We start from the raw sequence: 288,358 nt of genomic DNA, 5'->3' as shown, positions 1-288,358 counted from the left end.
AACAAAGACGGGAAGCTAAGAAGAAGATCGGAGGTGCGGTGACAGATTCAAGCCTATTCCCCTATACCTACGATCGTGCGGCAGAGAGGGGATCGGTGGTGTCGGGAGAGGAGTGCTCGGAGCGGCGAGAGGCAGAGACGGAGAGGGTGGAGCAGCTTGTACTCCCGGCGATCCGACAAGCCGAAGAGCAGACGAAAAACGGGGAGAGTGGATTGCGTCTGCAAGGAGCTTTGGAGAGTGTGGTGTGGTGAGAGAGTAAAAGAAAAAGGAAAGACTATTGGTGTGGCTGGCTTTTGGTACTGGGATTGAGTGGAAGAAAGCAGAAGAAATACAGTGATTAGCTGTTTGAGGCTTTTAGCAAACAGGAAGTGCTTCCATTGAATCGGAAGAGTGGAACAGCAGCGGTTGAACAAGAAGACGCTCTGGCAGAGACTATTACCATCGAGTTTGGTTGGAGCCCAGCAAAGTGGGAAATTGAAGATTTCCTATTTGTACTCTAAAATTCCGTAAATACTATAAACACTATAAAACAATATACTTATACCCATATATTTATATGTTTATATCTTTCCTATCTTTCTCTTGAGTATATGTGATATTAATAAGTGAACTCTGTTTTCCTCTCTAACTTTATAATTTTATAATTAATATTAATTAGATCTCTTAAGCCATTTTATAGATATATACAAAAAAAAAAAAAGGTTGATTATATATGAGAATTTAGATTTCTATAATTATTACTAGCTAAGAGAAAAAAGGGTTGGATTTGCATCTTACTAATTAAATTATTATACAGGATTTTATATCTACTTATATTTATTGTAATTTATTTATACCTATTTATACTTATTTATATCTATTATATCTATTTATATCCAACCTTTATTAAGATCTGAACTTAGAATTTATTAGTTCATTAACTTATTGTGGTCAACTTATATAATTTAGAATATCTATCTGTATTTATCTATATCAATACTACCCATTAGGAACTGAAATTAGAATTTATTAACTTAAAATAATTACTTGTATTGCTAGCCTATAACAATTTATATATATTACTTACCCTTTTCTAAGATTGAATTTAGATTTTATTAAGTGATTAATTGATTTGTATCGATATTTTGTCTACCTATTTGGAGGAGAACTATATAATTATATAATTAGTGATTGCTAATTGCTGGAAACTTTATAGTAGCCCGCTACAGTATTTTGGAAATTTAGAAACTAGTATTAACTGGAACTTATTGAGAGTGTAGAGAGGACCAATAAAGGAGCGAAATAAAGGTCTAAGAAAGCTCCTCAGAGAAAACGTGGCAAGTGCCACTGGATGAGAATTTGGAGAAAGATAGAGGAGATAATAAGAGATCAAAAATTGGTTCTGAAAGAAATGGCAAGTCTGACCTCCACAATTGCAAAAACTGCTAAAAAAGCAACATCTATACCTACCCTAGCGATGTCTTCCCCAGCCACCCAGAAATCAGTAGAAGGTCTCCAGAAACTAGACAAACCCCCTATAACTCCTACACTGCAAACGGTACAAACATCCCTCCAGTCAATCCAAGAAACAATGCTTGCGATGCAAGAAAAACTTTTGAATAGTCACTCCGAATTAAAATCAGACATCCATGCTCTTGATTTTAAAATGAATGAGATTCAAACTGCTATTGCTAGTAACGAAAATAGAATTTTAAAGCAGAACAAAGAATTGAAAAAAACGAGAAAAAACTGGACACAGTAGACCAAACTTTGTCGGCACAAAACAAAGAAACGGAAGACGCGCTGATCCAACTTGAGATGGACAAGGCCTCGTTTTTCTTGCGTTTCCAGAACATCCTGGAAGATAAAGATGAGGATTTAGGTGACAAGATAGCGGAGTTGATTGCAGAAACTCTGCAGCAAGACAAGCAGGAAATAATTCGTGAGATTGATGAGGTGTACAGGGTCCAGACAAATTACGTAAGAAGAAACAGACTCCCCAGAGAGGTCCATGTGCGCTTTGCTAGAAAAAAAGTTAGGGATATCCTGTATAACATAGCTCGGGAGGAAAAAATTACCTATGGGGGAAAAGAAATTAATATTCTGAAACAAATTCCGAGAAGAGTGAGGGAAAGGAGGAGAAACTATAGGTTTTTGACAAATCATCTAAACAGGAGAAATATAATTTTTAGGTGGCTTTTGCCAGAAGGACTGCAAATTTCCTGGCAAGGGAGGAAAATAAGAATTGATTGTCTAAGTGATGCCCAAGACTTTTTAGAACAACTAAGGGGAGGAGAGGAGGAACAAACCAGTAAGGAGGATAACGAGATAGTAAATACGGAAGAAGAGATATCCCAAGAGCAAATTACTAGGGAAGACATAGAAGAGGAGAAGAAAAAGGAGGATACTGAGGAAAGAGGGAAAAAATCAAGACCAGTGAGAGCAGTAACTTTAAAAGGTAAATAAGAACAAGAGACTAGAAACTAATTTCAGGAATGAACGATACCAAGATCATATCGGTAAATGTGAATGGATTAAACGATTACAAAAAAAGAAGGATAATATTGTCGAAATTGGTGAAACAAAATCCCGATATTATCTGCATCCAAGAGGTCCATATAAAAAAAGATGAAGCTGAATATTTAAATTACTGTAAATTTGGTAAAGTATTTTCCTCACTAGCTGAGAAAAGGAAAAGGGGGGTTGCTATCTATGTTAAGAAAGGAATAATGGCAGAATGTAAATATAAAGATGAAAAAGGGAGAATACTCATAGTTGAAATAATGAGAGGTAACTCTAGACTGCTATTAGTAGGGGTTTATGCACCGAATAAAAAACAAGGGAAATTCTATAGGAAACTGCAGGAACAGTTGGCAAATTGGGCACATCTTGAAATATGTATGCTAGGGGACTTTAATGGAATTGTAGATCCAAAGCTTGATTATAAGTGCGATATAACCAAAAAGAATAAAAGATCTCCCTTACCAAAGTTTTTTTTTGATTTGGTGGATGAGATAAATTTAATTGACATGTGGCGTACCTTACACCCCCAGGACAGACAATATACATTTTACTCCATCCCACAGAACTCCTGGTCCAGAATCGATATGGTTTGGGTTACTAGAAAATTGGCATTAGAAATTAAGAAAGTTAACATGGACATCAATACTTGGACAGATCATAAGCTCCTCGAAATTAGATGGTCTCATGATACGAAGAAAATACAACAGAGATGGAGCTTAAGGACCAATCTCCTAAATGAAAAAGAGTTCACACTCAAATTGAATGAAGAAATCAAACGCTTCTTCTTAGAAAATGGAAATCGAGGGACAGCCAAAGAAATTGTGTGGGACACTATGAAGGCCTATGTCAGAGGAGTAGCCATCTCATATACTGCCTTTAAAAATAAGGAAAAAAGAAAGAGTAGAGAAGAACTTACTCAAAAACTATTACAAACTGAGGCTGAATTACAGCAACGACCGGGAGATGAGGCGACGAAACAACAGTGGTTGATGATGAGACATAGACTGAATCTATTGGACCAGGAGGAGATAGCTCAAAAAATAAGAAGATCTAAGCATTATTGTTTCGAGAACGCTAACAAGTCGGGGAGATGGCTCGCATATAAATTAAAAAAAGAGAAGGAAAAAAACCAAATACTAGCTTTAGAAGACCCACAGGGCATCCTGTTGACGAAGGAAGAAGACAAATTAGAAAGCATAAGAAAATTTTATGAATGTCTTTACAAAAATGAAGGAATTGAGTTAAACAAGGTAGAACAGTATTTGTTGGAAGCCAACCTCCCTCAAATTCCGGAAGAAGAAAAGGAAATGTTAAATGAAAAGATCACCATAGGGGAGTTAAGAACCGCCTTATCCAAAATAAAGAAGAACAAAACCCCAGGCCCTGATGGTCTCCCCGGAGAATTATATCAAAAATTTGATGATGCTCTGAAATTGGAATTGTTAGAAATTTTAAATGATGTTATTGCTGGTATAACAATCCCAGACTCCTGGAGGGAAGCGTACCTGACAATCATTCTGAAAGAAGGTGCCGACCTGAAGCAGATCTCCAACTATAGACCTATCTCACTGCTTAACGCAGATTACAAATTATTTATGACTATAATAGCGGAGAGATTCAAGAAAATTTTAAACCGATGGATACATAAGGATCAAAATGGTTTTCTCCCAGGGAGACAGATTAGAGACAATCTGAGAACAGTCCTAAATACTTTTGAATATTATGAACAACACCCTGGAAAACAGATGGCTTTAATGTTTGTCGATGCCCAAAAGGCATTCGACAACCTGAATTGGACCTTCATGATAAACCAAATAGATCTAATGGGATTCGGGACTAACTTTAGGAGGATGATAGAGAATATTTACCAAAATCAGAGGGCAAATATATTAGTTAACGGAGGCAGAACCCAGACATTTCAGATCCAAAGAGGAGTTAGGCAGGGATGTCCCCTATCCCCCTTACTTTACATTCTAGCATTAGAGGTCTTACTTAGAAGGATTAGAACTAATGAAAATATCAAAGGTTTGAAGATTAGGAAGGAAATATTTAAAACACAGGCTTTTGCGGACGACGTTGCCTTCATAATAGAAGACCCATTAGATACCAGCTTAAAATTAATGCAGGAAGTTCAGAATTATGGAGAAGTCGCGGGCTTTAAACTTAATAAGAACAAAACCAAAATAATTGTGAAAAATATGACAAACCTACAAACGAAAGAATTAGAAGATTTATTAGGCCTCCAGGTAGTTAAGAAGATAAAATATCTGGGAATATGGATTACGGCGAGACTCTCTTCATTAAAAGATGATAACTATATCCCGTTATTGCAGAAAACTAATCAAGATCTTGATAGGTGGAGGAGGCTTAAATTGTCCCTGACTGGTAAAATTGCGGCGATCAAAATGAATATTTTACCGAAATTTCTATTTCTATTTCAAAATATACCGATATCACTAGATAAAAATTTTTTTTTGGATCTGAATAAACATATCAGGAATTTTCTGTGGGAGGGTAAGAAATCGAGGATTTCTCTCAAGACACTTCAAGGGAAAAGAAATTTGGGAGGGTTCGGGCTCCCTGACTGGGAATTATATCAAAAGGCGGCAAAAATAATTTGGATAAAGGAGTGGATCAAATTACAAGAAGGTAGAATCTTAACACTAGAAGGACACGATCTCCTTGAAGGATGGCACGCTTACCTCTGGGATATAAAGGATAGGAAGAAAACTCATTTCCATAAACATAAAATTAGAGAGACATTGATTCGTACGTGGCTGGAAATTAGACAGAAGATATATACCAAGGTTCCTAGCTGGTTGTCGATTATGGATGCTCTAGTGGCCCCAAATAGAAGAGAGAACTATAAAATGGGCACATATAAGGATATCTTGGATGAAGAAGGGAAGCTCAAACCCTTGGAAGTACTGAGGGACCAGGGGTTTATTCTGGATTGGTGGAAATATCTTCAGATTAAGTCTAGATTTCAAGAAGATAGAGATAAATGTGGTATTGAAATGAAAGATGGATATTTTGACAAAATTATTTGGGGACCAGATAAGAAAATGCTATCGAAAATCTATAACTTTATATTAGATGAGGATAGAGCCGAGAAGATAGCTAAAAATCAGCTAAGCATTTGGGAGAAAAATTTAGGATATGGCCTTAATTTCAATGACTGGGAGATAGCTTGGAACAGAAATCTCAAAATAACGAAATCGGTAACATTCAGGGAAAATCACTACAAAATGCTGCATAGGTGGTACCTAGCCCCGGACAGGCTGGCCAAAATATTTCCAAATTCCTCTGCTTTATGTTGGAAATGTGGAAAGACGGTCGGCACCTTTTACCATCTGTGGTGGACTTGCCCTGAGACCAAAAAGTTTTGGTTAAAGATTCGACTCTGGCTCTCGGAAATAATGGGACAAGAGATAGCCCTGGCCCCGGAATCCTTCCTCTTAGGTATGATTGAAGATGGCCTCGACAACAATAAAACCCAACTGGCAATTCAAATTATTACTGCGGCTAGATTAGCCTTTGCGAAACTCTGGAAATCCAACTCTACCCCCTCTGAAGAAACATTAATAAATAAAATTCTAGAGTGCGCAGAGATGGCCAAATTGACGAGCGAGCTAAAAAATGAAGAGAATTTTAAGTACTACGAAGTATGGGGAATTTGGTATAACTGGTTAAAGAATAGGATAAAAATATGATAATAGGCTACGATTTGTTAGACACCCGAAATGGACTTAATTGTATAGAAATGTAGAGAATTGTATAGAACTGCATATTGTATAGCTATGGATGGAATTCATTTAATGTTTGATCTATGAAATGTGTAAACATTGCACCTCGGATCAAGATTGTGATTGTACATTGTCTTTTTAAAAATTGGAAAATTCAATAAAGTATTTAAAAAAAAAAAAAACAATGGTCATTGGGACTGGAATTTCTGCAAGTAAGCAATGTAAATTCCATTGCCATCTGTTGTGGAGGTTAATAAATCAATGAACCGTGAACCTTTATCTCTATGAAATTCTACTTAAACAAAATGAGCCTCTGAAGCAGTTAAGGGTAAATGTTTTTATTTACATAATAAAAACATAACTATCTATTCAATTAATAAACAGCACTTAGTTACTATGATAAATTATACTGTTATCTATCTATCTATCTATCTATCTATCTATCTATCTATCTATTCTCTCTAAGCTATGTTATCTATGACTATTCTTCCTTAGAAGAAATATTATTATATACCACAGAACTGCTCTTCTAACGGACTTCCAAACTGCTCATAGTTATCTAACGGAATATCCTAAAAGACAATACAATACTAGACAGAAGAGTAAACTGAAGAGTAAACTGAAAAGTGAATTGAAGAGCGAGGGTTTCTGTTAAGAATCTCCTTTTATACTGCTAACTGTGACAGTTAGGGGAGGGCCCGTAAGATTCAAACATATTAGCTGCCCTCTGATTGGCTTATGTATCTGTCCATTCCAAAAGCCATTTATAGGCACAGCTATAGAGAAATAAATTTTTTCTAACACCAACATTAAGCAAATCAGCTCAGATCATTAAGCAAAGATATCACATGGTTGCCATTTGTAACCTCCTGCCAGCTCCCCCAATGACTTTGCTTGTAGGAAGCCAGCAAAGGTCACAAACAGCAATCAACTATAATGAATGTAAATGTAAATAATTCAGCACCATTGTATATTCAAATGGTCACTGAACAACTGGTCATTAAGCAAAGACCACCTGTGTGGGAAGCCTCCCTAACCCTATCCCCCCAGAAGAATGAAATTTTTTGGGAAATATTAAAAGAGGTAGAATATTATATTTCCCTTAAAGGAGAAATGAAAAAAATCTTAAGGGAGGAAGAAACCAGCCACTGTTTCCCTTCCCAAGGAGAAACTGAGGAGGCCAGCTTTACCATGGATTTGGTAATCCATTCAGAAAGACTGGGTCAGGCAGAAACTTCAGATAGGCAACACAATAAGCAACACAATCAAGCCAGGTTGACAAAAGTAGCTCAGACAAACACATAGGATTTGCATTTCCTCTTTTGCCTATAGAGCCAGCCATGACCTCTACATGACTCCATAGGAATCCAGAAGGTATAAAAACTCACCTACTCTAAACTCCATTTTGTCAACTGCCCCTGAATCACATGTGATTGGTGGTTCTGCTTCATCAATAAAGGGAACCTTTCTTTTCAATCAGCCTCCAGCCTCCATTTTATTTCCAGTGCCTTTCTCCTAGCTTGGAACTGGAACTGGATATTTCTTCCAGCACCTGTATTACTGAAACATCCACTGTGTGTTGCTAACACTTCTTCTCGGTCCATTTCCAGCTTAGACAGAGGAATTCTATGGGCAGCTTCTTCTGGCACATAAAAATCCCAAGATAATTGTTGTAGCTGCAGAGTTTACATTTGTAGCCCGCAGAACTTGTTGGCAGCAAAGTAGGCTATGCATGTCTACAAATACTTTTGTCATGTATATCATACTGCAGTTTGGATTACATGCTGGTGTTTTTCTTTCTCTTTTTTAAATGAAATCTGGGTTAGTGACCTGTAATAAAGTTTGACTTGATTTTATATCTATGTCTATGTACATCAACACACTAACATAATGTCTGTCCCGGTTTTACAGGATTAACACCCAGACAGTCACTATGGCTGGCCAAGTCTACATACTTTTTATCCCTGATTCTAAAGATAGGAAAACCTAGGAGGAAAACCTAGGATTCCTTGGCCATCACATGGTATTATGCGTCTCATCTCTCCGAATTAAGAAACACTCCCATAGTATACTATATATAGTGTCGTAAAGGGAAATGGGCAAAAATCTAATGCTAGGAATTACTGTCTGTACTGGTAAGCAAGATCAGAAATATGGGATTAAATCCAGAATTATCTGGCAGAATATCTATGTAATGAGAGTATCTGTCCAATAGCAATAGTGACTCCTCAACAATACCACCCCAAGTTCCCATGAACTGAAAACAGGAGGCAAAATCAAGTAATTCCATTTACTAGGCTCAAACCATTCAAAGTGAAATAATAAAGGAGGGAAAGTATGTTTAACAGAATGTAAGTAACCAACATTATCGCTGAGTGATTATTATTATGAGGTTTAGCCAAATCTCTCACTCAGAATAAATCATAGTAATCATATCTCCTTGCTCCTTGTCCTTGATATTTATTAATTTATTAGTTTTATGTACCACCATAATCTCTCATGACTCCAGGCACCTAACATTTCACCTCATGCTTCCTATGAATTTTTCCCTTCATTATTTTTTTCTTTTCCATAAATACACAGTTGCCCAATGACCAAAGACATTCAGAAAGCTCTGCAGACTGATTCCTCATCAAGATATGTATGTATACAGTAGCTTGGGTGTTTGATTGTGAAAATTAGTTAATGAAGGCCAAGAGTGTCGTAGCTTTTTCTTCTCTGAACAAATTCCGATTTGACAGATATAATCCTTTCCATATCAAGGCGCTACTGACTAGCAAGATGGTGCTTTTGAAAGATATTTCTAATATTGAGCAAGGAAAGAGATCTGATTTTCTTAAAATTGCATTGGAGACCCGAAATTCTTAGGGGCTTGTGGAAAGATTTACACAAATAGATGATGGATCCTTCTGAAAGGTGTAGCTGCAGGCATTTCTTGTCATACCTTAAGACAGCCAATATGGAGAGGAAAACATCTGTTCCAGCATAAATAGCCAAAATGTAGCAATTAAATGTGCTAATCATTTGAGGTTGAGCCTGGAAATGGATGAAAGGAAAGATTATTTTATTTACACAACTAGAAATTATTTCTTAGTATTCAGTATAGTACTTATTTTTTCTGAACAATTTTTTTTACAATCTCTTTCACATCCATTATTTTAACCTCTCAGACAGAAAAGTATGCTTAAAATAGATTAACCCTGGTGAAGTGTACTTAATTAGCATATGATGGGTTTATTTTTATGCTACTGAAAATGATAATAAATGCACCCAAAAGGCTTTTTTCTCCAACAAAGAATGTGGTATTGTATTTGATGTTTGTTTTCATACTGCTAATAGCCGTGTGTTATTCTTACCCACTACTGATAAAAATAGTTCAAAAATACATTTTGGTGTGACAGTATACCTGTTTATCGGAGGAAAAAAATACTCTACGGAACACAACCGGACCTAGAGTACTTATGAGCAAACAAGTTACAAAATCCTTAAAGGTCTATCTTTTTTCATTATTGTTTTTTTTTTAATAAGTTTAAACTGTAGTATGTTTTTTTTAAAAAAAAAATCTGCAGAATTCATGGAGATATTATCCATAAAAATATTCATGGAAAATAATGAATATTATAATGCAGCAAGAGTTGCATTTGTAATAATAAAGTGATAAATAGATTGTATGGATTCTTTAAATTAATCTATTGAAATGTCACCATATATATCCATAAGGAAGACCACATCCACTCCACCGCTCCCCCAAATAATTATTTCTGAGTTGGGAAGGTATTTCATCTTATATAAATTGAGAAAAATACAATGTGCTATTGAAAACAAAGAAATAGAAAGAAGGTGTAAGTGGTGTTGATGTCACTATTAAAAGGGTTAAAAAAGGTTAAAAGTGACTTTTAAAATTAACCCATAGCTGGAGAGAGGCTGCTTTGACAGAAAATTGTAATAGGCTTAATCAGGACTTCCTTCCTCCCTCCCTCTCTCCCTCCCTCTCTCCCTCCCCTGATCTAAATATATATCCCCTTTCCATAGTGATGGCGAACCCTTTTTGGCAGTGATGGTGAAAAGGGAGCGTGCGTGCATACGCACGGCACCAAGTGCCGAAAAGGGAGCACTTCACGTGCAAAGGCCAGCTGATCGTTGTGTGCACATGTGCACCAGAAACCCGGAAGAGGAAACCCAGAAAATGGGCGATGCCACATGTGCCAAGCGACATGGCTCCACGTGCTACTTCGGACACGCGTGCCATAAGTTCACCATTATAGATCTATATTCTCTATAGTCATATTTCTAAACTGCCCACCTCCTTTAGAGAGAGGCTGACATACAATATAATCAACATATAAACAATGTATAAAACTAACATCAAAAGTAATTTAAGAATAATATTTTTTTAAAAAAATAAGATTATGACATTGTAAAATTTCAAAAATATACAAAATTCCAAGATGACCATTTAGCATTAATTAATTCAGGTGGGGGGGGGACTCTCATGGGGCCAGCCAGCCCCACAGTTGCGTGGTCCTCCGTGCTCCCCCATGCAAGGCTGCAGGGCCATGCTTTCTTGCTTATTTACTTGTTATTCATGTTTACACAATTGAAGAAAATCAGGTTTAAAAAATTTAATTTGATTAAGGAAGATTAATTGGAAAAGGATAATATGTCCTTTTTGAGAATAAAATGAGTATTTATGGTATTTTTTAAAGGGTGTCCTTCTTTAACCCACAGTTCTCCTAATCTGATGTGATTGTAACATCAGATTGGCAGCCCCTACACAACAGAGGTGGGTTTCAGCAGGTTCTGACCAGTTCTGGAGAACCAGTAGCAGAAATTTTGAGTAGTTCAGAGAACTGGTAGTAAAAATTCTGACTGGCCCCGCCCCCATCTATTCTCTGCCTCCCAACTCCCAGCTGATTGGGAGGAAGTGGGGATTTTCCCTCCCTTCCCCTGCCACGCCCACCAAGCCATACCATACCCACCAAGCCACACCCACTGAACCGGTAGTAACATTTTTTGAAACCCACCACTGCTACACAAGCCCCATTTTTGCCACCTACCACATAAAGGAATATCTTGTCTGAGCAGAATTATCTTGGTTATACGTCCTTGGTTATATCTCAGTTATTCTGGGTTTGTTTTCTTGACTTGCAAGGAAGGGCAGCAATAATTAACATCTGGAAGAAGTGAAAAGAATTAAAAATAAGGACAACATCACCCAAGAAATCAGAACAAAAGATGCTTTAAAGTGATTGTCTATCAGCAGGCCCTTGACAGTAGAAGGTACTAGAGTTATAAAATTGAGAATTTGGGCAGAAATATAATGACATACTCATGTTAAACATAGGGCAGAGAAAAGCCATTTAGAGCCTCATCAACTCAGCGATGAGGTTTAGACAGAGTGTTTCTTGATTTCAAAGTTAGGATCAGGGACGAGGAAAACTTCCTTGAGTTTGCCTATTAGAAATCCATGGTACCTTTATTATTTAGAAATACATGATACTAAGCACTTTGTGCACAAGAATAAGCAATGTGACATACTCCAATTGTTTGGGACTCTAAACATTTCATCACTTCCAGCTGAGGACAGAGAATTATGGGAACTGGAGTCTCAAATATTTAAAGGGCATGCAATTAATCATACTAATTCCACACAAAACTGAATTCTGCAATCCTACCTTGTGAATTTTTTAAAAAAATCAAGGTCCACAAACATTTCATATTCATGTATGGTGACAATGTGAACTCAGAAGAATGTGAATGAGGAAAGGCAGAAAATCCATGGCGTTTTCTATGAACTGGATTGAAATGAGCCATTTGATTTTTATTAAGGTGCAGCTTCTATAATTAGTTAATATTACTTTAGTGAGATATTGTGACCTATAGGAAGCTAAAATAGAAAAAAGAGCTGACACAAGATGCAGTCAAATAAGTACATTTTTTTCCAGATACTTTCATCAATATCCTTGATTTTTTTTGAAAGGGAAATGTACATGCAAGCACAATTGTGTAATTCTTGGCATAGCAGTTTCCCAAATGATTATTTCATGGATTATTTTAGATACTAACCACCTGAAGCAGGCTTAGTCATCTTGTTCTCCATCCAAAGCAGTGACTCAATTTGAACTCAGTTTAGTGTCAGTCTCTTTCTCACTGCCCTCATCCACTCAAGTAAATCAGTGGATTTTGTTTGTAAGAAATGCCTGTTGTTGTTTTTTCCATTGTTGTGGCCTTCAAAACTCATATTACTACTAATGAATTTACGTATACAGTGCCCTTCCTTTCAGTGGAGTCTAAAGTGGTACACAATAATATAAAATATTATAGAACATTTATAAAAGCAATGTACCATAAGACCATATTATACCTCAAGAGCTGGAGTAAATATATTTAATAGTGTAAATTTGGGCCAACAACAAGACCTTAAAGAAAGAATTCCTGCCTTTAGTCTAGAAGTGAATCTCAGCAAAATGGAGTTACTATTGGTTGAAGCTCTGCACCTTTGAGAGCTTTATTTCAAGTTCTCAAAGATTGTACTTCTTTTAAGGGATGTAGTTTAGGGCTTTTGCCGAAGTGACTGCTTTAGAAATGAAGTAATAGTGATGACCAAGAATATTTTTGTCACCTAATCTCTCCTAGGTCTGGATTTGGTAAATTGTGTTCTCATTATATCCCTCTAGTGATAAGCAATCTTCATACCTAGGCTATAAATAGCTCCTGAATTCATGTCTTTATTTGTGGTTCTGAGTGCCTCCTGTCCAATTCTTAGAGTCAGGTGAACTCAGGGAAAAAATAATTAATTGGATATCTGTAAAGATCTCTATTTCTAGTAGGGTACTATAACAGAATCTTGAAAGTCTGCCAAAAATCATTTTGCAGCTCAAGTTATATTTTGTATAATTAAAGGAGAGTTATTCTGTGTCTTTTTCACATGTCTTCCTTCCTCCTTCCTTCACTGGACTCACAAATCTTTTCCTTAATTCTTGGGCTCCCTCCTTTGTTCCCAGAGTATGCTTGACATAAGGGTGTGTGTGTGTGTTCTACTTACCTTTACTACCGGTTCGCAATGGGATCTGCATGTGCAGATCACTGATGATGACATCCAGGGTGGTGGGCGGGGCCTCCCATCGGTTTTACTACCGGTTCTTGCGAACCAGTCTGAACCGGGGGCAACCCACTACTACTTGACATTCAGTCACAGTTACCTCTTACCATAGTTGTTGAAAATTGGTGGCCTGTTTCCCTAAAATTTTTGTAACACATATACAAAACCCCATTAGCGTAAGCTTTATAACCAACTTAATATTCCTTTTTTTAGTCAAAAAAAGAAAAAAGAAAAGAAAGAAACAACCCCACACCAATATACATAGGAGAGAAAAAGAAAAAGAAATCATGTCTGAGCAAAGACTAATTGCCAAGTATGCTAATTCGTAGATTGCTGCTCTTTGCAGAATTATGCACAAAGAAGTCTCTGGTAGGGATACTTGTTTCAAAACTCAGTTTTGAAAAAAAATCCTATTAAACCTCCTTCAAGACCTAATGAACGAGTTGCCTTGAGAAATCAACATGAAATGTTCTCCACTGGAAGACTCTTTGGTTTTCTTCTTGTGTTTTGTACAAATATGAAAATGCATTTATTTAAGCACTTTGTTAGGAGCTGCACTTCTGAAGGATTAAAATACCAAACTCAATGTGGCATTAAATGTAGGGGAGGGGGGAAATCACAAGAGGATTTAGGATTGTATAGGAAGTTTAATATTTTCCTGTTTGCATGAACTCAGTGTAAATTTACTGTTCTTGCAATCATGAAATGTTCACATTAATTCATTAATGTACTTTCTAAGGTAAATCATTACCAAAGTGATCTTTTTCTATTTTTTCAAAGGACCAAAAATCAGATCCTGTAATCTTGTAAACCAGAATTTTGGTTAGATTGTTAGTGTCGGAAATAATAATAATACTGATGGATTGAGGTGGGTGGTATCAGTTTTACCAAAATAGTCTTAAAAAGGTGAGCACGGGAACTTATTGCTGTGCCTTATCATGAAATGCAGAAGAGGTTGTATGGGTTTTTAACAAATACACTACTTCTTAAAAATACATAAATTAAGAAAACTAATCTGTAGATAATTGGCTTAATAATTTATTCTTTTGAGATGAATGCCCTCATGACCTGTTGTGCTGTGGATCAGTACAAGATCCCTTTAAACACACCTTACTGTGGTGGGTGTCTATTCCTAGGAGGCAGGGGTAAAATGCTACCGGTTTGGACCGGTTCAGGAGGACCGGTAGCGGAAATTGGGGCTGGTTCGCCATACCGGTAGCAATTGCTGGCTGGCCACGGCCCCGGACCGGACCACGGTCCGCAGCCCTGCCATGCTTCCCTGCCTTCCATGCAGCCTTCCCATGGCCAGTTTGTGAAGGCAGGCAAGTGGAAGGCCACGTGGAAGGCAGGCAAGCATGGCAGGGCTGTGGGGAAGGGAGCTAGCATCTTACTCCCTTTCCAGCAGCCCTGCTATGCTTGCCTGCTTTCCACGCTGTCAAACTCATTGTTTGGAGCATCAGCGATCTAAGGAAATGTCTTCCAACTCTTCAAGATCGACTTTAAGAGTGCCAAGAAGCTGACAGCAAAAGTAGCAGCAGCAGGGGTGATGGGGCATGTGTGTGTGTCTGTGTGTGTCTGTGTGTGTCCCTCCACGGTCCTCCTCTCCCAGTTGACAGCCAGGGCTTCACCGCCTCCTCTTTTCCTCAGAGGGGCAGTGTCCGCCTCCAAGTCCTTGCAGAGGGAGGGACACACACACACACCTGTTGCCCCCTCCCACCGCCACTAATTTTGCTGTCGGCTTAAAGTTGATCTTGAAGAGCTGGAAGATGATTCCTTAGATTGCCACCAAACTCATTGTTGGGAGCATCAGCGATCTAAGGAAACGTCTTCTTACACCTTCTTCTACCCACCCACCCCCCATTTTTCCATTTCATTACCTGGATTCTGCTAATTACACCTTCTCCTCCCCATACCCCCCCCCCATTTTCCATTTCTGTGCCTGTATTCTGCTTCTGCAAGAGAAGGCTCCGACGTTTGCTTGGGTGGCGGAGGGAAACCCAAAGCATTGGGGGCTTCAGAAGGGCAGAATGTGCTTCAAAATGTGCAGCTCCTGACTCTAACAGTGAGTGATGTCAAGTTGGCCACACCCACCTGGTCACATGACCACCAAGCCACACCCATCAAGCCACACCCACAGAACCAGCAGCAAACATTTTTACATTTCACCCCTGCTAGGAGGGGTAACCAAAGAATCCTGAAAGTGTATGCCAAGATTATATATTCTTAGCCAGGTCACTCAAGGTGTGAAGGTCATTCCAGCTGCTCAGCTAAAGCAAGTAGGTATCTATTAAACAGCCTTGGTAGAGGAAGATGCTAGAGGCAAATGATCCCTTTAGTGACAATGACAAAAACATCATTACATATTATGTGGGAGCAGGCAATGATAACTCAATCCTGTATTTTACCAAGAGCTCTACATGTCTTGACAATATAAACTGAGGATGTAGCCATGGATGATGAGCCCTTCAGATTGCACAACACTCAAGATAGAGCAGCTGCGGATATTTTAGACTATTAATGGTATCTATGACAGGACTAGATAAAAGCTTTCTGGACATCCAGTTGCTGATGTTGCCATGCAGTAAAAGAAAATTCAAAGCTGCAAAGATAAAATTGCAGTGGGAACGTGAAAATAAGTAGCACGAACATGAGAAAGCTCAAGACACTGACAAGATAAAGTGAACTGACTACACATTGACATCTTAAGCACTGGCAAATTGAAATGGGCTAGAATTGGACAGTTTCAATCAGCATTTCATATTGATTACTACTTAGAACACAAACAAAGAAAGAACAATGCTAGTTTCAGACTCAAGAAATATACACCCAGAGAAATACTTGGGTACAATGCCATCAACGACTTAATAATATTTCAATTTTGCAGCCCATCTTTCAGTAAGACAGCTCCTCAAATTTATGCTCCAGCCACTGAGGCAGAAGAAGAGAAGATTGATGAGTTTTATGGTGAAGCTCAATCTGAAATCAACAGAACATGCAAGAAAGATGTGGTGCTTGTAGTTGGAGAGTGGCATATCAAAGCTGAAAATATCAAGGAGAAAATGTAGTTAGCCTAGAAAAACAAAATGAAGCAGGAGAACAACTAAACCATTTCCACAAATCCAGTAATTTCTTCATTGCCAATGCAATTTTCCAACAACCAACATAACACCTGTATATAGGATCACCATGAGATGAAACTCCAGTTGATTGTATTATTGTCACAAGGAAGCAGAAAAAACTCACATATATACAGCAAAGACAGGGCCAGGGGCTGACTATGGAACTACCCATGTGCAATTTCCAAATCTAGCTAAAAGAGAAGAACAAAGTCTCTCATTTCCTCTCATTTCAATTGTCATTTTCACGGACAATTCCAGGATTTAATTTCAAGCTGAGGTCAGAACTGGGATCCAGGGAATGAACACGTGACGGCATCTTCCCTACAGACCTTTATGCCCAGCTGCTGTTTCTCCTTTGCAAAGCCCAGCTGACAGAACATGGCTTTCTTTCCAGCTGAGACCAGGCCTTTGTATATTGGTTGCTTTTGCTTTGGTCACTGTTAGCTTTCCACATAATCCATCAGAGACAGTTATTGTATAGATACACTGAGGAAGTCAAAGCATATATGCTGTACATATTTCCTCTGAGGAAAATAAACATTCGATCATCAGAACAGGAGCAAGTTGAAGGGGAAAGAATATTAAATATCTTTTTGCTGAGCTGGCCTGCTTCTTCTGAGGGGGTCTCTTTTTTTTTGAGATGTCCCCATTTCTGTCTCGGGGTTTTTTTGTACTATTTTTATTTGTTTAATCTTTAATAATACAACTGGCATAAAAAGAGTTCATTTATGCCTTTTGAAATTGTACTAAAATAATTGGCAGACAAGCCTACATCAGTACAAGGTCCTTTTAAAATTTATTCTTTCAAAATCGTTTACCAAAAAAATGCTTCCACCTTTTCATTTGCAGCAATGAATTCTCTTGAACTTCAGGTTCGCTAACGATGATATTAATCAGGCTGAACTCTGATTTTGTTTGAATCCTTGCAAGTAAAACAGACCTCAAAGCTTGTCTACATGGAAATTAGTCTTCGGTTTGATTCCTGAATGAAATGTGCTGATCAGGGTTTCTTCCGCTGGATAGATTATTTAAAGAATTTCTTTCATTTACTGGATGGGTTATTTAAAGAATTTCTTTCATTTTGTCTGTTCCATGTGCATATGTATGGGTCTATGTGTTTGAGAGAATGCACATGCATGAAAATGACTTTTTTATTCTGTAACACAGAAAGATATTCTCAGATGTGCCTTTTGCCTTATTTTGTTAGCAATAGCTCTCGTAATAGGCAGTCATCCATTCATTATTTTTAATCACAGTGAATCCTTCCTTGAACTACTTTCCCTAAAGGTTGAGATGGTAGCAGCAGGAAGCACTTCTATACTTTATGAGACTCCCTTTACGTCTACAAAAGAACAGGAACAGGAAGGCACTTGCTTTAAAATTGCTTAAACAACCAACACTTGGTGAGTGCATTGTTAGCCAAATGTGTTATATATTGCTTAGTAATTCTAGCAGTGCTATTTCTCTCCTTATATTAATGGATGCTATTGTTCTGCAGTTTTGAAATCCATTACAGCTTGCCAGTTGAATTGCAAGATTTCTTTTTCTACCTTTAGGACTGGAAACCCCCGGTAACCACAAGCAATTTGATCTGAAATAAATATACTTTACACACTAAATATAGCTCCTAACACAACCATCAATCTTCTATTTTTCCACTTGGAAATAAATTCCTTGAGTTCTACTGGTTTATTTATTGCCTGATGGGTAGGTAGCACAATGGTGTAATAATAACATGAAAAATATTGCTACTTAGATTTCTACTCAGTAGGAAGTATCATTGAGTTCAATGAAACTTCATCCCAGAAGGTGTGCTTTGAACGGGAAGTCATGGGTTCCAACCCAATGCATGGACTTTTTTTCCAGAAAGAAAGTAGCATAAATGAACACAGAGAAACTACTTCTGAGGAAATAGTTATTACGGTACTTGGTACTTAAAGGAATGTCTCCGTCTTTGTTCCTTAGTGATATTTTGTCTTATCTGCTTGGACGATATTTCAGTACAAATGAGGTTGAGTTCTTTTACTTATAATATTTATGTAGATTTCTACCTGCCATAGCTAGTCGTACCTTTGACTCAAACAGTCCTCAGCTTACAACTATTCATTTAGTGACTCATTTGAAGTTACAGCAGCATTGGAAAAAAAAGTGATTTACAACCAGTTCTCACGTTTACAATTCTTTCAGCATCCCTACAGTCACATGATCAAAATTTGGGTGCTTGATAACCAGCATGTATTTACGATGGTTATAGCATCCTGGCTCATGTGATTGACAGTTGCAATCTTTGCAGCTGCCTTCCAACAAGCAAAAATGGGGGAAGCTGGATTCATTTAACAACTGCAGCCATAGCAAAAAAGTCGTAAAATTGGACAGAACTCAATTAACAGCCACCTTGCTTAGCAACAGAAGCTCTGGTTCTGATTGTGATCGTAAGTGAAGGACTACCTATACCATAATGCCAAATCTGTAGGTTTGTGCTAAATAATTGCAGATGAAACAAACAAAATGGTAAAAAGTTATGATATTGATGTAGTTACTTACCAAGCCCCTCTAAATCATAGTAAAGTAACCAAAATATATTTACAATCCCCAAGGCATGGCACAACTTTTGAGTACCCCTAATGTTTGGAAATCGAAACTTGAAAAATTTGACCCACTCTATGAGGGGTGAGAGAACACGTATTATCACATGTGGTGGGCATGCCCAAAAGCAAAAAAAATTTGGACAAAAATGCATATGTGGTTAGAAAAAATGTTAAGACAACATATAGATTATAAAACACAACTATTTCTGTTAGGCATAATGCCAGAAAAATATGATAAAGGGAATGTATATTTGATATTACATGTCTTGACAGCAGCAAGAATTGTATTTGCACCAGTGGTGGGTTCTAATCTGTTTTACCACCAGTTTGCATCGCGCACACGCTTGGCGTGCTATCGCCATACGCATACTCGCTTCGCTTGCACTTGCGCCAAACTTGCACTTCGCACAAGCTCATTAGGAAAAAAAACAGCTGAGGCATGGCAATCCCCTCAGCCGCGCCTTACAGCTGACAAAAAAACAAAAGAAATAAAGGTAGGCATAGCGCGGGGGCGGGGCAGGGGGGAGGGCCAAACTGACATTCATAGCAAACCAATTCTCTCTCCTATGAATATTTCCACTACCGGCTCTCCCGAACCAGGGAGAACTGGTAGCAACCCACCACTGATTTGCACAACATTGGAAGAACGAGGAAACACCTACAGAAGAAGATATAATTAAAAAAATACTAGACTGTGTAGAACTAACGCTGAAGAAAAAAGAAAAGGAAAACACAGAGTACTATCGAACATGGGACTTGTTTTATCAATGGTTGGATAATAGAGGTAGAAATTAGGATTTTAAAAAAGTATTACTATGTAAGTAATTGATGCAGACAGTACTCTGTTCACGAAGCACTTATTGCATGTAAAAAGAAAATATATAAATAAATGGGAGGGGGGGGGAGAATAGGTGAGAGAAATACTCCTGGAAAAATTACAGCATAAAAAATGCTTAGAGTGGTCAAAGAGAGCATGGATCCTGCATGTGGGAAAAACCATGATGACAGGGGGAAAAAAGAACTTTAACCAGACCTTTCTGGTTTGCAAACAGTTGCTACTATTTTCTATTGGAAGTTGAACTCTGCAATTATCCTAAGACCTTGTTGTACCTAGAAATTCCATAGGGAGCATCCCTAAGTGCTGCGAGTGAACACCTTTTTTTCCTAACAAACATAACTGCCTAAACAAGGGACATTTCTTAAATTTTGCAGTTGTAAAGTCAACATGTTAAGCAGATGATATTGTGACCAGCTGATATTAATGGATTCAATTACAAGTACTGGCAGTGGCTTTGTTGGCATAAGAGATATGAAGGTTTAAGTAGAAGTTTTAATTAGAGTGTTCTTTTTAACCTCACTTTAAGAGAGGCTGATCTTTCCTTCTCTCTTTCTCTCTCTCTCTCTCTCCCTCCCTCCCTCCCTCCCTTCATTCCCTCCGTCCCTCCCCCCTTTCTCTCTCTCTCTTTCTTTTGCATTGGACAATATTGTCTCTTGGTGACTGTCTGGACAAGTTCCTATAGTTGTCTTGGCAAGATTTCTTGGAAGAGATTTGCTATTGCCTTTTTCCTAGGACAGAGCTAGAATAACTGGCCCAAGGTCAACCAGCTGGGTTTCTGCATCAAAGCAGGACTAGCACTCACAGTCACCTGGTTTCTAGCCTTACGTGCCTTAACCATTACACCAAACCGGCTCTCCTGATACCAATACATCTTTACATATTTGCAAGCAGCATTCCTTCACTAAAACTTTTGAAATATATCATCTTCTTTGTGGCTTTCCAAGGGCAGTTGGATGTGCTAGTTTAGTCCATAGCATACATCAACTACTAAAACTAATGACTGATATATGGATTCCCAGAAGTATGTGCATGCTTGTGTTGTATTGCTCATATGGAGAAAAATAGGACCACCAGCACCAAGATCCATGGACTCAATTATGAGTGATGAGTGTACTCTTGGGAGTTCTAAAAGATCAGATTAGGGACAGATTATCATGGAGAAGATCTATGTGATTGCTAGAAGTCAAAAAGTCAACTTGATGGCATATAATCAATCAATCAATCAATCAATCAATCAATCAATCTACAAATACAAAAATTAGCAAGGTCCCACATAAGGTATGACAATCCCTTTGTGGCACCCACTATCCTTTACCATGTGTTGAATGTTACATTTATTACTCTGATGCAGAGAACTCTCAACATAAACACAAGATTAAATCAAAACACAAGAAATTAAATCAAAAACTAAAACCCAAGATAACAAAACCCCTTAATAACATCAATTTGTCTGCTGTTATAAAGACAATCTGAACAACTTAGATGTGTTCTTCCTGCTCATATTCTCCTTTGCACCCATGTTCTTTTCACATGGATGGACTATGTAAAGGCAATGTTTCCATTCTCCTTCAACAATTAGTGATGGTTTTTTGATTGAGCAATCTAGAATAATTAAATCCTTGTGTTTGCTCATGTAAAAAAATGAGTACAAGTTTTAAAGTTCTTAGACCTTTTGTTTTGGACAGAAAACATAACAAAAAGACATGCTTGTGTTCTAAGTAAAATGTCAGTAAAAGATAAAGCATTTTAATGTTTTTATTATCTTGGTGTGATCTTCCTTTAGAAGGTGTTCTGGAACTTATCTAGGGTTCCATCAAGGACTCTCGGGATATTGTAAAGGACTTATGGCATACAATGTATTGACAGCTGCCCATGATGTACTACACTTGACCTTGGTTGCTAACAGGTATGAATTGCTTATTTTAAAAAAAGCAGTTGAGAAAATCAGGGAATTACAGGGAAAGATGTTAAAAGAGGCTCTGGGTAGGATGCATAAAAGGAGTTCATAATTCAAGAAAGGGGATAAGCAGGAAGCCAAAGGATGGGATATCAGGGACTTGAGGAATGTGTTTTATGTAGTCAGGACTGTGAGAACTCTGTGAGCTGCATAGGTAATGTGTTAACTTCTGATTTGTTGCTTTTGTTAATTAATTAGTAATTTGTGTGTGTGTGTGTGTGAGAGAGAGAGAGAGAGAGAGAGAGAGAGAGAGAGAGAGAGAGAGAGAGAGAGAGAGAGAGAGAGAGAGAGAGAGAGAGAATATTTTCTTCTTTGTGCTAAGAAAATTAAGATTGTTGCACCTATTTTGAAATGATTTCTTTGAGGAAGAGGAATCGGGAAGTAACAGGAGAGTAGTACTGTTCTAAAGGTTAATGATTGGTTGTTTGCAATGTGGGCCACCCAGTCTGTTTTGTGATTGTACTCCTCACAATTATAAAAATGAGATGATCTGAGTGCAGTACATCAATCAGCAAAATTCCTTACCAAAAAAATCATCTCACCACTGGTGTGAGATATTTTCAAGTGACTCCTGCACTTTCTGGGATTGTTGTTTTGGTTGAGGCTATATTAAAAATTTCATCCAGTACTAAAATAGTTGACTGCTGTTTTACACCCTGAGACATTATTAGTACTCCATAAATGTAAAGCTGACCTTGTTCCTTTACCTTATAATAATGGTATTACTTAAAGGAACAATGACATCAGCAAATATTGCGTGTCCAGTTGGCAAAAGAAAGCTCGAACTGTATTGGTTAGAAACATGTAGAAGGGGCCTTCTTCCTGCAGTGGATAGACAATGGGTAGAATGATGGATGGTGGAGCACTGAATTTGAATGAATTTGTCCAGAAGATTTTTGTTATGACTTTGGCTCCGTAACAGTCCAGTTTTCCAGAATGCTTTTTCTACTTGCTTTTTTGTAACCACCTTCTATTGCAGTTACAAGCTTAAATCAATTGATCAGCCATTAAAATATTTTTTTTCTGTCTAAAATGTAAACTTAATTCCTTAGAGAAATTGAGGAGCCATAAGATAACTTGCAACGAACCAGAGAATCATCCGATTTAGATAAAAGGGTTATTTGTTACAATGTATTGATTTGGGTTTGAGCATGCTTTACCTTTTTTTTTTTTTTTTTGTTAATTGGAACAAGACAATTCAATGCAACTACAAATGTTAATAGGCATACATTATAGGACAGCCACAAAATGATGTGTTCAATCAGCGTACAGCTCGATACATGGCTTCAGATTGTTGTAAATGGTTGAACAGGTCCCTCCAGTTTTTTGGTTAGCAGCAACTCACACGCACACAGATACATGCTAGGACTGTGATGGCGAACCTATGGCATGCGTAGCCATATCAGTGGGCACGCCAGCTCAGCTCTGGCATGCATGCGCGTGCCAACCAGCTGATTTTCAGGCCTTCTGGGCCCACCAGAAGTAGGGAAACAGGCTGTTTCCTGCCTCTGGAGGGCCTGGGGTAGGGGGCATGGGGAAGGCCTGTTTTTCTTTCTTACCTGGCTCCAGATCCTCTCTATGCATCTGCGGAGGGTGAAAACAGCCTTTCCCACTCCCTCGGAGGCCCTCCAAAGGCCTGAAACGGCCCATTTCCCAACTCCCGGTTGGACAGGAAGTGACTTTTTTGCTGTCCCCAGCCTCCAGAGACTCCTAGAGAGGCTGTTTCATACCCTTTGGAGGGCCTCCGAGGGAATGAGAAAGGCTGTTTTCGCCCTTCCCAGATAAATAGAGAAGATCTGGAACCAGGTAAGAAAGAAAAACGGGCCTACCAGGCCATCGCATGCCAGGAGCAGAGGGGGGGAAGGGGGGGTTGCATGCACATGTGCAGGGCAGGGCACATAGAATTATCGGTGTGGGCACACATATGCGTGACCCTCCCCGCCCCCCCTCTCCTGGCACACGATGGCAAAAAGGTTAGCCATCACTGCGCTAGGATATTAGACTAGCTACGATCTTGGGTTTATGCTACAGTTTCCATCAGTTTTTGCTCAAAATCACAGGAAAACAAAGTTACCAATTACCAGAATAATAGTGTGATCTGTAAGGAGATTTAAAAAAGAAACATCTCACTAAATGAAGGATGAAGTATATATTTCAGTTTTATGTTGCAAGAAGAGGTATGAAAACACAATGTGACAGATATCAAGATACCGTTGTAGATGAGTGAATGGCTATTTCTCAAATTACACTACCAACTGAATAGTGCCTGCAGCCCCTGACACCGTTGAGATCCCTATGGCCATGATGGTGAACCTATGGCACGCCTATCAGAGGTGGCATGCAGCACCCTCTCTGTGGGCATGTGAGCCATTGACCCAGTTCATCTCTGCTGCACATGCGCACGTGTTTCCCGGCGGCCAGCTGGTCTTCGGGTCTCTACTGTGTATGTGCGGAGGGCAGGGCATGTGCGGGGGGCCGCGCACTCATGCGGGGTGGTGAGGTGTGTGTGGGAGGCCGGATGCATGGGAGACGGGGAACATGCAGGGGCATGCGTGCATGCAGGGGGCGGGGGCATGCGCAAGGGCCGCACACACGTCGCATTTTGGATGTTCAGTTGCATGCTTTGGGCACTCGGTCTGGAAAACGTTGGCCATCACTAGCCTATGGTCTTCCAAATTTTTTTTAAAAAAATAAAAAAAAAGACCCTGAATTTTCTGGGAGGAAGAAATCTAGCAATGCAATTCTTGAAATTTGAAGAGCCAACTGACAAAATGTCCATGCAAGGTTTTCATTGCAGCCTACTCAAAGTTCTGTTGCCAACATTTTCTTGGAGATAGAAATTCAATATCTATAAATGTTTCATCTAATGCAAGTTCTTTTATTGACAATGAGTTTCACTGTTCAATTAAAGTTTGGTGTCCAAATATTTGAGTTGCAGTAAGAATCTTATGTGGATATTCAGTGTCAGTCACTTTTTTCCAAATCTTACATTGCATTGCCAGCTGTAGACAGAATCCAATTGGAGTTCATCATCTGCTCTCTCATACCAAATATGTCCTTGCTGATGTTATGGGAAGTCATGTCTTACAGGAAGTGCCAATATGATATCAGTGGAATGTGATGGATGAGTCTTATCTCACCAAAAATGTAACAGTGACAGCACAACAAAATTGAGTACACAATACCAAATACAATACAGAAATTCAAAAAAAAAAAATGAAAGGCAGTGATGCAATGATATGAAATGTTGCCTACAAATTGAATGCTGCAGTTATAATCAACGACACAGGGGGAGGGAGGAAAGGTGAAATACAGTGTCTTTGATGATCGGTATGCTTAATTTAATTTTAATTCATTCAATTTGGGTACTGCACACCTCCAGAATGATGCATGACACAACAGGATAAAATATAATACGAATAGGCAAGGGAAGGATACTTCAAAATCACCATTCCCACCCCACTCTGGGACCAGCCAGAGGTGATATTTGTTCTCCGAATTGCTCAAAATTTCCGCTACCGGTTCTCCAGAACCTGTCAGAACCTGCTGGATTTCACCCTTGGATTATAGGCACCCTAGAACAAAGCCTGGGAGAACAGCCAGGTTTGAATACCCATCGGCATTTATCAGGTGAGAACCACCATGATCTCAGTACACAAACTCGGCACTATGACAGAAGAGGCCTGGGTCCCCAAAATGACACTGGTTAGTTGAATGGCAGGTTGGCTCATATGTAGACTATATAGAACAAAATTAGGATGTGAATTGGACCTGGAAGCAAACTGACAACCATGGAGGTATGTCCATCAGAGGTGGGATTCACTTACCTTCCCTACTAGTTCACAAATGTGAGTGTGCAGTACTCGCACATTACATCCAGGTGGGTGGGCGGAGCCTCCCGTAGTCACCGCTACCGGTTTGCACAATCCGGAGAGAACTGGCTGAATCTCACCACTGATGTCCATGATTGCCGCACCACTGAATTCTGCACCAGTTGAAGCTTCGGAGTGGCTTTCAAGGGCAGTTCTACATAGAACTCATTGTAGTAAACAGTTTCGGGGAAAGGAGTCGGCTTCATCATTCTTAGTGTTAGTGCACCTCAGCATTGATTTTTGAACTGTGAATAATGTATGTTTGTTTGAAGAAGGAAAACATTGATTTTGGAACTGGAGCAAGCCTAGAGTTAGGGTTATGCATCCATTAAATCTATGAGAAGATTGAATGTCAGGAATAGATTTAGGGTGAGTTTTATGCAATGGGGCCTCTTCACAAACCTATACATACAATCATAAACACCTATTTTATATTGGTCTTTTCAATTTTCCAACCCTTTGAGCGGTTCTACCATGCTTTGCGTTGGTCAGAGTAAGATCCTGATTAAAGAAAGATGATGATAGCTGTGAATGGAAAGTACAGAAATTCACACCCACTGAATCAAACCGACTCACTCTACTCCTCATTCCAGTTTGAAAGGAATTCAGTACTTTAAGTTAATAATTTAATTTAATTTAATCTTTCTTCCCCATTATTCACTGTTAAATTTCAGACAAACTTACTCTGCATCCTTATATATGATCATGGGAATTAGGGCCAAGTTTAACTTTAGCTGAACCTGAAACTGAGTCTTTCAGGTGAGGTGTTAATGGCTGCTTAGAGATCTCTGTGAGCATCTTCACAAACAGAGACAGCAGGGCGGTAGAAATCGCCAGCTAGGAGATGGTTCTAGCTGATGGAATTTAGCTTTCTAGCTGATTTAGTTTTTTTGCAGTCAATTATAGGTCGAATGGCTGGGGAGCTGAGGATTTTATAATGTGCCCTAAGCTGCTGTACATCCTTCGTAGACATTTGATTGGCAGGATTCTCTACTTGCTGATGAAATCTCTGACAAGTGTCTACATGCCTTGTAGCCAGAGGAATTAAAGCAAAACTAAACTGAGCTGTCCTGAGAATTAACAGCTCTGAGTATGGTCAGGTATGTGCCCTTTGAAACCCTGGAAACCTATGCAGAATTGTAGCCAAATAGCAATAGTATTTAGACTTCTATTAAAATTAAAATACTGTTTAACTACTGTTCAGCTACTGAAGTTTGCAGATGATACAACAGTGATCGGTCTCATTCGAGACAATGATGAATCCGCATACAGACTGGAGGTTGAACAACTAGCTTCGTGGTGCAACCGGAACAATCTGGAACTGAACACACTCAAAGCCATAGAAATGGTGGTAGATTTTAGGAGAAACCCTCCCATACACTCACCTCTTACAGTACTAGACAACACAGTACCAATAGTATGAACCTTCAAATTTCTAGGTTCTATCATATCTCAAGACCTAAACTGGACACCTAACTTCAAAAACGTCATCAAAAAAGCACAACAAAGAATGTTCTTTCTGTGCCAACTCAGGAAGCTCAAACTGCCCAAGGAGCTGCTGATACAGTTCTACAGAGGAATTATTGAATCTGTCACCAGCACCTCTATAACTGTCTGGTTTGGTTCTGCAACCCAACAAACACAGACTTCAGAGGATAATTAGAACTGCAGAAAAAACAATTGCTACCAACCTGCCTTCCATTGAGGACCTGTATTCTGCATGATTCAAGAAGAGGGCTGTGAAAATATTTACAGACCCCTCGCATCCTGGACATAAACTGTTTCAACTCCTACCCTCAAAACGATGCTTTGGAGCACTGCACACCAGAACAACTAGACACAAGAACAGTTTTTTCCCGAATGCCATCACTCTGCTAAACAAATAATTCCCTCAACACTGTCAAACTATTTACTAAGTTTGCACTACTATTAATCTTCTCATCGTTCCTATCACCCATCTCCTCCCACTTATGACTACATGGCTGTAACTTGTTCCTTGTATCCTTACGATTTATATTGATTGTTTCCTAATATGATTTGATTGCTTATTTGTTCCCTATGACTATCATTAAGTGTTGTACCTTATGATTCTTGATTGATATATTTTATTCTCCTTATGTACACTGAGAGCATATACACCAAAGACAAATTCCTTGTGTGTCCAATCACACTTGGCCAATAAAGAATTCTATTCTATTCTATTCTATTCTATTCTATTCTATTCTATTCTATTCTATTCTATTCTATTCTATATACCTCCCCGTAGTGCTTTACAACAGTGGCTTCCAAACTTTCCAGTTCAATGGAGGCAGTGGTGGAAGCAGTGGGGTAGGGGGAGAGAGGGGATGATTGCATGCATGTGCCACTTTCACAAATGGAGCTTTGGGCACCACTCCCACTGCCCAGTACCAAACAGGCTGCGGACCGGCACTGGGCCTCAGACTGGGGGTTGGGGACTCCTACTTTACAGCACTCTCTGGGCAGTTTGCAACATCAACATTATTTGCATATTGCCCCCAACTATCTGGGCCATCATTTTATCAACTTTGGAAGGATAGAAGGCTGAGTCAATCTTGAGCTGGTTAGGATCGAATTCCTGACAGTGGGCCGAGTCAGCCTGCAATACTACATTCTCTATGTGCTACTAGGACTCAAATACTATCTTTTATTTAACTTTCCATCTGTCAAGGTTGAACATATTTAAAACCAGTGTAGGAAAGGAATGCTCACTTCACTGCAGGCTCTGGAAAAGTCTTGGAAAAATGGTAAATTTAAAAGGCTTGGAAGATTTTGTATCTTATATGAAGGCTATTTTGGAAGAGAAACCTCTGCAGACTTCCAGCATTTGCTATCAAATCTTAGGACCTATTTTGCATTCATTATGTATTGAGGGTATATATATGAACTAATACAGTCAGTAGTGTATCTTTTTTTTTATAATAAAAAAATAGTCCTCAATTGTGTTTGCATTGCTATGATTGGTCTCATGTGGGGAAGAGAAAGCTTGCAAGATTATTACCCTTTGCTTCTGGTTACAATTAAAAGAAAATCATTAAATGCAAATATGGATTTTAAGACCAAGAAGTAATACAGCACTTAGAGAAGGCTCAATGTTCATTTGTTGGTGACCTAAATATCATTTAACTGTCTATTGATTTTCTTTTTTACTTGACAAGACACAAAGAAGGTTGATTAACTTCTTCAGAATGTGCATATCCGGAACAATACTATATCCTAATCAGAACAATACAGAATATTATTTGCTACTTTTATGTATATTTTACCCTGCAAAAACAAAAATCTTCCAAGTCAATTCAGAAGTAACAGGGAAAATACACTTAAAATCTTAGCAGAAAGGTATGCTGTGCATTGAATAGCAAGAACAACAATTATGGTAGCTTTTATATGTTGCTTTTGAGTCAATGTTGACTCCAGGAGCCTGCCTGAACAAGTCTCTGCAGATTTCAGAAAGGTTTTGTCACTGTATCCTTCATAAGTGAAGACAGAATGATGACCTTCTGGTTTTCATGTCTAAAGTAAGACTAGAACTCACACTCTCCCAGTTTCTAATCTAGTACCTTAACTGCTACACCAAACTGGCTCTCATAAATTTTATGTAGTTTGTTTGTTTAATTTTATCCCACATTTATAAATAATTCAAGGTGGTAAACATGCATAATGCTTCTTCCTCTTCTTATTTTCCCCACAACTACAACCCTGTCAGGGGTGGATTCTACTTACCTTTACTACTGGTTCACATCGCGCCCACGCTGATGATTTCCGGATCAATGGGCGGAGCCTCCCGCCGGTTTTACTACCGGTTCTTGTGAACCGATCCGAACCGGGGGCATCCCACCACTGAACTCTATGAATTGGATTGGGCAGAAAGAGAGAGTGAGAACTGTCCAAAGTCATCAACTATTTTTCATACCTAAGATTGGACGAGAGTTGATTTGAAACAACAAATAGTCAGTTTAATGTCCTCAGGATCTTACTGTTGTGTACATCATTTTATTCTTCTTTTGTTGGCAAAATAAACAAGCTAAAAGAAATAACACCCCTTTCCCCCCCCAAAAACCCACTCTTCTCATCTGTGTCAAGGAAGTCACCAGGGCTCAAAGATGATATGAGGGAGAGTTTATCTTTAGGGGCCTTTTTGTAGCGTAGTTGAAGACAAAAATCTGCTGTGGTGGGGGAAAATCATTCCAACTGGAGCAGAATCTGAGTTGGTTTTTGGCAGCTGCTTCAGCAAAGAAACTAATTTAAACATGGAATAGATAATTGGCCCACAGATCTTTTAATGTGCTAATGTATGGGCTCAGTTAAGCTTACAACATTCATTAAAAAATGAATAGGCCAGTTTGGTCTAGTGGCTAAGGCATCAGGCTAGAAAGTGAGAGACTGGGAGTTCTAGTCCTACCTTAGGCATGACCTCTCTCTCTCCAACTCGCCTCACAGGATTGTTGTCATGGGGACAATAAGAGGAGAAAAGTGTGTTGGACATGTTCACCACTTTGAATTATTTATAAAAATAATAAAGGTGGGATACAAATAAATAAACAAGAAAAAATTATTATTAATTATACATATTACAACAGCAGCAAGAACAATATATGAACGAAATTGGAAAAATAATAATACACCAATGGAAGAAAATTTGATTAGAGTGCGCAGAGATGGACAAGCTCACAAAAGAAATACAAGAAAAGGAGGAAACAGAATACTATATGGTATGGGAGAAATGGTATGAATGGTTAGAGGAGAGGTATAAAGGGCAAGGAAAGAATAAATGAGGAAGATATAGGTGTTGAAAAGTAGTAACAAAACAGTGGAAATGGAATGGACATAGAATGTATGATTGAAATTGAGTACATTGTTATCTTTATGTATATAAATCAATATTAGAATCATATGTATAAATGGTAAATTGAAGTAAGGGAGAAAAATGGATAAGGGAGAAGAAATGTTTACTGATGCGAAATAGTTGAAAAGAAGAAAATTGTAAAAATTTCTTTTTTTTCTTTTTTAGAAAAACTGTTTAATAAAAGTTATTTTCTTAAAAAACAGTCTCTTCATACAATGAGATGCTTTGTTCAGGTATCCCTTGATTGACTGTAATGGAGCCTGCTCCTCGTAGTCGTAAGTCATGGTAGTTGTAAAACGGGCTAGTCATATGACCCAGCTGATTTTATTAACTTTTTGGTGGGGCTTGTTAAGGGAAGGCCACTGGTGGTTAAGGGAATCAGTGGCTCACCTTGGGCATGATTTTGCCAGAAACCACAGGAACTTTGGATTTGGGTCATAAGTAACACCATTGTTAAGTAGGTCCATTGTTACTTGAATGGTTGCTAAGTAACTAGTCATAAGCCAAAGACTACCTGTAACAGGTGGAGATCACTAACCTATTTTATTGTTGGGGATAAATCTCAGTAGTGTTTTGTCCAATTCTGTGTTAGTCATTCTATGGCAGGGGTGTCAAACTCAAGGCCTGCAGGCCGGATTTGGCCCACGGGGTGCTTAGATCTGGCCTGTGGGGCTGTCCTGGAAACAGCAAAATACCAGCCTGTAGTGCTTCTGCCAGCAAAAATGAAGCCCGGGAGGGCCGTGTGCAGCCCTCCCAAGCTCCATTTTCACTGGCAGAGTGCTTGGGCCATCACAGGTGCCCCCAACACAAGTAACATTAAGCTGGCCATGCCCCCCCCAGGTCAAACACAACCCTGATGTGGCCCTCAATGACATCGAGTTTGACACTCCTGTTCTATGGGATAGCACCTTATTTTGTTGAGTGGTCCTAAAAGGGAGCTTGCTCTTGCCAATAAGTCATTTAGAATAGGATAACTAACCTAAATGCTTTATTCCAGCCCCAAATCTCTTGCAATTAATCAAAGCTCTTATCCAACCTCTCAGAATTGCATATTTAAGCTTAACAAGGACTAGGATTCTAAAGTTGCAGCCTTTCTATTTCCAGTAGCCGCCCCCATTGAAAATGCTTCAGAATGGCTGTAAGGCAGCCTTCACTGGAACATTTTAGGAGCAGTTTTTTTTAAGGGTGGGGGTGGGGATGAGAATGTCCAAAAATACTCATTTCTTCCTGCATAGCAAAGAACCTTAAAATTAGTTTCTATTGACCCAGTTTGTGACTGAACTGTTATAATTCATGAAAGTGAATTAGATATCTACTATTTTTAATAAAAGAAAAAAAAATCAAGTTGTATCTGATTTTGTTCTTAGATGAGCGATTGCCTTCTTCTTGCAGAAAAGATACATTTCAAGGATATATCTTAATATATATCATACATACATTCACATGTATATATGCATATACATACATATGTATATATGTATGTATGTGTGTGTGTATGTATTTGTTTGTGTGTGTTTGTGTGCATATAGTGTGTGTGTGTGTGTACACACACATATATGACAGATATACCTCTAGAATTCATTTTGCCAAGATCTGAAAGCCCTTTGCATCCCCCCCTTTTTTTAATTTGATTTATATGCCGCCCTTCTCTGGAGACTCAGGGTGGCTTACAATGCGCTAAGCAATAGCCTTCATCCTTTTGTATATTTATACAAAGTCAGCTTATTGCCCCCACAACTGGGTCCTCAATTTACCTACCTTAGAAAGGATGGAAGGCTGAGTCAACCTTGTGCCTGGCGAGATTCGAACCTGCAGTAATTGCAGGCAGCTGGTCTTAATAACAGGGTGCTTTAGACCACTGTACTACCAAGGCCCTTGAGCTAAAATAGTTGATAACTTATACTTAATTGAAGCAGAAATTCTAAGTATTCATTGATCAGTAGATAAATGCTATCAGATACAGAAGATCTTAGTTTGGAAAAACATGCATAAGACTGAACTGTAATTTAACTTCTTTTCGGTTTAGTGTAATTGAAATATCAAAACTGTGTGGAGAACAGGATTGTGCAAGAAAGAAAAAAAGGAAAAGGAAAGAACATTTATAATAAAAGGTTAAAAAGGATAACAATAAATGCAGTGAATAGTTTTCATGAACAGATTTAGTTCTGTTAGATATAGATTATCATCCAGTTTTAGCAGGAAAACAAAATATGCATACTGAAGTTTTAATACGAATTCAGATATTTATTTTTCTTTATGTAAAAAATAAAGGATATTGTCAGAGATTGTACTAGGGAAGAAGCAGCTAAATCAAGGTAAAATCTATGTTCGTCTTCACTGTTTGTTTATTATGAAACAACTAATTGTTTTTAAAGTATGCAAACTAAAATAACAAGTCGTAAGCTTTTTCTTTTTAAAAAAAGTGATTGCATGAGCCAGCAAATTATGTCTGGGTGTGCGCATGTGTGCATCTGTACTGCAGAATACATTTATATAACTAATCCATGCTGCAATGTATTCATCTAACTATGGCTCAATAAAAGAAACTTCGGTGGATGCAAAGTAGCTATTTTCAAAGTCTTAGAACCTTCCAGAATAAATTATGCATAATAGTGAAACAAAGAACTTCAGCTTCATTTCTAAATGTCTTCAGATCCTAGAAAATTCCAGGCGTGCTTGACAGTGGGTTAGACTCTAGGTTATCTGGTTACAATGGCAGGCTTTACTTCATAAATGCAAAAGTCTTTATGAATACTGATGAGGGCACAATATTCTTTAACATGCACTGCTGCTACTTGGTTCATAAATAATGAGATTTGAAATATCACCTTCTACTAAATCTAGTTAATAACTGATACTTTGAAGTGTAGTTTTAAGCATTCATGGTTAAGTAAACACCATTGGGTACCTATGGGCTGTGTTGTCACCGTCTGCATGTATAATAACTGAGATCACCAGGCCCAGCAACTCTGAGAGCAAGAAACAGATAGTAAGGAATTCCACTGTTGCTGGGAGCAACTGAGTCAGAAGTTTCCTTCTTCTACTTTCCCTTCCACTTCTCCTTCCTCTTCCCCCTTCGCCTTCCCCTTCTCCTCCTCCTTCCCACTCCCCTTACCCTTCCTCTTCCTTCTTCATTTACATTTACATTTACATTTATTGGATTTATATACTGCCCTACTCCCGAAGGACTTAGGGCAGTGAACAGCCACAGAATAAAACACATAAATACAAAATTTAAAAACAGAATAAAACCGAATTAAACAATTTGGCCGACAAATTTAAAACACCCAATAATTTTAAAAACAAATTAAAAATTACATTTTAAAGGGGAAAGATTTAGGCCAGGCCGGCTTGATGAAATAAAAAAGTCTTGAGAGCGCGACGGAAGGTGCGCAGATCCAGGATCCTCCATATCTCCAGAGGGGAGCTCATTCCAGATAGTAGGTGCCCCCACAGAGAAGGCTCTCCCCCTGGGGGCCGCCAGTCAACATTGTTTGGCTGACGGCACCTGGAGGAGCCCCTCTCTATGAGAGCATACCGGCCGGTGGGAGGCTATTGGTGGTAGCAGGTGGTCCCGTAAATAACCAGCTCCTAAGCCATGGACCTAAGCCTTCCTTCTTCCTTCTTCTTCCTTCTTCTTTCTTCCTTCTTCCTTCTCCTTCTCCTTCTTTCTTATCCTTCTTCACAAAGGCCATCATGAGCAAGTGTTCCAGGCAGGTGGCCTGATAAGAATTGGAAACCTGAAGGGTGGAATTATTCTGATTTATTATTATTAAACATTTGGGAAGTTTTTCTGGTTAGAATGCAGGGCATAAATAGTTGCAGACTTCTTCAGACTGAAGAACACTCTTGATCTTTAAACAGATCAAAGGACAAATGTAAGCTACAAAGGTTTAGTATATAGACTGAAAAGTATCTGAGATCAAAACATTGGCAATTATAGATAAAACATGTGAGATATATCTGACCTTCAGGTCATTCCTCAAAGATGTTCAGTTACATGTTTATCTACATCTACACATTAACGATAGAGACAGGCTCAAGTGTACTGAATCTAGGTCATTCACATATGTCCCAAATTCAACGGAATTTCATTTTAATGTATGCCGATTAGTGTACATACAAAGTGACAATCAAGTTATTCTAAGTTTAAATTTAAGTCTAATCTTGGTTGTTATCTGATAAATAACATGAAGAAAGTCCCTATTGTTCCCAGCTCTTCCAGATCTGAAGATCTATTCCACTTCAGCAAAGTCTTCTTGAATTAATTACTGGGTTCAAATATTTCCAGAATCCCATTCCCTATTGTTGACAGAACAGGTTATAATTACATCCGGGACGGAAGGAGGGAGGGAGGGAAGGAGGGAGGGAGGGAGGGAGGGAGGGAAGGAAGGAAGGAAGGAAGGAAGGAAGGAAGGAAGGAAGGAAGGAAGGAAGGAAGGAAGGAAGGAAGGAAGGAATTCTATCACTTAACACTAGTGATACGATTCATTTTGTGTTTGGTCTTTCTGTGCTAGGAGTTAATGTGCTCAAAATGGAAATGAATTTGATAGTTTTTCATTCAAATTGAATTGAAATGAAATGAAATCCATTACACAGAGTCCCGTGTACAAGATCCCTGGGTATTTAGGGCTCATCTGTGTCCCTGTGCTCTAAACACTGTGGTATTGCTTCAGAATACTGACTAATATCCATTGTGAATTATTACAGGCTCCTGCTTCTAAAAAGACACTACAGGAGAGTGAGTAGGCACTATAATCTGAAGCAATATAGAACAACTAACATTCTAAACTACAACTGGTTTGAACTCATAATGAGTGTCAATCTATTTCTGGTGACATGTTAATGGACTCATATAGTTGATTCCCTCCTATTCTTGCATTTATCTGGGACTTTTAAATTTATATATGGAAAGAAGTGTTTCAATGTTTTTTCTAAAAAAAATTTTTTTTCTCAACACATATGTTTTGAACCTTACTTTTAGTCTTTTTCTTTTTCTTTTTTTTTAAATCCACCAGATCATCAGAAGTCAGGAAACATTCCCAGAGACAAAAACTGTTGAAAAATAACTTCTGATCTGCATTCTGATGCAAGAGGCTGAACATAGCAATGGATCTCCAAATTTATAAATAGCAAATTTCTCAAGGATTCCTAATTTGAGCAACACACCCCGGCCTGAAAACAAATGCCATCCGCCAGTTTTGGCAAGCATTTCGAATGATGGTCTGTCCTCCCAGTTCAGCACACTAGAACAATGCCTACTAATGAAGCTGGCTGCCAGCACCAGAGAGCAGCTGAAGCTGTGATGCAGAGAGGGATAATGCATTGCATAATAGCCCCGTTCTCTTGGGTTGTCCTTGGAGGAATTCAGATTTTCTAGAAGAGAGGCAGCAAGGAACAGAATCAGCCTGCTGGCTCCTTTGAAACAGGAACCATAATGTCCTGAGACACATCAAAAAGTTCAGTGACTCTCCTATCCCCTTGCCTGAAATGAGAATGGATACACAATAAGTTAGGGAAAACACATAGCACCTATATTTGGTATTCTTTCCAAGCAGCAGCCAGATAAGGACTCTGCATTTTCTTCTGCATAACAAAGGAGTATGTTGCACCTTTGTGTATGCTTCCCCCCGCCCTATTTTCTCCAGCTTCATGTGACCCATTTTCAAACTCAGTTTTGGTCGGTTTCTCTCCCAGTCCTAAATTTGCTTCTCTTCTGTTCCAGGGGTGGGTTCTACTTACCTTTACTACCGGTTCGCAACGGGGCCGCAACGGGGCATGCGCAGAAGCTTCCTGATGATGTCTGGGAGCCTCCCGCTGGTTTTACTACTGGTTCTTATGAACCGGTCTGAACCGGGGGCAACCCATCACTGTTTTTTTCCCATTTTGGAAAATTATCCAACCAATGGGCAGGCAGAGAGAATCCTTTAAATAATTCTTTTCCAGCGTCGTGCGTGGGTCTCATCATCATGTGTTGCATAGAACATTGATCTGAATGTGGGCAATTCCTCTCAGGGAGTGTGCATTTGTGTTATGTGTCTGTCTGTGTGTGTGTGTGTGTATTTGTTTTCTGCATGTAGTGTGTTCATATGCATTTATTTCTTTGTGTGATTTTTTCCCATGGTACAGTAACAGTAATAGAGTTGGAAGGGACCAGTGGTGGGATTCAGCCAGTTCGCACCACTTTGGGAGAACCGGTTGTTAACTTTCTGAGCAGTTTGGCAAACTGGTTGTTAGAAGAAATCATTAGGGCAGAGAACCGGTTCTTAAATTACTTGAATCCCACCACTGGAAGGGACCTTGGAGGTCATCTAGTCCAAACCTCTGCTCACTCAGGAGACCTATACTAGGGATTCGAACTGCTGAACTGCCGACCTTTCTTTACTTTTACTTTTATTTGATTTGTATACCGCCCTACTCCCGAAGGACTCAGGGCGGTGAACAGCCAACAATAAAATACATACATACAAAATTTAAAAAGCAGAAATAAAATCAAATTAAATAGTTTGGCCCAGACAGATTAAAACCCCAATCAATTTAAAACAAATTTAAACTTTGAGGATTAAAAATATTAAAATATTAAAATTGTTTAAAAAGAGGGAGAAAGTTAGGCCAGGCCCACCTGGTGAAATAGAAAGGTCTTTAGAGCACGGCGGAAGGTGTGCAGATCCGGGATCCTCCGTATCTCCGGGGGGAGCTTGTTCCAGATAGTAGGTGCCCCAACAGAGAAGGCTCTCCCCCTGGGGGCCGCCAGTCGACATTGTTTGGCCGATGGCACCCGGAGGAGCCCCTCTCTATGAAAGCGTACCGGCCGGTGGGAGGCTATTGGTGGTAGTAGGCGGTCCCACAAGTACCCAGGTCCTGAGCCATGGAGCGCTTTAAAGGTGGTAACCAAAACCTTGAAGCGCACCCGGAAGACTACCGGGAGCCAGTGCAGCTCGCACAGGAGGGGTGTTACATGGGAGCGCCATGTCGCTCCCATTACCACCCTTTCTGATTGACAAGCTCAGTGTTTTAGCCACTGAGCCACCTAGTCAGGTACAATGAACATCTGTGCATAGGTGATGTCTGAGTACATATGTCTTGTTTCTGATCTCCTCTCAAGTTGTATCTGTCGTGTTTTGGACAGTTGGGAAGCTGCAGTGCTCCCCTCTGGTCCATGTGCTTTTCCAACCCCTTTACCAACAGTGGCAACAGGAAGCATTTATATGTTCTGTCTGTGTAACAAATAGAGCAGTCAGTAAATGAGGACTACCTATAAGAGGATTCCCTTTTTGTGAAAGTTGCTATGAGGGATAGTAACTGCCCGAGCAAGAACCATTTCATGATGTTTATTAAGCAGTTCATTAATCCCACAGAGGTTTTTGCTTGGCCTCAGCAGTTGGGGCCAGGTTACCTGGTTACCTCCATCACATTGGCCTGTCCCACCTGGTTAGTCAGGGGAGGTATGTTATGGACTCCATCAGTTAAAGAATTTCAACTGGTATAGTTCAGGGCCTTCTCTGCCATTCCCCTGTCATCTGGAATATCTTCACCCCAGAGGTGAGGCAGGCCCCAACTCTCCTGGCCTTTTGAAAGAGTTTGAAGACTAGACTCTGCCAACTCGCACGGGGCTCCCAGAATGGCACATAACCCTAAAGGTGGTTTGCGCCTCAAAGACTCTCCTCTCCTCTCCTCTCCTCTCCTCTCCTCTTTTAACTTCTCTTGTTTTTACCTGGCTCCTTTTATCAATATATTGTATTTTATACGACTTTTATGCTTTTAGCTGTACTCTGCCCAAAGTCACTCTGATAGTGAGATAGCGTTAGGCCCTTGCAACCAAGAACAATACAAGGAATTCCTGTATATGAGTAGTTTCTTTATTGTTGCACACTGATAAACTGAAGTTTTGCCCGATTGGAGCAACTATCTGCGTAAGTAAAATATATATGCTTTTCATTTTATAACCCCTGAATTAGGACATTACAGGTACAGTATTCCTCACTTAACATCCATTTGTTCAGCAACCGTTCAAAGTCGAAACAGTGCCGAACAAACCAATCCCTGAAGTTGTGGCCGTTGCAGTGCTCCCATACTCACATGATAAAAATCTGTGAATTGCTAGTGGGGTGTCCACTTTCCCTCTCTTTCTCTATACCAAAGATTCCAAGCTCTTTTGTCTCTTAGCAACCTGGGAAAGAGCCCCTCCCTCCTGTGACTCTGGATTACATTCCACCACAGGATGGCAGTACCTATGTTTGATAAAAATATTTTTTTTAAAAAAACACTAATAAACCTTGGATTGTTTTTGAAGCTGACAAAGGCGTGAGGATCTAGAATAGTATTGGATGGGAGACTACCATGAAATTCCAGGACAACTGGAAGTGTGTTAAATTGAGAAAAAAAATCCTACACAGAAGTCATGACAAACAGTTCCATAATCCACCAAGATAATTACTATTATTAGATTATTGCTGCAACACTGCTTTTTAAACCCTTGCATTAATTTGTTATGCAATGCTGATTCCAAAGAATCACTGTGCTGGAATTATTTTATGAAGGCAATATCCAATACCAGACTGTACATTTTATTCAATAGTAACTTTGCCTTGGTTGAGTAGGCTTATTGCTAGATAAGTGGGGTGATAGGATTTCAGCTACAGCTATGTATTTATTAGCAGGCATCCATGGAAAATGAGTTTTATAGCCAAATTGCCATGGGATAGGGACTGCCATAATATGATCCCCTGTAGAAGGGGAGTAAAGTGCTTATCAGAGAGTCAAACTAAATGGGATGCTTCACATAACCCACTATTTGCTATCAAGGGACTGTTTTCCTTCATTATTATACACCCTTCCTTTTAAAAAAATGCATAGTTTATGCTTAATGTTAAATAAAAGGGCAATTTGACATCACAAAAACTGCACGTCTAAGGTAAGATCTAATCGATTTGTCAATGCATGAACTCCAACTATACTTTTTCTAGTGTCCTGTAAAAAGGGATGTTGTTAAAACTACATCAAATATTGTTTGATATGCCTATCATTGTGGGGGGGGGGGACACAGAAGATACCCTATAATCTTGATTACAGAAACAACTGTGGCAAGTTTGTGTCTATGGAGATTCTCAGTCATCCAGATCATGGTAGTCTCAAAGGTGCTTTTTCAAGCGGCAACTGGACTTACTAGTTTTTCTTTCAAGACATTTCGTTTCTCGTCCATTCTCTTGAAGAGCTGAAGACATTTTTTGGATGAGAAGTGAAACATCTTCAAGGAAAAACAAGAAAGTCCAGTTGCCTCTTGAAAAAGCACCTTTGTGGCAACTTAGCTATTTTTTTCGATCTGACCTTATTTACTCATTATATATTTATTATTTCCCATTTTTCCTCTGGGCACTCAAATCAGCATAAAAGCTGTTTTGCAGTTCTTCCTGCAGTTGTAATTCATAAGCGGTATATAAGTCTAAGTGCTATTGCTGTGATCACCAACATGCAGGTGGGGTGGTGAGTGATTTCCCCCAAAGTCGCTCTTAAAGTTCCATGCTAGAATAAAGATTTGGATTCAGTCTCCCCAGTCTTGGACCAACCTTCAACTCCAACACAACAAATATTGAAGACCAGGCAATAGGACCCACCTTTTAAGAATGCCCTCTTGTCCCTCATATCGTAGTGTGAGCTTGTGAGCCAACAAATGGAGGTGGGCAGAGCTGGTGCAAGGGCTGCCTAGAATGTGAGCCATTGAAAATGACAGTTTCTATAACAGCTTCTCATACGTACCTAAAATAAAGAGATTTGCTTTTTCATTTTGTAATCTCTGAATTGGGACATTACAGGTATAGTATTCCTTACTTAGAATAACAGAGTTGGAAGGGACTTTGGAGGTCTTCAAATTCAACCCCCTGCTTAGGCAGGAAACCCTATACCATTTCAGACAAATGGTTGTCCAATCTCTTCTTAAAATCTTACAGTGCTGGAGTATTCACAACTTCTGGAGCCAAGTTGTTCCACTGATTAATTGTTCTGACTGTCAAGAAGTTTCTACTTAGTTCTAGGTTGCTTCTCTCTCCTTGATTAGTTTCCATCCATTGCTTCTTGTCCTGCCTTCAGGTGCTTTGGAAAGAGCTTGACTCCCTCTTCTTTGTGGCAACCCTTAAGATATTGGAATACTGCTATCATGTCACCCCAGTCCTTCTTTTCATTAAACTAGACATACCGAACTCCAGCAACTGTTCTTTATATGTTTTAGCCTCCAGTCCCCTAATCATCTTTGTTGCTCTTGTGTGCACTCTATCTAGAGTCTCAACATCTTTTTTACATCATGGCAACCAAAACTTAACAACCATTTATTCAGCAACTGTCATAATCAAAACAGTTCTGAACAAATGGTAGTTACAACCAAACTTCAAAGTTATAGCTGTTGCAGTGCCCCTGTAGTCACTTGATAAAAATTGGGGTACTTAGTAACTGACATGCATGTACAACCTCAACATATGCTTCAACAAACCCAGAGCTCTGTGGACATTCCCTCTGTCCCTGCCAACATTAAAGAGATGCCTCTGGAGCTTCCACACAAAAGCTGTTCTCAGGGAGAAAGAACAGCAGTGGCAGTTTGTGACATTCTGTAGGGAGCAGAGTGGCACCAGCAGATGGCATAATTACTACAGTACTCCTCTCAGAGCAGGCCTGCAAAAAATGGAATGAACACTAGATGACAGCAAAGAGCTAGCATGTTCTGTGCTTCTTTGCTGCCATCTAATGGTTGCCCTTATCACTATTCCGTGAGACCAGCTGCCACATTCACCCACACCTACTTCTGTCTGCCACTGTACCACCACAGAGCTTGCTGTCCTGGATTCCTCTATTGGCACACAACACCTTTGTAACTTTAAAGAAACCTAGCTTGGTTTCTTTAAGGCTGAAGACCCAGACACAGGGTCGGGAAATACTTTTTCTGTATAAAGAGCAATTTGATTTTCTTTTGAATGAAATGTGAATTAGCCGACACACTGAAAACTTTTATTTATTATCAGACCTTTCCTGGTATGTATTGTATAGCATTTTTGCTAATTTTTGTATGTACTTAAATCATACTATACAGTCTATTATATAACTGATAAAGTAACATCCAAATGTCTTTCTTGGGGGAAGAAATGGGAACTTCTGTTTATATCTTGATGGGATCTGTGTCCTTTGATAGGAAAATTAGCAGGACTTTTAAAAAAACAAGAAGTTGAGAACTGCTGCAGTAAGGATTTTTCTCCTGTGCTAGTTATTGACAGTCTTACTGAACTTAGTGGGTGTATTTCTAAGGACCATTCCTAGGATTTCACTATCAATTTTTTCCCAGGAAGCATCTGTATAAATCCTAGTTAATTACTTACATGAAACACATTTCAAAGGTGAACAAATGATTCACTAGGTTATCACTTTCTTCCACACCATATCTGTTCTGTTTTCTTTTATCACTTTCACAAATTGATACGGCAAGATAATAAAGACAGTGTCCCTCTCTGAAAGCAGGACTCCCCAAAGTTCAAAGATTTTTCTTTGACTTTAACAATAAATTGGTCTCACTGACTTTAACTGTTTGATCTCAAAGTTGTGATGAACAGTCAAACACATCCCAAATTTCATGTCAAACCACACTGTCCTTGATCTATTATGTTGAAGTTTTTAATATACTGAAACCATTGCAAAAATTCCTTTTGCTTGTCCTTTATATCAAACAGGCTTTTATCTTTCTTTCTGATCACTATTTTAAACTCATGTGCTTGCCTTGGATGCAGTGGAAAATGGTATCGCATCAACAACGCTCAATAGAAATTCAGCAGTCGCGTTGGTTCATTTTATGTACACAAAAGAGGAAATTTCATCCTTGGTCTCAGACTAAACAATATAGTATAAGCCAGCTCTGCTCTATTTCTTCATTTATACATTCACTAGATTGCATGAGTTGAACCTGTACATATATGCCATATGTACACATTTTTCCAGGAAGTTTCTGTCTGTAGCTTTCTTAATACCACCTGCTGAATGCATGTAGAATGCATGTAGATTCAGTGATGCTGCACTGGCCCTACTCAACAAACACTTATGAATAAAGCTCATATTTCTTAGATATAAAATGTAATGTAGCAATCAAAGCAAGCAGAAGTAGCTTGGAGGTTTAGTTCCAGAGTTCCTATTTGTTGAGGAAGATAAATAATGCTTAAAAGCAGGGGTGGGCTTCAAAAATTTTAGCAAGGGGTTCTCTGCCTGGTTGCTAGGTGGGCATGGCCATGGTGGGCGTGGCCTAGTCGGCCTCCTGCGCCACAGCGGGGGTGTGGTTATTGCCCTCCCCGGGCTCCGGGGGCTTTCCTCGAGCCTCTGGGAGGGCGAAAACGGCCTCCCCAGGCTCCAGAAGCCCTCTGGAGGCTGGAAACAGGCCTGTTTCAGGCCTTCCTGAACTTCCAGTAGGCCCATTTTTTGCCCTCCCCGAGCCTCCACACGTGCCCTGCACTTACTTACATCCAAAATGGGCCATGTGGGGACTCCTGGGAGGGGCGAGGTAGGGTGGGCGGGGCCAGCCAGGAGTGGGATTTGGGGGTTCTTCGAACTGCACAGAATCTTAGCTAGAGGTTCTCCTGAACCCCTATGAACCCTCAGCAGCCCATCCCTGCTTAAAAGGCTCATAAGGCCTGTCTATTCTTCCCTGCTCATTATGCATATTCTATACATTTAAACAGATAGTACTGAAACCATCTGACATGCTGCCTCATTGTTCAATTGAAGGAGGAAAGAGGAAATAATATCCAATGGCAGATGTATAGAATCTCTGTTAAGGCTCATAATCTAATTATTGCAAGTAGCTCTTCAACAAGGTAGGTAATATTTATTGTATGTAAACTATAATGTTTATACACACAGATACACACACATATTTTAGCTGTAAGAATGTGTCAAGAATACATGGCTTCAAGATTATTTCTATAGCATAGGTACGAACCATTTTTTCCTCTAGTTTCGTTTTGATCTTTCGGTGACAGTCTGGTTCAGTTTGGATCCAAGGCATTAAGAGCTTGCATTTTAAACCCTCACAAGTCTTCAATGGCATTACCCAACTCCCATTTTATGACTATATAATCCCTTTCGGGGTAGACTCGGGACAAACTCTTAAAATATTTGTTATTAATTCTAGGCAGAATTGCATGAAATTTGCAATCATATCAGCTGTTATTGAGAAGATCCAGGGTAAACTCCAAAGTATAGATTCTATAAAGTATCCAGGACTAAAGGAGGTACTGACGTACAATCAATCGTCACTAGAAAAGTTGAATTCTAAAGAGGATTTAGATGAGCCTTCCTTCCTTCAACCCTAGCTTAACTCCCTTTTGGTTGCACAAGTCCTGGTCTTCTACCTCCTCCTACCTCCTACCTCCTACCTCCCAAAACATTGATAGAAGCCAGCTCTCTAGGTATTTTAGCAGCTCCAAATCCTATTAAAGATTCATTCTGGAGAAAATCTTTATTCAAGCAACAGAAGAGATTGACTGTAGGTAATGTATTAGCAGACACTCAGGAAGGAAAAAAAAAAAGATACCAGAGATATAAATCTGTCTTGAATCTTATGCTAGGGCAACAGGTCTGGGCTTGTATGTTACAAAGCTCTTGTGATATGGTGGGTTGTAGATAAGATAAATTTTATAGAAAACAGATGCTGAGAAGTTGACTTTAATAATCTGAGGAGTTGGCCTTAATTATTTTTAAAGGGGATAGGTTTACTTTCTCAATGGTTTTGTGAGCTAAAATCACGTACAATCCACAATATTAGATAAAATTTCCCTCAGGATTTTTTTTTTTTTTTGCAAGCTTTCAGAAGGAAACAGGTAGCTGTTGAGAACAAAGAGCACTTTCAGAATGGATGTTTATTAAGGTTGTGCAGCTCTCGAGATCTGAAGGCAAAAGAGTACTTTTCACCTGGTGCATTTCAAAACTGTATTTTCCACTATTGTAATTTGTATCGTTATTTATCCATATGTTTGCATACATGTGTACAGGGGTGAAATCTAAAATTTCTTACTACCGGTTCTGTGGGCCTGGCTTGGTGGTGGTGGGGGTAATGTGACTGGGTGGGCGTGGCCAATTTTTTTTTTAAACTTTTAAAACTATTTTTTCTACAACCTCTTCAGCTAAGAGGTTGTAAAAAAATGTTTTCAAAAGGCTCTGACGATCCCAGCTGAGTTCCCTGATCGGCAGAGGCTTTTTTAAAAAGCCTCTGCCGATCAGGGAACTCAGCTGGGATCATCAGAGCATTTAAAAGAAAAAAAGGGTTTTTTTCTTTTAAATGCCTTTGATGAGTCGCGCGATCATCAGAGGCTTTTTTTTAACTTTTAAAAGCATTTTTTCGGCCGTAGTTGTAGAAAAAATGCTTTTAAAAGTAAAAAAAGCCTCTGATGATTGTGCAGCTCAGCTGGGCATGGGGGGGGGATTTTTGCTACCGGTTCTCTGAACCACCCGCTTCTATCGCTACCGGATCGGGTGATCCGGTCCGAACCGGGAGCATTTCACCCCTGCATGTGTACTACTCGGTAGCAGCATCTAGATTATTATGGCTGTTCTCAAAAAGCTAAGGAAGGTTGCACCTGGACAGGACTTGGATGAGAAAATAACATGACTAGAAGCTGGACTAGGGTGTCAAAAAATCCCAGAAGAAGGCAATGGCAAACCATCTGTGCATTTTCTCAAGAAAACTATATTGGTATCCCCAGGACTAAAACTCAATATAAAGGAGACTATTCATACATACTTATACTTGGTACACATACCCCAATCATACTGTGACTGTCAGGTATGCTTCCTTCAGTATCCAGGAAAGAAAACCCCAAACTCAAGCATTTTGAAGATTTTGGTACTTTTACTGAATATGAAAAGATTAACACCCCAGTGAAAAGCTGGAAGTGACCAAAACGCGCGAAATGCATCTACTAAGCTTCTCCCCCCCCTCGTGTTTATATTTTCTCAGCCAATCTAAAGGTCTTCCAAAGGTCAGGTGGCAACACGTCTGGCAGCGTCATCCATCAGGAATGTTGAGACAGTTGGTCAGCCATCCCCTTCTGAAATCCAGTTTCGATTCCCACGAAGTCCCCTCCTACAAAGACAAACCCCCTCCTGCTCTCTTCCCCCCCCCTGCTCCATACCTAATCCCTCCCCGTTTCTTATGGCAGCTAAAGCAGGAAAACTGAGGCTGACATTCGGCCCCTCTTGCAGAAGAGACGTTAGTCCTAAATAAAAGGAAGAAAGAGATAGAGAAACAGAATATATACAATGATCAAGGTTTATCAGGGTATTTGGCATAGAACTGTTGTACTTTCCTGGGAGCTCGGACATCCCGTTTATTTACCCATTCAGCCTGAGATAGGGGAAAATGTTTCCAGGCAATTAGATATTGGACTTTACCATGGTGTTTTCTAGAGTCCAAGATTTTCTTAACCTCAAAATGTTGCTCCCCTTCTATGAGGATGGGAATTGGAGGGTTGCTATGATCAACCCTTAGGGGAGATGAGTGTTCAGGTTTCAATAAACTAACATGAAATACAGGATGTATCCGTCTCAAGGTTTTTGGTAATTCTAATTCAACTGTCACTGGATTTATCAGTCTAATCACACGGAATGGTCCTACATACTTAGGCCCCAGCTTTTTAGACCTCTGGGTGGTTTGTAAGTATTTGGTAGACAAATAGACTTTATCCCCCACTTTGTAAATTTGAGCTGGGGACCTTTTCTTATCGGCTTGTGCCTTATGAGCTCGGTGTGCCTCATCTAATGCCTTCCGAGTCACTGTCCAGGTGCTCCTTAATTGTTCCATCCAATCTATCAAGGAGGGATTTTGGGGATCATCTTGAGGTAACTCGGGAATGGGTACAAAATCCTGGCCCGATGCAACCTTAAAAGGGGTGAATCCGGTGCTACTATGCACAGAATTGTTATACGCCACTTCTGCAAATGGCAACAAGTCTACCCAATTGTCCTGTTGGTAATTCACGTAACACCTAAGGTATTGTTCGAGCATCCCATTGGTTCTTTCACAAGCACCATTTGTCTGAGGGTGGTGACTGGAACTCAACCCCTGTGCGGAGCCTATCAATCTTAAAAATTCTCTCCAGAAACTGGAAGTAAATTGCACACCCCTATCAGAAATTATTCTTTTCGGAGACCCATGTAGTCGGTAAATCTGCCGAATAAATAATTTTGCGAGGGTTTTTGCTGAAGGGATCTTTGAGCAAGGTATGAAATGTACTTGTTTGGAAAACAAATCAGTTACTACCCAAATGACAGTTCAGCCCTCACTGTCGGGTAAGTCCACAACAAAATCCATAGATATTTCCTTCCATGGGGCGTTCGGTCTAGCCACACCTTGCAGTAATCCAGGGGATTTCCCTGGAGGTCTTTTAGCCGAGGCACATACTGGACAGCTAGCCACATATGCCTGTATGTCCTTTTTTAGTGCAGGCCACCAAAACTGTCTCTTAACAAGATGTAATGTTTTGACAAACGCAAAGTGTCCTGCGGCTTTGGCATCATGCGCATATTTCAATACGGTTGGTCTTAATGTGGTCGGAACATACAATTTTGATCCAACCCAAGCTAGTCCGTCGCGAAGTGTGCATTCATTCGAGTGGATTTTAAACCACTCGTCAGCTTTTAGCGCTTCTCGTAACTTTTCGAGTAAATCCCCTGAGAGTTCTGGATCGGTTTTACTCTGCGCTCTGGTAGTGACAGGTGTTGCCAATTGCGTTAAGGGGATCATTGGTTGAACCAGTTCCTTCTTTATGCTGTTGTACTGTGGTAATCTGGAAAGTGCGTCCGCCATGAAATTTTTCCCCCCAGGAAGGTAACGTAAAGTGAAATTGAAACGCTTGAAATGTTGGGCCCAGCGTGCCTGTTTGGGTGACAATTTGCGTGGTGTTTTTAATGCTTCTAGATTCTTATGGTCAGTCCACACCTCGAAAGGGTGTTTTGCCCCTTCTAAAAATTGTCTCCATGTTAACAGCGCCCATCTAACTGCAAACGCTTCCTTCTCCCATATGGCCCATATCCTTTCTGTCTCAGATAGCTTACGGGATGTGTAAGCACAGGGTTGTAATATTCCATTCTCATTCTTTTGCAAGAGTATCGCTCCTACGGCAACGTCGCTAGCATCCGCTTGTACTACAAAAGGTTGTTCTATGTCGGGGTTTTTGAGCACAGGTTCAGCTGCAAACAACCGTTTCAGTTTTTCGAAAGCGGCCTGACAGTCCATAGTCCATTCTAGTGGTTTCGAGGGTTTGGGTTTTATTTCCCCTTTGGTTTTGAGCAAGTTTGTAATTGGCAGTGCGATTTTTGCGAAAGAGGGGATAAATTGTCTATAAAAGTTAGCAAACCCTAAGAAACTCTGTAACTGTTTACGGGTGCGTGGTGTGGCCCATTCCATTACTGCCCGGACCTTTTCCGGGTCCATCTCTATTCCCTCATGCGATATACGATATCCAAGATAGTCGATTTTGTCTTGATGGAATTCACATTTAGAAAGTTTGGCATAGAGTTCAGCTGCTCTGAGTTTATTCAAGACCGCTCGAACCAATCTTATATGGTCGGCCATGTTGTCAGAATAAATTAGAATATCGTCCAAATAGACCAACACCCCCTTATATAGATGCTCATGCAACACTTCGTTGATCAACTGCATGAATACGGCCGGGGCCCCCTGTAGTCCAAAAGGGAGTACTCTAAATTGGAAACACCCCAGTGGGCAATTAAATGCTGTCTTCCATTCATCTCCCTCTTTTATTCTCACTCGGTAGTATGCCTCTCTTAAATCAAGTTTGGTAAAAAAATTTCCCTTTCCTAAATGGGCCAACATGTCCTTCATAAGTGGGAGGGGATAGACATTTTCCACGCAAATGGCGTTCATGTTTCTATAATCAACAACTAATCTGAAGGATCCATCTTTCTTTTCGCGGAACATTACTGGCGCTGCTACCTTGGGTTTGGCTCGTTCGATAAATCCCCGTTCTAAGTTTTTGTCAATAAAATTCCGCAATTCCTCCAATTCTCGAGGTGTCATGGGGTATATTTTTGGTTTGGGAAGCTTCACCCCTGGGAGTATTTCAATGGTGCAGTCAGTGGCCCTGTGGGGAGGCAGAGTATCAGACGCTTTTTCATTAAACACTTCCTTGAGGTCCCAATATTCCTTCGGAATTTTCTCTTCTCCCTCAATATAGTTAATGGCTACTGCGGCCCCTTCTGGTCTTATGTTGTCCCTTAGGGAGGGGCCTTCCTTTTCCGGAGGTGGTTCTGCTGTACGGATGCGCAGGACCCCCGTTTTCCAATTTACTCGTGGGTTCCATTTACGAAGCCAGGGGAGTCCTAGAATTAGGGGCCTTTCCATGCCAGGTGCTACGATAAAGCTGAGCTTTTCTATATGATTCCCCAACTGTAGTTCAAGGGGTTCGGTCATAAAACTAGCTGGGCCCCCTCCTGCAATCGACCCATCTAATTGACAAAATGCAATGGGTCTTTTTAAAGTTTTCAGTCTCAGTCCCATTTCCTCCACTACTTTGGGGCTAATTATGCACCTAGTGCACCCCGAGTCCAACAGGGCTAACAATTGCGCGTGAGTTCCTGTGGAGGGCACCCTTACTTCTACGGGGATGAGTAAGGGTTCTTCCGTGTGACTCACCCGTTCATCGGTGTCCGAGTCGGAGTCCGTCTCGCTGTCGTCATCGTTGGTCGGAGTTCCCAACTCACGCTGGTTCCGGGGAGTGAACTCAACGACTTCTCCTTTCAGGGCGGTGTCGCGGGTTTTGGCGGGTATTTTATCGCTTTTCTTTTGGCTGGCCCCGGTGGCTTTTGGCGGTGGTTTGGAGAAACATTCGGCCGCCCGGTGACCCTCCTTCCCACATTTGAAACAGGTGAAGGGCTTTGACTTGGGTTTGAATTCGGTCTTCCCGCCAGTCATCTTGGCCGCCCCCTTACGGTAGAGAGAGGATGACTGGTCCCCCATCCGCCTTCCTCGGAGTTCGCTCCGTTTCAGCTCGATCTCCACATCCTCAGCTACTATGTACCATCTATCCAAATCATCGGGGACCCCCATGCTCCTGCAATCTCAATATATCTCATCATTCAGTCCATCCTTGAAACTCTCCAAAAGCGCCATTTCTGACCAGCCTGTCATATAAGGTGCCAGTTCACGAAACTCTTGGATATACTCTGCCACCGGCCTCCGACCCTGCTGAATGCTCTTCATTCTGAGTCTCGCCTTTCGTTCAGCTAAATGGTCTTCAAAACGTCTTCTAAGGGCCCTCATGAACTGGTTGTAATTTCTCAGCAGGAGGGAGTTGTTATTGTGGAGAACCACCATCCACTCAGCTGCCACTCCCTCTAGGGCATTCGCAACGCTTCTGACTTTAGCCGCATCCGTTTCGTAGTCCTCCCCCCAATCCTGCATGTGGTTCCACACTTGAGTCAGGAAAAATCCCAAGGTTTTAGGATTTCCATCAAACTTCCCAGGAAGGGGGGGGGATTTTTGGCTTTTTACGTCTGCGGGGGGGGGCCTGCAGGGCTGGGGTTCTCTGGCCGGCTGCCTCTCTTCCTCGAGCTGCCGAAGCCTGGGATGTTCCCTCCTCAAACTCTTCCTCTCCCCCGCAGGCTGTCTCTTCGGCCTCCCCCCTGGGGTCTGCTTCCCCCTTCTCCACAGGAGTTTCAAAAGACTCACGGTTTTTTCTGCTTTCTTCCACATCACGGATAAGCTGCAAGGCTTGATCTATCATGAGACGTTCCTTCTGCTGTTGCATCCACACTGCCTCCCTTTTTCGGGGTCTGGAAGTCGTCACTCCCCGGGGGTTCTCTCCCCAGTCCGGCAGTCTCCCCACACCTTTTGACCATCTGGCCTCCTCCGGTTCCAAACGGAGTTTTTCCAGCCATTCTGCAGTTTCTCTTTCCGACTGGAGGGCGGTTGAACTCGCTGCCCCCCTCTTCCCTTCTTCATCACTCCCTCGGTCTGACATACTTTGGATTTTCAGTCCCCTCGGGTTTTGTCCGGGATGACTGAGATGACTTCCAGCTTAATGTCAGGTATGCTTCCTTCAGTATCCAGGAAAGAAAACCCCAAACTCAAGCATTTTGAAGAATTTGGTACTTTTACTGAATATGAAAAGATTAACACCCCAGTGAAAAGCTGGAAGTGACCAAAACGCGCGAAATGCATCTACTAAGCTTCTCCCCCCCCTCGTGTTTATATTTTCTCAGCCAATCTAAAGGTCTTCCAAAGGTCAGGTGGCAACACGTCTGGCAGCGTCATCCATCAGGAATGTCGAGACAGTTGGTCAGCCATCCCCTTCTGAAATCCAGTTTCGATTCCCACGAAGTCCCCTCCTACAAAGACAAACCCCCTCCTGCTCTCTCCCCCCACTGCTCCATACCTAATCCCTCCCCGTTTCTTATGGCAGCTAAAGCAGGAAAACTGAGGCTGACAGTGACCTTTCAAAATGCAATATGTACTATGGAGTTTGGTGTTGTATGAGGAAAGAAAAATACTCAACTATTGTATTGCTGATTGCTAGGGATGATTCTGTTTGTGTTCTTTGTTGTGTTGTATGACATGCTTATTCAGAAGTGTGCTTCACTGATTAATATGTTTCCGACCAGGAATATGGATCTAGAAGAGCTTTATATCCTACTACACTATCTAACCTTTGATTAAAAGAAGTTGTTGAATAAAGAGGCAGCCGTCCCCTTGAAAAAGAGCTGCATTTCAAATGGTACCTTTTGATGCCATGTTCTTCTGCTCTTCTGCTGTCCTCCCAGCATTATAAGCAGTGAAGAAAGTGCCTAAGTTACTCAGGTTAAGGTTGATTCAGGAAGGCTGCCTTTGAAATGGGCTACCTACCTAGCCCATGGTTCTCTAAGTTTCTTCTAGCCCAGAATTTTCAATTCATGAAGGAATTTAGCAAAGATCCAATTTGAATGAAAAATAAATAATTTCCTGGGTTGTTTCACCAAACTCACCTAGGACTGGAATGGTTTTATGTCAGAGACAACTTAAATGCTTGTAAAGGGAAGAGCTTTGACACTTGGCTTTGCCCATTTTTCGCCTGTTGACATGTACTCCCAGCAAATCTGGGTGGCATGCAATTTTATTTCATTGACTTTAACTAAACTTAACAACAAATATCACTGTCATTTGCCCTGCCCTATCCTTTGCTTGCTTCTTTTGACTTTTTTGAGCAGGGTATCCAAAGGCAGTGAAATTGGCCTTTTAAGTTTCTCTGTTGATGCATCCATCATTGTTGAAATATAATCCAGGGTTGTCCTCTTCTTCTCTTTCCTTCAACTTCCCAGTATTATGAGCTCCAACTTTAGGTTCCAACAAAATGGTGCACCCCTGATCTTGGACTTCGGTTTAATAATTTAAAGCCACTACAAGAATTATTTCAAAAGGACTGTGCTCTCACAGTCCTGACTGTTTTGGACACTTTTCTGAAGAACATTGCTACATGTGAGACTCTGAAGAGAAATCCTACCTACACTTATAAGAGAAAGGTCATCAATTTCCTGCAACAACTACTGAAGGACAATGACATTGACAAGCCATAATATTATGCCTTTACCCTGGGGAAGCCACTCCATGCATATATGGACTCCCCAAAATCCACAAAGAGGGAACTCCACTCAAATCAATTGTCAGTAACATCAACTCTGTCACCTACAACATTGTGAAACATCTAACCACCTTATTAGCTCCTCTGGCTGGCAACATCAACAGTTCCCAGATCTTTACCAGCAAGGTTTGGAAACTAAAACTGGAACTGGATGAAGAATTGACAAGTATGACCTGGATGACTGGGGATCTCCACAGACATTTTGTCATTGGAGTGAAATGAATAATTGTGTTCTCCATCCCTCTTTGTTACCGCTGCATTGTACTACAAATGATGTCAAAGAATTTCTGTAGTCGCATCATTGTGTGCATCAATGTAGAAATCCACGTTTGGGGAAATTGTTTGAAAGTGATTATTTCCTCCGTTCTGTCTTTTGAAACTGTGTAAATGTAGCCAAAATCTGATGCGATTAGACAGAATGAATGAGCAGTAATTTCCTGTGGTTCCTGTTTGCTTCTATGAATCTACTTAATGAAGTCGTCATTTTTAATATTCCGTTCAGTTAATACATTTCATATAACAGACAGCTTCCAACTGTGCCTGAGTTCATCTTCTGATGCTTTTATATCTTACTTTTAATGCACCTTTTCTGTACAGTCTTTAGTCTTTTATGGAACTGGGTTATTAGACAGAGGTTGAACTATTTTTTCTTCTTCCAACAAACATGTGAATACTGTATACTGTATTATTCCTTATGCTATTTCTGTTTCCCATCTTTGCAAGGTCTATGGATTTGCTTGTTTCTGAAATGTTAATGCAAACAGGGCATATCAAATCCCATACGCGAAAACAGTCACGTGGGTGGGAAGATGCTTGCAGCTACTTGATAATGGCAGTAACATATGATTCAGCTCCACAGATTGCAACTGATTATGGGAAAATTTTGAAGGCAAATCATACAATTTGCAGGAAATTATCTCTCTTGTTTTGAGGCCATGCATAATTCATTTAGTAAAACTTGGAGATGCCATTTTCTAAAGCTGCAGCTTTTATTATTGTTTCCCAGATATGAATTAAATGGTGTCCATGTTTTAACTGCATAGTACTTCATGGAACTCTGTAAATCAAGGACCCCAGATTCATTCTGTAGGTAAGCAGTAGCAATCACAAATCTTTCTAACAACTGTGTATCCCTGGTTTCCACTGCAAAGTAATCAAAGTAGAATAAATTCAGAGCTGCTCAGGGCAGAAGGGAAGGTGGTATTATGTTGTGATAAATTCTTTGCTTTGGAAAAGATGGAAAAAAAGAATTCAAGAAAAATTATGCTGTAATCAAGCAGATTAAACAATGCAACAAAATTAGAATAATTTAAATGATAATATGTGTTTTAATTGATGAGTCACCAAATTAAAGAGAATGAAAAAAAAAGACCTTAGAATTGAATATATTACAAAACATTAGAATTCCCTCAAATATATCTCCTGCATAAAAGTCTGACATCCAGCGCTTCTAAAAAAAAAATCATTCAAGGCATCTAATAAACATGAAAAAGAATCTTTTGATAAATTAGTCTCATTTTAAGTTCATAAGAAATATTTTAACTTCATAAGAAACATGTAATGTTCTTTGATGTTAATTCATTTGTTAAAATAAAATATCCCAATCACATTTCATTTTGCAGTTTTATCTTAATAATTACCAGTATCTGTCTTAGTAATGGCCCCAACTGTCTATAGAAATAAACTAGATTTAGATAAACTGTTTAAATTCTTCCAAAATACTTTCTAATAGAAAAAAAATCATTGATAAGGTCCAGAAACTGCTAATATATCAAACTAAAAACAAAATAAAAGGGTAGGATAGGGTAAAATAACATAGGATATCATAGGATAGGGTAGGATGGGCTGGGCTGAGCTGGGGTCAGGGCTGAGCTGCTGGGGGTTTGCAGGGGTTTGGGAGAACATCTAGCTAAGATTCTGTGCAGTTTGGAGAACCCCCAAATCACATTCTTGGCTAGCCCCACCACCCTCCCCGCCTCACCCCCCCTCCCAGGAGTTGCCACACGGCCCGTTTGGGATGCAGGTAAATGCAGGGTGCATGGGGGGGGGCTCAGGGATGGCAAAAACAGGCCTACCGTAAGTTCAGGAAGGCCAGAAACAGGTCCGTTTCCGGCCTCCAGAGGGCCTCCATAGCCTAGGGAGACCATTTTCGCCCTCCTGAAGGCTCAAGAAAAGCCTCCAGAGCCCGGGGAAGGCAGAAACAACCCTCCACCCACTGTGGTGCAGGAGGCCAACTAGGCCATGCTCACCATGGCCATGCTGACCCAGCAACTGGACAGAGAACCCCTTGCTAAAATTTTTGAAGCCCACCCCTGGCTGGGATGGAATGGGATGGGATGGGATGGAATGGGATGGGATGGGATGGGATGGGATGGGATGGGATGGGATGGATGGAATGGGATGGGATGGGATGGGATGGGATGGGATGAAATGGAACAGAACAGAACAGAACAGAACAGAACAGAACAGAACAGAACAGAATAGAATAGAATAGAATGGAATCCCATTCAGCAATTTTATGCTATTCAAATTCTTGCAGTACTGTATTTTCTTGATCACCTACCATACCAAGAGCAATGATAATAACAATATTTATCTGCAATTTTGAAATTATTCAAAATTGCTTTCAGTATTTGACTGAATAATGTTCAGTTATTACCAAAGTGTAGTGGAGAACTTTAATAATTCTATGACTGAAAATATCGTCTACATATAATAGCAATTTATGTTCCAACTCCTGCCAGCTTCATGTCAAAAATACCGACTGAATGCTGGTCAAACAGGCTAATGTTGTCAAGTGAAATAAACAAGAAAATGAAGACCATTCCCACAAAATATCTTAATAGATAAAGAGGTAACTCAAGTTGTAACAACTCTAGGTGAGAGCTTAAGATTCCATATTTTAACACATCTAATAAAGACTGGAATCCATTTTTTTAAATTAAAGCATAAAAATTTAACTGAGATGTTATGAGTTCTTTAGGACAGATCAGACAAGACAATTTATGAGCCAGGTCAGGTTTTTTTCTTTTTAAACTATTATTATTTTAACTCTTAGCATAATATGGGTAGAAAGGTATTCATCTCTCTATGAGATTGACTCACAATGAGACTCATGATGATGAGAAAAGGCATGCACACAGCACTCCAATTCTCCTCCACCCCTTCCTGGTTTCTGCCTTCAAAGAAATATAGCAAATGCTTTATGTCCTAATTGCATTACTGTTCTAAGAGAAGCTATCGCTCTGCCTGGGATCATATTTCTTCTGTAAAATGACAGCCGGTTTTTCCCCCCCTTGTCCTTGCACTTTACCAATCACAAGAGGATGATCGATAGAATTAATCATGTTATCTGTGGGCAAGGGGTTGGATGAAATAGCCAGTGAGGTCCCTTCCGGCTCTATTGTTCTATGATCCTCTCAATTTATTTGCATCAGTCAAAATATTCAACCATGAATTATACCCTTAAGGAACAAAGGGGTAGCCGCAAAATCTGCTTAACCTTGAGAGGAAATTACTTCCTTATGAAACTCTGTGTGAAATGTGCTATAGAAGGACAGAGAAATTATGTAACCGCTTACAGGAGCAGAGTACGTTTCAATAAATTCCATTCCATTTATTGTTCAAGGTCTCTCTGCAAGAGCTCAGCTTTTCCTTTCCTTTCTTTCCCTTTCTCTTTCTCTTTCCCTTTCCCCTACCCTGATGGAAGATTTTTCTCTTAACTTCCATGTATACCAGATAAGGGAGGAATGGGCCATGGAGGTAGCTTGCTGGGAGGTGAGAGTTTTTGCTAAATCAGTTTCATGCAATGATGCTTCAACTCCCATGCATGCCATTCATTTTACACACTTCTGGGTGTTTTTTTTTTTTTTACTTTGTTTAAAGTGTAAACTATCCCCCACTTCATTCTGGATACCACAAAACAGACTCTTCATAAGATATATGGCTCCAATAATGAGATAGACAGAATATAAATTTAATAAACAAAGAAATAAATAAAGTTGGGTGAGTTGCTGGAGGTTCGCAGGGGTTCAGGAGAACTTCTAGCTAAGATTCTGTGCAGTTCAGAGAACCCTCAAATCCCACTCCTGGCTGGCCCTGCCCACCCCTCCCTGCCCCTCCAGGAGTCCCCATGCAGCCTGTTTTGGATGCAAGTAAGTGCAGGGTGCATGCAGAGGCTCGGGGAGGGCAAAAAACTGACCTACCGGAAGTTCGGGAACTTTCCAGCCTCCAGAGTCTGGGGAGGCCATTTTCGCCTCAAGGAAAGCCTCTGGAGCTGGGGAGGGCAAAAATCCCCCCCATGGTGATGCAGAAGACCAACTAGGCCATGCCCCCCATGGCCACACCCTCGCAGCAACCGTGCAGAGAACCCCTTGCTAAAATTTTTGAAGCCCACCCCTGAATAAAGTCCATGGGATTACAAGAACACATTTAAAGATTTCTCTTAGCTGCATTCAGGAGGACTATGTGGGATGACACAAGTCACGTTTGTATGGGGAAACCCAACAAGGATTCATTGGATTATTTTTTGCTCTAGGAATTAGCCAACTTGGGTTTACGAGGTTTAAAACAATCCTTTAACAAGTAGATGAAATAGTAGTGTCTTACACAATGAATGTGTGGTGATTGCAGTGATTTCACTCATCAACTGGAAAAGTCTGTCCTACCCCATGTTGGAAATGTCCTATCAACAGATGATGTCATTTAGTAGAAATGTTCTGCTTGTCGTGGGAGGAGAAGTGAATCTACCTATGTGCCTTCCTTTCAAATCTCCTATGCACTCCAAATATCTATGACCAGAATGGTGATCAGTCTTTTGCAGCAATGGAAAAGATGGCTCTTGAAGTTATAGGCAATCAGTGGAAATGCTTCCATCTATCTTTTTATCAACTGGAAGATTTTTTGAGCTGGTCTCTTTTCAGGCTTTAGTAACTCGTTCAAAACTCACATAACATACATGCTCAGTGAGATTTAGACAAAGCCTTCAAACTTCCATAGCACAGGATTTAAAAAAAACCCTCTGTGTTGTAGTTTCTGTCTCGGTAGTATAGTGCTAACCTAGCATTTAACTTAGCAGTTAGAGCAGGGGTGTCAAACTCACAACGAACACATTTTCATCGTGTGATGTATTGCAACTTTTTTCCCCTTCGCTGAAACAGGGGTGGGCATGGCCAGTGCATGATGCATCCAGCCTGTGGGCCACGAGTTTGACACCCCTGAGTTAGAGAATCCCAATAGACTATTGTAGATAAAAAAAAGGTAAAGGAATCCCTATCAATTTTACTTTGGTAGTTGTTACTGAATATAGAGAGGAACATGGTGGCTCAGTGGCTAAGACACTGAGCTTGTCAATTGAAAGGTCGGCAGTTCAGTGGTTCGAATCCTTAGTGCCATGTAACAGGAAGAGCGCCCATTAGTTGTCCCAGCTTCTGCCAACCTCGCATTTCGAAAGCACGTAAAATGCAAGTAGAAAATTAGGGGCCACCTTTGGTGAGAAGGTAACAGCGTTCTGTGCACCTTTGGTGTTTAGTCATGCCGGCCACATGACCACGGAGACGTCTTCGGACAGCGCTGGCTCTTCAGCTTTGAAATGGAGATGAGCACTGCCCCCTAGTGTCGGGAACGACTAGCACATACAGTATGTGCTAGGGGAACCTTAACCTTTACTGAATATAGGGGGCAGTGTTCCTCTCCTTTTCAAGGCCATTGAGCTAATACAATGCAAAGACATTTCCGAAGTCATGTGGCCAGTATGATGTCATGGAGCATTACTTGCCCATCAAAGTGGTACCTATTTAGCTGTTCACATCTGCAGGCTTTTGAACTGCTAGGCTGGCAGGAGCTGGAAAGAGGACAGGAGCTCACCCGATCATGTGGTGCTTTGCTCTCAAACCTGGGCTGCCGGCTTTCCAGCAACAGGCCCAGTTTCTTAACCACTGACCCATCACGCTGCCCAGATGTTTATAAGCCAAATTAAAAATTGGTACTGGATCATTGCAGAGGTCCTCCATATGCAAATATGCAAAACTATTTTTGCATATATGCAAAACTCCATATGCAAAACTATCCCCCCCTCCCCCTCAAATTTATCCTTGTAATGATGCTGAAGGTGAAGACTAATGGGAAATCTCATGACAGGAGATGTCTCAGACTTTCAACCATCCATTTTCACCAAAAAAGGTGAGAATTGCGGTTTTTAATTTTTCCTGGTTCAATGGAGATCTGTAACTAACTATTGACTCAGAAGAGCCAGATGCACAGGGGAAAAGGCTCTGCCACTTTGGAACTTTAAATTCAGCAGAAGTTCTTGTTAGGTCATATGTTCCTCAGCATAACCAAACTAGAACATTAAGAATACCAGAAAGAACACTAGAAATAGCAGAAGGTTTCACTACAAAGAAAAATATCCATTCTATATAGTAACTGTATTGGATGCAGAACATGGGCTTAGCCCAGTTATCAAGGGATGCTAATGGACATTCAATGTATTTGAAGTAAAAATTAAATTACTTGAGAATGAAGTGAATGAATATATGAAGACAGAAAAGTCTCACTTCTACTTGAATTTATACCTTGAAGAGAAGAACCAAGAGAGAAACTGGGATGGGGGAATTCCCTTGCATCTGTTAACTTAACCTTCCTTCCTTCTTTCCTTCCTTTCTCTCAAATATTTATTTAGCCACTTCTTCTCCTGAGTCGATTATTTATCAAAGGTGTCAAAAATCTATCAGAAAGCATATGGGTGGTAAATATACCTCAGGTAAAATTTAACCACCTAATTCATAGTGGGATTCCTAATTTGCAGTTTGCCAAATGAGCAACATCTGTTCTGGTATGAAATAGTAAATTGCATAAATAAAACAGTGACTATGCAGCAGTGATTAGAAGATGACTAAATTGAGAAAGATGTTGTGAATTAATAACAGGTAGATTGTGCTCCTTCTATTTTCCAAACATTTAGATGAATGAGGAAAAACAAAACCACTGCCTCATAAATATAACATGGAATCTGTATCAAAAAAAAAAAATCTATTCTCAATCTTTCTGGTATTGAACTAACTTCTGGAAGTTATGGTTCCACATCCCTACTCAATTGTGGTACACATTGAATGGCTCCATGCAGGTCACACTCTCTCAGCTCAACGTTATCTGAGGATGAAAAGAGGAAAAAATATGATACAATAAATAAATAAAGCAAGCAAGCAAGCATTCAGTACTTTATTTTTATGCCAACCAAGCTTCTTCTCTCTCCATGGCTAGAACTGTTAGGTGATCACTGCAGATCTTGTAATTCAGTATCTCAATTCAACTTTTTTTTTTTTTGCCAGATTTGAAGCAGAGTTGGACTGGGGCTGCATTTTAATCAACTTTCGCTCTCATAGTTTGGAATAAAGAGTCACTGTAAAATAAGATTGGGAATTCAGTATCCTTCAGATACTAAACTCTTAATTCCCAGCATCCATCCACATACTGAGTAAAACTGCTGTGCAATGTAGCATAACAACCTCTGGGGAGTAAGTTCCCCATTTCTGCGCAAAGATAAGTCAAGCATGCTCAGAGACTGATCAGTTTCCTCCTCTTGAGTGTCAAACATTTTACATGAATTGCAAACTGGTTTCTCAGGAGGAGGGAACTTTTGATTATCAGCTTTTGGGCTGGAACCAAAATCCACAAAGTGAGCATAACATCAGGGCAGGGGAAGGCTTCAGAGGAAATCTGGGATTGTATTTTGGTTTTTTAAAAATATTTAAATAGGCCAAATTTAAGGCTAATGGGACAATGCAGACATGACAGGTTGTTTTTTTAGAGAGAGAGAGACACACACACACACACAGAGAGAGAGAGAGAGAGAGAGAGAGACAGAGACAGAGACAGAGACAGAGACAGAGACAGAGACAGAGAGATAATAATTTTATCCAGGCCCTGGAGATTATACTTTTTTTAGTTTTTATGACTAAAGAAGAATATATTTGTGTGTGTATGTGAGAGAGAGCGGGGGGGGGAGGAGGGAGGGAGAGAAAGAGTGAGAGACAGAGAGAATGAATTTTGGGACTACATATAGCCCTAGTTATTCAACCCTAGGTTACGATAGAAGTTTTAAAATTTAGCTTTCCTTTATTGTGCTCTCTCTGAGAAACCACCTGAAATGTGCCAGTTCTGATGCCTTTCAGAAATGAAATCTGTAAAGTTATTCTTCATATGATGAAAAACACCAAAAACTGACTGAAGAAAAGCACCATCTCTTTTGTTAAAGATACCAAGACCAATTATGGGTTTGTACCAGGGGTGGGTTCTAAAATTTTTTACTACCGGTTCTGTGGGCGAGGCTTATTTTATGGGCGTGGCTTGATGGTCATGTGACAATTATTTAGGATTTAGCAGAGGTACTGGTCTACCAGGCTTTTAACTGCTTGCAGAGCTATACCGATCTACCCATTTATTTTTGCAGGCACTGGTCTACCCATTTATTTTGCCACCGATCTACTCATTTGTTTTCTTTTAACATTGATCAGCTGAAGGGCAACCCTTTGAAGCCCCGCGGCAAGAGTTTAAACAGGTTTTTTCCCTCTAGCCATCAGCTGGGACTCAGGAGGCAGCAATAGATTGGGGGTGGGGCCAAATAAAAGGTAAGAATAACGCGGGGGGTGGGGGGGCGGGGGCAAGGGGGCCGGGGAGCGGGGGGTCAGAACCGGTTCGGTGACATCATATCGTCACCGCTACCGGCTCGGTGGAACCGGGCGGAACCGGGAGGAACCCACCACTGGTTTGCACTCTTCCTCATTTCTTGTAATATCAAGATGCCATCCCTATCATTATTGCAAATAAATTGTCTATAAAGGAAACAAATCCATAAATCTGTGGGTTTGTAACCCTTTTCATGTTAGATACCAATGGGCGAAAAAAAATCTTTAATCACTGTCCAGATTAGAAACAGATTTGCCCTCTTCTACTAGGAACCTTCTAGCTACTTAGATCACCAAGAAAGGCTCTCTGAAAGATGTCTGCAAGATTAAAATCTAGTTTATCTGGAATGTAGGAAAAAAAATCTTACGTGGCTTCCAAACTGTATAATGTATTCCCTAAGGAGCTGGCCTGTTCTCCAAACATATTATTGCTTTTCTTTAATCTGTGTGCATTGGTTTGTTTTTAACCAGGATTCTAATTTTATTCAATCTGTTTTAGTTTTTTAGTTTTAGTGTTTTACTTTTGCATTTTTATTATTATAAACTACTGAGATTATTGGGTGGATAGAAAGGTGGGTTTAAATTCAGTCACCAGTGGAAAATAAATTAAATTCATTTGTGCTTTCTTTTTTCTTTTCTTTTCTTTTCTTTTTTTTTCTTTTAAAAAAACCTGCAATCCCACACACTTTGACTATGAATTTGGGACAGGCAGAAAAATATTGTCTAATAAAAGCTCCCTCGCAAAGGAAAATGAGGTCTCAAAAAGATCCTTTTAAGATGAAAGAAAAGTAGAAAGGAATATCTGTTCAAGATCTGGCCAGGCTCTGCTGGAAGTTGGGAACTAGGCTCATTGGGAGAGGTTGGGTAAGGTCACCAAATCCCTGCTTGTAGATACTTTGGGAACATTTTTGATCTGTTCTGATCTGATCTTGGGGCACTTATACTTTCCATGCAGTTCCCCTATGGCAAAATTGGAAGATCTTATTCCAGAGCTATGGGTTGCAACTAAATAGGTTTTGAAATTCATACCTCTCTCGTACAAAATAAACTCCCATGGAGGTGATGCTGTCTGCCAAGATTCTGAAGGACTTTACACAGTTCCTTGCTAAAATGCTTTCATATAAAATGTAACAACAGGTGTACTAACTGGATCCTTGGTGAGACTGTCTATATTTATTAAAAAGATAGCAAGTCAGTTTGAAAAACTGTCATCCAAATTTGATTTCCCAACCAACTGCATTCTTTTGCTCCCAGGGAATTGGATAGAAACAAATCATGCAATTGCATCTCAAGGTTTTAGAAAGAAGAAATATAATATTGTTGTCCTAGTCTGGTTCATCTTTCTCAAAACTGTGAAGGTGGCATTTGTGGATTTGGAAGCCAATTTTAATTTTTTTGCGAATAGAGACAGGAAATAGGAGAGATTATGGCTACTGATTGATATATTCTGTTTTCCACAGCAACACCTTATAAAAGGGGGCTTTATCTGATCTTTTCATTGATGATATCCTGACTCAGTGTAGGTTGAAAAAGAATTTATTTTGCTACCTTTCATTTTTAATTTCCATTTCTGTACTTTTCCATTCCTCCTTGTTTTTTTTTTTTTTTTTTTGCAGATGGCTTTTTTTTTCACTGGGAAAAGTTTAATGAATGGAATATCCATGTTGGACAATACTGAAAAGTGTAAAAACAGCACCAACTGTTTTAAAAAAATGTGGCAGGGTGATGGTGGAAATGACCTAGAAAATCAGTTCTCTGGCTAAGGGTCTGTCAAGATAAATAGATGAAACACTTGGACCAGTCAAGTAATTTTCTACAGTTCAGGTACATCATGCTAAATGAACAAATTGTAAGAAAGACAAGGGCTTATTTAAAATTAATTATTTTATTGTATAGAATTATTAATTCCATTTTAAACTTACAACAATTATCTTCTACCATGTTTTCCCCAAAATAAGACAGGGTCTTATATTAGTTTTTGCTCCAAAAGACATATTATGGCCTGTTTTCCGGTTAGGTCTTATTTTGGGGAAAATACAATACTAAACACCTCTGTCTGCTGACGATCTTAACTGGGGCTTATTTTTGGGGTAGGGCTTATATTACGAGCATCCTGAAAAATCATGCTAGGGCTTATTTTCCAATTGGGTCTTATTTTCAGGAAAGCAGGGTATGCTATATGGGACTAAAATACGAGCCTTGAATAATAATTTTATCCAGGCCCTGGAGATTATACTTTTTTTAGTTTTTATGTCTAAAGAAGAATACATTTGTGTGTGAGGGGGGGGAGGGAGAGGGAGAGAGGTTCTTTCTTATACATGGAAAACATGAATTTTGTTCAGAATGACACAAAAAGCAGAAACAACGGATAATTAAATATTGCTTAAAACGAATTGCAAAGGGCCTCTATCTAGAATGAAAACCGGCCACTTGGCTATTCCTTGAATGTAATTCAAGTGTTACTCTGTTCTCCATTTCTCTTGATTTCTTGGCATTTGCAGAGAAGTTATAAAGCTTGGCTCAATATATAACTGGACCCTCAGAATAATTAGGGCCACTAAACGGGTCATGTAGAAATGGCCAAGGCTTGTCAATTGCAATCTGTTTCCATTCAAAAGCATTTCCACCCCAAATTAGCCCTATTTTCTCGTGTTTTTAAAACTAAATAATCAGGTTTTCACATTCTCCTGGCATCAGATCAGAGAGCTGCGCTCTCCTTTAACATTGTGACGCCAAATGTCTTTTCTGGGGCTCTGCAAATCCTCCAAAGTGTGCTTAACTTCCATGCAGCTTTGTGAGAAGGATTCTTTTAAAGCGAAGGGTTTGCAAAGTAGTCTAATCCCAGCCTGCCAAGCAACAGAGGCAAGTGGCAGCTTCCCTTTGCTGGTGTAGGAAATTAGCACCCACCCCTCCCCTAGAAGAATGAAATATTCTAGGAAATGTTAAAAAGGCAGAATATTATATTTCCCTGAATGAGAAAAGGAGAAACATGTTTCTAAAGACAAATTCGGAGCCTCAGCTCCCTGCCCCCACCCCCTCAGAAGATATTTTGGTGCCAACCTATCTACAAGACAACGGCTGAGCCAGCGTATTTACAACACAAAAGACATGGCCCTCAGGACATAAACCCTCACTCAAGATCCAAGAACAAAGCCATTAAGCCATAATAGGAATTGCCCAAAGCCCCTTCATTACATTATCACTCAGCAAGATTCAACCAAGCTTGGGACAACCTACAAAGGTACCCCTGCATGACCCCATGGGAGTCTGACAACCAATCAGAATACAAGCTCAAATTCAAAAGCCCAGAGATGGTATAAAACTCAGGTACTCTCAGCATCTCTGCCCTTTTTTTCTCTTCACCCAAGACCTTCAAGGCATGTGATCCTGTCCACCATTAAAACCATCTTTCCAAGAAGCCACCATGTTTCCAGTGTCTTTTTCCCCACTTGGAACTGAACCCACATGGACATTTATTCCAACACTGGGGAAATGGGTTTCTGTGCATGCACAGCTGGTAGTCAGCAGAAGGCCACATCTGGCTGAGAAAAGTACTGGGAGAGGGATCTTGTGTTGCATAAGACATCATTTTAAAAAAGCACATACCCCTCGGGTCCTGGGAATGTGATTCATACCACCACACACAACTGTTTTTTCCCCCCTGAAATTGAAGATTAGTATTTAGGAGCACCAACTGAATATCATGTTCTTCTTTGCTTATTTGGGAGAGGGATTGTTTTTCCTCAGTTGCTTCCTTTGGTGCTGAAGATGTTGCTTTAAAAGAAAAGGGAGCAGAATCTTATTTTACCCACTGAGCAACGGATTTGTCTTGAGCATCAAGCAAGACAGCCAGTTAAATCTGACTGTGAGATTACAAGAAAATCCACTTCTGATTGACAGTGCACCTTTAAATCCCCATTCACATATACTTGTTTTCATGTGTGCTTCTCAGTTGTGCATATTCATTCTTGAATGATTATATTGCAAAATCCAGGGGGAAAAAACAGATTTTCAGGATATTGACAATATTCAGCTTGAGATGTACATGAATATGCGGTAGGATTTAGTCAGATTGCTTTAACAAAGAGAGGTGTTTTACCCCCTACTCATGGGGAGGATAGTACAAGGGTTTAACAAAGTTCCTATGGTGTAATCATAACCAAAATTTAATTATCGGTATAAAATTGTATTGTCCTCAGTAAATGATTCCAGATTGACCAGGGTCACATTATTTATGAAGTATCTTAAAAGTAACATAAAACTAGCTATAAAGGTAAAGGTTCCCCTCGCACATATGTGCTAGTCGTTCCCGACTCTAGGGGGCGGTGCTCATCTCCATTTCAAAGCCGAAGAGCCAGCGCTGTCCATAGACATCTCCATGGTCCTGTGGCCGGCATGACCAAATGCCAAAGGCACACGGAACGCTGTTACCTTCCCACCAAAGGTGATCCCTATTTTTCTACTTTTTTTTTTTACGTGCTTTTGAACTGCTAGGTTGGCAGAAGCTGGGATGACTAACGGGAGCTCACCCTGTTACGCAGCACTAGGGATTCGAACCACTGAACTGCCAACCTTTTGATTGACAAGCTCAGCATCTTAGCCACTGATCCATCCTGCCCCTGTTAAACTAGCTATATACTAGGACTATTAATTATAATTTATTTTTAGAAAAACGAATAAGAGGCTTTTGCAGTATTCGAACATAAAAATTTTTACCTGGAAAAAAAAATCAGTGCAAAAATTCAGGCCTCTCATACAATATATTGCTTATTAATCGAGCCATGAGTCTGTTGTGTGTTATTCAAAATGAAGGCAGGCTTCTCAGATCTCAGAGGCTGCATATATCTTGTTTACCAAAGGTTTACTATCAGCAGTTACAGCAACCATGGAAAATTCTAGTCATCAAGTCCAACACCCATTATAAATAGCACTATCTTTTTTGAAGATGAATCCAGGCATCTCTTTATCTATAAAAAAAAAAAATTAATGTGCCCTATTAATAAAATTCCCCACTTGTCAAAGGAACTGCTGAGTGTGTCATGCTGCCCCAGCATGATACTGAACATAATATTATCCAAGCGGATATAGAAAAGTTGCCCCAAGAAATAATAACACATTCAATTTGATTTGAAATAGGTGGGGAAATGCTGTCGTTTTACAAAATTCTCTACTGTAGAGATTAGCATTTTTGCCATTTGAGTGGCCATGTAAATCCTGTAAATAAACAAATCTGAACTGCACTCCCTAAACCAGTGGTTCTCAACCTTCCTAATGCCGCGACCCTTTAATACAGTTCCTCATGTTGTGGTGACCCCCAACCAGGTTCTAAAATTTTTTACTACCGGTTCTGTGGGCGTGGCTTATTTTGTGGGCGTGGCTTGGAGGTCATGTGACTGGGTGGGCGTGATTAGCTGGTCATGTGACCGGGTGGCCATGGCTATGTGTATAGGGACTACTCAAAGGGCTGAAAAAAGTCATTTCTGATAGGTCCTTGCACTTTTGACTGGTCCTCACACTTATGACCATCCTCACATTTATGCCCGTGCAGCATTCTTAACAACCATGTCACTCATTTCACAACTGCTTCTTTTCACCATGGTGATAAGATAGGGCAAAAAACGTAAAATGTGAGGATAGTCGTAAATTCGAGAGCTGGTCAAAAGTGCGAGGACCAGTCAAAAATAACTTTTTCAGCCCTCTGAGTAGTCCATGTGCACAAAAGGACTACCCAGAGGGCTGAAAAAAGTGATTTCCTTGCACTTTTGACCGGTCTTCGCACTTATGACTGGTCATCATTTATGCCCATTGTAGCATTCTTAACAACCATGTCACTCATTTCACAACTGCTTTTCTTCACCATGGTGACAAGATAGGGCAAAAATGTAAAATGTGAGGACAGATGTAAGTTCGAGGACTGGTCAAAAGTGCGAGGACCAGTCAGAAATAACTTTTTCAGCCCTCTGAGTAGTCCATATGCATAAAAGGATACAGCAATAGAGAGGGATGAAGGAAGGGAAGGGAAATTAGAGTAGGAGTGAGGGTAAGAGAGGGAGGAAGAGAGGAGGAGAAGGAGAAAGGAAGAGGAAGTAGGGAGAAGAAGAGGGGGGGAAGAGAAAGTAAGAAGGAAAGAAAGAGAGGTGGTAGGTTTGAGGAGAAAGATTGCTGTACAATAAAAAAGATGAAAGGGAAGAAAGCCAACCCCAAACAAATATAAAGATATTAAGATAAAGAATGAATTGTTAAACTTTAAAGAATAAAAGAGAACAAATATGAATAAATAGCAATAATTAGAAACACACATACAAACATACAATGTATTTTCTTTGAACAGAGTATTTGGCCGGTTCACAAATTTAAACAGTGTTTACTCATTTCAATTAAATTTACAATTTCTGTATTTCCTTTTTGCCATATTTATTCCACATCTATTTTTGTAAAAAACTAATATTACCCTTCATCCTCATCTCTAATCTTAATCAAATTCAATTTTTCCCTTCTATTCCATATTATACCCCTTCCCATTGTCATCTATTTTTATATCCATGCTCACATTGATTAATTATGTAATATTACAGTTGTTTAATATAAATTCAACATTTTAATATAAATCAATTAGTTATATAACTACCTTTTTTGCATATTAATTAATATGAACATGAATATTCCAATTATTTCCATGCAATCCAATTTCTTACAAATCAATTAATTATATTTATCAATAATAATAAACCAAATAATTTCCCCATATTCCTCCAAACCACAACTTAACCATTTCTGTTTTCAACACAATATACAATTAATAGTATCTCAATTATTACAATTCCCTAATTAAATAGAGCTTTTTTTCTTTTGTGTTTTAAAATCTTGAACTCTCCTCTTTTTCCCTAAATTTTCCATTGTTTGCACCTACCTTTTTTGGTGAGGAAAAAGAAAAGAAATCTGCCTGCCTAATTTTCCAACATTGAAGCAACAGCAAAGCCAACAGCCTGCTTTACTTTCAGTTTCCTTTTTCAGCACAGCTAGGGGGAAAAAATCTGCACTCTTTGCAAGCAAGCAGCAGAGCCGTGAGCAAAACAGCTGAGAGCAAATCAGCTGAGAGTCGGGAGCCAATCTAATCAAGGGCTAATTAGCCTATGCTGCAGCTCCGCGGGCCAATAAAATTACAAAAAAAACACCGAACCATTTGTTAAATTGCTGGCTCCCCCGCCCCTCGCCCACCACTATTTATTGGCAATAAATAGTGGTGCGGAGGGGCGGGGCAAGCCAGCAATTTAACAAATGGTTCGGCTGCACCACTGGCTATAGGGCGGTCCTTTGAAGCCCCGCGGCAAGAATTTAAACAGTTTTTTTTCCTCTAGCCATCTGCTGGGACTCAGGAGGCAGCAATAGATTGGGAGTGGGCGGGGTAAGCAAACGACCGGCGATCCAACAGAGCAGAGAGTGAGGGTGAGTGAAGGCATGGGGGGGCAAGAGAGGGCTTTGGCGACCCCTGTGAAATGGCCGTTCGACCCCCAAAGGGGTCGCAACCCCCAGGTTGAGAACCGCTGCTCTAAACCTCAGATGCACAAAGATACCAAAAAAAAAACCCAAGAGGAGAGCAGACTGATTAATAAGCAGGGATAGACATTCTGTTGAATAAAAAAAGTGCTTTCTTCAAAAAATGGAAGTTTTGCCCAAACACAAACTACTGCAAAAAAAAAAAAAAAGAGCAAAGAATTTTAAATAAGCCAAAAGGAGACAGACTTTGCTGAGTACACAAGAACGTGCTCATCCTTTGTAAGGGTGTGTGAGAAAGACTTTGGAAGACTGGATCAAGAGTCAGTGACAAGGGAATGGTCAGATAAGGGACAGCATAGCCTGCAGCTGGATAGTAGGCGGAGCAAGAGAGATACAAGAGACTGACCCTGGTTTCTTGGACTGTAAAACAGACAGGGAGGGGGATTATAATTTCACATTTGCACATTTGCAAATTCTGTGAATTTAGCTTTACAACAAAGTAGAATTAGCTCATCTGGTTGTGATTCTTTTCTGATTTATTCCACAAGGCTGACATCATTGCCTTTTCCTAACTGCGGCCCAAATATGTCCTGGCAATCTCTTTTTTTAAAAAAAAAAAAGTCGTGTCTTCATGACACCGCTTTTTTATCCTCCACAACCCAAATTGGAAGCAGTTTAAAATAATCTTTAGCTGTTCCAGTCTTAAAATAGCATTTTCCCTCTTCTCCTCAAAGAGGGAGAAAATTGTGGTCGTGGATGTGATCTGACACACTTCATCAGTGATGTGCTGAGGGGCTTTTACTCAGCTCCTGTTCACCATTTTAGCTGTTCTGGGCATGCTCTCTGCCCCCGGGGCCATTTTGCCTTGGACAGCAGGACAGATTAGACAGAGGGCTTTGTCTACATAGTGTACTTCTCCAACACGGGTTAATTGTATAGCCAGGATTAGTGCTCATTTGAAACATAGACCCCTTTTTTAAAAAGACACTTCCTAGGCAAAATGGCATCTCTCACACCAAAGTAATAAAACATTCTCACATAAACCTTTTGCTGACAGATAGGGTGGCAAACCTGTAATGTCCTGATTCGTGAAAGCATCAGCAACATGCAGCAGGCAGCACTCTGCTCTCCTTCCCAGTTTATATCCACTTTCTCTGCAGCATAGGAAGGGTGCTCCTTAAGAAAAGTGCTCACTTATATACACTGGTTTAGCATCCTTCGGATATTAGTTAATTATTCATTTGATTTATAATGCATATTTCATTTCAGGAGCTCAAGGCAATACACGTGGCTCTCCCTGCCCCTTTCTTCCCCAACCAGTGAGTTAGGGTGGACTGTAAGAGTGACTAAGCCTAAGTCTTCCAACTATTTGGAAGGCAACTGTGGATATAATAATGCTTTTGCTACTTCAGCAATTTTAAGAAATGTGGACTTCAACTTCCAGAATTTCCCAGCCAGCATGCTGGGGATTGAAGTCCACATATCTTAAAGTTGCCAAAGTTAAAAAAAAAAAAACATGGTTTACTCACTTGACTATTGTATACAGCTGTAATTGGCACACATTCAAACATTTAAAAAAGGGGGCAATCTAAATTATTGGGGCTGCAATAGCTTCATTACATTGAAAATCAGCACCATTGGGACGCTTTGGAACAAGAATAGATGATAAATGACAGATGACAGATGACAGATGATAGATGTAGAGAGAGAGAGAGACAGACAGAGACAGAGACAGAGATTTAGAGATAGAGATACATAGAGAGAGATACCCGCCCTCTGGAATGAATTGCCCCCAGAGATACGGATGATCCCTGACCTACGCACCTTTTGCCGTGCCCTCAAGACGTTATTGTTCCAACAAGCTGGGCTGGCCTAAACATTAATTTTAATGGGTTGCTTTTGTTTTTTAATGATGTCGGGGCCAAATTATTTAATATGTTTTAAATTGCTTTTAAATTTTATATATGTGTTTGTTTTTATCTTTGGCTGTGCACTGCCCTGAGTCCTTCGGGAGAAGGGCGGTATAAAAATTAGATTAAATAAATAAATAAATAAATAAATAAATAAATAAATAAATAAATAAAATAGAGATAGAGATAGAGATAGAGAGAGACAGAGACAGAGACAGAGACAGAGACAGAGACAGAGATAGAGATACATAGAGATAAAGATGGAAATAGAGATAGAGACAGATAAAGATAGCGACAGAGACAGAGACAGAGACATAGAGATGATAGAGATAGAGATAGAGATAGAGATAGAGATAGATGGAGATGGAGATGGAGACAGAGATGGAGACAGAGACAGAGAGAACGATATATAGATATAAAGGGCAGAGATAATGAGGGAAAAGAGCAGTTTGTCTCCATGTCTCACAGTGTTAAAACTTTATCCACTGAAGAGAAATACAGAATTAACAGAAATCATGTATTTTTTCATAGCTCAACAATGATTTGTGATATTTGCTGCATGAAATTGTGGGAATAGCAGACACTTATTCAAAGGGACAGGAGAAGGTGAAAGCCTGTGATATCTGTGCTTGTCAAATAAACCTGGCTCTCTTATCTTTGAAGCTTTCTTTGTTTACATGACCTCCTCAGTTGAGTGGATGGAACACCTTTGAATGCCAAACATCCAGAGAACCACAATATGAAAAAGACCACATTTTCTAACGGTTCTCCCTGTTGTTTGGTAACCCTTCCTCCCCACTCCTGTCAGGCCTTCTAATAAGCTGTCAGGCTACCTACTACAGGCAAGGCTGTGATGAATTTCCATTTCATGCCATTGCAAGAGTCAGCAAAGTGAGATAATTTAACAAGGTATTAAAGCAACAAGTGCTACTGAATTTCCCACTATATGGGTACATAACAAACACAGATTAACTCACTTAGCTGCAACATGATGCTCTTTCAAGAGTTTGGGGGTCAAATGAATTAACAATCCTGTCCATTCAAATCAATGCCATCCCTGCAAGCTTTTGCAGTTTCTCAGCATTAAGATTTGCTGTGAGACATAGTTTAATACAGAGATGGATCTCCAAATATTTCATCCATGAGTGAGACAGATGTCTAGTTTTGTTGCTTGTTGTTACTTGAAGGGAAAAATGGTGCCTCTGATAATGGTGGAAATATAGACTATCAACTGTCCTGCCTCCATGGTTTCTTCTATTTTTTTCTTCAAAGGTATCCAGATTGGTGGATCTTCTGATAGTCACTTCTATAATTTAACTGTGTAAAAAAATGAAGAATTACAGCACTTCCTTTTATCTGCTGTGACCTACAACTCCCGACTTCATTGGTTGACGTTCCGTGGTGGGTTTCAAAATTTTTTTACTACCGGTTCTGTGGGTGTGGCTTGGTGGGCATGGCTTGGTGGGCATGGCAGGGGAAGGATACTGTAAAATCTCCATTCCCTCCCCACCCCAGGGGAAGGATACTGTAAAATCTCCATTCCCACCCCACTCCAGGGGGAAGGATACTGTAAAATCTCCATTCCCTCCCCACTCCAGAGGATACTGTAAAATCTCCATTCCCTCCCCATTCAGGGGAAGGATGCTATAAAATCTCCATTCCCACCCCACTCCAGGGGAAGGATACTATAAAATCCCCATTTCCTCCCAATCAGCTGAGACTCGGGATGCAGAGAATATATGGGGACGGGGCCAGTCAGAGGTGGTATTTACCAGTCCTCCGAACTACTCAAAATGTCCACTACCGGTTCTCCAGAACTGGTCAGAACCTGCTGAAACCCACCTCTGCTGATGTTGGTTCTAATGTTGTGAAAGAAGGTGAAATGGTTCTTCTGGTCCACTTTCTCCAATATAAAGAATGTTGGAAATATATTACTTTTATGTTCCCAAATGCTTTCATTAATATTGTTCTGACACAGATTAAAATAAAATGACGATTATGCAAGATAACTGGAACATTATTTTTACCAGGTATTGATTGCTTCAGTACTCTAAGATATATGGCTTGACCCATAGCAAGCCATGATGATATCAGGATGGTGACAGGTGCACAGTAACATCATTGGACCAATGAGATGAATAGATAATGATGATATCTGACCCAGGCTTTGAAAGTTACACAAGGGATATCCACTATGTAAAAACAGAAATTTCCCTGCCACCTAAGATGGCAGATGGAAGTATGTAGAACTTCAAACACAAGGACATGATGCAATGTAACATCTGTACTTCTTTGGTCTGAGAGCTTAAGAAAAGGAATGTGGCCCACATATATATATACCATTCTCAAGTTAAGTCTATATTATTGTTCCTGCATACTTAAGCACCAGGATCTGGATATCTCCTAAAGCTAAATGACTCTAAGGAACAGTTACCCACAGTGTAGTGGACCATGAGTTGAATTTCCCACAGAAGGTTCTGACATCATAGAAATATCTCTAGTGAGCTACATCTGATAAGCTCCAAAGAGACCAAAACCAGTACATTTTCCTGGTGATCAATATAAGTTGCACCCCTTGAGACACGACCCAGATGTCATCAGCTTTCCCTGGGGCTGTCCATAACCTGGTTGCTTTTACTTTTACATTTTTTTAAATAACCCCCACATGCAATCAGAAAAACAGATTTCACCCGGGTTTATAACATGGGTTTTTATTCAGCTATTCACAGACAGCCAAGAAAAACGAGATATAAAATTTGAATGAGGGCGATGCAACAAATGTAGCACTCATCAAGGAAAAAGAACTAATTTCACATCATTTCTTAGCTTGTAAATTTAGTAACAGATCTGAGCATGATAGAAGAAATGGACTTAAAAGCTGACAGAAGCTCAGAGCAGCTTACAAGCAGGGAAGAGGGAAGATATTCCACAAGACTTAAAGGAGACACTGAACTAAACCCACAATATTTTAAGCATTGTTTTCTGTTAACCAGGGCTAGAGGAGAAAATGATGAAATACACATTTGAATTTATTGATGCCATCCTTCCCTAAATGAACCTTCTTAATATTCTGAAAGCTATCCAGTTTTTCTCTGATGTCATTAAAAAAGCATAATCATATTTCCCAGGGACTAACCATTTACCCTTAAAAATTATACAAAATAGATGTTAAAAATAGATCTCCTACACCTAACAGAATAACTAAGTTGAAAGAGATCTTATCATCTAGTCCAACCCCCTGTTCAGGCAGGAGACCCTACACCACAGGTGTCAAATTCGCATTGCTGTCATGTGATGTTTTGTGACATTTTTCCCATTCGCAAAGCTGGGGTGGGCATGGCCTGTGCATGACGCATCCTGCCTGAGGGACGCCAGTTTGACACCCTGCTCTATACCATTCCAGACAAGTGGCTGTCCAGCCTCTTCTTAAAAGTGTTGGAGCACCCACAACTTCTGAAGGCAAGTTGTTCCACTGGTTGATTGTTCTAACTGTTAGGAAGTTTCTCCTTATTTCTAGTTGCTTCTCTCTTTGGTGAGTTTTCATCCATTGGGTCTTGTCTTGCCTTCTGATGCTTTGGAAAATAGGTTGACCCCCTCTTCATTGTGGCAGCCCCTCAAATATTGGAACACATTGAATCAAAATATTTTTGATTCAGTATATTATCAAAATATGGGATCAAAATTGTGCTAGCCCAGTGCAGCCATTTTGCTGCTGAAATGTGGAAATTCAGCATTAAGAGTTAAAGAAGGGTAAAATGATTGCTCACCCTATTAAATGCAAGCTGGAACAGAAAAGTGCACCAATGCATTACACTTTTTCTTCTTGTGACACATGCTGTCCTTTCCAAACATTCTTACAGTTAAAATTGTCATATCACTGTTCAGTGTTCTCAGCATACAGGCAACATGTATAAATCCAGTCTTGAAACTGATCTTTTGTGGGCTTTCTCTACTTTCTTTTGATAATACTTTATGCAAAATTAAAAAAATAAAAATAAAACCATTGGGGCAAAGGAATTCTAATCTATTGGCCCTGTTTGCAGCAAATTGTTAACAGCTTTCTCAGAGGAGAAAGAAATGCAGCAATAGCTGCTTAGTTCCCTTTGGGTGTCTTGGAGGAAGAGGAAAATGGCTGCTCCTCGTCTGATTAAAGGATTTTGATTGTGTGTCTGGCTGGCACACAGGATAAGTCGTAGAAGGCCTGACTCAGTCATGCAAATGTTGCCTTCGAGATGAAACCATGGGCAAGCGATTTCAGGAGGTAGGCCCACTCTAATAAGCAACAATAATATATATTTTAGTAGTGCTCAACTTATAACCAGTTGCTCAGTGACCATTTGAAATTATGACAGACTTCTCCAGGAGAACTTACAAACTGATTCTGAGGTTCTGACAATTGCCTCCCCCGTGATCATGTGACAGTATTTCAGATGCTTAGCAACTGCCCTGCATTTATGACTGTTTTCAGAGTCCTGTGGTCACATGGCCACACTGTATGATGTTTTTGCCAAAAACCTAGTTTTACTTCCAGATTTCAGCACAACTGGCCCATAGCAAACCATTGGTTTGCTTAATAACCATAGCATTCGCTTAATGACTGCAATGGCCACTTTACAACTGCCACAAATGTTACAATTTATGACAGTCAAGATCCTTTATAGTCTTAAATTGAGGACTATCTGTAATAAACAAAATTTGTCATTGATAGCCAAATCTCTTTCTCTCTTTCTCTCTCCCTCCCTCCCTCCCTCTCTCCATTTTTCTCTCTCTCATCATGCTCATAGGATAGATATTTCTATACGCCCACCATGAGAAAATGGCTAGAAATACATTTCAGAAATTACAACATTCTCCCTGTGCCCCATTTTGCCTTTCTCTTTTCTCCCGAGAGGCCTTTGCCACTCATAATCATTTCCTTCCTATCAGCAAAGTTGATTGTTTTGAATGAATACAATTCATATGGGAGATGAACACTTGTGAAGTAGTGCCTTCTGGTGAAGAAGATTCTTGTTCTACAGCGAAAAAAAAGAAAGGATGATTTTGTTTCTAAATACATGGAATGGTGAGTAGAATGAATTGGGGTGGGGAGAAAAGAATGAGAGAGAGAGAGGGTGCGGGGAGGGAGGGAGGGAAGAGACAGGAGAGAGAGGGAGAGAGAGAGGGAGAGAGAGAGAGAGAGAGAGAGAGAGAGAGAGAGAGAGAGAGAGAGAGAGAGAGAGAGCGAGCATCTGCTTTGTAGTATCTGAACCTGGAACTGCATTTCCAAGCTTTCAGATTTTGAAGCCTACTAACTCTGATATGCATCAAGAAGGTAATTTTTGTCTTCTGATGAAGATTCCTTGAAACCAGTGTTTTCTCTTTTTAAAGTGGCCATTCTTAACTTACCTTAAGCATGATCAGAAGTCAAGATTTCTTGTTCCTACAGTGTATATTTGCCAACTTCAACCCCATCCCACTATGTCCATGTAATATTTTCTCACTAGTGACAGTTCATCATAGATGGAGACAAACTATTTATTTATAAGTTATTTCCATCAATGCTAGTCCCATCTTGCTCTGGAGCTGTGAAATGTTTCTCAGTGGAAATGATCATTATCGGACAAGTCTAGTCCTGTTCACTAATTTGTCTATTTGATGATAGTTTCCTTAGAAAAGATCTCACTTAGGAAACATCTTTATGTTTATTATCATAATTTTTGATTATTTTTTGAAAAGAACATTCAGCATCATATCACTGTGAATTTAGAGTCAAACTCTAAATTGACAACATGAATTATGGAAATTATTTGATCTTGGCAGATAATTTTAAAGGTAGTCAATCTAACAGAGATAAATGCTAGAATACATTAGATATTGCTGGAAGGCATTTCTGGTGATGTTAAATTGTAATTTTCAGATACACATTTGCTCTCTCTCTCTCTAGTGTGTGTGTGTGTGCGCAGAGCACAGCCAACCCCCCATCCAATCAGAGCACAGCCAAACCCCCAACCAATCAGAACACACCTCCACCCAATCAGAATACAGCCAAGATCCCACCCAATCAGTTCACACCCCCACTAGAATTTAAAAGGAAGAAACAGCTGCGATCTCATATTGCTCCTAGAAGCACGAAGCCAAAAACACCAGCCTGAAGATGACGAATGAGACTTCATCGAAACGTCGCCAAGACACTTCCAATTTTACGCAGGAGAAAACCCGAATAACCAAAGACCTACATACATACATATATATATATATATATATATATATATATATATATATATATATCATACATACATACATACATACATACATACATACATATATATAAAATTTATATTTGGCTGATAAAGAAATAAAGGGAGACTAGTCTAGATCTATTTACTCTCATCAGCTAGCCATACTCTTACTTGGATTCGAACTTGGGCTGCCTGCATGTTAGGCAGTTGTATTAATCTCTGAGCCACAAGTTCTCCTGCCTTCATTAGCTTGAGCCAGGGGAGAGATTAAGTGTTTTTCTATCGAGACACCTGGTCTACCGCAACATGTGGGAGGGAGCATACTGCATCCCTTTCGCCTTTCAGCTCCAATCCAGGAGCCCTCAAGCAGTCGCATTCACGGCAAACCATTTTATACCAAATTTATATTTTGCTGATAAAGAAGAAATTATACTAGTCTGTATAATTCCCAGCCTGACTTTCTCTAAATGTGTGAGACTTCAGCTTCTACAATCACCAGAAGCTGTTTGTCTTATCCATTCCAGCATCAACTTGTTTCATTGCCCACTTGTCTCTTGAATCCGGAATAATTAGTGTTAGAAAAACATTCATGCATTGTATCAGTCTCCCCAGCCCCACCAGGTGCATGAAACTAAAATTCCCAATATTAACGATAGAAGAGAATATTTGTAGCTCAGAGTTGAACTGTGGGGTCCCTGGTGCTCTCTGAACTTGGGGGTTTTCTTGCTGATGTTTCATTACCCAAACTAGGTAACATCATTGCTACCACCAAGCTCAAAGAACACCAGGAACACCTAGATTCCCAAGCAATATTCCAAGCCAGAATATCTGGTGGTAAGGAAGCAGTTGCAATAAATATTTATACCCTCAATGTAAGAACCTGCATCCACTTAAAATCCTGTTATGGTAACTGCCCTCCCCCTTTTGATTATGTGATGCATTTTGTTCCTGTGTTTCTCTTGTAACCGCCGTATGGTCTGCTAGGCTGTTATGTTCAAAATTATTACATCTATTGACCTTAACTAGCTGGCTCTCTTTCTCAGGTTGCTCTGGTTAATTAGAGTTCTGTTTACTGAGCTGTAAATAATGCCTGCTGTTCTGAGAGTTCTTTCTCTGTGAAATGGATGAACATTTCAGCATGTTAATGTCTTTTTATTATGATGATGTTGGATTAGCAGACGGGAACGAGAATGGCAAGGCCAAGTTTACCCCAGGTGTAAGTGCCTATTGCAACTGGGAGTGATTCGTTAGGAATGAATTGCAACTCCAGTAATTTGGCACAGGGAGGTGGGAATATATTTATCTATACATGTCTGAGTAAACGTTTTAGTTCAATAACATGAAAATAGGCTACAAATGGTGAGCAAAGAACATACATTACACATAAAAAGTTGCATTTTTTTTTCAGTACCAAACATTGACCAATCTTCTCTTTTCCAAATCTGTGTAGCTCAATGCTATTCCTTGCAAGCTTGCCTTCCAAACTCCTTCTGATTTAGCCCAGAATCAAAAGGAATATTTTAGGTATGGTTTGACCATTACAATATAAAAGAGAATGATCTTGGCACTATATTTCTATTGAAGCAGCCTAGAATTATATGAGTTTTGTTTTGCAACTGCATTACATCACTTTCAACTTGTGATTCAGCAAGACACCCAGATTTTTTTTTTCAAATGAACTGATGTCTAGTATAGTTTCCCCCCGTATTTATATCCTTGATTTTTCCTAATTAACTATAGGACTTTGCATTTGTCTCTGTTTACAGTCATCTTGCTGGCTTCTGCTTATTGTCTCACATTATTATTCTGGTTCTTTGCACAGTCAAACAGATGTTAGATGGATAAAAATGTCAAATCCAGCCTATCAAGTCCTTCCCAAGGCAATGGGATAGGCAGTTGTTGTTGTTTGATCATATTAAAGATACCATTACAGAAGGTAAGCTGTTCTCCTTATTAGATACGGAGAGGGACAAGTCACCCAACTTTAATGCATATAGGAGACCTACAATTTATAGTCTCCTAGTTCCTAGGCCAGCCCCTAACCTCTACACTAAACTACAATATATTCCTAATATTGATATTCTCCTCTAAAGTGTTTACACTACAATTGTGTCATTCACACATTTGAAAAGCATGTTTTCTAATGCATCATCCAAGGAATGTATAAATTTGTTAAATGGCCCAGTGCCTAAAATGGAGCCCACAGACTGCCACTCAACACATCCCTCCAGCTTGATATAGGATTATATCAAATTTGTCATATTTATTAGAATTTCACTTATTTTTATGGGAATAATAAAATAGTGGTTTGCCATAGCTTTCTTCCAGTTTTTGGTTTGTTTGACTTCTCAGTTTATTCTACAACTCTTCTAACTCAAATATTAAAGCAATTCCTGGAGGAAAATTGCACTAGAAATGCACAATGGTTACAGTGCCTTAGAATGTTACCTACATTAGCATTACTTTGGCCCTGTTCATGAACATATTTAACTGGGTTATGTTGTAGACGCAAATGGTAAGTATATTGCACATTGTATATTGTATATTTATGACTTTTCTTGCACCATTTGTTAAGTGAATCACTGCAGCTGTTAAATTAGTGACACAGTTATTAAGTGAATCTGGCTTCCCCATTGATTTTGCTTGTCGCAAAAAAAATGATCACATGACCCTGGGACACTGCAACCGCAATAAATATGAACTGGTTGTCAAGCATCTGAGTATGAATCATGTGACCACAGGGATGTTGCAACAGTCATAAGTGTGAAAAATGGTCATAAATCACTTTTTTCAGGCTGTTGTAACTTCGAATGGTTAATAAATGAACTGTTGTAAGTCGAGGACTATTTGTATGGCATAATGGTTGGCTTGGGATAGGAATTCAAACCATCCTTTGCCCCAAAATTTCACAACATGGCTTTGTCAATTAATCACTGACGTGCATCTCAATTTACCTGCCAGGTTTATTGTTGTAGGTAAAAAGAAGAGGGAGTGCTATATATGCCACTCGGCTAATGTATTATAAATCATCACTTTTAAATATTAAGACAACACCTGCTTAGAGAAATGAAAGAGATTATGTATTTTATCCCTGCTGTTCTGCAATGCCACCACTATAAGGTAGAAGGAGAGAACGATTTTGAGATGTATTCATTTATTTAGCATACAGGATATGCATGCACTTGCAATATAAATTAACATTTCAACTAGATTAGTAGAACCCAATAAAATATAAATATTAAAAAGATCTATGTTCAAATATCAATGTCTAGGCCAGTGTTTCTCAACCACAGCAAATTTAAGATGTGTTGACTTCAAATCCCAGAATTCCCCAGCCAGCATCATTTGCTGAGGAATTCTGGGAGTTGAAGTCCACACATTTTAAAATCGGAAAGGTTGAGAAACACTGGTCTAGGCCATCTAACCATTAGATACTGGACCGTATATGTTTTCAGTATTTGGTCACGGCGTGATCTACAGTTTGATGTGGGACCTCACAGGCACACTGAGGGGAGGCTATTATGCCCCATTTATACAGAGAGTCCGGGCAGATACCATGTGAGGTGCAAAATCCTGTTTTGAGATGAATGAGGGATATAGAGGGGAGGAAATTTAAACTTGGGGTTAGCTCAGGGGTGAAATTCAGCAGGTTCTGACAGGTTCTGAGAACTGGTAGCGGAAATTTTGAGTAGTTTGGAGAACCGGCAAATACCACCTCTGGCTGGCCCCAGGAGTGGGGAGGGAATGTGGATTTTGCAGTTTCCTTCCCCTGCCATGCCCACTAAGCCACGCCCACCAAGCCACACCACGCCCACCAAGCCACGCCCACAGAACCGGTAGTAAAAGCATTTGAATTCCACCACTGGGTTAGCTACCAAAGAGCATTTGGCTTGATGAGATATTAGCTGTTTTCTGGACATGGGCAGCTGCAATCTCAGCTTCAACAGAAGACTACAGATGTCACGCCTGACTTGTTTTATTAAATTTTTCCTGGTCTGCTAAGGATGCGAAATTTCCTACTCAGTGGAAGAAAGAGAAAGTTCAATGATTCCCCCATCCTTAATTTTGATCAGTCAGCCAATTTTTGATCTACCATTGTTTCACAATTACAGTATATTCTGTTTTCTTGATTCCTCTGTTTGCCTCCCGGAAATTAAATCTTTTTTTTTTTTTTTTGGCTGCCGGGCAGCTAATGTAATTTGGATGCAATGGGTAATGTGTGCAAGGCAAAAACTGTGGGTAGCATTTCCTTATAGTTCACGAATCCTGAAGAGCTGCGAGTTAAATGATAAGATAACTGGATCCTTAATATAGATATTACATGGACACGCGAGATCATTTTGATTGCATAAAATTGTTTCTATTCAGAAGAGATCTTGCAAAGAAGAAGAAAAGGGGGTGTGTACATTTATCCACATCTCCCAACTTTCACAGCTTCATCCAGAACCATGAACTCAATTTAACACCTACAATTGGTATGCAAATAGATTTTCTCTGCACAACTAGGAATCTCCATTTTGAGGGTTTCAGGCTGTATACGCTCGGAGCCCTTGAGTGTTGATCTTGCATGCATGTAAACACAACCTCTTACAAATTTAATTTGCATAGAAATAACCCTAATAAGATAGCGAGAAAAAGAGAAAGCGATACAAGAGTGTTTTAAATAATTCTGCTTTACAAGTTGCTCACAGCTCTTTACTTACTCTATAAGTAGGGAAACCTTCATCCTGCAGGTGGACCCTAAGCCCCCCCTACCAAAATGGTACCGTCTAATGTGGCAACAACTACAAAACAAGGGCAGCATGAAGACCCATCAATTATCTGTAAGAAACAATAATCCATGCTCCTCCCTTGAGTTCTTGGCTTGCTTTATTTACTGTATTTATTTATTTTATTTATTTATTTCATCAAGCATGTATTGGATAACAGATATAAGTATAATCATGATTATGAATACATGAAATGGATCAGGGGTGAAATGCTCCTGGTTCGGACCGGATTGCCTGATCCAGTAGCGATGGTGGCAGGTGGTTCGGAGAACCGGTAGCAAAAATCCCTGCCCCCCCCCCCACATGCCCAGCTGAGCTGCACGATCATCAGAGGCTTTTTTTTTTTTTACTTTTAAAAGCATTTTTTCTACAACCTCTTCGGCCAAAAAAAAGGCTTTTAAAAGTAAAAAAAAAAGCCTCTGATGATCGCACGGCTCAGCTGGGATCGTCAGAGGGTTTTAAACATATTTTTTCTACAACCTCTTCAGCCAAAGAGGTTGTAGAAAAAAATGCTTTTTAAAGTAAAAAAAAAAAAGTTGGCCACGCCCACCCAGTCACATTACCCCCCACCAAAGGCCCCCACCAAGGGCCCACAGAACTGGTAGTAACAAATTTTACATTTCACCACTGAAATGGATACAAATAAAAGGGAACATTAGGACAGGGGCAGTAGGCATGCTGGTATCCTTATGCATGTTCCTTATAGACCTCTTAGGAATGGGTTGAGGTCAACAGTAGACAGTCTTAGGTTAAAATTTTGGGGGTTTGGGGAAGAAACCACAGAGTCAGGTAGTGCATTCCAGGCATTAACAACTCTGTTACTGAAGTTGTATTTTCTGCAATCAAGTTTGGAGCAGTTTACCATAAATTTGTATCTATTGTGTGCTCATGTATTGTTGTGGTTGAAGCTGAAGTAATAATTGACAGGTAAGACACATTGTAGCAGACAATTTTATGTACTACACTTAGGTCGGACCGAAGACAATGAAGTTCTAAGTTGTCTAAGCCCAAAATTAAGCGCACCAGCATGCCTACCGTCCCTGTCCTATTGTCCCCATTTATATTTACTCTTTTTATGTGCTTATGGCTATGTTTTGCTTATTTATATCCATTTATTTGTGCCATTTTTTCATGTGTCCATGTCTATGTCTATACTGATACTTGTTTCCTTGTATTTGTTGACAAATTAAATAAATAAATAAACAAACAAACAAACAAATAAAATTTCAAGTCTGGTAGCATAAGGTATTCTGTTGCGAGCAGAGGAGTGGAGGACTCTTCTCATGAAATATCTCAGGACTCATTCAACTGTATTAATGTCCAATATGCAGTGCGTGTTCCAGACAAATAAGCTGTATTCAAGAATTGGTCTAGCAAAAGTTTTGTATGCCCTAGTTTGCAGTTCAATATTACCGGAGAAGAAGCTATGCAAGATTAGGTTAACAACTCTTAATGCCTTTTTGGCAATGCTGTTACAGTGAGCTCTGGCACTTAGATCATTTGAGATGAGTACTCCAAGGTCCTTGACAGAGTGAGGGTCATCTACAAGGTCGTCGTATCCACGCATTTTGTGTTCTGGTTTTTTTGTTTTTTTTTTGCCAATGTGTAAGACAGAGCATTTGTTTGAGATTTGGAATTGCCAATTGTCTGACCATTCAAGGTCTTTTTGTAGGGTAGCAGCAATGCCAGTAGTGCTGAATAGTTTTACATTATCAGTGAAGAGAATGCAGTTGCTTATAATATGACCACAAAGGTCATTTATGTAAAGTATAAAGAGTGTGGGTCCTAAAACGCTACCTTGGGGGACACCACTGTTAACGGGTGCAGAGTTTGATAGGGCGTTCCCTATTTTGACTACTTGTTGCCTGTTTGATAGGAACGCAGCTATCCACTTATGCTTTACCTTTGATAGATCTTAGAGATTGGAAATAATGTAAGGGTGGTGCAGAACCCACATCTCAAATCCCATCTAATAATGTCATAGCATAGCCAACCTATCCACTACAACTTCTAGTTCTTGGGGCGGGGGGGTGGTTGTAAAACAGTGGCTCTCTTCATATTTAAATTTTACCCTCTCCCTTTGTCTTAGGAATTAACACAAGGATATCCTTATGGCAGGACAAGAAGATTGTCTGTTGAACCCCAGTCATGTCCGCTGCATTGGGAGACCTCAGGATGTGATGGCAGGATCTTTTTTCTACAAAGCCTGTGCTTTGTCTTGTTGCTAGGATCTCAAAAAAGTGCCCATCAGTTTACCTATTGCAGAACAGACAGAGGAGAGAAAATCCAGCACTGAATGACCTACTACCTTATGTATTTTTCATTATATGCCTCAAGCAGAAAGTAGTTCTCAGAAACTTTAGCAGTAGATGTTCTGAAGAGAAATTAATTAGAGGAGGGAGATTATGAAAACGTAAAAAGCAATCTTTGTCACCTTCACTGTCCTCCTCTTCATTATCATCATTACAATAATTTGTGTGAGGGTTCTTTGTTTTCTCAAATCTGTACACATCGCCGGGTTGCAAATGCCTTATTATAGCATACACCTTTCCGGTTGCCCTGAATTGACTCCACCCTCCTAAGCTTTGCAAGTTGATGTAGCTGAGTAAATAAATCTCCAATGGTTAGTGCTTAGAACAAAGAATGTACACTGCACGAATCAAAAAGAGAGCTGTGAAAATATTTACAGACCCCTCGCATCCTGGACATACGTAAACTATTTCAACTCCTACCCTCAAAACGACGCTATAGAGCACTGCACACCTGAACAACTAGGCACAAGAACAGTTTTTTTCCAAACACCATCACTCTGCTAAACAAATAATTCCCTCAACACTGTCAAACTATTTACTAAGTCTGCACTACTATTAATCTTCTCATCGTTCCCATTACCCATCTCCTCCCACTTATGACTGTATGACTGTAACCTTGTTGCTGGTATCCTTATGATTTATATTGATATTGTTTCCTGTTTGCTTATTTGTAACCTATGACTATCATTAAGTGTTGTACCTTGTGATTCTTGATGAATGTATCTTTTCTTTTAAGTACATTGAGAGCGTATGCACCAAAACAAATTCCTTGTGTGTCCAATCACACTTGGCCAATAAAAATTCTATTCTGTTCTGTTCTGTTCTGTTCTGTTCTATTCTATTCTATTCTATTCTATTCTATTCTATTCTATTCTATTCTATAACAAAGAATGAAAAACTAATTTGTAGGCTAAGGTTGGATGAGGCTGCTTATGGACATGGGACTCCAAATAGCTCCACATCTGGAACACAGTTGTGGATGCTTGAGAGAAAACTGAGAGGGGAATCAGTGATCTCACCTATCCCCTTTCAAATTTCTGGGGCTATGTACTTATACCATCCTTTGAAAGAAGGGATGAGCTGAACTTATTCTTGGGGAAATGGAGGTGGATGCAACTGCTTTGTGGCATGATCCCAAAGAGTAGACAGATGTTGGCTTGTTTATTCTGTCCCAGAATGGTCGCAAAATAAAAAGTTAACTAGGTTCATGGCAAATTGTCATAAAGCGAATGCAATGTATGATACAGAAGTTGTCTGTCATTTTCTATATACCTTATTTTTCTATTCCTTCAAACTCTTCTATTCCATTTCTACCCCAATTGGTGATTTTTTTAACAAAAAATCACTTTCATCTATATAACGGTGCCTTTAATTTCCATTTTAATTGTGCTCCTGACATATAAATAAGTATATGCAAAATATATGTCAGTCTTTTTCCACATTATGTATTTATTTTGGTGATGTACTTTGTTCTCTTTTTGAGTGCCACATAAGTGGGACAGTCCTTCTGAACCTGTGAGACTGGGAGGAACTCTACAAGTCAGTCAAAATATTCTGCTATCACTCTACTACGGTGTTTCTCAACCTTGGCAATTTTAAGATGTGTGGACTTCAACTTCCAGAATTCCCCAGCCAGCATTGCTGGCTAGGGAATTCTCGGAGTTGAGGTCCACCACGCAACTTAAAGTTGCCAAGCTTGAGAAACATTGCTCTACTATCTTTCCCTACTAATGATTTTGTAACATGACCTGCAGATTGTACCATAATTGAACAGCCCAATAAAATCCATTTTATTGTTCTCAGAGTGTGTCTTTATATGGGACCTAGCCTGGCCACTGGGTTGCTGAGTGTTAATTGAAAATAACAGGCTTTACCATTTTTCCTTCGCCTGTCTCAGCAGTGTGCCGTGTTTTGCTAATCGTCCCGTTCCCCCCCCCCCCGCCGCCATATCTGCCTTTGAAAATGGTAAATCCCCACCCGGTCCCTTTCCTGCAAATCACTTTTTTCATAGGCATATTTGCATGTTTGCTGTTGTGAGAAATTCCTGAGTTTTTCACCAATTAGTTCATCAAACGCCACTGGGAACCTGTGTGCTTGCATGAGAATATTGTAACTGGAATTTTTTTTTTAAAAAAAGATTTTCTCAGTAGCTATGCTACTAGTCTAAGTTGTTTTGTTTTGCAGCTAGGCAAATTCTCCAGTCTTCTAATTTTCTGTTTAACATGTGGTAGTGAGGAAATCCTTTAATTCTTTTATTCACCATATTCAATCATTAGAAAAATGTCTCCATCGTTCTTGTTATTTTGAGAGAGAGATATTCATTCTGCTTGCCCTATTGTCAAGGGTCACATTTAACATCATGAAATGATGATAAATGGCTTGTATGATGAGATTTTCTCTTCTGCTTTCTCCCTCCCTCTCTCTCTCCCCCCATCTCTCTCTCTTTCTCTCTCAACAATCCAGCAACTCTCTTCTGGAAGTTGCCCAAGATACCGGAACAATATTTTTGAGAGTGTGCAGTGTAGCATATTGTGTTATTATCATTGATTATTAATCATGCATGTGATCTTATATTGTGGCTCAGTTAACTTGGCCTGCCTGGATGTATCATAATTCTTGTAGACTTCCTGAAATTTGCTTTTCGTTTAGTTTCAATAAAGCAAGCAGAACACACAAAAAACCCTACTGCTGACTCTATTGTATTTGTTTTGTTAGTAGCAAATATACAATAAGGGATAGCAAAGTAGAATCATTTTAAAAATACCACTCCTTGTCTTGTATGTGTGTGTGTTGGAGGGAGGGGGGAAGAGAGGCAGTAACAACAGAGGTAGAGTAACATTGTCCCAACCACCATTATAAAGACCAAGGGGAGAAAAAACTGCTTAGCAAGATGATTGACTTGAGATGTTGAATGAATCTGATGCTAATGGAAATACCTGGACATTATCCAGGTAGTCCTCGACTTACAACCGCAATTAAGCCCAACATTTATATTGCTGACACATATTTGTTAAGTGAATTTTGCCCCATTTTAAGGCCTTTCTTGACAAGAGTTGTTAAGTGAATCACTGCAGTTGTGAATAGAATAGAATAGAATAGAATAGAATAGAATAGAATAGAATAGAATAGAATAGAATAGAATAGAATAGAATAGAATAGAATAGAATAGAATAGAATTCTTTATTGGCCAAGTGTGATTGGACACACAAGGAATTTGTCTTGGTGCATATGCTCTCAGTGTACATAAAAGAAAAGATACATTCATCAAGAATCATAAGGTACAACACTTAATGATAGTCATAGGGAACAAATAAGCAATCAAATCATATTAATAAACAGTCAATATAAATCATAAGGATGCCAGCAACAAGGTTACAGTCATAAGTGGGAGGACGTAACACGGTTGTTAAGTGAACCTGGCTTCTCTATTTGACTTTGCTTGTCAGAAAATGGCAAAAGCTACAAAAAGGGAAGGACATTCGGATTCCCACCATGGACAAATGGCTACAGAAGCTGATGGAGATGGCTTCTCCATCATCATGGAGAGGGCTAAATTGACTGTTTTGATCAAAGAAAAGAATATAAGTACTTTTTTTGCCACACAGAGACCGCTTCTGGACTTTGTGCTCGAGGTGGAAAAAAAGGAAATTGATTTTGGGGTTTTACTGGTTAGATTGATTTGTTGTTATAGGAATGGCTAGTTTATACTATTATGGAAAAGTAAAAAAAAGTTGAGGTATGAAGTTTATGCTTTATTCTACTGCAACAGAGGGAGTTGGAAGTCAACGCCTTATTTTTCTTCTCCCCCTCCTCTCCTCACTTTTCTTTCCCCTTCCCCTCCCCACTGTGTCCTACTATTTGCTTTTGTATTTTTGCAGTTTATTCTATAATCTAATAAAATGTTATAAAATTTTTAAAAAGAAAAGAAAAAGAAGATCACCAAAGCTGATCACATGACCTCAGGACACTGCAACCGTCATAAATATTAATCAGTTGTCAAGCATCTGAATTTCAATCGGGGGGCACGGGGTGGGGGAAAATGATGCAATGGTCATAAATGTGAAAAACGGCCATAAGTTACTTTTCCAGTGCCATTGCTACTTTGAACAATGTCATTAAATGAACTGCTGTAAGTCAAGGACTACCTGTATACCGAGAGACTTGAACACTTTTTTGAGGTCCATGAGGTAGTTGTTGCACAAAAGTGTCTGTTTTCTTGAGGATTATGATAAGCAAAACTTACTAATTTACTAAGAAATGCCCCTAAAACCCCTCACAATCCAGTTTTGCAGAACTAATACATTTAATGCAGGGACATTTGGTACCAAACATGCATGAACTGCTAAGCATTTTATATTTCATAAGCTCAAACAGAAAGGAGAACTAGCTGAACATTAAAAAAATAGGTCTGAATTTTGCAAATTTGGTGAACCACCAAATCGAGCCTTGAGAGTTCAGCTACTGGGTGGAATTCTGAAAGAAAATCTTTTCTTTTTTTAAAACCCTCTTAACAGATTTAACATTTAAGAGAACGCTGGAGATTGCTATCTCCATGGAAATTGCTGCTAGAGATACAGTGAGGAGTACCAACAAATGTAAATAAGCTTGCAGGAGCAGACAGAAAGTAATTGATCAAAAGAGACTGTGCTATTTTATTTATTTATCAAATTTAGATGCTGCCCATCTTACTCACAGATGCGGTGGTGGCATAACTTCGCATACGCCATCTTCATGCAGATTTATAGAAGGAATCTGCAGAAAATGCAGTAAGGTGTGACATATTTGCAGATCCTGTCACTTATGAAAAAAGTAAAATATTTGCTGAGGATAAACAATCAGGCCACTTCTTTAAAAGGAATAAAGTGGCACATGCTACAGATGAATAATTTAATCATGGAGGCAAACAGAGCTAGCTAACTTGGCAATTTGTATGTCAAAAGATGAAATGAGACCACAGTACGATTCACACCAGAAACAAATGGCAAAATCCTATCAGTGCTATACAGATAGTCTTCGTCTTACAACCACAATTAAGCCCAAAGTTTATGTTGTTAAGTGAGACATTTGTTAAGTGAGTTTTGCCCCATTTTACGACCTTTCTTGCCTCAGTTGTTAAGTGAATCACTGCAGTTAAGTTAGTAACCGGGTTGTTAAGTGAAACACTGCAGCTGTTAAATTAGTAACACAGTTGTTAAGTGAATCTGGCTTCCTTATTGACGTTGCTTGTCAGAAGGTCACAAAAGGCGATCACCTGGTTACCACCTTTAAAGCGCTCCATGGCATCGGACCTGGGTATTTGCGGGACCGCCTTCTGCCACCAATAGCCTCCCACCGGCCAGTACGTTCCCACAGAGAGGGACTCCTCAGGGTGCCGTCAGCTAGGCAGTGTCGGCTGGCGACCCCCAGGGGGAGGGCCTTCTCTGTGGCAGCACCTGCCCTCTGGAACAATTTGCCCCCGGAGATACGGAGGATATCAGATCTCCGGGCTTTTTGCCGTGCCCTAAAAACTTTTTTCTTCCATCAAGCAAGGCTGGCGTGAAACACCCTCCCCCCCCCCCGTTTTTGAGATATTAGATTTTTTAATTGTTTAATGGGTTTTAGTTGTAAGGTTCTTAATGTTTGGCCAAAGGGTATAATTCTTTTAAATTCTTAAATTTTGTATTGGATGTTTTTACTTGGCTGTGCACCGCCCTGAGTCCACTAGGAGAAGGGCGGTATACAAATTTAAATAAAATAAAATAAAAACAAAATAAAACATGACCATGCGACCTAGCAAGGGTCATAAATATGAACCAGTTGCCAAGTATCTAAACTTTGATCACATGATCATAGAGATGCTGCAAAGGTGACTGAAAAACAGTCATAAGTCACCTTTTTCAGTGCCGTTGTAACGTTGTTCACTAAAGGAACTGTTGTAAGTCGAGGACTACCTGTACTGTTTCCCTTGTATCAGTTACAGTGCAAGTTTGAACAGCATTTGGAGAGGCCATCCGAAAAACAATTCAGCCTTTTACTGGAGAATATATTCCCATTGGAGTGATAGTTGTAGCTGTAAAATACAATCGCTGGATGTATATCTTCTGAAACCAGGAGAAGCAGCACTCAGGGGTCCTGACTGCCATGTCTGAATGGTTCCTCATGAGCTGTACGTCCGATCACAGGACCAAGAGGAAGCTGGAAAAGATAGTGGATTTTGCTGGTGATGTATATGTAGCCTTGCCACACTCAAACACAATCAACGGTACAATAATTTCGTAGAAAAACACCAGACCCAAGAGCGTACAATTCCAGATGCCAGAAATAAAAAGGTAGAAACTGAATTGGGTCAGATGAAGGAGAAAAATTGATTGAAAGCCATCTGCTACCCCATAATTCCTGTGGCTGAATGGAATGGAACTAGGGTGTTTGTAAGGTTACCATTAATCCTCTGTGTACTATTTACCAGATTGAGTATCACTGCATGCCTAGAATTTAAGACATTTCACTAACCTTGGTGGAGGACAGCATTTCATTAAAATAGACCTACTAGCAGCTTATTTATAGATGGAAATGAAGGATAATTCCAAGGTGTTTCCACCATCCATCCATCCATCTGAAGGGTTATATCATTATAACAGTCTTGTTTTTTGGAGTAACATCAGTGTGAACATTTTGGCAGATAGCCAGAGATCAAATGCTCCAAGGTTGTTCAGGCACTCAATGTTACTCAGATGACATAATCTAAATATTGATTCTTGGAATTGTGGTGGATAATAAATCTATCAAACAAATGGATGAATAAATAAATGTCACAAGAGAAAATGATGATGTGTCTCTGCATAACCTCAAGGCAGCATGTCAGAGATTGGCAGAGCTTGACCTTTGAGCACAATGCAACAAATGTGAGTTCTTTAGTCCTAATATTGCCATGACAGCATGGATGAATAAGGCCTACAGAAGCAGACAGAGAAAATTCAAACAATTGTGAATGAATGCCTCAAGGCCACCAAACATGTCAGAGCTAAGATTCTTTTTTTAGGGTTAATTAACAATGGATTTTTACCAGATTTAACTACTGTACTAGTTCCTTATGCAAATAGAGAAAACGATAGTAACAAGCTTTCAAAGAAGTAAAGGGAGCACAAATCCAAAAGAAAGACCATTCCATCAAACGAATGTGGAGGGGTTGTTTTATTTCCCTCTATGGCACTGGTGCCAAACTCACCACATCATGCTGATGTCATGTGATGTATTTTTTGCCTTCGCGGAGCTGGGGTGGGCATGGCCGGCGCATGACGTATCTGGCCTGCACACCTCTGCTCTGTGGGTAATCCATCAGAAAAATCTACATCAGATGCAGATTCCTTTGATGTGTCTCCTTTCATAGAGTTTAAGAATCTTCCATTAAACTGAGAAGATTCAGAACTGAGGCAAACTCCAGAATGGCTGGAATATACAGTAAAAAAAATATCCATTTATGAAGTTTGAAAACTTTGATAATTCAACATACTCATCCCTTTTCAATATTAATAAGCTACTTAACAGCCAAACATCTGCCATAAAGCAACAAAGAGAGGAAATTTCCAAGATACAATTACACCCAATTGTAGCTTTTGTTAGTCACTAAAAGGAAAGCAACTGCAAACGACACCACGCATTTCCATTCTTTAAGACTGTACAGTGATTTTTCTAGTGATTCTTAGATTTTTTATTTTATTTTATTTTTATTTTGATTTATATGCCGCCCTTCTCCGGAGACTCAGGGCGGCTTACAATGCGCTAAGCAAGATTAATTTTGTTTAGCCTACTTTATTTCCTATAGCAGCAAGCAGATGTCTCTGGAAGCAGGTGATGTAAGGTCATTCCATACAGTTTGTCTCCAGTATTTTGGTATTCAGAAGAATGTGGCATTATGTGGTTGACTTGTATGGATAATTCAAAGAGAACATCTAGAAAGCTATCTTATTCCTGGGTCATTTGATTCAATATTAGAGAATCAATATTACAATGATTCAATATTGTAAAATTGTGTCAAAGCTTGTCTTGAAATTCCTGAAAAGTGTTCTTCTATGAAAAGTGTTTCTCCATCTTAATTTTCTACCCACAATCCAACTATTCTCCCCAAACCTCTGGAAAAAGTTGCTTCAATAATGCTGTCATCAGCCACCTTTCCTTACAGAAATCCTTCTCTGCTCTGGTTTTCTTGGGAGAAAGCAAATGGTTTATTCCTAGCTGGACCAAAGGGTGAGAATTGCGTGCTAAAGGCTTTCCTCAGAATGAGTGTTACTGAATAATCAAGTGAATTCTTGGTTGTCCACACCAAATCTAAAAACTGGAAAGGAACTAAAAAAGCACAAGAAGAGAAAGGAGCGGGGGAAACCCTTCTAGAGAGATTGATTCCATTACTTCTGCCATAATATTTTTTTTCTCTCACAGACAACAAAGTTACATCTCAGGGTAGAACCAGTGGTGGGTTGCTCCCAGTTCTGTCTGATTCTTTAGAACCGGTAGTAAAAGTAATTGACGATCTGTGCATGTGCAGAAATGCTTGCTCCCGTTGCGAACCGGTAGTAAAGGTAAGTAGAACCCACCCCTGAGTAGAGCCCATAGAATAAATCTAAACTGCATGTTGTTTTGTTAATCCCCAATTTGCCATAGAATTCTGTAATCTCCAATTGTAATCTCTCTTAGGTTGGGATGTTTCTCATCTGGCTTTTAACCAATTTGAGGGAAAAGCTCAAAAAGGACAAAAATCATAAGGACATGAGGACCCGGATTGTGGGGGCAATAAGCTGACTTTGTATAAAAAGAACACCGCTTAGGGGGGCTGAAAGCCCTACTAAGCAGGTATATACAAAAGTATGAAGGCTATTGCTTAATGCATTGTAAGCCACCCTGAGTCTCCAGAGAAGGGCGGCATATAAATCAAACCAATAAATAAATAAATAAATAAATAAGCAAGTGGAGCTGGATGCTTCCCCCTTTGAAAAGTGCACCTGAAAGAGGGAAAACTGTTATTCGTGATTGGCTATCAATTAACTTTTGATTGTCTCTGGATGATATGTTAGCTTGTTTTTCCTTGATTCCATCAATGTCTGAATGTTTTCTTTGCTTTACCTTGGAGCTAAAACAAGACTACACTCCTGTACAGTATTTCTCTGAAATTCTCTTTTTTGAACTTTTCTGAATTAAACTCACATTCATAAATTGAATAAGAACTAGTAGAAAAGATGCAGGAGAATATAACCGCATGGTAGAATGTTTGTAATCCTGGACAATCATAAAATACAATATAATGGCACCTGGAGCTGAAAAAAAAATGATGACTCCCAACTCAGGTGCTATGTCCCATTTTATTTTTTGAAAAAGCTTATCCTTTGTATCAAACTGTTGAGTAATTGATGTACCACAGAAACATTTGATTTGTCGGCTTCATATGCCTGCCACAAAGACATGACCAATTGCAAGGATAAGTGGGAATTTAAAAAAACATGTAGTTGCAAGATTTTTCAAGCTTCTAATATTGACAGATTCTGATATGCCTTGAAAATATTCTGTCCTCTAAAGGTGGCACCCATGAGGATTGCAGTTATTGGTGTTCTTCTTATAGTCTGAATACATGATCATCAAGATTAAATCAGAAGGAGAAGGCCATGACCGAATGCAAATACCAGCTCCAGAGTTTTGCTGATTTACTGCTAAAACAGGAACAGTGTTTTGCAATAGCAATAGCAGACTATCCTAATGTTTAAGAATATGTTAATCTGAAAAACCTTTATATTGCAGAAACTAAGGGTAAATGAAAACATGGAAGTAAACATAAAGCTGGTGCTGGTAGAGCTAAGGAAATATTTGTCTCCTCTTTGTGAACTGTACATTGCAGAGTAGTTGATATGCTGTGTTGCCCTCTAACATCCCCAATCTAGTCTTCTGAGGGTTCTATTTTAAACTCATTCTCCAATTCCTGCAGTTCTGTTTTACTTTTCAGATTAAGCAAATGGCCAAGCTTAATTCACGGTATTTAGTCGGCTTATTCAAACACTCTCTTAATGTATTCAAGGGAAAGAGAGGCTGTGGTTCATCATATGCAGATGGAAGAAACTGTTTAGCCTTCTTATATTTCCCAGTTTATATTTCAGATTGAGGACGAACTTGAGATAAGTGAAAGGAGCTCTCTAAATGACGCCCTTATCTCTGGAGGGAGAGGGAGAGAGGGAGAGGGAGAAACAGAGAAACAGTGTGCATGATCAAATATCTTCCTATTACAGAGGCTAAAGAAAGAAATATTGAGCAAAAAAGCTACAGAGAATCCACAGTGTTGTTTAGGAGAGGAAACTTGTAAATATCTGTTTCCCTACTATACACAGAAAAGGGACGTGGTGGCTCAGTGGCTAAGATGCTGAGCTTGTTGATCAAAAGGTCAGCAGTTCAGCAGTTCGAATCCCTAGTGCCGTGTAATAGGATGAGCTCCCATTACTTGTCCCAGCTTCTGCCAACCTAGCAGTTCGAAAGCACTTAAAAAATGCAAGTAGAAAAATAGGGACCACCTTTGGTGGGAAGGTAACAGTGTTCTGTGCGCCTTTGGCGTTTAGTCATGCCGGCCACGGAGACGTCTTCGGACAGCGCTGGCTCTTCAGCTTTTAAATGGAGATGAGCACCGCCCCCTAGAGTCAGGAACGACTAGCACATATGTGCAAGGGGAACGTTTACCTTTACCTTACTATACACAGAAGTTTGGACGACCATTCAGTTATACCACTTTCAGCTAAACTCTCAACTTCCTCTAACCAGCTAAGAGTCCATCCTTGCTTTGAGGTATTTCTCCCCACACTTTCTTGCAGAACAGTTCTAGCCAAGAAATATTCTTAGATTGGCTTGCATGGACTCCATTTTTGATTATCAATAATGTTTAGGTCTGGAGACCATGAAATCCATTCCAAAATCTTTCTTTCGTGTATTTAAGTGCTTCATGGATAATTTCGACATATATTTAAGGTCATTGTCTTTTCAGCTGCTTTTTCCTTGCCTGCCCGTGAAACATTGGTTGCTAGTGTTAGGACTAGTTGCCCCAAGGATCTTTTAGTAAATTTGTATTAGGCTTACGGTGTTACTTGTATGTCAATTATGCATGATATGTAATCCTTTCTCTTGTCTTGCACTGGAATATGACGTGGATTGATCAGCTTTGTGTTCTCTGCTGAATGTTGAACATTGACATGCAACCTTGCTGTTGCTGCCGCCATTGTTGTTATTATGGAAATGAAACTATCTAAAACATTAGTTTTTATCTCTTTATGTTCCTCATAAGCATGAATATGCTAAGGAATCCTATAGCCTGAGAAGGAAAGAGTGATAATAGCAATAGCAATAGCACTTAGACTTATATACCGCTTCACAGTGCTTTAAAGCCTCTCTAAGCAGTTTATAGTATCTGCATAAATGAGAATCCTGCTTATTTATTTATTTATTTATTTATTTATTTATTTATTTTTTAAATTTTTAAATTTTTATACCGCCCAGCACCTTGAATCGCACCCGGAAGACCACCGGGAGCCAGTGCAGCTTGCACAGGAGAGGTTGTACATGGGTGCGCCGTGTTGCTCCCATAATCACCCGCGCGGCCACATTCTTGACCAGTTGGAGCTTCTGAGTGCTCTTCACGGGGAGCCCCATGTAGAGAGCATTACAGTAGTCCAGACGGGAAGTGACGAGGGCATGAGTGACCGTGCGCAAGGCGTCCCGGTCCAGTAACATAAGTAAGGAGGCTGAAGGGCTAAAGTCAGGAGTCAGTTTTGGCAACAATTGGAGAAAATGATATTTGAAATGATGGGGAAAGCAATAATATTGAGACCAGAAACTATATTACTGTTGATAATTAAGGAAACAGAACCAACAAAATATGAGAAAGAATTGATTAGAATTATGATTATAATGGGTAGAATTATAATAGCCAGATATTGGAAATTAGATGTGAATTTTAGAATAGAAGAATGGTATTGTGAAATGTGGAAATTAGCTTTAAACAATAAAATGACATGTGATATTAAAATTAGAAATGGTGACTATAAAGAAGATATTTTCTGGAAAATTTGGAAACCATTTGTGGACTATGCGCTGGGAAAATTGGATGCTTCGGTACCTGTACCCCGAGAACATGGATTTTGGTGATCATGAGGATATATCCGAAGAACCAAATCTTCCTTTCTTATGTATAGCACAGGGTGAAGTATTGTATATGTTGTTTGTAATGTTATTTTAATAATAAAATATAAAAATAATAATAATAATAATAAAAAAGGAGTCAGGGACCCTGGAATACTAAATTGTCAGGAGATGCAGCATCTCTCTGTTCCAATCATAAAGATAGGAAGGTTGGAACATTGCCTACAGGAGCCAATCCCAAACTCAACTGAGTAATAGGGATCCAATCCAGAGTAGCCAAATAGCCAAGGAAAGAATGGACTGGAGCCAACTAATAGCAAAGGACAAAGGAGTCCCAAAGGTGCTTTTTCAAGAGGCAACTGGACTATCTGGTTTTTCTTTGAAGATATTCGTAGAAAGTCGCCTCTTGAAAAAGCACCTTTGAGACAACCATGACCTGGATGAATGTGAATCTCCATAGACATTTAGCAAAGGACAAGGAAATTAATCATAATTCCTTGATCGTTGCTCTCTCAGCTGTAAACCAACACTTCTTTGCTTTTTTGCTTATCTCTTTTTCTCAGTACCTCTGAAAACAGAAGAGATTGGCCAATTGTCTGATGTGTCTACATATAAATATATTCTTATGCTTCTACCTTTCTTCATATTGGTCATTTTTTACAGGTTCTGTGCTTATTTTGTATACTTTGCAAAATTCTTTAAATAACTAAGAAAAGAATATCAACTGTGTTCCCCGTTTATATCTGGCAACCTAAAACTGTACCAAGGTACTTAAAGCAGGTAGACATATTTACTGCTATCTGGATGCATTGTATATCTGAGAATGTGCTGGGTTGAGGAACTCACAGCCCATAGCACTCTTTTGGAAGGCAGAGACTCCCAGATATGAGCTCTGGACCTGAGAAATATCTAATTTAGAAGTTGTGCTGACAGTTTCTTCTGCCTAAAGAGATTCATTGCTCAACTCAGAAGGATGGCACATTTCCTGTCCCAGTAACAAGTAGAGAGCAAAGGTTTGCCTTAGAAAAGGAATGACATATCACATAAAAGTAGGAAATGAGGCAACTTTAGACATTGGATGCTATTTTGTGAAGTAAACCATGAAAACCTCTCCAGACTTAACACTAGAATATGTTGATATTCATTTGAATCCATGTTTCCTTTCCGGCACAATTGTTTCTGTGTACAGCATCAAAGCATAATAGAGCTACCTCTGTGGGGGCAAGGTGTTCTGTTCTTCAGACAGTTTATCTATTTTTTTTCTCCTGATGTATTCTCCTGATGTGTGTTGTAGCTGAACAGTTCAGTGTTTGATTTCTCACTTTGCTGCAAAATAGATTTTCTTTTGCATATTTTAGGTAGTGCCTTTTGTGTTGCAGTCAAATATTTTTTTTCCTTCTGAAGCTGTCCTGTTCAGATCATTGTTGTATAAATAATGCTGTATTATGGGTTGGTGGCCCACTGCTCTGTTGTCAGCTAAACTTTTGAGCAGATTGTTTGCAGTAATCTTGGATTCTGTTTGCACACCTGAACAGTTTTCAGGTTGAGATTTCAGTTCCGTGTAACTTCCATACCTTAATAATGTTTCTCACAGCTGAAATGAGTAATAGGAAGTATTTTTTAAAAAACCTTCCATCTCTTGTAAGGCAGAGCATGAGGGAGAGGTCAAACATGTCATCAGTCATGAATCCCTGCGGGCCCACAAGAGATCTAAGTCAACACTTTTTTTTTTCTCAGCCCTTCTTCACTTTTCTTTACCCCCTTTCCCCTCACTGTCTTCCTATTCTCTTTTGTATTTTGTACCTTATTTTATAACTTAATACAAATTTCTGACAAAAAAAGAGAGATTTAAATCCAGCCCACCTTGAATTCCTTTCTATTCTTAACTCCCACGAATTTCCCTTGACTGTTAGTAGTTCAGATTCTTGTACACAGCTTAAGCTTGTAATAAATCTTTATACTCATTTGAACTGCCTGCATCTCCTGATTTCCCCAGTGCTTGACAGTAAGATTGAATTGTTTTCACTGTCAAATGCTTAGACTATCACCTTGAGGAACCCATGGTTTTTAAAAATAGGCAGAACAATACAGAGGTGACTGTAATCCTCAGAGATTAGAAGGGTCATAAGATTTGATGCTATTTTGAATTGTCTCTACCTGGCTAACAGAAGGCAATGAGTCAATCACCTTTTGGGACATCGTTAAAAACTTTACAGTTAAAAAAAAATAGCCCTGAAAGAAGAATATTCATACATTTGTACCTGCCATACTCATTATCCTCTTGGTTGAATCCATCTGCACACAAATTGTTATCTATGCATTCATACTCGGAAAAAAGATGCTGTGTTTAACGTTATATTGAAGTTAGGTCAATTTGTGTTCCCTCGGGGATTCATTGAAACACACCGTTTCATCAGCGTTGACTAAATATTTACATACAAGTGCACATTTTGATGACTGTGTGTCTCTGTGTATGAAGCTAGGATGAACTGGGCTTGTAATCTAGATATTAAGAGATAAGACCCACTTTGGCCACATGGTTGTCTCTTCTTGTGCTTCATCTCCCTCAACTCCATATACCATGGGGAGTGCTTTCCATTCCATTTTGTGCCCTCTATATGGACATAACTTTATGTTGCCAAGTTCAGATTCAGAACTGGTCTGAAGAAGCTACCAGTATGGTTAGTAATACCTCAGTCAGTCTCCATTGCTTTACATGGAATTACCTGGAAATCAAGTAACTAATAAGTAACAATTTTGAAGATCTAACCTCTATGAATATGAATTATTTGTCATTGTCTTCTTTAATCTAATCTACCAAGATGTCCTTGTAGCCTCCCATTCAATTACTAACTTGATTTGATACTGGCCTTAGCTTTCTTTTTTTTTTTTTTTTTTGAGATCAGTCAATATCAACTATGTTTTGCAACCACTGCAGCTGTATCAGAAATGAAATTGGATCTGAATAAAACAATATTTAATTGAGGAATTGTTAAGAACCCTTGATTTTTCAACGAATAAGACTCTTTTTCTTTTTTACCATCAAATACTATTTTTGTTTCAAGAGCACTTTCCCTAGCAGCTCTCTGACAATCCTCAAGTCCTCACATGCCTTTCTCTTTCAGTTCATTCCCTTTTGGGCTTAGATCTTTCTTCCCAATTGGTCAGCAGAACCCTTCCCAACCCCAGATTTATCATCTCAGTTATCCTTAGTGAAGTTTGATCTTCAGTCTCAAGAGAATCCTTCTGAGTACTAATAAGCTCACCTCAAATCTTCAAATAGCTTTCTGTGCATTCCCATTCTAACTGCATCTTCCTAGCGCAAATGGCTGGGCTGAAGCAATAGATTCCCCATTACAAAATACCATGTATGAATCTAGGATGACCAAAGTTGAAAGGCTATCAAAGATACAAAACCCTTTAACTGGCTTCATTACAAAAAAAAAGCAAAAGTAAGGGGAAGATCATAAACCAATTCCATTTGAGGTATTGCCTTCAAATACATTAATTACAATCTATAAATGAGTGGGCAAACTTTTCAGCTTCAAGAGTTCTCCATCTGAGATAAGCAAAATTCAAGCCAAAAATTTCCCATTCTCTATCTTCATTTCTGTATTAGTTCTGACCTTTTCCTGATTTTTAAAAATTGATTTGCTAGATGAAGAGTTCTTTTTAAAAAAGGTTTTGCTTGCTGCTATGTATTTGTGAGTTTACCAAATAAAAATATTGCCATAAACAGTTTAGCTTTACTTTGCTTACCACCTTCAAAATGTTTCCCAGTTTTTCTGGAGGAGGGTAAGTACATTCACTTTTCAGTAGAATACTGAGATATTTGTAGATTTTATCTATATCATTTTTTCCTATAGCTCCTTTTGTTTTTCAGTCCAAAGCATTCCCTGAGGGACGAAGCTTTCAAAGCAGATTGATATATCTCCATTCCATTTATTTTCTTAATTCCTGGTAGATTGCATCACAAAACTGTAATTTATTTATTTATTTATTTATTTTGTCACATTTCTATGCCGCCCAACTCCCAAGGGACTCTGGGCGGCTAATTGCTGCCAATATAATGAAACGGCTTGGGCTCTTTCACATAGATTAGCAACTGTGATTGTGTGCATGCTACAGCTTGTAGATGTCTCATTAGTAAGTTCTACTTTATGATACTTGAGAAATCATCTGTACTGATGATAATAATGAATACCTTGCCAAAGGAAAGAAGTTGTCAAGAGCAAGATGTGTTCCCATTTGTTCTCTCTGGTAGCCATAGAGACGGGGCTGCACAAATGGAAGATATCTTATAAAAAATATTTCCTAAGGTAATAATGCTGCTTGGGCTTTGGGTAGCAATCTGTGGTAAGGCAGGGATTGGGAACTACAAGCTCTGTGACAAGGCAGCAGATAGGGAAACATTAGGAGCAAAGGACAAGCTAGAAGGTAGGATCTAAGAGCAAGGTAAATGTCAAGAACAATGGATGAAGGGGTTGGAGATCAAATGGGCATCTGTTGAAGTCTTGAATCACTGTATGGAGGCTTGTGAGGGACTGGATGGAAAGGAAGAAGCTTAGACTGAACTTTATCAAGATGGAGCTGGTTTCAGTTGTGACTTCAGTTGTGACTTTAGGGAGGGTTGCACTCTCTTTAGAGAATCAGGTTCATAATTAGAGGTTCTCTTCAGTGGTGAAATCTAAAATTTGTTACTACTGGTTCTGTGGGCGTGGCTTGGTGGGGGGTAATGTGACTGGGTGGGCGTGGCCTTTTTTTTTTAAACCTCGGCGAAGAGGTTGTAAAAAAATGCTTTCAAAAGGCTCTGATGATCCCAGCTGAGTTGCCTGATCAGCAGAGGCTTTTTTTCTTTTAAATGCCTCTGACGATCAGGCAACTCAGCTTGGATCATCAGAGGCATTTAAAAGAAAAAAAAACTCTGCCGATCAGGCAACTCAGCTGGGATCCTCAGAGGCTTTTAAAAGCATTTTTTCTACAACCTCTGGTTGTAGAAAAAATGCTTTTAAAAGCCTTTGAGGATCCCAGCTGAGCCACGCGATCATCAGAGGCTTTTTTTTTTAACTTTAAAAAGCATTTTTTCGACCAAAGAAGTTGTAGAAAAAATGCTTTTAAAAGTTAAAAAAAGCCTCTGATGATTGTGCGGCTCAGCTGGGTATGTGGGGGAGGGAGGAGACAGGGATTTTTGCTACTGGTTCTCCAAACCACCCGCCTCCATTGCTACCGGATCAGGTGATCCGGTCCGAACCAGGAGCATTTTACCCCTGGTTCTCCTGGATTGCTAGCTACTACTTGAAGAGGTTATGGAGGCCATGGCCAAGGGAGTCTATGTCCAACTTTGGTTTTAGTGCCATCTGTAGTTCTATCCAGACCAGAAAGCTCAGGCAACTGGTTCACACCCTTATCACAATGAGGTTTCTCCACTGAAGTGAGCAATATACATTTCTGGTGAATAATTAGAAATAAATATATTAGGACTGAAGGAACACATGAGAGGTTAGACTGTGATATATGTCCATTTTTTTCTGAGACAGGAAACTCAAACTGAGGATGTGCAATGATCATATTTCATCTCTATTTGGTTGAAATGCTGAAACTTAGTTAATTAACAATATTGACTCTGGTTGGCCTGACCAGTAAAATACGAACTGTAATAGGTTCATGTTTTGTACACGCCAATCACTTCGTTCACCAGATTCTTGATCCATCACAGAAACTGACTTATTTTGGTTAACTCTAAGAAATTAATAGGCAGTGCTTTTAAAATAAAACAGCAGCAACAATAAAATCAAGCGTTCTAAATGAAATCAAATAGTTATGACCCGAATGTTAACATAACAGTCTAGTATGGTAGCCTATGACATCATGAAATTTTGTTTATTGTCCAGTGTAGCCAACTGAGGAGGTGGGGCAGTGGGGAGGAGTGAGAGATATTAGCAGGTGGTAAATTGCTAATTATGGCTGGGAAAAGCTGTTTTATTTTAAAGTGAACTTTAGGGATTCCAAAGAAAAGCGAGAGGCAAAATGCCTACCCATCTCTTAGACCCTTCCTGTTTTTGTCCTCTCAATTTTCATTTTCCCCAAATGCCCTGAAACAGCACTTAATCAAGGTTTAATCTCACTCTAACCTGCTTGCAAGAAATAAAATGGCAGTGCCTACCGAATGCAATTTTGCTTGGGGCATTTTGGAGAAATGGCAGAAAACAGCATCTGGTGAATTGTGGTTCCATTTCCCATGCTCAGAAAGCCAAAATACCTCCCTTTACAACCAACAGAAAATAGAGAGATTTGGATTATTTCTTGGATGATAGAAGCCCATTGAATTAAGTTTGTCACTGCAGGAAGAGAGGCTCCAGAGAAGCTCCACACTATTAGCCTTGATGGCAGTATGACTGCTTTTGAAGACCATCTGCTGAAATACAAGTAAACTTCCTTGTGTAACTGGTTGACCGCTGTGAGAACAGACTGCTGGACTAGATGGGCCAGAGGCCCAATCAAGCAGGGCATTGTTTATGTGTTTGTGTTCATTGGAGAGACACAGATATTAACGTTCAAGATAGAACAGTGTGATATAAGCCTTACCATAAACCTGCATCAACTACTTAATATGATGATGGAAGTAAATACTAAATGCCACTGCTTATATTAGAGAATGAATATGATCCCTAACAATTTCTCAAGGACATGAGAAATTGGCTGGAGGCTTAAAGGCTGGAAACAAATCCATCCACATTTGGGCAGACACCCTGGGTGTAGTCCCATGGATGTAGCTGACAAACAACACAATGAATATTGAATTGGCTTCTTATGACAGACTACATTAACTATCTATTATACAGAAAGTACAACATTTTCACATAGAATTCGCATACCGCTATGGGCTATCACATTATGGGAGCCTCTACAACACAATGATTTAAAGGTAAAGGAGAAATGATATGACTGCTGGATAGCTATTAGTAGACATTTTGCCACCTTTATTGCTACAAGATCATCCTTAATATGGACTTGTATTCCTGTTCAATCTGGGTATTCCTCCTATAGTGTTGCAGACATTGATGCTCTGGAGCATCACCTCCCAGAGCTCTTCATTAAATTAAGGTAGGCCCCAGAATTGGCACACAAGGAAAGGTTGCTTAGGCCTCAGCCATGGCCCTACCAGATCTACAGGAAAGCTGTATGCTGCAACTGGAACTCCAGCGGGTCCATCAGTTGCCCATAACAATGGCCTAATATTAATGTTTCCCACTACAAGATCATGATACAACTACCCTGAGACAAAAAGCAGATCAAATGTGCAGTCCCTGGCATTCCTCAGACCATCAATGATTTTGGATAAGTCCATGGTTGCCATGGAGACTATGAAGTCTTGAGCTGCCTCAGATTCAAGGCCATTATGTAGAAAGTTGAAATCTTGGGCTATCAGGAACATTGGAAACTCTTAGCAGTAATTCCAGTAACTCCCTAAAGCCCACTCATACCAGGAGGTCTCACATCCAGTTTTCTATAGAGCAAGGTCTCTGAAAGCCTTTAAGGAGTCACCAGTGACAATAACTACTCATCTTCCCTGGGAACTTGGGTGATGCACAGCTCCGGGTGGGCCAAATTGGGTAGCAGAAGAAAGCCATACACCCCTCCCGGTTCAACTAGATTTCAGTTAGAATCACCAAGTTGCTCCCTGGTCCACAAGATCATAAATACGGAAAATTTTATTATCAACTGACCTACCTTCAAAAGTGACAGTTGGAGCCCAGGGCCAATGAGGCAACCCAATATCCAGGCATTGAGAGTACACAGACTACAGGGCTGCTTTCAAACAGCCTCCCCTGGATTCCTGCCATACGTCCTTCCTTTGTCCCGATGAGCCTACATGGTTGGAATCTCAGAGAAAAGGATTGACATAACATTATTCTACCTTTCCTGAGAGACTCTGTAGAAAGAATAATACTGTATAATTCTTGTGCATATCATTAAGAAATTAGAGTGAAAGAATGTATGTAGGATAATTTTCCCAGAATCCCATGAGCAGGTGTGTTCTGTTACTGGGATCATAGTATATGCCCTGTATTATGGCTTGTCACATGGTCAACCAAATATTTAGACTGGATTTGGCATTTTTATCCACCTGTCGAGGTCCTCCCCAAGGACTTGGGATTGGCAGATGCCCTTGTTTGATGGCATAGTCACCCAAATCCAATGGACCCCATGGCAATGGCAAAACATTGTGCTTATCCTCTAGAAGTCCTTCCTCTCAACCTGGGGAAGGTTATTGTGTGGAGGTAATTTGCAAATCGCCAAGTGTCTTTAGCTATCAAGATTCTGCTGTTCCAAGAGAGAGCAGTGACTTTGTTTTGGTATTGTTTTGGTAGTATGCTGGCTAGGGAATTCTGGGAATTGAAGTCCACACATTTTAAAATTGCTAAGACTGAGAAACACTGTTCTGTATCATTCAACCTTTAGAATGAATCTATGTTGAACCCAGAGAGCCTTGGTCTCTGATTCACTGCTGTTAACCATAGTATGTGTGTGGGGTGGGGTGGGTACCATTCAGGGATGGGTTGCTACCGGTTCATCCCGGTTCGGATGAACCAGTGGTGGCGGCGGCGGGAGACTCTGCCCACCTGCCCAGACATCATCAAAAATGCTCTGCGCATGCGCAGAAGCGCCACGCCCTAGCAAAGTGAGCTTGCGCACCCCAGTGCTCCCAATAGTGAACCATTAGATCCGGGATTTGAATCCCACTACTGGTACCATTGCATCTAAATTCTCAGCTCTTTTTTTGCATTCAGTCAACAGACTGACAACAGTCTTTGTGGACCATATAGTTTGAAGTGGAAGAGAGACCTTGAGTCTAAGAAGTTCAGTTGGAACAAATCCATTAGAAAAAATATAAAAACAATCGTGTACAGAGAGTTAACGCTTATACGTAGTGCAAGTTATTCTGCAAGAGTGCATGACCTCTAACAGCAAGAGAGCTTGGCTTAACTTAATTTGCCTTCTGAAGTAAAAGCTTTATTTTGACCAGTTGCTGTGATTTTTCCATGACATTCCAGAAATTTTTATAATTCATCTGTCATAACATGCCTAAGCACCACACAGCAGTCGGCTGTTGCTTATTTTTATCCTCCAGAGACATGAATGCTTGTGAAGGTCCTTTTACTTGAAGTGCTTTGAAAAGTTTTCTGGTGGGTGGTGGGTGAGAATGAACAAGCAAAAGAGAGGCCTTTACAACATTGTGTTTAGAGCAGTGCAAAGATTGAGAGAGGCAGTGGGAGGAACACAAGTAAAGAGAAGAGGGAAAGGGAAACGTTGGTAAAATGACAAAATCACACTTGTGCGTACGGAAACATTCTTTAATTGTGGTGACAGGCCTCCTAAATTAGAGAAAGCATTTTGCCTTAAACATTCAGCATTCTATACAAAACATTGTTAAAGGCTGTAACGGAACACTATATGATGGTGGAAATGTTAGTCCCTTGTGTTTCTGATGGGTTTAATTTGGAGAAAAACTAATCCCAAAATTAAAGTTTTTCTTTTCACAGAAAGTCACAGGACATCCTGAATTTAAACAAAGTGGGTACATTATTTCCAGAGGGATCAGAATCAGCGGGAGAACTGGAGAATAGCATGTACCCCAAATGAAGGATTTACCTTTCTTGATTCCAAAGAACAGGGAACAAGCATGTTTGGTAGCCTATACAGGGGGAATGAATAAACGGCAGTTAGGGATTAAGCACCATGGAGCTTCAGACAATTGAGCCAACAATAGATTTGAAAGTTATCCAGATTTTGAGCTTCTTAGTAGCAAGGTGCTTCTGTTCAGGTTTGGCCCTTAACTACAGCTGGGTTACTACATTTTTACCAAGAAAACCAGACATAAAATTGTTGCTTGATTCCTTTGTTTCTGCTTTTATTTTCTGGGTCTTCTGGCCAATGTATTTTTTTTCTCTCCATTCAACTTTGTCCATTGAAGCAATGCCCTGGAAACCAATTACGAAAGCTCCAAACAACAAAATCGCTCCTACCATAGGACTTTACAGAGGAACAAGGAAAGGTAAATGATGAAATGTGTATTGTAATATTGTTGTCAAGAGCCAGATAGTGGGGCAAGATCAAGGAAGAAAGAACTGCACAAATTTCAGGAATGTCCCTTTAATACTGATTTGGGGCAAAAAAAAGGTGGTGATGATGATGATGATGATCCTCTTCTTCTTCTTCTTCCTCCTCCTCCTCCTCCTCCTCCTCCTCCTCCTCCTCCTCCATCATCCTGGATCAGTCCATTCACCTGCAATTATAATCTACCACCTTGATAATTATAATCTACCATCTTGGTCCAAAGTGAATTCATGGTTGTTGTTTTTTTAACTTCCCAGTCTAGGCTTAACTGGCCCAAATCACCCAACTGGCTTCTGTGTGTAAGAAAGGATTAATTCTCCTTCCTAGCCTGGAATCTAAATACTACATTTTCCTGGCTGTTATATGCAGCAATCCTCATTGATAGTGAATTAATTAAGTCTCTTTGAACACTCTGAAATTCTACAACCCAGGTTTGGGCTAAGTTTCTTTTTATCATAATTTGACTTGCCTGCCATCTCTTAACTGTTGGTATCTACTCTCCATCCATTCTTTTCTCAGATTGTCCACAATCTTTCACAATCACAATGCAAACTCTGCCCCTTAGTACTTGCATATAATCTTAGAACACAAGTACAAAAAGGTGGAGCTTGTGTTTACAAGAAAGGAAGGAAGGAAGGAAGGAGGGAGGGAGGAAGGAAGGAAGGAAGGAAGGAAGGAGGAAGGAAGGAAGGAAGGAAGGAAGGATGACAACATGTGTTTTGTCATTTAACACTGTCATCGTTGGAAATGGCCATATATGACTTCTAGGGTTATATTTTAACTGACTAGTTTTATTATCCTGAATGTTAAGTATTGATCCAGCTGATCACTGCAAACACTAAATCATATTTTAGATTGGATCCTTTCAAAGATGACTGAGTGGGATTATTTGGATTAGTTCTTTTCATCCACAAAATTCTATTTCAATGTATAAGGAAGGAAGTCTGTTTTGAAGCAAGAAAACCCAAATATCATGTTCTGGGAATATATGCAAAATAATTGTGGGGTCTGTATATTTATCAAACTGGAAATATATTTCCCAGTTTGATAAGTATACACTTCCCATGATTATTTTGCAGGCTATTTTTTAATGCCATTGCTGTCAAGAAGTGGCTACTGTTTTTTCAGATTGAGTGAGGTTCCCTTATAAAAAGTCATTGAGAACCAAAGGTCTTGGTCTAAACTATTCCAGGTGGGCTTTAAAATCCTAGAAAAGTAAAACCAACCAGACCAATGAAGATTAGACTGGGATTTAGACCTTCCTATATCCGATGCAATAGGAAATGGGAAGAGATATCTGTGCAGGAGAATGCAAAAAGATGGTGGATGAAATAACTTCCCAGTTTAGATCACGTGGTCAAAAATCAGACACTTGGCATTTGACATGTAATTATGATGGTGGCCATGTCCTGGGCCGTGTGATCCCCTTTTGTGACCTTCTGACAAGCAAAGTCAATGGGCCAGATTCAGTTAAGAACCATGTTACTAACTTAACAACTGCAGTGAATCACTCAACAACTATGGCAAGAAAGGGTGTAAAATGGGGCAAAATTCACTTAATAACTGTCTTGGTTAGCAATCAAAATTGTGGTCTTAAGTTGAGGACTACCTTTATGTACCTGAATGTGTCAATAGACACAATGTTCCTTAATCTCTTTGCCTGGAAATAGGAAATAATTCAACTGTTCTAGAGACACTGCTATTTGAAAACAAGATTGCATTCTCTGTGCTAGCTCTGTTCCATAACCATAATAGAGCCTGGCTTCCTAGATAGTTTTCTCTAGCAATTTTTTTCTTCATAGTTCAACCCACAATATACCAACAGGCCCCAAGTGACTTCCAGCTGAAGTTGTGGTGAGATTGGACACGGAGAGCGGGTCTCTGCACTTCCATGCTGAGTTCTCCCTGTTGGTTGGCTCCAGAAGGAGCCAAAGCCATCTTGGAGGGGCGGTGGAGCAAAGAGGGATGCCCTGCAAAGTCTCAGAGAGTCACAGCTCTCCAGCCTGACAAGGGGCTCACTTTCCCTCTCAGCCATGACAAGGCTGAGATGGCTGCCACGAAGCTGGGACAGTCGACAACCATCTAAGCTTTGAGCTGGAACAGACTTTGGTGAACAGTGTGGAACTGGGTGAGAGGATTTTTTTAACCCAAAAGTTAACCCCAAAAGAGAAATCTAGGATTTACTTAGAACTATATGTTAAAGTGGCAATCAAACATTTTGAGAAAATTGCCAGACCAGAAGGAAAGGATTAAAGAGTGAGGGAAAAAAAATTTATTTAAAAATGCAGGAAATTAGACTCTCAAATTGGGAAGATGTGACATTGGGAAGGCAACTTAAAATGCTGGAATCACAGATTTAAAAAATTAACACTGCTTCTATAATTGAATTACAATTTAAAATAATTAAAACAAGATTTCTAGTATTTAAAATTAACCTGGGAGTGCCGCTTGCTGATGAAAGGAAAAAATGTAAGCCTGGGAATACCCATTTAAAGGACTATGAAAATATTTACTGGATTATATATATCTACCCTATGACCACTGGAGATTTAAATGTGAGAACAAGGAAGACATTTAATTAAAGTGACCCCGGAATATTAAATTATATGATTGAATCTATAAAGGTGACTTAAAGAGACTTGGATAACTCCCTGGCCTATATAAATGGAACTGATTGACTACTTATGGAACATGAAGAACTGTGATTAGTGTATACTTTGAAGAGTAACCTCAGGTTTGAACAAATGGTTCTTGGGCTATTGGCCAAAAGTGGAATTTATTAAAACAAGATAAGATGCAATATAAGGAGGAAACGAACAGAACTTTGAATGAGATGGACTTGATGTTTCAAAGCATAAAGGATATTATACAGAAAGAATATAAGGCAATTATTGAATTAATGGATGGCATAGATCAAAAATTGGAAAATATTGTACAAAGGACAATGAATAATGTCCAGGAAAGGAAGGAGCTAGCAGAAGGAATAGAGGGAAAAACAGAATTGAGGAATCAACAAAAAGAAGATAACAAGGAGTCATCAAGAAAACATTCTAAGAGATCTGAAAAAAGAACAGGAGGAGCAGGAAGATACTTTGGGGAGGGAGGCAGGGGTCCAGACTGATAATTTCAAAGCTAGACAGAGGAAGAGGGTAGGGGTGGGGAGAAACACTTAGATTGACTAGGCAGGATGTGGACACAGATACAGACAGAGATAAAGATTTAAGAGAAGAATATGGGAGACAACTTTAAAAAAGAATAAGAATTAAAGTATTGATGCGGGCAAGAGATGATGGATAGAAGGCAGAGAAGAAAGAAAAAAATATTTTTCTTTCCTTTTTTTATAATGGTGGCAAGAGGAGAAATTAGAACAGAGATAGGAATGTGTTCAATAAGAGATTGAGGGATTACTTGTACATATACCTTTACATGATGAAACAAAAGTAATAAGAAAATGGGAAAATAAGAGGTTGAATGATGATATTATTAAGTAAATAATAATAATATTGTGATTGGTAAACACTGAGCAATTAAATAATGAAAAGAACATATTTTAATATAAATATGTGTATTAATACTAGAACTATATAGATTGGATGAAAGCAAAGAATATGAATAGAGTTATTTTGTATGTTTAAATAATATCATGATTGGCATTAGAATAGTATATTGAAACATTGAATAATGAAACAATGAAGCATAGTATTTTAATATAAATAGATTCAAAGTGGGAAATATGGGAAATATGAATAAGAACTAAGTATTAAAAAGGGGGAAATTAGAGATTGAATAATGGTATTATTGAGTATGTTTAAATAATATTATGATATTATTTATGGAATATATGGAATAATAAAGTGAAATAATGAATAATAAAATGATGAAAGAACATATTTTAATATAAACAGGTATATTAATAGTGGAATCATATAGATTGGACGAATGTAAAAAATATTAATAGAATTAATTTGTATGTTTAAATAATATTGTGATTGATATTAGAACTATATATTTGAATATTGAATAATAAAATAATGAAGGATGGTATTGTAATACAAAGGGAACATCTTTTAATATGGTGACATGAATAAAAGTTAGAATAAAGACAGAAATAAGAGAAAGGGGGAATATTAGCATACACATTTTTATAAAATAAGATACAGTAAGTGCAATGATAAGAGGGAGGTTTAGAAACCGAACGGCGGTAGTATTATGTATGTTTAAACAATATGAAATAATGAAAGATTATAATTTGATATAAATGTGTATTACTACTAGAAATATATAAACTGGATGAATGTGATAACTATGATTAATATTATTTTATCTGTACTGAAATGTATGGCACGCAGGTGTCACACTGTTCACGCACTGATATGTACATGTAATATAAAATAAAAAACTTGAGGGGGGGAAAAATGGGCCCCAAGTATGATTTTCAAATAAAAAAATTGATCTAGAAATGTAGGAAGAAGAGATCTAAATGAGTCACTGGAAAAAAAGAAAATTGGCATGATAATCCAAATCAAAATTCATCCTTACCAGCACAATAATTTTTGTTGGGGGAAAAAATCCACTGTTATGAGTAATATCCTGTGTTTTAGAAGCCAAGTATATATTTTTTTAGGAAGCTGAATATTCCACTTAACTTGATTTATAATTTTGGCACAGAAGATTTCCAATATTGCTCTTATATTAGGTTCTTTCTTTCCACTTTAGCAGAACACAGGTGACGTAATACTTATTGCTTAACACTTCAGCATGGGAAGAAATCTAAGTAGGAGCAGCCACATGCTGTTTTGGTGCACAATTCTTTTAATTCAATTAGTCTCCCAGCCAGCCAAATGTACTCTTTTCCATGGTACTCCTTTCATTCCTTCACCTTTTCCTGTTGCAGGATTTCATGGATATCAACTACAGGTAGTCCTTGACATGCAACAATTCATTTAGTGACCATTCAAAGTTACAACAGCATTGAAAAAAGGGACAGGATAGTTTTTCACACTTACAACCATTGTAGCATCCCTGAGGTCATGTGATCAACATTTGGACGCCTGACAATTGGTTCATATTTATGACGGTCGCAGTGTCCTGGGGAGATGTGATCCACTTTTTGCAACCTTCTGACAAGCGAAGTCAATGGGGAAAGCGCTCCCAGCGAAGCGGTTGTTACACCAGTTGAATCCCACCACTGAGAATATTCTTCAATGACACTGAAGAACTGATGAAAGTTTCTCAGTAGTAACTAACTATGTGAAGAAGATCAAGATGCAAAACCCATTCCTCAAGTAGGACTTAAAAACTCTGCTCACTCTATGAGACTATATATCCGTGATGGCGAACGTATGGCACCTGTGCCACAGGTGGCACACAAAGCCATATTTGTGGGCACGCGAGTGTTGCCCTAGCTCAGCTCTGGCACGCATGCACGTGCCAGCCAGTTGATTTTTGGGCCTTCTGGGCCCACCGGAAGACAGAAAACGGTCAGTTTCCGGCCTCCGGAGGGCCTCTAGGGGGGGTGGGGAAGGCCGTTTTTGCCCTTCCCAGGCTCCAAGAAGCCTCAGGAGCTTGGGGAGGGTGAAAAATGAGCCTACTGGGCCCACCGTGCCATTGCGTGCCAAAAGTGGGGAGAGTGCAGGGGGGATCGTGCGTTCATGCACGGGGGGCACATTGAATTTGAATTATGTGTGTGGGCATACATGTGCGTGACCCCCCCCCCATTCTCCCCATTTTTGGCATGTGACTGCAAAAAGATTAGCCATCACTGCTATAAATGTATAATCTCCATCCATAGAGATATATCTGGATGAAGGATGCATCAACAATTCATCAAAGGAATAAATATTCTCTTCAAGATCCCCTTTTGATTTCTCACACACATCTGATTAACTTGCCAATGCTCCTCATAAAAAGTACATGAGGGCCAGCACTCACCAGGACAGTTTCCCACTCATCCCTAACATAGAGACATAAAAACTAGTTTAATTAAATGGGTATATATATATATGCTTTTATGGTTCATTTTTTCGGTATGTCCTTTAATGTCATTGCAGTAATATTCCTTCAGCTGGAGAAAAGTGTTCTAACTGCAGCAAGAGTGGGTTCACACATCGTGCTAAATAATGTGCTTTGTTAAATTTGGCTTTTGTGAGTTCAAACAATTCTAGTTTATTCACTAAACTGCAATGATGTAAAAGTCTGTAGTGGCTATGTAATTTTAGCTACTCCTTAGCAGGACTAGGCCAGGTTAATATTGGATCTGGAGACCACCAGGGCTGAAGGTAAGACTGACAAGAAATAACAACAACAACAACAACAACACCAGAAGACAAACAAACCAGAAAAGAAGGCAGTGACTTCTTACAACTTCCAAATGGTTGCCATAGCAACTGCTTGGACCTTCTCATGCGGTCCTCAAGACTCAAGGAAGTCTTGATTTTGTTGAAGTGCCACTTCATCCTGAGATTTTACCTATAACATCCTTCTCCAGCAATCTGAGAATAGCAGGATTTCTTTAGAGGAATGGTTAGCTATAAGGTAATGAAGTCAACCTCCTACATCTTGAATTTGGCTCCATTAGGCCCATTGTGTCTTGATGCCTCTGAAGTGGATTGTAAGTAGCCTAGGACTGAATGTATATGAAAATCTCATCCATCAGAAAGCCAGTTCAATTTACTATTTAAGGCTAAGGCATCAGACTAGAAACTGGAAACTCTTGAGTTCTAGTCCCACTTTAGGTATGAAAGCTGGCTGGCGACTTTGAGCCAATCACTCTCTCTGCACCTATATGTTTTTCTGATATATATTTATATACATTTTATATATTGTATAAATATTTATAGACAAGCTTGTGCATGGATTACTACTGTGGTTTTGAAGAATTCCCATAGATTTCATTGGAACCTGGGCAGGAGAAAACATCCCACTAGATCAGAGGTGGGGAACTGTGGCCCCTTTTATGACTTGTGGACTTCAACTCCCAGAATTCCTGAGCCAGCCACTGAGTTGAAGACCACAAGTCATACAAAGGGGTCATAGTTCCCCACCCCTGCACTAGTTGTTGTAGATTACCTCTGCACCATTGTGTATTACATGTAATAATCACTTTAGTTAAACAGCACTCTTACTAACAGGCAGATTCTCAAAATAAGACTGTGAAGTTTGACAGGCAAACAGAAAAGTTGCTAGGGCTTCAGGATCTGAAGCTCTTCTGCTCTTACATATTTCTGCTCATTCTCTGATTCCAGTAATATGGAAAGATTTACCCAAAGAAAATTACATGGTGATGAAATCATTAGACTTTGATTTGAGATATAGAGAAGCAGAAAGTAGTGTGCTGATTGGACAACTAGTAGAATAGTTTCAATCATTGTAGGTACTTTCATGCAAAATCCTCATGAAGATCCGCATGAGCATTGGCAGTAAAAGATCCTTATCACAACCAATCAAGTTAGCTGTACTATCTGATCTACCATTATTGGATGTTAAATCTTCATATTTTCATGTCATGTTCCTGGCTCACACATGGGTGAATATTTACTTACTAAGTATATTGTAGTAAGTTCAGTAAGCGTATTGCGTGACTCTTGCAAAATTGCCTCTTTGACAGAAGGGATGGGATGCTTCTGAAGGCAAAGTAAATTTCTTCATCAATCTTACTGTACCTATAGAGGAGGACATCTATGGAGATTCTTAGTCATCCAGGTCATGGTTGTCCCAAAGATGCTTTTTCAAGGAGCAACTGAACATTTTGCTTCTCATCCAAGAAGCTTCTTCAGCTCTGACTGGATGGTGGGGAATGGAAGGATTTATATTGCTTACTGGCAGCTGGTCATTTGTATTCTTTTAGAGAGTTGTTGAGGCCAACTGGAGGTTCACCTGTGTCCTCAGGGTCACCCGAATAGTGCAAATGGGTGTGGAGCCTTCTTGGCTGCAAGATGTTTTCTGCCCAGTGTCCTTTCACTGTTGAAGACAGGCGCAGGCTGTTGGGGATGAGTCTCTGTTGGCTGCATCTCAAAGTGAAGCACAAATGGATCCTGTAGTCTGCAATTTTTCTGGAAATCCATTCATACCCCGCATCATTCGAAGGGTGTTCACCCCAAAGTGCATAGCTAAATATCTATGGAGATTCTCAGTCATCCAGGCCATGGTTGTTCCAAAGGTTCTTTTTCAGAAGGCAACTGGACTTTCTTGTTTTGGAGGAGGACAACTCAACATCATGTTTAGTTATTGCTAAGATGCCAGAAGGTAGCGCAAATATGCATATGGGGTCTATGGTTCAGAAACAAGGCTTTGCTATAAGAGACACCATATCAGCTCTTTCCTATGCTCCCTAATTGCCTGAACTACTTGATCTTAATTCCAGGATTTCATCTGTCACACATTTCCTTTCTTTACCGTGCACACATGCACATAAGCACATGTTATATAGAGAGGTGCACATACACACATACTTGTTTGAGCACATAGGCCCATTATTTTAGTCATGTCTCTTTATAACCAGTACATTGTACCAAATGCAAAGCTTTATTTGCTCATCCATTCTCAGCAATGGTCCAAATGTCCTTACTGGTAACCCTAGTATCTGGCTTAACAACCTTTCCAAAGCTAATGCCAGGCACATAGGCTGAGACCAAAAGTCCCAACATTCCCAGAATACCTTCTTATTAGAATTTTGGAATTTGTAACCTCAGTCTACTTCCATAGTATTAGGTTGAAAATGGCCAATATAAATGGCATTGCTCTCTGCAGAAGTCTTATGGCTTTTGTTTGTTTGTTTAATCATTCACAATTCTAAGGCCATTCAGCTCATCAAGTCCAGTTTAATGATACCGTCAAATTTTCAAAGAGGCCTTGAATATTTTTTTTCATGTCCAGCTCGTTCTTATCTTTTAGAAGAGACAATTTTTATTCTCTTGATAGCTTTGGTTTTGCCTTCTCCCTATTGATTTCTTGATTAAAACAGTGTATTTCAATTACCAAGCAGATCCACAAATCAGAATATGAAATGATACCTAGAATGATTTTACAGCTTAGTCAACAAAAGAGCGTACCCTTTCAAAATGCTCCTTCTCCAAGGTGCTGATGAACATCATACAGTGGAATTATCTATGATTATGTCTCGAAAATTGCATCTTAAAATGCCATCCCACCTTTCCGTAATTATTCCCATCAAGCCTTCTCTATTTACAGTCAGAAGGTTTCTCTCTTTTTTCCTGTGTTGAATAAGAACACAAAGTATCAGTCAATTACACAACTTCTTATCTTACTCAGTCAATTAAACCTTCAGCAATCATTTGCATCAAATAGATGACTGGAATTTATCCTGTTTGCTGAATTAAGAAAACCTTTGCTCATCCCTCCAGGTGGCTAAACATAAACATTTTCCACTGCCAATAAAAATGCAAGCTACTCTTCCTTTTTCATCTGCAGTAATTGAAGCCTTTATTTAAAAAAAAAAGGTAATTGCAAAAAAGGGCATCTTATAAAACTGTAGGTAATATTTTTATATTTTAAATCTTTTCAGTTTTTATAAAAGTGGTACCTCCCATGAGTAAGATAAAAGGCTATGCAAATGGGACACGGTGCTCTTGAAATTCACGAATGGCATTTGCAATAGCAGGGGCTCTGATTTCATTTCCATTTTTTTCTTTGCAAAAAAATGATATAGGAAGCACATTACCATATTCATACTGTATGGAAAAGGTATGATTTTAATAGTCTGGTATGATAGGTCTGCTTTCATTCCTACATAAACACAGAAGTAGCATTTGTAGAATGTAGTCTGCACTCCCAGGAGGAGCAAAAGACAACTCAGTTCAGATAGTTTGCGTGAGAGAAAGAGGGTGAAGATGGTTCCTCCTTAAAAGTTTCCAGTATATGCTTAATGGGAGTAGTTTGCTTTATTTTGGTAAGATTCTGTCTATCGGTATGGAACAATTAAGGCATCTGCTTGGAAGAATCATGTGACTTTCTTGGGTTCTGGAGCCTGACAATATTTCAGGAAGCATTATCCCAAAGAATAACATAATATTAGTGGCAAGGAGGGCCTTTTACCAGTTTAAATTGACATCTCAACTGTGACTCAAACCTGAATAGGTGTTTGGTTTTAGCTCTTAAGCCAGTAACCAGATGAGAAGTGGCAGCCACCAAAAAACAGTGAACAATGCAATAAAAGAAAAGATGGCAAAACCAGATTGTTGGTCATGGATGTGGTTCAATGAGAGTCATTATGAGGGTAGGAGTTGAAACAGTTTATGTCCAGGATGTGAGGGGTCTGTAAATATTTTCACAGCCCTCTATTTGACTCGTGCAGTATACAGGTCCTCAATGGAAGGCAGGTTGGTAGTAATTGTTTTTTCTGCAATTCTAATTATCTTCTGAAGTCTTTGTCTGTCTTGTTGGGTTGCAGAACCAAACCAGATAGTTATAGAGGTGCAGATGACAGACTCAATAGTTCCTCTGTAGAACTGGATCAGCAGCTTCTTGGGCAGTTTGAACTTTCTGAATTGGCACAGAAAGAACATTCTTTGTACTGTACTTTGTATCAATGTACTGATATTTGTGCCCACTATGACTTAGCAGAGTTCTGACCTCTCTTAAGAGGGAGGGAGGGAGGGAGGGAGGAAGGGAGGGGGAGAGAGCACATCTGCTTTGTAGTATCTGAACCTGGAACTGCATTTCCAAGCTTTCATACTTTGAAGCCTGCTAACTCTGATATGCATCAAGAAGGTAATTTTTGTCTTCTGATGAAGATTCCTCGAAATCAGACATACTTTTATAGGTAACCAAGTTTCAGTAGCCTATAGTCTAATAACCTTGCATTTATTGTAATGTAAGCTTTTGTGACCTATGTTGGATTCCAGTTCAGTCAAATGCCATGAATTAAGTAAGCTAAGGTAGTGATTCTCAACCTTTACTTCACCATGGACCACCTTTAAATACCTTTTGTGGCCACAGATCATGGCCACGGACCCCCCCCCCAAGGCTTAGCTCAAGATTTAAATTATAACATTTCTTTAAACTTTTGTGGATTCCCTTTGTTGACATCACAGACACACAGATACAGACATAGACACACACAGACACCAGGTTCTGCCCACCACAGATTGAGAACCATGGAGCTAATTTAAAGCTGTAATATTGTCTAGGTAGGAATGACACTGAAGTCTGCCCAAGTACTTCAGGCTTGTGCTCCAAAACCTGAAAAACATCAAGACAAATACTAAATTGTTTCATCAAGCTGGGCTGACCTGACCATATTTTTAAAGTTGGTTTAATTTTAAATTGCTAAATTATGGGTTTTTTTAATATGGGGGTGTTTTAACTGTGGGCCAAATTAATTTAATTGGTTTTTAATATTGTTTTAATTTTTGTATTTTCTGTATTTTATCTGCTGGCTGTTCACCGCCCTGAGTCCTTAGGGAGAAGGGCGGTATACAAAATAAATTAATAAATTAATAATAACAATAACAATAACAATAACAATAACAATAACAATAACAATAATAATAATAATAATAATAATAATAATAATAATCTAGCTGTAATTGAAATAGAAGTAGTTACATTTAAAGCAGTTGAATACAGTTAGTATGATTAAGCCCATTGGGTTTGATAATTCCCCTTCTTTCACATTAAAATTCTGTGGTAACTTACTCTAGGACCAACCTGATTGACAGCTGTTTTCCAATGCAGCCTAGGGGGGTAAATCAAGGATCTTCTGTATGCAAAATACATGCTCCACCACTGAACTATGACCCTTCCTTTGCCATTGTAATAAAAGCATGGCCCTGGTGGTTGCTGAGTGCAAAATTCTTCACCCCTAATGAAATTATGTATGTACAGATGCTGCATGGATAAGGAAAATATCTACAAAGTATAAATAAAAAATATTTGTACTTACATTTTGCTTTGTTTGCAGTTAGGAAACCTTCATTATTGAGATGGCCGTACTTTATAATCTGAGCTATGAAAGCAAATCCATAAAGTAATAATACCTGTTATAGATACCAAATGTTGGCATAAAGAGAAAACATTTTCATACACCAACAGCAAAGAGAATTCTTCAGGAGAGAGGGAGGGAGGGATAGAGAGAGGGAGGGAAGGGGAGAGAGAGGGAGGGGGAGAGGGGGAGAGGGGGAAAGGGGGGAGAGAGGGAGGGGGAGAGAGAGAGAGAGAGAGAGAAGAAATATACTTTCAGACTTGCCTATCTGAAATATAAATGAGCTTTTAGTGGTGGAAAAAAAGAGTTCTTAAAAGAAGAAATCACAAAGTGAAATGAAATTTTTAATCAGAAAAACATTGAATATTTAGATATTTTAAAAGAACAAAACTGGCAGAGGGCATTAGAGATGAAAGCAAAAGAGATGCACTTTCAAATGTTGAAATATAAAGAGGCTGAAACTCAGAAAGAAAAGGAAATGTTTCAATTTCACATCAAATTCAAACATCTGTGATTCCTAATAATTAGCTCATCTATGCCTGGGGAAGATCCCCTTATTTTTCTGTCAACTTTTGAGGGAGCTGCTAAAAATGGAATTTCAGGAAAGAGACTTCATTAAAGACTAATTAAAGGAGACCTGGCAGAAATGTACCACTGTTTTGTAAGAGGAAGCTGCTTTCTTAGTGACTTTAACCCATTTACAAAAGGTTTATAATAGAACCTGATCTTTTTAAGGGAAACAGTTCAGAATTTTTTTAACATAAAATCAGAAATGTCAAATATGGAAATTGGCATAATTGTTAAAGACATGGTTTAAAAATATTTCTTACAATAAGGCTGCTACATCTGGGATACAGATGTAAATGGTCTCTACTGTCTAAATCAGGGGTGTCCAATTTTAGCAGCTTTAAGTTTTGTGGAGTTCAACTCTCAGAATTCTCCAGCCAGCATCTAAGCAAATGCTGGCTTTTTAAATTTCTATGGAGATTCTCAGTCCTCCAGGTCATAGTTGTCCCAAAGGTGCTTTTTCAAGGAGCAACTGAACGCTTTGCTTCTCATCCAAGAAGCTTCTTCAACTCTGACTGGATGGTGGGGAATGGAAGGATGTATACTCCTTGCAGACAGCTGGTCATTTGCATTCTTTTAAAGAGTCACTGAGGCTACCTGGAGGTTTATCTGTGTCGTCAGGATCACCTGAATGGTGCAAATGGGTGTGGAGCCTTATTGGAACTGTTGAAAGTTCTGTGTTGTAAAATAGAATAGAATAGAATAGAATAGAATAGAATAGAATAGAATAGAATAGAATAGAATAGAATAGAATAGAATAGAATTCTTTATTGTCCAAGTGTGATTGGACAAACAAGGAATTTGTCTTGGTGCATACACTCTCGGTGTACATAAAAGAAAAGATACATTCATCAAGTATCATAAGGTACAATTCTTAATGATAGTCATAGCAACAAATAAGCAATCAAATCATATTAGGAAACAGTCAATATAAATCGTAAGGATACCAGCAACAAGGTTACAGTCATACAGTCATAAATAGGAGGAGATGGGTGATAGGAACGATGAGAAGATTAATAGTAATGCAGATTTAGTAACTAATTTGACAGTGTTGAGGGAATTATTTGTTTAGCAGAATGATGGCGTTCGGGAAAAAAATGTTCTTGTGTCTAGTTGTTCTAGTGTGCAGTGCTCTATAACGTTGTTTTGAGGGTAGGAATTGTAGACTGGAGATAGATAATGTTGTATCCCTCCCCCTCTGTTGAGAGAGGGCTGTTCAATTTTGACATAAATGGATTATTTGACCCCTCTTTCAAACCAACTGTCTTCTCTGTCCAAAATGTGGGCTTTGCTGCCTTCAAAAGAGTGGTATTTGTCTTTTAAATGCAGATGGACTGCTGAATCTTGTCCTGATGGGTTTATTTTCCTATGTTGTGCCATGTGTTTATGAAGTGATGGTTATGTTTCCCCAATGTAAAGTTCTGCACATGGCTCACTGCATTGTACTGCATATTCTCATTGCTCAGCTTTGTCTTTTATCCTTGGGTTGGACAAGCTTCCGCCTTAGTGTATTCTTGGGTTTAAAGTGTGTGCAGGTTATGTTGGCTGAAGATCCTCCTAAGCTTTTCTGATATTCCTGCAATGTATAGAATGACACCATTGCTTCATTTATTGTTCTCTTCTTTGTCTATTATGGAGGAACCTTTGTTGGGTCTTTTTTGAGATTTGATGAAGGACCACTTGAGATAGCCACGTTCTGAGAGTTTCCTTGTATTTTAGTTCTTTTTCTTTCCCATCTTTGCTTGCAGGCAGGCCTTCAGCTCAGTGGTGTAGGGTTCTGATAACTCCCATTTTGTGCTCCAATGGATGGCGAGAATCAAAATGTAAATATTGATCTGTATGTGTGAGTTTTTGATAAACTTCAATTTTAAGGCTTCTGTCTTCCTTAATGTGTACTGTACAGTCCAGGAAAGCTAGACTATTTTCCTTAGCATCTTTCTGTTTGAATATGACAGATGTATTGGTAAGTTTGGTGAATGCTTCCAATTCCTGTATTTTGATCTTGCCCCAAGTATCATCCACATACCTAACCAGTAAGTGGGTGGAATTCCCGTGAAGGAGTTTAGGCTTTGGTTTCTACCTCTTTCATGTAGAAATTGGCCACAATGGGGGACACAGGTGAACCCCTGGCATAGTCATGTTTTTGTCTATAGAAACCTTCATTGTATTTAAAATAGGTAGTGGTCAGGCAGAGAAGTCCAGCATGGCATATATGGTATCTGGGCCAGTAGTGAAATCCATTTTTTTTTACTACTGGTTCTGTGGGCATGGCTTGGTAGACGTGGTGTGGCTTGGTGGGCATGGCAGGGAAAGGATACTGCAAAATCTCCATTCCCACCCCACTCCAGGGAAAGGATACTGCAAAATTCCCATTCCCTCCCCACTCCTGGGGAAAGGATATTGCAAAATCTCCATTCCTACCCCACTCTGGGGCCAGCCAGAGGTGGTATTTGCCGGTTCTCCGAACTCTTCAAAATTTCTGCTGCCAGTTCTCCAGAACCTGTCAGAACCTGCTGGATTTCACCCCTGGTCTGGGCTGAGGTTGGCTTTTTACTGCCTTCTAGTGGTTGCCTGTAATTTTTTAGTCCAGATATGGTAGCTGTCTTCCATATACAAAAGGCCCCAGTTAATAGGACATTGGGATACATAGGATGCAAGTAATTTAACATGGCATCACACAATTAACAGATTGACATTATAAGGACAGGTTTTCCTACAATTTATGGTTCTCTATGATACTATTTCAGTATCAGAAAAAGTCTAATTTGAAAGTTTTATTGCTTTCCCATCACCATGCTTTATTCCTATGCCTATTCTCGAGTTTAATTTCTGCCCATCTTCAAGAAGACTCTCAGATATTTTATAACTTTTAAATATATATAAAGCTGCAACAAAAAAGTTACTTATATCTACCTTACTTTACTGGTATTCACCAGATACAGATAAATTGAAGAATTTATTTAGAAAAAGAACAGAGATCTTTACTACAAGTGTTATTAAGCCTTTTTAGTTGGCTAAACATTGTATTCTTTTTTTTTAAAAAAAAGAAAATTAACTTGATTTGATTAAAAATAATAAGGCCAAGAAGAAGAATTGTTGATAAATATTTTTTAGAAAAAAGGTGAAGGAAGGTTTTTATTCTTCTATCATGAACACAGTCCTGTGGTATTTTTAAAAGGTATCAAATAATCTCAAGTCACTCAACAGAATTTCAAGAAAGGTCATTCTGTTTATTAGAGTGGAACAATGAGATACTGTTTTCTATAAAAGCCTTTAGTGACTGTATGTCTAAAAAGCTTGGGCATTTAAAACTAAACATTAAAACTGAACAGTAATATGATAAGTAGCATGAAAACCTGGCATTTGTATCCATATCACTCTTCCATCAGTTGGTATACCTAGTTCAATAATCAATCTAACCATTCTTTTGGCAGATTATTATAAAATACAAGTAGGGTGACTATTGTACAAAATGCATACATTGCATTTAAAATTGATAAAGACTAAAATAGACCTCCAACAAACATTTTATCAACTTTTTTAGGACAAAATGTGTAGTTCTAGAATTGAAACTAAATTCTGGAAATTTGTTGATAGGATGGATAGATGATGGTAGATAAGTAGATAGGTAGAAGTGTGTGTGAGAGAGAGAGGGGGGGGGGCTGTTGGCAAAAGGAAATCTGGTAGACAGTAGACCCATGATATGTATGTGGTAATAATCTTCTCTATGATTTGGAGAAATCTCTCCCTGGTGGAATTTAGACTAGGAGTCTCAAATTCAGAACAACAGAATAATAAAGTTGGAAGGGGCCTTGGAGATATTCTAGTCATGGCCTTTAGACTGCAACAATACTTTGGTGGGTATGGAATATGATGTCCAGCAAGGCCAGGATGTAAACACTGTATACACACACACTCTGGATCAGAAGAAGTACTTCAGGAAGAGTGACCTGGAGCTGTAGTGGAGGGTTCAAACTTGCTTCGGTCCAACCAGACAGATCTTCTGGTAATAGCATAGTCTAATCAGCCAGAGTCAGTTCCCATAAATAGTCTTTTTTTACTACTGTGATCTGGAGTGTTGTATCATTCATCCCCTAATATATAATGACACAATAGGAATAGGTCTGGTCCATTTCTCTCACATCATCCTGTTGATCTGGTTCAAATTGCAGATCAAATTAAACATGCTGTTTCTGGTTGTAAAGTAGTTCCTTCACATTGCGTTGATTGTCCCTAAAAATCAGCCTGGATGCCATTTTCCCAGAGGGTGCATATTTGTAGTTAATAGCAGCTTTGGCAGAAAGTATCAAGAGCAAATTCAACAGGGAAATAGACTGGCAATGAAGCAGGAAGAAGGGGCAATCAAGAAATTGAGATCAGGACCCCAATCTAATAAACGGATTAAGGCAGGGGAACTGATCAATAGGGCATAGAAGGAACAGTGATTCAAGCGGAGTTATCCATGATGCTAACTGCAGCATTGCACTTCAACAACTTGCATAATTCAATAGTTTACTTTATAGACTCACATGCATCTGTCTCGCTTATTCGTGGTGTAGACAAAACATGCATCTCAATGCTTTGTACATATTAAATGTTTTCACAATCATTCAAGGGCACTGAGTACAGTATAAAGGTAAAGGTAAAGGTTCCCCTCGCACATATGTGCTAGTTGTTCCCGACTCTAGGGTGCGGTGCTCATCATTCAAAGCCGAAAAGCCAGCACTATCCAAAGATGGCTCTGTGGTCATATGGCCGGCATGACTAAACGCCAAAGGCGCATGGAACATTGATACCTTCCCACCAAAGGTGGTCTCTATTTTTTCTACTTGCTAGGTTGGCAGAAGCTGGGACAAGTAACGGGAGCTCACCCCGTTATGCGGCACTAGAGATTCGAATCACTGAACTGCCGACCTTTCAATCGACAAGCTCAGCATCTTAGCCACTGAGCCACTGTGTCCCAAATTGAGTACAGTATAGTAAGGAATTATCTGATGGGCCATCCAATGATGGCTGTGAAACTGCATTAAGGTTATAGCAATAGACATATGTATTCTGCTGATTTCTTCTAACTTTAAACAATTGTTTTCGTTAGCTGTCAGATGCTTTGGCTTTTATCTGGAGCTATAGAGAACCAAGCAATAATGAAATAAGATGCATATTTGAAGCACCTAGCAGAATTAAGAAAACTGATGAAAAGTTCTTACATGGCTTTGGCATCGTCTAGTTGCTTCAGACGGTAATCTGAACATCATTCAGTTGTTGATCAATTTACCTTTTTAGCAGAAATAATAGGAAAATGCATATCCTAATACATAACATCTTCAGCATTTATAATGAACTGATAAAGTTAAGGGTCTCTGCAGAATGATGTCACTGTCTACTTGAATGAGACAGAAGAGAAATGGAATTTGAAACTAAGATCATATATGGCAAATTTAAGGACATTGATAAGCAAACGAACAGTATATCATTTATTTGAAATCTAGAACTGAATCATAAGAGGAGATGTGCAATCTTTCCCATGACTGCATGTTTCGTTGAATGTATTGGATTTAATCCCCAATTAACCTTTGAGCTTCTGTGGCATGAATCTCCTTGAGTGCCAATCTAGCACCCTAATCACTAGACTGTATTGTCTCTTGATATGAGACCTACTATCCTTGTTGTAGTCCAAGGAAAATACAGATGGCAGTGAAAATTATTAGCATTCCATTAATATAATCCTTAAATGAACAGGAGAACACCTTGACATGGTGAGTGGTATTAGAGCAATATATTAAAATGAAATAATTAAATAATGATAGACTACAAATTAATATAAATGTGTATTATTATTGGAAATATATAAATTGGTTGAATGTAATAACTATGATTAATTTTACTAGTTTTTTTTTTTTTAATTTTGATTTATATGCCGCCCTTCTCCGAAGACTCAGGGCGGCTTACAATGTGCTCAGCAATAGCCTTTATCCTTTTGTATATTTATACAAAGTCAGCTTATTGCCCCAACAACTGGGTCCTCAATTTACCTACCTTAGAAAGGATGGAAGGCTGAGTCAACCTTGAGCCTTGGCGAGATTCGAACCCTGCAGTAATACTCTGGTTTCTCTTCAGATTGTATAAATCTTTCGCCTTTTAATTTTACTAGTTTTATTTGTATTAGAATGTATGACACACAGGTGGCACACTCTTCATGCATTGATATGTATATGTAAAATAAAATAAAAAACTTGAAACAAAAAAAAGAATAATGACGAGGGACATAACTCTTATTTCTCTTTCCCATCCAGTCCCCAACCAGTATTTTTTTTTATTAAAGAAACAGAATTAAAACAATATTTTAAAGAAACTTACAGCATGAGATCAGAGTAGTTGTACAATATAGGCTAATTCAGTCAGCCCTAATTTGGGATTTTAAAAAGAACACAGTTTGATTCAAAAGTTTGGTATCTGAGAACTGCCACTTCAAATAGAAAAAAAGATAGAATAGAAAAATAGAAAATGTAACAGCAAAAAATTGTCTGCCCTCTGTAACATAGGAACGTCAAAACATTTGAAGCTGCTTCTATTTTTGACAAACTGGAACGAGAACAGCAATTCCAACAAATCTTTTAAAACTGCATCTTTTGAAGTGTGTATTGTATCACAAACTTCCAAGAGGGAATAAACTTCCAAACATCTTGTGAGGTTTCGATAAAGTCCAAATGAGATGGAGTCCATAAGAGTTGAAGGACAGCAGAAGAAGGATAGAAGATCTAGTTCAGCATTCAAGGCCTCCTCAAAGCAGGTTCATCAGCAAAATCCATGAAATGGCTTAACACAAGAACAAACTCAACCATCACCTTTCTACCTTCCGTCTCACTGTCTATTAGACTAGGCCTCCGCCAAGCTGAGCCTTACCAATTTATTTCAATAATTTTGACTAAGACAGTCAGCTGTCTTCCTAGGCAGCGAGGTCTTCAGAGACTCAAGTCCCTAGTGGTTGTGGATCCTGGGTTTTACTCATGAGTTCTCTGATGTTTTAGGTTGCCACGGAATCTGGACTAATATTAATCATGGTCAAATATGAATGGAACAAACTTGTGGCTCTATGCTTGATATTAATCCTAACTGCTAGCCAAGCTAAATTACCTTTTTCCCAAAGCAATAACTTTCGTCTTCTTAAAAGCAATATAGACAGATTTGGACAGAGAAGACCCGTTGCCTTGTCTCTAACTGAAAGAAAACAAAGGGTTAACATTAGCAATTAAAGACCATTGACATCTTGCTCCATTCCCTGCTTAATAGCAGTAACACACATTGGGTACTGACCCATTTCAGATTTAGTTTTACACCTGCCCCAGGCAAGACATAGAAAGGTTTTTCTCTTCTATCTTTGAAGGGCCCATGCTTTGCTAAACTAATCTGTTTCAATGGGCAATTTGACTGAAGGATCACTGAATCAAAGCACTCTTTTGAAGTTCTGTACAGCCAGGACTGCTGAATCTTACAAATTACTTTGTAAGTCATGAAATGTGCATCATGGTGTCACAACACAAGTCCTGTGGCAGTGGGGGTTTCTACCGGTTCACCCCAGTTCGGGCGAACCGGTAGTGGTGGCAGCAGGAGGCTCCGCCCACCCGCCCAGACGTCATCAAAGATTAGTGCCTGTCTAATTGTGTTCCTGAGGAAGAAAAGAAATAAATATTACTATTACAAGAAAGCCTACAGTCTCTTATATATGGGCCTAACCAGGATAACCAAACTAGCAACATGAACCGGTAGTGCAGGTAAGTGGAACCCACTACTGCCCTGTGGCTTATGAATTTGCATCCAATATGAAGATTCAAATACATTAGGGAAGGATACGTGCCATAACTTTGTTATGAGTATCATATTTTATTTTATTTTTTGTCATCCTGGCTAGTCGCAAGCCCCCAGGATAGTGAGCCTTAGCATTTTTTTTTTCAATCCCTGACATCTTCTAAGCCTTTGCAAGGGAAGACATACAGACTGCTGAGAAAGGACAATCTTCTTCACCCAAAATGCCCCTTCTTAACCCTTACCCAGCTATTTTTCAGGCAATGCTGACCTGTCTGTCTTCGTGTCAGAAGCACCTACAAAGCTAACTGACCTAGTCCTCCAGGAGTTGGAAGAGGCTAATTATTTGCTGCAGGGCAGGGGAAGATCAACTTTGTTTAATATCATTCCCCCCAAAGGCCCATCTTTTTAGGCTGGCAAGAAGGAGCCTTGATTCAAACTGAACTTACTATTCAAGATTTGAAGAGGGTATTACTCCTGCCAAGTATTCCCTGAATGCTGTATCTTCAAGATACGTTCACTGCAGTAACTTTCCGATTTATTTTCCTGGCACCTCTATGGAGGCAAAGATAATAAGGATGGGGAAAGGATATAACACTGCAACTCCGAATTGTTCATCAAATAGCCTAGGTTGTGCAGGACAAATGATGCCGGTGTCACAGTCCTGTATAAAAATAGACCTTTTAAAAACTGTGATTTTTAAAAAAAATCAAATTCTTCTTTTTCCACTAACTTTTCCGAGGTAGCAACCTTGGCATATCATTAACGTCTATTAAGTCAACGCTGTAGAATGGTATAGTTGTTTCTTTGCTTATCTAGTTTTTTCCCGAATGTCATCACTTTGCTTAACAATTAATTCCCACAACACTGTCAAATAACTTACTAAGACTTATTACTATTATTCTTCTCTTCCTTCCTAGTATCTATCTCTTCCTACTTATGACTACAACCATGTTGCTTGTATCTTTCCATTTATATTGTTTTATTTGTTTACTAGTACGATTTGATAGCTTATTAGTAACCTTGACTATCACAAAGTGTTGTATCTTTTTATTCTTGATGAATGTATTTTATTCTCCTTATGTACACTGAGAGCATATGCACCGAAGACAAATTCCTTGTGTGTCCAATCACACTTGGCCAATAAAGAATTCTATTCTATTCTATTCTATTCTATTCTATTCTATTCTATTCTATTCTATTCTATTCTATTCTATTCTATTCTATTCATTAATTTGGTGTCAAGGTGGCTCAATGTCTCAACCACTACAGCAGCATCTGTGTAGATGTAGGTGTAGGTGTAGATATAAGTATAGTGTGTGTCTGTCTGTCTGTGTTTGTACATGAAGGACAAAGAAAAAATGAGTAAATTTTCAACAGTTTTGTAAACATCCTAAGGGTGTAGGAACCCCCCAAAATATCTGGAGTGATATCATTGTAAAGGGCACTCATGGCAACATAGTAAGCATGCTTCCTGAAGCCCACAAAAAAAGCAATATCTCATTGAGGGAACCCAGAGGGCATCCACAGTGGGCAAAACCAAGTGGAGGTAAACTGTCACTCAGATAGCCAGAAAAGTGATAACATGAACCCTGAGTTCAATCCAGAAGCCCATTGTTAACCCATACAGCTCATGAAGCAGTAGATTCTGTGAGCATAAAGGACAATTCCTAACATGATTTGCACCATTACTTTCCAACTGTCACTTCTGAATGGTCTTCAATGCCAGTCTCTGCTTTCTGAGGTGTTGCCTCTGGGGTCTAGGACAACTCACTGTGGCCAATTTTGTCACTGCCATTTCTAACTCTTGTAAAAGGAACTAAGTGAATCAAGAAATACAAGAATTACTCTAATATCAAAGAAAAGGTGGAACAGAATCATTAAAGGAAGGATGCTAAAAAGGGGGGATAAAATGAAATGTGAATGACAAAAATTAATGTCAAAGAAACAGTGGCAGTTAACAGTTATCTCACATTAAATGATCCTGTGATGAGCTGGCCACATCAAATCGTCTTGCGGTGAATTGGTCAGGGTGAGCCAGCCATAGCGAGTTGTCCCATTTCATTGCCTCTGCCTTCTGTGCTGTCAGAAATCAGATGTCATGATGACCCTAGATGGCATTTTTTGATTTTCCCTTACAAAGATCCCCTCATCATTGGATTCTAGATCGGGCAGGGCCCATTGGCAGGGCCTATCTGGGCAGGTCATAGAAAAAGAGATTTTGTTGCTTTTGATTGCTGGATTTTACAGCATTTATGGCATAGCTTTCCCCCTCAAGAAATCATCACTCCAAGAAACAACCACTCTAAGTGTTCTGATTAGTATATTTATTAGAAGGAAGACTAAGAGTAAAATAGAAGAATTACACCAAGTATCTAATATTCAAATGAGGCAAAATATATAGACAGATTTATGGCAGTGATGTTGTTTATTTTCTGATGTTTTTCACGAAAAGGGCTAGAAGCCCACTGCTTTTGTGAAGGTGGGGGTGACATGGAATTGTTGATTGTTTTCATAACTGCTAGTCCTAGCGGGTTACAAATTAAATCTCACAGCTAGTTGGCAAGCTCGGTCCCTCCAAGGAAGAACCTCCTCATTAGTGGCAGGATACAGTTGTACCAGGCTTGTGGCTTGCTAGAAAACTCTCTGTGTTGGTTAATTAGCAGAGGCAACATAACAGGCTGTCACAGTGAGAGACAGGCAAGGCACGGGGAAAGAGTTGGCACAAAATAAGTGGAATTTATAGCCTTGACATTCCCTGTTCTTAAAAACCTGTAATAATGAGTCCATCACCTGTAAATGCCATAATGATGTATTCCTTGTCATGAGACTTAAAACTACAGGTCTCTGCTTCGAATTATTTCTATGTTCTAAATCAAAGCATTCATTTCCAGCATTGTTCATTGTTCTGATGCAAGCCTACTGTAGGTAAACCTTTCCTCCCCCGCTCCCCCAAATGCTCAAGCCTGCTGTTTGTGGTTGTTTTTGGAATTTGAATAGCCATAATAGCCATTTGTACCTATTGCCAAGGAAATAGGGAAGTCACCTGCATCCTCATCTGGAATAAAAAAGACCTGTGGTCACTCGTATTAAGGACACTGCCAATGACTATGGCATAGTGAAGGCGGTAAACTTAAGGACTCTTAAGAGTCTTAAGAAAGCAGGAACAAAAATCCAGAATATCACAGCCCTATCAGGCAAGTTAGAGGTTTCTGATATTTGTCTTTTCTGCATAGGCACAAATTACTACATCTGTGAACCTTTCTGCAGTATGTAAAAAGCCTGAATGTATGCTGCTCCTTTCTAAATTATTGTATCATATCTGCTGGTGGGCTTAGTGAATGAAATAGTGATAGTAATAGCACTTACACTTGTATACCACTTCATAGTGCTTTACAGCACTCTCTAAGCGGTTTACAGAATCAGCATATTGCATCCAACAATCTGGGTCCTCGTTTACCGACCTTGGAAGGATGGAAGGCTGAGTCAATTTTGAGCCACTCAGGATCGAACTCCTGGCTGTGGGCAAAGTCAGCTTGCAATACTGCCTTCTAAGCACTGTGTCATCTGTGCCACTTGAAGATCACCGATGCTGGTTTTATTAATTTGATGTCACTCTATGTCGTTGGATGCAAGTATGTTTGTGTAGTGTAGATAGAAATACATATAGATAACTGCAGAGGATGTGCTCCTGTGGGGACATCACCAATCCAAAATGCATTTAGGGTTTAGAATTAGTTTTGGGTCCTTTAAATCTTGGCCATAAATCTGCAGCAGCAGTCACTCAGTGCTTCTCACATTTTTGCTTCTCAAAAAAAAAAAAGAAAGAAAGAAATGTTCCACTTTTGATAAATTTCATTTTCAAAATGAGTGCAATGCTGGTTTTGTTAATCTGTTTACAGCTTTCAAGTACAGGATGATTGCTATGAAACAGCTCTTGAAATATTACTCAAAAGATATGTTTATCATCTTACAGATGAAACACCCAACCAACTAGATTGTCAGAGTTTTTTTTAATAATCATCAGGAAGATTAAGAAAATAAATCAATGTGGTTTTTTTTTTTTCATGTTTATTACCAGATTCCTCTAGAGAGTTTGCCTGTTGGTACAATCAGCAACTAGATTTTAAATTCTAGCCAAAATAAAAATAAAGTGCTCTTTGAGATACAAATTTTAACTATATATTAGTGGTATGAAAGAGGATAACCAATACAATATGCTATAATAAAATATAATTACAAATGCTTGTCAGTTCAATTGGAGTCCTAAAATACCATGTGAGTAGTTAAAAAGCAAAGAAATCAAAATCTTCTCTGTTCAGAGTTAAAAGCAGTTGGTCAGTTTTTATGCTAGGTTTGCTCCTGTGGGAAAAAATATCCATCTGGTTCAGTTCCAAGGTGGGAGAAAGACACTGGAAACATGGAGGCTGATTGGAAAGGTTTAATGATGAACGGAACCACATGTGGCTCTTGGCAGCTGATCACATGGAGTTGAGAGTGGGTGGCTTTTATACCTTCTTTAGGACTTTGAATTTGAGCTTCCTGTTCCTGTGCAAGAACATGTATTCTATTGGCTGTTGTCAGATTCCTATGGTGTTATGTATGGGTCATGTAGGGGTTATAGCTGGCTCTATAGGCAAAGTACAAATCCTAGGTGTTTGTCTAAGATACATTTGGTTGAAGTTTGGACTGCTGAGGCTGATGCAATGAAGGTTTATGTTCTGAAAGGGTGTTGGGCAATTCCTATTGTAGTTTAATGGCTTTGTCCTGTGTTGGATAATCCCATCATCCTTGAGCTGAAGGTCTTTTGTTTTGTAGATAGGCTGGCCCAGTCTTTCTTAATGGGCACAAAATATCTACTGGGGGCTATTAAGAAAGCTGAGGGCTGCTTTCTGTGTCCGAGAGCATGTTTTTCCATTCCTTCTTTAGTGAAATATAATATTCTGCCTTTTTAATAGTTCCTAAAATATTTCATTCTTCTAGACTCCAAGAACTTCTAACTTTCTAGACTCCAAGAAATCAAAACAATCCTTTTTGCTGTTTGTTCTGTCATCATACTACCAATGTATACACTGCTCAAAAAAATAAACGGAACACAAGCAGAAGACATCCGAGATCTGAATGAATGAAATAGCTCATTACATACAGTAGTTTTGTGTTCCCTTTAGTTTTATATATATATATATATATATATATATATATATATATATATATATATATATATATATATATATATATATATATATATATATAAAACTAAAGGGAACACAAAACTACTATATATATATATATATATATATATATATATATATATATATATATATTATTCGGGTCTTCTCCCACGTAAAATTGGAAGTGTCTTGGCGACGTTTCGACAAAGTCTCATTCGTCATCTTCAGGCTGGTGTTCTCGGCTTCGTGCTTCGTGCTTCCAGGAATATATATATATGGCAGATTCCATATATATATGGCAGATTCCATTTGTACCTAGGGAAAACTTACTGTTTTAAAGGGTCAGCTCCAAACCTCCTCCTCTGAGTGAAGCACCTTCTACTTAGTGGGTTGAACAATTATTATGAATAAGAATAGATAATGTTTGTCATCAGCCTCAGGAATAAACATTGCCTTCTTTTTCTGAAGATAAGTCCTGGATTATTTTCTTGATATTGTCACTAGAAATATGCCTGCATTAAGATTTAACATCTGCTGATGTATTACACTCATTATCTGTGAGGCCGACAGAAAGATGTTACCCAACTATTATTCAATTATTCACAAACAATAATAAATCTTCTAAATAAAATCCTGTTATGCATCGTTTTATCCCACCAGTGGAACTCTTACGAAGTTAAACTCTGCAGTCAGGCAGAGCCTACCCATTTTTTAAAAACAATATTTCAAATCACGATAAAAAAATATTGTGAGTAATTGACCAGTAATTGAAAGGGGGGAGGGGAGAGAAGGGAAGACATGAGGCAGCTGAATAATGTTCTTTGCTACTTTTGAGAAAGAGATTCACTTTTTCAGCATATTGAAAGAAGAGAGAGAGAGAGAGAGAGAGAGAGAGGGAGGGAGGGAGGGAGAGACAGCGCACAGGGACAAAAGAAGGAATTTTATTGTCAGGAGGTAGCCTTGGAGATGGGCAATGCAAACACTGCATAGAATATGTGGGATTGGACTTCTGAATAAAATTCTTGTGAACTCCATTTACAGTAACGCTGAATACAGAAGGTATAGAGCTCTCCAATGACAAAACATAAAGACAGAAAAGTTTTTTTATCAGTGCTAGTGGTTTAATCTCACTGGCCACAAGGTACGCCTTGCATTGAGCATTTTGACCTCAAAATATTTTCTATGTCTGATCTAATGATGATTACAACCTTTTAATATAATTTGTATTTTTATTGCTTGTGTGTGTGTATGTGTACATACATATTATTATTGTTTAGACTTCTATACCGCTTCATAGTGCTTTACAGCCCTCTCTAAGCGGTTTACAAAGTTAGCATATAGCATATTGCATATTAGCATATTGCATTAGCATTAGCATATTGCCCCCAACAATCTGGGTCCTCATTTTACCCACCTCGGAAGGATGGAAGGCTGAGTCAACCTTGAGCCGGTGAGATTTGATCTGCTGATCTGCTGAACTAGCAGTCAGCTGAAGTAGCTGCAGTACTGCACTCTAACCACTGCGCCACCTCGGCTCTTATACATATGCACATATACATATGTACATATGTGTACAGTCGTACACATACATTTATGCATATACACATACACGCACACACACATATACACATGAATATGAAAATGTACATATATCAGAGTATGGTGTATGACAGGTTGGGAGGGGAAAAAAAATCACTTGTTGAGATGGCCAGCTATAGTAATCAGATGAATAAATAAGAAAGCAAGCAGAGAGGCTGAAATTCCACAGGAAGGGTGTTAGATCCAAACTCAGAATTGTTTTCTGACTTCAGCTTATTAAATTATGCTTATTAAATAAAAAGTTCCTTCCATTCTCGTGATATTTATCCCTTTCTTCACTTATGTAGTGTCCTTACTGGCACAGAGGACATTTATATACGTTTATTATTCAAGCCCATGCTGATGTTTGGCACAAAACTCATCTTTCTCAAAGTAGTCTTAATAGAGACTTACAGGATGCATTTAATGTCATTTGCAGATGAGGAATAAGCATGCAGAGTTGGAGTACTGGGTTATAAAACATGATGGAGGAGTAGTGAATCAAATGCTTTGGCGCTTTCAGTGAGTCACCCTATGTTGTGTCAGACAGGTCAGGAGATTGAAAGCAGCTTGTCTCCAACTGTCAAAAGAACCAATGACTTATATTAAGACAGGGACAGATTAACAGAGTTGGAAGGGACTTAGGTCATCTAGTCCAACCTCCCCACTCAAGCAGGAGACCCTACACCCATGATGGCGAACCTATGGCACGCGTGCCATAGGTGGCACATGGAGCCATATCTGTGGGCACACGAGCATTGTCCTAGCTCAGCTCCAGCCTGTATCGTGCGCTGGCCAGCTGACTTTTGGGCCTTTCTGGAAGTCGGGAAATGGGCCATTTCTGGCCTCCAGAGGGCCTTCGGGGGAGTGAAGAAGGCCGTTTTCACCCTCCCTAGGCTCCTAGAAAGCCTCTGGAGCCTGGGGAGGGCAAAAAATGGGCCTACCGGGCCCACCGGACCATCAAGTGCCAAAAGCGGGGTCGCACAAGGGAGTTGCGCATGCATGTACGGGGGCGGGGCACATTGAATAATGGGTGTGGGCACGTGCGCGCTCAACGCCCCCATGCTCCCCCCTGTTTTTGGCACGCGATGGCAAAAAGGTTAGCCATCACTGCCCTACACCATTTGACCACAGTACAACATTTCTACTATGTCTGTAGAATAAGCTGAGAGGCTTACCCTCAGTAAAGGGTGAGAGTATAATGGTTAAAGAGACTGAGATAGAAATTGGGAGACAGGGTTCTAATTCTGCTTAGGCATGGAGCACAGGTGGGTGACTTTGGGCCAGTCAATCTCTCTCTCTGCCCTAGGAAGGCGGTGATGATAAACCACTTCCAAAATTGTTGCCAAGAAACTGCATGATTGGTCTGTGTAGTTGCTAGGAGTCAAGGCCAATCCACAAGGTTAAAAAAAAACAAAACAAAAAAAAAACACAACCCCAACCAAACCCAAATGAACAAAGGGGAGGGGAGAGGGAGAGAGAGGGAGAAAAAAAATCTTCAGGTTGACATGCTTTATGCTTAAACAAAGGAATATATTTAAGTGCCCTCTGCAAAGACTTCAAAATCTGCTCAGCTCTTGCTAAACATAAGCACCATGTTCAAGACTGGCTGCCTAGTGCTGTAAGGACAGGGGGAAAAAACCCTACTACACTTGAATGGTAAGATTGTAGTAAGTGGTTTTCACTAAATGCAAGTGTCAGAGGTTGGAACAGTATGATCTTACAAGACTGTGCCTCCTTTGCAAATTCCCTCATTTTACTTCTGGAGATACTTCAGTTGTAAATAGCTTTCCCACTAGTAAAATAATTGACACCTCTCCTTGCTGGAAAGATTGATTGAGGATGTTTTTGGGAAATTACTTAATATCCTACAAGCCAGTTAATACAATTTGAAGCAGGATTTCTTTTGTCTTGTCCTTGCAAAGTACAGTTGTTATACTTCCCATGTACATCTATAGAAAAAATTCACACCGAAAGAGACTGCACACACATACCAAAGAACATGCTACACTCACCATCTTGCAGGTTTCACACACACACACACACACACACACACACACACACACACACAGATACACACACACACTTAACTACTGTTATTGCTGAACATGATTTGAGGTGAGTAGAAAACTGGGTACTTCTTTGTTAAGTAATTTAGAGTGCAAATCTATTTAAACATGTTCCCTGCGAACTAGAAACGTCATCAATTTCTTTGGACAAATCCTTGTCCAGGATTTAATTCAATTTTGCTTCTATATGTTGCAGTGCATATTTTTCATCATTAGATGTCACGATATTGCTGTTTACTCAACCCAAAGTGTTGCATTAGTATCTAGCGAGAAAAAAAAAAGAAACATAAGCTTGTATAACTGTGCATGCATTTGTTATTTGTTGGAAAAGGAGAAAAAGTATTATAAGACCACAGACAAGAATTACAAGAATTTTCACAGATCGAGTGCGGAAGATACTAATTTAGTGATATGTGGATATGAGTGGGTTAGTACATATAGTCCTCGACTTACAACAGTTCATTTAGTCACCGTTCAAGCTTACAACGGCACTGGAAAAAATGACTTATGACCATTTTTCATAGTTACAACCTTTGTAGCATCCCCATGATCATTTGGTCAACATTCAAATGCTTGGCAACTGGTTCATACTTATGACCATTGCCATGTCCCCCAAGGTCATGTGATTACCTTTTGCAACCTTTTGACAAGCAAAGTCAATGGGGAAGCCAGATTCACTTAACAACCGGATTGCTAATTTATCAATTGCAGTGATTCACTTAACAACTGTGGTAAAAGAGGTTGTAAGTTGAGGCAAAATTCCAATTAACAGAATTTTGGGCTCAATTGTGGTCGTAAGTGGAGGACTACCTGTAGAAAAGTACAGTTGCCATATTTTTATACTTAAAGTATAAATCTCCACATGATATACAGACATAGAAAATAAAGAGCTGGTGATGTATTTAGACTTGTAATCAGATATCAAATGTACTTCCTTCAAAGTAAAATCCTAGGGAAAGTCTAGATAGTTTTCTGTATTTGATCTATCAAATTCTAAGAGGCTATTTGTGCACTCCCTACATAATTTCATAAACAAGAGAAATATTATTATTCTTTTATGTCCTCCTTCCAGAAATAAGAATTGAGATAAATTAGACAAAGACTGACACTTAAACTGTACATTCTTTTTTGAAAGTTTAATATAGCTTTAGATAAAACTGAACTTGCAGTATTAATGAGTACAAGAGTTCGTTAATTTTTACATTATCCAAATATACTTGTACATTTATACAGTTATAGATTGCATGCCAGAAAATGCAATTAGTTGATTCTAAACTGAATATGTACAATTTACAATATAATTCAAGCATAAATTCAGCAGTCAAACACACAGACCTGCTGTGCAGACAAACATAATTTTCTTAGAAACTTCAGCACAGGGATTTGTCAAAATATGGACTATGAACTGAAGTGGCTGCCAGATTGATAAAAAAGACTATGAAGTGAAAAGTAAAAACAGTTGGCAAAAGCAAAAAATTATTATTAGCCACGTTTTATATTAAATGAAATTATCAGAAGAAAATATATTTTAACCTAAAGTCATATTGCAATGAAAACTTGTCACAGCATTAGTTAAACAATGACAATTCTTTAGAGAAAAAGAAAATCTGTTTCAATATGTTTTAGGTCTTATAAAATAGACTTAACTTTGTTTCCACCATGATATTACATATCATTTACCAATTACAAAAGAACCGTTCACTTTCTCTTTGCTATCTCACACTGCACAAAAGTTAGGTTAGTATATACTTTACAAAGAACTATTCCTACATATAAGTGGATTCTAATGCATGATTATAGAGCTGACTGTGCAAAGGTTCAAATATAGAAGTATGAATAAAATTAGCCTTTGACATAAATGGTACAGTAAAATATCACAAATGTTCTATGTGCAGAAGAAAGGGCAATACGCTCTAAATTGCCTTTCCTTGTGAGTGTGATACAAAAATCAAACCCGAGTTTTGAAGAGACTTACTAATTCGATGTGGAAAAATCATGTAATTTTTTTTCATATTTGTTCTTTTACATGGCAGAATTGTAGACACCAGCTCCATTCTGCGTTTTTGGTGTTTAGGCAGGGTATTTTTGGCTTGCAATTAAACACATTCATACTGCCAATAACTCAAAACTTAAGGTCAAAAACATATGTTTCAGTTCACAAATTTTAAACAAGTTTTCAAAGATGAGGGGGAAAATTATACAAAACCCATTGTGATACCTCAGGTTCACATAAACTCTTTTACTATGGATGAGCTGTCTGCCTTTCCTTGCTTATGACAGGTTGTAAAATGTTTAAATACTTTCAGCTACAAGGATATATGCTGTACTGTTGTCACTGATTGATAAAAATGATTCATGTACATTTTTAATGATTCACAGCCCTTTGAGAACTTGATGGATGAGTAAAATAATATTTAGATTTTTTTTTTTAAAAAGAAAGGAATAAAACCACACAATTCGATGTACATTTAGTTAAGAACAGGCTCACGTGAAAACAGTGGATCTTACTACCAGACAAATATATTCAAAACTATACTGTAATTTCCCTTTGCCTCATCGTCCCATCCCAGCTGAACATTCAAATAATTGAATATATTTATAGGAGTATCCAATGTAATATTTTGACAGATTTTGTCATTATTGATTTTAATTACTCTATTGTGTAGATTCCACTGAATAATACTGTAATATTTTGACAGATTTTGTAATTATTGTAATTACACTGTTGTGTAGTTTCCACTGAATAAGATACTATACAAATAGTTTACCAAAAGAGTAATTAGGGTAATTTAGAAACAACTATTGAAGTGGCATTGCTTTCAATAATCATTTTGTGATCCCTCAGAGTAACTTCAGGCATGCAAGAATGGCATCAGCCAGTTCAGAGCAGTTATGCATTTTATATCTCATTGCAGTATGCCAAAATCAATGCATTGTGACTTTTTGAACAACTGCAGAGGTGACTTATTCTCTCTCCCTATCAAAGGCTCCCATGTTTCGTGGGAAGCTGTTCCAGGAGTTGCTTCCTCTGGGAAGCACAGAAAATGGGAAAGTCCCTTTGCATGAATTGTTAGATAAACCCAGTCTAAATTAAAGATTCAAAGAAAAGTCATCACATCACTGCATATCAAACAATACAAGTATATATGTAAAATACATACAAAAAACATTCAGTGTAGAGAAAAGGTAATTGTAACAAAACCTTTTGCTTACGTTATGAGATTTTTTTGAACTCAAATGCACTCAAACATGTTTTGGGGTTATTGCTCAAACAAAAATTCCTAACGTGACTGTCTTTACAAAAATAAAACAATTCAAATGGTTGTTTTTCCCAATTCAATTATTTTCCAAATAATTATTATTAATTATAACTTACAGATCTTAATAGAATAGTATAACAAAAGTAAATATAATAATTTGTATGTGGTTTGTTGAAATTTGCTATTACTACCACACATTTTTATTCCCTAAACCCAAATTTCAAAGCAAAGATTGACACTTGCAGTGGGGATGAACTTCCGGGCTTATAGGGCATGGTCCAATTATCTGGTATTCTGAGAATTTAAGACAATCCAATTATGGCTGGATCTTCAGAGGTAAAGTGATCTCCCTGGTAATTTTCAGATGCTACAGAAAGCTGCATCAATATATTGTTCGCCTCTATGGCAAGGATATTTTCCATCAGGTTTATATGGAAACCTGGAAGCTCTTCAAAACACAGATCTCTTTCTCTCTTTCTTTTTCTCAATTTGTATAGCTGCCCATCTCAAAGGTAGTCCTCGACTTACGACCACAATTGAGCTCCAAAATTTATGTCGCTAAGTGAGAAATTTGTTAAGTGAGTTTTGCCCCATTTTACGACTTTTCTTGCCACATTTGTTAAGTTGTGGGACACAGCAACCGTCATAAATACGAGTCAGTTGCCAAGCATCTGAATTTAGATCACGTGACCATGGGGATGCTGCAATGGTTGTAAGTGTGAAAAACAGTCATAAGTCACTCTTTTCATTGCCGCTGTAACTTTGAACGTTGTAACTCAAGGACTACCTGTACAATCATTCACTTTCCAATCACCTACTCAGTAGATATGAGATGTTATCCCATATGTGAAACAGTCTTTCTCATCCTTTGTAACATTAAGATGCATGGACATCAACTCCCAGAATTCCCCCAGCAAGCATGCTTTTAGGTACATCCTGGCTGGGGGAATTCTGGGAGTTGAAGCCTCCAGATCTTAATGTTGAGAAACACTGCTATAGAAGAAATAAGACATGACTGGTCAAATTTTAAAGAGATCTCATCCCCTCACCATTATATTGACAATGGGAGAAACATGTTCCTTAAAACAAACTTAATGCACACGAGAGTATTATTATTCTGCCAGCAGATAAAGGAAATGCTACAGTGATTATGAATGTGTATGACTGTCAGAACAATCTCTAGGACCTCTTAGATCAGGCAACTCATAAAAACTTAAATGTGATCCAACAGCTAATGTCTTATGGCAAAACACTTATCTGTAATTTTATAGCCTTGTAGTGGACTTATGTCAACAAATATTAAGGATTCAACCCATTTCATTGAGAAATAAATAAGCTTGGTCTTAGACGAGGTAATGTACTAATCAGTTTTGATGTGGTTTTACTTTTTAGAAAGTTGCTGATTAAGGAAACATTACTACTGTGTATATTAAGAAAATCTTCTCCAAAGACTTTACCAATTTATTCCATCATGACCTAACTGGCACTTATTTCCAGGGGAACATCAAATTCTCTGAGCAAATTAAATGTGATGACATAGGGTACCCACTGAGTTCAGTTTCTATAATTTCTACCTACAGAAATTTGAACAATGTTGACTAGACATTGCAGCTTTAAAACCGTATGTGGATGACTTTTTTGTGAACTGGAGTTATGGTGAGGAAGAACTCAAGAAATTTCTAGAACATCTGAATTGGGTCCACTAAAATATTCAATTTACGATGAAAGAGAAGAATGGCCAACTTGTATTTTTGGATGTTCTAATCATTAAAAAAAAAACAATTTGAACATACAGTATATTAAAAATCAACATGTATTTGGTTTTAATTCTATTTAATTCACTATTGATTCTACCCATCATCTCCTTCAGTAAAGTATAATTAAAACTTCCACTGATCATACTTGACTTATTTGTAATCTGAAAAGATTACTGGATGAGTTAAAATATCATGACTTTACCAGCTAATGGTTCCTCTGGAGGTGAGATCATCTAAGTGATGCAATCCAACAGTAAAAACAGCTTCACATATACAGTACATCAAAGAACAAACTATATACCCAGAGTAGGAAAGGTGGTTCTCCTTTTATTGAGAAAATTACAAACCAAACTGAACATTACTGGAGAAATACAACTTAGAAACTATCTACAAACCAATGTGAAAAATCCAAGAAATTATTCATTCACTTAAGGATGGCAGAAGTCATCTTTCATCATCGGAAGTTTGTTACAAACCTTGCAGTTGTACATAGGTATGTATTGGAACTAAAAAAAAATATTCAACTAAAAGAACATGGGAAATATTACAACTTGAAAATCAGTGGTAGCTGAACACCCACTGCTACATAATGGGCATAGATTCAATTTAAAGACACACAAGTATTAGTAATCATGTCAAATTGTCATGCACAATTACAGAGAGAGAAGCTATTGAGATTTATAAACACTCCAACATTAACAAGAAAGTCTGAATGTTAACAAAACCTGGTTTCCAGTTTTATGTCACCCTAAAAAAAAAAGAGCCCTTGATTAACCACACTTTATAGAATCTTCAGCGGTCTTACCTGAAAAAATAATAATCAGTAGCTGGTTTCGGACAGACCAATAAAAAAAAATTAGCCCCTTTGGAACTTGTTAAAATCAGACCAATTACAAATTCACTTGTATAAAGAACCAATCAGAAACCGGCTTTCCAGTGACATTATCCAATTAGAGATTAATTCTGTTACAAATACAAGAGCTCTGTCAGTTTCTGCTCAGTTACCTGTGATCACTTTACCTCAGAAGATACCAGCCATTGTTGCTGGTGAAATGTCAGTATACCAGATAATTAGTCATGGCTTATTAGCTCAGAAGCTTGGCCCCATTGGATTGATACCAGCTGTGAAAGCTTGAATTGTTAATATTTGTGATTCCAATGCTGGAATGGTGCAGGTTTCATTGATTTCTGCATTTGTACATTTTTTTCCTCCTCTGGTTTTGCTTCATGGCAAAAGAAAAAAGGTCTAAGGCCAGATTTCCACCTTCCAGGCATTAACTGATTAAGCTGGTTGCAGAACTGTAATTCAACCCAAGGCTCCAAGTTACAAAGTCTAAAGAATAGCACAGCTAGCACTAAATTCTCAAGGTAATTTTGGACTTTTCTTTTTCGGTGAACAGTTCCCTATTTCAAATTATGGCATATTGCAGGGAGCTCCAGAAGTGGTTTCTGATATGGCCTAGGAACCAGTTTCTAACAGAAAAGGAAAAAAAGTCAAATACACTTCTGGGAGCACACAAGCCCTTGGAGTCACCTAAAGTATCTTAGTTCCTTGCTGAAGATTTTGTGTTACACAATGAGAGTGGTTCTGCTCTGAGGTTTATCGATCGTCATTGCTTTGAATGCTTGGTTTTAGCTTACTTAGAAGAAATCTTCCCCAAGGTATTTATTCATCCTTTCCTGTAGCATGTAACACAATTTCCATAATTAAGCCAACTGGATTGTGTGTTAAAACATTTTTCCTACCCTACAGGCACCTCTGGCAATGATACTCCTTGATCCCTGATGTCTTGTGTGTGTAGCACACTGTAAACAAAATTATTATAGGATTTTGTGCAGTGAGATTGTACTTACGTATTTCTGGGTTTTTTGGTACTCTTTTGGACTATGGTTATAAGAATTTCATGAAAGAATCGTAAGATTCTAAATCTGTGTTGGCTAAAATAGCCCAAAAAAGAGAAGACTTGCATTTTTACTGTTAAATTATACCTGCAAGTCCCCCCCCCCCCAATCTCACTGATCCTTACAGTTGAATTCTGATGAAGGCTTCCCTTCTTCATTAATCCACTATAGTGGCTTCTGAATGAGTATAAGTTACATTTGGATGGCTTTACATACATGTAATAGCTGGGAATAACCTTGGAAAACAAGGTACAGGATGTAGATGTGCCTCCAGCCAAGAATCTCTAAGTCCTTTGGCTATTTATAACGTAGAATTATCATTATCTCTTCCTGATTGTTTAATATCGTTTTGGTTGATTCAGTGGCATGTAGAAGCAAGAACGAGTAGCATAATAATGCAACGACAGTAGAACTGCCTGCTCTGAGTTGCAAGTATGGCCCTTTTAACTGATTTGTGCCTTTTACCCGTGATCTGTTTTCCTATTTTGCAAGGGAAGTGCAACCTTGGGCTGCAAATGCATCTTTTAATCCTTTTTGTACATCCGTTGGAAGCGGTCCATAGACCTTATAGAAGGGCACTAAAGCTGCTTAGTCTATTTCTGATAATGCATAGTAGTTACCGTTATAATTTGTCTTTATTTGCCTTTGTACAGCTAAGGTGGACTTAGGCAAGACTGCATCGATGATTAGGCTGCTTGTACTGTGGAGAAAAAAGCTGTTTTCATTAATGAAGCTGCAGACCCTGACAAATGCTATTGTCATAAAATAATCTGCAAGTTAATTTCCAATAATCAGGAACCTTATAATAACTATTGAGATGACTATTCCCGAGGTCTTTGATTTCTAAGAAGCTATGAATAGCTCTGAACCTATCTGCGCTCACAGATTTCCAAAAAGCTCTTCACAAGGGATTACACATCTTTCACAGTAAGCTTTTGAGGCCCTGGGTTATCTGAACCTAACTTTTCTGTAGGATGAATATGGATATGAATAATTAATAAGAAGAAAGGAATTTACTTAATGTATGAAGTATCAGAGTAAGCCATCAGTATAATAAATCAAGAAAATATTTCCATGTTGAACTTTATTTCATACTTATTTTTAATGAAAATGAAACAAGCATGTATCACAACAAATTTCTTGATTTTATGACCTCTGCCTAAAATAGAACTCTGCCTGCCATGTAATTTTGCCTGCTTCTAACCAGAATTGACTTTTAGGTAAAGAAAAGCTAGAGTATCCATATAGCGAAATAAACTGGGGAAAGTGTTAAAGCAAGAAAAAAAAGCTTAAGGCTTAAAAGTTTTGGTGTTCAGAATTCTTAATAGCTATAGCCTTATTTGAACAAAGAAAACATGCACTGTAACTGTCTGAAGAAAACATCACAATTTACATCAGGAAAAAAAATGGTCATGATTCAGCCAATATACACATTTAACTATATTGACTGGAAAGTAATTAAATATGTATTTAAAGATTAACCAAAGATCTGATTCAGTTTCTTATTTATGTATAGCCTTCTCCTGCACGTTTCCTTACTCTCGTGAGACCTGCTGCTGCTACTGAGTGAGTGGGAGATGTTTCAGCAGAAAACTCCCTGTCTTTTTTGAAGGAAATGGAGGATGCAATGGGCACATGCTCATGCCTGAAATGTTCATCTTTTGCTGGATTTTGTGCCCTTATAAATTATAATCTGCCCTGTTAGTAGCTCACTTAAGCTTTGATTAATCAAAGCTTAAGAAATATAGGAGAATTAACACTCCATTTACATTTTCCCCAGAATATACAGTATAAATATAATAAGAACCATGCCATAAAACTATATGCAAAATTTGCACACTATTATTGCATGCTTGTGATGATACTACATGCCAAATAGTATTAGCTTATTAACTTTCAAATTGACCCTAAGCTGAACTTCCGGATCTTTTATTGTAGATTTCATCAGTCCTTAAAAGGGAAGAGTATTATCCCAGAGTATGTGAAACTATAAAGAAACACAGTCACCAAATATTATTTAAATGTGTTTGCTTTTCTGCCCCCAATTATATATAATGGCAATTCAAGTAATGCCTAAAAAGTTTGTTCCTGTTATGTAAATCGATCGGAATTCATTTTTCTCAGCTTTGGGGGAAGGTTTCCCTCCATTCTGCCTCCTCCTCCTCCGGATAACTTTTGAAGTTTTGGTGGCAAGTCTGCCATAGATTGGCTCATAGGGTCTGATAACATTTTTGTGGTCTTAGATATCAGTTTCTCCTCTGAGTTTCCGGGAACAGAACTTATTCGCTGAAGTTTCATAGGAAGATCCCCCATGCTATAGGCTTTTTCTGAAGTAGTAGAACTCATTCTCAACAGTTTTTTAGGAAAGTCTTCCCTTCCAGTCATTTTCTGTAGTTTGGAGGGTATCTTTGTACCAATGTCATCGAGGCCATCTAGACATTCTATAGAATTATTCCTTTCTTTACTGTTACCTACAGCTGGTGCTATTAAAGGGGAGGACATAAGCAGCATTTCTTCCTGTTCTTTCACACTGTAAGGTGTAGTAGGAACTTCAAAGGTTGCATGGAACTGGGAGTAGTCTACTTTGAAAAATCCTTCTTCTAAGGAAATGACAGGAAAAAAACGATGACCCCAGAGAACTTCATCTTCTGTGTATGATGTTCTGGCTTGACAAGTCATTCCTGTAGTCAAAGAGCAAAGAAAAACTTAGTGAATGAGTTTGAAATAACATTATCTACACATAAAACACATTTCCAGCTCTCTGGGCATAATTTCCAATAATCTCAATGGAATGCGAGGGTGTCCATATACATGAAACATATGACAATTGTTTCTACAGAGAAATTTTGCCAAATTGTTCTATAACAATTGTAAGCTAGGGACATTCAATTCCATTCCTGGAAGACTGCCCTCTTGTTCTACTGCATATGTGCAGTATTTGGAATTGTTATAAAATTTACTTTCATTAAGAGACAAAACAAAAACCATGCTGAAAATACATTAGAATAAATTATATGAATACCTAAATAAAAACTATAAATCAGGCAGAAGCAAAAGACAACCTCCTCTAAAGGAACTGGGTACTGCAATTGGAGTTACATGACTGATATTCTATGAATTCATCGATGGATTAGGCATCTGGATGAATGAATAGATAATCCATCAAAAGTACACTTTATTAATCCAATTTAAGTGTAGCTAGTCAATCTATAACTGGTACCATAACCAAGTCAGAGCGCGTTTGACCATATCATCTTTGGTTGACACTTATTTTCAGTAAGAATACAACTCTACCCCAAACATACTGAAATTGTATTCTATGTCCATTTCCTGACTAAATAGTCTCCATTTTATCTGGATTAAATTTCAATGCATTATCTCTCATCTGGTCCATTACAATCATCAGATTCTCAGAAAATCTCAGATATTTCACAAACCTCAATAGCACTAGCAATAGCACTTAGACTTACCGGTATATACCACTTCACAGTGCTTTACAGCCCTCTCTAAGCAGTTTACAGAGTCAGCATATTGTTCCCAACAATCTGGGTCCTCATTTTACGCATCTCGGAAGGATGGAAGGCTGAGTCAACCTTGGGCCAGTGAGAATTGAACTCCTGAACTGCAGCCAGCAGTCAGCAGAAGTAGCTTGCAGTACTGCATTCTAACCACTGTGCCACCATGGCTCAATACAATAGGATTTAATACATTATAATTCTTAACTTACTAAAGTACTTTAAACTGTCTGTCATGAAACTTACATCTATATAGCCAACCTGCCTCCCCCACCATCCAATTTAAATCCTACATCAATCTAGCAACCATGCATTTGATAAAATGAGCTGCAACTCACAAAAGTTTATGACTTTTAATAACATTTGTCAGCTGGAGGTGGTGCCATTTTCATTCTGCTTTTTGCCTCCATAGATTAACTTGGCTTCAATCATACAATATCAAATGCTGATCTAGAATATTAGCAACTTCCCTAGTAATTAAATGAAAAAGAAAGAGCTGCCAGTTATCTGCATATTGATGTCAAAGCATTCCAAGGCTTTGGATGGTCTCTCCCAGTAGTTCCATGGGCTACTTACTCAACAGGGTATAAAACTGGCTTCTAAGGAATAACATCAGTTCCCCTAGCATACCCCATTTTAAAGTGACTGACCCATGCTTGAAGCCACATTATAATGAATTATTAATAAAATGATTATCTTGAAATAAAAAAATGCTTAATACGATCAGGGAAATACTAGTAACACTATCTCTCAAAGTTAGTGACTACTGATACTATTCATATAATGGAGAAGATGCCTACCAAGCATTATTTCTAATGACATTATCCTTTCAATGAATTCCAGTATTATTAGATTTCATGACTGACTGATTTCTATATTAGGAAGTGTTTGATGAAAAACATGTTATGCTTTCATACATTACTGGAGCTTAAATTACACACTTTAAAAAGCAAGAGTTGCTGTATTCTGCCATAATTTATAAATTATATTCTGCCAAATTTATAAATTATTTTTACTCTATTTTTAACTGTAATGTTATGTATAGATGTTTTTATTTTGGCTGTTCACCGCCCTGAGTCCGAAAGGAGAAGGGCGGTATAGAAATTTGAATAATAAATAATAATAAATAAATAAGGGAGAAAATATAAAATGTGTATCGCCAGCTGAAGGTTGTTGCAAACTTTCAAGATTTCAAAGTTCTTGATGATACAAGATGATTAGAAAGGGATGGGGAAAACAGAAGAAATACAGCTGATGTTAGAGCCATGTCTGAATTAGATAACATTATCATATAGAATGAGAATTTCTTGAATTTACAAACTGAGTCTTCAGTTTGTCTCATAGCTAATCAGTTATCACATCAAGGAACAAAATATATTTTAAGAGCAATCAAAAACATTTCAAGACTATCCATTTTTCATTTCATTTTCATTTCAGAACAAATAGGAGACAGAACAAGAACCAAAATTCCTACTATCTTGATCAATCAATAAGAAATTTGACCCAATTCTGGGTTGTATCAGAACCAGAGTGTCTCTTCGGCTTGTCTTTGTCTTTCAATATAAGCACCACAAAAATCAACTATATTAAAAAGGACTACACTGCATGTTTGTCACCAGAAGCTTCTAGTGGGATATACAACTGGATATAAGCAACTTATCATGATGCTTGTATTTTAACAATAAAATCAAAGTCATCTCTGAAGTCAATATTCCCAAAACCATGACACTTCACTGTTATTGATGACAAAATATAGTTCATTAAGTTTGATGCTTCAATTTGTGATACAGTGGTGAAAAAACTAGGCTTATCTTTTTTTACCTCTTACCTTCCAGGCTGCAGTCATACCAATTACATTCATTCCAGCAAAATATGCATTGCTTAAATATGTAATGTAGAAGAGAGAGGATTATACATTACAAAACACCAGTCTTCTTACATCTTTATGCAAATTTAAAATAAGCATCCCATTCCTTCCAGGTGAATTTATTAACAAACCCCCGTCTTTCCTTTTTAACTAGCTGTTGTGTTGTTATTCATAGAAATAAATGCTTCAGACAGGGAAAATATATCCTTCTGCCTCAAGCAAAATCTTCTTGGTGAAATGAGAGATGCTTACTTAAGCATATTGCAGAAAGAGGGATTTGCCTCTGTTCCTTCCTCTCCCTGTGAAAGTGCTTTTGTTCTTTTGAAAACTGCAAGCAGTTCTTTGGGAAAAGGTAAGGCAAGAAGCTAAGAACTGAGTCTAAGGAACAGCATTCCTGGACTTCTGGGGAAAAAAAAGTTTTCTGTTTATTAATGTTTATTAAGAGCCTTGGTAGTACAGTGGTCTAAGGCACCCTGTTATTAAGCTGGTTATTAAGACCAGCTGCCTGCAATTACTGCAGGGTTCGAATCTTGCCAAGGCTCAAGGTTGACTCAGCCTTCCATCCTTTCTAAGGTAGATGAAATGAGGACCCAGTTTTGGGGGCAATAAGCTGACTTTCTATAAAGGGCGGCATATAAATCAAATTTTAAAAAAAATGTTGGAAAAAAGTCCCAGGGTCTTTTGGTTTTTTTCCCCTTTCTTTTGGAGGTCATTGTAAGATGCTATATGTCATTCAATCTGCTCTTACATTTTTTCTCTTCTACTGGGGGAAAGGTTTTGTGTGATGAAAAAAAAAAAGTTTAGCGTTAAAATGGAACTTTAAATTGATCTTTTCCTGTAAAAAAAAAATAAAATAAAATTTGACTTTATTAATATTCTGTAAAATTGGCCTATCTTCTGAAAAGGGGAGGAGAAAAAAAATGGACTGATTTCCCTAGCTATATGCTTCAATACTGTATGGTCAGAAGATGATCATTTAATTTTTCAGTAAATAACAGAGAGTGTGGGTCAATCACAAGGAAGAAGGAAATAAGTAATGGTAGGAAAACGCATGCTTTGCATGGCAGTGAGTCTTCTAAATGTTGATTGCTGGATTGCCAGATATATTGTTCAAACTATCTCATTTGTTTTCTATCAGTCATACATTGTCACTGACTACTGCCAAACAAGAAAGAACTGAGCAAGTTCAATATTTTGCTTGTTGTATCATCCTTTGGTAGTATTTAAAAAGAATACCATAATTATTCTCCCCGTTTCAATAAAAAATGAAATCAAAATTTTTTAATCTCAATTCATGTATTTAACTTGAAAACATTTTCCATTTTATCTCTCTCGGCTTTATTTTTATTTGAGTGAAGAAGAGTCACACCAAAGCAAAGAAGTACTTAACTGCCAATGTCCCTAACAATTGGGCAGGATTTCCTGATAGTATGAGCTAATTGAACAGCCTTTTTGGAAAGCAACAAACTGTTTTTGTTAAAGTCTAAATTGACCTTAGTGGTAATATAGCCAAGGACTCTACAACTTTATATCTAGATATATATAAAAGCAAAATACCACTCAAGCATCATCACAAAATCTTCAGAACAGAAAAGCCTATAAACTTGAAATTTGTCACCTATGTTCCTCTTGGTGTCTAGGTGCTCACTAAGAAAGGATATTTTGAAATGACCATCAGAGCATTAGTATTTCCTATATTATTATTAACATGGTCTGATGCTAAGGAGTTCTACTCCCTCTCCCCATCTGAAAAGAAATATGTTCCAAATGCAAAACACAAGCAGAGGAGAGGAGTTTCAGTTTCAGTTTTACTTTCACAGCAGCAAGCAGGAGATAGGATAGGGGAGGCTTCTATGGGGCAAGGCTGAGAGAGAGAAGGGGAGAGGAGAGGCCGATCGTAACTACTCATTAATGTTCAAGCTGTGTCGATTTATCAAGCCTGATCACATAGTTTCGTAGCGGAGCACGGGTATTCAGCTAGTATTTTTATATAACAATCTGCACAGATTCCAGTACCTACTATGAAATTGCATTCATCAGTGAAACATTTTTTCCCATCTCCATCTCTATATTCCTGCTAATTTGTTATAGATTAGAGGACCCTGAAATCACATATCAAGGGCTGTATATATCTGGGAAAGTCATGGCGGGGAATACAAAGGAAAGTTGCCAGAATATTTCCTTGCATAATAATGAATATAATCAATAAGGAGAATCATTACTTATATGCTTCAAAAAGTGTCCTAACTGAATGTGATATAATTATACAATGTCATGCAGATATCCTCATTGTTCCTGTGTTTATACTTTTGCATTCACATTATGAATATCAGTGTAAGAAAGTAATAACAATCAACAAATTAAGAGATTTAAGATTAATTTTATTTAGAGCTGTTTATTCAGCATAGAATATTAATCACATGCCATGATAAACCATAAAAATAAAGGCAAATGTACATTTCAAGTCTTTCTTAGTGCAGATTGGCGAATGAAAAGGATATCATGCTGGTAAAGATAATCAAACTTCCAGGTTTTCTTGAAAGAATAATTGGTTCTTAACAAACTTTGCTTAGGGGACCATAAATTTCCCTTTGACATCAATTTGTGAGAAAATCAGCCACGATAAATGCAAGATACTTTTAAAGAGATAGGTGATGAATATGCAAAATCTTAATTTAACATTATCACACAAAGAGGCTTATTCATTGTTTCTTTTCATCTCAAGAGATCTACATTATCTACCTAAAACATGGTATCTCTATGCCTTTTCTTAATCAAAAAACAAGATAGATAGATAAATAGATAGGTAGGTAGGTAGATAGGTAGGTAGGTAGGTAGATATATAGATATAGATATATATATAGATATATAACTTCATAGGATGATTTTATTTACTGCAGAATATCACCAAAAAAGGCAGTAATAATTTTAGTCCTGAGTAGGAAGCCTGAGCCGCAGGAGGGAGTTGGAAGTGATAGGAAATATTAAATGATCTGCTCGCCAATTAAAAGTCTTGAGAGGAGAAATCTGCCTGGCTAGAATAAGAGAACCATTTAAGCAAAATTCTTGTAAACAAATCATTTAATATGGTTCTACTTTGTTACATCTAATTAAAAAATGACATTTATTTCACAATGCTTTAGGCAACAATTAAATGCCATCCTCAGACCTGCAGCATATTGTCATAGCTAGGAAATATACTGCTTTTTATGCTAATATATTTTCTCACTGTGTTGGAACATGAAAGAAGTTGCAATCACAAGCAGACCATTTATTATATATGGTATTTCTTGGTAATTTTTTCCCTTGCAGAATTGTTGGAGCAATATTTGCATGTTTTTTGCACTTACACGCACTGACACGTTATTGTGTATGATATATTTTCTTCCTAATCTATCCTTTAAGAATACAACCTAACATGATATTAATGTCTTATTCTCTGTTTTGTTGCCCTTAATTAGGAAGTCAACTTTTCTAAACTTCTTTAACACAATTGTCAATTGCTGTACTGAAATCATATAAATAGAAGGGCTTCATGATTTTTTAAAATTAAATTCTAAGTTTTAAGTTACTAAAGCTATCCAATAAGAAGACTAATATTTCTTCCCATCTACAAATTTTGGGGGTTATGTTACACTTGCTGATAAAGTACAAATGGCTTCTGACTTTGTTGATGCAAAAGCGTGGATACTTCTGAAGGTTAGTCTGAAGATTAGCTGTTATCAGGCAGGGGCTAGCAAATTTAATCTTTTCTAATGCCTAAACAAGGCTTCTCTTTCTTTTCCTTCTCTAATTGCTTCTTCCATTGCCTCCTCTCTTTCCAGTTTGCTTCCCCCAAATTTATTTTTCTTGAGTATATACATCAAAGTAAATAATAATAATAATAATAATAATAATAATAATAATAATAATAATAATAATAATATACATTATGTTAAGCTCTAAGTAGTTTATCTAGAAAATTTATGTAGCTACCCATCTTAAATACCTAACTCTGGAATGCAAACAATCTATACAAGGCAATGGATATATATTTATAGTATGTGTATGTGTATGTATATGTGTATACACATACACACACCAGTGGTGGGATTCAAATTTTTTTACTACCAGTTATGTGGGCATGGCTTGGTGGGCGTGGCATGGCTTGATGGGTGTGGCAGGGAAGGATACTGTAAAATCCCCATTTCCTCCTGATCAGCTGGGACTTGGGAGGCAGAGAATAGATGGGGGCGGGGCCAGTCAGAGGTGGTATTTACCAGTTCTCTGAACTACTCAAAATTTCCGCTACTGGTTCTCCAGAACTGGTCAGAACCTGCTGAATACCACCTCTGACACACACACTATATATCCATTGCTTTGTATAGATTGTTTGCATTCCAGAGTTAGGTATTTAAGACAGGTAGCTACATGTGTGTGTGTGTGTGTGTGTATTCTAATAACATTATTATTTGATTATCCTCAATTGTGCCGTATTAAAAAAAAGCCCATAAAAGTAATGACACATTTCTATTACTTGTTTTTCCTTATATCATAGGATATGGAAAGATAAATATAAGCAACAGTTTATTGCCATCAACTCAACTAACGAATGTCAGCTTTTATTTGTGTGGCTGTGTTGGGTTAACTTGGTAGTCTCTTAAAATATACCTTAACAAGAATTTGCTTCGGAGACATCTTTTTGTGCATAACTAGCATGCAGCCCTTTATTTGAGGCCAGCATAAGGGCAGAATGTTGTTTTACATTAAAGAACTCTTCATACTATTTATTCCTGGTCAATGTTGTGAACAGTGCAGCTGTCTCAGCTTATCCATCTGAATCTTGCTGAGATTTGTCTTCTGAATTATTTAAATATTTATGAATATTAGGTAATTATAATGATAACTAAGAAGTAAATCATTGGAAATATTTGTGAATATCCAATGTATTGTGCTGATTTTTATGAGTAACAAAGCCAGTCTTTCAAAGTCAAAACAATTGTTTTAAAAATTCTGTACATTTTAACAAAAATCTTATAATATTGGCTGTTATTATTACTGTATATTATTAAATACATTTGTTAACACTTAGAGGAGCCAGTGTGGTGTACAGGTAGACCTCACTTACCCAACTGCCTTTTTCACTGACAGTTCAAAGTTACGACTGAAAAAATTATTTATGACCAATGCCTGGATTTATGACCTTTGCAACATATCTGTCATATCATTGATACTACAATCAGGATGTGCTGTCCTGTGCCTTACCTGTCTCCCCCCCCCCTTGTTACAGAGTGGATAGATTAGAGAGAAAGGGATTACAAGAGAGGTATCTTGAACACAATGGGGAATATGCTGGACTGTTTAGGTAGTGTGCTTACAGCTTCAATCCCTGAGTAGGCTTGGGGTGCCAGCACCACATTTTTTTAATGGATATACCCCATTACATGCCTGGTTACTCTCTTCCTCTCAAGTGAACGTAAATATAAACATTAATTCCCATTTTATTAATTATCCTAGTGCCAGGGTTTGCATTTCAATTTGGATTATGGATTTCCTGTCTGGCCGCTCTCAGAGGGTCAGATTAGGTAATCATATCTCTTCAGCCCTTCTTCTTAACACTGGTACACCACAGGGTTGCGTGTTGAGTCCCTTACTCTATACTCTTTATGTGCATGACTGCATTCCCGCTCACGCTAATAATACTATTACTAAATTTGCAGATGATACAACAGTGGTGGGGCTCATCTCCAGGGGGGATGAGTCTGCCTATCAAGATGAGGTGGACTGGTTGCTTTCGTATGTGGGGACAATAACTTGGTCCTTAACACCAATAAGACCAAGGAGTTTATAGTGGACTATAGAAGGAATAGATCAGACATCCAGCCCTTGCGTATCAATGGAGACCGAGTGGAGCAAGTAGCCAGTTGTAAGTTTCTGGGTGTTATCATAAAAGAAGACCTGACCTGGGGCATTCACATTGCAGTACTGGTCAAAAGGGCCCAGCAGAGATTATACTGCCTGAGACTTCTCAGGAAACAACAACTGAATGAAAAACTGCTGGTGACTTTCTACCGCTGCACCATAGACAGTATTTTAACTTACTGCACCTGTGTATGGTTTGCCAATTGCACAGTGGCAGATAGGACAGCACTCCAGAGGGTGAATGTCAAAGTTCAAAACATTTATTTATTTATTTATTTATTTATGTTTGTTTGTTTGTTTGTTTGTTTGTTTAATTTTAAAAAACAAACTTTATTGAATTTAAAAATATTGACAAGAAAAAAAAGAGAAAATACACAAATTTTCTCACTCATAAAATTTACATTTTCAATCCACAATTACACTAACAAACTAAATATATGTGATTATATAAACACATATATACAAATATACAAACAGTGACTTATTTACCTATTCTATCTATCTGACGGTGCATTTTTTATTGCTTGCATTTCCCCTAATTCTTATCTTTACCCTTTTTTCCTTTGGTTTATCCACTTATACCATCTATTCCATACTATAAAATATTTTGAGTCTTCCTTGTCTTTTAATTCTAGAGTTAATTTATCCATTTCTGCACATGTATACATTTTTTTGAATTACTTCCTGTTCAAAACATTCTTATGGATCATCTCATCCTGGGCACACTTTTTTTGAACTTTTACCATCTGGCAGATGGTACAGGATAATAAAAACAAGGACATATAGGCTGAAAAACAGCTTCTATCCCAGGACAGTAACTATATTTAATTCTACTGTATAGTGCAATACTAATGAAATATCGGGTTTTCAATTCAATTGTATAGAATGTGAAGGATGTGTGTTTTATTTTTATAGTTATAATGTACACTGAAGACGGCATTTAATTTCGTTGTATGTGGTGCAATGACAATAAAGTAAACTTAACTTCAAAGGATGGGAAAGTGGGCAAAAAGAAAGCATAGTCATGATCCCATGATTTCCCGCTTAACGATGCTTTGCTTAACATCAGAGTTGCCAGTCCCAGTTTTGGACACTAAACATCAACCTGTAATTATTAAGGTAACAGGCTACAAACTGGGAGACTGAATTCTAGTCCCACCCAAGGCACAAAGCTAGCTAGGTGATCTGGAACCAGTCAACTCTCTGAATATGAATTTTCTCTTCTATGTCACCCTTTCTTCTCTAGCCAGAGTACAAGTGTTTACAGTTACAGGGTATAACACATTTTTTTCAGCAGAAATCTTCTGTGAAAATATCTGTTGTAGACAATCAAGTTATACCTATGGAAATCAGCTCCTCAGTTGTATCTCCTGAATGACTTAGTGAGAAAAGAAACAGCTCATCATTTTTCCATGTGCTGAGATTCATATATGAAGGTATTGCTTAAACAGAGCTTCAGTTACACTACTTTTTGTTGGGCTGTTATTTTTTATTTTATTTTTTTTACAAAAAGCCACAGTTGAAAAGCTAATAACATGGTAATTATGAAAGCAATATACTAAATTGTTCAACATTTGTAAGGACTCTTGTACAGTATAATGAGATAGTTCCTCTAATCCACAGTGTCACAGTCTTAAGTATCAGCTTTCTTTATTGAGGAACTAAACCAGATGATTAATGTTATTTTATCTTCTTTTTGTATTTTTAAGAAAATATTTGTGGATTGTTTTTAACAGGAAGAAATAATTGAGTCATTAAGAAGTTATGGGCCAGCCACTCTTTTCTTGCTATTGTTAACTTAATGGTGCTAGTAAGATTTAACAGAGTTTATATAATAACATCTTACATTTTAATTGCATCCAGGAAGCCCACATCTTGCTGAAAGCCTCATGCATAAACAAACATCTATTTCTATTATTTCATAAAGTTTTTGCTTAATTTTCATCGGTACTCTCCACAGTATTATCTAGCATAGCAATTCTATATGAGCATTATCAGCCTATGAAAAGCCAGCACATACAGAAAGCATGTTTTCTTCTAAGAATAGCCATATGCACTAATAGCAATAATAATGCCAAAACCATACATTGGAAGCTTGGCCAGACGTTTGGGTTCGAATGCAACAAAAATTACTGGGGAGGGGCGTTGGTCTTACCTGATACACCCTTTCTCATGGTGATCGACGGGAGAGTCCAGGATGGTTTGTTCTAGATTCATAGCTCTATGGACTGAGTTGAATCTGAGGACATGCCTCCCTGGTAACGTTCCCCAGTTGACAACGAAGACAAAGCAAATCTTGAAATCCAGCTCCAAAGAAACAAACCTATCATCCCCCCGGAAACCAGAACATTGGAGGAGCCTGGCATGGAACCTTGCCCAAGGCACTATGGCCAGACAAGTAATCATCTTCCCCAGGAGCTGGGACAACAGCGTCAATGGAACCGCCCCACCCTTCTGAATTTGGCATATCAAGGTCCTGATACTGTCCTGGTGCTCCTGAGAAAGAAAGACCTGGCCAGTTATCATGTCTATGAGTGCCCCTAAGTGCAGCAGTCTTGTTGTGGGTACCAGGTGGCACTTGTCCAGGTTGATGGAGAACCTGTGATCCTGAAGGATCTGGATCGTCGTGGCCAGATCCCTCTCCGCCATCGGCCGGGAAGACGCCTGGATAAGCAAATCGTCCAAGTAACATCCTTATAGGGATGGTCCTGAGGTATGCGGCCATGATCTTGGTGAACGCCCGAGAGGCCGATGCCAGGCTGAATGGCAGGGCCGCATATTGAAAATGGCGCCTGGCATAACAAAACCTCAGGAATTGTCTGTGACTTGGATGAATAGGGACGTGGAAGTATGCCTCCATCAGGTCCTAGAAGTCAAGAAGTCCCCCTCCCAGATCCCTTCTATAATGGAATGAAGAGAGTGCATCTTGAATCTTCTGTACACTAGATACTGGTTGAGTCCCTTGAGATTCAGAATAGCCCTCCAGCCCCACAAGGTTTTTGGGATGACAAACAAAATTGAATAGAAGCTCAGTTCAAAGGCTCTATGGAGCTGAAAGAATAACGTCCATAAGCTGAGACTGAGTTGAAAAACTGGGGAACGTTACCAGGGAGGCATGTCCTCAGAAATTCAACTCAGTCCATAGAGCTATGAATCTAGAACAACCCATCCTGGACTCTCCCATCGATACTACAGAGAACACCAAATTGATAAGGTTCTTGAAAACGAGCAAGTCAAGATCCTGTGGGACTTTCGGATCCAAACAGACAGACATCTGGCCCACTACACACCTGACATCACTATTGTGGAAAAGAACAAAGTCTGGTTCATTGCAGAGATGGGCTGCTACCAGTTTGCACAGGTTCTTCGGAACTGGATGTTAATTTTCTGAGCAGTTCAGAGAACCAGTTGTTGGAAGAAATCTTTTCCCACTTTACAGGGCTAATCCTGCAAGGGAGGCAGGAAGGAAACATTCTGGTATGCCTGTATTTCTAGCCTAATCCTTATCTTAATTGCCCTTAAGTGTTTTCAGAAACTGCCTCTGGGTAAAGTTTGTTACATTGTAAGCCTTACGCCCAGGCTTTCTGTCTGTAGACTGAGCTTCTCTGGAGTCGTCCCCACCCCCACCCCCTGGAGTTTTTTGTGGTACTTTTATTCCTGGGGCTTGACTTTCTTAAAGATTGTTAAAAGGTTGTTTTAAGCTTTTTGGAGTATACTTCCAACCCGGCTGGAACAGCTGTTTACAGAAGGGTTGTCATAGCCATATAAGAAATAGCTGAGAAGCAGGATGCAAGCTTGGCATTCTGTCTGATTTTTTTACTGCCTTTCTGGGGGCATGTGATCTTTCCTTAAATCTGGATTATTACCTAAGGATATTTTATGAGGTGAGTGAAACCAGCTAGTATCTTTAAGTGGTGCAAATGGATCTAATGATTGCTTCTTCTGGGTGGGAAACTGTGCTTTGTCAGTTCCTGAGCACAGGAGTCACTTGTCTATGGAGATTCTTCAGTCATCTAGGTCATGGCTGTCCCAAAGGAGCTTTTTTCAAGAGGCAACTGGACTTTCTTGGTTCCCAGAAAGTCCAGTTCCCTCCTGAAAAAGCACCTTTGGGACAGGAGTCTCTTGCATTGCTTCGGAGTGGGCAAGGCACATGATTGTTCACTGATAATAAGTGGATCCTCCTTCCAATTTGTTTTAGTTTTCTCTCATGATAATATGGCATAGTAACATGGCACCAATTGTAGAAAGTTAGCACCCACCCCTCTTCTAGAAGAATGAAATATTTTGATATTTCAAAATATTAAAAAGGAAGAATATATTTCCCTGAATGAGAAATGGAGAAACATGTTTTCTTAGAGGGGGAAAGCAGCCCCCACCTTCCTTAATAGCCCACAGAAGATATCAGCACTTAAGAGATAAAGAGATAGCTATATTCATAGGCAAAAATTCCCTGCAGCAAGATCTGAACAAAGGCAGAATGGGATTAGCCCTCACTCAAGATATTGTCTCTTTAGCTCGGCATTTTGTAGCCCAAATATGCCCACCCACTTTCTGGAGAGCTTAAATGACCTTTCTGCTATAGGGTTTCACTTTATGAACAAGAGTAACTTAGCTGCTGATAGTTATCCTTGTATTTTAACTATTTTAATTCCTCAATGTGCTCTGGCAACCTGTCTAATTTGTAACTCCGGGTTTCAGGTATTGCTAAGGAAAAGGAAGGTATTCAGACAGAATGATTAAGTTTCCATGATGGCTGTGACTCATTGATCTTCAGTGTGTATTTCCCCATTTTTAATCTAATGACTGGTATTTAGGGCAGCTTTTTGCAAGCAAAGAAGCTTTTGTATTTTTGTACAGGTAATCCTTTATTTACAACAGTTCATTAAGTGACCATTCAAAGTTACAAGAGCACTGAAAAGTGACATGACTGTTTTTCACACTAACGACCATTGCAGCATCCCAACAATCATGAGAGGGTGGGCTAGGCAAAGAGCTCCTCAATGTGACATCGAGTTGGCCACACCCACCCAGCCATGCCCACCCACCCAGTCATTAGGGCAGAGAACCGCTTGTTAAAAAATTTGCAGCCTACCACTGGTTCTGTCAAGCTTTGGAACCCATATTAGCACCAGAAGCTTCCACGCTGCCAACTCCTTGCACTTGGGAAAGTAGGAACGCTGACAGGTTCATTGATATTGCAATACCAGGTGATGCACAAATTGAAGAGAAACAGCTAAAAAAAAATAACAAAATATCGCAATTGCAAATTAAAGTTGAGCAACTATGGAGAAGAAATCAATAATAATAGGAGCCCTTGGAGCAATACCCAAAGGGCTGCCTAGATACATGGAAATTTTGAACTTATTACACCTGAATATCCTGACTTTGCAAAAAAACCACCATACTCAGAACTGCCTATATACACAAATGCTACGTTAACAGCTCTTAGGCCTTTGGTTAGGACTTGAACTATTGAGGTTTTACCAGTCCCAGACCGTGAATTGAAGATTAACCATAATAATATAATATAATTTAATTTACTCAAAACAGTTACATCCTACAACGGTATCTGCAACACAGTAAAAAATCCACATCTGCCAGGGAAGGATCAATAGGTGGACAAAAATACCAAATCGAGTCTGAACGTCTGGCTGACTATGCGAGAACCATAGAACCATAATTCTATAATTCAAAAGTGAATACAAAATGCTTTCAATTTTGTCACATTCACATGCATTTTATATTAGCATTATTCTACTTTCAATTATCTCACTGTAAAGGCTCAACTCCCAATAAAATATGTTTTTACTGTGATATTTAACAAGGGGACCAAAAAAAAAAAGGCAGCAGGTATTTTGGAAATAGAAGAGAGCATATAATATCCTCTGAACTATCTGACAGATTAAGAAAATATTATAGCACATAGGAAATGTAGGGGATATTTTAAACTTATTATCAAAATAAAGAAATAAAGAGTTAATAAAGGTTGACCTAACAAGGTAATAAGTAAATATGGGATACAATATAATAAATTGTAATTTTCCATAATGTAGACTAGCATATAGCTCATTAGATAGCAAAGGAAAAAAAATATTTTCTCTCTCCTTTCAGGCATCTTGAGATCTGTATGGGGTAATGCAACTGTTTTTCTAGGGGGAGAAAAGATGACAACATCTGTGTAATTTATTTAAACAATTGATGGGTTTATTAAATTTTACTTTGGAAACTTAAGTTTAAATCTGAATTTAATCTGGTTGAAAGTTCTTGCCTGATGGTTTGCTCTCCCCTCGGCCATATTGACTAGTACAATAAATACAAAAAAGTTCCATTAGCTGAAAGGCTCTGCACCTGTGATTTGGGAGACGTAGAAACCATAGAACATGTTCTTCCTCATTGCTCCTTTTATAGAGACACCTGACTCACATTCATACTATCTCTGATTAGCAGATATCTTGGTCACCCAGATTCAGCCTATGCCCAGATCGTGCTCATAGATAATATACCCCTTATTTATAGAACATATAACTAGCAGTGGCTAAGACTCTGAGCTTGTTGATCGAAAGGTCGGCAGTTCAGCGGTTCAAATCCCTAGTACTGCGTAATGGGGTGAGTTACTTGTCCCAACTTCTGCCAACCTAGCAGTTCGAAAGGACGTAAAAAATGCAAGTAGAAAAATAGGGACCACCTTTGGTGGGAAGGTAACAGTGTTCTGTGAGCTTTTGGCATTTAGTCATGCCAACCACATGACCACGGAGACGTCTTCGGACAGCGCTGGCTCTTCGGCTTTGAAACGGAGATGAGCACCACCCCCTAGAGTCGGGAACAACTAGCACATATGTGCAAAGGGAACCTTTACCTTTAACTAGATTTTGAGCAGCAGCATAGAAAATGCATTGAACCCTGATGGCCAATATCCCACAATACATTTTTTGTAAATATAATTCATTTAAAATTTAAATATTATTGCTTTGTTGATGTTAATTGCTTTTAGATACTTTACTTTGTTGTAATTTTAGATATACTTAATATAAATCTGCATGATAATTTAATATAGGCTGTATCCTGGATCTCATTTATAGATGTTAGTTAGGTTGTTTTATAATGATATTTTAATTCGGTGTTAAATTTTATTTTCTTATCTGTACTGGTGTTTGGCCACAATAAATGGAAATTGAATTGATTTGTATTGGCACAGTTGAAAGAATAATCAAGAGAAAATCAAGAGAATCAAGAGAAAAAAAACAAGTCAACAAAAAGACGCTACTATAATCTGATGTGATAAATCATCCTGAGTACATGGGAATCCACAGGACATCCCTAAATACCCTCGCCCTGAGGCTCTGCAGTAATACAGCTACATACAGCATGTGCCAGCCACAACTGCCTTCGTACGCAGGTAGCATTTGTTTAATAATGAATAAAAGCTAATTTGAAATGCTAATAGGCAATTTTAGACTTTTTAATTTCTAGATCATCATTTTACATAAGTCCTTAGTGATAATTCTTTTTCTGTTTGTTACATTGTTAGAAAGTAATTTATACAGATGCATTCCCCATTGCCAAGATATAAATGATTCAATACCAATTGTTACACTGAGTGAGATGCAACATTTGGCTTCAGAAATTACTGTACTCAAAACTAAAATGCAAATTATTAATTGCTTCAGTTTCAGGAAGGTTAGATGACCAGCTAAAGCATTCAGCTTGTTGTGGCCCGTCAGTGGCCTCTGCAGATTGTAGCCGATTCCGACAACGAGGAGGCTGGTGTGGTGCTGCGCTAGCAGCCTGTGCACTTGGTGCTCAAGTGAGGAGGCTGGAGAAGATGTGGTGCCAGAGGCAGGGATTCAGCCAGGGCCTTCAGAACCTCCTTTAAGTGAAGAGGACGAAGAGGAGGAGCCTCTTCTCAATGCACAGGCACACAGAGCTGCCAAAAGGCAGGAGTGGCTCCTCAGGAGGAGGTCTCCTCGAGAGTAAGGCTTGGGGCTAATTGGCCACTCCCTTAGCCTATTTAAGGAGAAACGCCGATTGCAGCAATTTGTAGGGAACAACTTTAGTTCACTCTCCTTCGCATCTGGATTCTCTGCAAAATTGCTTCTGGGCTTTCTGCCAACTCTAGTAAGACTGTGATTACCTTATCTCAGAATTCTTGTAGGCTGTTAAGACAGTTTATTAACAGCCTTTGGTTGATAAAGACTGAGTTATTTGAGTAAAATAAGCTTTGTATAGAGTTTGTGTGTGCTGCGTTCTTTGGGGTCCGTAGCTGGGGCACATCTTAGATAATATAGGAAGTTCTCGACTTACGACCATAATTGAGCCCAAAATTTCTGTTAAGTGAGACATTTGTTAAGTGAGTTTTGCTCCATTTTACAACTTTTCTTGTCACAATTGTTAAGTGGATCCCCGCAATTAAGTGAATCATGGGGTCATTAAGTGAATCTGGCTTCCCCATTGACTTTGCGTGCCAGAGGGTCGCAAAAGACACAGCAACGGTCATAAATATGAACCAGTTGCCAAGCGTCTGAATTTTGATCACATGACCATGGGGATGCTGCAACGGTCGTAACTATGAAAAACGGTCCTAAGTCATTTTTTTCAGTGTCATTGTATCTTTGAACGGTCACTAAATGAATTGTTGTAAGTTGAGGATGGCCTGTAAATAAATGCCACATTATTATCTCATAAATTCCAGAAAGCCTCATGAAGACTGAGTTAAGAACTACTTCAAAGTACCTTTATCTTTAGTTTTTTCTTGATAACTGTTGTGGAATTATAATGAATGAGTTAGTACATAAGAATTTGGTGGGTCCATATCACCATTTTAAAGCACTTCCTTTTTTTGAACATGCTATATTTCCCTGAAGGTATATGATTTTACTTTGGATTTTATTATTATTTTTTTGAGCCTTATAGAATGGAGTAGAGTAGCTGTAATAATGCTTAATATTCAGAAGTCCACTGATTCCCTTTTCACGAACATTGCTTGCCTCTTTTGAAATATAAGCATATTTTTAATGAAAAACCTATTTGGCATATTATATGTTTTATATTGTCGGGTATAATGAAATTAGTAATGCAAAGCACAAAGATTTACAATGTATAATATAAATATTATTTTACTTATGCTCTTTAAATAGAATGCCTACTTGATTTCTTTGGTTCGTGCAAACTTCTACGAGACAAAATAATAATAGTAACAATCCAACTAATGTTCAACATGGCTGTGGCTATACTGAATACCTGGGATGCAAAATCAACAAAGAGGAAGAAAAGCCAAATAGCGCAACACTAAAGTGGAAGATTAGGCTGGGAAATAAGATCAGAAAGCTAAGATCAGATGAAGGAAGCTGGAGCAGATGAAAGAAAAGAAGCTGAAGAACAAGAAGATCAAAGTTTCCCTGGTCAAGAGATAATACTTAGAAATAAGGTGAGATTAAGGAAGCAGCAAACATTAAAGCAGCAAATAACAGCTATAACCAAGAAGGTCAGCAGACACTAAGTTTGAATTGCACACTATAGACAGAATCTCCCATTTCAATAGACACCTTTCTATCAATCCATCAATAGAAAGAATTTCGCAAAGCAGTCAACACCTGACAAAAAAAATATACAGTGCAGTTCGGGTGTAGCTATGTACAACCCATAGAAATGCAACAAGAAGGCAGCTTGGATAAAGGACGTGGACAACAATAATAATAATTTTAAAAAGTTGAAATGAAAGGACTTTTATTAACAGCAGAAATGGTGGAAAAAAGGGTAAGGTTGAAATGTCTGACTGGTCTACATCCACTTATAACCAACTAGTTTAACAACATACTTTAAGGAGGTGAAATTGAAGATTGGTTAATGTGGCAAAATCTATCTCAGAATGAAAGATCCAGCAAAAGGGGCAGCATCAGAAAACTACATACCAATCACCTGCTTACCAATAGAACTGGTGTGGTAGCTAATACAGTCCCCACAGCAAGTAGCTGAAAACAAGCTCTTTCCATCCAAGCAGAAAGGAAACCGCCCAAGCAGCAGAGGAAAAAGAGGAAACTCCTAATTGACAAGATGATCCTGGAAAACTGCAAGAGAAAAAAGACCAAGCAGAATATAGCTTGGATTGATTACAAGAAGGCATTTGACTCCCTACCACATAATGGGATAATCAAGTGCCTAGAAATAGCAGGTGTCAGTGATTAAGTGCCTTGGATGCAATCCCAAAACATCTGGAGTATCACTTGAACACCATCAACAGAATTACCATCAGTCAATTGCAAAAGGCAGCTTAATTGGAAATAGCTTACATCCTACAATGATACTTTAATACCATTAAACAACAATATGTCTATGCCAGGTACTTGGAACTTGGAGAAAAATGCCAAATCCAGTCTAGAAGACCTCCAAGATCCCTTCCAGCTCTATTCTGACTACTGTAAAGTATTATTTTGGATACCTGGAATTCACTTACAGTAGAAATCTCAGGGCAGGACATGCAGGCTTGCATTGGTGTTTGTGAAATATATCCGCCCCCAGTCTTCTCAAACCCAGATTCCCTCCAGGTATTTGTATCTCAAAGAACAGTATTCCTCAACCTGTACAACAATACTTAGAATATTGGGAGAACAAGAATGTAGATGTTGTCCTAAATGGAAAGGGCTTTACTACAGATACTTCAAAGCAATGTTTTTTTAAAAAAAAGGTTGCATAGGGGTCACAATTGTTTTGTTCAAATGTACCTTGATACATCAAAAGTCTATATCACAAATCAAATCAAATAAAAATAAGATGAATGAATTAAAAAAGGTTTTTGCACTAATCTCACATGGTATGCTGATGTAGATCAGTACTTATCATTCTCAATATTATCACAATATATACCTTTAAGACTTAAATGAATATTAATAAAACAATGAAATCAATTTTCTAAACACCACACTTACATAGTCCAAATGGCACCAACCACTTAAAGGAGCCATGAAGTGAGATAACATTTAATCAAGGATAAGAATGGTGTAACTTCTGTATTTGAAATTTGTAACTTGCAATTTAATAGGTTTGCCTTAAAGACTTCAAGAAAATGCTGGATTGCAAAGCAGGAGAAAATATTTCTGTCTTTCAGACTATCGTTTCTCATGTATTCACATCTTACATCAAATGGATATTGACATCTTTCATTCTAGTTTACTCATTAATCAAGAGTACAGGATGAATTTTCAGTTAACAAATTGCGCTTTATGTATAGTGCTGCTAAATCTTTATTTTGGTTAAATTTTGAAAAAAAAAGGCATTCTGGTAGGGTTTTTTTTCAAATTCATAACTTTCTATAAATTGGCCTTCAAATGTTGTGAAAATATAGATTTAAAGATATTGAAATTCCTTTATGTTTAGTAGAGAGCTATTTGGATTTATGGATTGTTATACAAGACTGATTACTCTGGGTACACAAAATTTTAAAACTGAAATATGTTTCAGTTGAGGGTGGTCAATAGAGAAAATTAGACTGCTTCAATTAAAAATTAGCTTATTGTTCATATGAACTGATTTTTCTCTCATCCATCCATCATATTTTATCTCAACTTAAAGCCTAGAAAGTTTAACTCCCATTTTCTTCCAAAGTTAGCAACAGCAAGGAAGCTAAGTTCCATAAGCAAAGTTTGAGTGTGTTATCAGTATCTAGGATATTGGTCTAAAAACTCAGGGATCATTTTCTTCCCTTTCAAATAATCTCTCTTTGCCTTATATGGAAAATTTTAAGATTAAATTGTCACATTTTCTTCATACTTTCCACCTGACTCTGTGTCACCTGCTTGTTGAAGAAATGGCAGCCAAATTTCCCTGTGCCCTTTGTTTTTTGGGAATAACAATACAGGAAATTTGCTTACTTAAGAGATATGCCAGAATTACTTGCTGCATGAAGTAACATGACTAATCATCACCAATGTCAATCAAAGCCCAGGGGGCAGAAGCAATTCTACATTCCTTATGGATACTGTGGTTTTAATTGAATCTCCCAAAATAAATCTGCTGTGAACGCTTTAAAATTTGAAGCAAGATATCACAGAATAATTTATCTTTAAATCATACACTTTTCCTAAATGAAAGAGCTTATATTAGACTGATAACTTGTATGTGTGTTACTTACTTAGTAATTATTGTTATATAACAAGGCCATTATTCCATGTCAGGGGACAAAACAGAGGCAACAACAGGGTTGTGACCGTAAGTCACTCCCCTCTTGTCAACTCAAATACATGTTTTTATGAGCCTATGGGGCTACCATACAAAGTCAGGAAAAGATGTGGCTCCTTTAAAGAGCTACTGACAGATACATAGTAGATGCCCATCATGGATCTAAAGCATTGTTGTTTGCTTTGATTCCAAATACTGTATACTATATTCAGACATATTTTTCAGCTCTCTGGTTATCCTTGCTATTCTTCTCCCACATGATCCAATTGATCTGAATTTTTCTTAAACTGCATCACCCAGAACTGAACAGAGTACTTGAGAAAGGGGTTGAACCAATATTGACTATAGTGGAACTATTTTATTTTTTTATTTTTTTTATATTTCTTTCTTTCTTTCTTTCTTTCTTTCTTTCTTTCTTTCTTTATTTATTTATTTATTTATTTATTTATTTATATTTGTTCGATTTATATGCCGCCCTTTTCCGGAGACTCAGGGCGGCTTACAATGTGTTAAGCAATAGCCTTCATACTTTTGTATATACCTGCTTAGTAGGGCTTTCGCCCCCCCCCCCCCAAGCTGTGTTCTTTTTTATACAAAGTCAGCTTATTGCCCCCACAAACCGGATCCTCATTTTACCTACCTCGAAAGGATGGAAGGCTGAGTCAACTTTGAGCCTGGTGAGATTTGAAGTTGCAGTAATTGCAGGCAGCTGGTGTTACTTAACAGTGCTTTAGTCTGCTGCGCCACCAAGGCTCTTTGGAAACTATGTACGGTATTTTGATGAAGCCTAAATTGCACTAGACTTTTAGGAACCACACCACAATACTATTCATATTCAACATGTAATTAAATACATTTGCAAGAACCTTTTCATAACTATTATTGCTAAGCCAGGGATCTCCTACCTTATACCACATATATTTTATTAGTTTTCTTAAATGAAGAATTTTCCATTTTTTCTCTATTAAAATTCATTACTTTTAATTTTGCTGCTGCCTTCCAGAATATTAGTTATCCATCCAGTTTTGTGTTATCTATAAATATAACATATACATTCTTTTCATCTAAGTCAATAAAATGTTAAATGTTAAACTGAACCTTATGGCCCCCTATTTGATATTTAAATACACTTCGATATAAAGACTACAACAAAGTCTTAATCTGAATTTGAATCATCACTGCTTTTTTTAAAAAAACAATTGTATATGCTTTATTTCTTGTGTGTTTGCTGCCATATTTAGGAGAGTTAACCTATACAACAGTTAAATCAGCTTTCATTCATCATTATTCATTACATTTTTTGGATAGGTGCCCATTCCTAACCACAGTGACACCCAATTTGTGATAAATATGTTGTAATACACCACCCAAACTCTACCCTTTCACACTCATATTACAATGTCATCCATAGGTACTTAAGGGGAGGAGTTTGCATTGTGACATTTTATCACCTCTCATAGACATGAATGTTTATTACCTCCTCTTTTGGCTTCAGATCTGGTGCATTTACCTGAAGCAACAAGCCAACTGTGACTGGTCTTTTAATGATTGATGCTAGCAGTTCACACCTCCATTTTACGAAATGACAACTGCAATCAGTCTAAGTTATCTTCCCTTACTCGGCATTTCTGAACGATATTAGGAGAAAGAATGCTGTGTTTTCACATTTGCAAAACACACTTCAGAAACAGCAAGAACTCCTTTGTTTCTTGGCGCATAAAATTCATATGAGAGACGCAGGCCCATTTATCTACAGTATATCTCATATTCATTGTAAAGCCAGAAAAAGATATACATGGACAAATATTTGTACCAGTGGTGGGCTGCTGCCAGTTTGGACTGGTTTGGGCGAACCAGTAGTCCCACCCGCCCACCCCCCGGCACTATCACGTCCTATATAATCACCGTTTTTTCGATGCTGCGTGCATGTGCGGAAGGCACATGCTCACATTTTCGGTTCTAGGTGAACCGGTTGTTACAGTATGTGACGCTCTGATTTGTATTCAAGCTATGCTAAAATTAACTTCTGGGGGAGGTCTGGCAAACTCTACCTCTAGGTTGGACTACGGTAACACCCTCTACATGGGGCTGCCCTTGGGATGCGTCTGGAGGCTCCAGCTAGTCCAGAATGCAGCCGCGTGGGTAATTATGGGGGCTTCTCAATACTCCCGTGTAACACCTCTCCTGCGTGAGCTGCACTGGCTGCCGGTGGCGTTCCGGATTCGTTTCAAGGTGATGGTGCTTACCTATAAAGACCTTCATGGCGTAGGCCCGGGGTACTTGCAGGACCATCTCCTGCTGCTCTCCCATCGTCCCGTGCGCTCACACAGAGTGGGCCTCCTTAGGGTGCCGTCGGCCAAACAATGTTGGCTGATGGCCCCCAGGAGGAGAGCATTCTCTGTGGGAGCCCCAACCCTCTGGAATGGATTGCCCACTGAGCTCAGGACAGCCCCCGACCTCCTTTCCTTCCATTGCGAGCTGAAGACGTGGCTCTTCCGTCAACTCAACTGATCCGTTGGGTATACACTGTTATAATTTTAAACTGTTTTAATTGGGATGATGATTTTAATTTTTACCTTGTTGTGATTTGTATTGGAAATTGTCATTTTGTAAGCCGCCTTGAGTCCCTCAGGAGAAAGGCGGCATATAAATCGCAATATAAAAATATAAGAAACTAACACCTTGCGCACAGTCACTCACGCCCTTGTCACCTCCCGGCTGGACTATTGTAATGCTCTCTACATGGGGCTCCCCTTGAAGAGCACTCGGAGGCTCCAACTGGTCCAGAATGCGGCCGGGCGGGTGGTTATGGGCGCAACTCGTTGTGCCCGCGTGACACCCCTCCTGCGTGAGCTGCACTGGCTCCCAGTGGTCTTCCGGGTGCGATTCAAGGTGTTGGTCACCACCTTTAAAGCGCTCCATGGCACAGGACCCGGGTACCTTCAAGACCGACTTCTGCCACCAATAGCCTCCCACCGGCCAGTTCGCTCCCCCAGAGAGGGTCTCCTCAGGGTGCCATCAGCCAAGTTATGTCGGCTGGCGACACCCAGGGGGAGGGCCTTCTCTGTGGGAGCCCCAGCCCTGTGGAATGAACTGCCCCTGGAAATACATATGATCTCCAACCTCCGGGTTTTTCGCTGCGCACTGAAGACCCTGTTGTTCCGCCAGGCTGGGCTAACAACATAATAATTTTAAATTGGGGTATTTTAAATTTGTGGGGTTTTAAATTGAGCCAAATTTATTTAATTATTTTAAATTTTTAATCAATGTTTTGTCTTGTGTTTTTAAATAGACTGTATACCACCCTGAGTCCTTTGGGAGAAGGGCGGTATAGAAATAAAATTATTATTATTATTATTATTATTATTATTATTATTATTATTATTGACAGGTGCAAAGGTGGACTCTGCAAAGGTGGAACTGATGACTGCAGCAAATAGCAAGGAACCAGAGAGTAGATCTGTTTTTTGGAACATTTGCAGATAAAGGGAGGACAGGACACTGTCCACGTATGTTCCAGTCAGCTGTTCCTTCCATGACAGCAGAACAGCAATTTTACAAGGGTTTGAGTACCGGGAAATGTCGGGATCAGCCATCTTGATGCGCAGTGTTAGAGTGCAGTACTGCAAGTTACTTCTGCTGATCACCGGCTGCCAGCAGTTTGGCACATCGAATCTCACCAGGCTCAAGGTTGACTCAGCTTTCCATCCTTCCGAGGTCAGGAAAATTAGGACCCAGATTGTTGGGGGCAATATGCTGACTCTGTAAACCGCTTAGAGAGGGCTTTAAAGCACTATGAAGCAGTATATAAGTCTAAGTGCTATTGCTATCTTGCTCACAACCATAGCAGAGCCTTTTCAAGGACACTGAATTTGCAAGCCTCACTTTCTAATTATTTTCAGAAATCATTTCAAAATTATTATCGACTTTCAGAATGACAAGTTTGGAAAGTGTTACTGAGTGAGTATATATTCAACTCCGAACAAAAGAAAATAAGAAAAAAGAAAACTTTAAATAAACAGCAAAAAGCTAAATAAAATTTATAAAGATTTTTATAATTTATAAAGAACAGTGTGAAATAATCTGAAAAAAATATTTCTGGAAGATGTAATAGAGATAGGCAATTTCATGATTTATAAACTGGACTAGAAGGGACTAAAGATTTTAGGAAGATGAAAGAAATGCAAGACCATAAAATGCAAATTTTTATAACAAGGAAAATACTGAAGAAGACTTTTGAAGAACAGAGTGGGAAATTAGTAGCCACAAGATTAACAATGTCAATAATGGTGTTTCTGCTTGCATGGATAGACTGTGTCTAATATATATTATTGAAGAAATAGCAGATATGGAACAAATTTAATCAACTTATCAAAAGCATATATACAATTGACAACCCAAAAGAAGGACTTGGAAAAGGATGTTTCACCGGATCTACAAAAGAAATTGTGTAATGTTTTAAAATTAATAAATTTAATAAATAAATAAATAAAATTAAAAAGAGAAATGCAAATGATAAAGCAAGAAAATGACCTGGCAATTGTTTTCCTTTTGGATTTACAAAAGAGGCTTGTTAATGCCGTGAAGAACTCAAACAAATCAATATCACTGTCTAACCAATTTAACTTGTATTGTACTGTAATATAACATAATAAAATTTCTAAAAAAAAAAAAAGAAAATAAATCAAATTCCATGTAAATATTGACATGAATTAAAGATTAAGACTGATAGAAGGAATATAAAGTTGATTTATTTGATTCAGATTAAAACAAGATATGTTGTTATATCTGATGACTCTTTATGAACTTTTTGCTGACATCAGGACTGAAAAGATGATACTTTATGGATTTATCTATAGATAAGAGATGGGATATGAGATGAGATAATTGTTTGTAACCTTAGAAGGGATGAAGAGTCTCTAAATTTGTTTGTACTTGTTGTGACAAAGGTTGGAAATCACTTCTTTATGTATTTCTTTTCTCTTTCTTTATTATATTTTTACTATATTCTTTCTTTTTTCTTCTTCCTTGAAAAAATTATCCTTTCGTTCCATTTTCCTCTTTTTCTTTTACTTTGTATCAGTTTTTACTATTATAATAAAAATTCTTGTACTATGAGGAAACTGAATCGTACAGTCGAGGTAGTCCTCAACTTACAAGTTCATATAGTGACAATAGCACTGAAAAAGTGACTTACGACCATTTTTCACACTTACGACCATCTCCATCATCATATGATCAAAATTCAGATGCTTAGCAATTGGTTCACATTTATGATGGTTGCAGTGTCCTGGGGTCATGTGATCAGCTTTTGTTCCCAGCAGAAGTATATCTGGCTGGGGGTGAGGGAGATTAAGAAAAAAAAGACTGCAGTAGTAGTGGGAGGAGCATTAGGATAGTGGCATATGCCTCAATGGGTATGATGATTGTGACTGAGGGAATAAAAGGAAACAATTAGAGGACTGGAAAGATTGTGGGGGCGGGGGTGGAGATTGGTGGAAAATGCCCTGCTGAATTTCCAGCAACAGTGGCTGAAAAAATGCAGTGGAGCAAGGGAAGAACGGGCACTCAGGGTGAGTGCAGTATGCCATTAACAACAATGGCAGGGGAGGGGAGAAAAAGGAGGGAATGGAAGGCCCTGAGAAGATTGAGGCAGCATTAATGTTTATTACCTGTGTTGAAGGGAGAGGGAATAGAAGGTATGAACCGTGATGGCACAGTGTTTAGAATGCAGTATTGCAAGCTAATTCTGCCCACACACCAGGAGTTCAATCCTGACAGGGCTCAAGATTGACTCAGCCTTCCATTCCTTCCAAGGCTGGTAAAATGAGGACCCAGATTGTTGGGGGCAATATGCTGACTCTGGAAACCACTTAGGGAGGGCTGTAAAGCACTATGAAGCGGTATATAATAACACTTAGACTTATATACTTCCATATGAATGGAGAAATAACATTTTACCATTTGTCTCTCTACTATATTATAATATAGACATGCTTGGTTTTTTTTCCTCCCGGTTGCTTCAGAAGACAGAATGTTGAGAACTGCACACGCTGTGCTCCTTTAACACAATTTTTGTCAGTTAGAGTTACTTAGTGACCTTGAAGTTTTTACAGTGTTTGACAACAACAGTTAACAATTGTAGGAAATGAAAATATATTGTTTTCTTTCAGTTTGAGCAAATGTTCCCCATTATTATGCATACACAGTCATTTATTTTAATGCTATATTTATAAGCCATCTTTTTCTGCTAGGTCACTAAGGATATGCCTTTTATGTATTCATAAAATTATGAGTTGTATTCCATCTTAAGATAGCAATGTCTCAATAAACATATTTGGGGAAGAAGATTTTAGTCTTAGTCCAAATCCTACTTGCATTCAAAAAGCACCAATGCTCTCTGAATTGCTGCAGTCTGACAATTTCAATGCAGTGCAGCAAATCTTGGAAGATCCTATGACTGGCTTTCCAATGGGGGTGCACTCCGTCTCCCCCAAATAATTGCTAAGCCTGCTTATCCAATCAGCACCAAAGAAATATTTTAAAGAGAGTAAACCATGAAAATCCACCCCTTATTTTCATGCGTCAAAGCTCCTTTAAAATATGCAGGAGTCCATTTGTAGCACCTCTAATCTATAGTTCAGGGAAGAAAGGAAGGCAGGTAGCTAAACTAATGTATTTTAAATATATTATAACAGTCATAAGCATCATTAGTTTTTTTTTTTAAAGAAATACAGTATATATCTTGCTGTCCAGAATAAATATTACATGTGTACACAGTATGTAACCAGTATCTAAACTTAATACTGATCTTGGAGTTTTAATCTGGTTTTTAAACGCTTTAGAGTAGGGGTGGGGAACTTTGGCCCTTTTATGATTTGTGGACTTCAGCTCCCAGAATTCCTGAGCCAAACATGGGCTTGAAGTCAAGGGCCAAGGTTCCCCAATCCTGCTTTAGAAAAAAAAGTGTTTTTATTTCACTACTGAGTTTAGGTGCTTTGCTATTTCCCAGTACTATTCAAAACCATTAGTGCAAGTCCAAGTATTTCCTTCTCCCTCAAGAAATGTCACCTTGCAAACACAGAAAAGTGATAGGCAGGATTTTTTAAAAATCATTTTTTTCCCTTCTTTTGGAGAAAGTCTTCAGTCATTTTTGTCTTATCGTAATCTGGGATAATATAGTTTATACTTGCCAATAATGTGTTAAAACATCAGAGTGGAATGGAATCTAAAACAAGACAGATTGCTATAGTGGATCCAAAAGAAGACAGTAGTTAAGGTGCTGGCCTAAAAACCAGGAGAAGGTGAGTTGTAGTCCCATCATAGCATGAAAGCCAGCTGGGTGACTTTGAATATACCTAATACTCACTCCTTCCTCTTCCCATTTTTCCCACAATAATCCTGTGAGATGGGTTGGATTGGTTGAGACTTGGCTCACAGGGTTGTTGTTTTGGGGAAAACTGGAGGAGGAAGGAATATGATGTATGTTTGCCGTCTTGAATTATTTATAAAAATAATAAAGACAAGATAAAGAAAATCTTTAAAAAAGATACTTCAGAAATAGTTTATCCTTATTTCAGCACACCTGTTTTGTGTCAATCCCTGCCTAATTCTGCCATCTCCTAAAACTGTAATCTATAAAGCTAAATGTTTCTATCCATATTTTATAATGAGAGGCAATACACATCAGATTATTCTATCAGTTACTGGTAGATCATTTTGACTTAATTATACAAATTACAAACCATCAGAGGTACAAAAACCCCAAGGTACAAACCATCAGAGGTTTTTTGGGATAGAAGACTACTGATGACTTCAACACTCCTTAGAACTTGGAGATAATAGGTCTCTTTGCAGACTCTTCTCTAAGTCATTTTAGGAATCAGATATATCTGCAGCCCAGCAGATTTATGCCTGAATGGGCTAAACAAAAAATAAAACAAATCCCAATTTTTCAACTGAATATATTTCTTAAAGAAATAATCTCAGATTTATGGATAAGGAACAGGTTGGAAGAAGAATTACTTGTTTGTAGCTTTATAGCAGGGGTGTCAAACTCGATTTCATTGAGGGCCACATCAAGGTTGTGTTTGACCTTGGGGGCTGGGTGGGCATGGCCAGGGTAGGCATGGCCGGTTTGACGTCACTCGTGTTGGCGTCTGTGGTGGCCCGAGCGCTCTGCCAGCAAAAAAGGAACTTGAGAGGCTGTGACGGCCTCCTGCAACCCTCTGCCAGTGAAAATGGAGCTCAGGAGGGCTGCGCACGGCCCTCCTGAGCTCCATTTTTGCTGGCAGAGGGTTGCAGCCTCCCAGCTCCATTTTCACTGGCAGAGGCACCACAGGCCAGTGCTTAGCTGTTTCCAGGGCAGCCCTGAGGGTCAGATCTAAGCACCCCATGGGCCGGATCAGGCCCCCAGGCCTTGAGTTTGACACCCTGCTTTACAAGGAGTGTCAATTAGCTGTGCTGCGTGATCATCAGAACCTTTTTTTTTATTTTGTTACAGCATTTTTTTTACTACAGGTTTGGGCGAATAGGTAGTAAAAATGTACTACCTATTGTAAAAATGTAAAAAGTAAAAAAAAATTGGCCACACCCACCCAGTCACATAACCATCCCCCCAGCAAGCCATGCCCACCAATCCACACCCACAGAACCGGTAGCAAAAAAAAAAAAAAAATCATTTCACCACTGCCTTGTATGGTACAGAATCCCAAGATAGTAGCTAAATGCTATCACTGATATTTATATACAATTAAATGGCCATGATGTAGAAGAATAAATTAATATATTTGATATGGAGTTTAGAATTGTTGGGGATTATATAACTATGCCAATTCAAACTGTACTTCAATTGGAATAATTATATAATAATTACATATTGTGAATTCTAGTCCTACCTTAAGTATGAAAGGAACCAGTCACTCACTCTCTCAACCCATCCCACTTCACAGGGCTATTGTCATGGGGAAAATAGGAGACATAAGGAATATTAAATATGTTTGCTACAGTGGTGACATTTACATTTTTCTCCTTCCAGCTCTGTGGGTGTGGCTTGATGGGGGGGATCCTGTGACTGACTGGGTGTGGCCAATTTGATGTCACTCATGGCCACTCCCACTCAAATGATCCCCCCACTAAGCCACATGATCCACCCACAGAACCTGGTAGGAAAAAATGTGTGAATGAGGACCAGAAGGGCTAATAGTGAATGCTGTGGCAGAGAGAATCCAAACTTTTCTCCCTCCATTCACAGCACAGCTGTTGCTCCCTTTATGGTCCCCCCCTGGCCCCCTCCCTCATGGGGGTCGAAGTACCTTAAAGAAACAGGCTGCAGCAGCTCCGCTGTGAATGGAGGGAGAAAAGTTCAGATTCTCTCTGCTGTAGTATTTAACGTTGAACGGGTCGAGCGGCCAGAAGGGGTGAGCAGGGACCGGGTGGGCGTGGGTGGAACCAAGCAGGGGTGGTTTTTACTGATTCGGCGAACTGATTCAAATCATCCCTACCGGTTCGCCCGAGCCGGTCCGCACCGGTCGAATTTCACCCCTGGTTTGCTACTTTGAGTTGACAAAATACATATATATAAAAGAAGAGGTAAAAATAAAATAACAATCCAATTTAATTCAAAAATGGAAAGAGAAGTAATATTTCAAAACCATCCCTATATAAGTTTTTGTGCTTTTTTTGTTTAAAGTTGCTATTTCTGTTTCCTACATACATTCAGCTTTAAGAAAGTTAAAAAGTTATTTGGAATTAATACTAAGATAATGTGCCAGTTCTAGTGAATACCAATTTGAAAAAAAAAAAAATCTCTCATGATAAGAAGGCAAAAGAAACTTCATGTTCTATCAAGTTCACATATAAACTATTACAATTAAAGACTTATATCTGAAGTTGATTTCTACATCTCCCAGTTTTATATTAATTATTTATTCAATTTATAGGGTTATCCAATCAACAATGAGTCAAAGCAGATTACAAGAGCGTTAAAAATGAATTGACAAGGCAATAACATCTACAATAGCAAAGATAAAACATCAAACATAAACATTCCAAACAGGTATTCACTTAACTTCATTACCGGGTCACAAATGGGAGTGCGTGTGCTTCACTCACACACGCCATCTCCACACATGCACAGGGCCTTTCGCGCATCTGCAGGGTCAAAAAAAGAACGTTATCACGTCCAGGTGGTGGGCGGAGCCTCCTGCAGCCGCCACCGGTTCACCCGAACTGGATAGAACTGACTTAATACCACCACTGATTCCAACGTTTTGGCCCAGTGCCTGTCAGAATAGCTTCGTTTAAGGCCTTTCTAAAGGATGGCAAGATCAAAGTCATAAGGAACTTGAGGTGAATGGCTATTCTATGAGCAGTGACGGCTAACCTTTTCAGCACCACCGGAACCCAGAAGAGTGTGCATGTGCGTGGCAGCCAGCTGCTCTTCTGGATTCCAGTGCGCATGCGCACAGAGTAACCCGGAAGAACAGCTGGTAACAGCGCGTGTGCCCACAGAGAGGACTCTGTGTGCCCTCTCACGGCTATAGAGTATACACAGATGATGCAATAGTCAGTGTTATCAAGAACAGGGATCCCCAACTCCTGGGCTGGTACCAGGCTGCAGGCCATTCAGAACTGGGCCGCACAAGTGGCGGGCAATCAGGTGAATGCACACAGTTCCACTTGTATGTGTGGTAGACACGTGGGCGAACACGCGCAGTTCCGCTTGCGCAAATAGAGCTGCATGCTTTCGCCTGCTCACCCACTGTACGTGCAAAAACATCTCCTCTGCTCCCGCCACCACTGCCAGTCTGTAAACTCAGAAAAGTTGGGGGACTGCTTATGAAGAAGACTCATTTTGGAGGGCTCTATGAATAGCATGAAATAAATAGGTAGATAAATTTGGGTGGTCTTTTTTCATGAAATACAACCAGAACTCTTGAATCTTTCAAATTAAGACAAGCCTTGATTACTTGCATTAATTTTCAGTTCTACCACTCATTAAATAATAGTCCAAACAAAACAAAATCACACTCTTAAAATATCCAAGATTCCATTTTGTGAAGCTTTGAATAGAACTGAACAAAACATTCTACTGAGCAGTTCTGTTACCTAGTAACAGAACTTGTAAAAGACCATCTATTGCATCCAGGGGATAAAGGATTTTAAAGTATAAAATTATCAAAAGAACTGTCTGTTTATTATCTATACAACTGAATTATATTTAAGTTTCAAGGAAAACAATTCAGACACCAGCCATCCAAAATGTTAATCCCTTGCCCTTTCAAGAACCGATAACTGGGTAATTGACAGGAATACAGGAGTACGGAGTTAGAACATGTGCTGATTTTAACATTAAAGAGAAGAAAGTCGACAATCCACAAAATCTTCCCAAAGGCCCAAATGCTTATCTTTAGAAATATTTCAAGAAATTGCAGCAGGCATATAGGTAAAAGAGGATAGGACATCTCTCAATAGGCTCATTCTTCTACTCTTGCACTAAAGACAGGAGAAGGAAAATAACTACTCTGTCTTTGACTAAACTGTCCTAGCTGAACTCAGGTGAAAAATTTTCACACACACTTGTCACTTTAAGAAATATTTCCAAGGCAGAAACAAATATACAGGCATCATCCCTCTATCCATGTAGGCAAAGGAATTGGGTTGGTGTCGCACTTACTTTTTTAAATGGAATACAAAATCCATCACAGAGACTAAGGGAGACCAAGCCACTGCCAGGTAAATGAATTTGGATACAGATAGCAAAGAGCTGCCATTTTGAATTCTCTTTTTTCCCTTTCAGAATAATCACTTTTTCAGTAGACGACTGAAGTCTTCCTCAACATGGATACCTACAACAGCAATGGGCCAATTTTGTGGTTATATTCCCATTAATCTTTAGGACATTAAATGAAAAAAGTTATTTATAGTGCCAAAGAAGAATGGAGAAATTAGAATTCAAAATCACATGCATGAAAATAATGGGAAGAGCAATACAGATGGGAGAACTGTGGGTCCTCCTATCAAACTTTTTTGGAGAAAAAACACAGATGTAAAATAATAAAATAAATAATTGATTTGGGGCTGAAGGAGTTCAAGCCTATAGAGAGGAATTAAATGCTTATTTATTTGCCATTCTACCCCTAAGTATCATTTAGCCCATTTCACTTCACCCACATTGATTTAAAATGACTATAAGATAGTAGATGGACACAGAATTTGGAGCTTATTCCAAACCAAATTCAAACCAATAAAGGATTTGCCTTTATGATTGTGATTGAAAACTATTGGATGTCTAGAACAAGATTAACAAGCAACGAAGTCTATCTAGTTTGCTATATGCTAATTTGCAGGCCAAGTATGATGATAGATAGATAGATAGATAGATAGATAGATAGATAGATAGATAGATAGATAGATAGATAGATAGATAGATAGATTTAGACCAAACATATGGCCTCTAAAAGTTTGCTTTTTAGTATTTTAAAAATTTATACAAATGAAAGAGCAGTTTGGTGTAATTGTTAAGACTAGAAACTGGGAGACTGTGAGTTCTAGTTCCACCTTAGGCACAAAGCCAGCTGGGTGACCTTGGACCAGTCACATTTTCTCAGCTCTAGGAAGGAGCCAATGTCAAACCACTACCGAAAAACCTTGCCAAGAAAACTGCAGGTACTTGTCTTGGCAGTCTCTGAAAATTGGAAATGAGTGAACAGGAAAAAAAAAATGAAATGAAATGAACGATTATCAGAACAGAATCAGAAGTGTCCAAGAATAACACAATACCTTTGTTTTTATCTTTTGTTGTCTTTATGTCTAAATCTTTTGCCTTGTGCTTTTCAAATGCTTTCCGTTGCCTTTTTTTTTTCTGTTAGTAATTTTTTTACTGCCCTGTATTTTTTTAAACTAAAAATTTTGCAACTTGGGAGTTCCCTGTTTTAGAAAAGAGAGAAAACTATTATATTTCCAATCTTACTCTTTTGTCAGATTCTAAAAGCTTTAGGCATTAGACTGATGTAAAAAAAAAAAAGAAGATGATTCTTTTCTTGAGACTACACTGAAACAGTACTTTAGCAGAATCTTTGAAAACCAAACTCAGGACACCAATTTTGAAAATGAATGCAAAACTTCAAATAATGTTTGAGAAAAGAAAGAGTATTACTTAGGAATGCTCCAAAGTTGTTTCATTTTAAGGTACTTGAAATAACTTAATACCTCCTACATTTTGACTACTGAATCACAAAGATTCACTTTAACCTAAATTCTTTGACGTATGACTCAAAGTTAACTCATTAAGACTTCAATATCAACTCACAACAGAATTCAGTTGACCTGACATCTTCTACTCAAAGATGATTTTTTCCTGAAGGCAAATCTGGCCTAATAGGGATGAACAAAGCCTATTACTGAGGGGAGATATTTAGAATTCAGAGAGTAAATGAGGGCATGGTGCTCTTGCTTCAGACCTTACTGACTCCCTATTAGGGTCAGACAGAAAAAGACACCCCTTCTCCTAAAATGCTGCATAGTTCTTTCCATTCCACACCAATTATCCTAATGCTAATATGTGAAGGATGGTATTGCGAAAAGGGCTGTGTCCTTTTACTGCCTCAGATTCAATGGGTAACGATTTCAGCAGGGTTACATACATAGTTGAACATTGGTATTTTGAATTGTTGCCCCATGCCTAGTTAAAATAGGAATGATATGGAAGATTCAGACTTACCCATCTGATTGTAAAATCAAAATGTCTGTGGCTTTTTTTTTCTAGTTAGGCATATACTGACCTTCCATGTATGAATAGCACTTTTTGATTAATCTAATATATTCTGAATTACTTAATGAGTTCTGAATTTCTTTAGCTCAGCATTGTAAGTTCTGCAAAGTGGTTGCTTCAACCCTTTCTTTATTTCAATCTGCAAAATCAATACATTTAACATCTTGAAGATCTCTATAATACTTGATATTTACTACCTAAAACTCAACCAAGGAATTTAACATATCCACTTTGTATCTGTAATACTGAAAACCCTGCTGCTCATGTAGGTGGACATACAATGAAAAATCTGACAATCTTATATTCAGTTCCCCAAATCCAAATATGTATTACATTTCTGTGCAAAACAATTAATTTTTTCAACCAGAAGAGTTTCTGATTGCAAAATACTCTTTCAGATCCCACAATACTTCAAACAGAACATTATGTCCAGATAAAGACATACTTGAAACCAGCAATCAGGCTGTCAAAAGGGAGAAATTAGAAGTTAAAAATAAAATGCATTGAAAAACAACACTTTAATTCTAATGCAAAAGAACCCACCAAAACCAAAAGATTTATTTTCCCCTTTTAGAATAAATAAAGATTTGGTATTCCCATTTCTTTTACTATCCATTCTATTGTATCAACTTAAATAATATTTTGATGATATTCAGCTCAATAGATGCACCAACACTTTTTAAAGGGTCATGCTGGACAGAGCCAAAAATATTGTAAGAAAGCCGGGTGTTTTTTTCCCTTTTTAGGGCTTTATATTTAAACTATGGAAGGACCATCTTTTTATTTGCCTGGTTTTTATTCCCATTCATTCTTAGCATATCTTCACATACCCATAGAATGTGCAAAGAGATTTGTTTTCTTTATTACATTTTATGGAAGGCCAAAGTGGGACAGAGATTCATATTAATGGCTATTCATGCCTTTCCAATATAATAATATAAATGTGTGTATCGGAAAACTTCTCATTTTTTCCCTTTTATGTAGCTTTAATTCATCTGATATCTATTGTTGGAAGCTACTTAAGGGATCAGTATTTTTCAATCTTTCTCATATATGAGCTTTGCCTCTTAGGTTTCTCTGCAATGGCCAGGATTGTTGAATAATTCTAAATGGCCAAGCCATTCCAATGGCCAAGACTGAAAAATAATACTGTATACTGTGAAACAGAAAGGAAAATCCATTATCATACAAACTATAGGGTTCATTACAAAACTACCACCTTTGAAAAAAATGGAGGAAAGAAGGAAGGAACCCAATAGCAATGAATTAAAAAGAGTGGGACAGGGTGGGTACTCAAGTAGCATTTTTTTCATAGTTCCTAACATTATAATCTCATACAATACTTCCAGAATAGTCTTTTCTAACTTTGGTACCCATAAAATATGGATCAACCTTTTCAAGAAAGTTTTGGAATCTGGAGAATGTTGCAAAACAGGAATTTTATATGAAAACTGTCATAGTCACTAGCTTCCTGGAAGAGCCAGATGGATCTCAGTCTGAAGAACTGTGCACTCAATCACTTGCAGTTGATCCACCCAGCAATCAGCAGCTGTTTCCACTTTCAGAAGGTGAGGAACTGTATCTGGAAAGACCACTGAGCCCCAAAGAGTGCTCCTTGGGCAATGGCGCTCAGCCCCATTGTATGTCAGGGGTATTGCCAGCCTTGATTGGTTTCACCCACCATTATGTTTGCCCTTTGAGGTAGTCAAGATATGAAGTGCAAACCATGAACATTAATACTAAATTAATACTTGTAAGTATTGTAAGTTTACAGTAACAGACTCTTGTAAGTATGAAAACATATCATTCCTCTTTTATGTTTTCTTTCCAGAAAACTAGGGAGGGTTCATTCTGAGACACATCCCGTGCCCCTTTTCTGTTAGTGGGATGAGATATCTTTTGCACGACAGTAGTCTGGGTTGTGATTTTTCTTTCTGTGTCCTAAGGTCATTCCCAGATACCATTACAATTCAGGAGCAACTGCTCTTCTAGCTCCCTTCGTTGGGAACAAGTGCATTGCTTACTGAAACTGCACTCTGAACTCTTGCCTATCAAAGCTCTTCTTTTGCACCCAGATCAGCTGATGACTTACCAGGTGTATTATGACCCCTGACAATGCTTCTGCTTGCTGCTTGGACTTTGCTTATTGTAAGTTTCTAAGGGATTCAGGACTCCTTAAGCATCTGTGTACATGCCCTGCTTACTGCCTTTGTAACCACTCAACCAAAGCAAAGCTTCTGAACTATTTTCTTTTGTGTGAGTGTGTGTATTAGGCCTGGGACATAAAGGGTGATTGATTGATGAATGAAAATCAACGAGCTTTCCCTCACTGAATACCAGTCATTTATGTAATGTTCCAGTTTAACACATTATGAAAACATTAATATTTTGAGGTTCCATATCACACATAGAAAAAAAAATCCCAAAGTTTAATATGAATGAAAACTTCAATATTGCTTTTTGTAAACTAAATTAAGCTGGTTCTGAAATGGTGCTTCTGAGACTTATAATTCCATCTTTATATAATAGAAAAATCGGGAGAATTGCTGAAGCTAAACATGCAGACTGTGAACTGTATCCCATCCTATATAACACTATTTTACAAATTTCAATTTAATAGTATATTCTTTATTAATTTTTCAAAAATTATTTACTGTGGAAATGAAACAAATTATAAAACAATGCAATGTTTCAAATGTCATACATTTGATATATTTCCAATTCAATCTGCAAGCCGGTCAAGTTGCTATATTTGTAGTTAATTTATCTTAGTTCTATGGCATTTAAAGAATCTAAAATGGTATTAAACTAAGAGTAGATACTTGGATAGGCATTGACCTGTATTATAATTTGCAATCAAAATTACTTGCCAAGTACACTTTTTTTTTTTTTTACTGTTTGCTTTATTCGAACTGTGGTGGTCTTATTGCCAAGGCTTCCAGCATAGTCTGCCAATCATTTTGTGCTGTCTATAATTTTGTTCTGCAGGGAAACAGAGAATACAGATTCTATTTTTAAATGGTTCATTTGTCCCTCTTCATTCTCTTACGGAGGAACTGGCCTGTTTGATGATGGACAGAGTTATAACAATTCCATGTCCTTCATTTCTGAAAATGCCTCTTTGTATATTTTGCAGAGGGAAGTTTCATGTGACAGACACTAATCTGAGCAGAACCTCCACTCGTGCAAATTAATGCTTCTTCTCAGCTACAACCTACACTCATAATATTGTCTACTGTAGCATTCCTCTAACTTAGGGGTGTCAAATTCGATTTCATTGAGGGATGCATCAGGGTTGGGTTTGACCTCCGGGGACTGGGGTGGGTGTGGCCAGGGTGGGCATGGCCAGCATGACATCACTTGTGTCAGGGAGGCGCCTGTGGTGGCGCAAGCACTCTGCCAGAGAAAACTGGCTCCGAGCTCCATTTTTGGGTGGGACGGCCTCCTGCAACCCTCTGCCAGTGAAAACAGAGCTCGGGAGGGCTACACGCATTTTTGCTGGCAGAGACACCGTGGGCCGGTCCTTCACTGTTTACAGGGCAGCCCCGCGGGCCAGATCTAAGCACCCCGTGGGCCAAATCCATCCCCCGGGCCTTGAATTTGACACCCCTGCTCTAATATTTTAGATAACAATACATGTTGGACTCTAAAACAAGATGCTTTTTAGATATCATTTAGATGAGTTCCTATAGTTTTGCATGCTGCAGTAAGAAAAGAATGGATTCTTAACACTTGTTAGATAGCATAAAAGGTAAGCTGCATTTTAAAGGCAAACTTGAACTTACAGAATTGCACTGCTAGTTGCTCTGCAATTTTGTCCTTTGGGTTTGCTTTTATTGTGAAATTTTATTATTTTGGATCATTTATGGTTTTTGTATGCTGTCCAAATATCCTCTCCATTCCTCTCAAGTCCTGAGGTAACAGGGAAAAAAAACATTTGGATAGAAAATGTAAAATGATTAAGGATATAGTTCTTGATGATGGATCCCTCAAGTCAGATGGCACTTAACATGCCACTGAGGAAAAGCTGAGGATCTTTTCAGACCGCTAATGATGTTTATGATGTGGCTAGATTAAAGCCTTTGGGAGTCCAGTTGCTGATGTTGCTGTACAGGAAGAGAAAATCTGAAGCTACAAAGACAATTACTGTAGAAACATGGAATGTAAGAAGCATGAACATGGGAAAGCTCAAAGGTGAAATGAACTGACTCTAAACTGACATCTTAGGCACCAGAGATTGGGATTAGGCACTTCAGTCAGAGGTTCACATTGTTTATTAGTCAGGACTTGAAAAACAAAGAAAAACTGGCATTGCTTTTATATTTAGGAAGGGTACACCAAGAACTGTACATAGCTACAATGCAATCCTTTACTGAACAATATTTATTAGACTTTCTGGAGCAGCTTTTAGTACGATGATCATTCAGATTTATGCTGCAACTACTGATGCAGAAGAGGAAGCTGATAAGTTTTACTATCTAGTTTGATTTGAAAACCACCGAACAAGCGAGCAAAATGTGCTTCTTGTGATTGGAGACTGGAACGACAAACATGAAAGAGAAATATATAGTTGGACTGTATGGCTTAGGAAACCAAAATGAAGCAGGAAAACCACTTAACAATTCTGTCATTCCGGTGACTTTTTCATAGTTAACACTGCTTCAAACAACCAAAATGATGGCTCTATATATGGATATCACCAGATGGGAGTATATACAAATGTTGTTGACTATTATTGCTAAAAGGAGATGGAAGAGCTCAATTACAGCATCAAAGACATGGCCAAATGCTAAATGTCAAATAAATTATAAATAGCTCATGCTAGTTCAAGGAGGGAGGGAGGGAGGGAGGGAGGGAGGGAGGGAGGGAGGAAGGAAGAAAGAAAGAAAGAAAGAAAAAAGAAAGAAAAAAGAAAGAAAGAAAGAAAGAAAGAAAGAAAGAAAGAAAGAAAGAAAGAAAGACTCAATTTCCACAATATGATCTTGAATATACTCCTATTGTCAAGGACAACATCAGAAATCTCTTTGAAGTCCCAAAGTTGATTAATAGAGAAATGAAGGAATTCTGGCATGAACTTAAAAAGTCATTAAGCATGAAGTGAAAAGAGATCACCAAAAATGGAGAAAAAAATAGAAGAAAACTGGAAACTAATTGATTCAAAGAAGATCAAAGAAAGATAGAAGGAATATACTGAAATATTATACAGTAGAAATGTTAACATCCAAGATAACTTAAAAGATATCCCTTATTTACAAAAACCTCTAATACTAGAAGATGAAGTTAGATTCTGGTCATTACCAAGTTAGACAGTTTACAGGGACTGATGGAATATTCAGTGAAATATGGCAAGTAACAGAATAAGAATCAGTAACGGTTCTAACCAAGGTTTTCTAAGCAATCTAGAGAATGACACAGTGGCCCACATACTGAAAAAGGTCAATTTATATTCTAATGCCAAAAAAGGACACTTTACCGAAGATGCAAATTGCAATACAATATCCTTAATTTCACATGCAAGTAAAATAATGCTTAGTATCATCTAATGTTTATCAGAGCCCTACACGGGGGAAAAAAGGTTGACAGATGTTCAAGTTGGCTTTATAAAAAGCCAGGAACATCGAGAAAGCCAAAGATTATCAAAACGAAGTCAGTATGAGCTTCATTGATTATAGAAAGTCTTTTGATTATCTGGATCATATCAAGCTGTGTAAGGTGCTCAAAAAAAACAAGGGAATCCCAGAACATCTCATTGTCCTCGTAACAGTCAAGGAAACAAATCAATAGACCATCAAAAAGTTAACCCAAGGTTCTCACGTGAGGCACAAATGATCAGACTCAAATTATTCTACTTCAGACGTATTATGCAAAAGATCCAGCTCTCTGGAAAAGTCTCTAATACTGGGGGGGAAAGGGAAGAAAAGAGAAGAGATTAACACTAAGGTAAATAGATTCAGTGACAGTGGTGATGAGTTCACTATCAGAAAACCAAGTTAGAGACAGATCATCATGGAGAAAATCTATGTGGTCACTAGGAGTCGGCAATGATTTAATACCACATAATCAATTTATTTTTTTATTACAGAATTATTTAAACATGAACTATATTCATTATAGAAATTAAGACAAAGCCCAATTAGTTTCCATTATCATATCTCATCTCATCCTTTTCACAAATTTCCATGCCTATCCACCCGTTAAACTTTGGAGATACAAAAAGAGTCAAAAATACAACAACAAAAACGAAGTACCATTCAGTAGGATGAAATCACAGAGTCCTAACGTCTCCAATCCCAAATTTCAAATTATTCTGGTGGAGGGGGGAGAATGACACTTCCTTTCAAGTAAGTATAGAACAAAGTCTGTGAAAAAAAATTCATATTCCTTTGTCGATTTGGCAGACAATGTTCTTATTTTAGAAATACTTTATAGTAACTGCTTACGTCAAATCTCACTTGGGGATTAATAATTTCCTGCCCTGTAAAACTAGTACTCTCCTTGCATAGGAGAACATAGGAGAACAAACCCATCAGGACAAGATTCAGTAGTCCATCTGCATTTGAAAGACAAAGATCACTCTTTTGAAGGCAGCATAGTCCACATTCTGGACAGAGAGGACCCCTGGTTTGAAAGAGGGCTCGAAGAGGACATCTATGTTAAAACTGAACAACCCTCTCTCAAAAAACCCATTTGCACTATTCAGGTGGTCCTTGGAGCTCTGATAAACCTCCAAGTGGCCTCAACAACACTCAGAGGGAGTGCCAACAACCAGATGCCTGTAGGATGAAAAATGGTATTTACTTTTTGACAGAACAGAGACAGAAAAAGTGCCATTTAAGCCTTCTGAGACAGGGAGTTCTAGCATTTAGGTGCAGTCACTAAGAAATCCTTTCTCTTCTCATAAGCAAATTGACTGTTCCCATTGGCTCCCTTTGATACAGGTAGTCCAGAAAAAAACCAGTTGGATTTCCAAACAGACTCAATAGTCCACTACAGATAGTCCTCGACTTACAATAGTTCATTTAGTGACCATTCGAAGTTACAACGGCACTGAAAAAAGTGACTTAGGACCATTTTTCACACTTATGACTGTTGCAGCATCCCCGTGGTCACATGATTTACATTTGGATGCTTGACAACTGACTCACATTTATGACAGTTGTAAAAAGACATAAAATGGGGCAAAATGCACTTTACAAGTTTCTCACTTAGCAACATAAATTTTGGGCTCAATTGTCGTAAATTGAGGACTACCTGAACTCCAGGTAATAAGCTAAATCCAGATTTTCAGAAGATAGGTACAAATCCATCCAGAGCAAATTTTTGGAATGGGAATTAGACTGGGATTTGTAGAGTTGGAAGGAAATCTAATATGGGAAGGGGAGGAGGAGGGGTGAGATAGTTTAATTCCTGTATTATAAATATATATTTTATCTAGTGTGTTTAGTTTTGCATCACCTTAAAATCTCTACAGAGCTGGATTTTCATTGATCTATCTGTCACAAAGGTGCTTTTTCAAGAGGCAACTGGACTTCCTGGTTTTTCTTTGAAGACGTTTCGCTTCTCATCCAAGAAGCTTCTTCAGCTCTGAAGAATGAGTTGGATGAGAAGCGAAACGTCTTCAAAGAAAAAACAGAAAGTCTAGTTGCCTCTTGAAAAAACACCTTTGGGACCACCATGACCTGAATGACAGAGAATTGACATTGATCTAACTGGTTTTCTGACTGCTTTTCGGGAATTTCCATGGCTTGACCAGTAGTTCTTTGGTGTCTGGAATAGAAAAATGATTCAGATTTATTCCTCAGCATTGATTGTTAGATAGATATGCAGGGAAGGTTGTTTTTCCAGTGTTCAAAGAATTCGCTCCAAATTTATTTTTTGCAGTTGTTTAAAAGTATACTGTTGGATATGCCTTACTAAAAATAACTTACTGCTTTGGATATCTTTATTTATGGTATTATGTAGATTGAGTTTTTGATACCTTGAAGCCCTATTAAAATGGAGCAAAAATATGGAATATTAATATTTAATGAACAGTGAATCTAAAAGCTTTTTCTTGGCAGCAATTCTTAAAAACGATCAAATCTGATAAAGACTGTTCCTTAAATTGCTTCAAGAATAAGGATCCAAAAGAAAGGCGTATTTTAAGATTATTATCAATCTTATTAAAATACATGAAAAAATCAAACTGAAATGCTTTCAAGCACATTAATTAAGCAGATGTCAATAGCTTTCATATTTGAAGAATGAAAGAAGTTAGTCCTGCTATCTTTACTGATCTTAGAACAAGAATGCTGGTAAAACTTTTCTTGTTTAATTTGGACTAAAAAGAAACTGAATCAGAATTAAATATCTGTAAAAAAAGGAAGAAACCTCAAGTTGAGCTTTAATCCTGGTCTTGTTATTCATCAAGAAATAACATAATTCAAACAAGAAACTGTGTGTGTGTGTGTGTGTGTGTGTGTGTGTGTGTGGTGTGTGTACCCTATTTCTCCCAAAATAAGACATCCCCTGATAATAAGCCCAATCAGGCTTTTGAGCGCATGCACTAAAATAAGCCTCCCCCTGAAAATAAACCCTCCTCAAAAATATTGAAATGCACAGCTGGAAATCAGGTAAAATGGCAAGAAGAGCCCCATCTTGTTCCATGGACCCCAAAATAATAAGACCTCCCCGAAAATAAGGCTAAATGCTTATTTCGGGATTCAAAAAATATAAGACAGGGTCTTATTTTCAGGGAAACATGTTATGTATGTATGTATGTATATGTAAATCCAGGGATACTAGCGAAAACTATCTGGGTGGCAAGTAAAGCTTATATATGAGGAATTCTGATACGGCTTGCAACATATCAGAAAAAAAACCCAATATAGGAGTAGAGGAAAATTACAATTTGAAGGGAAAAAAATAAAAGAATTAGAAGAAACCCATTAAACTAATTCAAAATATTGAGAAAATTAAAGTTAAACAACAATTAGATTTTATTATAACTAGAAGAACTCCAGAAGAAGAGAAAATACACCAGGTTTTTAGATAAATACCTGGATCCTCCTATCTTCTGTACCTCTGCTTTTCCTTTTATTTCTTTCCTGTTCTACTGGAAGGATGTTATTTTCTTCTAAGCAGTTTTGGATATCGTCCACTATTATGCCTTTAAGTAATTTAAACATTCTGGGAAAGCATTTTTATCAGCCTTTAATGTCCTTGTTATTTACCTTTTCACTGGGTCTTTTTGAATCAGATAAGTTTTGCTAGTTATTAACCAGTCCCTAATGTCTCCTTTACACACTATTTCATTAAGCATCTTAGTTATAATTGGATGGTAACCTCCTGGTTGACCCTATCATCAAGTAATGAGGGTTATTTTAAATAATCTTTAAAAATCCCTGGTTTAAATTATAAACTTCGGATAAATATCTCCTTTTGATTTTGAACAGAACACAACTCTTTGAAAAATGATACAATTTCCTGCTTGGACTCAAACTCTACCCACAGCTAAAGGTATACTAGTCAATTATTATTTTCAAAATTAATTGGGATTTTTATTAGTAATGTATGCAAAATTATAATGGTTGAAGATAGAAAAAAAAATACATGCCATAATCTATGTGGTTAATAAATCTATCAAGCCACACATCAAAGTAACTACTATTTTTGAAGCAAAGTGTGAAAGTACTGGGGCTTAGCAACAAAATGAAACCAAACTAAGAAAGTGAAGAATTCCAGTACACTTGTGGAAGTTCACTAGCTGATTTTTTAAAATATTTTTAAACACTTGAATCAGAAAGTGTGATAAATAAAAGCAATAAACAAAATCTGTAACAAAAGAAAACATAGGTTAACAGTTACATGGAAAGTCCTGACGCTTTCCTGATTACCCATGATTATACTACAACATGCAATACAGGGGTGGGTTCTAAAATTTTTTACTACCGGTTCTGTGAGCATGGCTTATTTTGTGGGCGTGGCTTGATGGTCTTGTGACAATTATTTAGGATTTAGCAGAGGTACTGGTCTACCAGGCTTTTAACTGCTTGCAGAGCTGTACAGATCTACCTATTTATTTTTGCAGGCACCGGTCTACTCATTTGTTTTCTTTTAACAGTGATCAGCTGTAGGGCGGCCCTTTGAAGCTCCGCAGCAAGAGTTTAAACAGTTTTTTTCCCCTCTAGCCATCAGCTGGGACTTAGGAGGCAGCAACAGATTAGGGGTGGGTCCAAATAAAAGGTAAGAATAACACGGGGGTGGGGGGGCGGGGGGCAGAACTGGTTTGGTGACATCATAGTGTCACCGCTACCGGCTCGGCAGAACTGGGCCAAACCGGGAGGAACCCACCACTGATGCAATAATAAAGTTTCTAGAGTGAATATGTTTCATCTGTTTCTGAGTCAGCAAAAGAATTTAGTCTTGCTGAAAAAAGCTGCAAGTGGTACCCCACCACATTCAGGAGATGAAAAGGACCGGAACTTGGAGGTATTGCTTTTCAGTAGCACTGCCAGCTTTTCTAGAAGCAGCTGAAAATAAAAACCCTTCCAGAGGTTATGTGGGACATGATGCTACTGTGCTGTTTCAGATAGTGAGTTATAGGGAATTAGTTACCTTAAGAATTAAGAGCTGTCTCCTTAAGAGATTGCATTGTGGGAGATGTAGAGAGAGATTGCATTATGGGAAATGTAGTCCATGACATGTGACCACATCTGTGTGTCTGATTAACCACTGAGGCTCTCTGCCTGGGTGCAGAACAAAGACCCGGCCATTTTGAACTACCACAGAAGAAAGAAGCATGCTTTCTGAACAGGGGGACAGAACTACCGTCATTTTACACTAGGAAATGGGATAGATTATGAAATACTTGGATGAATCTCACCTTGACTCACCATGATTGTAAGTCTATGTGTTTGAGGATACCCGAAATAAATATAATCTGCATGAAAACCTGTTTGCTAGAGTTTATCTGCCTGTTCCCAGTGGAGCCAGATGCCTGGGGAACAGAACAGCTACAGTGTCTGGGTGCTGCTGGATTGATATCATACCCATGTATGAAAAGGGCAGCACTTGCATTCGAATTACAGTGGTGTTTCTATCAGCTTGACAAAAGCTTGCAATCCTGCAGCTTCCCCAGCTAGGGATGATTTAGTTTTATATTTGATTTGTCCAACTTTCCCTATAATGGTTATAAATTCAGCAAGAGTGAAATTACCAGAATTTTTGTAGCAGGAATCATTGCTATCATGGTTTATTAAACAAAAAGTCACGAGATTGTCATTATGAGCTACATTTTATTCAACAATAGTATACTAAACATACAAGTACTCCTCGCTTAGTGACTGTTCAAAGTTATGATGGATATTCCCAGAGCTACTTACAACCAATTTTGAAGTTTCGATAACCATATATACACACATTTTGGGTGCTTGGTAACTGGCTTGTAGTGACCCATGGTCATATGACCATTATCTTTGGTATTTTTTGCCAGTTTCTGGTATTTACTTCTGGTTTGCAGAAAGAAAGAAAAAACCTCACTCACTGGTTAAAATAGGTTCATTTAATGACCTTGGCATTTGCTTAACAATTGGGGGATTCACTTAACCATTGCATTGTTCACTTAATGACTGCTGCAACAACACCTAAAATTGACTGTGGTTCCATGGTGACCCACTTAAGGACTGTCACAAGTTAAGACTTTAATTCTATGCTCAATTACAGTCATAGGTTGAAGACTACCTGTATTCACATTGTAGAAAGGGCTTCTGAAATTTCTTTTTTACATTTATAGAAGATTTCAAGAAACAGTAGTATAGATAAATGTTGCTGTTTTTCTAGCTTTAAGTATTGCCCAGTTTCATGTATAGCAATATATTTTCTTCAACAATGGCCCACTCTGAAATATAATTGTCCCAAGAACATCAGTGATCAGTTTATTCCATTATCCAAGTGCTATTTATTATTCTCTTAACTGTTCTCATGTTCTCAAGTTCACCACTAAATGAAACATTTTGTCTCAATTAGAAAACATTCTTATTTAGAATGTAGCCTTAATTTCAGAGAGTTTGTCAAATGAATTTTTTGATGCTGTATTCAGCCATTTTTCTTGGAATGTGATAAAATTGTTTATGAGCACAGGGCTCATATCAATAACCATAATCTTACTGAGTTCCATATCAATGCTTTTGTTTTATGTGGACAGAGAACAAATGTAATTCTTAAAGCAATAAATCCCAACTCACCGAGAACACTTTTCATAATTGCAGTGGAAAGCTATTTTTTTTAAAGCAATTCACAAGGTGAGGAAAGGTTATGTAATCATTCAATAGATTTATGAAGCATTCAGTTACTATATATAAAGGTAAAAGAAATTTAACTTGAAGCTACTATAAAGAATTCTAGAGGAATCTAATAAATTAGAAGCGACCTATGCAATTGTGCATGAAATAAATTGTTCACTTCCCACTTTATTTGTGTAAATTATTTCCTGAAATAAGGAAGTATCTATGATATGATTTAGACAGCCTTTAGTAAAACCACTTACAGCCCAAGAATCTATATATCCGGAAAATCTATTCCATTACCTCTGATATGCATCATTCCTTTGCCTCTCACTTCAAGCTCCTGAATCTAGTATCTGTCAGGTAAGATGCTCCTTGGAGATGTACTTCTTCAATTCATAGATTAGATTATCCATGTAATATTTCAGGTTGTTTCTTTATGACTCTAGAGCTTTATTCATAAATAAGCTTCCTTGATATTTCTGGTAACCTACTGGCAGCAGCTAATTCCTTTTTTAAAAAATTTCATCCAGTAATTTCAGTTGCTATATTTTTAAAATATTGAACTAATGACAATACTCAAAATGTTACTTTATTTTAATAGTATTTGTATGGATGGCATATGATGAAAAAGCTAAACAAGCAAAAGGCTCTCTCATATGAGTGTTATTAAGCAACAAAAAATACTTTTTTTTAACAGACCTGCTTTTACTTTCATTTTACTGAGAGTACTATCAAGTGTTATAAAAATTGTCCCCCCCAAACATATGAATGAAACACATTTCTACTAGAGCTGTGAAATACCTCAGAAATAATTTTTGCAACAGGTATTTCAGTGCATGTAGGAATGCAACAATATAACCCAAGTGCAACTCTTTAAAGCAGTTGCATCTTTACCCAGGATTAAACATCTGTTCTCTGCTGCAGTCATGTGACCTGGAAAAAGACACGGTTGCTTTCAAGAGCCTTGGTAGTACAGTGGTCTAAGGCACCCTGTTATTAAGCTGGTTATTAAGACCAGCTGCCTGCAATTACTGCAGGTTCGAATCTCGCCAAGGCTCAAGGTTGACTCAGCCTTCCATCCTTTCTAAGGTAGGTAAATTGAGGACCCAGTTGTGGGGGCAATAAGCTGACTTTGTATAAATATACAAAAGGATGAAGGCTATTGCTGAGCACATTGTAAGCCACCCTGAGTCCCCGGAGAAGGGCGGCATATAAATCAAATAAATTAATTAATTAATTAAAAAAAAGTGTTACAGATGGTTGCTACATTCACAACACCTGCATGCAGGGAGCCAAAACTCTGAGTGAGACAGCACAATTGAAACCCCTCCCTTTTATACATTAATCAACAGTGCACTAATGTACATGGAAGTAGTGGCTTCAATTATGAGGGCCATCTCAACCAGCTTAGCTTTTTGCCCTACCTCACATATGCTCTAAATTTGATGTTCTGCCGATCTTTTCTGAAACTGAATCCAAATCATCGCACAAACCATTGTGTCTGCTCACTTTTTAATACTTTTTCTTTGGGCAAAAGAATTACAGTCAGGTCAAATCCAGTAACCTCTGTGTTTGGAGAAGATTCCTGAGGATACTGTGGATGATCAATAGCACTTTAGCACTTTCAAGAGCATTTAAGACTTATATACCGCTTCACAGTGCTTCACAGCGCTCTCTAAGCGGTTTACAGAGTCAGCATATTGCCCTCAACAATCTGGGTCTTCGTTTTACCGACCTCGGAAGCATAGAAGGCTGAGTCAATCTTTGGCCAGTGAGACTTGAACTGCCGAACTGCTGGTAGCCGGCAGTCAGCAGAACTAGCCTGCAGTACTGCATTCTAACCACTGCGCCACCATGGCTCAAGAAAACAAACCAATGGAATACTGCACAAATCAATCCAGAATTCTCACTTGAGGCACAAATGACCAGGTTGAAATCAGTCAAATAAAAACCAACTTCTCAAGTTATAATGCAATGTAAAACATTTTAGTCAGCTTTAGTCAGAAATCAATGAACTTCACTCTCAGCTGCATGCTTATGCAAGTGTTATGTCAAAAAACATACACTGTAAACAAAACCCATTTCTTAAGCCAGTGGTCACATTTGGTATTTTGATAGCATATTATGGGCACTTCAACAAAACAGCTGCCATGATCATCTTGGAAGGTAAATTGGTAAGATGGTTTCTAACCCTCATGATGCTGCTTACAATTTCAGTCTACTTTTAACTTTTTCTTTCCCAGAAAGGTGGCTCTATTTCCTAACAAACCGTTGGAACACACCCATCCGTCCATCCATCCATCCATCCATCCGTCCACCCACCCACCCACCCATCCATCCACATGACCTACACGACCTATTAATCGAAACAAAGCTGATGCCTAGAGACTGTCATCAAAAATATATCCTTGCCTAAAGGGTTTCGTTAGCCACAAACCTAAACCAACTAAGCTTTAAAATGCAATTGAATTCAATTTCCTTGATGATTTAGATCTTTAGATTTAGAGCCATCATAGTGATTGCAATTCACACTTGAAATCAGTTGCCAAGCACCCTGCAATCATGTCGCCCATTGCAATATTTCCTGCTAGCTTCCCATAAAGCCAGTGCTTTCCGCTTATATTTCAGCAGGGAATATTTTCAGCCTCTGAGTGGACTGACTCTTCCACTCCCTCGACGCCGGCACTGAGCCTCCCAAGGGTTCCCTCACCCCTCTGAGGCACTCCACATTCCTTGGATTCCATTTGCTTAACAACCCATGAGATCACTTAACGACCGCAAATGGGAATGCTGGGATTGTGGTCATTGAGCAAAGCAGTTGCTTAATGACCACTTTGATCAACAACTGACATCTCAGTTCCAATTGTCATAAGTGAAAGACTATAACGGGCCTGGTGGCTCAGCAGACTGATAGCATTGTGATTAACACCAGCTGTCTGCAATTACTGTAAGTTCGAATCTCACCAGGCTCAAGGTTGACTCAGCCTTCCATCCTTTCTAAGGTAGGTAAATTGAGGACCCAGTTTGTGGGGGAAATAAGCTGGCTTTGTATAAATATACAAAAGTATGAAGGCTATTGCTTAACGCATTGTAAGCTGCCCTGAGTCCGGAGAAGGGCGGCATATAAATCAAATTTAAAAAAAAATAAAAAAAAATATGTACTATCAGGAAGAGGGACATTTCAATCAAAGCTTCAAAACTGTTAAATGTCTACAGAGATTCTCAGTCTTGGATAAGAAGCTTCTTGGATAAGAAGTGAAACATTTTCAAAGAAAAACAGAAAGTCCAGTTGCCTCTTTAAAAAGCACCTTTGGGACTACAAAACTGTTATATAAACCTTAACAAACTGCAAAATGAAACAAGGAAGAGAATGTTCATTGCTGTGATGTTCAACCGGCCTTAGTAATAGATGGGTAATTGTTATGTTCATTTTAAAATAGTCCTGAGTTAATAATTGCTTCTTTATATTACACTGATGACTCTATAAAGAAAAAGGCAACAGCGTATATGGTTAAGAAAATTGGTATTTATGGTTGGGAAGAAAATAAACAAGGGAACAAATCTCCATTACTTCACAAATGGATGAAAAGTAACATAATGGTCTTGATAGCTTCTCTAAAGAATGTCAAAATTCCTGAAAACTGTAAGAAGTATAGACTGGGGAAGAATATAAACATTAGCACCACAATAGACCCTCTTGCCTCTCTGTTGCACAGCATTACAGTGTTAAAAGCACTTAAAAGCTTTAAGAAAGCATTAGAGAAACATAAATGCAAAGCTGTATCTAAGAATACCTAGTATTTGCATGAAATATGTGTTTTATTTTGATCTTAAAATAAATACCTTGTGACCCGAATGTTAAACCAAACTATTCCAGACAGAAACAGATTGGTAATAACAAAATCAGCAAAATTTTAGTTGTTCTGGAATTTAGCTGGATTAAAATCCAAAGTGACTCAGAGTGGCAGAGTACAAGGCTGGTGCATGACTCCCCTTGTATCTATGGATTGTGCACCAAAACTGCCATCTCCTGAGGGCCTGCCCCGCCTGCTCTGCTGATGTACTGACCTATTGGACACATCTCTGGAATGGAATGGAATGGAATGGAATAGAATTCTTTGTTGGCCAAGTGTGATTGGACACACAAAGAATTTGTCTTCAGTGCATAAGCTCAGTGTACATAAAAGATATATGTGATATATCATGATCATAGTCATCATAAATACATTAATCATGAATCATAAGATACAACACTTAGTGAAAGTGTTAGTAATACAGTCTTAGTTAATAGTTTGACAGTGCTGTAGGGATTAGTTGTTTAGCAGTGATGGCATTCGGGAAAAAACTGTTCTTGTGTCTAGTTATTTTGGTGTGCAATGCTCTATAACCGTGATGGTGAACCTATGGCATGCGTGCTGGAAGTAGCACGCAGAGCCATCTCTCGGGGCACGCAAGCCATCACCCACTCCAGCCAGCTGGCCTTCACATGTGCGGGAGCTCCAGAAACCAAAAGAGCAGCTGCCTGGGGTGCATGCGCGTGCTGGGAAGATGATCTTCTGGTTTCCGGCACCACGCAAAAACCAGCTGGCCAGTGCACATGTGTGTACAGGAAACCGGAAGATCGGCTGCTCTTCCAGTTTCCAGCGCTCCTGCGCGTGTAAAGACCAGGTGGCCAGCACGCCAGAACCCGGAAGAGCAACAGGCGATGGCTTGTGTGCCCAAAGAGATGGCTCTGCATGCCACTTCTGGCACACGTGCCATAGGTTCGCCATCACAGTTATAGAGCACTGCACACCAGAGCAACTAAACACAAGGACAGTTTCTGAGGCTGGGAAGGGGCTCCGGCTTTCCTGCGGAGGGAGGCGGAATTCCCTGCCCAACTTTCTCTGTCTGGGGCTGTGGAACCGGGTCATTGGTGGGGATGTCTCGCCACCCAGGTGGTGACCTGAGGGTAGGCAAGGAGGTGTGAGGACCCCCAAAAGGCCAGGCGGAGCCAGCGCATGCACACCGGACAGCTGGTCTTTGCGCATGCATGCGTGCCAAGAACAGGAAGACCAGGTGACCAGTGTGCATGTGCACACCGGAAACAGGAAGATCAACTACTCTTCCGGTTTCCAGCACGCGGGCCTGCACACATGCACATGTACTCCCATTTCAGAACTTGGTGCCACAAGGTTCGCCAACACTGCTCTATAATGTCATTTTGAGGGTAGAAGTTGAAACAGTTTATGTCTAGGATGTGAGGGGTCTGTAGATATTTTCACAGCCTTCTTTTTGATTCGTGCAGTAAGAAACAAGCTCATAGTGCGGCATATTTCACTGGCCCATTCACCTTCCCTTCCTCACTGCTGGCAGTGTTCTAGTGTGGAATATCTCACTGGGATCTCCACCACTAATCTTCTTTTTCCCTTCCATTGTTGCTGACTTCCTTGAATGGTTCTCATTCTTGCCTCCTCCAGAACTACAATAGAACCACTGCTTTGTTCCATTTCCAGACTATAACTATGCATATTTTGCTTCTCTTCAAACTTACCTAGAGTTATCCTCACCATGTATAGAACTATTTTTATTTTTTATTTATATTTATTTATATTTGTCAAGAACATATTGGATAATATATATAAGTATAAGCATGAATTGAATACATAAAATAAATACAAACAGAGGAAACATTAGGGCAGGGAAGGTAGGCACGCTGGTGCGCTTATGTATGCCCCTTACAGACCTCTTAGGAATGGGGTGAGGGCAACAGTAGACAGTATTAGGTTAAAATTTTGGGAGTTTTGGGATGAAACCACAGAGTCAGGTAGTGCATTCCAGGCATTGACCACTCTGTTGCTGAAGTCACATTTTCTGCAATCGAGTTTGGAGTAGTTCACTTTAAGTTTGTATATATACACGCAAACACATACAAAAAAGAACCTGCTTTGATATAGTAGTTCATGACAGAGCCCCTTCACACAGCAGTAAATAAAAAAGGACAACATAAATGTTAAAGAGAAGGATGTTATCACATTTCCAAAAGAAGTACATATGCCCTCCAGACATTCCATTTTACCAATAAAGAATGACTAGATTGCTGCAGTGGCTTTGATCTGTCAAATTTAGGTGTGCAATGTCATTCACCGGAGACAAAGAAGCTGGTAGATGCCTCTCCTGCTGTGATAGAAAATATGGGACAATGTTATGTCTGGCTATTTTCAGCAGGTGAGAGCCTCTTCCTTTGCATGCAATCCCTTCTTTCTCTTGGAGAGATATGTTGGTAAAAAAAACAACTTGATACTACCCCTCTCAGTACATTTTCACACATTGCTTTATGTGTCAGTGCGTCTTATTTAAGTGGAATATAGAAGAAGTGCATAAACTGACTAACACAAAGACATTTGCAGGAAATTGTTTTTGCTGAAAGTAGCTAATTAGTACTATGTTCAGTAAAGGTAGTCCTCAGCTTACAACCACAATTTAGCCCAAAATTTATGCTGCTAAATGAGATATTGTTAAGCGAGTTCTGCTCTTTTTTATGCCTTTCTTGCCACAGTTATTAGAAGAATCACTGCAAATCTTAAATCAGTAGCACGGTTGTTGAGTGAATCTGGCTTCCCCACTGACTTTGCTTGTCAGAAGGTCACTGCAACTGCCATGAGTCAGTTGCCAAACATCCAAATTTTGATCATGAGGATGTTGCAATGATTATAAGCAGGGGTGGGTTCTACTTACCTTTACTACCGGTATGCAATGGGAGTGTGCGCGTGCGCGCTCAAAACCTTTTGAGGCTTCTGCACATGCCCAGATTGTACCTTATGACATCCGGGCGGGTGAGTGGAGCCTCCCGCCGTTTTTACTACCAGTTCTCAAGAACCGGACAGAACCGGGAGCAACCCACCACTGGTTATAAGCGTGAAAAAGCTCAAAAGTTACTTTTTTCAATGCCATTGTAACTTTAAACTGTCACTAAGCGAATGGTTGTAAATTGAGGACTATGGTACCCGTACATTGCAATTCTACATTATAATTATTAATCTGTTTCTCAAAAGAACTTACCAAATGACACATCTAATAAATAAAACACTAACAAAATAAATAATGAAAAAATTATAGAAATTTATTTTGGCTGCAAGCAGTACTGAATTTTTCGTAGTTGTACAGTAAATTGGCATAGTGAAGAAACTGCCCCAAATGAAACACTGGCAATATAGCCCACCCTGACAACTTCAATGATACATCCTCCTTAAACCTGTCACAGAAAATGTGCAGAATTTAGGCCTATAACAGTCTTCCAAACAGTAAATAATTAGCATGTATTGGCAATTGCAACTGGCATGTATTTTCAATAGTTGCAGCATCCTGGGGTCATGTGATCACCATTTGCGACCTTCCCAGGGGGCTTCCAGCAAACAAAGTCAATGGGGGAAGCTGGATTCACTTAACAACCGTGTGGTTTGCTTAACAACAGCTGTGATTCATTAATGACTATGGCAAAATAAGTTGTAAAATCAGGCACAACTCTCTTAATGACTGCGTTGCTAGCGACGGAAGTTCCTGTCCGTATTGTGGTGGTACCTATATCCTCCCCTAAAGAGGAAAGGCTGGAGGCAGCGCAAAAGTTGACAAAAATCAGTGGGATCCAGTTATTGTTTCTTGAGAAGGGGACAGATCACCCTCAGAATTGATGGCTCTTCCTCTCACAAGGAGCTTAACTTTTTGTTTCTTTATTTGTTTTTGGTTTTTAAACTTTGTTTTATATCTCATGGACTATGAACGTTAACATGCTTGTGAAGAAGGGTCAGAAGAGGCTGTGCTTCCTGAGAATGCTCAAAAAGATAAATCTATCTCAGAATCTACTTCTGTCCTACTATCACAGCACCATTGAGAGTGTCTTGACATACGGCATTCTTGCATCGTATAGGAGCAGCTCTGTAGCGGACAAAAAAGCTCTACAGAGAATCATTAAAACTACCCAGAATATCATCGGGCTCCAGTTTACCAGCCCTGGATGACATCTTCAAATCTCACTGTTTGAGGAAGTTGCATAACATTCTCAGAGACTCTTCCCATCCTGCTTACAATCTTTTTGGACTGTTGCCTTCTGGCAGAAGATACAGAACAATTAAAACTCGGACCACACATTTTCTGAATAGTTTTTATCCCAGAGCTATAATTGCACTCAACAATGAACTAAAGGGCCACCATCAGTGAGCTGTTGGACAGCGTTACTTGGTCTGTTGTGTGGATGTTTGGGTGGTTTAGGGGTGGGGAATTTGTGGTAGGTGGGAGTGTGTTTGGGGATTGTTATGTGTGTTGGATCTGGTCTTTGGGTGTTAAGTGAATTTCGTTGTATGGGTATACTGTGTATACACGTTCAATGACAATAAAATTATTATATTTTTTTGAGTCCTCTAAAGTCATTATAGTAGCATGTCAGTTGATAAATAAATAAAAATCAGTGTCTGGTTATTATGTCATCATTTTAACACAGATTTTTCACAAAATTAATATATTTTACTGATGGAGGTGCCCATTCTTCAGTCTTATTTGTTTTTTATAAACAGCCAACTTTTTTTCCTTTGATTTCCTGTGATTACAAGGTGTACACCAACATTTCAAGCAAGTGCATAACTGGTTAGCTTACTGCAACAATATTTTAGTGGCTAATTACAGAAATACAGCTGAGAGGACCAATCATAATCATGTTAAAAATTCAATTAAAGTTTGGGAAAATGGTTCCATGCTGAGAGCACAGTTAATCTTATATTAAAATAAAGCATACATATCTGTGGTGTTGCTAGGTTACAAACTGTTGCTGCCTCACACACAAAGCATAAACATTTTATTGTTTATTTAAAAAAAAATCAAATGCAGATCCATATAAAAACAAACACAACACATCGCCATGCATAAGAGTGAGTGAAGGAACATGAAAGAGAGAGAGAGACCTGAGATAAGGAAAATGTAATAAGGCTTACTGAGTCTCCAGTTTATATCTAATGACACCAATTTAAGAAAAAGAATTTATCTCATTGCCAAAGCTGATCTCATTTATAAGAAAAAAGATCCATTAGAATTGTGACTTGAGATGGAACATGCAAGGGATATATATATATATTTGACAATGCTAATAAACAGCTTAAGAAAGATGAGAAAGCTGAATTCCTCTCCTACTTTCAGAGAATATTGACCATTTATGTGACCCAGTGAGGTGACTCACCCACCCCAAGAAAGCAAAGTAAACAAATAACTAATAATTGTGGGGAAAGTATTAACATCTAGGACCATAGATGGCTCTGTATGCCAGAGATGGCACATGGAGCCATCTCTATGGGCATGCAAGCCGACACACAGGTCAGCTCCACTGCACATGCCTGTGTGCCTCCCACTGGCCAGCTGATTTTCGGATTTCTGTCGAGAGACACATGCATATGCACAGGGGGTGGGGTCATGCATGCATGTGTGGGGGTCGCATGCACAGGGGATAGGGGTGTGTGCCCCCCCCGGTGGCCCATTTTTAGTCCCAGGCGGCTTCAGGGAGGCCTGCTAGCACCAAAATGGGGGTCGCACACCCATGCGCAGGTGGTGGAGGAAGTGTGAGGGGTTGCGCACGCATGCACAGGGGCAGGGCCTGCGGAGGGCATTGCATTATGGGTGTCGGCATGCACACATACACATGCTTTCGCGCGCATGCTTTCAGCACCCAAGGAAAAAAAGGTTCACCATCACTGATCTAGGAGTTCAGTCTGAAAGTGATTTGGAATATTCAGAAGCACAAGCTAGCCACTGTCTGCCACACATTAAATCAGTTATGTCCATCCCAGCATAGTATAGTGGCTGTGGAAGACAAGGGCAAACAGGTAATATGTTTGCATTCCCACTCATTCAAAACCACTTTTTGAGAGCTGTTAAAAACCATTCTTGTAAATGAAAACTACAGTCTGATGCTCCATTAAAATCCAAGATTTGATTTAGCTTCTAGTATAAAGGGTTTTTTAACATTTGAAAATTTAACAAGCTTTATTTGCTAATAAAATGACTTAAATAGAAATAAATTATTTATATTCTCATGAGCTATGGAAGGTGTTAAATGGGGTGGATAGATGGCATAAGGTACATAAATGGTGAAAAATAGTATTTAAGGAAGGTTACATAAATATATATGCTTAGATATCCAGGAGAAACTTCAAAGACACAAGAAATAATGTCCAGATTTTGCTAAAGAAAAGAAATAGGTAGTTAAGTTTAACTGTGTCCCTTGATTAATTATTTACAGAATATAGTCAGCTACAGTTTCTATCATTTTAAAACTGTTAAAATTATCATTTTAACAGAAGCTGTTAAGAAATAACTTGCATGCTGTATTTTGTCTGATTAATCCTAAAAATTCACAAGTTCAAAATGGTATTACATATTCCATCAGACAGAACAGTGTCCAGATCTCAAAAATCTCTGAAAGAAAGCTTGTAATATGCTAGAAAATTCTCTAGCTTGTTTTATCATGGCTGTGATAAGGCCATTTTTTAAAAAAGAACAACTTGCAGTATGATCAGTCTTGGAAGAATGGTGAAATGAGACATTTTCATTTTGAAAAAAATCCTACAAATTCTAGATTTAATTACAAATGTTGCCAACTGTTGTAGAAAGATCAATACTTTTTTCCAGTTAGAAATTAATTTTCATCATTTATTTTTTGTTGAATAGTAATTAACAAATATTATAAAATAACCATTTATAAACCTTTAAAAATCCCTCATTAGAATTTTATAATAGTCCTATGGAATCTCTCATAGTATTGGAAGAAGACTATCGTGTACTTGCTTTTTTTTAAGCAGCAGCAATATATAATTACAAATGTAGGAATTAAGCACAAAATGATATGTCACAGCAGTCTTGATATGTAACTCTAGTCCACCAAACTCATGCAAAACAATGGTTTTATTTTAACATGAAAAGAAATTAGATATAGCAGCAGCATTAAATTAAAATAAAAATGGAGAGTATATTCATTCTGATGAATATAATGGATTGAACTCATCAATAAATTGAAAAGGATTTTCAATAAATGAAAAAGCACTACCATTTGTTTACAAGAAACATGTAAAAATAGGTCATGCCTATTTGTTACAACAGAAAAAAATTAGGATAAGGATATTTAGCTGCAGGAAAGACTAAGGAAATTGGAATTGTAATTATTTTAATTGACTAATTTGGGGAGTAATGGACCGGTTTAAAGACAAAGCAGAAAGAATCTTAATTCTGAAATTTAGGGTAGAAAGCAACATTATAATAGCAGCCTCTTATCATGTGCCAAATAAGAGCAAAGAACAAATTTACAAAGCCTTTCCAAATGCTAATAGAAGCAGAGGGAGAAATTGTTGTTATTGGGGACATGAATAGAATATTAGATTTTAATTTAGATAAGAAAGGGAAACTTATGCAAACATTTCTTTCAATATATGAATAAATTGGCATTGACAAATGCATAGAAAGTACAAAATCCAAAAGAGAGAAAGTTATACTTTTTTGGCAAGACATATATCATACTCCAAAAATAGCTATGTGTTAGGTTTGTAAAATATTCATATAGCTAGTCCTTGATTTACAACCAGTCATTTAATGACCTTTCAAAATTATGACAGGCCGGGAATGAGTACAGTATAGCTTATAAAGCATTTCTAGCTATTGTGAAATATGATGTTTCCCCCCAACACACCCATGATCACATGACTGGATTTTGGACACTTGGTAACCAGCTTGTCTTTACAACCAGTTGCAGCATCCTGAGATCCCATGTTTACTATGTTTTTTTTTACTAGTTTCTGGCACTTTTGCTTTTATGATGGTGGCATTTGTTTAATGACTATGGTGATTCGCTTAATGATTGTCACAAAAATGTCATAAAATCAGGCTTGGTAACGTGGGTGCCTTGATTTACAACTGTAACAACTTACAATTGGAAATCCAGTCCCAATTGCAGTTGTTATTCGAGGACTACCTATACCTTCTGTCAAAGAAGTACAGATTTTTTCCTATGACATATGCTGATCATAATTCAATTTTAACATGCTATTTTGGATGAAGCATTAATAACATGCTATTTTGGATGAAGGTTAACCTTTAGATAGAGGATGAATGACAGGTAGTTAGTTACCTCTGGAATCTAAGGTTACCAAGTATCTGAACAGGCAAAGGAGGACACAGACAATTTGAAAGGAGGTCAAATGGTAGGAAAAGAAGAACATACTACTTAGTTTTCTTGGCATTCATGATAAATGAGGTAAAAGGAGGATCTACTGTTTAATTTTCCTGGTAATTGTGACAAAACTTGCAAAATAATAAGGTACATAGGTCTATATGTATAATGCATAATTTACTTTTTAAGAAATCAGAATGTCTAGTTTGTCAACTGAAATATTTTTCCAGCAGATTTCTTTTCAAAAACGTGTGCATGGAAACTAGTACGTTTCAGAAAATCCAAACTGGTCCAACTAATTTTAATTTTCAAGAACAAAGGCTTGAAACTTTTCATAGATAATATTCTTGATGTTGTATTTGGTAAGAATGATTTCTCTGAAGAATCAACAGATAGCTGGTGTCTTTGCTTTGTCCACTCAGTTTTTATCAGAGACCATACCCTTTTGATATCAGTGGTGCATCCAGGCATGCAGAAGGAAAATTTACCAATTTTAAGCAACTCTGTGAAACAACCTGCATTTTTGTAGTTCTTGAAATAAGTGCACCATTGTACATGCAAGAGATCTTCAAAGAAGTGGTCATTTTGTTCTTTTATGAATACTTTAAGATTGTAGTACTGGTCAAATAATCAGTAATTCTCTTTTCCTTCGGGTACAATGTGCATACTTAACGAACAACTCATCCAATGAAATATCCTTCCTTGAGTCTATACACATTCAGCAAAAGATGTCGATCACTTTTCCAAATACTTTATACACACATTATGCCTAACTTTATCTCTTCTGCAAAATACAGGTATTCATTCTGTAGACTTGTTTCATACAGTTTCTTCACAAGGTCTCTATCTTTCAGAAACATAAATATTTCAGAAACTGTAAAAGAGCCATCAGTAAACAGTCCAACCAAAGAATTCTAAGATCACCCCTACCCGCGCAGACAGGCAAGGCACCAGAATATAAACTGGCAGCAAACAGCATTCCTTACTAACACTGATGATGTTACTTAGTTAGGGTCATGAAAACTCTGCAAGAAAACAAACAAGCTCAGAGAGCACCAAGGACCCCTCATAAATATCTCACTCAGACTGGCTTTTAGAACTTCCGACTGTTGACTGAGGAAGGTACACCACCTCTATTAAGGATGATTTTTATTTTTCAACTGCAAAAATGTTACCCTTGAAGATAAACATCAATCAGTGTAGAAACCAAATGGAAACTTCTGCAAAAATTATTCTCAAAACTATTTTTCATTATAACTGGTGGCTAATTTACAAAGAGAAAATATTCCTTCAATGCTGAAAATAATCTCAATAGTCCTGATAACTGGAAATATACTAAGCCCAGTGGTGGGTTGCTACCAGTTCGGTCCGGATCTTGCGAACCAGTAGTAATGGTGGCAGGAGGCTCCACCCACCCACCCGGATGTCATCACGGACGATCTGCACATGCGCAGAAGCGCCACGCGCTCCCGTTGGGGACCGGTAACAAAGGTAAGTGGAATCCACCCCTGGCTAAGCCAATTAGTTTACTGTGAAACAATAATTGCTAATAGTTAATATCTATGTATTTATAAAACTCTTTTAATGTCTCAGTCCGAATTGTAGTAATCAAGTTATCTTCAATACCACAGCCTCAGAATCAGTTTTCTATAAATCAGCACCATGTTGAATGCAGCTGTGAAGGACATGACCAGTATCTAGACCAACTATCAATCTGTAAGGAATTTCCTTTAGGCACCAAAACACATTTTTACCATCTTCACTACTGACACCAAGAAAGTTCACATTAACTTTGTCCTCTCTGAATGCAACAGATTTTGAGTACAGGTAAATATCCTGTCAAAGTTTTCAATAAGTACCGTGATATAGTAGCAGATATTTCAATTGGAGTACAGTAATTAACAAGTGGGAAAATTTTCTGTGCTTCATGGTTGCTGGTATCAATTGCGATTCCAAATCATTTAATGTTACTTAGTGATTTGATAAATTTGGAAATGATATGGGGTACAATAACATTTCTGCCTCAGTTTTGGTTCTTCTATATTTTTTGTGGTTCCTAAGTCCTCAAACAATGTAAGCATCAAACCAGTGTGGTGATTTGTGTGACTGATAATGAGTAACTGTCAAATGCTTACGTTGCTTTGAAAGGATATGCTTTTCAAATACTGTTGAATGTTTAGGTTGAAAAATTGATGTTACTTTGCGTGATGAAGCTGAATTCCTTACTAAGTTTTTGTGCTTCTCACTGTCTCATTGCCTCAGATCAGTAGACCCCCTTATTAGCAAGGGACAGATAACTGTCACAAATGGGATACTTTGCTTCATTTTCACTGCAGACATGAACAAAGCAAGGATACTCGGTCTTCATACGATCTCAAAATTTACATTTTCTCTTAAGTCAATATACTCAATGAGCAATATAAATATAGTAATTATTATTAATAGAAGGAAAGAATAGTGATAATATCGAATTGATGACAATGCAGCTTTCAAATTTTACCACAGAAACTAGGGCAAGTCATGTGACTTGCAGACTACAATGGTAATAGATTTGAACGGGCTAGATTGAAGCCAATTGCTGGAATCAGGAAATAAGTTAAATAATGTAATTTATGTAAACGTAGGCTACTGAATGTATCAATGGATGGGGGAAAAGAGAAGCAGACAATTTGCAACATCACAATACATGAAAGTCTGAACAATTACTGCCATGAAAATTGTTCAGAACAAAGCAAGAGTAACAGTAACAGAGTTGGAGGTCATCTAGTCCAACCCACTGCTCACGCAGGAGACCTCTACTAGGGATTCAAACCGCCGAACTGCCAACCTTTCTGATTGACAAACTCAGTGTCTTAGCCACTGACAAACAAACAGAACACCAGGAATTTTAGAATCAGACAAGTCAGGTCTGCATGAGAGAACTTTTTATAAAATGTGCAATAAAACAGAAAAAGGAATATGATAGAAATCAAAAGTGGAAGCAAAAATAACAGAATTAGAACAGATTCACAAGAATAATTCCAAAAGGCAAATGACGAAAGAATTGTAAAACCTCAAACAACTAGATTTACTCAAAATGGAAGAATTTCAAAGGAAAATAAAAGTTGCCAAATAAAATCATTTTGAGAATACTAACAAACCAGGGAAATCTTTGTCATACCAGATTAGAAAGAGAAAACAATATTGACATTAAATATGAAAAATAAATCTCTAGTCACAAAATTGGAAATTATTGGAAGAACTGTATAATTTTTTCAGAGTATAAAACTCTGAATGAAATGAACAGCATACAGAAATATTAAGTAAACCTATAACTATTCAAGAAACTAGAGAAACAATAAAACAAATTAAGCTTGGGGAGCTGCCAGGTCCAAATGCGCTTAATATTTATTAAAAAAATGGAGGATTAACAACAAGAAATACTGACATAAACTATGAATGAATCCACAGAGGCAAAGGAAATACTGCAAACTAGGGAAGAAGCATATATATGACTCATAAAAAAGGAAATGATCTAACGAAACTACAGTTATATAGACCAATCTCCCTACTGAATGTTGATTACAAAACTTTTACTACAATACTAGATTAATGCTGAAAGGAAGCGTTTTCTGGAAAAAATACACATAGATCAAACAGTTTCTATTCCGAAGCAGAACATCAAGGATAACAGTAGGTTTATAATAAACATAATAGAATGTATCAATAAAGGAGGGAGCAATAATTTTGAAGGATACAGAAAAATTGACAAATTGGAATTGCCATTTCTACTTGCAGTTATTGAATAAAATAACTCTTAGATTAAAAGCATATATCAATGGCAAACAGCAAAGATCATAGCTAATGGAATACTATCTATAAATTTTTCAACTAGTAAAAGGTATTCACGCTCCGGTTGCGAACCGGTAGTAAAGGTAAGTAGAACCCACCTATGGAATAGGCTGCAATGACAAAATTAACAATACAGACGCAGAATTGAAATTTAACTAAATTTAAGCAAGAATGGATTTCCTATATATTATACATCACACAACAAGGCAAATTTAAGATACTTAAGAATATGGTTTTCATGGAAGAAATATTTGACATAAAGATAATACAGTAACTAGAAGAAATTTTAAAGTTTATAAATAATTTGATTTAACCACCAATTAGATACAAGGGAAGGGAATCTAAAATTTAATGTTTTATTGATTATTTTTAATTTTTAAAATCATTCCTTTTCTTCTTTTTCTATAAGATCATGTGCATTTATTTTAGATATGACAAACTTGTGATGATATTAATAGTAATAGTTTTATATTGTTTAATCAATGAAATAAATAATGCATTTTAATTTTTTAAAGAAAATTGTAATGTTTTTTATTTGATATTTTATTTCCTGTCTACTCTGTCTTTTATCGTTTTATTCTTTTTCCTTTTGTGCAGTCATTTATTTTATTTTTGAATGTTTTTTAAAATAAATTTATAAACTAAAAAAATATTTGAGATAGTGGTGGTTCTCGATTTTTTTTTGCATAGTGATATCAGAGAAATTTTGTGTTTGAATCAAATGGAGCTTGGTCTAAACTGGTATATTAACAGAAAGATGATGTCTAATATCAACAGATCTCAGGAGAGGTTATATCACAATAAAAGCTTATGTTGTAAAAAAAAAAAAAAGCACAAAGTTTAGTTCAAGTAACAATGCTGGATCAAAAATTATTCTCAACCTGTGAGCCTGATATTTTAGATGGAGTGTGACCCAGTATTAAGTAGATTTTTAGTACAATGAATTAAATTTTGAGAAAAATAGTTACAGAGGGCCATCACCTCCAGTCATTTCTGCAGCTCACAAAAATACTGACAATATGCCATGCTAAATAGAAATTCTTTGAATGCTTCAGAGAATCTGTCAGATTCTGCTTGACCTCCATCTCAAAGAAAAGAATGCACATCAAAACTAATTTGCATGTGTGTATACAATCTCCATTCAGAGGGAGAATCCAAGAAAACAAGCAGGAGTCCTGACAGGAAAAATGTCCCCAGGAGTGCTTCAGAGAATCAATTGCAAAAATGGCTCCAGTACTATGACTTGGTAAGTTCAATTAAATTAGTTGCAACCACATTTAGATAAATGTACTTAGTGATCAGTGAATATATTTGACAGGTCATGCTGTGGAGAAGGGAATTGTCACACTGCGTTCAGCAATAAATCCAAAATCTCCAGATACATAACCCTCTAGAGTTCTCAAGAATTTACTTATGGCGGAAGCAAGAGATGGCACTGCCAACCAAGTTTCTTTTACTGAAGACAAGATAGAAGTTAAACAGAACATTAACCTTCTGCAGAATGTTTATGGCTACCTTGATATTTCTCTGGTGATTCTAATTATGGTTTTCACTGTATTGCAAAAGGTGTGCAACCTCTCCTATGTCTAACAAGGCTGTTCAGAGAAACATTTCATAAAACACCTTTCTGAATCTTCTGCTTGGAAGACCATGGCACGGTCCTCTCTTGAAAAATCAGAAACACACACACACACACAAACACATATATATACATATACCGTGTTTCCTCGAAAATAAGACCCTGTCTTATACTTTTTTTTAACCCCAAAATAAGCTCTTGGCCTTATTTTCTGGGAGGTCTTATTATTTTGGGGCACGTGGAACGAGACAGGGATCCTCTTGCTGTCTTACCTGATTTCCAGCTCTATCTCCCTAACCCTAACCAGAGAATATGGCGGGGACCAGCTGCGCAAGCGTTTAAATATTTTCAAGGAGTGCTTATTTTGGGGGAAGGTCTTATTTTTGGGGAAACACGGTACATACTTGTGTGTCTCTCTGTCTGTCTCTTATTTATATAGTTGACACAATTGGGATTGGGAGAGATAAACATTTGAATGAATTACTTTCTTTTTAATACTTCTAAAAGATCTTCGAAAAAAAGTCTAGTTTGAAATAATCAGCACCTAAAATATGAATTTGGATTTTAGCAGAAGCCTTCATGTTAGTTAAATGAATGTTAAGCTGCTTTTAACAGTGCTGCTTCCCTAAATCAGATTTTTCTCTATAATTAAGAATATATTTTCAAAGCATTTATATTAATACAAGTCGAGAGAAAAAATACTCCCATAATATTTCTCTCTTCAAATCATTCCCTGCTATGATATATATACTAAGCAACTGTACATCTAAATATAATAGTATGGTAAAAATAGAGGCAAAATAAAGATATAAACTATGATACAAGCAGCCCTTATATTATTTTAAGGTAATTCAGAAGACTTTAATAGTTGTGGAACTAATGATCAGTCCATGATCTCAACTGATTGTTAGTTATCTCAACCAGAGCCAAGGACTAGCTCATGCTACTTTTTATGTGGTAAACATCAGTGTAACTTGTCAGTTTTACTTGGTGAATAATGCTTGTGCACATGTCGACACATTATGACAGCTGGTATTTACTGTGGAATGTGGAATTCAATTAATAACAACTTGCAAAATTCATACTTGATGTGATATGCCTCAGTTCCATGCTGAGATGAGTAACGTGTCTGACCAAAATGCTAGAAATATCTGGGTCTGATGTAAAAGAAAAAAACAATTGGTCAGAAATGAGTAAACATGAAATGTGGTCCACAGAGAAGGCTCTCCCCCTGGGGGTCACCAGCCGACATTGTCTGGCCAACGGCACCCTGAGGAGGTCCTCTCTGTGTGAGCGAACTGGCCGGTGGGAGGCTATTGGTGGCAGAAGGCGGTCTCATAGATACCCTGGCCCTGAGCCATGGAGTGCTTTAAAGGTGGTCACCAACACCTTGAAGCGCACCCGGAAGACCACAGGAAGCCAGTGCAGCTCGCGGAGAGGTATCACATGGGAGCACTCCGTTGCTTCCTTAATCCCCCATGCGGCCACATTCTGGACCAACTGGAGCCTCCGGGTGCAGCCCAAGGAGAGCCCCACGTGGAGAGCATTGCAGTAGTCCAGGCAGGAAGTGACGAGTGCCTGAGTGACTGTGCGTAGGGAGTCCCGATCCAGAAAGGGACGCAACTGGCGTATCAGGCGGACCTGATAAAAAGCCCCCCTGGCCACGGCCATCATATGCTCTTCTAAAGACAGCCGTGCATCCAGGAGGACACCCAAGTTGTGAGCCCTCTCCGTGGGGGCCAGTGATTCACCCCCAATAACCAGTGATGGCACTAGCTGGCTATATCGGGACACCGGAAGCCACAGCCACTCAGTCTTGAAAGGGTTGAGTCGGAGCCTGTTTCTCCCCATCCAGGCCCACACGGCCTCCAGGCACCGGGACATCACTTCAAGGGCATCGTTTGGGTGGCCTGGGGTGGAGATGTACAGCTGAGTGTCATCAGCGTACTGATGGAACTCCACCCCAAAGCCACAGATGATCTCACCCAGCGGCTTTACATAAGTGTTGAACAGAAGGGGCGAGAGGACCGACCCTTGTGGCACCCCACAAAAAAGGCGCCTCGGGTTGACCGCTGCCCCCCTGCCAACACAGATTGCGACTGGTCAGAGACGTAGGAGGAGAACCACCGCAAAATGGTGCCCCCCACCCCCTCCAACCGGTGCAACATGATACCATGGTCGATGGTATCAAAAGCCGCTGAGAGATCTAACAGGACCAGGATACAGGAACAACCCCTATCCCGAGCCCTCCAGAGATCATCCACCAATGCAACCAATGCCGTTTCTGTGCTGTGCCCAGGCCTGAAGCCGGACTGGAGCGGAGCTAGATAGACAGATTCATCCAGGTACTGTGGAAGCTGCCGCGCCACCACACTCTCAACAACCTTCGCAATAAAACGAAGGTTGGAGACTGGACGATAGTTAGCCAAAACAGCCAGATCCAGAGAGGGCTTCTTGAGGAGGGGCCTCACCACCGCTTCTTTCAAGGCGGCCAGTAGCACACCCTTGCTCAAAGAAGCGTTAATAATCCTCTGGAGCCAGCCAGGTTGGAGGTTGGACGATAATAAAACGAAGGTTGGAGACTGGATGATAATTAGCCAATACTGCCGGGTCCAGGGAAGGCTTCTTGAGGAGGGGTCTCACCAACCCCTCTTTCAAGGGGGCGGGAAAGACACCCTCACTCAAAGAAGCATTTATAATCTCCTGGAGCCAGCCTCGTGTAACCTCCCAAGAAGCCAGCACCAACCAGGAGGGACACGGGTCCAATAAACATGTGGTCGTGTTCAGCCATCCCAGAACTCCTCCCAGATAACACTCTCAAGACCTCCCTCAATCATCCCGTCTGGACTTACCCAGTCAGAGGCCAGGCCTTCCCGAATCTGAGTGATCTTGTCATACAGATACTGCACAAAATCCTCAGCTCGACCCTGCAAGGGATCATCCCGCGCTCCCAGATGGAGGAGGGAGCGGGTCACCCTAAACAGGGCTGGGCGATTATCTGATGATGCAATAAGGGCAGCAAAATAGCTAGATTTTGCCGCTTTTATCGCCACTAGGTAGGACTTAATATGAGACCTCACCAGTGTTCGGTCGGATTCGGAACGGCTGGTCCTCCAACCGCTCTCCAGAGTCTTTTCCGGTGCTTCATCTCCCTCAGCTCCTCGGAGAACCAAGGAGCTAGGTGAGTTTGGTGTCGGGCCAGAGGCCGCAAAGGCACAATGCGATCCAAAGCCCCGGCGGCTGCACTGTCCCAGGCGGCCACCAGGTCTTCAGCTGAGTCATGAGCCAGAGTCTTAGGAAATGGCCCAAGTTCCATCTGGAACCTATCAGGATCCATCAGGCACCTGGGGCGGGACCACCTAGTCGGTCCCGCCTCCCTGCGGTGGGGTGTAATGGTTAGAAAGTCAAGTCGAAGGACCGAGTGGTCAGACCATGACAAGGGTTCGATGACTATATCCTCTGTATGAAGGCCACTCGACGACTGACCAGAGATAAAAACTAAGTCCAGAGTGTGCTCACCCGTGTGAGTAGGGCCATGAATTAACTGAGTCAGGTCCATGGCCGTCATGGAAGCCATGAACTCCTGAGCCACCTCAGACGTTTCACCAATGGATGGCAGGTTGAAATCCCCCATGACCAAAAGTCTGGGGATATCAACTGTCACCTCGGCTTTTGTCTGTGGCAAAAGAAAGCACTAATAGTGCTTAGAAAGTACTAATAGTGATAGGTGCCTGGGGTGCAATCCCAAAATATCTAGAGCACCACCTGCAAACGATCAGCATTGACCACAAATTTTGGCTGGCTCTTAGAAAATCTACACATTGGCAAAACTTCCATAAGCCAATTACAAAAGACCACACTGCTTAGATCCACACATATACTACAGCTATATATGTATAGTTTGTGACATTCTAGATTCTTGGTAAGAAATCAACAAATAAAACAAGAAGAGAAAAAAGAGAAGACAATATAGACTTATGAATCAAATAAGGGACAATATATATATTAAGAGATCAAAAAATGGGATTGGATAAAAAGAAAGATATTTTTGAAGAGAAGATAGGAACTTGGACAGATCCTCCGGAGGTATGGCCGCAAAAGATAGTAGAGATGGAAGAAATATTTGGGTTAAATAGGAAAGATGTAGACAGAGACCAAGACCCAAGGGAGGAGTTTGGGAGGCAAATCAAAAAATGAGTAAGAATTGAAATACTAAAGCGGATAAGAGATGATGGTTAGAAAGGGAATGCTGTTTAATATAAGATTGGCTTTACTGAGAGCTAGAATTGAGATAGAAACAAGATCAAGGGGGAATATTATTATACATATTCTTATATAATATACTAAAAGTAATAGCTAGATATAAAGATTAGATGTTGAAAGATGGTATCATTATGTACATTTAAATAATATTGTGATTGTTATTAGAATGGCTCACAAAAAGACTGAAAAATTAAACAACGAAGGAGCACACTCTAATACAAATATGTATAATAACACCACAATTACATAAGGATGATTAATGTAACAAATATTAATATTACTATTATTATTTGTACTTAAATGAATGATACCCTGCTACCTCACTGTTCATATAATGATATCAATATATATCCAAAACTAAAATTTAAAAATGTATATTGAAAAACAAGCAAAAACAAATATATGTGACTGGACTCTCAATGACTTGTGACTGTATTATTGAATTCAGTTTACCTTTTTTGTAAATAAAGAGCTATTTGATTGTGCTATATAGGTCATTCTGCAGCCTGTAAACATTCCACTAAAAATTAAATTCATAAAAACTTTAAAAGACATAATTATCTAAAAACCTATTAACACAATCATAAAAGGCAAATAAAACTAGCACACAAATAAAGCAGTAAAGCAAAAAATCTCATACAAATCAATACATTTTAGGACCAAAATGAATAAAACAGATGAGATTAAAAATGCAACTTTGTCCATATATAAACTGAACCAAGGCAATGGATCATCAGTGCATCTACTGAACCTTGTTCTTAATGTAGTTCGTTAGGTAAATTATGTTGAACCTTTTGTATTTTAAGTCACTCCATTCATCCTCAAAAGAACCTCAGGCCCACCACGATTGATAGAGATTTTTCAAAAAATAGTATTTACATTTTTATAACTTTCTTATGATATTTATACCTGACTGCAAATTTTAAAGATTTACTTTAGTAGCTTATACTGTGTCCCACATAACTTCTATGTCCTCCTGTGATAACCTTACCACTAATTGTGAATCAATGCCTTAGATTAACTTGGACATGGCTACATGTTTAAAGTTTACATTGGCTTAATTATGAGCCAATTACTGAAGACAAAAGATATATTTAAAGTGCTTGGGTCAAAATTATTCATTTATTTATTAAACATATTGATATAGCTGCCCATTGACCCAGGGAACTCTATGTAGTGAAGAGAAATTTTTTAAAAAAATATCTGCCAGAAATTAGAAAACTACTAAAAAGAAAATGGGTTGAGGTCCTGAAAATGTCAGTATTGCACATCAAATATAACCACATGAGCTACATTAATATCATGGCTGGGAAAAGAGCCAGATCCTCACAGCTTCCAGAAGGCAACTAACAGGGTCATCCACTTAAACTGGCCCCCAAGGATATTATGATCAATAGAAGTCAAGCACAGTTGTTGAATGTTCCAGGCCACAGACAGAAATCGTGGAAATCAAAGCCAAGCTTAGTAAAAAGGAAACTGAGAAGCAATACTATGTGTAGTGGACATAGATTTCCAATATCCAGATGCAGTGCACAGACAGAAAAAACTGAGCAGCCAACCATATTATTGTTAGGGTCAAGTAGCCAGTGGAACAGAGCTACTATTCACAGCCCCTCCCTCAATGTCAATGGAGATTCGCCATCATTCAGATCATAGTTGTCCCAAAGGTGCTTTTTTCAAGAGGCAACTGGATTTTCTTGTTATTCTTTGAAAATAATGTTATTCTCATCCAAGAAGCTTCTTCAGCTCTTCAGAGAACGGATGAGAAGCAAAACATCTTCAAAGAATAACAAGTCCAGTTGCCTCTTGAAAAAAGCACCTTTGGGACAGCCCTCCCTCAGTGTTAGTGTTGTGGCCTGCCAGCGGCCTGTGCGGATCGTGGCTGATCCCAATGAAGAGGAGGCTGGTGTGGTGTTGTGCCAGCAGCCTGCACAGCCAGCGCTCGCGTCGGACAGTGAGGAGGCTGAAGAGGATGTGGTGCCAGAGGCAGAGACTCAGCCAGGGCCTTCAGAACCTCCAGAGGTTCCTTCAAGTGGAGAGAGCGAAGTGGAGGAGCCTCTCCTCAATGCTCAAGCACGTAGGGCTGCCAAAAGGCAGGAGTGGCTACTCAGGAGGAGGGGATCTACTTGAGAGTAGGGCTTGAGGATAACTGGCCACTCCCTTAGCCTATTGAAGTCGCACGCAGCTAGTGCTTTTTTGCTGGAAACAACTCGTATTTATAATCAGAGTATTTTGGTTTATCATATCTTGCTTTCTGGGCTGGTTGCCAATCTTTGCCGGTCTTGTTTATTCTTGCTACTTAATAAATTTGATAAGGACCATTGGTGTGTGTCAATATCCTTGGAAATCCGGAGCTGGGGCAGAACAGTTAGTGTGAAAATCAGTCACTGATGAGCAATACTGATAGTTTCTGTTATAGGAGCACTAAGCCAAATAAAACATCTGGTTCTTAACTGTGGAAATCCTTCAAAAGAGGTATTTCAATGGTTAACCAATACACGGACATATTGGAGACACTGTGGAGTAGTTTCCAAAGAAGCGGGATAAACCTAAAGAAAGGTTCGGTTGTTTAAAAAATTCAGAGAAAGATACTCTGTATACATTTCAACATATTCCACTTCTTTCAAAGGATTTCCAGTTCCTTAATAATCAATTTTGGTATTAGAAGCTTCCAAATGGGAGCTCATAACAGCATCTGTCAAAAGTAATTGTGTAGATACTGTATTTCATTGCTACCTCTTCAAAGGAAGGAAAAATTGGAAACAGAAGTGGAAGATACAGATCCATTTGCTGTGTTTGAACTACCAGGGTAGTAGGAAGACAAAGGGCCTAGTTTAGAATAAAAAAGAGACATTGGATTCTAAATTCTATGCTCATTTTGTCTCAATTGCCCTCATACGTACTTTTAGCACAGTTGTGTCACCTGCCATCAAAGCACTGGGAATTTACCCACCCTCCTTCAAACTACTGTCTATTAATGAAAAATGCAAGGAAATCTATAGTGCAACAATTTCACACCATATAATATTATGGAAGTCAAGATCTTACCAGAATGAAACAAGAAATTGATAGTGGTACTATTTGGTAATTCTAACCATTACTGCTTTGATTCCTTCCCCATTTTCTTTATTCATATTACTTTCCTTTCTTCCTATGTATTATTGCAATTTATACTCCAGCTTTCTACACACAATGCACTCTAGACAGTTAATTCTCTTAAACAATAGTAAAAGCATCTAAAATTACTATTACCAGACAGCATTACTATTACAAGACAAAGTCCCAAATCCTTTCCGGAAGCAGAAAGAGAGTTAAAAGCCAATCTCCAGGAAATACCACACCAAACAATTCTATTACATCTAGTTGAAGCTAGATGTACATTTATGAGACTTATAGTATCCCTTGCGGAATGAGGCTGTCAGCTCTTAGTGCTTTTCCAAAAAAGCAAATCAAGGATAAACAATTTTTTAAAAAAAAATCCACCTCAACATTAAAAATACATCAGTTTGGTGTTGTGGTTAAGGTATTGGAAACCAGGAGACTGGGAGTTCTAGTTCCACCTTAGACATGAAAGCTGCTAGATGGCTTTGGGCAGTCACTCTCTTTCAAAATCAACCCACCTCAAAGGGATGTTGCTGGGGGGGGGAATAGGAGGAGGAAGGAGCGTTTGGTATGTTTACAACCTTGAGTTGTATGTAAAAAAAAAAAAGCAGGATTAAAAATATATAAAAAACAATAGTACTAACAGAATGAACTCAGAAATGCCACTGGATAAAGCAAAAAAAGACAAACGTATATAAGAATTTATATACTGGTTTAAAAAAACTTTTCTGATACTTTCAGACAAATGCACTAATAGACTGCATTATTGACTTCAGTGCTTCTAATTTTGTCCCCATCTTGAATAGTGATGATTCTTTTTATTTATTTTTATTTATTTTTTTCACTTAAAAATGAGAAATGCTAACTTGATTGACAGTCACAAATAGCGCTAATGTTCAGAAAGATTTTTTTTTCTACTGGTATATATTTTCAATGTTGTCTAGATTATAAACACTAGTGTACAATTTCTTTACATATTTTATTGTCATCTTATTATTTGCAGTAACAATATTACATTTGGTTTCCAAATCTATACTATAATTTACCCAAAATTATAAATATAATGAATAAAAGTATCATTAAATCTTTAGAAATTAACATAACAATGTTAAAAGTTTGAAATTTCTTTATTTACATAAAGAAGAAAGAAAAATAAAGAAAAAAGAAATCATTTGTTTCAGTTAGGATGTCTACAGAAATATTCCCTATATTCCAAAACTTTCTCAAAGATTGAATAACATTCCAGAGCAGTTTTGGAGGAATGCTAAGAATAGGAAAGGAAGAAATAAGAAGAAATTTCCTGATTTTGAGAGTTACTATGCAGTGAATAGGCTGCCTGATAAGTGATGGATGCTTCATCTTTGAGGGGTCTCAAGAAAAGTTGAACAGCCATTTGTCTGGGATGCTGTGAGCAGGGAGTTTGACTAAATGACCTCAAAGTTTCCTTTCAACCCAATGATTCTATGGGTAGTAGCAGAAGTCTATTGATTCTACTGCAATAGCAGAAGTCTACTCACACAACACTGGATACTGCCCAATGAAGCTCCAGGACAAACTTCTTTTAAACTTTCACAAAAACACTTAGACAATCACATGTCTTAATTATTTGTTTCTGCTCCCTGCCAGGAGATCAAGTCCTGATATAGTTTAAATTTGAATCATTTTTAACAACCTCAAGCAAGATCAAGTAAACAATTAAATTAGAGGTTACTTAAATAAATATAATTATGCAATTGGAAGAGGCCAAAAAAATCACAAATAAAATTAGCTTTAAAATAAATCACATAATCAAACAAAATGTTACATGAAGAAAGATGCTAGCTGGATGTTTCACAGTTAAATGAGAAAAAGCTAATCAGATGAAAACATAAGTGAATAATCATCAGAGGAAAAACTAAGTAGTAGCTGTGGGTGTATCAACTCCTACTAATGAAACATGTTCTAGTTCCCTTCTTGCTTTCTACTTCCTGCAAACTACTAAATCAATACATACACATTTGTGCATCATCACATTTATGAGAAGTAGTTTTGAAAAGATAAAATATAATTAAAGTCATATCTTATTTCAGTATGATAACATCATCTCTCAACAAGAAACTGAAAAACAGTATTTATATTAAAAGCAAGAGGTGTGAAGTATATTAAGTGTGTTCATAGTACAATCTGCCAGTCCTACAAGGAGTCCAGAATGCTACTTTTTTGTTGCAAGGATAATAAGAGAATCTAAAGTAACAGGACCTTATCCCACCTCTCATAACAAAGAGAGTCAAAATAGGACAGTCTTGAGTTTCTTTCTCACCTTCTTCTCTCTTTCAGGGATAAGCTAAGATTTATATAACCACACTTGCATTCTTTCTGCAAGATTTATCACCATTTTTTTATACACCACTTTCAATTCTTCTGCAAGGATGAGCAGTATTATTCTTCCAAAGTTACAAAATGTGAAATAAAATAATGATAAGATTGTAAGATTTCAAAAGAAGACCTCTTTGATTGTCATTTATAAGTAGGCCTTGTGTTACTGTAGGAGAAGGAGTGGCAGAACCTGGGGGCAGAGTCAAAAGAGGAATCTGCCTAGAGCAGGGCTGTCAAACTCAATGCCTGCAGGCTGGATGCGTCATGCGCTGGCCACACCCCCGCCTGGCTTAGCAAAGGGGGGAAAAGTCCCAATACATCATGTGACACCACTGTGACACTATGAGTTTGACACCCCTGGCCTAAAGTCTCTACTAGTCACAAACTAAGTCCACTCCAGCCCCTTTTGAATCCCATTAACCCACATCTAGGGCCAAAATAATCTTCCCTCCTGCTTCACCATGTCACCTCTTATTTCTTCTAACTTCTCATTAAACTCCTTAATATCCCCCCTTACCGCTCCCATTTCATCTTTCATATCTGAAGTAAGATCCTCAAGTTTTTCAAGTTTTTTGGAGATAAACTCCTGGTTCTTTATCATAGTCTCCTGCATAGCTTGGAGCATCCCCTGAAGACTTTGCAAGGTGGGAGCTTTTCCTGCAGAGATCTGATCATCTGTATTTTTCACCATCACCGACGTTGATGACATCGGAGATGACACAACTGGAATCATAACAACCTTTTTCCCTGTTTTAGTCGTTGTAGTTGTCGCTGTAGTTGACATGGTTGCTATTAAATCTATGTAATACCAGAATTTAAGAGTTCACTCCTCCAGCACCAAGTCCAAGTCACACTTAGGATTTAAACAGGCCGTCAATAATAAATTTCCTAAAAGCTCATACCAGATATTTTCCATCATCTAAGGCAAAATCCACCACCTATAAATGGAGGCACCCAAGACCTTTTGTTTTTGTTGCCTCATGGACTAAATGATGGAAGGATGAAACATGTTCAGACCTTTCTCCACCAGGCTTGGGCAATTTACCTGACAATTGACAAATTTACGCCGAGTCATTTTTTCCCACTAAAACCTTACAAACTTAAACAAGGAAAATGATAACAAAGCACTTACTATATACAGTAGTGGCCAAAATTGTGGAAACCTTTTGGAAAAAGGGTATTTTCTAAAACTAGGTAATAACACCACTTTTTTTTTTTTGGAGCAGTACTATAAAATTATACATCAATGGAAAGATAATTTAATCAAGAATGTAATGCAATAACTTTTATGAGGGATTTGCTATTAGAATAACAGTTACAGCATAAAGAAGAAAAGTGAAACGTAGAAAAAACAAGATATACAAAAATTATCACCATAGAAAAAATGAGATATACAAAAATTATCACTTCAGTTAATACTTAGTTGGGTAAACTTTAGCATGAATTACGGCCTTACAACATCTTCCCATGGAGTGAACCAAGTCTTTTAGTTCTGCAGTTGTTATAATGTGAAACCAAGATTGAATGATTGCTTCTATTAATTGGGTTTTATTGCTGGGTCACTTCTGACTAACAAGTTTTTTTAGACGGCTCTATAGATTTTCAATTGGGTTAAGGTCTGGGCTATTCCCAGGTCATTCCAAGCAGTGGAATATGATTATCTTGAAACTCCAAAAAAAAAAAAAAAGTGGTGTTGTTAGCCATCAAACCTCAAAAATATACTTTTCCCAAAAGGTTTCCACAATTTTGGCCACTACCGTATGTTAATAATGTATTTGGGAGGCTTCACATGGGCTTTGTATAATTGCAGAAGTCTTGTGTTTGATGAAAAGATATATCTGAAAATTGAAAAGGAGTAAATATAAAAAACTTAACTGCAGAATATTATTGCCATTCCTTATGAACACAATGTTTGCTCGGTTAGAAATAATAAGATTTAATAATAGTTGTCTCAAAAGAGAAGTCCTGGAATTCTCAATCCGAGAATTCCAGAGGTTCAAGTACAGCATATCTGGAGGCATGGAAGAAGAAAGGTGTGCATTTTGGGTGATGGAGAAGAGTGAAAAATGGTCAGAAAGTTCAGAAAGCATGTCAGCAATCCTGAAACTATCTTGTGTCTTTTGGCACATCTAAAACATGAATCATTTTGAGCCTCTTGTTTTTAAATCCCTATGTAGCTGGCAAGACAAAGGAAGCAAGAATTACACAGATGTCAGTAAGGTATCTTTAATAGTAGTCTAGGGTAAATACAGAAACTACAATAGGAATTTCTCAGCCCCATATATATGTAGTCAATTATGATGGAGTTTATTTACATACTTTGAAACACTTTTTCTCCAGATCTCTCTCTACCCCTACCTAGGACGAATTCCATTTTTTGAGATTACAATATCACTTCACTCACCCATTATTATCTCTTCCTTTCTTTTCCCAGCCACCCCATAATATTACATAGTCTGTTTTATACATACATATATATATATATAAATGTGTGTGTGTGTGTGTGTGTGTGTGTGTGTGTGTGTGTGTGTATATATATATATATATATATATATATATATATATATATATATATATATATATATATAAAATTTGTGTAGGTCCAACCATAGTCAGCTGTCCATAAAATATGGTAAAATTACTTGTTTGTGGATGGGATCATGAATAGGCATCTGTATATAATGAAACAAGGTAAAGAAATAAATATATTTTTATCTGCATTTCTGCAAAAACGTTAGGAGAGGATAGAACTCTCAGTAAGCTAAGGAAATCATCCATTCTTTGCAATAATAAGCATAATAAAGCTATCTCAATTTGTCCAAAGTTTATTGCGTTCTAACCACAATAAAAAAGTCATTCTATTCTCTCGGAACAATATGGACTAGGATTCAAAAAGGTACAGCAATTATCTTTACTACCCCAAACTCTTCTTTTAGCACTGGAAAACAGTTTCTTCAAGGATGTCACTGAGGGGGAAAAATACAATTTTCAGCAACATTTACCATTTTCAGCAACAAATACTAACTAAACATAGTTCTGTGAAACTACAAGTCAACCACATTCAGTCTCCAAATCATAATGGAGGAAAAAAGCATTTCAGCTTGCAGCCCACAATGCTGACATTATATGATTAAATATGCAAAGAAATGGTAACTTTATGTTTGGTGCCACAAAGAAATTCTGTATATTTAAGATTCAGTGAAGTGATAGCAACAATTCAAAATTTGGAGGATATAAAGGTAATGGGTAGAAAATAAGGAAGAAAATTTACATATTAATTTGATTTTTTTTAAAAAAAAAAGCCACTAATAAATCCACTCCTATTTTATAAAATGAGAAAACACAGACTAAGTGCTGAAATAGTTAATGACGCATGGCCTTTGAGATAAAATAACTCCTCAAAACTGAGAATATTTTGGCAAAAGAAGCCCTTACCTTATTTTCATACTGAACTGCATTAATGATCCCATTAATGAACTGCATTAATGATCCCATGAAGCAAAACATTTCTGCAACACTGTGTATGTTATACTGATCTAATCAAAATTTCAGTGGTTCAGCTCTAAAATTCAAATATGGATTTAACCTACTATTGCAAATAATTTGCCAGCAACGGAGACTTAACAAAAATGCTAAGTAACATCTCTCCCCTTTTATTAAAGGATTATGAGTATATTTCTGGTGGGAGAACAATTTGAATTAACTGTATTAATGTGTGTCTATAAAGATTTAAATAACTTAATGAATCTTTCCCTTAAAAAAAACCCCAAGCATTCCATTTAATCTAATGAAGGGCCCATAGATATAGATAAAACTATCATTTCCCAGTCATCTATGTGTTGGTTATTAATAGATCAATGTTTAATGCATTTAAAACCGTTTTTAGTTCTTTGAAATAGTATAACTTTCATCACTTCAGGATACACATAACAGACAAAGATAATACACCCACATGCCTTTCCTAATAATTTCTAGATGAGTGGCAGTTTAGCACCCATAATTCCCAGCCAGCATGGCTAATTATTGCCATTCAACATAGCTGAAGGATATCAGGCTGGGGGAAAGTGCTATGGAAGTCTATCCTTTCCATCCTAGAACATTTTCAAACATTTGTCCATATTCGTGCAGGATTTTTAAAAATAAATTCATAATTCACAAAGAACTGCCAGAAGCTAAAGAGCAGGTGGGAGGAGCAGATGAAGATGGGGGTGGGTGAAAGAATAATAATCCATAAATGAGAACAAAACAATACACTTTTGAAGTTATATTCTTAGCTAACAAAAATAATGGTTTGCTTCAAAAGGTAGCTCTTTTAATTAGTCAAATACTCAAACATGCTTTTCATTAAAATACCAAACAAACAAACCTCAAAGCTTTATAACCTTTGCTTCCCTTTGCCTATATAGATAGTCTTTGACTTATGACCACAATTGGAACCGGAATTTCTGTTGCTAAGTGATGTGTTCGTAAAGCGTGACATCACATGATCACATTGCTTAGCAACGGCAATCATGGCACTCCATGTGGCCATTGTTAACTGAGAGTTGAAGGTCATTAAGCAAAGATCTAGATCATGAGTAAAGTAAGGGATTGTCTGCTCAACTCAAGCCCCAGTTGCTCTCACACCGTGGTGTAAAGCTGCAGCATCCAAGGAAGCTCCAGCAGCACATTGCAAAGCTACAGCACCCTGGGAAGCTCCAGCAGTGCAGCAAAAAGCCACAGTGCCCCAGGAAGCCCCAGAGACTCCAGCAGCATGGCACAAAGCATTAGCCACCACAGGAAACTTCAATCCAGTTGTATTTGCAAAATTATGATTCCTACAGCACACCATGGTCAGCCACAATTACGCTATTGTGATTTCTGATCTTTCCTACCAGCTTCCCACAAGAAAAGTCAGTGGGGAAGCTGGCAGGAAGTTGGAACTCACTCCTGCTCACACTGATTTTCTGCCCACCTGTGATCATTCTGTTTCTTTATTTAGGTAAGAAATTATTTCTGAAAGGGTGATCATGGATCATCTGGTAATCCATAAAACCAAGATGTATTAAATGCTGGAAAAATACCTTTGGATAGACATGTTCCAAGTTAAATGAATATTATATATAAAAAACACTACAATTGTCTAAAGCAAAATACAAAATATAACTAACACAGATTGCTTTGGGAAAAATTCTGACTGGCTTACAGACATTTTTCCCTCTTCAGGTAAAGCAACAAGAGCTCCTAACTAAGACAGAAACTGTCAACAAAAAATGAAAGAGGCTGTCATAAACAACTTCAGTTCAGTAACTTAATGTTTAAAAGCTACATATTTTTTATTAAACTATCTTTCAATAATAATAGTACATCCTTTAACAACAAGCATGAAGTTGTTTGGCAGAAAACTTCAAATCTTTTTAAGAACTGGTATAATTATCACCAGCAAAAGTCAGAGAGTCCCATAAGATCTCCAGTTCTGATTCAGTGAGAACTCTCTTTATTTAAAATGTCTGGAACAAACATAAATTATTTTATGCAGTAAGTATAAATCACAGAAATCAAATATATTTATTCTGCATCATTTAGTCTTATTTCAATGACTACCATCATTATGATCAGAAAACAGGGACCATAGTATTTAGGCTATAGATGTTGACCAGGAGTATAAACAGAGTTTCCTGGGCCCCAAAGCAAACTTCAGATGTTGAAAAATGTTGAAAAAAGCTACTGAGTCTTTCCACCCCAGGTTATAGCAATTGATGGTGGCAGAGGAAAAGGTGGCAGTAGCAGTGGTAGTTTTTCCTTCAATTTCCCCTCCCCACCTTCCTTCTGTGCCATACTTAATAATGCTGTCATATCTGAACTGAAAAATCCAGACATGGAAGCAAAGACTTTTTTTAAAAAAAATTTTTTTTTACTGTTATCTAGTGGTTATCTGGATCCTTAGCTCAAGTATGGTAGCCCTACCTAATATGATCAGGTCTGTGAAAGACATGGATGAAGCAGCAGGCAGCAAGTGGCAGGCCAGTGAGACCTCTGTTCCTGCAGGACCCAACACAACTACTTCATCTGCCTTCATTACATTTGCACCACTAGTCCACATCACTTAAATGTTACCTGGAGAAAAACATGTTCTCTAAGAATTTCTTTGCCAGCTGCACAAAATCATTTTTAATGCAGCACAATTTAGTAAAAATACAGGATCACAGAAGAACCTGTACGCTTTAAAGTCAATAAGCTAAAAATACACATAAGTGAATTTTCAAAGCTGATATGAGTTTTATTTCTGACTTCCTTCCAGTAATGAATTAGAGGGAACCCCTTTGGGATTTGAGAACTGCACAGCTAATTGTCCTTATCTTTCTTTTCATTCCTTCTCTCTCTCTCTCTCACACACACACACACACACACAGAGGCACAAATTGTCTTTCATTTTGCTTTCCGCTCATTCCCTTGATATGTCTAAGGCAGTGATGGCTAACCTTTTTGCCATCGTGTGCCAGGAGAGGGGGGGCGGGGGAGGGTCGTGCACGCACGTGCCCACGCGCATGTGTGCGACACCACCACCCCCGCTCCTGGCACATGATGGCCTGGTAGGCCCGTTTTTCTTTCTTACCTGGTTCCAGATCCTCTCTGTGTATCTGGGAACGGTGAAAACAGCCTTTCCCACTCCCTTGGAGGCCCTACGGAGGTTGAAAGGGCCCATTTCCCAACTCCCGGTGGGAGAGGAAATGACATTTTTTGCTGTCCCCAGCCTCCAGAACCTCTCTAGGAGTCTCTAGGAGCCTCTCTAGGAGTCTCTAGGAGCCTTTCTAGGAGTCTCTGGAGGCTGGGGACAGGAAAAAACGTCACTTCCTGTCCCACCGGGAGTGGGGAAATGGACCCTTTGAGCCTCCATAGGGCCTCCAAGGGAGTGGGAAAGGCTGTTTTCGCCGTTCCCAGATACACAGAGAGGATCTGGAGCCAGGTAAGAAAGAAAAACGGGCCTTCCCCCCCCCAGGCCCTCCAGAGGCAGGAAACAGCCTGTTTCCCTACTTCTGGTGGGCCCAGAAGGCCCAAAAATCAGCTGGCCAGCACACGCATGCACCCCAGAGCTGAGCTGGCATGCCCACTAATATGGCTCCGCGTGCCACCTGTGGCACGCGTGCCATAGGTTCGCCATCACGGGTCTAAGGGATAAATATCCCTAAGGCGGCTTTAAACTATCAGGTTTAGCTCGGCAGGCAAGACTGGAATCTATTAGGCAAGCTCACATGAGTCCAAGGACTTCTGTTAAGTAACCTTTATTGAATAAGTTAGGAAGCCAAAATGAAATCACTCCACTGATTATTTCAACGCTTCAGCTCTTCTTTCTCTTGTCAGGCATTATATTAGGGGCTGTCTGAACTCTTCTTTTGGGTGATAGGGCCAGTTTCCGTCTGTCCTAACTTTTGGAACTGGTTCAAACTGTTATTGTTTTCTGTTCCCTCAATTGCCTAACAAGAAACCCTCGCACCACGGCCAACTAACATTTCCTCAGGTATGATCTAGCAATACATTTGCATTTCCTCTATGGACATGCTCTAATATTTATTTTATGACAACTAGGCCATATCTAGACAAATTTATTTATTTAGAAAAGGCAAGGTGACAGTTTGTTTTTTCCCCAAAGAAATATCCATCCAAAGAGATCAATACACAAGACACATATATTGTCATGTTAGACTGAGAGGATGATAACTGATACAAAGTCATCTAGCAAGCTTTATGGAGAAGTATTTGAACCCATACTTTCTCAATCCTAGCATATCTGACCTTTAGGTGGGAAATTACAGCCCATGTGCAGTATATAGTCCACACAGAGTATCACCATCATACTACTGAAAAGAAACAAATTTCTAAATCAAGCATTTTCATTTAGAATAGAATAGAATGGAATGGAATGGAATGGAATGGAATGGAATGGAATGGAATGGAATGGAATGGACTGGACTGGAATTCTTTATTGGCCAAGTGTGATTGGACACATAATGAATTTGTCTTTGGTGCATATGCTGTCAGCGTACATAAAAAGTCAAGGTACATTCTTCAAGAATCATAAGGTACAACACTTAGTGATAGTCATTGGGCACAAATAAGCAATCAAATCATACTAGGAAACAGTATCAATATAAATCGTAAGGATACAAGCAACAAAGTTACAGTCATGCAGTCATAAGCGGGAGGAGATGGGTGATAGAAGCGATGAGAAGACTAATAGTAATAGTAATGCAGCCTAATGTGAATAGTTTGACAGTGTTGAGGGAATTATTTGTTTAGCAAAGTGATGGCATTCGGGAAAAAACTGTTCTTGAGTCTAGTTATCTATTCAAAATATACCCCCCCAAAATTGTGTTTGTCTATACAAAATGAGAATATCCTTAATCTCCTCATGGCTTAATTTTGCCCTTTAAGTCCCAACGCCCAAGCCCTTAGAAAAATCCATATATCTCAGCCCTGTACCTCCACCTACATCAGGCAATAACAATTAAAATAAAATTGCACCCCATCACAAAAAGTTGACCTTCTCTTGCTCTGAACATTCCACCGCATTATCATTTGTCTGAATTCCTGCTTCCATTGTCTTCTGGATTGGGAAGAAAGGTAACTGAAACTAGGTTTAAGGCTCAAATATTAACTTTTGTGAATGTCACCTGATTATCGGATCTAGCCTCAATTGTTATTTATTTGTTAGACTTCACTTATAACTGACAACCAATTCATCCCCTTTCCCTCAACGATGAGATTAACCCCAACCCGGAAATCTCTCAAAATGCAATTTTTCTAACAGAGTCATTTCATTACAAAGATGGGCAGCAAATAAATTTAATAAATAAATAAATAATAGAAATAGGGACCTTGTGAGTTGCTTGTGTTATGTGTAGGATGTTGTTCTATTTTTCTGCAGTCTTTATTCATATTTATGTTGAATTGTTTTTAATGGTTATTTTAGACTTTTTTAAAATTGTTTGTTTTATGGTTTACCACCCAGAATTGCATTTGTGAGATGGGTATCTAATTAAATTTGATAAGTAAATAAATAAAATGCTTAGAGTTTACAATATTTAATGAGCTCAATTATCAATGGATATAAATGGGGACAAGGAGTCAATAATATTCTCAAGCTGTTAGTTTTTTTTCATCCAGTCATTTTCCCTCTATTTCTTATTTTTCTTCTATAAATACTATGCTTTTGTCTTATGGAAGGATGCTTTTATAGAGCAAGCATTCATGAAAGCAGCAACTGCTTTTCTGTTACTGCTGAAGGCTAAACCGAGTGTAGAATAAAAAGAAATATTTTAATTTAAAGCTGTGGGGAGCTTCTCCACAGCTTCTGTTTCATCACTTAGCATCTCTACAGTTAGCCAGACTGAGTTAGGATTAATGTTTATTGTTGACGCCATATTGTTCTGCAGGTAGATAACATGTTGTACCAAAAGGGTGCCGAAGCAGAGAAAATTCATTTTTATACTCCTATTTGTCCCTGAGACCATGAACTGTTGCCACCTGCAAACCAACATTGATCTTGTTTTTATTTTGTGCAAATTAAAATTAAAAGAATTCAAATAGTTAGCATGTGTGCCTCGGATCCACGTACGGGGGGAAAAAACTGCTGTGCAATCCATACATAACTAGACTGCAAAAAAGCAAGCCCTCTGTATAAGTTTATTTTAAAGGGTCTGAAGAACACTGTGTGGTATGCTACAGAGGAATGTAGAAGTATGATCAATTATAAGAAACCAGAAATAATGGGAACTGAAACCACAGAACACTTGAAGATTCTCCATTTCCGTCTCTTGAGCTAGATTTCTCATCTACTTTGCAATGGCTGATTCTCAGACTAGTAGGGACTTGAGAGATGGAACTGTAATCAGCCAGCTGCAAGCTTCTTGGTCATCAGTGATCTACCTCCTTACCAGATCACAGAAATGCTATTAAGAAAGAAACTAAATAAATTTCTGCCTGAATGCATTAGGGAACAAATTAGCTTTAAATGGGAAATAGCGGTGTTGTTGAAATTCTTATAATTCCATCTCATTAAACCTTGGTGAAGAAGTGAAAATCATGTTTGGAAATGATTACCTTTGGTTTGAGGCAACTTCCAAAAAGCCTGAGATAGCTAACAGTATTTTATGCAATTTTATGACAGTGCAGTGCCTTATAAATGCTTTATGTCAGCTTCCCCATAGCCTCCTTAGCTTTCAAACTAGGATAAGGGATGATTAGAATGGCATGAATCACAAAATTCCATTCCCAATTCAAATTTTAGAAAAAAGAAATTTGAAACAGCATTAAACAAAAACATTTTAGAACCTTCAAAATGATCAAGGGTGATAGTTCTGGTGCTATATGACAATATCAGAATACAACAATATTGTCAGGCATAAAAATACATGTATCATCAACTAATCTCAGAAACTGCCCTACACAAAGTTTAGATAAAAAACAAAAAAAACTTTTTTGCAGGAACATGAAATTGTCTGGCAATAGCCTGCATCTTTATGTCAAAAACAAGTTAATTATTTGCTTCATCTCAGAAAAAAAGGGTTCTATCTTAGACAAAGCTAAAAGTTACATAGGAAAACTATACAGGTAGTCCTTGACTTACGACCACAATTGAGCCCAAAGTTTTCATTTGCTAAGCAAGACAGTTGTTAAGTAAGTTTTGTCCCACATTATTACTTTTCTTGCCACAAATATTAAGTGAATCACTGCAGGTGTTAAGTTAGTAACATGATCGTTAAGTGAATCTCTAGCTTCCACACCACTTTTTTGTCAGAAGGTTGCAAAAGCATCCAAATTTTGATCACATGACCATGGAGATGCTGCAACAGTGGTAAGTGTGAAAAATAGTCATAAGTTACTTTTTTCAGTGCTGTTGTAACTTTGAACAGTCACTAAACAAATGGTTGTAAGTCAAGGACTATCTGTATATTGTACTGACTGTACAGCACAATAGCTAGAGAAACTGTGAAAGGAAAGTAACAAAAATAAAATCTTTACATTTATTACACTTCCTATGTAACCATAGTACCAACAGAAGAGAATATACTGTATGTAGTTCAGGGTTGAATTGGAGATCCTTGATGCTATGACCTTGGCTGTTTTCTTGCTTCTTCCATTACCGAACTAGGTAGCATCACATTATCTAGTCTCGTAATGAAATGTCTGCAAGAAAACAACCAAGTTTAGAGAGCATTAAGGATACTCCCAATGTAACAAATATTTTTTTCATCCATGTTATCTAGGAAGGGTTGTAGTCCCAATTTATTTGAAGAGTAATAGATTGGGGATGTTGGTTTAGACATTTACAGCATACCCTGAGTTTTTATATGAAAGACAAAGGGAAATAGATTCTACTAATTATCTCCCTAATTGTCCTGCTCAATGGAACATGAATTACTTCTTCAAATTTCAGGAGTGTTTTCTCAAAGGATATAAATTATTGCAGTAAAAAAGGAGCTGTTGAAAATTCAAGCCATTTTTATAGAACTGCCTTCTGTTCATAGCTCTCTTTGATTTCATGTCTTCATCAGCTAAATGGAGTAACTCTAAGACATGGGTATCAAACTCACGGCGTCACATTGCCATCATGTGATGTTTTCCCCATTCGCAGAGCTGGGGTGGGTGTGGCCTGTGCGTGATGCATCAGACCCATGGGCTGCCAATTTGACAACCCTGCAGTCTAAGACATCCCAAAGTATGTATAATATGGTCAGATTATGCTCTAAAATTTGGATACTTGCCTCTGTTAACTATCATTTTTCGATTGAGGCGTCTTCAAATGAACTAAGTTACAATACAAAATCCCAAACAAGTACAAGAATGACTAAACAACAGTTTAGTCAAGATCAAATATATATGAAGGCTTCCAATTACAAAATTCTGCACATCAGTTTATTTACAAAATAGTCCCTATAGATCTTAAAAGTAAATTTGTTAATTCTGCTGTGTGCATTCTGTGTGTATTGCTTTCTTAGAATAAAGTAAGAATAGTATTTTAAATTAAAAACATAAATAGAACATAAGAAAATAAATGTGACCATTAGAGGATTTACTACTCTAATGTCTAGAATGCACAATATTTTGAAAGAAATACAAGAAAATAGGGGGGGGGAACTTAGTAACCCTAAAAGCTAGGATATTTTCCTCATCTTCAAAAAAAAACTTAAATTAATAGTATCATTAGAATTCTGAGTTCCACATATTTTTCCCTTTTCACATTAAAAAAATGCTATTGTATCTGTCAAAAATAGTTGAGCAAATATCCAAAGAAAATGCCAAAATCCAGGCAAAACACTGAAATTTCACTCTTACAGACTATCTTGTGATACTTTCCCAGTATCACAGTGTGCAGTAATCTAATAATAGATTCTTAATATATATATTTTGAAGTGTCCATCAAATTTAGTGAAATTACTTCCAGAAAAGAGGATTTTAGTTGCATCTTATGCAAACAAAAAGGAAAATTGGATAATTATTCAGATAATTAATCTCATCCATGGTTCACCTGGAGCTTTGGGAACATTGCAAAAAACTTAATGATCATTATTTGTTAGAGAGCCCTGAGGTAAAACAAGGTTAGGCATTTATTAGGAGCTGCATACAATTCGTTCTTCAACTACTCATGGATTAGGTTTCTATTGCAGGGAGTCATCTTGATTTGCTGTCAATTTCTTTGATATTTTTTGAGCTTAATCACTCTAAGCATGGCAATAAGGCCAAGCACTTATTTCAGGGTTCAAAAAAATATAAAACAGGATCTTATTTTCGGGCAAACACGGTAGCATATCCAGAACTATATATCACCCTGTTATAATTTGTGTCACTAAAGCAACTGGACAATCAGAAAAAAATGAAGTTCATAACAAAGACATTAATGAGGTCAGAAACCAAGATAGTCCTCCTCCTCCTCTTCCTCATTATACAAGTCTCTGGTAATACTTCAAATTTCCATCAATTTTTCCACATGTAAGTCTAGAAAAACAATCCTTTGTATGTTTTATACATGTATGTATGTATGTTCTAAAAAAATAAAGATTAAGATAAAAACTTTTGAAAGAGGGCTTCATTAAATCAATAACTTATTTAGTCAGCAAACTTCACAGTCCCTTTTGCATTAAGCTGACAGCATTTGTTATTCAAGAGGGTGGAGATCTTATTTTAATATGTGCTTTCAAACAGAGTTCACTTGAGCTGTCCTATAATTAAACAAGTTTTAAACTATAATTGTTTCAGACATATGTAAACCTAATAAAGGATACTATTCCAGTTATATAACATAATACTGATTTGAACTCAGTGGCATCCTGTTAAAAATCAAGATGGCATTTGGAGCAGTGCAATTGGTGTCTTCCTCTTTTGTACGTGGCTCAACATGTTGAAAGGGGGAGGGGTTTGATTATGCTGCTGTAACGGCCATCTGATTTTTTTCCAAATCCATCTCACAGGCAGTCCTTGACTTACAACCACAATTGGGACTGGAATTTCATTTATAAGTCAAAACTTGACATATGTCAAGTGACCGAATACAATTTTACAACTGTTTTTATGGTGGTCATTAAATAAATCATACAGTGGTAAGTACAAATCACATGGTTGTTAGGTGAATCATTCAATCATAAGTCCAATTCTATTCTCCTGAATGGGCGTGATTTTTTGTTGGAAATCTTTCTCAAGTAAAACAAGCAAACAATGTTAAAAACTAGCAAAAAACATTGCATCAAATAACCGTGGGATACTGTAACTAGTCATATATGTGAGCCAGTTGCCAGCTGTCTCAAATGGCGTCATATAACGGTAGGAGGGGGGCATGCAACAGTTTACAATGGCTTAAAATGTTTTACAGGGATCTCTTCCATGGCTGTTTGTAACTCTAAACAGTCATTATATTACCAGTTGTTAGTCAAGAACTACCTGTATTTGAACTATGCACGCATAAAAGCTAAGATGGTCTTTGTACTAATAGTCTCAAAGCCAATTTTCAATTCCAAATATAATAATTTTAATATGTTCATTAAAAGAGGGAAGTTTTAAAATTAATTCTCTTCACTAACTAGAAAAATGTTTCTAAATATCATAGATATTGCATAGGAAAGTTAACAATTTTTTCACTAGTACTTAAATCAATTCCAGCCTCTAAAACTAGAAAATCAACATCCTGGAAATTTTTAGTGATATAAATTTTATGAAAGTCCATTCTGATACAATGATGTGATTTGGGCTTCAATAGAAATTATCAATACCTAAGTACACTGGAGAAAGGACAGCAAATTAGAAAGCAATGACAAAATTTTATGACAGAAATCTATTTAAGCATTTTACATTTTATTCTGGCATGTTTGTTTTTTTTTAATTTGATTTATATGCCGCCCTTCTCCGGAGACTCAGGGCGGCTTACAATGCGTTAAGCAATAGCCTTCATACTTTTGTATATTTATACAAAGTCAGGTTATTGCCCCCACAATCTGGGTCCTCATTTAACCTACCTTAGAAAGGATGGAAGGCTGAGTCAACCTTGAGCCTGGTAAGATTCGAACCTGCAGAAATTGCAGGCAGCTGTGTTAATAACAGGGTGCATTAAACCACTGTACTACCAAGGCTCCTATTATGTTTGTTTTACTGCATAACACCCGGGGGAAAAAATCCCTTTTAATCTGACGTAGAATTTGCTTAAAATAGATGTTTGGGTAAGGAGACAGTGATAGAGTGTAAGAACATTGAAGCACCTTTCTGCTTGTACATCAGAATACTGCATCTACTCAAAACATTTCTAAAATGATTGAATGGCCTGTTTCAAATTCAAAACAGCCGTTTCAAACTTGAAATAATTTCTTCAGTGAGACTTTTCAAATTGAAATATATAGACACCCTTACTTTAGTCCACTGCTTTTATTAAATATTTAGAAACAAGTTTTAGTATCCTCAAGTGAGGTAGACCAATAAAATATCTAGTAATTTATATCCTATGTGCTAATAAGAATTCCTGTGTTACTAATTGGATAAAACAAGGATCCCCAATCCCAGGTCTGTGGACCAGCACTGGGCCACAGCATGCCAGAAACTGGGCCAGGCAAACAAGCGAAGCCCCATCCACGGGATCCAGGCAGCATGTGAAACCACACCCCCTCCAATCTGCGGAAAAACCTCTCTCCACAGAACCAGTCCTTGGTGCTCAAAAGGTTGGGTGGCACTGGGATAAAACAAGTCTTGACATTCTTATGACTTCCAATAGTGATCCAGTGATGTTCCTGGGGTCAACATGAACATTTGGGATATCTTTTTGGGGTTTTGCACACCTTTCTCAGGTTTTGAAAAGTTAAAGGTTTGGAATGAATGTTAAGCTTCATAACATCAGGCAAGAAGAGTTCAGGACCACATGCTAAGTTAAGATTTATTGCTCAAGATATATAGAAGAATCTAGTCAACTAATAGCACTAAGATGGCATTAGATAAGGACCAACTAAATTCAAGGGGGGGGGCGTGGATGTGGATTGCTTGTAGGGACATAATGATTCCAGACTGATTCCTCTCTTGACTCCACCCCCAGGCTCTGCCTTTTCTTCTGCTACACCGATAAGCTTAACATTTCTACTTTGAACTTTTAAATTTCCCCAATTAGCAACAACAAAAACATAAACAGCCAAATATCAATACCAAATTTCAGCAGAGTAATTTGACATGCTCCAGGATAAGGGCTGAGGTCTTAATTATAAAACCAGCCCCCTTCCATTCAAAATCACTGTCTAGCTCATATACATTATGTGGAATTTAAAATATAATTTATTTAAAAGTAGATTTTCTTAAATAAAACTTTCATTTTTATGTTTCAGTCAGGTTATATGTGTCTGTAGAAAATTGCATAGAACTAAGACAGTTGCTGGGTTCAGGGCATCCTTTAATACTGTAAATCAGTCTAAAGAGACCCTAAGGGAGGGAGGGAGGGAGGAAGGAAGGAAGGAAAGTAGGTAGGTGCCAGGCAAAAGGTATCATAAAAGGGATGATGAGATGATGGCCAGACTATGGAACCAACATCAAGGTCAGGATTTTGGTGATCACTTTGTTATCAAGGTACAGTTGGGACATTTCATGTCTATACAAATGTAATTTTTATATCTTTTGATGGATCTTTCTATCCGCTATATGTAATTTGCTTAACAACTGCCATGTTTAACAATTGTTTGAAGCTGTGATAATGCAAATAAAAACATAACCTTGTGACTGGCCCTTGCATTTATAAACTCCCCAAACATTTAGGAGCTTCCCAATCAACTTCCAATAAGCAGAGGTAGCAGTAAAAACACAAGTCAAGGTCATATGATATCTCGCTTAATGATCATGGTGAGTTGCTTAATATGTCATAAGATTGTCAAGGTCACGTGATGCTTCGCTTAGTGGTCGCATCACTTAACAATGGAGCTGCTGATCCCAATTGTGATCACTAAGCAAAAACTATCTGTAACCCTGTTAATCTATAGTCTTTCAGTCAGTTTGCCTGGGGGCCCAATGGTAACTATTTTAGGGTATTTTAATAAATAAACTTCAATTTGAATCTCCATTACTTTGATTCATATTATTGTGGATCATTCTTTTTCCATAAAAATTGTAAAATTTGGGATTACACATTCTTCTATATTTAACTGTCAATTTGTGCATCTCCTTGCATTACTTCCATTAACCTTTCCTAATCACAGCATGGCAAGATACGTCAAACCCTTTGTAGTTCTTCTTAAGCATCTTTTACTAATTAGGTATTAAATTAAAACACTTAAAGCAACTCTAATACTCACAAGTATTGGTTATCAACATACTGTTAATTAAGAAAAACAACTAAGGGCAGAAATTTAAACCACTATTATATCTAGCTTAGCTTGAAAAAAATATCATGACTATTGGTTTGTTTTTATGATCAGTTTTCAACTTCATCCCACTTTTATTCAATGACAAATCCAATCCTGAATATGTTATATTAACAGAAATATAGTAATCTTTTCTTATTTTGAATATATTAATTTCTGTTCAAACATAAATACATTTTTATTCTTTGTGCCTCTTGTTTTATTAACACTGTTTAACCATCATACAAATTAATCAGCAAATAAATACTGGCCGAAGATTCTTCCAGAAGTTGCGTTTGGGACCAAGTAGAGAATGAAATGTGGAGATTGCCTCCCACTTGGTTGCATTTCCAGGCAAATTGCTCTTCCCATGCCATTGCAGCATTTATTTATGTATTCAATTTATATGGCCACTCATAACAAACAGGTGTTTCTGGGTGCAAACAATCATAAAACCAATTTACAACATGATATAAAAAAATAAACGTATAAAGCAGTCAAAAAAAAAAGAATAACTAGGTGAAATCACACACTTATTATAAGCCTTTATTTTAATTCCTTTCCTCTATAAACAATACTAAATTAATGATAAAAGATATAGCAATAACCTTAGAATTGACAGTGAAGATACTAAACTGATGGATCTGCCTTTTAGGATATATTTATTTAGCAAAGGACAAGCAATCAAGAAATAAGCAGTAGACTAGCACTTGGCAAGGTATTAATGAAGGGCTTGAAAAAGCCTTCATTAATACCTAGAACTATCAATATCTATAAAGATCTGAATCATGCAGGCAATGATTCTTCCTGTATGGAATCAAAAGATGAACTTTGAAGAAACAGGATAGAAAGAGTACATTGCTGGACAAGTCTCCTGAGAATAGGAGGGAGGGAGAGGGAGAGCCTGTCACTGGGCCTACTGAAAACATGTTTATGAGGCAACAGGATTAGTAAGGGGCCAATGAAAAGGACAGTCTTTGGGACTTTTTTTTAGCTTGAGCAACATTACTCAGAGTAAGAAGTACATATGTATGTATATTTAGAGTTAGTGTATGCGATATCCATCCATCCGCCTCCTGCCTGAATAAGCATTCCACTTAGAAAGACAACTCATAATATCATCAAAATGATTGTGCATGATATCTCTAAAAGAGCATATGCCAAATAAATTGTGGCAGCAGAGACCAGTGTGGCATTCCCTATAAGGATAGTGTGTGTATTTTCAGTACTTCCAGATGGCCTCTGTTCTGTGGTTGCCCATGAGTAGGCAGAGTAGGCACACTGAATAGAACTGAACACATTTCAAGGCAAGGAATCTAACATTATCTACCAAATACACATCATGTCAGCTTTTGCTTAGTACAGCCAATATCAGCTTTTCAACAATCTGGAGAGCAAGGGAAATATTAAAAACTGCCATTTTATGAGATAAGGGAGGGTTAAGATATTAGTCTTAAGCTTTTTCTTATTTAGTATGGTGTATAGAAAATACACCGATTCTGTTTTTGCTCCTTGACCTTTCCATAACTGGATGTAGACTTTTTCCCAACCAAACATGAAGCCTGTGATACACAAGGGATAAGGGTTATCCAAGAGAAAACTATCTGCAATGAATCTATTGTTTTCTTTTCTTTTTTTCATTCAGACTAGCTCATTCAAACGTCCTACTCTTGATGCCATATTCTTTGTCAGGAAGGATAACTGAACCCACTCTGGAAAAAAAAAATGTTATTGCTTAACAATAATAATGCTTTAAGAAATATTATTCTACAAATGTGTTTCTTGTAGGTTTCTTTTTGAGAATCCATAAATTCTCATAAGCAGTTCCTCATCAGTGTTTTGCACAATAGTGCTGCAATTTTAAATTGACATTAATTTCATAAATAAAGGGATGACCTCTTCTAACAATGTCACATGAGACCTGCTGATCATTTCAGACTATAACTACATTTGAGGATTCTACTATTCCTAGATTAAAGCTTTATAGATTAATTTTCATTTATCATTATTTCAAAACTAACATCGTAATATTTTGAAAAAATATTTATTGAAAGTCATTACTATGCATCAGAATACTGAAATTGAAAGAAGAAGCACTGAATGGTTAACCTATATACTTCTATCTATACTTCTAACTCCAAAACAAAATAAAATAAATGTGAAACCTCTACATGAAACCATTGTGAGACAGTCAAGATATTTTCATAACAAGAAATCTATTAATAGCTTTCCTTAAATAAATGCAGAATGCAAGTGTTCTATTTTTATGTTTTTAGGTACCGTACTTCTTATGGATAAAAATTGCATCCATTGCTAGTATATCAATCCTATAAAAGTGCACAAAGTTGAGCAAAATATTTTTAAAAGATGGCATCTTATTTGTTCATTTGTTTGCTGGGTACAATACAGTTCACATTTTTTTTGTTTTTTTATTAGTTCTATAGCTTTTACTTATATAAATTCTCAAATTTATATAAGTAAATTCTCAAATGTTTTACAACAGTTAAATCTTAAATAGTTTAAAAATGCAATTAAAATAAATAAAATTGAAATCAACCAATAACTAAAAGCATGGTGAAGTTACCACTTTTCAAAATATCGGGAAATGAGGAACAATCTTGAGGTCCTTCTCTGTGAATGAAATAAACGAACTTCTGCGGTGTGTGTGTGAATTTAAAAAAAAAAGATTTGACTTCTGATTTTAAATGCAATTCAGTGCCTCAATCTCTAGGAGGAGGAAAGGAAAGATGCGAGAATCTTGCATACATTTTAGTGAGAAGCCTACTGTGTAAAATTTGCTCTATGACAGGTGTGTCCAACCCATGGCCCACAGGTTGCATGTCTCCCTGGACAACTAGTAATGCAGCCCCTTTTAACATTATTATGTGCTTTTTAGCAATATTTATATATATATATAAACTATATTATATATTTTATATGAGGCCAAAGAGAATTCCTCTTCACTCAAAGAGGCCTAGGGAAGCCAAAAGATTGGACATCCATGCTCTAAAGACTCTGTCTCAGGTCAGGTAGCCAGGTAGTGGATATCCATTTACCGTATTTTTCAGACTTTAAGACGCACTGGAGTATAAGATGCACTAAGTTTTCGAAGAGGAAAACAAGAAAAAAAAAGTTTTTGGCCTCCGCACATTCGGGTTTTGCTCTCCCTGGCCCCCAGGAGCACTCTGCAGGCCTCCCAAACCCTCTGTGCGTCCAGGTTTTGCGAAAAACAGGCCTGTTTTTGGCAAAAATGGGACGCATGGGGCGGGGTTTAGGAGGCCAAAAATGGCTATATTTGGTGTATAAGATGCACCAACATTTCTACCCTATTTAGGGGAGGGGGGGAAGTGTGCCTTATACTCTGAAAAGTACGATAATTGTGATAGACTTTTTAAATGTTAAACACTCTTATCTGTTCTATTGATTTTTGACATATTAACTACAGGGAATATTTTAAATAAAGACTATAAGAATCAGTCCCTTTATAAGAACATCCAGTATGGGAAAAAAAAACTACTTTAGGAAGTTCTTCACAAATGAAAGAGATGTGGCATTTTTATTCATTACTTATTGATCCATTGTTTGCAAAGTTAACTCACTGCAGTAATAGTTTATGAAAAAGAAAATAACCTCATAATGAGTTTTACTCAAAGTAACTCTGCTCTGAGACCACTTAAAACAGGTTTTGTTTTATTATATTAGTTAATCATAACTGATGCATTGAATTCCATATTGGAATACTTTAAAAAGACATTGAGAATGAAACAGAGGCATTAGGTTTATATGAGTTTGGAAAATATGGGCTAAAATTTTGTCAAAAAGCTGTTTTACTTTTCAGAATATGTAAGTATCAATTTACTTACTTAATCTTTAGAAATATCCATAAAAAGTTTGGTGTAGTGGTGAAGATGCTGGCCTAGAAACTCCTTACTAGAGAGAACAAAGAGACATCTTTTCAATTTAGAGAAGAACAGCTGCTGTCTTTAATATCCCTTTCAATTAGTACATCTCTTACATGACATATAGTGATGCTATGCAAAAAGGTGAGGTTTAATCATGTATATTACTTTTCTCCTTCATGTGCATGGACTTTGATTCTTTATTAAAGTTTAGTAGCGTATTTCCCTTTCTTCTTATACTTTGGGAGAATGCTATTACTGTGTAGTTAGTAATTTTTATTACCATCACAGACCAGTATTGTGTTACTGTCTAAAATGTTTTTTTAATTAATTTTGTGTTAAGTTTAAAATGTCCTTGTCTAACTGATCATCTAGAAAAGGGAAGGTAAAATGGTCCTACCCAGGAACACCATCTTACTAAAGACCTTACTAAAGACTAAAGACCTGCTAATTAACAATGTGATATTAACAAACATAATTAATTGAATAAGTAAGGCTCTAAATCATTCTCAAAGAATAAACCTCAATGTAGATTGAAATCTCTGAAAGGTATTGCATCTGCAATTATTCCAGAGTTCCTTCTACTGTCTTATTTGGGAGTTCTTGATCAAGAATAGATTATTTATTCCATATTGCAATTTATATTGTAATGTTTAATTTTCAAAGACTCAATAAATCTTTCTAGCCCTTGTCCTAATAATGGATTTACTGATTCTGGATTTTAAACAAAGATTTATACAAGAGGTTTTCTTAGTTCTGATTTTTTAAAATAAAATAATCCTTGGTCAATTTTTCTGAAGGCACTGACATCCTGCTTGCTTAGCAAAATTAAGCAATTGATTTGGCACAGTTCTTTTTCACCCCAGGTATAAGATACAAGCACAGCAAAAGTTATTGTAAAGTTTGTTGCTGAAATGCTGGAAAAATGGGGAAAGTCTTAATTCTTAATCGCAGATAACTTTAAAACAGCAGCCAGAACTTGCAAAGATTGTATATACATCTCAAAGATCAACAAAGCAGCCAAAACCCAGACATCACTTTTACATTTTCAAATTCATCCTAAAATACCACTCGGTAAGCCAGAAGCACCATATCTAAAGTGCACTGGCACAGCAAACTTTGAGCTGAGATTTTCACAACTGCATCAACAGTAGAGCATATGCATATTTGCATATCTGTCTACAAAATTAAACAAAACACAACCCACATGCAATGCACTCAGCAACCTACACGAGCTATTAACTTTCCCATAATAAATAAAAAACCAGCAGTAGCATACTAGGCAAGCTAGTAGGCATGCAGTAGCGAATAATCTTCTTTTGTCTTAACCTCTTCTTTCCTCTATACACTCCACTCCCATATTACACCATCCAAATTAAACTAATAACAGCAGAATCATAATTGGTCTCTGCTGCTGTGTTGGCTATACTGGAAACAGTTTGAAAAGGGGGGAAAAGCAACTAAACACAAGCTACAAAACCAAAATCCAATCCAATGCTCAAAATAGTTGGAACTCTCAAAATGACCCTGAATCAGCTAAATTTTGTTTCAATGCTCAGAATAAGGCAAAATATGTCACTCAGAAACACCTTGCACGTTTATTACATGATTTAAAATTGCCTGCAGTTGATTAAAAAAGTAAATATGTTGCAAATTATCTTCCTATCCCATTTCATATTCTTCAGAAATGGTGCTAAGTTAGATGCCTAAGCATTTTAAACCAAATTCTGAGTGGCTCACAACCCAAGAATAAAAATAATATATACAAACAATGAAATAAAAGCAGTAAAACAATAATTTCTGAGTTAGAAGTCAACAATACTTAAAGTGTGAATTATAACTTTGTCACAATTACCATGTTTGCTTTAGAAGAAACAAGCAAAAGCTACGTTGCACATACACAGGTCAATGTATGACTGCTCATGACATGCCTATTTAGACAACTGAACTGAAACAACTTCAATGTGCACTGTAATTTAGAATGGATTTCTGAGCTCTGCAATGCAAACAGAATTCTTGAAATCATATGCTATATTCCTAGGCCAAATCCTGAAGCATTCCCAACAAACCCAACAGATCTTTCTCAGAACAGATTAAGGCTCTTGTTCCCAGCACATTCTTTAGTGTTTTGTCTGACAGTGCATTAGACAGGTGTGATTCTTGGCTTTACTTTTTTCTTTCACAGCAAAGATTGGCTCCCATCACAGCTAATTCTCCTTGCAGTATTACCTGTTACCAGGTAATATCAGAGAGACATTTATGACAGCACTAAGGAAATAACAGATAATCTTTGGCTTGGAACTAAGAACCGTGCTGAGCAGAAATCAGAGGATAGTGTAAAGAATAAGATGACCTTGATAAAGATAGGCAGATCTGTTACCAAAGCAATGATAAGAACACACAGTAGGCTTAAAACAAGCAGAAGGGGAGAAGGCATAGACCAGTGATGGCTAACCTTTTTGCCATTGCGTGCCAGGAAGGGGGGGAGGGGGAGGTTCACGCACGCGCGTGCCCACACCCATAATTCTAAGCGCCCCACCCTGCGCATTCGCGCCCAACCCCCCCTCTCCCCTTGCTCCTGGACAGTTTTTCTTTGTCACCTGGCTCCAGATCCTCACTATGCATCTGGGGAGGGCGAAAACAGCCTTCCCCACAGGCCCTCCGGAGGCAGAAAACTGCCTGTTTCCCTACTTCTGGTGGGCCCAAAAGGCCTGAAAATCAGGTGGCCGGCACGCACATGCGCGCCAGAGCTGAGCTGGCGTGCCCACTGATATGGCTATGCGTGCCACCTGTGGCACGCGTGCCATAGGTTCGCCATCATGGGCATAGACAATCAGACCTGCAAGATTGTCTTATTGTAGCACTCTCAATGAAAACAGTCTTGCCCTTCTTGTGGTATTGGTTCTTGCTCAGATCTACCTGGTGAGGCTGAAAGATGAGTGGTAAATAGCACTATCTAAGCAAACTTTCCATTTGTTTGAGAATCATATAATAATCCTAAAACATCATTGTAATTCGCTTTGTAACTGTCGTGCACATGCACCCAGTCAACTTGGATGCAAGATATTTTACTCACAAAATATTCATTACAAGTTTCACAGCTGGCTACTGTAGTTCACAGTTTGGATTCAGGAGAAGAGAGATCTGAATTAGTTTCATTTTCAACAGCTCCACTAGGGAAAATATGTGAATGCAATACATGTAGAAAGAAATGCTTCTTTGGTGTGTCTCACCAAAGCTTTCAGATGAGGTCTATGTTATGTCTCAAAGTCCAGTTTTTCTCTATTTGTACTTCAGCTATTTAAATGGCTTCCTACTTCAATTTCTATCTATGGCTGTAATAAGATCCCTGTTCTAGTCTTTACTGATGGCACAGTTATAATATTGTGTCCACTTATATTGATGTAATTACCAGTGGATCCAACTATAACATTTTCAGGATGATTTAAAAGCCTGCTACAGCCAATAACCTGTCTGAGATGGTCACTATAACAGAGTCAGCTTCCAGGAGATTGTTAGTGACAAGAAAATCTCAGAGCAAGAATATGGAAGATGTAGACTTGTAACTGCTACTGAAATCTGATTGTGAGAACAAAAAGTAGACAATCCACTGCACGGAGGCAGTGAAAGGGTGCTAGATGTGTAGAAATAAAAGTGGATAAGTGTTATTCCTCTGAGTAATTGTTATGAATTTAGTGAATCTAAACTGTTTGTAAATAGCAGTGTTCCTAAAATATAACAAAGATTAATTCCTAGCTAACCTGTTCAAATGTCTATGAAGCTAATGTCTTGGGGAACCTAACAATGTTATATTCAATGATTATTAGGGAGGAATAGCTACTAGTTGATATGATAGACTGATGAACACATGTACTGTTTCCATGCCTCAAACAGAGAAGCAGGTGTCACTACAACCTGATGATTTCTCTACCATCCTGGCCAAAGAGGGATTCTCGATGAAGAGACAACTTACAGATTTCAGCCGGAGACTTAGACACGTGCATAAATTTTGCTAGATATGAGACATCCACCTTGAAGATTCGGTAAAGAAGTATACTAAGTTTGAAATTTATGGTTTCCAATCAGGTGAGTGACTGGTACAAAATTAAAAAACTGAGTTCCAATTCTTAATGCAAGAACTGAGATCAAATGAGAATGCCTTGATAGTACAATAAAAAGAAATGTTTGATGAAATACAGGAAGAACTGGGACAGGATAGCACTCTCTTCATGTTGACTGCTTTAAATTGGGTCTGCCTAGATACTGAGAGCAGCTTCGGTTTAATGTGGGCATTGAGGGAAACTTCAGGTTAATGATAGATTTAATGCTTTCATCCCCCAATCTTCTCCTCCTTTCATAGGAAGCTATAGAGGCACAGTCTATGCAGCTGTATCCACATAGGAATACCTCCTCCCTAGGAAATGATATGCTATCACTCAGTAATCCAATGCTTGCATTGTGAACTGTGTACAGTACTTCGTTAAAGTGGCCTAGCCAAATAAATCACCCTAAAAGCATCAGTGCCTTGTACCATATTGATTGTGCAGGAGAGAATTAAGGATGGAAAGGATTAAGGATTCTGATAGTGAGAAGAAATTCTCAGAGCATAAATGTGGAAAATATAAATAAGCAATGGATACTAATAATTGACAGAGAGAGCAGCGAGTTATAAAGAGGGCATTGAATCTGAATCAGAAATTATACATTCTGGATCAACCTTGCATTATTTAATGATTATCAAGTGGCTGTAATACCTATAAGTCCTGGAACACCTATAAGTCATAAACTACAGTAAAGATTTGTTCCTGGACAAGTTATTGAATGTCCTAGTTTATGATTACCTGAAAAAGCCTGCCATGTTGTTAAGCCATCCCTTACAAGTAAACACTAAGGATGACATGTAGCACCAACAATCTGGATGCCTCCAATGCCAACTTCATAATCATTGTAGTTGGGCAGCTATAATAGATTTAAATAACAAATTTTAAAAAATTCTGACCAGCTTTGTTCTATTCACGGAACAAAGGCTAAAGAAGGGAGGCGAGGCAGGATAAACACTTCACAACATGTTTATTGGCTAACAATAACAGCTAACAGTGACTCACTCTGGTTAGCTAACTACCATGGAGAGTGAGCAGCGTTTGAGGCACTGACAGCTCTTTTATACTCAGCTGTCAGAAGCTGGGCCAATCAGGAGCCACCAATTTCCCGCCGGCTCCCTGCCGGCACATGGACCAATTGGCTGCTCTATTGGCCGCTCGTGCTTGCCGTCCGGACGTAACAAGCTTAATTACAAATTCTATGGAAAAGTACTTGATGCATTGATAGAGCACCAAGCCTATTCTTACTTAGTAGTACGAGCCTTAGATAATTATACTTAATGACAAATAATTCAACCAAATAAGGGTAGTGTTATCCATGTGGATCACAGTCACACAATCTCTTCACACACTTTTCTTAGCCTGCTCCCCAACAGAATAACTGTAGGAACAGTTCAAAAATGGTGGCTGCTTCTTGAATCACCCCAATGACCACATGAGAAAGCAACCACTTCTGCTTTCCTAACCCAAGCTCCAGAGATCTTTGAAATGTATTTATTTTTTATTTATTTATTTATTTTATTTCTATACCGCCCTTCTCCCGAAGGACTCAGGGCGGTGTACAGCCTGATTAAAAGCACAAAAACAGAAAAAAATTAAAAATTAAAATTATTAAATAATTGGCTCAATTATAAAACCCCCAAATTTAAAATCCCATATTTAAAACCAATTAAAATCTTTACACTGATAGCCCAGCCTGGCGGAACAACAAGGTTTTGAGGGCACAGCGAAAAACACGGAGATCGGTAAGTGAGGAGGAGGGTGTGAGGACTGCTGGGTGTGAATCCCTGCAGATCTGACAGGAAGGCGTGCTCTAGGTCTCTTCTGTGAAACAGGATCATTTTGTAAGATCTATTGTGGTAGTTGCCCTGTGGAACAGCCTTGCCCTGGGAGGAAATGGAAGGAGTTCCGAATAGGTGCAATTCTGCTGACCTTCCAGAAGGCCATGAAAATCTGAGGTTTATCTTCAGGTGTTAGGACCAGGTTGCTAGTGGAGCCTGATGTGCAAGTTTCCAGGACAGTGAACTGCTTGATCCCTTGGCTTATTTTGTTATGATTGCTTTTCATTGTATTTTCTGTTCTAATTTTATGCTAGTTTTTGTACTATTGTTAACTATCTAAAGACTTATTCACTTAAGATGAGCAGCCACGTAAATATTCCAAATGAGTAAGTAAAACACACTAAACAGTTCTAATGTTCTCACAGTGCTGAGCTTCTCACATATGGGGGATGGGGTTGGGGAAACAGAGGTACCGTCAAAGTGAAGATATTCACGTTTATTCTGCCAACATAAGCATAACAATGCAAGAAAAAATAGGGCAAGCGTATAGCAGAACCTGGGAGTGGAGAGTGGGATTAAGAAGAATTAGAAGATAACTAGGCGTTCTTAAGGCAGAGCAAAATATTTATCAAGTTGTAGAAGTGGTCATGTATGGTCATTTTATTAAATATTGGGAACAGCCAAAATATTGACTAGAATACACTTTTGCTCCATGCATCATTGAAACAGGGAAGACACTAGTTAATGCTTACAGATAATTGAGGTTTTGTGCCCATTAACTTCACCAAAGTCAACTATAAAGAAAATATATATACACCAAATCCTCTTTGTTTGCCTTTTTCAGGATTGGGGGGGTGGAGGGAGACAAGAGAAAGGCAAACATTTCAGAAGAATGATCTCACACTACAAAGATCAGCTGAATTCATTTCCAACCAGGTATTTTTAATGACATGGTTTTTCTTCAGTTTAGTGTTATATATTACAGCACTGCATGCTTTCCTCCTCAGCTTTATTGGTAAATTATTATTATATTCAAGAAAGAACTCTCAGACAAGAAATACCACACTCCTAGTTTCATAACCTCTGTAGGATTTTGGCAGACAGACAAATCTCACCTGCATATAATGTGAATCAACTTAAATGTCCCTGTGATTTCTTAATGTATGTTTAATATCAAAAAGATTATAAGGTACAACAGCAATTCAAGATATTTGGGAGAAATACAACCTATAACAATTCAAACAATGTTTCAACAGCAGCACTCATTATTTCTTAAATATCCAGACACAGATTCTCTTAAACATTTTCCAAATGTTCAGTATTGCTACTGACTGTATTTACTGTATCCACAAATGACCTTCCTAGATTTTATTAATTAATATTACTCTTTTGGTGTGTATGGCAGAAACAAAATATATGATTTCATTAGCTATGAAATGACTGTACTCACCAGTTGTCTCCACAATACCCTCTAGGATGACAACAATCTCAAACTGTTCAGTTTGCATGCTTCGCTGAGAAAGGTCATAGAAGGGGCTTTTTGAATCAATCACATGGCAGATTGTAAGTGGTGACACAAGAAAAAGTTGATCCGCGCCTGTGCTAAAACCTACATCCAGTTCAAGTTGATCGAGGGGCAGAAATTCACCTTCCGGAGTTTGCCGAGACTATAGCAAACATGAAGAAAGAAAAAGAAAGAAAGAGAAGTAATAAACTAGTATAGTTATTTTCAAAACAATATGACAATAGGTGATAGCCATACAGTACTTTTCACCATGAATCGTCCAAGTCAAATTCCAAGCAAACTGTTTAGGCACAAAGTTATTTTATAGAAAAAAAAGAAGGAAGGCAAAAGCTCTCCCAGTATCTTCTTACTACTACTGGTAGGAGATAATTTCTTTTACATGGTTTCATGCAAACAGCACTTTGTGCAAATGGTATTCCTTTCTGGAGGCCTCAAAAATATTTATAAAAATTCAATTGTCTTCCAAAGGAAACTCGCACAAAAATTGATTATTCTACTCTTTACTTAATTAAACTGCCATTTGGGTCAAGTTCTCTTCAAATCCTCAGCACCTGTGTCAATGAACTAATATACTGTAATATATTATACTCAAGTATATGTACAGAAGCCCAGGTATATATATATAGGACTGAAGCTTTAGGCATGCCTACAGTAGAGAACACTTGAAATTAATGGTAGGGGTTATTAAAGATTAATGTCCTATTAATATCTAACCATATTGAAGTCTGCATCAATTAAAAATAATTGCCAAAATGACAATTGTCTATGAACCTCTGCTAAAATACAGCTATTTCTTAATTGGACTCGCTTAATGTAATAAAAAAGAAATTATGTGCATCTTTAGAATTTTGCTGTTAATACATTTTGTTTTCAATCTGCATTTCATAGGAAATGAGTATCACAGAATGGCCTATGATGAATGATATTTGGCCTGAAGTTAGAGAAAAAATGTACCTTTCTCATTAAGAGGAACAGAATATAAGGTTGTTCCAAAATATACAGAATTGTTACATTTTTTAAATCTCTTTTTCTAAACAAAATTATGAAAATAGCAATTTTAATACTATATTTAAAAAACTTAGGATATGTAAAAAATAATGTAATGCAATCTAAGAGTTATCACTGAAGTTTTTCAGGCTGAAACATTGTTCCATGATTTCTTCATACATTATGCTTAACGCATTGTAAGCTGGCCTGAGTCTCCGGAGAAGGGCGGCATATAAATCAAATTTTAAAAAAATAAATTATATATTAGGTTAACTTGTCTTACTCAGAAAAACCACCTGAGTACCATAACAATCAACTGAGGCAGGTAAGATCATCATGGATAGCTTGTCAAAGGACTGGTAAATTAATTTATCTGCTATACAACACATGTTATCATAACTTGTCATCACGGTGCATTTCGCTATTCATTCTGATACTTATTTTATTTTGATTAGTTTTATTGCTTCTGATATCACTATTTAGTAAGAATAACAGCCTGGAAATTACTATCTATTATTAATCTGTAAACTGATACTGTTAACCAAGAGATAGATTCAAAAAACATGAAATAGAAGACATTATGTTAAAATTAGTTCAAAGCTCTTAATTTTGTAATATTAGCTAGTTCTGAAAAATCTTTTCTTTTTATTCATTCAGTCTTTTCCATACTGAATTGTTTTCAGCACTTAAAGACATTAAAGCCAAAAGACATTAAAGGTCAGTACTTTGTTTTCTCTTTTAAAAAAATTGTAAATACAAAGCTTCAAAGAAATGAATGGCAGCTGCCTTACCATAATACATATCTAAGTCAATAAGGTGAATAGGTTTGTACAGAACTGTTTTCCACAAGGCAAATGTTCTAGAATAGTCTTTTCCAACCTGGGCACCTTTAAACTGTATGACTCTAAAATTTCCAAAATTCCTTAGTCAACATGACCATAGTTCATAATCCTGAGAACTAAAATCTACACATCTGGAGGACACCACAATTTTGGAAGGATAACTTAAACCATATCTCATCAACGTAGGCTGTAAATCTGCATTCTGACATCCAGAAGACAAAATTATCTACTCCTGGAATAAGAATTACCCAGTATTCTTTATAGATGAAAAGTTGCTGGAACTATTAGACACAGCTTTGAATGAAACACTGTATTCAAACTTTAGAAAACAGAAATGTGTTATAATTAAAGGAAAAGCTATTCCCATTGTCTTATCTCTCTCCATATATTTATTTACAAATAAATATGGAGAGAGATAGGTTTTGCCCCATCTTACAACCTTTCTTACCACGGTTGTTAAGTGAATCACTTGACAAGTTAGCAACCCGATTGTTAAGTGAATCAGGCTTCCCCTCTGAATTTGCTTGTCAAAAGGTTACAAAAAGTGACCACATGACCTTGGGACACGGCAATGGTCATAAGTATGAACCAGTTGCCAAGCATCTGAATTTTGATCACATGATCATGGGGATGTCACAAAGGTTGTAAACTATGAAAAATGGTCATAAGTCACTTTTTTCAGTGCTGTTGTAACTTTACTTACAACAGTTCAGTTAGTGACTGCTCAGAGGACTACCTATACACACATCATAAATTCCTTGTAAGCCTCACCCACCCCGAATAAATTTCCCATATTTTTTTTCAGATCTAGACTTTCCTCTTGCCAAAAGTCAGCCACATATTATGAAATTAGCTTTGATACCCCAATTGTCATCCGTAATTATTTTTCTGAATTGGTATGCTGTACTATAGGAGTAGTTCAGCATTCACAGATAGCAAGCAAGTCATTTTATGCACGTGCTGCTTCATGTTAAGGAATATACTTTACATTTTCTAACTGCATTATATAAAATAGAGGCAGTACATTATGTCATTACTCATTCATAATGCTTTGCGACTAAATCTGTATCTTTCCTTGGTTACATAACAGCATAAGAGAACACACAGAGACTTTTTAAAAGATAAATTTAAATGTGATACTATTTAAACGATGCATATACATTTTATAGATCTGTAGGGTACAACATTCTCCTATATAACTGATCACATTTGCCACCTCATTTACTCAATCAAATAAATCACATGTAAAGTTATGTCAAAAGTTATAGAAAAGATCAACTTTATAATGTATAAACCAGTAGAGCAATTAATGTACAATGCAAATTTGATCTGGGGGAAAATAATCAATTTAAATTTAGGGCTGGGATAAATACTGCAATCTGTTTTTATAATTAGTTGTTATAACCTAATAAAGAAAGTCCATTCCACGGTGCATATATTGGTGCCCTGAAAAAAATTAGAATCTAATCACTAGATGAATACTAACAAGGATATTTCACGTATCATTTATGATACCATTTTAAATTAAAAGTACTGATAAAATTAGTGGTGATGGCTACTATGCACATTAGTGGGATTTCCTTATATAAAATTTATAATAAAATATCTAAAAATTCTATAAGCAAATATTGTAAAACAAAGGACAACAGAGTATATTAATTTATGAACCTCATTCTGTTGTGACAAGAAGCAATTTATGCTATCATTAAATATATTGGAGTATAGGTGAGAAATACAAATATCGTTAATTTCTCAAAATAATAATTTACCTTTATTCAGAAAAATATAAGGGAAACTTTGCTAACTGTATGAGTTCTTGACTAAACTACCGTTTATCACAAAGCATACATTGTAAATTAATGACTTCCAGCTCAGTATATCATTATTCACCATAAGTTAATTATCAGAAAAGAAACTCCTAAATATCTCACTCAAGAAAAAAGGACCAGACATCCTAGCTGAATATATAATACAATCTTAATTAAGTTAATGAAGTCAAAGAATTTGCCCTAATTTAAAATAGTAACAATGTAGTAAGTCTCAACCAGAATTCTTATGATTTCTAAGGGAGTTTCTCTGTATAAGACAGTATTTTGGCTTATAAAAAGAATCTTCCAGTACAATGGTCTTCAAAAATCAGAAAAACTACAGTAATAACAAGAAAGAGGAAACACCAGGTTCCCCTCAATGTATTTTTCATACTATAATAATAAATATGACAAAATAATTAAATAATTAAAAATAATCTATATGACAAAACTGCAATGCAAATTCGTGGTTTTTGTTAGTTTAAACTCTTTTTCCACAGCAGTATATCCACCAGTGTTAACATTAACCATATATAGTCTAAAGCAGTTTGAAGCTGGCATAATTGCAAAACGCAGTCTGGTGTTTCAGAGTAAGAGAAGAATTTATCTCCTATATATCAGCAGGAAGGAGGAGCATGTCAACCCACAGAGTTGTCCTCACAACCAGGAGATAAGGCAGCATTGTGTTTCAGCAAAGCTGAAGCATGAACTGGCCTTGCTGAAACATTTTACTTTTAAACGGTTATACCTATGACCTATAACACAAGTTTCAACAGGTGATAGTAATAGATCTGTACAGCACTTTAAATAAACTGTACATAATAGCCACTCCGGAGACTATACCATTTGATCACATTTGGACTAAGAATCAAGTTTATCTCGGCAGTCAAAATAATGTTTAAACTTAAAACTTTCTGGCTCTTGAAAGAAATATAAGGTCATGACATCACTATACTGAACCTTAAGAAATATATGTAATGTACAGAACTTAAAAGAATTAAGTACTTCAGTCATACTGCCTACACACTTCATGATCAATATTTCCAATGGAATAACTGAACCTTAAAAAGTCATGTTCATTTAAACAGCACCAATCTGTACATCTTGAAGGCAATGATTTTTCCCTTTTATTTACAAAAGGAGATGAATAGTACTGTTAAACAGAATTTCACAAAAAGAAATAAGTACAAGTGGTTTAATCAAGAATTTAAAAAGACAACTTGTGCTGGTGAAATGATTGTACTTCAGGCTATAATTCAGAAACCAGAAATATGGAGAAAGTTTTAATTTAAAGGCTGGGGACTACATAAAAAAATTAACTTCAATTCATTAGCAGTTTGAGGAGCTGCTACTGTAATGAAAAAGAACGGAACTTAGCCACAGATGCAGGAAACCATGATTTTAAAAAGGAAAATAGAGGAGAAACAATGCAACAGATTAAGGAAAAATGAATCATATAAAGATGCGCATCGGGAAACATTGCCTTATAGGAAATAGCTATGCAAATACTATGAAAATATAAAACTAAGCACAAGAAATATGCTCAGTTCTCAAAAAAAATATAGGGAAGAAAATCAAACTTGTCTTTGCATCCTGCCTCTGTCATGGAATTTTGTAGTGTTCCTGACAACTATCCTAGCTTATTCACTTGTGTCTTTTAACATTTCTATTTTTTAATTTTTAAAAAAACCTTTAAAATGTGGTGGCAGTTAAAAAAACATGTCCTGTATGTAGTTTAAGTGAAATCCTGTTAAGAACGGTATGAAACCATACACCTTTAAACTGGAAAACAAACATAAAGAAAAGATGAATAGTCAATATAATTAGAACTGAAGGCAAGAAAGCTTGAACTTACTTTGAGAAGTTTGCAGCGGATTTGTGCAGAGACCATGTGGCTGTTGCGAAGGTTGCCCACCCTGAACATGAGGGTGAGTTTGCCATCCCTCATGGATATGGCAGCATGTTCGCTAAACATCAGTGTCTCCGCCCGTTTTTTAGGTTGGGACATCTTGATAAACATACAGCCTATAAGAAAAGCATCCACAATGGAGCCCAAGATGGACTGGAAAAGAAAGAGGATGATGCCCTCCGGGCATTTGTCTGTAATGTATCTGTAGCCATACCCAATAGTAGCCTCTGTCTCTATGAAGAAAAGGAAGGCAGAGGGGAAGTTGTAGACATTGGCAACACACGGGGTATATTTCTCATCGTGGGCTTTGTTCAAGTCACCCCGCATGTAGGCGATGACCCACCACATGGAGGCCATGAAAAGCCAGGCCACAGTGTAGGTGAGGATAAAGATGAAAAGGTTCCAGCGCCACTTGAGGTCCACCAAGGTGGTGAACAAGTCCGACAGATAGCGGCTCGTCTCGCTGCCCAGGTTGCCATGCTGCACGTTACACCTGCCATTCTTGTCCACAAACCTCTGGCGCTTTTTCTTGTGGGGCACTTTTTCTTGCTGCTGGTGGAAGCCTGACCCACTGGACGAGGTGGTCACTACTTGATAATCGTCCCCAAATTTCCTTCGAAGTGCAGACATAATACCAAGAGGGCGGCCAGGGTCTCCAAGACCAAGAAGGCAGCCAGAGTCTCCAACCTGCAGTGTGCCAGAGGTGAGAAATGGGATACTCTGCTTCACCTTTCCCCTTCCTTTCTAACCCTTCCCCTGCCTTCTGTTCTCTCTCTTCCCTCCCCCCCCTTCTCCCCTTCCCTCTTTAACTTTGGAGCTCCCCCCACCTCCCCGGTTTTCAAAATTCGCCTGGTTCTTCGGGGCCACCAGCCTGCTTGCCTTTTGCTCGAGAGGGTAAGCCTTCCGGGATGCTCCTTCCTTTCCACTCGGACCCAGGACGAGCCCGCGTTAGAGAAGCCCCATTTTCGGCGTTACCTTCCCTGGCACTTCAATCGGCCATCCCTGGAAGTTCAGAAAGGTGGCCCGGAGGAGAGGAGAGGAGAGGAGAGAAAAGAAAAGAAGGCTGGTCGCCGCGCAAAGTAGCCGCAGTCGGTCAGACGGGCAGCAGCCGCCTTCGGGCGCCGATTCCTCTCCTCAGCGAGGAGCGGGCATCGCACAAAGGCATCGTTGGGCAGAGCTCGCCGGCGCTCCCTTTCTCCTGCCAAGAAGCCCAAAAGAAGAGCCAGCCCAGCGGCCAATTACAGCGCCGGCTCCACCGTAGCGCCCTTCATGCCTCCTAGCCAGCCGGCTTCGCGCCTAACCGCCGGCGCCCTCCTTTGACAGCAGCAGCAGCAGCAGCAGGAAGATGCGAAGGAGCCCCCCGAGCGGAGGAAAAGCCGCCGCCACAGCTTCAACCTTGGGCGGCGAGCGGCTGCCTCATTCCGCCCGAGGACTTGCTCGGCGGGTGCGGGTTGGCATTGGCGCGGCTGGCCCCTGGCGGGCTCCGGGAGAAGGCGTGCGTGTGTGGGGGGGTCTCCTTAAGCCTGCCTTTCAACCAAGGCGGGGGACAGCCATGGCTCTTCCACGGATTGCCATATCCCGTGGCTTCTTTTGCTGCTAATAAATCTCCAAGGGCAGTTCGATCCCCGGGCGACAAGCCAGAAACTGAGGGAGGGGAGAGAGAGAGAGAGAAAGAAAGAAAGATCCTTCCTGAACAGGCTTGGCAATTCTTTCTCCCTTTCCCTCCCCGGTTTTTGTTGTTTTGGTTTGTTGTTATTTTTTCCCCCCTTCCTCCGAAATTGAGAACTAGAGAAATGCAGGCATGTAATCCACCTTGCTTCTGTGCTCTCTGCTCTTCAGCCCGAGGGGGATGGCGCTCTCGGGGCAATTTTTCTCCTCCTCATGCTATAAGCGGGAGGCGGGAGTTGACGACGCTGGTTGGGCGCTGTAGCGAGGCGGGAACAGCGGCAGCTGAAGGCGGCTCAGGCGCCGGGTGTTGAGTTAATGCATGCGGTGATCTGCAGACCTTATGTTTCAGCCCCGCCTGTCCCTCGTTTTCTTTTCCCACACCCCGCCTGATTTTGCACCTCCATTTCGCTCTCCAACGCCAAAGGCGACGGCGGCGACAAAGGGTACCGCTACCACAGAGCCAATGAGCCGTGCAAGCCCCTCGGTTGTACACACAGGTTTTTTTCCCCCTTCTTCTTCTTCTTCAAGCATCGCCAACCCCCCCACATATAGCGACAGCTGCTGTCACTAAGGAGGAGAATGTGCCAGCTCTAGTATTACAGCATCTAAGCTTTCAAAAACAACAACAAACAAAACTAACGGATGCCCTCTGGGGCTTTCATCGTAAAAGAATTAGCCCGATGAAATAATTTGAGTGGGTGTGGGTAAAAGTCAAATGTTGCCTTAAAAACAGATTCTGCCACTTGGGTTTTGTTTTTTAATGCCTGAGAAAATAGTCTTTTCCCTAATTCCATTAAAGGGGGGGGGGAATGCTGCAAATTCTAATAGCAAGCTGCAGCTGCTGCCCAGCTTCAAATCATAAAAGAATCCTGCTCACCTGTCCCTCTGAAATTGCATAATACCTCTTATCTACCCCACTAAATGCAGTTAATTTAATTGTACTAATAGCCAATCCCTGGCACTGTTTGCTCAGAAGAGAGTGCTGAATGAGATATGGTCTGTGAGATCTAGAATGGAAAGGAAACAAAGTTGGCAAATAGATCCTCACTTCCGCCACAGGTAATGAGAAAGAAAAAAAAAGATGAACGGAAAAGGAAGAATTGGAGGAGATGACAGCATTGGCAAAAATTCTTCTGCATTAAACTGAAAACATATGGTGCACCGATAAGTGGTTTCTGGATTTCTTTCAAAAATGTTAACATCTATCAAATATGAATCTTTTTCAGTGCAATTCTCTCTGTGCCTATGTGGAACATGCTCCCAAGTAAATACACTGTCATCTTTACTTTAAAAAAAAAAAACTTTCTACCAAAAACTGAAAATTGCTGCATACTCCATCCCCAATTCTTAAATTAGATACATTCTAGTTAAGAAATACAGTACAAATATAGTCAATGAAAGATTAGTTACATAATTTGATACTTATGTTACAGGAAACATAAAAATACATAAGTGTAAACCATAAACCAACAAAATGTCATCATTCCTCTACTAGAATATTTTTTAAAAATCCAATATACCATTCTGCATTATTTGGAGATTTAATAGGAAGCTGTAATAAACATCTATGTAGTATTGACACTGCTGATTTAAATTCAGTTCTAACATGTTGTACATAATATGAATTAAATGTTCACTTAGCATATAAAATGAAACAAGCATATGTTTTATCAATGAAATGTTTATATGCAGGATCTGCAGACAGTGTCCAGTTGTTTGTATATATGCAGTTCAGAAAACCTATTGAGTTCAATAGGATTTACTTCTAAAAAGTACAGGTCAGTGGTGGGTTGCCCCCGGTTCGCACCGGTTCTATAAAACTGGTAGTAAAACCGGCAGGAGGCTCCACCCACCGACCCCGACATCATCAAAATGTTTCTGCGCTTGCACAGAAGAGTTAACATGTGAGCGAAGCAAGCGCACGTGCGCGCGGCCCCGCTGCAAACCGGTAGTAAAGGTAAGTAGAACCCACCTCTGGTACAGGTATATAGGAGCCTGAGGGAATAGTTATTGCAGTGAATGCTAATGTATTTGTTTCATTTAAGGTTACAACCCATTTTTAGTAAAAATAGAAACTGTATGGAAATCTGAATCTTAACAAATCTGAACAAAAGTTCAGAATTGCAATTGATTTAACAAAAATCCAGCTTTTCATATAATTATTATCCCTACCAAGGTGTAAATGAGTGTTTACATATTTGCTTAAAGTCAAAACAAAGATTTGTGGAAGCTGCTGAAGTCAGTGATAATGACCTGATTGTTATATACAGGTGATCCTCATTTAGCAATCACAATTGGGACCAGCAACTTTGTCATTAAATAAATAATTTCCCCCTATATGGGAAATCATGTGACTACAATCATGTGCTTTCCTTTCCCACTCCTCCATCTTTTGGAAATGCTGGCATAATTAGTAAGAAGAGAATTAATGTTTATATTTACATTCAATAGAGAAAAAGAGATTACAAGAGAGTAAGCAGGTACCCAATGGGTAATACATATCAAAATGAATGCAATGTTGCTGACAGCCTGAAGCATGCTCAGGGCTGGGAGTTGCAAGCACATTGTGCAAACAGTCTGATATATTCCGCATTGTGTACTTGTTTACTCTTTTGTAATCCCTTTCACTCCAATCTATTCTCTACTTTGTGGAGAGAGAAAAACAGGTCAGGCGCAGGAGAGTTTGTTTTTAGAAATTGGTTGTTTGCCTCCCCTCATTTAAGCAATGTTTTTCAGTCTGGGGGAGGCGGGGAATCAAGCAATTTCTTTAGGCACTTTCTCGTGTGCCTGACCTGGGTTGTTGTTGTTTTTTCCCCCCTTCTCTCCTGTCTCTCCAGTACCACAGTACCAGTACCAGTCTCCTGTACCACAAGGAGGGGAAAAAAAGAAAAGCAGGTCAGACACAGGTCAAGATATACTGACTGTAATGGTGATCACATGACTGAGAAATGCTGCAAATGTTGTAAATGTAATGGGCTTTGATCATCAAGTTATTTTTCTTCAGCTCCACGACAAGTTCGAAAGCTCCCTGAATAAGGCAGCCAGTTAGCAAGTTCCATCTGTATTTTCACTTGAGAACTACTGCTACGTTCAGCCTAAATATGATTCCTTTTTAAATCTAGAATCTCTTATTTTTTTTAGCAAGTTTAGTAGAATTTCGAGTTCCTTTCACCCGTTTTTCTGTACTTTCATATTTTCATCTAAGATTATTTTTAATAGGATTAGAACCACAGACATTTTCTCATGTGTTTCTGAGAAAAACAAGTACGCAATATGTACAGTGTTATTAATAATGTAATAAAATTGATTTTGCAGTTACACTTCAAGGAATAGTAATTTATTCCTTAGTCCATTAAAGTAAATAACTGACTAAAGTATAACATATGACTGAGTAAAATCTTTTTTAAATCATATATTTTTCTTGTTGTTGTTAGTTGCAAAGTTGTGTCCGACCAGGGGTGAAATACTACCGGTTCGGACCGGTTTGGTCAAACCGGTAGCGAGAGCAGCGCGAGGCTCCATCCACTCGCCCGGTCATCGTTATTTCCTGGTTTTAATCCTCTGTTTTTTACCCTCTGTGCATGTGCAGAAGGATTTGCGCATGCTCAGAAGGACCATGAGGTGTGTGCACTTCCGAACCGGTAGAGAAAGTAAGTAGATTTCACCCTGTGTCCGACCCATCATGACCACATGGACAACGGTCCTCCAGGCCTTCCTGTCCTCTACTATTCCCAGGAGTCCATTTAACTCACGCCTACTGCTTCAGTGACTTCATCCAGCCACCTCATTCTCTGCCATCCCCTTCTTCTTTTGCCCTCTTTTTCTTGTAACTTATGCTAAGCAAAGAAATGGATTTCAAAGCAGAACTGCTTTTGAGAAATCTCATTGGTGAATGGATTGATCCTAAACACCCCAAAAATGTGGTTTTGTCAGCAGGCAGTGGGGACCATCAATAGAGAGGGAGCCAATCAAGTGATTACAGGTTTTTTTTGCCATGAGGAATGGAGTGTGTTTTTTTACATGGGTTTTTATTATATAGTTGGATTGTTTAAATTTTGTAAGCCACACAGAATCACCTATGTGCATGTTGGATGCATACAAAATGAATTACAAATTACTGAACTCAAATTTCTAAATTAAGCAAAGTCATACTTCTTTTAATTTCTTTGTATTCAAGAAAGTTTAGGCCTGCAAAATAAATGAAAGTACACAGGGGAAAATATTTATTTCTATTTTTTTTTTTAAAAAACCAATAAAACAGATTACCATTTAACATTACTTTATTTATATGTGTCAGGGTTGTCTTTTGGTTTCTGTAAGTAGGATCTTAGAAATACACCACTTATTCTGAATTACTATTGTACTGGCTGTTGCAAAGCAATTTCAGAAATAAACAATCATACTAAGGAAATGCCTTGTTCCAACTTTCTATTCTGTTTCTGGGTTCTTTTGTCAGTATGTTTTATGATGAATAACAAGTTCATAATCACCAATAACAGTTAAATTATTGAAATGAAATTATAATTAGAGAATTTTATACTAATAATTCATTAGCTCATTATCTTCAGATATCTGAACAAGTATTTCCAATTCTAACAGTAACTCCTAAGGCAGTGATGGCTAACCTTTTTCTCATGTGCCGAAAGCATGCACATGCGTGACAGTGCACATGCATGCCAGCACCCATAATGCAATGCGGGCTCCCCCTGCGCATGAGCACACGATCCCCCACGCATGTGCATGTGACCTCCCGCCCCCCATTTTTGACCTAGCAGGCCTCCCTGTAGCCTCCTGGGCCCAAAACCGGGCTATGGGGAGACACGCCACACACAACCATGCATGTGCTACCCCGACCCCCACATATGCATGTGCGCACATGCCTCCTACATGCCCCCCAACCCGTGCATCCCAAAAATCAGCTGGCCGGCACCCATAATGCAATGTGGATTCCCCTGCGCATGAGCACTCAATCCCTCCCATGCTCCCCCACCCCCTGGGCATACACGTGCGACTCCCTCTGTGCATGCGCATGTGACACCCCCCGCTCCTGTTTTGGCCTAGCAGGCCTCCCTGTAGCCTCCTGGGCCCAAAATGGGCCGGGAGTGCACACTACACTCCTCCGCCCCCGCACATGCACGTGCATCCCCCAACTGCCACACATGCATGTGCAAAACCCCTGCATATGCATGCACGCCTCTCACAAGTGCCCCATCCCCCGCACATACCAAAAATCAGCTGGCTGGCGAGAGGCACACGCACGCATGCCCAGTGGAGCTCAGCGGGGCGATGGCTCGCGTGCCCATAGAGAGGGCTCTGTGTGCCAGCTGTGGTATGCGTGCCATAGATTCGCCATCATGGTTCTAAGGGAATGCAGTAATAAGTAATAAGCTATTTGACTACAATTTAGCAATTGTAAACTGCCATGAACCAAAGAAACTGGGTACTGTTATGAATTAACAGTGACTTGACATCTGCTCATTTTATGGATACATCAATGGAGTTTTCTTGGCAACAGCAGGAAAGTAGTTTGTTTCCTTCTGGGACATATTTTTACTCCAAATTAGATCCTTCTTAGCTTCCAAACTCAGTGAGAACGTGCTGCCTGCAGAGACTCACAAAATATAGTACTGTATATAAACTGCTATTACCTAAAGAAAGACTGCTGTTATCTAAAGAAACTACCCATTCTTTTTTTATAATATTTTAATTAATTTTTACAGTTGCATAGATTAAAAAAAACTAATACAAACTAAAAAATATGAAAGAATGAAAGAAAATGCAGAAAAGAAAAGAAATAGAAAAAAGGAAAAATAAAAGTATAGTAAAGAAAGAGAAAAATATATAAATATTTTTATGTCCCTTCATCTCAACAAGTACAATTTCAATAACATCTTCTCTGAGAGTACAACAAAAAATCTCATATCCCATCCTTTATCTATAAACTACTTCTTAAAGACTTGTTTAAATCCTAATCAGCAAAACTCCATTTAGGGATTACCATATATATTTTAACCTTAATCAAATAAATCAACTTTATATTCTTTCCCTTTACTTTTAACCCAGTAACTTATCACTTTCTCTGAACGTACCACAAAAGATCTCCCCATGTGCCATCTCTTATCTATAAATTTAAAACCACACCATTCAGTCATAGTCAGCAAAAGTCCATTAAAGGCTACCAGAAACAACCATAGACATATTTTAACCTTGATCAAATAACCTAACTTCATTTTTTTCTTAGGGGGAAAAAAACTTTATATTTCTTCCTTTTGCTTTTAACAGTCTTGATCTTTAATCCCTTTTCAAAAAATGTGCCAGACCTTAATTTTTTTTCATCTACTCTTTAACCTCTTCTCAGAAAATGCTTCAAAACTTTAAGAAGTCTCATTTGCAAATCCAAACTAATAAAGTTATCCAAATCACTTCCTTGGTTTGTTATTTGTATATTCCTTTTAATTATTGCTATATCAACTGGTTTCATTTATCTATCCAGTGTAACATCTTTTTCCTTACCATTTTAATAGCATATCATTTTTAAATGCAATTCAAATCATGGGAAAAGCCAATGTCAAGTAAACTGGTTCCATACCATTTGGGGCTTTATAGATCACTCTGAATTGTGCCTAAAAACAAATCAGTCATCAGTCAGCCTGTATAATATCAGGATAGCATGTTCCTATGTTAAAAGGCACCACCAAATTCTTATCCTTAGATAGTATATGATAAATGTCTTGCCTTTTGCCCTTATAAATGCAGATAAAATGGTTGGCATTTTATATTTTAATTATACTTTTTATTATTTAAGTATCCATTGCATAGAATTGAATTATGTTACTGAATGTAGTGGCATTGGGACATTTTTTTTTCTAAAAAAAATAGTGTGCAATCAGAGGCAGTACTGCATTTTGGTTCACACTGTGAGTTTAATTATAGCATGCAGCAGGATTCTATCCCTGTGTGGTAAGTTTTTTATGCAGTTTGAATCAGGGGTGAAATCCAGCAGGTTCTAACAGGTTCTGGAGAACCGGTAGTGGAAATTTTGAGTAGTTCATAGAATGGGCAAATACCATCTCTGGCTGGCCCCAGAGTGGGGTGGGAATGGAGATTTTGCAATATCCTTCCCCCAGGAGGGGAGGGAATGGAGATTTTGCAGTATCCTTCCCCTGTCACGCCCACAAAGCCACGCCCACAGAACTGGTAGGGAAAAAATTGGATTTCACCCCTGGTTTGAATGTTACAGACATTCTCATGTGTACCAAGTATACATACAAACAATAAGAAAATACATTTGCTGTACTGTGTTTTTGTTCAAATGTTCATTTGTTTTTAAGACAAAATCTTTAATTATTTGATGTTCGTTGGGAACTTCACCTATTCTATGGCATGTTAGCAACAAAGAGAAGCAAATGGTGGGAAAACAGGCTATGCTAATTTCTATATCAGATTGTTACATTAGAAATACCAATATAATAGAAGAATGGATAAAAATCAAATGGATCTATACACACAGATACTGGGAGCATCTAACCAAGTACAAAATGTGGTTACTAGTATTTGCTGCTGCTACTGCTGCAAAGTTTCCACTCCATTTATGACTGACAAAGTTATGCATCAGTTATGCATCAATTTTGTATAACTTATCAGTTATAAGTTATGTTCAGCATTAAGTTCCAAGAAGTTCATGAAGTTTTCTCTTGGACAAGTGTGCATAAAACTGCAATATAGTAGTTTGAAACTCATCAGTCTCAAAGTTGACTCAGCCTTCCAGCCTTCTGAGGTCGGTAAAATGAGGACCCAGATTGTTGGGGGCAATATGCTGACTCTGAAAGCCACTTAGAGAGGACTGTAAAGCACTGTGAAGTGGTATATAAATCTAAGTGCTGGTGCTATTAAACACCCTGAAATTACTACCTTGCTGAAACAGGAGTGTTCTGCTTGCTGTTAAAATAACTGACTTTATTTCAATGGCTGTATCAGTTTTGTGTTCTGAGAGCAACAGCTTTAATAATCAATGCATATTTTTCTATTCTGACTTCTTTCCATGATGTCATCTAAATCAAATTTGGTTATACAGAGAACGAATGAAATATAATCCTCAGAATATCTGCCAGCCAAAATGAACAGTGATTCAGACTAGACTATTTAAAGTCAAGAATACAAAATACAAGAACAAGCGCTTCTTGCAGAATAAAATTTATGCACAGATTTAGCATTCATGAGGTTTTGTTCCATATGTATAGTTTGTTGGTTAAGCAAAGCAAGGCCCCTTATTAATGGGTTTATACTATAAACTAATTTGTAGCACAATTTCTACTTTCAAATGTTGTAATTACACATAAACGATGTTTCTGTATTTTCTAAGACAAACAGCAGCTTAATTCCAATGCACATTTTCCAAAAGAGGAGCAAGAGGAAAAGAGCAAGGAACATATATGGGAACTAGTGTGATTTTTAAATCTCAAGTTAAGAACACTAGAAAATTAAGCTTGGCTTGTCATTAGCTCGGCCTTAGCAACAGTCATCACCAGCCTTTCTTAAAACTAGCTTCCTTCCTTTTCCAATTGTAAATTTAATAGTTGGAGAAGGAAGAATGCAAAGGAAAACTAAAGGCAGCAGCAGGACTATCTTTTAAGTTTTTTAAGTTTGGAAGTTTTTGAGCATATATACACAACAGACTTTATTGATTGAGAAAAGGCGAAATGGTAATTTAGTCCAAACAATTCAGCCAAGTTTGATTTGAACATTCCAGTACAATATTAGGAACAATATTATATAAGTATGGAACATTTATGTTCCTTAAACTTCTATATTTCAAATTATTTGTCTTTTAAGATTACTTTTTAATTCTGGTGACTACAGAGGCAGTATCGTCTGCAAATTTTACTTTCTAGTTTCAGAAAACATGAGGGGAAATCCAAACTTTTACTGAGTATTATTTGGTAATCACTTTCCCCCAAAAAAATTCAAGATACAGCTGCTATTTCTAGTTCAAACACAAAACAGAGAATCACAAATAAAATGTGTTATGAAGTTTTGTATTCAAATTCTAAGCCTGCTTTAAAATAAGAATCCAAGAGATGAAATAAACTGTAAAGCGATATCTGATGCAAGGCATCTTTAACACTGTGCTGCAAAATTAGTAGCATCTCTCAGAAGAGTGTCTGTGGAGATTCTCAGTCATTCAGGTCATGGCTGTCCCTAGGGTGCTTTTCAAAAGTCTACTGGACTTTCTTTGAGTTTTTTTCCTTGAAGATGTTTCTCTTCTCATCCAAGAAGCTTCTTCAGTTCTCAGAAGAGTGATTTAAGACTTAATTTTCTCTAAGAAGATTTGGAATTTTTATGTGGATCTGTTATTAGAATAATTTTCTACAGAATACATACATACATACATACATACATACATACATACATACATACTGCAGCAAACTGCTGTGATGCCAAAATAACAACAGTGTGTAGAGTGAAACTCTCATGCAAGCGCCATCATTATGTACTTCTGTCCTGGCAGAGTTCATAGGTTATAGCATTTGTGTGATGAAATGGTTGGCATACCCAACCATCCATTTCATCACACAAATGCTATAATGAATAGTATTATATTTAGTCTTAGAGAGTTGAGCACTATTATCTTTAAGTGTTTTGAAATTAAATCTAGCTTTAAGAAACAATATTAAATAAAAGACAAGTAATAATGCATGTAGATGTATATATGTATATAATTGCACCAATGAACCAAAAATGTACCGAATGTATCACTATATGTTATAATAAAAATCAAATTAAAAAAAAAAGAAGAAGAAATGGTTGGCATACCCATGCTTCCATCCTATTGTGCTAATATTGTCCTATTTGTTTCTTTGTTTTAAAACATTCATCCTTCTTAACTTCCATTTTCCTAATGAGTATATTACTTGACTGTTGGAAGTAATCTCTAAATAATGCAGAGGGTTGCGCTATATAGAAATAGTCTTGCTGAAGATGATATGATCAGGGTTTTTAGAACATGTACATATCAGTTTGAATACCACCTGACTTTATTAGTGATATGATGTTTATTATTCAAACATTGATTTTTATGTCTGGTATGATTCAAATTTACCTTTTGGATTCATAGTACAAGGAGCTGAACCTTGACAGCTGTGCATCTTGATTTGTATTGCTCATGCACAATTACACTTTGTGTTCAGCTGGGAACTTACTCCTGTTTTACTCCTCTGGAAAGGATACAATCCAAATTCCTCAGAGCCATATTTCAGACAGTGCACTGCATCCCAAATGCACTACTAAGGATTGAAGCAGGATTAGCCAAAATCTAAATAGGTACATTTAGACTTTTTTGCATATTGGTTAAAACTGCTTTTTTCTGTACAGGCTTGAGTTCTCGCCTTATAGACAACAAATTCAAATCAGTATGGTTCAGGACTATTTCACAAAAATTCCAGTATCTTGGTTTCTCCAGGGAAATACTTCTCATGACGATATGTGCATTTAAATAACGTATTAAAGATCTGGAAATCCAACAAGATCGGGCTGCTCTTCCCAAGAATGTTTATTTGAGCCATTAAACTCCCCTTTTAAAGCAAAGAGATATTTATATCAAATAACTGTCCCCCAAATCTGAAGGGCATTAACCCTAGCATGCTGCAATGCACTTCCCACAGTAGTTTTGGAGGGGCAATTCAAAAAATATCATATGAGCGGAGACTCTGCCCCTGTGGGAAGGGGCCATTGAAACTATAGCTCACATCCTGCTGTACTCCTATACTGCATCTTCTATAAGGACTCACGGACTCAATTTATAATATCTTAATAAATACCATATTTTACCTAATAAAAAATCCAGGAAATACTGATCTTTTTCAGCTACTGTTATCAGATCAGTATGAAGTAGTTTCTCTGAATGCAGCCAAATTCTGCTATGCTGTATGTTAAATGAGGCAAATTTTAATTGCTCACTGTTAATCCATCACCAATCACAATATACTGTATTATTCTGTCTGTCTTTTGTTTTTGTTTTTTAACTATTATTATTTTAATGTTTTTATTTGCTGGTCTGTGACCATAATAAAGGTAGATTGAGATTAGTGATATGATGTTTATTACTCAAACATTGATTTTTATGTCTGGTCTGATCCGAAATGGATTATATTAAAAATCAGTACTTGGACAGTTTCATTGAATGCAGTACTATGTCCAATGCCTTTTTTGCAATATTCACTCACAGATTCCTTTATCATATTCCCAAAATTCATTCCTTGGTCACTGCTGCTGAGTCAGTCACTGTCTCAACACAATTTAGATTAGACGCAGAGCACACAGAGGCTCTACTACGCCTTGCAGCTGGCCTTTTCTTTCTCTGTTGCCCTTCTTACTGGTGAAGGAACTCCAACTTCGAAAACCAGGATGAATGCTAAATTCAAAAGATTAAATATTTAATCTCACCTAGCAGTTTGTCTGGATTTCTGCAGGCCTTATGTGGCATTCCTAAAAGAGAAACATTTTCAAGCAGCCAAGTTAGAGAGGGCTTGTTAGAGCTGTGCATGTGCATAGCCGTATTCCAAATAGGAGGCGGAGAAGAGATCCTCATGAATGGGAAAGACAAACTTTAAGTAACATTGTATATCTAATTTTCCCCTCTCCAGTTGTGGGATTCACTTACCTTCCCTACCGGTTTGCAAATGTGAGCGCACGGGCCTCGTCTGCATATGAGCACGGCCTTCTGTGCATGCACAGTAGCTACGCATTACGTCCAGGTGGGTGTGTGGAGTCTTCCGCAGTCAGTGCTACTGGTTCGCCCGACCTGGAGAGAACCAGCTGAATCCCACCATTGGCTCTCTCCCCGTTCTCCCAAAACCTCAGAAATTTACAGAATAGTCCTCGATTTACAACCATTTTTTAGTGACCGTATGAAGTTACAACAGTACTGAAAAAAGTGACTTATGACCAGTTTTCACACTTAAAACCATTGCAGCATTCCCGTGGTCACCTGATCAAAATTTGAATGCTTGGCAACTGACTCGTATTTATGACGGTTGCAGTGTCCAGGGGTCATGTGATCACTTTTTGCGACCTTCTGACAAGCAAAGTCAATGCGGAAGCCAGATTCACTAAACAACTCTGTGATTCACTTAACAACTGTGACAAGCAACGTCATAAAGTCAGGCAAAACTCACTTAAATGTCTCGCTTAGCAACAAAATGTTTGGGCTCAATTGTGGTCATATGTCTACTTGTATCACAATTGTGATAACGTTTAGGAGTGAGATTTGTTAAAGGAACATATGTGGAAGCATAAGATTCATTCTTTTTCAGTATTTGGTCTTGGTGTTGAATATCTACATTCTCAAATATATGTTGAAGGAATTGTGAACTGTCATTCAGAAGTCTTCCAGATTATCAGATTGGATTAGTTTCATTTTGCAGTGGTTTAGTTTGATTTAAAGGAGATTCCCTTTCCTCCTGCCTCCAGGGTAAAATACTTTATCATAATTGTATGACAAAGGTGGTTATAACAAAGGGCAGCAAACAGCCTTCTGGAGATCAGTGGCAGCTCAAGCATTTTCCAGAACTGAAAAAATAATACTTGTGCCATTAAAGTTTGAGTAGGAGACAAAAGCTGTGTGCTCCCCTGTATCTGACATGCTGTCTGAAGAATGGCCAGTTTCTAAGTTCTTTGTGCATTAGAAAGGAGAAAGACAGCTGGTGAGAGAGACAAAGGCAAAGAATGGGAAGATCTGTAGGCTCAAAAAAAGTTCTGCTGCCCTTTCACAAGGCATTAAAAACCTGCCTTTGCCTTCTTGCCTGGAGCTCTGGCAATGTGGGTGAGCCCGTTTTATGGCTGATGTAAATACAAGTCCTTATAAATATTCTCAGAAGCTATTCTATGTTATTAATGTGGGTTATTTTTTTAAAAAGAATATTATTGTTTTATCCTGTTTTGTTTTTAACAGTTATCAGTATGAGATGACAGTCATATAACTGAAAACGAGTTGACCTTGTTGCTCTTGAAGAAGTGAAGAGGATCCTAGGGAGTATGAGGGCAATTACCCATATCTTGTGCTTTTTGATGATATCGGATGGGAGCAAGATGAGGTAGTACATCCATCCTGTCTTGCCTTGACTTCTTGGTCTTGGATACCATCTAAGGATGATATCCTTCTGGAGTGGCTTTGGTGGTTGGGAATAGGGAGCACAGCGTTGGCTTGGTTAGCTTCCTTCCCCTGTGGATGTTGATAGGGAGTGCGTGTCCAGCCTTCTCCCCCTGCTTTGCAGGGTCCTGAAGGGTTCAATAATTTCTTTTGCTTATGTTTAACATCTACTGAAACCATTGGGTGAGATCATGCATCATCATGGGGTGAGATATTGTATCCTCACTATGCTGATGTTATTCAGATATGTGTCTCAACCTATGGTGAATTAAACAATGTTGTGACCCTGGAAGCTTTTAAAGGCTGGTGGGAAGTAATAGGCTGAAATTGAACTCTGGCAAGATGGAATGGCTTTGGGTTTGGGGTTCTTTGGGTGGGACCGGAAGTCAGCAAATGGGTCATTTCCAGCCTCCGGAGGACCTCTGTGGGGGTGGAAAAGGCCGTTTTCGCCCTCCCCAGGCTCCTAGAAAGGTGGCACCGTGCCATCATGTGCCAAAAGTGGGGGGAGCACGGGGAGGTCATGCATGCATGCATGGGAGGCACATTGAATTATGGGTGTGGGTCACGTGCACACGCATTCCCCTCACTTTTGGCACGCGATGGCAAAAAGATTAGCCATCACTGAAATATAGTATTTTAATAAACGGAATAGGAAAATAAGCCTTGAAATGAACTTTTTTGTTACTCATAGTCATTTCTCCACATAATCGCTACCTTGAGCATCCAAAAATTCAGTCATGGTGTATTTCTTAAAGAACCCCACAACCTTTTTTCACAGCAACTTCTTGCCACCAACGAACACATCAAAATTTCCAGCACATCAGTACTCCCATCTGTTGGCAACTTATAACACTGGAGACATACTTTTCATTCAACTATTATAGTTATGTGTGCACATATAATGTATACATACACACACATACACACAATAAAATGCAGTACAAGGTTTCAGGAGTCAACAGAAATATATCCAAAGTCACTGGAAATTCCAGTATGGAATTAATAAAAACACAGTTTATAAGACTTTTTAAATTCTCTTTCCACATAACAGGCAGCAAAAAACATACACACGTGTTTTTCCACATAAGGTAATAAAGCTACAAGTTTTACTGCTCATCAGCTTCCTTTTACTGGTCATCAGATTCATAATAAGAATCCTGTTAAAAATGTTGATTTGATAGCTTGAACAATGTTACTCTAAATAGTAAAGCAGGAATACAATATAGAGAAACACATCATTGCTAAATGTTTGAAATGGAAAACAAAAAGATTTCGAATATTTTTTTTTTTTAAAGAGGATTCTATTTTCCACAGGCGCTTCTTCCAAATTATTCCTCTGCCTTTGTAGTCAGCCACAGAGATGACCTTGGAACAGTTACACAGCAACAGTTACAAAAATGTGTTTTAAGCTGGGAAAATAAAATAATAATAATAATAAAAAAAACAGACAGACTCTAGCCTATCTCCCCTGTGTATAAAAGGGAGGGAAAGGAAAACACAGCCAGGCTTTCAAGATTCTGTTCTACAGCCTACAATATATCAATAAATTATAGTGCCAGTTAAATTTGTGGTGTCTGTTTCTTGACTTGGACTACCTCCAATGGCTTATACCCTTTCCTTTACAGCAGCATTATTTTAAAGATGAAAATGTAAAATATTTTCTATTGATGGCTTTCGGCTTTATTGTTTATAAGGATGATCTGTAAAAGAAAACAGAACATAGAATAATAGGGTTGGAAAGGTCTTTTTTGAGGTCTTCTAGTCCAACCCTCTGCCCATGGCAGAAGATCCTATACAGTTCCGGACAAAATGGTTATTGAAAACCTCCAGTGATGGAGCACCCACAACTTCCAGAGGCAAGCAGTTCCACTGATTAATTGTTCTCACTATCAGGAAATTTCTCCTTAGTTCTAGGTTGATTCTCTCCTTGATTAGTTTCCATCTTTTACTTCCTGTCCTGTCTTCAGGTGATTTGGAGAATATATTGACTCCAGTGGTGGGTTTCAAAATTTTTTACTACCGGTTCTCTGAGTGTGGCTTGGTGGGTGTGGCATGGCTTGGTGGGCGTGGCTTGGATGTGGCAGGGGAAGGATACTGTAAAATTTCCATTCCCTCCCCAATCCAGGAGAAGGTTACTGCAAAATCCCCATTTCCTCCTGATCAACTGGGATTTGGGAGGCAGAGAATAAATGGGGGCAGGGCCAGTCAGAATTTTTACTACTGGTTCTCCAGAACTGGTCAGAACCTGCTGAAACCCACCTCTGACTGACTCCCTCTTCTCTGTGAAAACCCCTCAAGTATTGGAAGACTGCTATTATAGTCCTTTTCTTCGTTAGTCTAGACATACCTAATTGCCTCAACCTTTCATCGTATGTTTTAGCTTCCAAATGTTTTATAACTTTTGTTTATTATTATTGTTTATTGGTTCGATTTATATGCTGCTCTTTTCCAGAGACTCAGGGCGGCTTACAATGCATTAAGCAATAGCCTTCATACTTTTTGTATATACCTGCTTAGTAGGGCTTTCGCACCCCCCCCCAAGCGGTGTTCTTTTTTTATACAAAGTCAGCTTATTGCCCCCACAAACCGGGTCCTCATTTTACCTACCTTGAAAGGATGGAACGCTGAGTCAACCTTGAGCCTGGTGAGATTTGAACTTGCAGTAATTGCAGGCAGCTGGTGTTACTTAACAGTGCTTTAGTCTGCTGCGCCACCAAGGCTCTTGATGTTGCGCTTCACTACACTCTTTCACTGAATATTATGGAAAGATATTCACATACTGTAGAGAAGAGATTAGAAGGTTGTTGTTTCTTAGCCCTTGGCCAAAAGAATAATATCATTATGGGAATGGACCACAAAGACAACATTCTAATACTTTTCAATAAATTCAGGAGCCTATCTCCAAGTGTTTATCTTTTCCAGCTAATAACATAATCCTTTGTTGGATGTTACAGAGCTGTTTAATAAATGTTGCTGTAACCTTCACATCTGATAAAAGATGTTTATATAACATTTATCTGACCTTCCTGGCTTTAGGAATGGTAAGTAGGAGAAGAGCCTTGATGGCGCAGCTGACTAAGTGCTGTTAAAGTAGCACCAGCTGCCTGCAATTACTGCAAGTTCAAATCTCACCAGGCTCAAGGTTGACTCAGCCTTCCATCCTTTCGAGGTAGGTAAAATGAGGATCCGGATTGTGGAGGCAATAAGCTGACTTTGTATAAAAAAGAACACCGCCTGGGGGGGGGAAGCCCTACTAAGCAGGTATATACAAAAGTATGAAGGCTATTGCTTAACACATTGTAAGCTGCCCTGAGTCTCCGGAGAAGGGCGGCATATAAATCGAACCAATCAATCAATCAATCAATAAATAAATAAATAAATAAATAAATAAACTATTAGTGAGTGTAATTGGATTTATAGAAATTGCAATACAACATACATGGGTCATTGCTTCTAAGACAATTTTGATTGGAGTTGCCCATAAGCACAGTAAGTAAGTAAGTAAGTAAATAAGTAAGTAAGTAAGTAAATCTATTAATATCATTTTATGGGTATCGGGAAGCATCCCTTCTCTTTTTGCCCTTGCCCAGTGGAACAGCATCTTTTCTAAAATTGGGTGACTCCCACCAACGCTGCCAACTTTTAGAAAGGCTCTAAAGACCTTATTCTTCCCTCCAGGACTGGGCACTGCAAGCTATTTTAACGTGTAAGTTATTGTTCCCAATGCCATACATTGCTGTTAATTCCTACATGTGTTTTTAATCTTTTAAAACCTCTGTTACCTACTGAGTGTGGTAAGTATATGGCAAGTAGAAAGCCATATAAAAAGAATAAATGAATGAAAGATCTATTTTAAAAGATATTGTATTGAATGGATTATTGTATGACAGTGGCATACAATAATCAATTTTCAAACTCCCTTCAAATGTTGCGGTATGCAAATGCGCAGAGTGAAAAAAAATGCTTTGCATAATTCATATCTTCCCAGTCCATGCCCTGAACACTTTATTTAATCCTTGACTTGGTTTTTGCATGTCCCATTAAAGCATAGTAATACAAGGAGAGGCAGTAATTACTGACCATTTGACCATGAATATTTCCAGCTAGATGGAAGCCTATCTATTAGTACCAGGAGAATTAAATCAGTAGCAACAAAAATGTGACTTTAGCCATAGTTCAAAAATATCCAGCCATTATTGTGACTTTATTTATTACCTCTGTTTCCAATAGATAGGCTGCATTTGTAAAATAATGTGAAAACTAGATTATTTTTTTAGGAATTTCAGTGCTTGTTTTGCTGGGTTAGTATAAAGCCAAATTATACTATAAACAGCAGTTGTGTTCAGGACTTAGCAAGGTACATTTTTATTGCAGCAGATATAAATTGACCACCATTAGAATAATGGCATGCTAAATATAGTCTTCATAATTCACTGAGGATATAATATAATCTACTATCTGCACCCAGACAGATACTCTAGCCTGTAATTATTTAACATCCACTTTCTTATTATAGGTCCCTTTTTAAAAAGACATTACTTTAGTCTTTTCATAATTTATTTGTAATGGCTGTTGATTGCACCAAGATTAAAGAGCCTGGAAATCATGTCTTAATCCAATTGTTGTCTAACACAGTAGCACAGCATCATTTACATAAAATAAAATTGATAAATGCCTGCCTACCAGCTTTAGGAGATAGTGGTAATAATCCAAGAGGGAAAATAGAGTTTATATATAGATTTAAAAATGTTGAAACCAGAAAGCACCCTTGTCTAACTCCTCTATCGTATGAAACATCTTTTATCAGATGACCTCATATAGAGCATCTCAAGATTTTTACTAGAATCCTCATGCATTTTGTACATTAAGGCAGTGTTTCTCAGCCTTGGCAATTTTACAATGTGTGGACTTCAACTCCCAGAATTCCACAGCCAGCCCTTGTCAAGGTTGAGAAGCACTATATTAAGGAATAGCATTCAATCGATAGGTTTAATACTATACCTTATATGTCCTAATGTGTCCTCTAGAAATTGGGTCAGTTGTTAAAATCAACAAATGCAGTATACAGCTTTCTAATTTGCTGAAATGTTTTTCAATTGAGTGTTTCAATCGTTTAATACTCAGTCTTCGATAGTGTGGCTGGCTCCATCTAAACCCAGCCTAATGATCTGCCAGGACTTTTTCAGTTATATTCAGTCCGTTCTCTTCTCTCTTGAGAGTTTAGCACTGTCTTCACAACACCTAGGCTTACGGTATGATCACTTGTAGCTACATCTTACTTGCTTTTCTTGTTTAAGAAAAACATTATGGTAGTACCCCAATTATTCGGCACAATCAATATATGGGTCTGTAAGGTGACCGTTTTCAGTTTTATCAGTTCCACTATGGTAAAATCATATCTCATTGCTTTACAGTAGATAAATTAGGTCTTCCAGATCTAGGCTGCAAAAACCTGGATGGCAGCAGAGAGACCATGCTGCAATCTAGCGGTGCCTTCAATGCAGATATAGCAGTCCTCCTTTAAACAATTGGATCAAAGAGAGTGCCTCTGATGTTACACATAGTCCATCTTCTTTCTGCTGCTTATTACTAAAAAAGAAGATCTAGCTTGGAGGGTCCCTCTGTTTTCTTTGGAAATGCATACCTGGATTCCAAAACTGAGTAATTGCTTAAGTACAAAATCTGAACTAGGCTTCATCATCTTTTTCCTATAGTAGATCTCTTATTTTGTTTGGCCTTATTCTTAAGCACTTTTCCTACATTGTGCTGATGTAGTAACAAGCGTATATTGTTCATCTTATACAACTTTTCAATTTTATCTTCGTCTCAATGTACCCAGTAGATTTGGAAGATTTTACTTGCAAGTATTTTTACATGCACTCAACAGTTAAGCAATATTAGCCTAGTGAATTAAATGAGAAAAATAATTTATCGTACAGCCACTCCTCCTATAGCAAGTATCTCAGCAATCTTTTGCAAATATGATGGTAACGAATTCATTTTTCCAACCAATATGCACATTTATGACCAAATTTTGTGAGGCTGACAACAGTATACACTAGAGTGAGAATAATGCTCCATGATAGAACTTCATCTAAATGAGGTTGCAGCAACCAGCAATCATTGCAATCTCTCTGCGTGTGTCTCTCTCTTACACACACACACACACACACACACTTACTGTCCATTTCATTTAATTACATGGTCATTGGAATGGAACTCAGTTGCCAAACAAGGAGCAACTTTATCCATTAAACAAGAATAGCTAGCATTGACTCCTTTTCCTCATTTCCAACCATTGGTACATTTTGTTCCAAATTTTGTAATACTCTGTCTCACCTCTATTTTTAAGTTCTAGTGTTAGTCTGTCCATTTCTGCACAAGCCATTATTTTCTTTATTATCTCTTCTTCCGGGGGGGGGGAGTTAATATTGGAAACAGAAAATATTGAGGATTCGTAGAACTGAAACTTAGACAAATATTCAAATGAGGATAAGGGATATGTTTATAATACCAAACTAACAGTGTACAGTGAGTGGAAATTGTATCTGTAGTTATGTTAAAATATGTATGGAAATGACAAAGCCAGGATGATCACACTGTGTCCATTGTTTTAATGTTTATTTAATAAAAATTTATATTTAAAAAAAAGATAGCTAGTATCAAATTTCATTATTTGTCACTGAATGCAAAGACAAAGACTATATTTTGATGAATAGTATAGCTATAATATGGTCTGCATTCACACTGAATTATTCTTAAGAATAGGTCAGAGTAGTAAATATTAAATGATAATTCGTTGCATCATCAGTGCTTAGATAAAAAATAATATTCTAGCAGAAAATATTTTCAATCTAAAATTTCATTATTTTCCAGTGGTCCATTTTGTACAGTAGGTACTATTTAATGAAATGGCCCTTAAATTTTATAATTTGAAACACTGTAAATATGTTTCTATAAAAAGAAAAATGTGTACTAACATTAGTAAATCCGGTCTGTTTAAAAATAGAAATTAATAAATGCACTGGATGGCTATTACAATGTGCAAATATATTTCATCTTCAAACAATCCTCAGAGCAGCTGATACAGAACCCACAGGTAAACAGACATGGTTATCCTTTATTTTAATTGTTGTGAAAATCAAGCAGAGAATTAGTGAATTGCTTAGGGAATCTAAATACAAGTTAACCAAAAATGTTGAGCAAGAAAATGTTCCCTTCGGTGTAAAGCTTTTTTGCATAAATATGAAATATTAGGAAAATTGTCACATTTTCTTGGTGAAAATATGACATTTTCACCAAAGGTGAAAGGTATTACTTTCCTTTAAAGAAAATCAGGTTTTCTCTAACACATAGTCCGTTCTGCACATTATACATGGTTTTTATCTATTGTGAGCTGTCCAGAGTCGCTTAGATAAGATGGGTAGCCATATAAATCAAATATATAAATATATATATTTTTATACACCATTCTAGGACTTCTCCAAGATAGATCCAGACTGAAAATGGTTTGCATATATTCAGAATTCGGATCACTGTTTCAAGACTGCATTTAAATTTTAAAACCGCACATTGTTTGAAATTAATATTTCTATAGTTATAAAAATGCCTCAAATCTGATCAGAGTGCCGTTTTTCTTTTATAGTGCCTATAGCCTCGAAGGATAACCAACTCCTGATTTAGTTCATCAACATATATATGGACTTGTTTTCATATGCAGATCCAACAGCGTGGAATGGAATGGAATTATACTGTTTTTCAAACATCTACAAATCTAAATGAAATAGTGTTTATTTTTCATACTCTATAACAGAAGTCACCAACCTTTCGGACCTCAGGGACCACTAAGTTCATAATTTTAAATCCCGCGGACCACTAATATAATCTGCCTAATGACTGCCTGGGTGAGTGTGGCTAGGTGGTCATGTGACTGGGTGGGCATAGCCAACTCCTTGCCTCCCTGCCCAGGCTCCTTAGAGCTCCAACAGGAAGCAGTTGTTGGAGCTAAGCAGCCACCATGAGAAAGAGTTGGCAAAACAGCTCAGTTCAAATTGGATCTGACCGAGAAGGAGGCTCAGCAGAAGCACCTCACTGAGGACTATGAGCATAGGCTTTCCAAGCAAAGGGAAGACCTGCGGGAGTGCAAGGCCAGATACTGGAGCCTGGAGGCTCAGCTGGCTGAGATAGTCAGCCAGTTCCAGGCCATGATGCGGACCCATGGCAACAAGGTCCTCCGGCTCTTTGCCACCAGCGGCAGAAGCAGACCCAAGTCAGAATTTCTGCCCCACTCCGACCCACAAAGACCTCGAAGGGGGAGATGCTCTACAGCAATACAAACATTCATTGCACGTATCCGTCCCAGGGGGGCATAGTTTGAGGACCCCTGATTTAGTGCAATATTAAAAATGCAAATAATTTTTTTGCTGACCATCACATTTTTTCACGGACCACTGGTGGTCCACGGAGCACCAGTTGGTGACCGCTGCTCTATAAAGATATTGGTATGTGAAATAGAATAGGTATATATCTAATTCCAATTCCTATTTCTCTGAAAGCTTTTTTTTCTATCATAGAGCTAACAATGGAGAGAAGCCCTTTTTTAAAAAAAGTCCAATAAGAGGTAGCTGGTGTTTCACCAACTGTGGGGTTTAGGTAGCATGTAAATTAACACAGTAGTTTGCCTCTCCACTTATAAGGCAGTGTACTTTCCAATGTGCCAACTTAATAAAAATGTAGGTCTCTTCCATAAAATTAATTTATACATTTCAATGGCTTTTTTCTAATGAGTTTCAAATGTTTTCAAAATGTTCCATTAAAGGCACTGTCCCTTTGGAGGGTTGTGTTTTTTTTTTTTTGTTTTTTTTTTTGCCTTTCCACTGTGGACTGCTTCTTGGCTGTCCAAGTAGGCCATCCTGAGGCAGCAGAATGCCTGACTTGCTTGCACAACTGCTGGTTAAATTCACTCTCTCTCTCTCTCTCTCTCTCACACACACACACACACACACACACACACACACACACACACACCAGTGGTGGATTGCTAGCGGTTTGCACCAGATCGGGCAAACTGGTAGCGATGGCGGCAGGAGGCTCCGCCTACCCGCGCCACTCGTGCACATGAGCAAACCGGTAATTATGGGATTTGGAACCTGCCCCTGACACACACACATCATTCTCAGCAAATGCAAGACCTTTGGACCAGGGAAAGCAGTTGTTGGATAGTGGCAGGCAAAAGAGCCAATAGGCTGGTCCACAGTATTCATTACATAGGAAAGAGTGAGAATTATCAAGAGAAAACCTCAACTGTTGGCACCTTTATCAAGAGGTGGTTCTGCAGTCACAGAACATGTATTAATTACCAGATTAGAAAATATTGACCAAAAAATTCTACATTGTGGCACTTGGAAAAGTATCTTTTTTTTTAAATGCCTAATATAGGAAGCTGTTTGTCTCCATCAGATTATTTCTGTTTATTGAATATATTTTTTCTAAAATGGCAATGGGTTTCAAAAGTTCAGAGTTTTCCATACCGGCTGCTGTTTTGCCCTTTTAATTGAGAGATACCTCGATTTATACTTGAAAAATTCTTTGTGCAAAACATCTATTCTACCACAATGCTACATTTCCTTCTCTGTAGTTTACTCATTAGAAATGGGATTCATATTAGCCATTTTGGCTGCTAGAGTACAGATCAGGTATTAGTTATAAGAATTTTATCCTACTGTAGGTGAAATTATCTCCACATTCCACATATAGATGTTTCTCAATCACTCAATCCCAGTCTGGGATTAATCCAAATCCCAGTCTGGATTAAAATATGAAACTACCTTCCAGGATCTAAATTTTTTATCGTAGGAGACAGAAAGCACCCTGCCCCACCCTCAAATTCATAGACTTAGAATTGTACTTATATATTTATTATAGATTTGATATTGGGTCATACATAAATTTTAATTGATTGATATTTATCATATTTGTATATCACCAAGTCTGCCAAATATTCATAGATTAGCTATTATTTCTGTTACATAAATGGCTGCTAACAAATATTTCCTTGATTTTAGTGGGTGGTTGATTAATTGAAAATATGTTGTCAAAGTCTCTATCTCTTCCTCTTGTCTCATTCACTCACTCACACATACAGAAACATATGTAATTGCACAATGTGTAATGCTTCGATTCCAAAAATATATTTTGAAAGCATATGGGGGTGAGAGGAAATCTGCTCTTTAAAGCAGCTGAGTTTCTTCTTAGGATCTCATGGCAGCTGCAGTTCTTTGGAGCAGTGGTCCCCAACCTCTCCGGCTCTGTGAACTGGTGGAGGTGGGCAGAGAGGGGATGATTTCGCATGTGCGCACACCTCTTGCACAAACATAGCTTCACGTGCTTGCCCGCTGCTTGTGAGGCCCAGTTTGTCAGAATATGAATATTCATAGACTGGAATAGGCAACAGATCAGCCAATGGGAACTGTTTGGACAGACATGGTAACAGGTCAGCCAATGGGGACTGTTTCGAAACTGAAACATAGTAATTGTTTGTATGGGGCTGTAAGAGACAGTTTGGAGTCTGGGCGTGGCTTAGACTTGCTGAACTGTATATAAGAGTTGGTTTGGCCTCTGTAATGGGAGCCTCTGTACAATATATTAGCCTCTGTATCTCTCTACTCTGTAATGGGTTGCTTCTATGAATATTGCTTCTGTGTTCCTGATATTGTATGCTGAATTCTGCTGTATGGTATTGTATATAAAGAAGTTTCTTATGTAGTTGAATCCTGCAGAATTATTTAATTGTGTCTGATTGTGTGTGCTGCAACAAACTCTGACACAGTTCCCAACAGACCATGTCCCAGTACTGAGTCACAGACCAGGGATTGGGCAACCCTGCTTTAGAGTTTCAGACCTGTGCTAGATTCATGCTTCTGTGTATTCTGCAGCATCTCCTCCAAATTATCTGTAAAGATCTGCACAGCCATTATTTAATAATTCATTCAGTTTTTATTACATGAATCCTGGTAGAGTATTGGCATTTTTTAAAGTGCTGACATTTACAAATAATAAAATTTGAAATGTGCGTAATCACTGGGTATAAAATACCTGCCAATTAATTCCCAACGGATTCTTGCTTACAAACAGGAACTACACTGTGCAAGTATTGAAAAATTAAGATTTGTGTTCATCTTTTAATGATGAAAAATAATTAAACCACGATAAGCAATCTTTTAGAGGCTAGGTTCTGCCCTTTCGAAAAGGGAGGGCTGTAATTATAAAAATACAATAACATGAAAATGGATAAACCCAGGATTTTTTTAGAAGTTTGTTTGTGCATTTTGGTGTGAACTATTAAACTTACCGAATAGTTTCATCACCATCATCATCACCACTGCTAATTTCCTCCCGAAAGCTGGAACAAAAATGCTCATGCGATTTGGAAGTTTAAGTTAGGGGTGGGAAACAGTGAATACCTCAGGAAGTAAGAAAGGTCTGTGTAGTAGTTCTAATTCCCTTGCTCCTCACTGTATCCTGTTAGTGTTCCTGGAGGGAAAGCAAGAACGAATCTGGGTGTGTCACCTAGCTAGAAAGAAGTTCCCTGAAGATGGGCTCCAGCACAAGACTGAAAGCTTGGAAGACAAAACCTCTGGTCCCAGTGACCAACCCAGATTGGATCCTGCAACATTATCCTAGGACACGTTTATTTGCCTTCATTCGGGAAAGCAAGAAGTTCACCTACCTATGTCTTTATTTAGGCCTAGAAGCTCAAAGGCAGACACTATCCCAGGAATGTATGCGAATGGAAAGAAAATGGGGATTTTGACAGGCGGCTGTCAATAGCATTTACAGTACAGAGCTCCACTCCAGGCATTTGGAGTACGGCATTCAGATAATTCATCTTACTTAGCTGCAACTCTTCCTTTGAATATTTCAGCCAGTAGTCATGCTTCTGCATGATGAAAGAGTTACATTACACGAGTTAATCTCTAGCTGCTTTTTGCTGCTTTCATGCAACTCTTAACACCCTCAAAATACGGATGCGAGGCAGCAATTTAATTGTCTGTCATTTATCCATTCAAAGATTCACGCATTCTTAATATCGCTACTACCATTTTTTTTAATGTCAAGAACCGAAAATACCTTTATCCCAAGTGTAATATCAGACTTCATATTTGGTGGCTCTGAATTGCAAAGATTTAACGCGTTTCTAATAGCAACCATATTTGCCTCTGTCATAGCTTGGAAGTTCTCTTGCTGCATTCCTATCAGCCTCCTACTGTACCATCTAGTCATTTTATAATCCATCTAACTCACTAAGCAAACGATTATTGGGTGGGTATTTTTAATGCTTAATGCTTTGCATATTTATGTGTCTTTATATAGCTGAGACATTTCATTCTGACTTTTCCAGTTCAACGTTTTCGGATATAAAGAGGCTCTTAACCTGTTTTATTAAAAACTCTTGACAAAAATTGTAATCCTAGTTCTCTCTTTCATAAACAACTTCCAAGACATCGCTCAAATTATCTGCAGAATTTCCAGAACAATTGGAAAATGCTGATACGGATCAATCCATTTTTTGGAGGACTCTTTTTCCTTCCACAGGGTACTGCAGTCTGCAGTACCCTGTGGTAACAATTGTCCTCTGACCTTTGCCAGACAGCTTATCCATTGTTCCTATCATTCCCACAGATGATCAAAATCAAAATGTTACAGGTAGTCCTCGACTTACAACCATAAATGGAACTGGAATTTTGTTGCAAATGATACAATCATAAAGGAAGACACTGCACATTACTTAGAAGCCCCCCCTCCCCCCTCCCCCAGCATTCCCCATTGCTGTCATTAAACAGATTTTACCAGTTGTTAGCCAAGGACTCACCCCAACCCAAGTTATTCCAAGCTTGGTCACTCCCAGCTCTGAACCTCAGGAAGGTAAGGGATTGCTTCCAACTCCCCCCACCTGCATATATTCCCCCCCTCTTCACTGCTTTTTTTGATATCCTGCATTCTGCCTTGAAGGATGGCAAGCAGCTCCGGAACGATGCAGCTCTGGGGCTGCTTGCTATGCTCCGGGAAGTCTCAGACACACACACACACACACACACACACACACACACACACAGTCATACTCTCCCTCTCCACCCTATAAGATTGCATTCTACCATCCCAGCTGACCTTTGTCTCTGTCTTCTTACTCCTGTTGCTGATGAGGAATGCCCCATGGGACTGATTTTGTATGCCAAAAAGGGGGGTAGGGAAAGTTTATTTTATTTATTTGTCAAGCATATATAAGATAACAGATAAAAGTATAAACATGATTATGAATACATGAAATGGATACAAATAAAAAGGGACATTAGGACAGGGATGGTAGGCATGTTGTTGCGCTTATGCACGCCCCTTACAGACCTCTTAGGAATCTGGGTGAGGTCAACAGTAGACAGTCTAAGGTTAAAGTTTTGGGGATTTGGGGAAGTAACCATAGAGTCAGGTAGTGCATTCCAGGCATTGACCACTCTGTTGTTGAAGTCGTATTTTCTGCACTCAAGTTTAGAGCGGTTTACCTTAAGTTTGTATCTATTGTGTGCTCGTGTATTGTTGTGGTTGAAGCTGAAGTAGTCATTGACAGGTAGGACATTGTAGCAGATAATTTTATGTACTATGCTTAGGTCAGACCAAAGTTCAAAGCAATGTATCAAAACACCCCTCTGTACCACAGTCCTGGGCCATATGGGACTGGATTTGCACTGCAAAAAAAAAAGGGTGGGTGGATGCGAAAGCATTCTTCTCCCCTCCCCCTTTTCACATCTCAAAGCTAGCCCAAGCCCTGCACACTATGTCTTTGCAAAAAATTGCACTATGAAATATGGGACCATTTTCCAAACAAAATTTATGAGATTGCCAAAGTCATGAACCAAGGTGGTATTTCCAGTGTTTAAACTCTTACACTTTTTCCTTTTTCTCCTGGAATATGCCACTAAATAACTAAGCACACCTATTAAGTATATGGACAGGCAAATTTGAGATAGGGGCCAGTTAGGTATAATGGGGAAGACATTAGGCTAGAAAATCACTTCTCAAAAGCCTTGCCAAGAAACAACTGGGACTTGTCCAGACAGTTTCTGAGAATTGGATGTGATTGAATGAAAAAAAAAATACTACTAAGGTAGTTTATTTGTGTCCATTGAAAAAGGCAATTCTTCATTGATTTAGTAACGCTCAAAAGAGATTAGGCTTCAGAAGTTATTAAGCTTTCTCTGCCCATTAAAGCATACATACTATGGAAGGTAACTGCCACTTTTAAAGCTATAGTGCTACTAGGATCAATGTTGGCTGATCATCCACTTAGTGGATTCTAGATAAAAAGAAAGTCCATTCTTTTTTATTATTATTATTACAGAATATATTCTCTCAGGGTCATGCTACATTTTGCACCTTTACTTTTAAATTACTTAGAGACTAAACATTTAACTGGATTGCAAACATAAGAAAATTCCCTCCTAATTGCTTCTTTGATAATCATCACCCTACATGCACAGTTTTATAGAGAAGAAGAGACAATAACTGTTGGAACCATGGTTTGCCCATAGAAATCTTTTTTTCCTCAAAATGGGGATTCTCAGTTCAAACCAATCCCACACTAATTTACAAGCCATTTTGGTCTAGTGATTAAGGCACCAGGCTAGAAACCAGAAGACTGGGAATTATAGTCTAAACGTAGCCATGAAAGTCAGCTGAGTGACTGGGTTAGTCACTCTCTCTCAGCCCAACCTACCTCACAGTGTTGTTTCTATGAGGAAACTGGGAGGAAGGTATGTTGGATATGTTTACCTCCTAAAATGGAAGTGGTTACCTGGTATATAATAACTTGCTTCCAGACAGTCTTCATTTCCTACATCAGTTTGAAGTTAGTGGATGACACATTGAAAGGCATATTATTTTGTTCTCATAGGATTTGGTCCTAAAGGAAACATAATGTTTATTGAAAGGAGAGTTTTACATCATCAGCTTTGAAACTATTCCTGGTATGGTCTCTTTTGAAGAAGCTCTCCTGATCCAATCTCTTAGTCACATTAATTCAGCCTCCAACTTTCCCTTTTAGGGAAGGTTACTGAGAAAATAATGGAAAACCAGCTCAAAGGATCTTGGAGGAAATATACTGGAATCCCTTCCAGTCAAAATTCAGGTCAAACAAAAATGGCATTGTTACCTTCAACTGGAGCAGAGAGGACAGGTCATTATGCCTCTTATGGTCATACAAGACTTTTCAGCAGCCTTCAACCCCATTGATCATATATCCTTCTAGATTGGGGCTTAGAAGCCCTATTTTACTACTGCTCCTATTTAAGTGGTTGGCTCTGGTTGTTTGGGGAGGGAAGCCACTTGTCAGTGATTCTCCAAAGTGAGAACCACATTGTGGTCTTCTTTAACTTATCCCAACTTTGATATGAGATGTTTGGGAGAGGTCATCCAGAGTTTCTGAATGAGGGGCCTTCAATATGTTGATGATACATAGCATGTATCACCCCAGTCAAACCAGATATGCCAAGGAAGTCTTGAACAATTGTCTGGAAGCTATGAAGGATCTGAATCAGTGGTGGGCTGCAACCGGTTTAACAATCGGTTTGGTGAGCACGCGCTTTGAGCACAGCGTTCAAGATAAAGCAATTTGAAACTCAGCTACTTACCTTCTAAGGTAGCCCTGGTAAGTAGAACAGTGGAGGTGCGCAAATCAGCTGTGCCGCGCAAATCAGCTGAGCCAGAAAGAAGGAAATATAGGACAGGATAGGGCGAGAGTGGGTGGGCTGATTGACGGAACTACCAGTTTGCTTGAACTGGTCTGAACCGGCAGCAGCCCACCACTCATCTGAATGGAAGAAAACCAATTGTAAACCAGCTCCACTGTAACCTGCTAATTATTAGCTTGAGGTAATAATCTCCTTGAAGATGGTAGTTCATGATGTGAGAGTCTTCTTGAATACCTGCTTAACTGGCTGGGGGGTGCCATGATCAGCTCTGTCTGGTATGCCGATTACAATGCTATCTGGTCTACAATGCCTGAAGATAACTACCACCTCCATTATTACATGACTAGATTATTGTAAGAAGTTCTATGAGGGGCTACCTTTAGAGATAACCCAGAAGCTACAGTTGGTACAAAATACTGAGTGGACAGCCAATCCTATCCATGCAATAATATCAACACTAAAGCCAGTAGCCCAGTAACTCTTGGTTTTCAGTAGCTTCTGAGCTCAATTCAAAGAGCTGTTCATCTCTTTTAAAGCCTTTTTTAGAACACCACTGAGTTACATCAAAGATGCCTAAATCTGGCCATCTGCTCCAATCATTTAGAGAGTCTATTGAGACTCCCTGCTCTTTGGGAGGTTCATGGGACTTGGACAACAAAGCAAATTTTCTCACTGCTAATCTCCATTTTATGGAATATTCTCTTTCCAGAGATGTGTACAGTTCCTACATTCCTTGCTTTTCATCAGCAACAGGAAAGCCTTCTTTTTCAAAATGGCCGTAGTCCATGACGAACAGGTGCAGACCAGTTGCAGTTCCTGACTTAGCTAATGCCAAAGCACTGTTAGTTGAAAGGGCTTTAGAAGGATGTCTTCATTTGCATATGAAACCAAGCCCCTCATGGGCTTGTTTTGCTTATTCTGAAAATAGTAGATTATAGGTTATTTAGACTTGGCCAAACATTTGTTGCAAACTTTTTATGAAGGTAATACTCTGGTTCACCTTCTGTAAAATGGGTGCCAATATCTGTGAGATAGATCACCGTTACTTAAAAATCATTGGGAAAATAACCCTATTGGATTGGGAGAAAAGGGTTGGAAAGAGATAGTTTTGTTTTTATTTAGGTGGATTACCTGTTCAGTTTGTTTTCTGATTTAGGTGTCTTAAGATCCTAAGTCTGGTAGTTTAACTTTTTTGTGTGTGTGATTTTTATTATGGAAAGTAAGCCGTTACTGCTGAGTAACTTCTGCAAGAAGGCACTAGTTGTATAAGCAGGTAGAAGACTAAAATTTTTCTCGTACATCATGCAAAACTATTTCCATAACTGTATGACACATTGACCTCAGGACTTCATTCACTCAATGTAAAAAAATGGGCAGGTACATGAGCATTAAATATTTTCCTTAATTGCTTATTATATATCAAGTTCTGAATAGGTGAGTTATATTCAATGAGGGAATTGCTGTTAGCAGGTCACATTAGCTACCAATAAGACGTCAAGACCAATAAGGCTTTAAGATCTAAGATGATCAGGCCCACACTAGTATTTTTTTGTTGTTGTTCAATTATTGTATTGAGTTTAACTTTCTCTTGTACACCATTCAGAGCCCTCTGGGAATGGAAAACAGCCTGGAAACATCATTAAATAAATAAATGTGATATAAGATCAATGGGCAGAACAGGCTTTTGTAAATGTAAATAAATAATGAAGACTCCAAATACCAATAAAAGTCAGTGTTTAATATTGGAAACGTCTGCTCAAAGATCAAATAAAGAATGTGGGTCTGAATATTCCATAAATACATCAACCTCCAAATGTTCAGTTATTAGGAGACCAGGGAAACAAAATAGTCTGAGCTGTTGAATAATTGTTTTTCATTCACATAAATCCATTCTCACATTGTTCTCACACACCATAGGGTTTCCCAGAATAAAATCTCTGCCATATTTCCCAATTGCATTAACACGGAGGGGGCCAAGATGATTAGTATAACTGCAGATCCAACCCCCACTTCTTTTGTATGCATGTACAATGTTGGCACCCAAAGGAAGGATTTTGATTGCAGTTGCACCAAGTCATTTTGGTCCTTTGGGCCCCTGTAATGGAGGGTCCTCTGATATTTAATTTAATTTAATTTAATTTATCACATTTCTATGCCGCCCAACTCCCAAATAATGTGAACAATAAACATAGAAAAATTATTTAAAAACATTATAAAAACATTTTAAAAACGTTAAAAGCCCATGCACACCATTCATGGCCGGATCTCGCAAGATTGCAACAGTGAGATCAACAGCCCCAGGCCTGCCGGAAAAGCCAGGTCTTCACTGCTTTCCAGAAGGCCAATAGTGTGGGGGGTAGTCCGGATCTCAGAGGTAACTGGTTCCAGAGAGCTGGGGCAGCCACAGAGAAGGCCCTCCCCTGCGGGCCAGTCAGCCGGCATTGTTTAGCTGACGGGATCCGGAGGAGACCAACTCTGTGGGATGGGAGCTATGCAGTAGAAGGCGGTCTCGAAGATAGCCTGGCTCTGAGCCATGTAGGGCTTTAAAGGTAATAACCAATACTTTGAATTGTGCCCGGAGACCAATAGGGAGCCAGTGCAGCTCGCAGAGAATTGGTGTAATGTGGGTGTATTTCTCACGATAAATAGAAATATGCTCTTTTTTAATTAGATATATGAATATATATATTTGTGCTTAGAAGACTGTGTTAATCTTTGAAAAAAATAAGATAGAATAATCATTAGGAATAGAACTAGAACTACCGGTATATGAAAAGTGAATCTAGTAAATGGGTGTAGGGAGAGATAAAAAGAGAATAAACAACCCACATACTCTGAACTGAACTGAACTACCTCTTGATTAATGCAGAGCAAAGGAATGGGATGTACACAAGTTCTAAAGCTGACTTGTTTGTCATATCCAATTTATATTGTGATCCTGGCATTTAAAATAAGACTTTCCTCGGCTGTACATTTTTGAAGTTTTAACTCCTTGTCTTCTTCTTCAATAAAACCTGAAGATGTGTCAAGATTTGCTGTTCAATTCTTACTTTGTAAAATTATACTTTGTAAAATGTTGCTAAAAATGTAATCAATTATTTTATGATATACTAAGTTTTGACTGAGATAGGTCTGGGAATCACACCTTTCCTATGCCACTTTTTGTCTCAGGTAAGTTACTTTTCCCTCTTTTATTCAATAGACATTATTTACTGAGATCTAAAATAAAAATTGAATAATAATCTTAGTCTGGGATTGAAAAAGGGCAACATTTTGCTTTGTGTTCTCCCTGTCTCATCTGCTAGAAATACAAAGGGAAATTGTACTGTAGGAGTAAAGAATCTGTGAGCCTTATCTCCCTTCAACTAAAATTCCCATTATCTCTGTACACTGAAATCTGAATAGACAGATTCCTCACTCCTTGTTAACTACATCAAATTTCCTTGTAAAGGGAGCTCAGAGGTAGAGTACATGATTTGCATACAGAAAATCCTGGATTCAGCTCCTGGCCTGTGTAGGAGTCTAAAACCTAGGAAAGTAACTGTCAAACATATATTAATCAATGAATTAATCAATATCAAGCAAGGCGGACTAGCGATCTGATTAGATGTAAGGCAGAACTCTATGTTTCTTTATACTTATCACTGATAAAAAGCTGCACTTTTTTTTGGTAACATTACAAGCTTGTAGGTAGAACAATCTTCTATACTCCACTGCATCTATCATAGTATTCCTTCCTCTGCGAAAGTGCCCAAGGCTTCCGTGACTCTAACCAGTTCCAGAAACTTGAAAATATTATTACCATACATTCTTCTCTAGACACATTTGATGGGGCAAAACAAATTGCTGCCCAATCCTATGTTATTTCCAAAGAACTATCTGCCGCAAAAAAAAAAAAAATCAGTCTAATGATTAAAACTATTCAATCACAAGCTGATGAATTCTTCCCTTTCTCCTGCTAGAAACTCCCTTCTGTACATCATATAAGCAGCCTCAGGAGCAGTTTTGGTATTTTCAGCCAAGCAATGTTCTTATAAAACAACCCAACTCTGCCCTCCATAACAGCTTCTCACAAAGCTTCAATAAGAAATAACCTGAGCACCAATTGCTGTAAATGTATAACTTTGTCGTCAAAACCAGTAGATAGCCTGCATTGTGAAAGATTCCAGTATTAAATGCAAGCAGTTAAATACTTTGCTATAGTAATCATAGCTGACCAACGAAATTAATTTTACTTGAATGACTTTGCTTATTCAACCCATTAGCCGATTAGATTATGCTATACAGAGTTGATTTGATGCATTATGTCTCTTTTTTTTCACTCCTCTCCTTCCCATCCCTCCTCCTTGAAAATTTTGTGGGCCAGACAAGGAGTTTATTTTTAGGAAGGCTTTTGGATGACAACCAATAGTCTCTGCTTTTGATGTTTAAAAAAAAAACCACCAAGCTGTTTTAGATATTTTCATTCAGAATATTTTAAGAAGTCGTTTTTAACAAAATGAGTTTGAAATTTTTATTCTGGTGTGGCAATGCTACTTTTCAGACATAGAAAAGGAAATATTACAAAGGTCATCATGAGTACAACTAAGAAATGTGAAGCAAAAATAATACATGGACTTGATAGTGACAAATATTGTTCAAAAAGGGCATGGTAATAAACCTCTGTAAATCAGCCCTGGTTCAATTCAGATTGGATATCTCATATCTGAAGAGGACATGACCCTATTCAGCGTGGTGATCTGAAGGCGCAGTAATTTCAACTTACTTCAGGATTCAAATAAAAATTGTCTGTATGCTATAATGAAACTGCTTTAATTTTTGGCTAAATAGGATGAAACTGGCAATATTAACCCTGCTAAGTTTTATCTGGATGCCTTCAAAAGTTTACCACAAAACAATTCTGAAATACTGTATCCTCCACTATCACTTTTGGAACAAACTTAACAAGAATGAGGACAGGACAGAAGCAGTAATGCAATATAAATAGCCCTCAATTTGCAATCATAATTGGGACTAGAATCTTGGTTGTTGAGCAGGTCATTATATGACCGCTTTGCTCAACTACTGTAATTCTACTACTCCAAGGAAAGAAAAGGAGGAAAGGAGCTTGGTAGTTCTTAGGAGGTAGGGGAGGCCTTGGGATGCCTAGTGCAGGCTGCAAGGCCTGCTAGCATGAGGAAATCTGTCTCTTCCCAGGAAGTCACTGACAGCTTCCCAACCCACCAGTAAATGGCTATTTTAAGAAAGAAATTGTTTTTCTTCAACTGCTGACAGGCACACCTAATCTACATAAGGCTTAGCCTTCCTTCCAAGACCACCTTGCCCCATTTTCCAAGCGGGGTCCATTCTCATGATCCTTCAGAATAGAAG

General features: G+C 38.3%; 1 protein-coding gene and 2 long non-coding RNA genes across 3 annotated transcripts in view; 1 reads left to right on the top strand and 2 right to left on the bottom strand.

The window, feature by feature from the left end:
* Positions 1–11,423, bottom strand: part of LOC132710639 (uncharacterized) — a 12,032-nt gene extending 609 nt beyond the window's left edge. The window contains exons 1-2 of the long non-coding RNA XR_009621319.2: positions 11,306–11,423; positions 7,637–9,284 (exon numbers count right to left, since the gene is read on the bottom strand). This is a non-coding gene — a long non-coding RNA (uncharacterized LOC132710639). The remainder of the gene's footprint in view (positions 1–7,636; positions 9,285–11,305) is intronic.
* A 128,915-nt stretch (positions 11,424–140,338) lies between these two features.
* Positions 140,339–254,580, bottom strand: KCNJ3 (potassium inwardly rectifying channel subfamily J member 3). Its single transcript, XM_034425303.3, has 4 exons — positions 254,246–254,580; positions 252,380–253,120; positions 246,813–247,029; positions 140,339–144,623 (listed from the first exon to the last, which is right to left on the bottom strand). The coding sequence occupies exons 2-4, from the start codon at positions 253,061–253,063 to the stop codon at positions 144,034–144,036; spliced, it is 1,491 nt and encodes a 496-aa protein (XP_034281194.1). The 5' UTR covers positions 253,064–253,120; positions 254,246–254,580; the 3' UTR covers positions 140,339–144,033.
* LOC117670265 (uncharacterized) lies at positions 176,496–177,498 on the top strand. Its single transcript, XR_004592606.3, has 2 exons — positions 176,496–176,563; positions 177,197–177,498. It is a non-coding gene; the product is annotated as an uncharacterized LOC117670265 (long non-coding RNA).
* Positions 254,581–288,358: the final 33,778 nt, after the last annotated feature.

This window comes from Pantherophis guttatus, chromosome 1, assembly GCF_059756535.1.
Source record: "Pantherophis guttatus breed Tessera chromosome 1, ASM5975653v1, whole genome shotgun sequence".
Lineage (NCBI taxonomy): Eukaryota > Metazoa > Chordata > Lepidosauria > Squamata > Colubridae > Pantherophis > Pantherophis guttatus.
The sequence above is the reverse complement of the archived record's forward strand: the minus strand, read 5'-3'. Positions and strand labels throughout refer to the sequence as shown.

Excerpts from the sequence above, each read along its gene's own strand:
- KCNJ3 (XM_034425303.3), bottom strand. The coding sequence starts at position 253,063 with ATGTCTGCACTTCGAAGGAAATTTGGGGACGATTATCAAGTAGTGACC. Across the intron at positions 247,030-252,379 it reads TCCGCTGCAAACTTCTCAAA|TCTCGGCAAACTCCGGAAGG; the intron begins GTAAGTTCAAGC and ends TGTTTGCTATAG. Across the intron at positions 144,624-246,812 it reads GGGTATTGTGGAGACAACTG|GAATGACTTGTCAAGCCAGA; the intron begins GTGAGTACAGTC and ends CTTTGACTACAG.